Source organism: Pituophis catenifer, unplaced genomic scaffold, assembly GCF_029215685.1.
Source record: "Pituophis catenifer annectens isolate HBS135680 unplaced genomic scaffold, rPitCat1.0.hap2 SCAF_3, whole genome shotgun sequence".
Lineage (NCBI taxonomy): Eukaryota > Metazoa > Chordata > Lepidosauria > Squamata > Colubridae > Pituophis > Pituophis catenifer.
This window is the reverse complement of record NW_027256883.1, coordinates 63,599,808-63,874,241: the sequence shown is the minus strand read 5'-3', so window position 1 is coordinate 63,874,241 and position 274,434 is coordinate 63,599,808. Positions and strand designations below refer to the sequence as shown.

The 274,434-nt window shown below is 39.6% G+C and overlaps 2 protein-coding genes across 2 annotated transcripts in view; both read left to right on the top strand.

Annotated features, from left to right (window-relative positions):
* Positions 1-116,594: 116,594 nt before the first annotated feature.
* Positions 116,595-246,881, top strand: CARMIL1 (capping protein regulator and myosin 1 linker 1). Its single transcript, XM_070942459.1, has 37 exons — positions 116,595-116,739; positions 127,164-127,261; positions 180,558-180,608; positions 185,476-185,535; positions 187,760-187,881; positions 189,085-189,182; positions 189,546-189,616; positions 189,779-189,852; positions 190,859-190,934; positions 193,475-193,563; positions 194,832-194,926; positions 195,390-195,476; positions 197,416-197,519; positions 198,130-198,207; positions 198,301-198,377; positions 199,102-199,206; positions 200,357-200,426; positions 203,197-203,278; positions 203,917-204,016; positions 204,115-204,169; positions 208,237-208,409; positions 209,453-209,521; positions 211,772-211,865; positions 212,838-212,936; positions 213,370-213,498; positions 213,674-213,805; positions 217,622-217,797; positions 218,881-218,968; positions 221,201-221,350; positions 229,295-229,361; positions 229,587-229,783; positions 230,337-230,443; positions 237,217-237,640; positions 239,763-239,829; positions 240,924-241,157; positions 242,915-243,055; positions 246,643-246,881. Exons 1-37 carry the CDS (start codon positions 116,700-116,702, stop codon positions 246,777-246,779), a joined length of 4,116 nt encoding a protein of 1,371 aa, XP_070798560.1. The 5' UTR covers positions 116,595-116,699; the 3' UTR covers positions 246,780-246,881.
* A 14,046-nt stretch (positions 246,882-260,927) lies between these two features.
* Positions 260,928-274,434, top strand: part of SCGN (secretagogin, EF-hand calcium binding protein) — a 22,030-nt gene continuing 8,523 nt past the window's right edge. The window contains exons 1-6 of the mRNA XM_070942457.1: positions 260,928-261,000; positions 261,787-261,857; positions 267,993-268,085; positions 268,636-268,725; positions 270,284-270,340; positions 270,835-270,912. Of these exons, the coding sequence (XP_070798558.1) occupies positions 260,928-261,000; positions 261,787-261,857; positions 267,993-268,085; positions 268,636-268,725; positions 270,284-270,340; positions 270,835-270,912 (462 nt within the window). The remainder of the gene's footprint in view (positions 261,001-261,786; positions 261,858-267,992; positions 268,086-268,635; positions 268,726-270,283; positions 270,341-270,834; positions 270,913-274,434) is intronic.

The window sequence follows — 274,434 nt, the reverse complement described above, 5'->3', positions numbered from 1 at the left end:
GGGTTGGATTAGAAGACCTCCAAAGTCTGTTCCAACTCTATTATTCTGTTTTTGATTCTAACCAGGGCCTGCAGTAATACAACTATTCTGCAGTAACTTAACAGTTCAGTTATTTTCTTGATGGTATCTTATAACCGCAAGTAGGTAACGCATGTAGAAAATTTCCTGAGTTCTGGCTGGAGGAGGTTTCATTTTGCACAGAACAGTGCAACTAAACAGATAAATACGGCTGCTGGTTTTAAGTTAGTATTTATATGTTTGACTGTTTTGATCAAAGAAAAAAATACAAATACTTTTCAGTGCCATTGTAACTTTGAACAGTCACTAAATGAACTATTGCTAAGTCGAGGACTACCTTTATTGGAACTATCAGGGGCATAGCCAAATATGAACAACCTTTTTCCCCACGGATAACTTCTCAGCCAATTAATCACTTCCACACCTTGAGCTATTTAGTAAGAATGCTTCCCCTAATCAAGAAAGTAAAGAACAGCCCATTTACTGCACTCCATCAAATACTTCTCCCCTCTCTTCTGTACCGAAAAAAACCATAGCCCATAGCAACATGTGTTTTTAATAGGTTTAAATTACAAAAGGAAATTTCCGTTTTTTGTTGTGATTACTTTCCACTGGATAATCTTTTAAGTAATGAAATGGAGCAAATGTAAGCAAAATATCTCTAGTTTCTTGTCATTTTTAAAGTACTATGTACCAAGAATGCCTTGCTGTTCATTAAGAGAATTGTCTAATGGAAGCAGTCTCCCAATCGAGTTTAAGGAATGCCCTGCCTCTGCTACCACATATGTGACAGTACCTTTGAAGGCACTACAACATTCAGTTCCTTTATTGTCTCTTGTCAGCTTTAGTTCTTTCTTTTCTTTTTTCTTTTTTTTCTTTTATTTCAATCCAGACAACTTCTCAGGTATAGGTAATCCTTTATGACAGTCAATTATTTTACTTTGCCTCATAAAAACTGCTTGTTTTGAAAACTCAGTACAATAGTTAACAATGTAATGCACATGCATGTTAGCTGTTCCATTCATCTTGCTGTAATCTGTTGGCATGTATCATGGTCAAGTCCATGTTTCTCAAATATCATTCAGAATATTTATTCCTTCATGGAGAAAACAATAAAATAATTTCAACAGAAGTGTTACAAATTTATGTAGGTACAACATGATATGTTATGTTTAATTCAAAGCTCCTTTAACTTACTTTCATCAGTAATATTTTTTATGAGGAGCATTAAAGAGCTTCTTAGTTTTATTGAAGAACAGAAATGCTCAAATTGAAGCATCTGAATAATATTACAACAAATTACTGCAACCACGAACACATAAAAGTATAAAGCATGATTAATAAGCTTCAGTGATACTGTTCACGCTTTTTTTCTTCCTACTGTCTCCCTGCAAATTCAGGGTCTGCTTTTTTCTTGGATCAAATAAGTTTTGATCCATTTAGTTGCAACAGGAATTGACCAACCAGTTTACTGCCCAAGCCTGACATGAACTGAGAGAGAGTAATTGGCCCAAAGAAATCCAGCTGCCTTTCATACTTTAGGCAGGACTAGAACTCACAGTTTCCTGGTTTCTAGCTGGGTTCCTTAACAACTAGATCAAACTGGCTCTCTAATTGTGTTCACACAATCTATTAATTAAATTCTTGGATTCACCCAAGACTCTAAATGTAATGTATTAAGCAGTTCCTACCTCTATGACTACTATATAACTCAAGGGTAATTCATACCAGAACACTGATTCAACTTTGATACCCTTGCTCATTGGCAGCATTGTTATCTGAACAAATCTAAAACAAACCTGCCAGCTACATTTTAACCAAACACGTTATGCTTATCCAGCCATCACAGCTTAATACAATTGACTTGCTCACACAACACATGTTTTTATTTAGCCACTGTGTTTTATTAACTATAGTTATAAAGTTCCATGTATTATTAACATCACCATTGGATGGCTCATAAATCACACTAATCCTTAATAAGGTTTCTTTGATTTTTGCTAGAATTGTATGAATTTAGGTATTGTAGCTTATGGTATAGACCAGGGTGTCAAACTCGCGGCGTCACTTTGTCATCATATGACGTATCCTGACTCCCCCCCTTTGCTAAAATGGGGGTGGGCGTGGCCAGCATGTGACGCATCTGGCCCATGGGCTGTGAGTTTGACACCCCTGTGTAGACTATCTTTAGTAAAATATAGGTAAGCAAACAATGGCTTAGCATTTGAGACTAGAACCAATTTTGGTTTATGACAGTGGCAGAGGGTCTACTGCCCATAGACACCAATGTGCTTGTGAGTATGTGTTCTTGAAGTCATCTGATTCTATGCCTCAGTTACTTAAATCTACTTTTGGTAATTGGATGACTTGTAACTGGCCACTTCATTGGATAGCCAATATCTAAGGGCACCCAAAACATTTTCTCAAAATTCTAAAACTCTCCAGTGATGTGAAATGGTTGGGTACCGTTGTTAAATAATCTCCATCAACCAGCTCTGTTTCCAATGTGTCTGGACAAGAAATTCCAACATTCCCTCTCTGAAAAAATCAGTTGTGGTCCCAAAATACATAGAATGCACGAGTTGGGAAGAGGCCAAGAAAAAAATGCTGTACTAGAATTAAGTGTTCCATATCACACTGTATATAATTATTTTAAAAGGAAGAAATATATGTTTTCTTCATAACATGATCCATTTCAGCTACCCAAAGACATGCTCTGTCTCTTTATACTGCTTGATAGTTTAAATTTCATTGTACAATTGTGGCTAGAGAACAACATATTGACATAATTTTCCATTAACTTTGGTTAGGTGAGGATAGATAGTAGATACAGTATATTCTCTTCCAAATCATCTTACGAAATATAGCAGCAACCACACCTCTTAAAAAGCTACAAAGAAATGTGTGTACTCAGGGTATGGCTGAAGCAACAGCAGAGGAGGAAAGGAAAAAGAAAGTTAGCATTAAAGATATTTTCCTCTTTGGGAAACTTTGGGAAACCATCCTCACTGAAACATATCTCTGCTTTGTTTCCTTAGAAAATCTGCGTCTGAATCCCAGTTGGCAGTGGACAAATGCAAATGACAATGTTTCCAATGGTTCTGTCCATTTCCTTAAACACACACATACATACACACAAACTATAAATAAACTAGCAATAATTAAATAATACAAAGTGTTACAAGATACACATTTTGAAACAATGGTGGAAAGTGGAACGATAGATAGACATAGGACTATAGCCAGTACAATAAGGTCACATATTTCTTCAAAGTCAGCAAAAGCATTTTGTCAGAGTAGAAGAATGATAACACTCACATATGATTTTATATTAGAAATTGGTATAAGTGTATGAAAAGATTTTATCCATATCCTGAATTTGCAGGGCCAGAACATAAGAAAACCTAAAACTAATTAGTGAAGGTATGATGAACAAGCTCCATTGAAGGATACATAATTCAAATATTGTTCTCTAAAAAAGCAGTCTGCTTGTAAAGAAAGCATAATGCATAGAAACAGCTTTTTCAAAAATCAAGTAGAACATAATTAATTTTGATATTTTCTTGAAAATGGGAGCTTGATTTGGAAATTGTTTTGGCAAATTGTGCTAAAAATTGGTAATGCTGCAATCGATTACTTTACCTTCTTTCATATCCTATGGGTGTTCTGTTAATAACAACAGGATCTCAGGAGGTATTATATGTCTATTCTACAAATTTCAGAAAATAAAAAATAGGATCTATTAGTCACATTTATTTTAGTCAAAGCAAGTCTATTCAGTTAAGATTTCTCTTAAAACAAGGCACATTACAGGCTAAAACATCAACTGGTTTTATAAATGCAGTTACTGATTTTGCTATTGGAAAAAATAAAATCAAAACTGAAAATATTATTTCAATTAATACCCATGAAACAAATTTCAAATATTTTCTCCTATGTGGTTGGTACATGTGCCTTTTCAGGCACAAAGACATAGATAGGCTACCTAGCATTTAATATGAAAAAGTAACTTTGCTATATTCAGTATGTCTTTTCACATCACTGACTACTTAGATTATAAATGTTTTAAACAGCTGTTATACACAAACACAAAGACATAATGCTATTCAAACACTAGAGAGAATTGCAATTATGCTACATTTGATAGGCAACCTTTTCAATTGTTTTGCAATTAACTGAACGACTTCTCAATCTGCAAAACACAGTGCTGTTAATGTGAAATGCCATTTGAACATTCTTCAATAATCACAATATTTTCACAGGTGAATGTTTTATTAACAGCAATTCACAACTGAAGATCACAAAGATGAATAACGTGCCAAAACATAACTTTGACACAAAACACCACAACAGTATAGCTGCACACCTATCACTACAATATTTAAAAGGAATGAGAAATAGTCCACGTGACAAGAGAAAAATTAAACAAAGGGGGAAACGTCACTCACCTAAATGTATTGATCCACACTCATAGTATGGTGGTTGAAAACAATGGATTGCAAGCCCAAATTTCCTCTTCTACGTTTGATATAAAAAACAGAAGACTATCTTAGCTTGCACTGCTGTCTCTCCTGTGCAGCTAATCCTGGCCGAGTGTTCCTCATTTGAAGGGAGAAAAAGACTACCGTACAGTGGAAGGGGGATGGAGGAGAGAGAGTGGAGCAGCAGCAGCCACCAGCTTGTGCTCAATCAGTAGCTGCTCTGACTCACTCTGCTGCCAGCAGAAGCATCAGGAGTTCTGTTTCCCTGGTAAAGTTACAGTACAGAGAAGAAAGAAAGAATGTTGTGTGTGTGTGTAGTGTGAAGCTGTTGCAGTCTGACTCCAGCATCATCTGTGCTGAGAGTTCAAGGATCAGTGAAACAGCTGTTTGTGAGAGACTTAACTAGCTACTGTATGAGGAGGAGATCTTCTCCTTATCCTTTCATTTGATCACTCTAACATTCTTGTTTCCTCTACAAATATTTATGTAATGCAAGTCCCCCATACCTCACTGGAGCCTGGAGTTTATTTTTTACACAGTGCCAGTGGGGATGCCACAGAAAGCCACCAAGTTCAATTTCCAACACAAGCAGTGATATAGCAGTTATCCCAAACCTTGTGTGTGTGTGTGTGTGTGTGTGTGTGTGTGTGTGTGTGTGTGTGTGTCTGTCTGTCTGTCTGTCTGTCTGTCTGTTGGTACATTATTGATTTGGGGTGATGGTCATGGTGTTGAACTTTGTTGGTGGAAGCCATCCCATACAATCAGAATTTTTGTTGATCTGACAAGAAAATAGATCCCATTTTTAATTTGTTACTTGACTGCCTTATCTTATACATCTGGGCTGTAAATTCTTCAATGTGCATAAACTTTTCATGAAGTGCATATTCTGAGATAAATTCTATAATGGTATTGTTAATACTTATTTACGTTTGTGCCATCTAATGTATGACCTACAAGCTGTTTCTGGGTAGACTTTACAGTGCCACACGCAGAGCAGTCTTTTGTTTCTTTCTGTCATCCCTAGTGTTGCCACTTGGAAATGACATAAAAATGATAATTACCCTATTACACAAATGATAAAAATCATGCCAATTGCATACCATTTAATGAACATGCAACAGATACCCTTTCTCCAAACTAATCCATTAAATGAAGGTTTATTGTGTTTGTTTGCCCTGCGTTTGAAGAAAGTTGTTTCACATTATCTCTTCAATATTGCAGAAGGCTTGTCCTTACAACAACCCACATAAAAACATATCTTGCAGAGCTACTAAGATCATGCTGCCAGCAGCATCCCCAAGGGTGTGAGATGAAACTGGCAAAATGGTGGATGGAGCCTTGTGATCTATACCCTGGTTTTTCACGAAAATGTAGGGCAAGGCTTTTGTTGCAAGGTTCTATCTGCCATCTTGTCAATTCTGTCTGCCCGACATACTCCACTGTTCTTCTAGCCTTATGAAATTATATCCTCTACTGAGGAGTAATTTCCTACTCCATAAAAACCAGGTCATTAACGATACTATCAAATGTCAGTGAAAGAACAAATACAAGAAGGAAGTTTGCTCTAAAGCAGTTGAAAGAAAGCAAGATTGCCAAAGCGAATCTGGATTTTAAAAAGGGGGGCGGGAGTTGTTTTAAATTTAAATTTACTGTACTAAATGCTTTGTATCTATTAGAAAATTCCATCATTCAGTATGTTACTTAGCTATATTGATGTATGGCTTCTCTCTGTGGTATTAATGAGTCAAGCTAGCAGACCATTATGGGAAACACAACTTCTCCTTGCACATCTATCTTGGCCACACACCTGACAAGCTCACTACCCAAACACCATATTCTTTAAAATCAGTTCTGATTTCTATTACTGGCTGTCAGATATATTTTAAAATACAGGAACAGACTACAGTTGATAAAAACATGATCCTTCTGATTGAAAAGGCAACCTTACTTTTCTATGCCCCCTAGGCATTGGTTTTCCAGCTCTGTAGCCTTGCAAATAATGCATTTATGATGACAGTCATTTGTAGTGCTCTGTCGCCCTTCCCCCTCCTTTTTTATGGCAGAAGGAAAGAACTCACAAGAGGGCTTCACAGAACTGCACATTCCCATTTCTCCTAACGCTTAGCAACCAGAGCAAGCAAGAGGATTCTTTGGGCACTCTGTGTGTGTGTGTGTGTGTGTGTGTGTGTGTGTGTGTGTGTGTGTGTGAGAGAGAGAGAGAGAGAGAGAGAGAGAGAGAGAGAGAGAGAGAGAGAGAGAGAGAGAGAGAGGGAGGGAGGGAGGGAGGGAGGGAGGGAGATCTGTACTAGTATAATTAATGCACATGAATGATTTCTGGAAACAAGTTATGGTTTAAAATTAAAAAATGAGAGATGTCCAAAGATGATCTATGCAACCATATTCATGAGATCTATTTATAAATATATTCTTAGGTTTTGTTTTCCCTCTTCTCCTGTGTTTAAGTATAAACGAATAAGGCAATTTTGGATGAAGATGTAAGTATCTCTCAGCATAAGTGAAATTATAAGTCAGGGCCATGTGTATCTAAATCACATATTCAAAGCATAGTAAATAATATTACAGGTAACTACTTCAATCTGTTGCTTCTCAAACATATAATTATACTGTAACTCCTCTAATAGTGCAGATTTTCATTTTGTCATTTGGAAATTTTGTCTGGAAATTATTAGTCTTCTGAAACATAATTTGGAAAAAGTTTGTAGATACTTACTTACTTATCTGTATATGCCCAGTTCACAAGACTCTGTGCAATTTGTAAGAATCTTAAAATAGACTCTAAGCACTACAATCCATCATCTCAAATCTCTTATAAAATAATTATATCAAAATACAAAATTGTAATAAAAATATCAATGGCAGCCTGGTTTAACTATGAAAGTCTAAAAGAAAAAGAAAAAAATTCCTACAAATCCAAAATGCCTTGCAAAAACTCAATCACATCAAATCATTTTGATGATGGCCCTTTAAAAGGCCAAGAAAGAACCCTGCAGGAGAATGACCAAGGACAAGGTGTCTACTATAAAGGGTTCACCAGAGAAAAATTGCCTTGATTTCAGTGATTGAGTAGAACCTAAACATCTCTCAGGAAATAATCCAGAAAGGCAGAATCCACCAGGAGGTGATGGTCGCTAACATTTCCTGAAGTAAAGCCATAAAGAGCTTTATATGTTAAAACCAGCGTCCTGAAATAGACTCAGAATCCTGTAATAAAGAAATTGACTTAAAAAATCCCTAAGTTCTTAATGAAAAATAAATAATATTTTTCTTTGCTCATGTACAGTGATGAATTCTTTTTTTATAATAATTTTATAAAGCATTACAGTTAAAATGACTAATACAAACTGTAAAATAAATGAATAAAAATTAGAAAATGCAGAAGAGAAAGAAAAAACAGAAAGGAAAAATATTTAAAGAAATAACTTCCCTTTCGTAAGAAGAAGTAACAATCATTTTAGTGACTTATCGAATTCTCCTAAAGTACAACGAACAATCTCTTCTTCATATAATATCTTACATTTAAACACATCTTTAAAGTATCATTGTTCTGCCCTGGTCAGCAAAAGTTCATAAAGGTTACCAGAGAAAATAACATGTTTATTTTAATCTTGATCAAATAAACCAACTTTATATTCCTTCCTTTTACTTTTAACAATCCCAATCTTTTTATACTTCTTCCCTTTACTTTTAACAATCTTGACCCTTAATTGCCTCAAATAAAGCCCTGGGGCTTGATTTCTTCTCATTTACTCTTTTCCTAAATAATAATTTTATTGAATTTTAAAATTACAAAGATAAAAAAAACCTAATACAAATAAGGAAAATATAAACAAGCAGAAAAAAATGGAAAGTGCGAAAGGGGGGAAGGAGCAGTGGGGAAAAGGGGAAATACATAAAAAAGAAAAGAAACAAAGGAATATAAAGAACTTCCCCCTCCATCAAGACAAATACAACATTTTCAACAGCCTAACATTTTCTCTAATATTTCAACCAAAACTCTCTTCATCCTATATCTCATGTTTTATCCACTGGCAAATAATAAAGCCTATCTCATTTCTTTTTTTTTTTCTTAGCCCCTTCTCACAAAATTCTTCACAATTTCAATAGATCCCTTTGTAAATCTAATATAAGGAAGTTTATTTTATTTGGTTTGGTAAAAAATCAACCAGTTTCATATTTATAGCTAGGGTAGCATCTTCTTCTATCATTTTAATATCCACTTTCAAATCTGACTCATTCCTTTCCAGTAAAACTTGCTTTTTTTTCCATCTCATCTTCCAAACACTCTCTATCTATAATGGCAGACATTTTAAAATTAACTTCTGTTAATTGTTCACAAATATACTTTAATATATCCAACATTAAAGTATTTTGTTTTTTTCTGTCATTAGCTGGTCAAATTTAAGTACTCTTCTCATTTAATTGTAATCTTTAAGTCCTTCTGGTTCCTTCTAGTAGCCAACCTGAAAAACCACATCTAATTTTTTTTTTAAAGTATTGAAATAGTAGTATTTTCCCATGGGAAAGAGTCTCACAATTACTTTCAAAATCTTATTTCAAATTCATTAGTCCATCTACAACTTTTCAAAATCAATATCCTAATCCCACTTTTCCTGTTTATTTGAAGAATGGGCTTTAATTAGAATCACTTCCAAATGGAGAAGCTTTGGATTTGTGGCCAGAATGATTCCAGGAAAATTCCATCCTTGACTCTGAATAGGGCTGGGTTCCTGTTTTTAGACATCATCCTCTATTGGGGAGTCCTTCTAAATCACAGCACCTGCTGTGGGAGCACATGGAAGCTATGGCTAAAAGGGTTTACACAGAGTTACTTTTTCAATTAAGAGAGGCTGCTCATAGTTACTCCTGTTCTAGTCACCTCCCAACTGGATTACTGCAATATGTTCTATGTATTTTAAAAAAACATTTGAATGAAACAGCTGGTGCAGAAGGGGCGTTGGTCCTACCTGATACGCTCCTTCTCATTGGGTGGAGACAGCAGCCAGTATGGGGTAATCCTCATCCAATCAGCCTGAAGGACGGGGTCTATCCAAAGCTTAAATCCCGCCCTTGTTGCCGGGTAGACCAGCTTTTGGCGAAGGCTAAGGAAAGACTCGGCGTGTGGTCCAGATAAGAGAAAGTTAGAGAGAGAAACACAAGACCAGCCTGACACAAAAAAATGGGAGGGCCTGGCTGCTGTCTCCACCCAACGAGAAGGAGCGTATCTGGTAGGACCAACGCCCCTTCTCCATTGTGGGTGGAGACAGCAGCCAGTATGGGACATACCCAAGTTCACTGTCCCAAGACCTGGGGGGGGCAGGCTGGTCCGAAACAACCTCCCTATCAACAACCCTCTGCAACACCTGCCGACCAAATGCTGCCTCAGCCGAGGCAAACGAGTCAATTTTATAGTGCCTAATAAAGGGGGCTGGAGAGGTCCACGTGGCCGCACGACAAATCTCTAGCAGGGGAGCTTGAGTAGCCCAGGCTGCCGACCTAGCCGCACTGCGTGTAGAGTGGGCAGTGACATGAGGAGGTCGTGGCAGGGAGCGGAAGTCGTAGGCCGAAGCAATGGTCTGTCGGATCCAGCGACCGATAGTCGAAGAAGACATCTTAAGGCCCAAGGAGACGGGGAAGAAGGAGACGAACAAAGCTTCTGATCGCCGGAAGGGCGCTGTGCATTTAATGTAGATGCGAAGAGCACGCCGAACATCCAGGGTGTGTCAACGTCATTCGCGAGGATGAGAAGGTCGTGGGCAGAAATTCAGGAGGATAAGCTCTTGGGAGCGATGAAACACAGAGTTAATTTTTGGCAGGAAAGTTGGATCCAGGCGGAGGATGACACGATCAGCGTGGAACACACAAAGGTCCGGCCTGGTGGACAGAGCTGCCACTTCCGATATGCGACGAGCCGAAGTGATAGCCACCAAAAAGGCGACTTTACACGACAACAAGCGCAGAGACGCTGTTCGTAGAGATTCGTAGGGAGGCCCCATGAGAGACTCCAAAACCAAAGGAAGATCCCAAGTGGGATAGCGGTGCAGAATGGGAGGGGACAAGTTTGTGGCCCCGCGAAGAAAGCGTCAAATTAGAGGATGCTGCGCTAAAGACGACAGGGATCCGCAGGTAAGCACTGAAGAGAGGGCTGCAATTTGGCGCCATAGCGTATTTGGTGAAAGGCCATCAGCAAATCCATGTTGCAAGAACACCAGAATGTCCACTATCGAAGGCTGTAGGACCGGCACATTAGTCTTATCACACCAAGAACAGAATGCACGCCAAGTGGCAGAATAGATTCTGTTAGTAGAAGGACGACGGGAGGCCTGGATTATGTGAATAACCTCCACCGGAATGTTAGCCGTGCTCAGGGAGAGCCGCTCAACCGCCAAGCGGTCAGATTGAGCCACTGGAGGTCTGGGTGGTTCAATGCCCCTTGAGTCAGAGTGTCTACTGCGATCGGGATGCGCCAGGAGGGAGCGACAGAGAGGGAAACCAAGTCCGCAAACCATGCTCTGCACGGCCAGCGCGGAGCCAGGAGGACCACCTCCGCTCGTTCGTCCAGGAGCTTGCGGATTACTCTGGGGAGCAGAGACGTTGGAGGGAATGCGTATAGCAGACCTTGAGGCCATGGAACTCGGAGGGCGTCGACAGCCTCCGCTCGAGGAGCTGGGAACCGGGTGAAAAAGCGAGGCAACTGTGCGTTTGCCGGAGTCGCGAAGAGGTCCACGACCGGAGTCCCGAACTGAAGGGCCAGGCTCTTGAAAATCCGAAGGTGGAGCCGCCACTCCGCGTTGTCCACCTGTTGACGGCTCAGCCAGTCCGCCTGGACGTTGTCGACGCCCGAGATGTGCTCTGCCCGAATGGATCCGAGATGGTGTTCCGCCCAAAGACCGATCTTCAACGACACTGACAATAGGGACTTCGACCGGGTGCCCCCCAGTTTGTTCAGGTGCGCCTTGGCCATTACATTGTCTGTCAAGACAAGGACATGGGCTCCGGCCAGCAGGTGACGGAATGCCCGGAGGGCCAGGAAGATGGCTTGCAACTCCAGCCAGTTGATCGGACGGTGAGGATCCACATCGTTCCACACGTCTTGAGCGAGCCAGCCTTGACAATATGTTCTATGTATTTTAAAAAAACATTTGAATGAAACAGCTGGTGCAGAATGGTTTGGACAATGATAGACGTACTGTATCTCAATATAATGGGGCGACTGGGTAACCCCAGTACTTTGGGAACTGCACTGGTTATTAGTCAATTGCCAAGTGCTATTCAAGGTGCTAGATATTATCTTTAAGGTCCTACCTAACTCCAGACATGGTTATCTGAAGATCCATCTTTTTCTGTATCCAACTGTATCCAAATGCCTATCCAACTAGATCAAACAGGGGCAATTCCCTTCGGGAATTATGCTTATTGGAGTGTCACTTTGGAGATGGGCATTCTTAATGGCTGTCTCTATTCTTTGGGACTTTCTCCCAGTAGGGATTGAGTCAGCTTTATTCCTCCTAGGCTTCGGGGAAGGGTTTGAAATTCTATCAGTTCTATATTGCAAAGGAGAAAGGTGATCTTTGACTGGAAAGTGGAATTTGTGCCCTATAACATTTGTGGGTGTTTGTTTGTTTGTTTCTTTTAAATGTTATACTTATATGTGCATGTGGTTTCTTGGGGTATTCTATATGTCTTTATTGTTAATTATCTAGCGTCTGCAAGAATATACAACAAACAAAAATGTAAATATGTAAATAAAAAAAAAAAGGCTAACAGAGCACTGCTAATTTTGCCACTGGCAAATCTGGAGTCTTTCTTAAACAAAATATGCTAACTGAATCTGCAGAAACTTAACTTACTTTATAAGGCTGGCACTATTATTAGAAAACAAATGGATTGTCAGACCTGGATAACTAAAGCAACATGTATAATGTAACCACCAAAGCTAATATTCTTAAACAAAAGATGATGAAAAATGCTTAGTAAAATAATACCCTCCCTGTGATCTGTCTAAGCTATATAAAGTAAGGCCATAACATTTTCTCTGGCTAAGATGGTATGTACGAGGTGACTTTTTTTTTATCAATATATGTCTGGAAATATTAGTGTGGGTGGATAAATAGGGATTGGAGACAGGAAGCAGATTTGCAGACAGTTGAAGAAGATATGAAATATCCTCATGGTGTGTGCATTCATTCCAATGTCATGTCTAATGAACAGGTTTTGCAGATCTTTGTAGTCCTTCGAGTATCATAAAATCTTAATAAATCTTTCTATTATCTCATCATACATCTTAATCTCCTACTAAAGCAAAGCTCATTTTTATATTCAATTATAAATTCAATTATAAATCAAAGTTCAATACCGCTCTATCAATTTTTTCCCTTGCTCCTTTTAATATCATTAAACACGAAAACAATCTAATCTATTAATCTATATATTTACCTTACAATTTTATCACCTCAAATCTTAATTTCCAAATGTATACAACTCAATTTTTATTTCAATTTATTAATCACAATTTCTTTCTATTTTTCTCATTTTCTAGACCCAATTCATCCTATCATGTTCTTAAACTTTTACACAGACATCTCAAAATTTACCATTTCATTTTAATTATCAGCCAACGTTTTCTTTTTCACCCCTTATTAATAATTATTCTTCAATGTATTCTCCTCCTCCTCCTCCATCACTCCACCTATTATTTGGCTGGTTTCCAGCATAACATTTTTTGGCTGAGTTTTCAGCATATTCTCCTCCATAACTCCACCTGTTATTTGGCTGCTTACCAGCATTTTCCATTGTTTTGGCTGATTAACAGCATTCTCCTCCATAACTCCACCTATTATTTGGCTGATTTCCAGCATTACATTATTTTGGCTGAGTTCTCAGCATATTCTCCTCCATTAACTCCAACTACTATTCTACTAACTTATTTTAAGAATATCTTTTTCAATATGTTGTCTATTAACCCACTGTTTCCAACTATACTCTTCCAGGGTGTGTCCCCATCTATTTCTTAATATTAATCGTTTCCAACATGTGTTAAATGCAATCACAATTATGACTTCCATCTGTGTACCTTAGTATATCATCTATAATCATTAACAATTAATCATAATTATCAACCACCACTTTGTTATCAAATTAAAACTAAAACATATTACCACAAGTTATGTTTTTATGTAAATATCACTTTTAGTCACCTTAACTTCCCACTTCTATTTTTAATTATCTTTCTATCTTTATTTACCATAAACACCTCTTGTTTTTATTGAAAGCTCACTTAAATTTTGAACCATTTAAACAATTAAACATTCAAACATTGCTATCTGATTTATCTATTTTACTTCCTTGTTTCCTTATCTGTCCATAAGCATTTCAATTCAAAGGCAATACTTCCACGCTTAAAACTCTGCATATCCTTTTTAATTCTATTATAAAATCTGTTTCCAGTAAAACATCAGCTTCTCCACTTCTGACCCTGCGCCAAGTCTTTTGTTGCTGCGCCAGTTAGTTAAAAGTTTATTAGTCATTGTATTTCTTCTTTCTTTATAAAGCCATTAAACAACAGAATAGGAATCTCCAAAGTTCAAAAAACCATAGTTCTTTTCTAAGTAATCCACAATATGTAACGAGTCAAATAGGTTCTTTTCAGGAAAAAACAAGTTTCCACAATCAACACTTTCACTTAGTCACAGCTTCAATTGCCATTTTGAAACATTTATGTAGCAATCCGTTGATCTCTTGGTCTGGCTTTTAGAGATGGCAAATCCTTAATTATCGCTTTTCTCTTTTCAAATTCATTTCGGTTTTAACAAGAAAGTTCAAATATCCAGCTCTATTTAGTTATTAAGCAGTTCATTCCAATCAATCAGGGTGAAGTAAAGTTCTTAAAAGGTCTTTAACTTCTTTCCTTGTTTTAAAAAATCTTCAAGCCCCTCAGATCATTAGCTGCAAGGTAAGGCTGGGGATCTTATTTATAAATAACCTTATTAACACGTTGCTTCTCGCCTGGGTTGGTGTCACTCACCTGGCTCCGAAGCACATCGTCCTTTCTTCCTTCCTCCTGCGCATTGCTTGTCCCGATTTGTCGCAGTCTCGAGGCAGCCACCATGGCTGCCATCCCCCGCCACTGACTTAGAGGGCTGCCTCTGGCCTATGAGGAACTTGCCCGTTCCTCTCGGCCGCCTAAGGAGTCCCTCTCTTTTCCCCTGTCCCTTCAGGACAGGGTAGGTCCGCAGACCTGTCAGCGGCGGTTAGCCAGTTGGGGTCCAATGAGCCCCGCCATTTCCCCGACTGCATTCCCGCGATGCCAAACCGGAAGCCTGTTTTATTAAGATGTTGGAATTGATGTTAAAATTGTTTGCACTCATTTGTTAAACTAGTATACCCATTTGTGACCAGACCAAGACTTCGTTCTTGAAAAAAAATTATTTTTTATGTTTATGTTGGTAAAAAATAAAAAAAATTTACAAAAAAAAAAAAGTATCATATAATTTGACAGATCAGATAGTACCCTAAGATTTTTATGAACACACAAACAGTGTGAAGTTTTATCAATTGTTCCTATCCTGTTATTAAGGTACAAGTCATTTGCAAACTGCAATTATTTTGCTCCCAAAGAAAAGCAAAGATGATGAGAAACACTTTTTGTCATTTCAGCTGCATTAAGTCTCTGCATTAAGAACTGTTATGTGGCAAAATAAAATCTAACTATGAAAGCTATTTTAGTTGTTGGGTTATAATGTATGTGGCATAATATAAAAGCATAACTATAAATGTATAACTTAATATATTTACATTTATACTTCTATAAATCCAGAAAGTGTTTTTATGGAAGAAATTTAAAAAGTAAAATAGGCTGTATTATGTATTAAATACATTGTTAAATTCATTCATTTCTAAAGAAAAAAAAATCAGATTACTTAAAATGGGGAAAGCTTTCCAAAAGTAGCCACATCTTAAAAAAGAAATGCCCAAATTCCCCAAACTAGGCAATGGGAGCATTTGTAGGGCATAATAGCAATAGCACTTAGATTTATATACCGCTTCACAGTGTTTTACAGCCCTCTTTAAGCGGTTTACAGAGTCAGCATATTGCCCCACAACAATCTGGGTACTCAGTTTACCAATCTTGGAAGGATGGAAGGATGAGTCAACCTTGAGCCTGGTGAGATTCGAACTGCCAAATTGCCGACTGTCAGCAGAAGTAACCTGTAATATTGCATTCTAACCACTGCGGCTCTTATAAACATGCAACATGTATGATACATAAACATGTACAAAAAAGTGGGGCTCTTATTGTGGTCAAATATACATCTGGCTTTCCCTCAATGGACACTGTCACTAAGTATCTTCTAGTTTTGGTGAGGTATGGTTTATTCGTAGCTCCTTGATTAGGGTATCTGTCTGTTGTTAATCCTTCTTATCTGGCTGCTGGAGAGGATGCATTGTTTCCTTGTCCTTGTTTCCTTCTTAGCTTTATTGCCTCTTGAATGATGTTTTAATGTGGTTTATCTCTATGTGTCTATTGATGCCTATTGCCTATTTGTCTCTTCCAAGAAATTAACAGATTGCATAGTGAAACAAAATGCATGAACCTCAAAAAGTACTGACAACCAAGTTAGTAGAGTTGAAGGGGAATAAAGTGAATAAACACAAGTTTAACAGAAATCGTGAAAAAGCAGCAAATATATACAACTGAGTATCTTGGTAGACCTGAAAATAAGAATATGGATGATAAATTATAAGGCTTGCAAATGCTTATAGCTGATAAATTGGTAGATATGTAATAATAGTAATAATAGTGGTCTCTTTGCTAAAGGAAGCAAAAATGATTTTGTATAATAATGTGCTTCTATCTACTTTGTCATACTGAATAAGACCTGGAAATGTTAGTTTGTATGTACCAGTAATAGATTATCGAAGAAGCAAGTATGATAAAACAAGAAGAGATATGACTATGAATGAATGAGTGTTGAATTAAGTGTTTTAGTTATATAAAAAGAATTAATAAGACTCTTATTGAAAAGTAAATAAGAAATCAGCAAATGGATAGAAAGGAATTGAGGCTGAACAGTTGATGACATGTTCCATAAGAGAAATAATGTAAGTTTAATTGTAGAGCAAAAATTCATAGATGGATGTTGTAGAAGCAAGAATAGTTTTCAACAATAGTGATTGATATTGATGTAAACAAGGTTTATTGATATTTTTTTCCTTACCTTCCCTGCCAGTAATTTTTTTAAACTCACAACTTGTCATATGCATTTTTTTCTGCACTGTATAATATTGCTTATCCCAAAAGGAACCACATGATAGATATGTAATACATGAAGTTTATAGCCTTGATCTGCTTTAGGCATTGTCACAAGAGCTAGTTTAAAAATGCCTTGAATAAAATCACTAACTTTAAAATATTATGCATACAAGATACACATCATTACTGGAAAAAAAATCAGATTCAAAAGAGCTACTTCATATTCTCATTATTTTAAGTTGAAAGTCCAATCATCTAAATAAGGCCAATTTTTAAACATTATACTTCAAGCAATCTGAGTGATTTTTCAAATTGTCCTGGATAAGATAGCAAAAACTTCTCAATGTTTCTGAACACCTGTACTAGTATTGCTTTGCCTTTTTATCAAAAAGTAGGCTGTTCTGAACAATAAAATATTTAGATCTTATCACATGCTGTTTCCCTAGTTTCTTCAGAACTGTCAGATTTGGAACAAACCTTTTCTTAAACCATTTACTATATGCCACAGCATCCTTTGTCTTGAAGCACACACTGCTCCTGAGAACCAGAGCAATATATTTTCAACATGGCCAGTTTGTTTGAAGCGAATATATTGTATATATTGTAAAAGTGACACTCTCTAATGTATTTTCTTCTGAACTTTTTTTCCAAATACTTTATCACCGATACAACTATTATTTTCTCAGAATCCAAAGTTTCAAGTATTTTAGAATTCATTAACAATAGCTAAAAACATGCCGTGGCAATGTGTGGTGATTCAAGAAGCAGATACTGTTTAGGAGCAAGATATGAGTTCTTCCTGAAATCCATTTTAATTTCTAGTGACTAGTAAAATATGGATTTGAGTGATGAAAATGGAATATGCAGGAACACTGCAATTCTAATGAAATACTAATTAATCTTCAGAAAGTTGTTCAAATAATGCTATATAGCAAGATTTCTATTTGCACTGAATGTTCCTATTACGACATAGAATGTAATGGTTCAGAGGGAGGGTAGATGGGAAGAATTGCAAAAGCACTTTACTAGAATTTGTCCTGGCACTAGTTGCAGAAATTTGCCATCTCCTTACTTCCTCTTGCATACAGGAAGAACATGGAAAGGAAGAAGCACCAAATGATGCAACTGAATATGGGAACATCATTGCAATTTAAGTAAAATATATTGCACTTATATTTTAGGGGACATACCCTACCACATACAAAATACTTGAAGATATTCTCCATCTTTTATCCCAGATTCGATAGAATATTTTTTATGGACATAGTTACATATGGTTAGTATTTTCATAAGAGTTCTTCCATTTTCACTATTTCCTATTTGGAATGGAATATTTGAAGAACAGAGAGCCTTCCTTAAGTGTTAAGGGCTGTGCTGTGGAGCGCTTCATATTAAAAGACAAAATGTGTACTAGAACAGGCAGAGTGGAAATGCAGCACTTTTTTGTAACCTTTTAAAGAAACTGGGCAATCCCAAGAAAAGGGATGGTTAGTTTAAGGAGCTGCAGGTTAAGTGCTTTATTTGTACCCAGATGCATTCTGAAGTGTTGCACAGTACTAGTAAATACTAACCATGAATTTATAAAGGTAGAATATTTGTAAGAACTATGAACCACTGAAATTGAGGAGGTAGCAACACCTAATAATAACTTTATTCAGTTGAAAATATACAGAACATTTAAGTATCAAATTTTAAATATCTGGTAAGCCAAATTCGGAATATATTTTATGTAAGATTTTAACTTTTCCATTTTCAGAATTTTTTTTGATGCTTCTGTTTTAAATGGTTCCCTTGGCACTATTTCTTGTCTTTTCAATTCAGAATACACTTGCAACATTTTGCAGTGTTTTTAAGTTTTTCTATCATCCACACTTATTTAGATGCCATGTCTTCTGAGATATAATAATTTCCAAGATCTTGAACTCTTGGATTCCCTCCTTATTTTTACCTCTGAGACATATAGGATCCTGTTCTCTTTCATCCATAAACTTTTGTGGCTGAGAAAAAGCCATTAAGCCAAATATAATTTTCTGGTTAAAAAGACACTTCAGACTCCTGAAGTACCTAGAAAACATCAAATAATTAAATCATAATATCTAATAAAGGGGAAATTACAACATTTTCAATTAAATTGAAATTCAATGGAATTTCATTTCTGAGGTACAGTGTTCAGTTGAAAGCAAAACAAAATGTGGCAAAACAAAATGTGGCTGCATTGATCCAAAAATCCAATGGCAAAAAGTTACTTGTATGGATTAGACAGAGGTCGTCTATCAGTCTTTCCCATAAAGGACCTATCAGTACTGAATTCCAAATATTCAGAAATTATATAAATTTTCCAACTTCAAAAAGTTTCAGGTCAGCATTTTAACAAATGAATTTTAATAGGCATTGTTTGAAGCATAAAGACATAAATTTAACTGGTTGAACATCGGTAATGTTATTTATATACATTTTTATGTTAATTTTTAGTCACCCTCTTGAGCCAAATCCTCTTCTGAACTTCCTTTCCTGGGATCTTTTTCGTTTGTACATCTTTTCTATTACTCTCTGCCCATTACTCTTCATCTCCCTCTTGAAAAAAGTACTTATCAGTCCTGTAAATTGGTTCACATACAAATGTGGTTGTTTGTTTTGGTTAATGGGATGAACTTTAGGAGTAGCAAAATATATCAGATGCTTTATTCTGGCAAGCAGCAGTTTGGTTACCACGTTCACCACAAAATCCTGGTATGGAGGAAGGAAATTGTTGTTTTTTTTAAATATGTGCACATTTCTGTAATTCTACTGAAGAAATACTGAAAATGTATTTAAATTAATTTTCAGAGGCATGAATTATTTCCATCGAACAAATGAACAAATGATTAGAACAAATGATTTGGGGCATTAACAAACTGCACATTCAGTATTTGCTTAAGTACATTCAATGAAAAACATACCGAGTAGCTGTGTGTACAACACTACACTGAACCAGTATCTCCACAAAATTTCCAGTTACAAAAAGTAGAATAATGTATATAAAAACCTGATGCTTTGAAGAAGGAGAAAATGCAAATTTTTTCAACACATTTTCATAGATATGGAAGGTGCTCTGAGTTGAAGAGGTGCAAATTACTTACATGATAGCAGAAAAGTACAGAGGTGCTTACAATAAGAATTAAAATACTACTGCTCTTAAAAGTAGAACATTACTTAGTAACCTCATTCTGTCAAAGTAAATAAATTCAGCAAGTTATCTCCTGCAGTTTCTTTAACTCCTGATGTGCAAGTATTTGCATCTCTGCCATTTGATGCTGTTTTGAGAATCACACACAATTTGGATAAGGGTGCCTGCAGTTTCAAAAAGAAGGCCTGGGACATCCAGAAACTGCCTTGCAAAGGGCCAAAACCAGATGCCCCTCATCAGCAGCAGGAGGAAAATGATGGCAAAAATCAGCTAGGGAGAGCAGGGTTGGCAAAGGCAGTGGAGTACAGTGTGGCCAAAAGGGGAGAGATGGGGGGAGGGAATGGAGATGTGCAGGAGGCAGTCTATTACTTTACTGAGGCTTGGGGTGGGAGAGAACTACCCAGGAATGGCTTCCATCAGGATGAGTCCTCACCTAACAATCAGATGGGATTTGGTTAACAGCAAAAACCAGGACTGCTGGGTTTGTTATCTCTAATTCAGGGATCTCCAACCCCCACGCCGTGGCCTACTACCGGGCCACAACCTGTTCGAAACTGGGCTGCATGTGAGATGGGCAAGTGTGTGCACACGTGAGTGAAGGTCCACTCATGCGAGCAGCAGGGAAGCACATGCATGAAGCTCCACTTGTGAGAGTGGTGGGCCCTTGCGCTCACACACGAAGCTCCATGAAGCAGAGGGCATTTGAGTGGAGGCACTTGTGTTTGCTAACAAATGTGTGTTCACGCACAAAGCTCCATTGGCGTGAGTGGAGGGCACACCCGCCTGCCACCCACAACAATGGAGCTATGGACACATGCATGTGTCTACCATTCACACACACCCTGCTGCGCCAGGACAGGTTGCCAAGGTGGAAAGGTTGCAGACCACTGCCCTAACTTGTTGTGGTCCGCCAGCAGCCTGCGGAGCTGGCAGTGGAGTCGGACAGCTGAGGCTGAGGAAGAACATGGGCCGTCCTGGAGGCTGGGGAAGGCCCGGATGAGGGCTCTGCGTTGGAGGCAGAGATGGGGCCAGGGCCATCGGGGAGTGATGCACAGACTTCGGAGCCTCCAGAGGCTGACAGTAGAGAGGCAGAAGAACAGGAGGAGCCTGTTCCTAGTGCTCGAATGAGAAGAGCTGCCAGAAGGCAGGAGCAGCTAAAGCAGAGAGGATGACTCGAGAGTAGGGCCAAGAGATGATTGGCCCCTCCCATAAGGCTTAAAAGACCAGCAACAGCTCTTGGCCTCTTTGCCAGAAAACAACCGTTGAGAGATTTGCTTCATGTTTGGATGTATTTCTTTCTTGTCAGGGTCTTTTGTTCCTGAACTGTTGCCAAGAAAAGCCTTTGGCAGTTTGCCTAATTATCCCAAGGTCAGAGATAAACTGAAGGTGTTTTGAGAACTTTGCTTTCATTTAATTTGGAATAACCTGAGAATGAGTTAATTCTCAGCTGTTTTAATAAAATCTTTTTTTTGGAACTGTTTTGCATTTAATATTAACTATGTGGGCCTGGGTCACAACATAAGTGATGTGGTTATGTGACATTTCACTTTATGACTGCATTGTTTAGAAATGGAAATTCTGGTCCCAACTACTATTGTTAACCAAAGACTAACCTGTACAGTGTAGTAGTATACATATTTTATAAATATGTTATCTTTATTATTATAAACATATTGTAAATAGAAATCTCCATCAATGCTCATTATTCCAGTTCACACCCCTTGGTTTTCTAGTAAGCTTGCTGTCAAGATTCCACAAGATCAATGCTACGGAAGGCGTACTCGTGTCCTGCTGGTTGTAATGTTCATTAATGAAGACATGAAAATAATGTGCATGATGCATCTGATTTTCTAACATACCTGAGCAAAACACTGCAGCGGTCTAAAAACTCTCTTGGAAAGTTCTGGGAAACCCACAACTGCATTATCCCTGCACTTGCTTTTGTGTTCACCCATATACTTCAAACAATTTTGCTTTTCATAAGAGTTTCCAGGATGTCATATTTTGAATTAGTCTCATTTTAAATTTAATTTATCCAACACAAATGTTTAACATACGTACAAAGCCAGGCATTATTTATGTAAGCATTATCTACATAGATTTCTTTTCTCTAAGGGGAAATATATAAACAAGGTAGTTGAGTGGTACTAGCTCAATAAAATGTGAAACTGATGTTAAAGGTAGCATTATGATTATCTATGACCCCACCAACTGTTCATGACTGACTTAAAATTTCAACTGAGAAGTGAACATTACATTTTATACATGCTGACAATTCACAGAGCAAAACAGGGTAAACTATCAATACTATATCCATTGTCTTTATTTTTGTAATTTATCTGTAAATTGATGTATTTCATTCTGAAACTGAAGAGACATGATTACTGTACTGAAACCACTGTAATTCTTTTTACCTGTCTGCTGAAAATGAAAACTGTATTAGTGTAAGAGTTACAACTAGAGTTGCTGGAATAGTTTGTTGACTGCAATTACAGATAGTTCATATTAATATAATTATTGTGGAATGTAATTATAATTGAATTTGGATTACAAATTAAGCTGCTATCTTATGTACTGTAGACTTAATATAGAATAACTTCCCTACTGAGTCCTACTTCTGAGTGAAAACCTCTATCCAAAAATACTTTTAGAGATCATTCCTCTACTTAATATAAATCTAATTTATTGTTATGCATATTCTTCTAGCACTTTATTTAACCAAGACAACTTATCTTTGTGAAAGGTTTATCCTTAGCTTTCTTATACTCAACATTTGGACTTTTAAGAAATCAATAATGTGCCATCAACCTACGACCAGCATGTAACAGTTAAAAGAACAGTGTTATCGGATTTACCTTCACGGATTGTATCATCCAATTCATCAAGCACAAATGGATCTTCTTCCAAATACATCATGATCATGAGTAAGCTGAACAGCTACTGAATGTTAGGGTTGCTTTCAATACTACAACAGATCTACTTCCTTGCATGAGCTTCTTCTCTGCTGTTGGATGTAGCAACTTCCGCATCTGCACTATTAGAGCAGTCTCATTTACATACATATGGTAGTTTCTATTTTCTTTTCCCATTTTCTGTAGCTTTTGCGACTTGAAGTGACTTATTTCCTCTAAAAGAATATAAACCCCAGGATTCAGAATGCAGAATGAATCCATTTCACTGCTAATCCACTTCCATTTCACTGCTAATCCACTTCCACAGCTCTAAAGAGCTGTGTTACATAATTAGCACATTGTTAAAAAGAGAATGCCTGGTTCTATTAATTTGCTGTTTCTTTTAAATTAGGAATATTTCATCCCACAAATTCTGTAAAGTTTGAATGTTTACACATGTATCAGATATATAATCATATATAACTGTCTCATAACTTAATATTATTATATAGAAGAGATTTCAACCTGAGATATAACTTGCAATCTACACATAAACCTTCATGTATAAACAGTGTGCAATTTATGGTGTGTGCATAAATTGGGAAGTCAATATCAAACAAATTTACCATCATCGACTTATGGAAATCTGAATGTTTTCTCAAGTTCTTTCTTAAAATAGTCATGTTCTTATTGAAGAAATTAAATATGGATTTTCAGAAAGCTAGTGAATATTTGATAATACTTCTTGTTTAATAACCACTTGTTTGATGACTGTTTAAACTTATGACAGTGCTGAACAAGTGTTAGTTAAAACTTGACCTTGTACTTATGGCTCTTGTAGCGGTAAGAGCCGTGGTGGCGCAGTGGTTAGAATGCAGTACTGCAGGCTACTTCTGCTGCCTGCTGCCTGCCTGCAATTTGGCAGTTCAAATATCACCAGGCTCAAGCTTGACTCAGCCTTCCAGCCTTCCGAGGTGGATAAAATGAGGACTCAGACTGTTGGGGGCAATATGCTGACTCTGTAAACCGCTTAGAGAGGGCTGTAAAAGCACTGTGAAGCGGTATATAAGTCTAAGTGCTATTGCTATCCAGAAGTCACAACTGTGATTTGTAACCTTCCCTGCTGGCTTCCCACAAGCAGTCAATGAGGAAGCTGGCAGGAAGTCAGAAGATATGGTCACATGAGGTCCTCGCTTAATGACCTATGTGATCCTTGTTTAATGAGGACAACCAGTACTGCTGTCACTAAGTGGCTCAGTCATGTGGTTTTTCAACTTACAACACAGTTGCTTAACAATAATGTTTATGATACTGATTAGCACAGTAAAATGAGGACTATATGTAATTTTATTTGGTTGGGAGCCTCTTTTTTTTTAAAAAAAATTGAGGCTCACAAATAGGATATGAAGGCAATTAATTTTGTTTTATTCTTCCCACCAAACTATAATCAAAATCTGATATATGGAGATGTGATCACTTTAGTTTTGCCAGCCAACTAGACCAAGAGTTTTCTCCAATACTGTCTTCAGCTGTTTTTCCCCCACTTCTAAACTGACTGAAAATAAGATGGTTAAAGAAACTGCCTCCCAAATTACAACCTCTTCCTGTGTTTTGGCTACAGTGTTTTCTTGATGTTCTCTCCAGACTATGTTTCGAAGGGTAGATTTTCATCTTTCATATCCCCTCTTGACCAGTTTTTAAAAAAGACCACATAGGCTAACAAGACTGATCCATCTTCTCATTGTTTTATCAGTGAACTCACAAAAATGAAAACCAAGCACAGGTTATACTTTAACTGTTCTAACAGTGAACCTGAAAAAGGAAGAGGAGGAGGAAAAGATGTTGCCCACCAGATTTTACCAATCCTCTGGTGAACCTAAACATAGCCATGGAGAACAGCAACCAGTAATTGAATGGGAGAGATCATTCCTGTAGTGCACAGTAACCAATTAGAATATGGGTGTTCACTATGAAATGCATGCTAGCATTTGTGAGAAAACTCCTATGTTTGACGTGTAGTAGAACAAAAAGGCTAGAGATTGTTTTCCTGGTGGGCTGGTTTGAGCTACAAAATATGTATTATGTATTCCTTTCCTCATGAAACAATCAGTGGGGTATATTCATTCTGGGGCAAATGCAGGAGTGAAATCCGACTGGTTCGGACTGGTTCGGGCGAATTGGTAGCAGACATTTGGCCTGGGTTGCCAAACAACTAACGACCACTGGCTGGCCACAACTCCGAACCAGTCCCCCGGTCGCCGCTTGTCCCCACATGGAAGGCAGGCAAGCATGTTGGGGCCGCGGGCCGTGGGGAAGGGAGCTAGCAGCCTACTCCCTTCCCCACAACCCTGCCATGCTTGCCTGCCTTCCACGTGGCCTTCTCGGTGGTCCCCCACGCCCGCTTGCCTTCCGAGGTCGGTGTCCACCACCGCTGTGCCGCCGCCACTTTCTTCCTTCTCCTGCCACGAAACAAAAGTGAAGGGTGCCGCGGCGGCAGTGCTCCAGGAAGGCAGATGGATGTCTGCAGCCAGGTGGGGAGGGAGGGCGGTGAGAGAAGTGGCGGCGGCTCCTTCCAAGTGCAGCACACGGAGGCAGCAGGCAAGGGAGCGCCAAGATGAAGGGCTATCTGCACTGGCCCACCCAGGTAAGCACCGCCACCCAGGCCGAAGGGAAAGCACCACGAGCTCCGTAGTGGCGTGGCTGGGCCTGGCCCTCTCCCTGCATAGGGGGCTGCTGCACACCCGGCTGGCGACGGCTTCTGTGCCTCTCACTCTGCTTTTTCGCCGGCAGGAAACTGTGCCACGGCTGAGCCTCCTTCCCCGAGAGCACTGGACTCTGTGGGCCGAGTTCCCAGAGTGGCGCCGGTAGTCGGCTGGGCTGATCCCAAAGATAGCAGGCAGGTGGCTGGGAAGCCAGTGGGCTGCTTCAGAGCCCCAAGCCCCGCAGAGCTGGTACGGGAGGCACGTGGGCCTGGGTGGAAGGCAGCCTTTTCTGTGGCACCCCTCTCCCCTCTTTGGATTGCTCGGGGGAGGCTCTGCCTTTGCAGAAACGGGGCGGGCAGTTTGTATGGATGATTGGGGGGGATGTGTGGCCCTCTGGATGGAGAGCAGGGCAAGAGAAGGCTCTGAGGTTTGCTTGGGCAGTCAAGCCAGATGGCGGAGGGAAACTCAAAGCATTGGGGGCTTCAGAAGGGTAGAATGTGCTTCAGAATGTGCAGCTCCTGGCTCTAACGGTGAGTGACGTGAAGTTGGCCATGCCCACTCAGTCACATGACCAGCAAGCCATGCCCACCAAGCCACGTCCACAGGACAGTAGGGAAAATTTTTGGATTTCACCACTGGGCAAATGATAACAAGGATAAACCCTGTTAAACTGACCCTTAGTGATTTAATGTATTTTCTAATCTAAGATGGACGTCTACATTAAACTGGCTGGATACTAGTTATCAATAGAAGAGAAAAGACTCAGTAGGCCAAGAAGAAAAAACAGGAGCCATCTACAACATACAGTGTATAGATTGTAGTAGCCATTATGTAGGACAGGCAGAAAATTAGCAGAGTATATCCATGAACACCAACTAGCAATCGGAAGACACAATGAAAATTCCTTAATTTCAAACACATGGACAAACATAACCATACTTTCAACTGGGAAACTGTGAGGATCTAAAAAGCTAGGGAGTTCCTAGAAACTTGGCACTCAAATAAATCAGCCATCAACAGGCACATAGAGATAAACCACATCATTCAAGAAAGACAATAATAATAATAATAATAATAATAATAATAATAATAATAATAATAATAATAATAAAAAGCTAAGAAGGAAATAAAAAGACCAGTACACCTCCATGCCAGCAATCAATATCCAGGGATTAACACCAGACACACAATCAAGCAGTAAACAGTACCCTAATGAAGGAACTATCAACTCAGTCAAACAAGCAGTAAACAATAGCCTAATCAAAGAACTATCAAAGAGAAGGGAAAAAAACACCCCACCTACAATGACAGCAAACTACTGTATATAAACAGGGAGCAAATCCCACTCCCTTCTAGCACCTAAGATGTTACCTAGTCAGGTAATGAAAAACCTATAAGCAAATAACCAGTTCAGAGAGCATCAAGGACATCCATTGAACTGTGGTTAGTCATCTACTGAATGAATCCTAGTTGAATGGATTCATATAACAAGCTATATAATACAGTTTAAAACTATTTATGGCTGGGTTATTGCAACAAGTTAGATCAAAAGCAAAGCAAAGCAACCACATTATGTCATAGCATGACACAGAAAAGTCCAGAGGATGTCTAGATGACTTCCAGTATCCTCCTTTTGAAATATATTTTGTTCAAAAAAAATATGTTGGCTTTTATATTTCTGATTTATTCAATTCTTAAATTTGATTTCTTTGTTCCGTTGCAGAACTCACTATGCATCATTTTCAAATACAGCACAGAAGTGTTTACACATTTTACAGTTTCTTAAATGTTAAAGAATGAATCAAGTCTTGGAAGTTCTTTCCTTGTTATTACACTAGTTCGCTCTTGAATTTGAACCATTTCTATGTATATCCCTTTCAAAGCACCAGACGTCTATTCTCTTGACAGGTCTTGTTGCTATTTTTTCACAATTTAAAAAAAGCATCAAAGGTTGTTTTCTTTTGGGAAAACAACTGTCACCTACATGAACACACACACAACCTTGGTGACGAATACCCTGACTCAAGTCCTTTATTTAAAAGGCCCTTAAGAAGTCTCTCTGTTCCTTTCTTAAATGGCAACCTAATCTGCAATATAGCAAAACACACACGCAGACACACCCACCCAAAAGGAGGACAAACACAGAGATGATGACATTGTAGAAAAAAATGTTTCCCAATTGTAATTATCTACAGATTAAATCTGTCTCTTTCTTTGAGCTGTTCATTTTTTTTAGTGGCTCTAACCTGAATAGTTGTAGATTTCTCTTTTGTATGCTGCTCTAAGATTTTTCTGTTTTCAACTTTTATACCTTAACTTTTGTTTGCAAAAATCTTCTGTGTTTTTCTCTTCTTCAAAGAACACAAAAAGTTGCCACACAGTAGATCAGAATATATCTCTAGCCCAACAGAAATTACAATTTTTCAAATAGAGGGACCTTCCTAGTGCAGCTTGACAAAGTAGGCAACTAATGCTGTACAATTTGTGTTATTCTCAACAACTCACAACTCACATATAGAACATGCATATAAATGTAAAATTCAAATCATGTTCCTAATTTCAGGGCCTATCTTGGAAACCAGAAGTTTATTATGGACTTAGAAGATGATATACCATCCTGTCTGAACTGAATTGCAATATATTCAACCCATTCCCAATTTTATAGATTCTAGTTTTAGATAACAAAAAATATAAAGTCTACCACAAAAACTTTAAATTATCTATGATTCTACTTAAATATTAAAATACTGTTTGTTTTTGTATGTGCCTATGGAAAACAGAAAAACTTCAAAGATCTAGACCCCGAATATAAAACTTGCATAATTGTAATGACCGTATATACATTTCTTAAAAACCAAATGAAGTTTATAAAGAAAAAATGTGCTTCAAATTAACTGGCACTTTCCCCTACTATTGTTCTATGGATACTCTGGTTGAAAATGGGAAACTGCCTCACATTTTTTGTACATTTTAAGAAGTTTCATAAGTCATAAACAAAACCTTGCACTATAGCTATTATGCCAAGCCTTAAAATCTTCTTAAACTGTGTTTTTTCTCTATGTAATGGCTAGGTAAATGCAAATTTTAACATGCACATTTCCCTAAATCTTTGAAATAGTTCCATTACTTCCATGGCAGTAACTTGGGAATAAATGTTTTAAATACTTTCTTTAGTATTTGTATCAAACTTCAAAAGGGTTGTGATGCAAAATGTCCTTTCCCTGTACTTACCAATGGTTGCTACATCAAATGTCCACAGAATCTTCTGAATAATTTCAACAGTGTTGTTTCCTTTTTTTTTATGAACCACAAAATAAGGAGTACACATGAGAACGGAACCTGTGGTAAGGGAACCCAACCACAAGTAATGTCCCCCCCTGCTCAATTTCCATTCTGACAAAGAAAACCCCTCTGAATGTAACAAATGTGCAGAAAAAGAAACTCGAACTTCAGGGACTACTGCAATACTAAAGCTGGATTGCTTCAGACTCAAGAGGTTGAAAAGCAAAACTGATTCTTATATTATAAGGCTCTTTGGAAATGGGAAGGAAAAGAAATTTTATACATCTGTTAAATTATCATAGATCAATGTTTCTCAACTTTTTTTTTTTTTTAATAAAAAAGTTTTTATTTTCTGATCAAACAAGTATACAATATAAACAATCATTCAAACTATCATCAGAAAAAAAGAAAAAAAATCAATTTGGTAAACTCAATCTTCAACCCCTCCTCACCACCCCCCACCCCCGACTTCCCAGAACAAAAACAGGGCATAGATTTCACCAAACATTCGCTAAAATAAACTAGCTAACTGCAAGATTTAATAACTCCCAAGACCCCTTAACTCCCCTTTTACAATTTCATCAACCTCCCTTTATATAAACACAAAGTAACATGTAATCCAATAACTCTAAGAATTTTAAAACCATTAACAAATCTTAAACATTCAAACCTAAAAACATTTTTCCCCCTCCTACTTTTCTCAAAGTTCAGATATTTTGAAATCTCATAACAAAAAATAAACCTTAGATATTCACTAATTAAATTTCTACATTTTTATAATTAACCATTAGTACATTAACTAGAAAACCAAAAAAGATTAATCAACCATTAATACATCATATTTAAAAATCAATATTCAACTTTATACTTTTTCCCCCTCAGTAGTTATAACACCTAAAACATAATCAATTTAAACCATGAATAGAACAACTGCAAAGCCAAAAAAAAAAAAAAATCTTCCATTCTTGGTTTCTTATTTTGAAATCTCATAACAAAAAATAAACCTTAGATATTCACTAATTAAATTTCTACATTTTTTAAGTTTCTAAATTTCCCCCCTTCATTATTCCTCCCTCCAACTTTTAAAATTTGAAAGATAATCAACAACATAATTAACCATTAATACATAAACTAAAAAACCAAAAAGGATTAATCAACCATTAGTACATCATATTTAAAAATCAATATTTAACTTTATACTTTTTCCCCCCTCAGTAGTTATAATACCTACAACATAATCATTTTTAACCATGAGTAGAACAACTACAAAGCCAAAAGAAAAGGTTAATCTTCCATTCTTGCTTTCTTTTTATATTTTTTCCAATCTTTCTGCATCCCTCCTACTTCTATTTTGAGGAGGTTTTTCATTTTAATTTGAGGTTGATATAACTGCAAAGATTGTCCCCTTTTTAAGAAAGTTTCCTCTGATTTAGAGCCCCCAAATCGCCTCTTCATGCTTATATAAATCAGTTCATTCCTTCGTCTGTAAAACCAAAGTTTGTCAAGAGTTTGTGAAGAAAAGTTCAATTGTTTCTTTTCTATTAAATGTATAGATGCCACTGACAAGTCTCCTTCATCTTCTGAAACTTCGAAAGTCTGGTCATTTACTACTTTTTTCCAAACCAAGTCATAATTTTGAAAGATTCTATCAATTTTTCCGAAAAGAGCAGAGAGTAAGCTCAAAAATTCTTGAGAAAATTCTTCCACCCTCTCTGCTGCAATATCTCCTGAGTTGTCATCATGCTCCGTAGTTGTTTTGATTTCCTCAGTCATTTCTGTTGTTATCCCTTTAAGAATTGCTAATTGGTTACTTATAGCTGCAGTATGATTATTCATGGCTTCTTTTATAAATTCTGTAAGTTCTGCATCAAAATCCTTACAACTCTGTAAATCAGACAACTGTTTCGTTTCTGACACCTCCAAATAGCATCCAGCACTTTCAAGATCTCCTTTCTTAGAAGCCATTTTATTTTAAAGAAATTTTCTTTCTTCCCACAACCATAAAATCATAAAGCCAGAGCCATCCTTTTGAGCAGCATTCAGCAATTTCTTTATAAACAATCTTTTCCCAAACAGCTCTTCAAAATCTATTCCAGCAACTTAAAGCCAGTCTCTGAGCACGAGTCTATTAGCAAAAACTTTTTCTAACTTTCCCTTTTAAAATCGCAACAAAGAAACGCCATCTTAACTTCCAGCTCAGAAAATCCAATTAGAAACATTGTATCCCCGGAGTTAAGTGTTATACTTGCAAAAAGCTTGTCCTCCTGCTTCTGTTCCGCCTGCTTTTTTGAAATCATTTAATCTTCTGTTTGACAGCAGAAATTGGACGCAACACCTAGCTCTGTAAAAAAAAACAGAGTCCCCCCGGATCCGGAGCTTCAGTGGGCTGAACGGGGAGCTCTCACCCTCCTAACCCCTGGAATTAATCCAGGGGTTTTCAGGGAGCTCTACCCTCACCCACCTGCTCTCCTCCCCTTCTTTTCCCGAAGGGGAGATTTTCAAGCCGTTTGACAGCTGATTAACGCTGTCAGAACGGCTCAACGGAATCACGGGGGCGGCGGTCTAAAAAGACCGTCAATGGTGCTGCGGAGCCAACCCGGAAGTCCAATGTTTCTCAACTTTTGACAACTTTAAGATGTGTCAACTTAAAATCCCAGAATACCTCAGCCAGCGTCTTAAGGTTGCCAAGATGGAGAAACATTGCCATTGATAAAAGATAACAATGGGGGAATGTTTGTTTGTTTGTTTGTTTGTTTGTTTGTTTGTTTGATTGATTTTTATACCGCCCCCTCTCCCGAAGGACTCGGGGCGGTGAACAGCCAAGATTAAAAAAGCATACAATATAAACATTAAAATGCATTTAAAACAGAATTAAATCCAAAATGGCTTCCCAATTTAAAACGCCTTACCCATGACCCTATAATTAAAACAAATTTAAAATTTCCACATTTAAAAAGGGGAAAGATTTAGGCCAGGCCAGCTTGATGAAATAGAAGAGTCTTAAGCGCGCGGCGGAAGGTGCGCAGATCCGGCCTCCTCCGTATCTCCGGGGGGAGCTCGTTCCAGATCGTAGGTGCCCCCACAGAGAAGGCTCTCCCCCTAGGGGCCGACAGCGACATTGTTTGGCCGACGGCACCCGGAGGAGCCCCTCTCTATGAGAGCGTACTGGCCGGTGGGAGGCTATTGGTGGTAGCAGGCGGTCCCGTAAATAACCAGGTCCTAAGCCATGGAGCGCTTTAAAGGTGATAACCAAAATCTTGACGCGCACTCGGAAGACCACCGGGAGCCAGTGCAGCTCGCGCAGGAGAGGTGTTACATGGGAACTCCATGTCGCTCCCATCACCACCCACGCGGCCGCATTCTGCGCCAGTTGGAGTCTCCGAGTGCACCTCAAGGGGAGCCCCATGTAGAAAGCATTGCAATAGTCCAGACAAGAGGTAACGAGGGCATGAGTGACTGTGTGTAGGGAGTCCCGATCTAGATAGGGATGCAACTGGCGAATCAGGCGAACCTGATGAAAAATCCTCCCGGTCACGGCCGTCACATGCTCTTCTAAAGACATCCGTGAATCCAGGAGGACACCCAAGTTGCGAGCCCTATCCGTGGGGGCCAATGATTCGCCCCCAATAGTCAGCGATGGCACCAGCTGACTATATTGGGACGTCGGAAACTACAGCCACTCGGTCTTGGATGGGTTGAGCCTGAGCCTGTTCCTCCCCATCCAGATGCGTACGGCCTCCAGGCACTGGGACATCACTTCAAGGGCATCGTTGGGGTGGTCCGGGGTGGAGATGTACAGCTGGGTGTCATCCGCGTACTGATGGTACTTCACCCCAAAACCACGGATGATCTCGCCCAGCGGCTTTACATAAATGTTGAACAAAAGGGGCGAGAGGACTGATCCCTGCGGCACCCCACATATGAGGGGCCTCGGGGTCAACCTCTGCCCCCCTGTCAACACAGACTGCGACCGGTCAGAGAGAAAGGAGGAGAACCACCTTAGTACGGTGCCTCCCACCCCCAACTCTTCCAACTGGTGCAGCATGATACCATGGTCGATGGTATCAAAAGCCGCTGAGAGATCTAAAAGGACCAGGACAGAGGAGCAACCCCTGTCCCGAGCCCTCCAGAGATCATCAACCAATGCGACCAATGCCGTTTCCGTGCTGTACCCAGGCCTGAAACCCGACTGGAACGGATCCAGATACGACGCTTCATCCAGGTACTGGGGAAACTGTCCTGCAACCACACTCTCAACAACCTTCGCCACAAAACGAAGGTTGGAGACTGGACGATAATTAGCCAATATTGCCGGGTCCAGGGAAGGCTTCTTGAGGAGGGGCCTCACCACCGCCTCCTTAAGGGCGGCGGGGAAGACACCCTCACCCAAAGAAGCATTTATAATCCCCTGGAGCCAGCCTCGCGTCACCTCCCGGGAAGCCAGCACTAACCAGGAGGGACACGGGTCCAACAAACATGTGGTCGCGTTCAATCTACCCAGAATCCTGTCCACATCATCTGGGGTCACAGAATCAAACTCATCCCAGATAACAGTCTCAAGACCTGCCTCCATCACTCTCGCTGGATCTACCCAGTCAGAGTCTAGACCTTCCTGAATCTGAGTTATTTTGTCATGCAGATACTGAACAAAATCCTCGGCTCTTCCCTCCAAGGGGTCCTCCCGCGCTTCCTGGTGGAGCAGGGAGTGGGTCACCCTAAACAGGGCGGCCGGGCAATTATCTGATGACGCAATAAGAGCAGCAAAATGCGTACATTTTGCTGCTTTTATCGCCACTACGTAAGTCCTAATATGGGATCTTGCCAGTGTCCGGTCTGATTCAGAAAGACTAGCTCTCCAACTACTCTCTAGGCGTCTTTTCTGGCGCTTCATCTCCCTCAGCTCCTCGGTAAACCAAGGAGCCAGGCGACATCTGCGCCGGGTCAGAGGCCGCAAAGGCACAACTCGATCCAGAGCTCCAGCGGCCACCCTATCCCAGGCGGCCACTAGGTCTCCAGTCGAGGCGTGAGCCAGAACCTCAGGAATTGGCCCAAGCTCCGTCTGGAACCTATCGGGTTCCATCAGGCGCCTGGGGCGGTACCATCTTATCGGTTCCGCCTCCCTGCAGCGGGGTGCCGCGGTTCGAAGGTCAAGGCGAAGGAGAGAGTGATCCAACCATGACAAGGGCTCAATGACTATATCCCCTATCTCAAGATCACTCAACCACTGTCCAGAGACAAAAAACAAGTCCAGTGTGTTTCCCCCTATGTGCGTAGGGTCATGAATTAGCTGGGTCAGGTCCATGGCCGTCATGGAAGCCATGAACTCCCGAGCCACCTCAGACGTCTCACCCACGGACGGCAGGTTAAAATCCCCCATGACCATAAGTCTGGGGGTATCAACCGCCACCGCGGCGATAACGTTGAGTAGCTCGGGCAGGGCTGCTGCCACGTGGCAGGGAGTCAGGTACGTGATCAGCAAGCCCATCTGAACCTCATGGCCCCACTTCACAAGGAGGGACTCACAACCAGCCGTCTGAGGTACAGTGGTCTCCCTTGGCCTAAGGCCTTCTCTAATAATAACCGCTACTCCCCCGCCCCTCCCCTGTGACCTCAGCTGATGGAATGCGTGGAAGCCTGGTGGGCACATTTCTACCAGAGGGACCCCTCCCTCCGGGCCCAATCAGGTCTCTGTAATACCCGCCAGGTCCATTTAATTAGAGTCTCCCTTTAATTCCAAGGGATAAGCACTTTAAATTATGCCAAAGTGACATAAACAGAGACTGAGACTGATTTAAAGGAAGACTACAATGCCTTGGCAGCCATAGCCTAACCTAGTTATAGCCTAGTCTAGCCTAGTTGGGACCATTCTATTAATGGATTGTATGGCTTTACACATCATGCTATCCACACTTGTTGGTCACACATTATGTAGCTGGTTTCAGAAATTATACTAAGCCAAAACAGACAAATCTTATTATGGCTTAATGTAATGTGTGAATAAAGTTATATTGGTCTCTCTAATCAGATTTGATGTACCTTGTTATTATATATCTTTCATCTAAAACATGTGAAAATTAAGATGTATATGTAAGAATATTAGAAAAAAACATTTTTCTACAAAAGTGAGCAACATTTTTTATGAACTGTGCTTAAACAGAGTGGGGAATAAAAGGGGCATTGGTCCTACCTGATACCCTCCTTCTCATGGCACTGGGATAGAGAATCCAGGAATAGGTGTTGTTCTTCTCTTCTGCCTGGAGACTGAGCCTGTCATCTTTTTGGTGACGACTCCCTTGTCTGGTTGCCTCCTAGTAGGCGAAGGCATAGCGATGATGAAGCTTGTGACTTGTGAAAACATGAGCCCCTCCCGGACGGTGGACCAGATGTTTGTCAGGGTGGGGCTGGATTCTTTCTCCCAGGGCCATGAGAAGGAGCATATCAGGTAGGACCAATGCCCCTTCTCCATTGCGCTGGGGAGAGAGAATTCAGGAATGGGACTTACCAAAGCCGGCCTGATCTACGGGTGGAAAGCAGTCTGGTCCCCAGTCCCCCCATCAGTCTAGACCCTCTAGAGGACTTGCCTGCCAAAGGCCACTTCAGCTGAAGAAAAGGTGTCCAACTTGTAATGTTTGATGAAGGGGGTTGGAGAGGACCATGTCGCTGCTCGACAGACCTCCTCAATTGAGGCCTGTGTCGCCCACGCTGCTGTTGTGGCTGCGCTCCTGGTGGAATGGGCTGTCACATTCCGAAGCACTGGAAGAGTCTAAAGCTTGTAGGCATGCCAGAATCCACCGTCCCACGGTCGATGAAGTGACTTTGTTTCCCAGTGTAGAGGGCTGGAAGGAAACAAACAGGTATTCTGTCCTCCTTCGGGGGGACGTCCTCTTAATATAAATGTGGCAGGCCCTCCTCATGTCCAAGGTGTGCCACCTCTTCTCCAGGGCATGTTTTGTTCCCGGGCAGAAGTCAGGCAGTATCAGTTCCTGGGCTCTATGGAACCAGGAATTCACCTTGGGGATGAAGGAGGGGTCCAACCGCTGGACCACCCTATCAGGATGGAATATACATAGGTCTTTCCTCACAGAATGGTCCGCCAGTTCTGAGATCCACCTGGCTGAGGTGATGGCCACAAGGAAGGCCACCTTACATGTGAGGAAGTGCAGGCTAGCCGATCTTAGTGGCTCAAAGGGTCCCTCAGTGAGAGCATGCAAAAACTTCATCAGGTCTCAGGTGGGATACCTGTGAACCACAGGGGGCCTCAAATTCGTAGCGCCCCTGAGAAACCTGCACACGGTGGGATGTTTGGTGAGAGGCTCCAGATTCCCACATGACAAGACTGAAGACAGTGCTACCACCTGCCTATGGATGGTATTAGGTGTCAACCCTTTGTCCAATCCTTCTGAAGGAACTGCAGGACTTGAGCCACTGACACCGAAGAAGGATCAGTGTTTCTCCTGGAGCACAAGGTGCAAAAGGCCTTCCAGGGTAGCATCAAATACCCTGTCGGTGGATGGCCTCCTAGAGGCCTGTATGGTTTGAATTACCTTGGAGGAAAGGTTGTCCTGGCTCAGGACCCTCCACTCAAGCGCCAGACAGTCAATTGGGGCCACTTCAGGGCCTCCTGGCTGAGGGCGATTCTGTCCTGAGGTATCCTCCAGGGCCGGGTCACCAACAGGTTGACCAGGTCAGCAAATCATGGTCTTCTGGGCCAATGAGGAGCCAATAGCAATATCTCTGCCCTTTCCATCAACACCTTCCTGATTACCGCTGGAATTAGCAGAAGAAAAGGAAAGACGAACAGGAGCCCTCGGGGCCACGGACTGCGGAGGGCATAGACCCCTTCTGCCCCGGTAATACAAACCTGCTGAAGAACCTTGGCAGTTGTGTGTTGCATGATGAAGCAAATAGATCTAGGACTGGAACGCCAAAGCGATCCATCAGTTCCTGAAGTAGTGTGGGGTGCAGGCGCCATTCTGAATGGTCCATTGTCGTTCTGAAGCAGTCCGCCTGCACATTCCGCACCCCAAAAATGTGTTCTACCCTTATGGACAGAAGGTGCCTCTCCACCCAGATGCCCAGATGTTCGGTCTCCTCTATGAGGGACCTGGAATGGGTAGCCCCTTGGTGGTTGATGTGGGCCTTGGTGCCCACGTTGTCCATCAAGACCAAGCCTGGCCACAGTACCCTGGAATCGCCTGAGAGCCAGGTGTGCTGCCCTGAGCTCCAGCTAGTTGATATTGTGGCTCAGGTCCGTCTGAGTCCACTGGCCTTGGGCTATCAATGACTGGAGATGGCCCCCACAGCAGAAGAGGCTGGCATCCGTTGTTACGGTCAGATGATCGGGCTCTTTGAAAAGGCACCTCTGTTGATGGCTTGGGACATCCACCATTGGAAGGACTGCAGTACTTTCTGTGGAACTCGGACCCTGGCTATTGAGTTGCTCTTGCCGGACCTTTGGTAAGGTAGGAGGAACCATTGTTGGGTCCTGGCATGTAGACGTGGCCACGGTATGATGGAAATGTTGCCAACATACCATCTTGCCAGGAGTTGTGACAGGAGAGCCAGAGATATTGTACCTTCATTATGGATACGTCTTGCTAAGGTCTTGTCTCTCCGGTGAAAGGGAGACCACGCACAGAGAAATGTCTATGATTGCTCCCAAATGGAGCAACTGGGTGGTCAGAGAGAAATGGCGTTTCTTGGTGTTGATTGAAAAGCTATGGTCCTGGAGTACCTGGATTGTTGTCTGTAGGTCCTCCTCTGCCTGGGGCCCAGAGGACTGGATCAGGATATTGTCCAAGTAACACTGGACTTGGATTGGCAGTGCCCGTAGGTGGGCCGCCAGTGCTGCCAACAGCTTTGTGAATGACCTTGGTGCCGATGATAGGCCAAAAGGCAAGGCCTTCTATTAGTAGTGTTTGTTTGCATAAAAGAATTGGAGGTACTGCCTGTGAGAAGGCAAGATAGGTACATGCAGGTACGCCTCCGTCATCTCCTCTATGGAGATGAGGAAATCGCCCCCTCGGATGCTCTCCAGTATTGACTGGAGAGACTGCATCTTGAAACGTTTGGAGGTGAGGTTTTTGTTCAGCCTCTTCAGATCTAGAATTGCTCTCCATCCCACCCCACCGAGTTCTTTGGGACCACGAACAAGATTGAATAAAATCCCTGCCCCTATTGGTCCTAAGGGACCAGTTGAATCATTTCCATCAGGTCTCTCTTTGTTGTGTCCCTTGACACGGGGCAATGTATAAAGAACTTCAGGGGTGTGGACACAAACTTGAGTGCCAAACTGAACCTCACCGTGTTAAGGACCCAATTGTCCGATGTTGTAGCCTCCCATTGATGGGCATAGAGGCTGAGTCAGCTGCCAATTGGAAGGTCGGCCTTGCAGTCACCTAGAGTGGTGATAGGGACGATTTCCTGCCCCACGAAAGGGCCACTTGTTCAGAAATGGTTGACGGTTCCAAAATCCAGACTTGTCTGGCTGGCTGTCTTGCCTGCCATAGTACGGCCTCTGGGACATAATTGACGTAATCGGCCTCTGTAATCAAGTCCCATGTCAGGAGCCGAAGCGCTGCCTCCAAAAATAGGGCGAGGGAGGTTGGTCGCCTGTACAGGGAAGTCATGGCCTTGCCACTGTCCTTGGTGTTGACAAGGATGGGGTCCAGGGCCTCCCCAAACAACTTGCTGCCGTGAAGGGAGCAGATGCCAGCTTCCACGTATTCTTGTTATCAGCTTGCCAATGCCGAAGCCATAGCAGGTGATGGGCTGTAACCGAGGAAGCGATAGATCTAGATGCGAACTTTGCCGCATTCAGGGTGACATCAGCTGAGAACTTAGTGGTAACCACCAATTTATTGATGTCTTAGTGAAACCTGACATGCTCAGGAGGAACGCTTGCTTGCATCTGGCTTCACCAAAGCAAGGAGGCCCGACTGAAAAATGAGGAGGAAGTAGCGGCCTTTACCACCCAGGCCACTGCCTGGTGAGCTCTGTAGGGAGCCAATTCTGCCTTTTTGTCATCTGCCTTGAAGCAGTCAATGGCATAAGTGGGCAGGAGGGCAGCTGATGTCAAGGCTGCGACCGGGCTATCTACAATTGGTGTTTGCAGGGCCTCAGAAAGATCTGCAGCTACATTATAGAGCTTCTTCTCAGTTCCAGTCGGGGGAGGTCCCGCCCCTGGATTGGTCCATTGCCTTTGGACTACGTCCAGGAAAAGCTTGGGTGATGGAATTACCTCATTCCCAACAGTCGGCTCTGAAAAGAGCATGTGACCGGAATCCGTTGTACTCAGAGCTGTCTCGGGGACAGGGTCAGATCCCAGATTGGTTATGTTTTTGGCCTTGTGCAACAAGGACTTGAATAAGTCAGGTCGAAAAAGGCCTATGAAGGGCAATGGTTCAGGGGTCATCCCCTCAGCCTCAGAAAGAGCCATAAACTCATTCTCCTCTCCAGAAGAGTCTCCACTCCAAATGGAAGGGGCTTGAGAGGGAAGGCTCTGAGGTTCCATCCAAGTGCCATGGGTGGCAATTGCTGGGCCTGGAATGCTTTGGGAAGGTTGACTCCTTTGCTGCAGGCCTGCAACTATTCCCTGCGTTATTGTCTGGGAAATAATCATTTTTAAATGGTCAGACAATTCTGACCCATTGTCTTCCCCTGGAAGCTGGAAGCTGCATTAGAAAAAGCCTCAGTTGTCAAGTGTCTCCATTTGAATTGGAGAAAGCAGCTCTCTAGCACCATCTGGTGACCAGGCGCGATAGTACACTGGCTGCAGGAGGCTTGGTTCTTTACAAGTTTCCAATGGTTGTTCCTCTGGAAGGTGGGAAATGATAGCTCCTCCCTTGGGAGGGCTTCCCAGGACCTGGCTCTTTCGAGCCTTTTTGGCTCTGGCCAGTTCTTTTGGTGCCGTTTGGCGACCTTTTCAGGCGCCTTAAAGCCTCTGTTGCTCGCAGCAGCTGACTTATGGCTCCAATCTGTTGCTCCTTTGACAGCTGTTCTTTGACTGGAGGAGCCCTGTCTGCAGCTCGGGAAGGCTATAGAGAAAGCCCTATTGTCCCCTTCCTGAAGTTGGTGGCTTGTGGAAGGCTGTGTAGTTGCCATTTTCCATTGCGTCGTGAGGCAGAACTAGTCCGCAATGGACTGCCACGGCTTGGATTCGTGCCGATCGCGCCAGCCGCTATCAGTGTGCCCAGACGAAGCTGGGTAGGGACTGAGTCCCCTCTGCTGTCAGTGCGGGTAATGCCAGGGGCCTCAGCTTGTTAGAATGGAGCCGGCTCTGAATCAAGCCCCTCTCCGCTGTGTCATGGGAATGGCAGGGACCTCGGCTCTTAACAGTCGGAAAGGCAGCTAACCAGTGGACTGGTTAGCTGAGCTGATTGCTCTCCAGCAATCGCAAATAAATTATTTTCCCTTTTGTCTCATGGTTTTGAAGAGAATCCAGGAATCGATGCGGCTGTTGAAGCCATTTTGTTTTGAACATCTCTTCTGGCTGAAGACTGAGTCGAACTGGGAGGCAACCAGACAAGAGAGGCATCACCAAAAAGATGACAGGCTCAGTCTCCAGGCAGAAGAGAAGAGCAACACTCATTACTGGATTCTCTCTCCCCAGTGAAATGGAGAACTGTTAAATCATAGCTGGAAAAGGTCCACTTGCATACAAGTCCCAATCTAAGTACTACATGATTTTATTCTAAAATTGGCTCAAACAGTGATAAATTAGTTCAGATATCCATTCAATTCTTACACTCAGCAAGCTCATAGAGGTTTCAGTTTAAGTTGCCTTTGTTACAACTGGTCTCAGAGTTATATCGACAGAAAAAAATAGAAGGCAAGGCATCCATAACAAATTACTCCAAAATCTTGAAATGTTTGAACAGAAAGCCAAAATGCTAGTTTTATTTATTATAAATAAATTCAAGGTAAGATTAAATATCAAATAGCAATAACTAATGTAACAATCCATTCCTCCCAAATATTAAAACAATAATAGCAGTACTATTAGAATCACCCAAATTTCTCAAGTGAAGAGTTTAGCAGGCACAGAAAATATTTATGGGAAGGGCATTCTACAATGTAGAAGTATTTGATGCCAGTAGAGGTCAATGAGTACTTTGCCTCTGACATCAGATCCTGCGGATGGTCCACACATAGGACATTTGGAAGACTATAAAACTTATCCAGCCTCTACACAGAGCATAGCATTTAGCATACAGAATTTTGGATTAATGGATACTTTGAGTATGGGTTTAGGAGCTCTATGCTCACATAATTTTGGCCAATTCCTTGAAGTCACCTCTCAGCCTTGAAAAAGACATGTTTGGTTTAAAGAGCTGGAAGAAGTTGTATGCAAATGCCACCACTGGGCACTTGCTGATCCCCCAACATCCTGCAAGGGTTCCATTGTCTTCTGCCCCTCCTCCCTTTTATTTTCCCCCCTGCTTTTGGGCAGAGGTACAGAGAATAAAAGGTAACTATCATTTTTATTACCCTAAAAAAATCAATATGAAGGAGTAAAATAGTAAGGGATACAAAGTAGAAGAGATGCTACTTGTAGAGACTGAAATCTATGGGATCTGCCTTTCTTTTAAAAGGCGGAATCCATCTTCTAAAAGAAAGGCATCCGCAAAAAGATTCTTTTCCTCTTGCAGTACCTTCAAAATGTAATCTGAAATATTATATAGTGTTCCCCAAATTATTTTTATCCTTTAATTAATAGCTATTTTAATTGTTATATGATTACTTTTATTCTTATTGACTGATTGATTTTAACATGATTAGATTTTTTGCATATTATTTATCTATGACGGATCTATTTATTTTATGTCATTTTATTATAATGCAATAATGTAAAATGCAAGGGCTGGCTTTGCCAGGAGCATATGGATACACATTCGAAAATTAAATACAGTATAATGTTTTGTACTTCACTTTCCATCAACTGCAGCCAGAAGGCCAGTAGCAAGAAACTCTGTGATTGGAATCCAAAACATCAGGAAGGCAATGGTTTTGGAAACATTACCAACGAACTGAATAATTCTGGAGACGATTTCAAATAGAAGAACTATTTGAAATTGTCTCCAGAAGAACTCTGTTCTTCTATGACATGCTACCATTTTAGGAAGGATACCTTGCTAAAATATAGGAACAATGCTCATAATATGTTTTGAATTGCAAAGCTGTTTGCAGTTAAGTCTAGATCTCTGAGAATATATAAAGCATTGAAATGATAAAAATATTATAGCAGTCCTTCCAGATTTTAAAATCGATAACCAGATTTGCAAATTGACACAAACATGTATATTATATGGATTTTATAATAGGAGTTCAATTGACAATACTTAATTTCTTTTCCAATGGCAATCAGGCACCCAAACATTTTTTTATCTACCCCAAAATCATCAGCTCTGTATGCACATGTTTATATCACATTTCAGATTAATTTAAATGTTTCAATAGATTTTTCCACAGCTGCATTCTGATATATGATGATTACAGTCCCCATAAATATCAGCTACCATAGCCTCTGGTTCATGCAAAGCAAAAGACTAGGAGCATATGGTTTAGAATGGACTTTGCCTTACCTGAAAGCCCTTTCTGATTGTAGTGGGTCCGCCGGTCACTAACGGGTTAACACCCTCTGATTGTGATGGATCGGGTCTACTAGTTGAGAAGCTCCACCTCCATCTCTGCTTCCCAGTTTTTGGATGAGAGACGATTTGTAGTAGACCCACACGGTGAGCTGAAAGAGAAGAAAGAAAGAAACCCCAGGACCAAGGCAACTCGGCCCGGGAAGAAACAGGGCGGGGGTGACCGGCGGACCCACTACAATCAGAAAGGGCTTTCAGGTAAGGCAAAGCCCATTCTCATTGACAGTGGGTCCGCCAGTCACTAACAGGACATACCAAAGCCGTTACCTCATAGGGAGGAATCAGACCGGGTCGAGGGGTTGCCGATGCGGAGGACCTGTTGTAAAACCCGGCGGCCAAAGGCCGCCTCCGCAGAAGAAAACTGATCTATTCGGTAGTGGCGGATGAAGGCAGTAGGTGAGGTCCAAGCCGAAGCCCGGCAAATTTCCTCCAAAGAAGCCTGGGAAGCCCAGGCTGCTGAACTGGCTGCACTATGGGTGGAGTGAGCCAAAATACGAACAGGTACAGGCAAGGCCTGAGATTCGTAAGCCGTGGCGATGGTCGCCATAATCCAGCGCCCCACCGTGACAGATGACACCTTCTGCCCCATCGTGGCCAGCTGGAAGGAGACCAAGAGAGACTCCGTCCGCCGAAATTCAGAGGTACGACGGAGATAGATCCGTAGGGATCTCCTCACGTCTAGCTTGTGCCATACCCACTCTAAGGGGTGGGAAGGATTGGGACAAAAATCGGGAAGGACCAGTTCCTGAGCCCAGTGGTATGGGGAGTTAAGTTTGGGAAGGAACGTGGGGTCCAACCTGAGAATGACACGGTTGGGATGAAAAACACAGAGGTCAGCCCTGATGGAGAGGGCTGCCAATTCCGAAATTCTTCTGGCCGAGGTAATCACCAGCAAGAACCCCACCTTGTAAGAGAGAAAACATAGCCCAACTTCCCTGAGGGGTTCAAACGGGGCCCTGGTCAAAGCGTCAAGCACGTGGGGCAAATCCCAGGATGGGTACCTGTGGACCGGGCCAGGGCGCAGGTTAGACGCCCCCCGTAAAAACAGGCGGATAAGGGAACGGCCCGAGAGGGACCCCTGAGAACCACAGCACAAAATAGTGGACAGAGCAGAGACCTGTCGGCGTAAGGTGTTAGGTGCCAAACCTGATTCGAAGCCATCTTGTAAGAACACCAGGACATGCCTTGTAGAAGCCGTCGTGGGGTCAATGGATCCTCGAGCGCACCAGGTGGCGAAGGACCTCCAGCTGGAGTTGTATATCCGTGTGGTCGACGGGCGATGCGCCGCCTGAATGGTGGAGACTACCCGAGCTGGGATCCTGGCCCTCGTCAGCAGTCGCCGCTCAACCTCCAGGCGGTCAACTGAAGCCAGGAGGGATCCGGATGGAGAAGGGACCCCTGGCGGAGGACCACGCTGGAGGGAGGAAGACACCAAGGATGACTGACAGACAGAGATTGAAGATCCGCGAACCAGGAATGACGCGGCCAAAACGGGGCGATCAGCAGAAGTTCCGATCGGGAGGACAGCATCTTCCTGATGACTTTGGGAATCAACGGAAGGGGAGGGAAGGCGTAGAGAAGGCCGGCCGGCCAGTCGCTGTAGAGCGCGTCCACGGCCTCCGCCTCCGGAAAGCGGGAGAAGAATCTCTCCGTCTGCCGGTTGGCTCGAGTGGCGAACAGGTCCACAACCGGGGTACCGAACTGGGCCGTGATCTTCTGGAACAAGCTCTGGTCCAGGTTCCACTCACCCTGGTCCAGAGGCGCTCGGCTGAGCCAGTCTGCTTGGGAGTTGTCCACCCCCGAAATGTGGGAGGCCTGTAATGACCTCAGGTGCCTCTCCGCCCAGGCTCCCAGCCTCTCGGCCTCCTCCATGAGGTGGCGAAATCGGGTTCCCCCTAGGCGGTTTATGTGAGCCTTGGCGGCTACATTGTCTGTTCGTATGAGAATGTGTCTGTCCTGTACCTTGTCCTTGAAGACTCGAAGGGCCAGGTGAATGGCCCTGAGTTCTAGCCAATTGATGTTGTGGGCCAGGTCGGACAGGGTCCAACGGCCCTGGGCCATGAAGGAAGCAAGGTGAGCCCCCCAGCCCTGGAGGCTGGCATCCATTGTCAGAATGGTACATTGATGTTCCCTGAATTCCCGACCTTTGAGGACAGCTGTAGATGTCCACCACCGGAGGGAGAGAAGGACCTTGCGGGGAAGGGAGACCCTGCGGTTGGAGGACCCTAACTGTTTCCTCTGAAAGGGGAGCAGAAACCACTGCAGATCCCTGCAGTGGAGGTGCGCCCAGGGAATGATCCCGATGCAGGAGACCATCTTTCCCAGGAGCTGAGACAGAGACTACAGGGAGACAGGTCTCCCTGACGAGACTGACCTGACCAGAGACCGCAGACTGGACAGGCGGTCCTGGGAAAGATAAACTGTGCTGGCTACAGAGTCGATGATGGCCCCTAGGTGGAATATGCGAGTCGTGGGTGTCAATTGGCTCTTGGCCAAGTTGACGGAAAAAACGTGGCTCTCCAAGACCCGGAGGGTGGTGTCCAGGTCCTGGCACGCTAGAATCTCCGAAGTCGACTGGACGAGGATGTCGTCCAGGTAGAACTGTATCCTTATGGGAAGAGTCCGGAGGTAGGCCACCAGCACGGCCATCAATTTCGTGAAAACCCAGGGAGCCGAGGATAGGCCGAATGGGAGGGCTCGGTATTGATAATGACGACCTGTATGACAGAAGCGAAGGAACTTCCGGTACTCGGGGTGGATGGGGACGTGGAGGTATGCCTCTGTCAGATCTATTGACGAGAGGAAGTCCCCTGGTCTGATGCCCTCCAGGATGGACAGGAGGGATTGCATCTTGAACCGGTGGTATACGACCCGCCGGTTCAGGGACTTGAGGTCCAGAATTGCCCTCCACTCTCCCGATGACTTCTGGATCACGAACAGGCGGGAGTAAAAGCCTTGTCTGTGCTGCTCCAGAGGTACCGGTTCGATGGCCATAATTTCGAGAAGATGTTGAACGGCCGATACCAACTGGAGGCAATGTGACTGATCCCGAGGGACCGGACACTGGAGAAATCGGTCGGGGGGGTGGAGAGGAATTCGAGGGAGAGGCCCACCCTGACCGTCTCCCTGACCCACACGTCCGAAGACGTGGTCTCCCATTGGCTGGCGAAAGAGGCCAGGCGGCCCCCAATGGGAGAGCAGACTGTCCCGTCAGTGGGACCTGCGAGGTGGACAACCCCGTCCTCCTCGAAAGGGACGTCTGAACTGGCCCCGCGGAGGCTGGAAACCTTGGCGGTCCCAGGGGCGTGATTGGCGGGACTGAAAGGATCTCTGATTTCTGTTGGTGGAGTAGGAACTGTCAGGAGCCCGGGGAGGGCGAAAGGAAGAAGCAAGGCGATGCTCCGACCTACGGGAGACAGCTGGGAGAATTTTACGCTTATCCCGGGACTCTACTAAGAGAGGCTCTAAGGGAACCCCAAACAACTGAGGACCTGCAAAGGGCGAAGTCGCTAAATGCCATTTGGACTTAGCGTCGGCCTGCCACTGGCAGAGCCAGAGCAGCCTGCGCGCAGAGACAGATGCCCCTATGGCCTTGGCCGAGAAACGAGCCAAGTTCAAGGTGGCATCAGCTGAAAATTCCAAGGCGGCCAATACCTTATTGATGTCTTGGTGGGAGCGGGTATCGGCTACCGGCAGCCGCTCCTGGAGCTGACACAACCACAGGATGGAGGCGCGGTTGACAAAGGATGCCGCCATGGATGATTTCACCGACCAGGCTGTGGCCTGGTGCGCCTTGACCAAGGTATGCTCTAGACGACGGTCCTCCGGGCGAAGGCTCTCCTCCGGGGGTCCTGCGAGATTCGATGGAGCCGAGAGAGCAGAGACTGGGGCATCGACCATCGGAACCTGTAGGAGAGAAGAAATCTCCGGGGCCAAATTATAAATGCGCCTATCTAAGGAGTTGGGGTTAGGTCCGAAGCAGGGGAGGACCACTGCTTAGAGAGAACGTCCCTAAATAACTTTGGACCTGGAATCTCCTTAGTTTCAATGGAAGGTTCTTCAAATAGCGGAACCGAAGGAGGGACTCCCTCTGAAGAAGAAGGGACTGGTAGAGACGAAGTTAAACCTGTGGTGACCTTTGCTTTGTGTAGGAAGGATCTGAACATTTGGGGCTTAAAGAGACCCACAAATGAAGGCTGGTCTGGTGATAAATCCTCATCTTCAGAGAGATCAGGGTCCCTCAACTCCTCTCCAGACATGGACCCTTGTCTCGAAGTTCCCACGGAACCAGTTCGCAAGGGGGCGTGGACCCGACCTGTGGAAACCCCCGATCCCTCTACATCTATTAAGGAAGGAGATTCCGATACCCAAGAGGCTGTTCTCCGTTGGCGATCAGCCTCTATGCCCTGGCAAATGGCCTGTTGGATATAGACTGCCAATTCTGGAGAAATGAGAGGCCTCTGCAATTCCTCCTTAGCCATGCCCGGGGCCCCTTCTGATGGAACCTCTGTGGATATAGGGGGCTGCGTATCCTGAGGAGGGTCCCCCCCTTGAGCCCCAAAAAGAGCCTCATTGACCAGGCCCCGATCTTGTAAGGATGTAGGTTCCCCATCTGGAGAAAGGGCAGGGGTCTGCTCCCTGGGAGCAGGGGCTGAAGCCACCGGGGTGGAAGTCTGAACCAATATGTGGCCTGGAGGGGTTTCCTTAATGGAGGCCTCCTTAATCGCCTTCTGGATATACCGCTCTATGGCCTGGTGAAGCCTCAATTCTTCCTTGGATCTGCTATCAGAGGTTTTGGAGGAGGATTTTTTTGACCTCTTGGTTGGTACGGTGGAAGAGGTCCCTGGCTGATCGAAGTCTGAGCCGCCATGTTTCTTAGGCTTAGCCTGCCTGGAGGAAGCCATCTTGGAAAAAGGCCCAACCGAGGCTGGAAAACAAAATGGCGGACAGGTAGGGAGTTAGACCAAGAAGAAGGCCGTTAATAAAATGGCGCCCAACCACGAGGAGGCAAGGAGGCTAATTGCCCTGAGCAGACTAGATATGGGCCAGGGAGACTTACAAATTGAAGCGCCTGAGAATCCTCCGGATTTTGTAACGTAAGAGCAAGCTCCAAACACGCCCTTTCTGTCTTGCTTGCTCAGCGCCGCATTGGGGCTCCATGTGTCCTGCAGCTCGAACATCCCAGCTGCCGAAATACAAACCGCTCCTCCACATGGTTCTTAACGCTCCCCGCTGCGAAAGCCAAGCCACTGAGAAAAGCGGCTGCGAAATGGGGCAGCGCGCCAAGCCGAGCAAGCTCTCCAAAGTCAGAGACCAGCAGCGCTGGGAGGCTCCGAACAAATAGCGCCCTGCCGAAGCACTGACAGCCGAGCAACTCACAAAAAAAGGATTTTGAAACAGGACCCTACCACCAGCCAGGCTGGGAGGCTCAAGACCGAATTTGGCTGCAAGGAGCGGAATCAGGCGTGAACCTTTCGCGCTGCCAAGGAAGGCACCCCCCCAAAGGGAGGCCTGCAACCTTCCGCAGTGCAGGAAATTCTCCTGTTTTTTTATTTTAAGCCAAGGAGCCGATCAGACAAGAAAAATGGAAACAAAGGAAGAATTCCTTGCAAGGCAGCTCAATCCGTGACCGTAACCAAATTGGATCGAGTCTAAAAGCTGGGAAGCAGAGATGGAGGTGGAGCTTCTCAACTAGTAGACCCGATCCGTCACAATCGGAGGGTGTTAACCCGTTAGTGACCGGCGGACCCACTGTCAATGAGAAAGGCTTATAACTATTGGGAGTCAATTCAGTTTTGAACCATACAGTCCCATTTGAAGTCTTACACAGTCGCTAGGAGTAAAATCTTCTAATCATACTTAATTGTACATAGCCTCTAGCCATTTTATCTGTGTTTTTAGAGTACACTCACATAAAATAAGAAAAGGAGGGGACTGAAACATATGCAATACCTAATTTTTCTCATGAAGTATTTTGGTATGTAAAACTGAAAAGTATACTTTATTCAGACAATGATCATACAGTGATTCAATTTACTTTAAAATGTTTTAATGAAGTTAAAAGCAGCCAGATTCAAGGAATGCGATAATTCCTGTCTAGGAGAAACAAGAAGACAAAAAGCTAACACCATATTGGCAGAGGTTGGGGCAGTACAGTTAAGTACTATATAGGACAGCTAGATTCTGATTAGACAATATAAATTAACCACCATATTTTATGCAATGTGCTGGACTAAACCTAATTATAAGGTTTATACAGGTTGTTGTTGTTCAGTCACTAAATCATGTCCAACTCTTTGTGACTCCATGGATCATAGCACATCAGGCCCTCATCTCCTGGAGTTTGTCCAAATTCATGTCCATTATGTTAATGACACTATCTAATCATCTCATCCTCTGCCATCCTCTTCTCCTTTTGCCTGCACTCTTTCCCAACATCAAGGTCTTTTCCAATGGGTTTATACAGATACCCTTTGCTTAATTACCATTCATTCAGAGATTGTTCCAAGTTATAGTGGCATTGAATGAATGATAGTTATGACCCATCCTTGAAGTTCCAGCCATTGCAGTGTCCCATCACATGATCCAATTTCAGGATTCCCATTTTTCTGAGCACACTGCACAGCTTGACTTGAGTGACACAATCTAAGGCCTTTTTTAAAATCAGTAACATGCATACTGACTTCTGATTGGTATTTTTTGACTTTCTCAAATTTGTTAAAAGGAGAAATCAAACCCCCAAAACTGAAAATTTTAAATTATACTAATTTTATTCTATTTATATAAAATATTTATAGATATAAATCCTAAATCATACATGAAGAACAAAGGGTGACGTGAAACTACAGCACAGCAACTTTTGTTTCCCTCAGGAATCTGAAACTTTTAGACTCCCACACATATGCTGTATATAGCACAGCTAAAAACTGCCAAAGGTTTATAAGAATGGAAGCTGAAATATCAAACCATCAACTTGGAATGCAAGGTATTTCTACCCTTGAAAAAAATGGATATCATATCAACTTCAAATATTCACTGTATAATATATATATTCCAAAAAAATGCAACAGGTTCTTTTAGAAATATACACTATAGCAAATTCCAAATTCGGTAATCTTTGCTAATTGACAATTTACCTTGAAGTAGAAAATAAAACTGTAACCATCGTGTTAATATGGTAATTTAACTAGTATAAATAACAATAAGTTACTAGTGTGAAATGGTGTTGGTCTTACCTGTCATGCCCTTTCTCTCATGGGGGGGGGAATGGCAATCAGGCATGGGATGACTCTGTCTATTAGCCAATCAGGACCGAGTCTGCAGATCTATTAGGCCCCGCCCCTCTTGCTGTTCTCCAGTTTGTCGGCGAGGACTGTAATGCAGACTGACGTGTCTCCAGCTGGAAAGAGAAAGAGTTAGTGATGCCCACCCACCCCGACACACCTTCCGGGCCGGCGTCATCCAGGGAGGGGCTGACTGCCGTTCTCCCCCATTGAGAGAAAGGGTGTGACAGGTAAGATCAACACCCATTCTCCTCCTTGGTGGGAATGGCAGTCAGGCATGAGACATACCAAAGCTCGTTGTCCAATCCGGGAAAGCAAATATGCCGGCCCTGCAGATCTTAAAATGAATGCACTCTCTGCAGCACTCGTCTGCCGAAGGCAGCATCCGCTGAAGCGTAGGAATCCAAACGATAATGCCGAATGAATGGTGACAGGGTAGACCAGGTTGCAGCTTTGCAGACTTCCTCCAATGAGGCTTGAGTCGCCCATGCTGTTGACGTAGAAACACTCTGGGTGGAGTGAGCTGTGATACTACGAGGAATTGGTAAGGACTGAGATTCGTAAGCAGTAGAGATTGTGGCTCTGATCCAGCGATCCAAATCCAGAGCCGTGACTTTGGAACCTATCAAGGTAAGCTGGAATGAAACGAAAAAGGCTTCCGTCCTGCGGAATGAAGACATGTATGAGATGTAAATTTTTAAGGCCCTTCGAACATCCAAGGTATACCATATCCTCTCTAGATGATGTACAGGAGATGGGCAAAAATTGGGCAAGACAAGTTCTTGTGTCCTATGAAACATGGAATTAACCTTTGGAACAAAGGTGGGGTCCAGGCGGAGCACGACCCTGTCCAGGTGAAACACGCATATATTTTGATATATCGAAAGGGTGGCCATTTCTGAGATATGGTGGGCAGAAGTGATTGCAACGAGAAATGTCACCTTGAAGGAAAGGAACCTAAGAGCAACTTAACACAGGGGTTCAAAGGGGGCCTTGGTCAAGGTGGATAACACCTTGTAGAGGTCCCATGTGGGAAACCAGTGTATGACTGGAGGTCGAAGATTGGTGGCTCCCCTGAGGAACTTACGAACTAATGGATCTCTAGCAACCAATGCCAATGAACCACACACCAATACGGAGGAAATAGCTGCAGTCTGCCTCCGCAGTGTGGAGGGAGAAAGACCCAAGTCAAAGCCCTTCTGCAAAAAGTTGTTAATGTGAGAAATAGAAGCCGATGTGGGAGCCAAGCTTCGCTTCCTGCACCAGTTAGAGAAGGTGTGCCATGTGGCCTCATAAATGCGGTTAGTCAAGGCATTAAGTGGAAGGAGTCAAAAGATTCTTGGACCAATTTATGAGGAATCCATGGGCCTGCAGCTCCTTAAGGGAGATGCAGATATCTTGCCGAGCTAGCGATTCTGATTTATATAGGATGAGAATAACATCCAAATAAAAGAGAATTGGAATGGGGAGGGATCGGATGTGGGCAATGAGGGCAGCCATGAGTTTAGTGAACACACTAGGGGTCAAGGAAAGGCCAAAGGGCAAGGCCCTATATTGATAATGGTGTCCAGCATAATAAAAGTGGAGAAATTTACTTTGGGCGGGGAGGATGATGACATGAAGATAAGCTTCCGTCAGGTCAATGGAAAGAAAGTCACCCACCTGGACAGATTCTAAGATCATTTGAAGAGAGTGCATTTTGAACCGGCGGTAAATAATGTACCGGTTCAAGAACTTAAGGTCTAGAATAGCTCTCCAGCCTCCGGAGGTCTTAGGTATCAAAAATAAACAATAGAACCCTTGTCTGTGCTGGCAGCTAGGAACCAACTGAATGGCTTTGACGGCTAATAAATGACTAATTGCTGCGGCCATATGACGGCATTTGGATTGATCACGAGAGAAAGGGCAGGGTATGAAAACCCTCGAGGGGGGTGGAGCAAAATTCAAGAGAGAGGCCCGCCCGAACCATCTCCCACACCCAAGAATCAGATGTTGTGGAGTCCCATCAGCTGGAGAAGAAGGAAAGACATCCTCCAAGGTGGGAGTCCTGGGGAAATCTATCTCGACCTACGGAAGGGGCGACCCCTGCCACCCCAAAAGGACTTCTTGGGGAAAAACCGAGAACATTGTTTGACCTGGCTGTCCTGGTGCTGAGCCCCTCTGGCTGAAAAGTCTCTTTGTGGACAGTGTTGATAAAATCCGCTGTCTGAGGCACGAAAGGACTGGGAACGAAAATAACTCTGTTGATGAAAATCAGTTCTCTGGGAAACAACAAGGCAAATTTTTTCGTCAATCTCTGGTCTCAACAAGAATAGGGTTGAGGGAAGAACCAAAGAGCTTCTCCCCTGAATAGGGAGACGAAGCCAGACGCCACTTATTTCTGGCATTGGCCTGCCAATGCCTGAGCCAGAGAAGCCTCCTAGATGTGACTGAGGAACCAATGGATTTGGCTGCGAATCTGGCAGCATTGAGGGTGGCGTCTGCCAAGAATTCAACAGCTGCTAATATCTTATTGATATCTTAGTGGGCCCTTGAATCGGAAGAAGGAATCCTCTCCTGCAGCTGTTTCAACCACAAAATGGAAGCCCTGTTATAAAATGAGGCTGCCGAGGCAGGTCTTACGGACCAGGCAACCGACTGATGTCCCTTAAGGTCCTTTCCGCTCTCTTGTCCTCCGGGCGCAAGGACTCCTCAGGAGGACCTGCCAGGTGAGTAGCAGAAGAGAGAGCGACGACAGGAGCATCCACTGTGGGAACCTGTAGTAGGTCAGAAAATTCTGCAGCCAGGTTATAAAGATGTTTGTCCTGGGCATTGGGGAGGGGACCCAAACAGGAGACATCCACTGACGCCGCACTATATCTGAAAACAATTTGGGAGCAGTTAAGGTCTCAGTATGTACAGTTTGTTCCAGGAAAAGAGAGGCGGATGGATCAACCTCAGCTGAGGTTGTTTCCTGCACCGAAGAAGCGGGAACCATCTTTGTAGAAGATTGAGCTTTAAATAACAAAGATTGAAAAAGCTGAGGCCGAAAGAGGCCTATAAAAGAAGGTTGGTCTGGCTCAAGGCCTTCATCATCAGACCATTCCTGATCCAAAGGCATTTCTTCCCCAGACAAGGAGATCTGACTAGCAGAAGCTGGAAAATCCAGTCTCTCCTGCTCCACCTCTGGATCTTCCAATTGATGGGACTGACTGATCTGGCTCACATACTCAGAAACCTCCGAAGCAGATCTCTGCTGGAGACCTTGCGCTATACTCTGGCGAATGGCCTGAGATATCAAAGAGGCTAAGGCAGGGGTGATTAGTGGAGCCTGTGGATCAGATGAATTGCCAGACAGAAGGAAGGGAACCGTAGATGTCATAGGATTAGCTTGACCTTCCGATGGAATAGAAGGGGCTTGTGGAAGACTGTCAGCCGGCAAGGTAGCAAATAAAATGGCCACATCCACTGATGAAGAGGCAGCTCCCTGATCCAAACGATCGTGTGATAAAGAGGCTCGAGGGAGAGACTGAGAAACCGCTTGGTGAGTCAAGGCCAGAGAAGCGGTAGCCAGGGCAGGAACCGGCTCCAATCTGGGAGGGGACCAGGCCTGCTTTTGTGCCTTCTATTGTGCCTTCTATGTGGCCTGTTCTATGGCCCTATGGCACCTCTGTTCGTCCTTATGGGCCTGGGAGGACTTCGCATGGGTTTGGGGTGAAGAAACCTCCAACCTGGTCTGTTTGGATTGACGCTGAGTTCCGAAGTCCCCTCTCCTGGATCACTACCATGGCGCTTCCTCCTCCCCTGGGCCGTCGCCATGTGGCCTGATCACAATGAATTGGCGTCCGCCATTTTAGATCCACTTCATGCCCCGATTAAAATTGATGCAGTTGGATCCCCAAACCGCTACTCTGCGCCACCAAGGAAACTCTGAGGCCAAGTTGTAGGCAGTCTGTCTGGCAAAAGTGCAGGGAGGAAGCTGCCAGGAAGGCCTGGATTGCTAGCCCTCAGACTAAACACGCAATCAACTCTGGCGCGGTACTCACACTCGTCGTACCAAACTGCTGCTGAGCGATAGTTCCAAACGCAACCTTAATGCACCCGCTGGAAAAATAACCTCGATGACAAGCAGGAAGCGGGGCCGGTGTGGGTCAGCGCCATGGAGCGGACTCATGAGCACTGCCCTTTGGACTGCTGGCCAGCAGTCTAAAGCCACCACGCAGCCTTCAGCGGGATCGGACAATTGTCCTTCACGCTGGAATTGCTCTATCGATGTCTCGGACTAAAAATGGTGAAAATTTCCAATAAAGGCCGAAGGAAAGGCTCAGAATAGACACGACTGTCCAAGCAGACCGAGTCGACAAACTGGAGAACAGCAAGAGGGGTGGGGCCTAATAGATCTGCAGACTCAGTCCTGATTGGCTAATAGACAGAGTCATCCCATGCCTGACTGCCATTCCCACCAAGGAGGAGAACATGTAGGGGGTATGTGCCTTCAAGTCCATGTTGACTCTGGTGACTGTCTGGAGTTGTTTTGGAAAGGTTTTTCGGAAGTGGTTTGCCATTGCCTCATTTTTATGTCTGTGAGTGAATGGCTGGCCCAAGGTCACCCAGCTGGCTTTGTACCTAAAGCAGGACTAGAATTCACAGTCTCCCAGTTTCCAACCCACTGCCTTAACTACTAAATCTAATTGGTTCAATATGAAACACAGAACCATGTAAAATATATTTTCCAGGCAAACATTCATTTTCCCAGTAAGTTATCCAGGACAGAAAGAGAAGAACCTCTGGCTTTTTTAACTAGAAATCTTGTCTGCTGCTGAAGGGAGCTATCACAATGGATTTTTATCAATATTCACTTCACCAAAGAAATGTTATTAATTTGTTTGTAATAGCAACTAGAGCTGAAATAACAAAGGGAACTAATTAAGATGATTTAGTATATACAATATATTTTCAGTAAGAAATGCTGAATGTAAACAACTATCTTTCATTTTGCTTTTGTAAATATATTATAAAGCAAAAACATTTTAAAATGCTTGATACCATAACAATTTCCATCTGAATCAACTGCCGTCACAGATATATTAAATGGGTGAACCACAGAGGGTTTTTGATTTCGGGAACTGCAATTCACCGTTGATTAAACTGCTCCTCCATATGTCAACTTGGTTCATACATATTTCCCAATGACCTGATATTCCTATATTGTGTTGAGATCAAAAGAATGCTGGTTAGATTGATACCTAATTACTGTGAAATGGAAAACAAAGGATTGGGATTTCTGAATATCTGGTGTTCCATTCCAGGAGTCTTCAGCTTGGAAAGCATATCTTAACACAGGTTCATTGCTTGTCTTAGAGTAAGGGAGTCATTCGCTTTTCTTTCTTTCTTTCTTTCTTTCTTTCTTTCTTTCTTTCTTTCTTTCTTTCTTTCTTTCTTTCTTTCTTTTTCTTTCTTTCTTTCTTTCTCTTTTTCTTTCTTTCTTTCTTTCTTTTTCTTTCTTTTTCTTTTTCTTTCTCTTTCTCTCTCTCTCTTTCTCTCTCTCTCCCTCCCTCCCTCCCTCCCTCCCTCCCTCCCCTTCTCTTTGTTTTCTTTTTCTGAAAGGTATGAGTTAATAGCCTCCCACTTTTAAATGGTTTCAGAGTAACACACAGCTTCTGTATGGAGCAAGAGGTTAGCATGAAATAACAAATGGTTACTCACTTAGAAATAGCTCAAAATAATGTTCTTAGGAAAATTCTTTGTTCTTCCACAGGATACTCCTGTGGAGAACTTAAGAACAGAGGTGGGGGTCTAATCAGAGAACCTTTAATCATTTTCAAAAACTTAATGCACTTCTTAAAGGTTTATAAAATCTTGCTATTATTAGTATTGGGAGAACAATCATCAGGTCAATATATTCTCACACATATTCCTCTTTGGGCTCATTCTCATCACAGTACAGTGATGTACCCCATACTAAGCATGTATACCCCATAGTAAGTGCTGAGTGGATTGGTCTTTCTCAAATCTTTTCCCAAGTACAAGGAACAAGCCATCTATTTTCATCAGAACTGTCAACTTCTGACTCTTTATGATCCAGTGGACATCATCTTGCCAGGTTTATCTCTCAGTACCTGCTACTTTGAGGTCTTATAAGCTCATACAGTTTCCTTTATTTTACACTGAAATTCTACTAGTATGTTCATTTTATTCTGTAATCTAGTTATCGCTAACCTAGAAAAGGTAATGTCAATCAGTGAGTATGTTCATCTGGCATATCTATCACCAGCCACAGGTTAGCTAGAAATACACCTGGTGGCTGATCTCCCAAGCGACATGGCAACAACCCATCCACCAATAATCACTTGGGATTCACATTACAATATTAAAACAAAATGTAAAACTATTCATTCATGACCTACAAATTAGAATGTTGGATTCATACTTTACTTTGAATAAAAACATTGACTCAGTAAGTAAGGTAGTTAGTCAATAGGAGAATGATAAGAATGCAATCTAGTAATCTAGTGAAAAAATGTAATCTAATCCCTTAAAATACATTGATCCAATGGGGGTGTGGTGCTTTGGAGGTGGTTAATGGAGTAGATAATATCCCACATCCTTCCTGTGTGTGCTTTGCTCCCTCCTTCTCCACCTTGGTCAATTTTATTTTAATTGAATTTTAAGTTTATGATCCTTATTTATTGTTTTATTGTTTTATAGTGCATTTAATTGGATATATGTAAGCCACCTAGTCATCTCTGTCAAAATAGGTGGCATACAAGTTTAATAAATAAATAAAATTCTGGAGCAAAAAATTTCCTTAAACTTACTTTATTCCAAAAGGGGGGGGGGGGAGTAAATGCATCATGTATGTATGCATTTGTATGTAAATTTGCCTGATCTATTATGAATCATCCTCATTCTGACCATGTTTGTTGTGGTTGCAAATACGCCATTTCTATATTTGACTCAATTGCTGAATAAACATACATTACAGAACTACTCCTGAACCTGTGCAAAAAATATGTGGAAATACCCTTAGACTGAATGTGTTTCAGTCCTCCTCACTTCTCTGCCCTACTGTGTGTCTCTTCCTTATTTCTTTTATTAAACTAATGAAAAGGAAATGGGCGTTGACTTACCTGAACGCTTCTTCTCGTTGTTCCGGCTACAGTGGTCAGGATCAGGATCGGGTAATGCCATGATCCAGTTATTGATTGAGTCTGCATAGCTGAGAAGCTCCTCCCCTTTGTCCTGCTTCCCAGCTTTCTGATGAAAGACGACGACGCAGACAGGCACTTTGAGCTGTAAAACAAGGGAAGAGACAGATCCACAGAAAACTTCCCACCTACGAGGGCCCAGACAGGGAGGGGCTGACCACTGTAGCCGGAACAACGAGAAGAAGCGTTCAGGTAAGTCAACGCCCATTCTCGTTGATCCCGGCTCCAGTGGTCAGGATCGGGACATGCCCAAGCAGAACCCTATAGGGAGGGACTAGCCCGAACAGGTGGGGAAGGAACCCGGAGCACCTGTTGGAGCACCCTACGTCCGAAGGCCGCCTCGGCCGAGGCGAACCGATCGAGACGATAGTGTCTGATGAAGGGAGTGGGGGAAGTCCAGGCGGCAGCCCTGCAGACTTCCTCTAAGGATGCCTGGGTGGCCCACGCCGCTGAAGTGGCAGCGCTACGTGTGGAATGGGCTGTAATGTGCCGAGGCACCGGAAGGGAGAGGACTTCATACGCCTTGGCGATGGTAGCCCGAATCCAACGGCCCAGAGTGGCCGATGAAACTTTCCTGCCGAGGGAAGAAGGTTGAAATGAGACCAGGAGAGATTCCGACTGGCGTAGGGAGGAGGTCCGTCGCAGGTAGATGCGAAGGGCCCGCCTGACGTCCAGGGTATGCCACGCCCTTTCTCGGGCGTGGACGGGATTGGGGCAGAAGTCAGGGAGCACTAATTCCAAGGACCTATGGTAAGGAGAATTGATCTTGGGAAGAAAGGTGGGGTCCAATCTGAGGACCACCCTGTCGGGGTGAAAGATACATAAGTCCTCCCGAGCTGAAAGGGCCGCCAAATCGGAGATCCTCCTGGCCGAAGTAATGGCCAGGAGGAAGGCTACCTTATAAGAGAGAAAACGAAGCCCAACTTCCCTTAGGGGCTCAAATGGAGCTCTGGTAAGAGCCTCTAGGACCCGGGGAAGATCCCAGGTAGGATATCTATGAAGAGGGGCCGGGCGAATGTTGGAGGCCCCCCTGAGGAACTGCCTAACTAGAGGGCGGGAGGATAGGGAGGTCCGGGAGCCACAGCAAAGGATAGAGGAGAGAGCGGCTACTTGCCTGCGGAGTGTGTTGGGTGCCAAACCTGAGTCAAGACGATCCTGCAGATAGATGAGCACCTGCTCCGTAGAGGCTGCCGTAGAAATGATGGAGTGGCTGTCGCACCAAGATGAAAAGGTCCTCCAGGTGGAGTCGTATATGCGAGTAGTCGAGGGTCTACGGGCTGCCTGGATGGTGGCGACGACTCTGGGAGGAAGACGCCGGGAGCTCAGCAGACGCCGCTCAATCGCCAGGCGGTTAGCTGCAGCCATGCGGCGTCCGGATGAAGAAGTGAGCCCTGGCGAAGGATGACTTTGTCCGGGGGAAGGCGCCAGGGAGGCCGAACCGAGAGAGCCTTCAGGTCCGCGAACCAAGGCCTGCGAGGCCAATGGGGGGCGATTAGCAGCAGCTCTGCCTTCTCTTGTAACATCTTCCTGATGACCTTGGCCACGATGGGGAGAGGAGGGAAGGCGTATAGAAGGCCGGGAGGCCAGACACTGTGTAGAGCATCCACGGCCTCCGCTCCTGGTTCCGGAAACCGTGCGAAGAACCTCTGGGTCTGTCGATTGCTCCGTGTGGCGAAGAGGTCCAGGACTGGAACTCCCATGCGAGATGTGATCTCCCGAAAGAGAGCAGGTTCCAGGGCCCACTCCCCGGGGTCCACCGTGGTCCTGCTCAACCAATCCGCCTGAGAGTTCTCCACCCCCGAGATGTGAGTTGCCCTCAATGACCTTAGGTGCAACTCTGCCCAGGAGCCCAGTCTCTCGGCTTCCTCCATGAGATGCCGAGAGCGGGTCCCTCCCAAGCGGTTCACGTGGGCCTTGGCGGCCACGTTGTCCGTTCTGACCAGGACATGCTTGTCCTGAACCTCGGGGGCAAAGACTCGTAGGGCCAGGTGGATGGCCCGGAGTTCCAACCAGTTTATGTTGTGCTTTAAATCCGCCTGGGTCCATCGACCCTGGGCGAGGGAGGAGGATAGGTGGGCCCCCCAGCCGTGAAGGCTGGCGTCTGTAGTCAGTATAAGACACTGAGGAACCCTGAACTCCCGCCCCTGGAGAAGAGCTCCCGAGGACCACCAATCGAGGGACTGGAGCACCTTGGGAGGAAGATGGACCCGCCGGAGGGAGGACCCCAACCCCCGTTTCTGGTAAGGTAGGAGGAACCACTGCAGGTCCCTGCAGTGTAGACGTGCCCAGGGAACTATGCCGATGCAAGAGACCATCTTTCCCAGGAGTTGGGAGAGCGAAGCCAGGGAAGAGCCCCTCCCTGCCTTCACTGCCCTGACCAGAGACCGCAGGCTGGCCAGGCGATCCTGGGAAAGGTAGACCTTGCATAGGCTCGTGTCGATGATCGCCCCCAGGTGCTGGAGACGCGTGGCCGGGACCAGATGGCTCTTGGTCCGATTGATAGAGAATCCGTGGGATTCCAGGACTCTGAGAGTCGTTGAGAGATCTTGAAGGGCCTGACTCTCCGAGACCGACTGGACCAGAAGGTCGTCCAGGTAGAACTGCATCCGGATGGGGATGGACCTGAGGAGGGCCGCGATGGCGGCCATCAATTTTGTGAATACCCTGGGGGCCGATGAGAGGCCGAATGGAAGAGCCCTGTACTGATAATGCTGGCTCAGGAAACAGAAGCGGAGAAACCTGCGGTGGGCGGGGAGGATGGGTACATGGAGATATGCCTCCGTCAGGTCGATTGACAAGAGGTAGTCTCCAAGTCTGATGCCCTCCAAGATGGTCTGGAGGGACTGCATCTTGAACCGCCGGTACACTATCCGGCGGTTCAGGGATTTGAGATCTAGTATCGCTCGCCATCCCCCCGAAGACTTCCGGATAACGAACAAGCGTGAATAGAAGCCTTGTCCGAGCTGCTCCTGGGGCACCGGCTCGATGGCTCGGATGACCAACAAGTGACGAATGGCTGATGCCACCAGGAGCCGGGAGGATCTGTTCCGGGAGACGGGACAGTGAAGAAATCTCTCTGGGGGGGTGGAGAGGAATTCGAGAGAGAGGCCAGAGCTGATGGTCTCCCTGACCCAGGTGTCCGACGAGGTAGCTGCCCACTGGCTGGCGAAGGAAGCCAGGCGGCCTCCAATGGGAAGCTGGGCCAAGCCGTCAGCGTGATCTACGGAACCCCCGCCCCCTGCTCCCTCGAAAGGGCCGTCTGGACTGACCTCTAGGGGGAGGACCTTGGCGGTCCTGGGGTCTAAATTGCCTAGGTGGGGGGAACCGTTGGCGACGGCTCCCAGAGAAACCCCCGTCTGAAGGTCTGAAAGGACGGAAATTGGATTGAGACCTGAAGTCGGAACGCCGAGACAAGCTGGGCAGAATACGGCGTTTGTCCTTGGACTCTATGAGGAGAGGCTCCAGAGGGGCTCCAAAGAGCTTAGGGCCTTCGAAGGGGGAAGATGCTAGACGCCATTTAGATTTGGCGTCGGCTTGCCATTGGCGAAGCCAGAGTAGACGCCGGGCAGCTATGGAAGAGCCAATGGCCTTAGCAGCGAAGCGGGAAGAATTTAAAGTTGCATCCGCTGAAAAATCTAGGGCTGCAATGATTTTGCTTATGTCCTGCTGGGCCCTTAAATCAGAGACAGGGAGCCTGGCCTGGAGTTGGCGGAGCCACAAAATTGAGGCCCGGTTAAAAAAGGAGGCGGCCAAGGAGGCCTTGACCGACCAGGCAGTAGCCTGGTGAGATCTAACAAGGGAATGTTCCAGGCGCCTATCTTCCGGGCGTAGGCCTTCCTCAGGTGGCCCTGTCAAATTAGTGGGGGCAGATAGTTCTGCCACAGGCTGGTCCACAGAAGGGACCTGCAGGAGAGAAGATAATTCAGGAGCCAAATTATATAAACGTCTGTCTAAGACATTGGGACTGGGGCCAGACGCCGGAGCCGCCCATTGGCGTTGTAAAACATCCCGAAAAATCTTGGGGCCCGGGATTTCTTCAGATTCAATGGTAGGTACTTCAAAGAGGGGTATAGATGAGGAAGGACCCTCCCCCGTGTTGACAGATGAGGCCTGAGAAGAGCCCAAACCAGTAATGGCCTTGGCCTTGTGGAGTAGGGAACGAAAGAGCTGGGGCTTAAAGAGCCCCACAAATGCTGGTTGGTCAGGGCCTAAGTCTTCGTCCTCAGACAAATCCTGATCCATAGGATCAGGGGCGGATATGGATTCCTTATCAGAATGATCAGTGGACTCTGCATGGGCAGGGGACTCAGGACCCTGAGGGGCTGCTTCTGCTACAGAGAGAATAGAGCCCTCAACATCCACCTGTGAAAAAGAATGGCTGGACACCCATGAAGAGGTCCTCTGCATTTCTTCCCTAACCCCCATCCTAATGGCCTCTCGGATAAAGGAAGCCAGGTTTGGAGCTATTTGGGGCTCAGGGGCCGGGGCAGGGGGAGCCAAGGGTGTGGAAACCTGTACAGGAATCCCCTGGGGCTGCGAAGGGGCAGAAGAAACCTCAGGTTGGGGCCCAAATAAGGCTGCGTTAACTTCCTTCAACCCTTCAGGCAAGGGAGAGTCCCTATCTGGTGATAAGGCAGGGGAGAAGAGACCATCTTTCCCTAGAGCTTGCCCTGGGTTATCTACCCCCTGCGGCTGGGCAGGGGAAGCAGCAGGTTCTGGGCCTGTGGGAAGAGGTACAGTGCTAGCTGAAGGTGTCACCACCCTAGAGGGATGGGGGCTAAGAGATACATTCTCCTGTAAGGAAGCTGCTTGAATGGCCTTCTGGATGGCCTTTTCAATAGCCTTGTGGCGCTTGAGCTCTTCCTTTGACATAGCTGCAGATTGGGAGGGCTTGGGCCCCCTGGAAGTATGGTGGGTCTTCCTGCTTCTCTTAGCAGGCACCGGGTCAGAGGAGCTGAATTCCTCCTGTTGTGGGGGGTGCTTGGATGTCCTGGCAGGCCTTTGGGAAGCCATCTGAAGGGCCTGTAATTCCTTTTATTAGAAGAATAGGCCTCCAATAGTGCTGTAATAAAGGGCAAGGTAGAGAATTAAGGCAGGCCTGAAGTTCTGGCTAGGCCTCTAATGCCATGAGGCTGTTCCAAAATGGCCACCGGAATTCTAAAATGGCTGCCGGAACTTAATTTGGCCCCAGGAGAAACAAAAACGTTTAAAAAGGGGAACAAACTCCCCCCCCTTACTCACAAGCAATTCCAGGAGCCTGGGAGAAGATCAGGCTATCTGATCCACCCACGGAGCAAGGGCTGTGGATTCAAGCCGCTCCGCCGCTGCGCTGTCCCAAACGAGCCGAAGGAAGGCTCTGATGTCAATCCAGCACTCTGCAAGCTCGTTGTTGTCTGAGGCTTTTCCAGCAGCAGCAGTATTACAGCTATCGGATCCCAGATAGCTGGCAGAGATACCTCAGCCTGGCCAGGCAAGAGGTTCCAGCCACGAAGGCTGCAGTGGTAGAGGGAATAGCCCTCCACGCAGAAGTGAGGACCAGGCTCAACCAGCCGGGAACCAGCAGGCCTCACAGCCAAAAGAGTTTTCTTTTGGCCTCCAGCGGTCTCGGGTGCGAACCCCTTCGCGCTGGGAGCTCAACCAAGAGGTCTGGGAGCTAGAAATAAACTGGAGGCAAAAGGGAAATTTTTGCCAGAGCAAGGCTCAAACGTGCCTTTCTCAACCGGATTGAGTCAGAAAGCTGGGAAGCAGGACAAAGGGGAGGAGCTTCTCAGCTATGCAGACTCAATCAATAACTGGATCATGGCATTACCCGATCCTGATCCTGACCACTGGAGCCGGGATCAACGAGAATAGTGGGGACATTTAATTTCGTAGTACAATTATGGGCATACAACAAATGAAAACAAATGCAGAATGCTAAGGAGAAAGGGTACTTCTGAGTGTGATAAAAATTCGTGAACAATGGTTACAGCTAATTCTAATTACTGTGCAGTTTACAATGTGAACTACTAGGTGGGAAAGAGCTGGTGAAAGAATGGACGCTCACCCCATCACATGGTGAAAAATATACAAAATGGAGATATCAAAATTAGTAATGGAGGAAATGGCCAGGGTGGAAACTGGACCACTTTCTGAGGGGCAGTATTACCTCTCAGTCACTCACTCATTCAGCTCAGAGCATCCAAGATTGAGTATCATCTACTGAGGTTGATGAGAACCATTCATTCATTATTCTTCCCAAGCCTGATTCTCAAGAGGAAACCTAATGGTCCACCAAATAAGAACAACATGAAGGACCTATCTATCCTCACTACAACCTTGATCACAAATAACAATTACAGCAAGCTTGCATCTCCCCCTTTTGCCTTTCCTGACTGCCTAAGATCTGAATACTAGAAATAGGCAAATGGTGTTTTTCAGATATGTGCAGCTCTACCCTGCACACACAGTCACTGGCAAATAAAAGTAAAAAATCTATAGCCTCAAATATCCAGAAACAAAGTCCTTTATCCATGTTCTTGACTAGAGAAACTTAAGCCCATATATATTTCAAAAAATTAAAAATTGCCTCTCTACAAGATTATTTTTCTTCTAAAACACTCAGTTTGGTCAGAACACGTCAATTTGAAGTTTGATGCACCATTGTAATGTACGTATTACCCTTGTGTTCGGTGTGTCAGCACATAGTTGTTATAGCCTGAGACTATCACATGATCCCTGACCACTTTCTGCACATCACTAATATGGGGAGAAAATACTGTCAATAATCCTATCATGGTCTTTCTATAACTATTGGGTAAAGTTATATCTCATTTCAAACTGAATTACTTTTACACGGATTTTGCTGGTTGAATTACAGGATATATATCCATCATCCAGATGCTTATTGTTACAGATATAGCTGGGCAAAAGACTGTCCAATTCACAGCTTTGCTATTAATCTCTGCTTAATATATCTAAACATCTGACATATGTACTGTATATTCAGCCATCTTTTGTTGTTTCAATGTTTATTATGTAATGTGCATAACAATAAAACTTGTGCTACTGCTTTTTACAGTTATATAACTATAAAATTAGATAGAGATGGCTTTATATGTATATATATTAAGCAGAGAGCAATGTATGATCTACATTTATCTGAGACTATATGAAAATGAATTAGCAATATCTTTTTCACTTTGGGTTGGGGTTTTATTCACAGGTGAATTTAAAAAAATATCTGCCTATAATTTAGGAATACTGGGAAAATTTATCATTCTGCATTAGTCAGATACTTTAATTTATAAACTAATTCTAAGGAAGTTTTACTAATATACAGATGCATTAAGAAAAACTACTTACTATAATTTCTATTTCATTTACTCTGTGTGTATGTTGTGTGTGTGTGTATGTCTGTGAGTATATACATCATACACACACTCCTACAAACGCACACATGTATATAATAAAATTTGGTAACAAAAATAATTTAAAATAAGGCACAAGTATTTAAACATCATTCAGTTTTTAAATTCAAACATTCTCAGAGTTGAGTTTAATACACTTTCTTTTCCTTTTTTCTCATCTCAACTACAACATTCCTATGCAATGCCTCTAGATCCAAATTCAAATACTGTTTTGTATCTCTAGTTCATCTCTTCATTTGATACCAATACTATAATAATGCTCTATCTGCTTCTCTGTTTAAATCTGATGAATTAGATGCTATTTTACCACAATCTCCAGTTTGTGTGACTACCTCACTTCATACCAAATTTAATAATGAAAAAAGAGAGAGGAGGGTACCCAATTAGATGACTTCTCCTTTATGTTATTGTAAGCCACCTACAATAGCCCTATTAGCAAACAAATATAACAAATAAATAATAAATGTTAACTTGCAATGAAGTTTGATCATTTGTAACTTGGAACAATATGAAAACTATAAATCTCTTGGAATATTTAGAAGCAATACATTGAAAGGGTACCAAAATAGAGAAAGCATCTTTAGCATTTCAAGCATGACAAATCTTTTCCAGTCATAAAATGGCTGAAAATCTAGAGGTACCAAATATCAAATCTGGAATCTCCTGCATGCAAATTATATCCTCTATCACTGAGCTGTTCTATAATAAGATTTATTTAAACTTATATCCTGCAGTTCCTTTGAAGTGAATATTGGAAGTGATTATAGAACAGTAAATTTACAAAACAGTTCCATATCTCCAAAGTCTTAAAACATTCAGATTAGAAAACATGCCGACAAAAAGATTTTCCAAGTAAGTATTTTAAGCGAGCAGACTAAAAACTTTGAATACAGTGGAAGTCCAAAAAGTCCAAAAAGGGAAGTGAAAACAAAAGCAAAATATTCCATATAGTTGAACAGATGCTAAACAATGGTCCTCTGGCACCACCTTTGGGCCTCCAAGCTTCTTCCTGCCAAGGAAGATGATTAATGATAGAATATATCAGGGATTAAAACAAAAATATATTCTGCTTCCTCTTCAGCCCAGGCCTTACCTTCTTTTTGGAATTCCAGCTCCGATCCCTTCCAAAGCAGGAAACAAACACAACAGTGCTAAAGCCTTATGCACTAACCTCCCCCTGCCCCGCCCCCTTTCTCTCTCAATGGAACAATTGAACTTTTCTCATTCACTATTTTCTTTCTCTGACTCAACACTACAATTACAAAAACATCAGGGGGCAACATATTTGGTATGTATGTATGTATGTATGTATGTATGTATGTATGTATGTATCTGCCTTACCTAGCATATAGGCAGGTGTATGACAATAAAAAAGAACAAGCAATTGGGAAAAGGCAAGCTGCAATTGGAAGAAAAATTAACTGAAAAAATTCTACTATAATTTAGGTAGCTTGCAACATTTATTCAGATATGTCTCCTACACATCTGTTAAATGTTCTTTCAGAGAAGCTTAAGCTATGTTGGTGGAAGAAAGTTATTGTGTGGCTGCTTTTGCAAATGAGTTTCTTTTTAGATACACACGCATTCATCCTATTAGCCACCCAAGGATTGTTGAGAACAGTTAGACTGAGCTACCATAGCAACTAGCATATGCAATCCTTTGAGGTACATGGCAATTCAGAACAAAGCCTGTCAATGAATATAAGTAGCTTTGTTAAGAATGGAATGTTTCTGTAGAAAAAAATAATAACCGAAGAGAGGGCACCTCAATGTTGGGTCTTTGCTCCAAAAAATCTCCACACCTTTCTGATCTCCCACTATCATCTGTGTTTGGCAAATGAGTGGTATATTTAGAATAATTACAAAGGCAATTTTTCCGTTTGCAAAACTGAAACTCTGCAGAGTTTGTAGGCAAATCATCTTCTATTGATGGGAAATCTAACTGGATTCTACTTCCTGGTTTTATGAAAAGTAAGGGAGATGACCTTGACAGAGATATGCAAGACTGTTGCTAGTGCAGTGAGGAATGAAACATATTTTAAGTTCACAATAGACCGATAACATTCAGAATTGATTCAGACAGATACCTGCCTCATTCATTAATGTATAAAAAGGGGATGAGCTACAGGTACAATCAAGACTTGCAAGCTTCTATTATTGTAGCCAATTTCAATAAAAGTAATTTTAGTCTTCATATGAAGTTGATTTCTTTGTCTGGTCTACCTAATTTTGCTCACAGGCTTCCGGACTTCAGCAAACATTAATCTCTCCTTCGTTTCATAGAGCAGCAGTCCCCAACCTTTTTGGCATCAGGGACTGGTTTCATGGAAGACAGTTTTTCCATGGACAGGCGGGGGGGGGGATGAGGGGGGATGATTTCGCTTGGTTGCCTACCACTCACCTCCAGCTGTGCGGCCAATACTGGTCCATGGCCCAGGGATCCCATCTTCAGTGGCCTTTTCTAGATGCCTGCCTGGAGGCATTCTAAACCAGGGGTCACCTTTCGGACCTCAGGGACCACTAAATTCATAATTTTAAATCCCGCGGACCACTAATACGATTTTTTTAAAAAGATCAATAGTATTTAGTGCAATATAAAAAACACAAATAATTTTTCTATGGACCACCAAAATTTTCTCGGTGACCACTAAACAGTCCTCCCAATCCCAATCACAGGAGCAATTTAAAATCATGTTTAATAGACCCTGGGAAACATGCCTGGCTGCAAAACCATTCCACTTCAAACCTCAGAAAAGGTTTTTAAATGAAACAAAGAACTGGAATCTTTGCAGACAGGAGCTATGTCTCTTTTTCTTATCTTTATTATTATAATCTATGGAAAACAAACATTTACAGGAAAACAGAAGCATGCTGGCATTTTTATTATAAGTTTTCCATTTCAGCCTTGTCCAACATTTTGGGTTATTTGCTTGAAGAGCCACAAGTTTTCAGCTTGAAATATAGTTTCAAATAAGCTTTTTAAAAATCCACATCCACTGATCAGAATTGCTCTGCTTCCTTTTCAATATTTGCAAGATCGCAGAGTCTTTTCAACACTATGTTTAATCACGTATAATTGGCAGATGCCAATATTTTCTGCAATATCAAGGATTACATCTGGAATCTTCTGCATCACAAATATCCTCTATCATTGAGCTGTTCTATAAGGTTGTTTTAATCTGCTCTTCATCTGAAGTAAATATTGGGAGGAAGTTGGTATTCAACTGTAACTGTTGAATCTGTCTGTGTTGGGGGGGGGGGCAATAGTATGTTTCTTGTAATACCTTAGGGTTTTTGTTTTTTTTTCCAGGTAAGAGTTGAGATCAGGTAGTCCACTTCTTGTGTTATTATAAATGAACAGTATAGTTCTCATATTAAATGTTTCTCTTGCTAGCTTTTGTGTATTAATTTCTATAGTTCTATGATAAACCAAATGTTTATGACATAAATTCTGCTATTTTAAGTACAACCTCTCTTTAATGAAACACTTGTCTCATTAACTAATTTTGCATGAAGACTGAAAAAAATCAGATAAACTATTTGAAGTGTTAATCTTTTATATTAAAATGTATTTTCAAACTTTCTGCACGTTCTCCTTTGCCATTGGGAACAAAATAAGTCATCTATATATTACAAGTAATCCTTACTTAATGTCCACTCATTCAGTGACTTTTCAGAGTTACAATGGTGCTGAACAAGAGGACATACAATGAAAAGAAGAGATGGAGAAAAATGATAAAATTCTGATAAAAGCTACAAAAAAGAGATAAATATTGGAAAAAACGGGAAGATTAAGATATATTATAATGATTATTTTGATTATGTATAAGATGTATAAGATGTGACCTGGTCAACACTGTTCATAAAATATGTATGATGAAAGGAATTTTTTTAATAAAACTTGTTTAAAAACAAAACAAAACCACAGGATGATGCAGTTCTGCAGGATACACATAATAATGGAAACTGGAACTGCCAGACACATGGTCACGTGACACCGTGTCTTATATATTCTTTTTTTAAATTGTTTTTATTCTATGTTTACATTTTTTAAATCTTAGTTACACTTTTACAGCTTTCCAATACCAGCATTTTTAGTAATATCCAATTTATCTTTCAGCCAACTATATACATACACATTTTTACATACTTATTCATATAATCAATACATTTTATATACATACCTACTACACATTAAATATAACATTTCATTGTATCTTCTCTTTTGCTATACACTATCCATTAATTTTAGATTCCTTTTCCAGCCAATCATGCCATCTGTTCCAGTGGTGGGTTGCTACCGGTTCTCCCTGGTTCTTGCGAACCGATAGTGGAAATTTTGAGTAGTTCGGAGAACCGGTAAATACCACCTCTGCCTGGCCCCGCCCCAATCTATTTGTTGCCTCCCAGTCTCCCAGTTGCTCAGCTAGAAGGAAAAAATCAAGGCTCACTTGACAAAGAAGAGAAAAAAAACCCTGACACGTCGCTTTAAATTGACAAGCCAAGAAGCCTCCCAACTGATCCGCTAGAAGGAAAAAATCAGGACTCACTTCTCAGCCAGGAGATCACTTGGCAAAGAAGAAAGGGGGGGGGAGATGCCGTCGCTTTAAATTGACAAGCCAAGAAGCAGCTGCTGGAAGGAAGTTTTTGCTTGCAGAAGCGAAGTGACATTCAGCAGTTTGTTTCTGGGTCAGCTGAACAACGAACTGGATAAGAGAGGGATTCTTATATGGTTCTATGTTTTTGAAGTTTTGGGGTTTGTGCAACATGGGCTTTGTGTTTCTAAAAAGGTTTGGGCGATTTCCATTGTGAAATATCCTGTCTTGAATGAGTTTTCTGCCTGCTTGTAAATGGAGCCGAACTTCCAGCTTCCACTTTCTCTGTAAGCACCAGTAGCTGTTTTCTTCTTACAAAGTTTCCTTTATGCAGCTGGCAGGAATGTGGAATGAGTATCAGGCAGGTTCCTTGTTAGCAGCTTGATTTTTCCTTGCTTTTCTGGGAGCCTTTTCTTATGAGTAATCTTTTATTTGGAGAAATGAAGAGGGGAGAGTTTGATTCTTTCCCAGAGCAGGTTAGTGGGGTGGGGAGGGAATGGGGATTTTGAACTAACCTTCCCCTGGAGTGGAGAGCGAATGGGGATTTTGCAGTATCCTTCCCGTCACGCCCGCCATGCCACGCCCACAGAACCCGTAGTAAAAATTTTTGAAACCAACCACTGCATAAGTCCATCTTGATATGCTATTCCTAGTATGTGATGTTTTGTATACATACAAAGAAAGAAGCATTCTTGTAATCTTTGACTTTTAGGCTTGCTGTCAAACATCAGCCATAATACTAATGACTGTTTTGAACAATATGCATGTTTTATTACATGAATGGCTATTTTATATGTGAAATTATGACTGAAATATTTCTGCACCTATATTGGTTCACACTGTCAGGAAGTTTCTCCTTAGTTTTAGGTTACTTCTCTCTTTGTTCAGTTTCCAGCCATTGCTTCTTGTTTTGCCTTCTGGTACTTTGGAAAATACATTGCCCCCCCTTCTTTCTGGCAGCCCCTTAAAAGCCTGTTGCCTATCACACTCTTGGGCAAAGCATGTGAGCCATTTCCTCCTTTCAGTGGTCTATGAAAGTGCATCTATTGTATGTTGATAATAAAGTTTAAGAAAAGTGAACAACATTTTTACAGAACTATAGATACGTTAAGGCTGGGTGTGACAAGGAATGGCTGGGAGGGGAGGGGCCAGGTGAGGCACCCCTTGACGTGAATGACATTGAGTTGGCCATGCCTACCTAGTCTCATGACCATCAAGCCACGCCCACAAAATAAGCCATGCCCACAGAACCAGTAGTAAAAAAATTTAGAACCAACTCCTGATTTGTTCCATGTTTCATAATAAATTGTTTCCTCTCTGTCCTTAAGTTCTATCATTAACTTGTCTGCTTCTGCACACTCCAGCACCTTTTTTATAATCATCGTGTTTGTTGGAGCATGTTGTTGTTTCCAATTTTTGGCAAATGAGATTCTAGTGGCCGTAATTATGTGGAGTATGAGTTATTGATGTCTTATAACAGTTTTATAACACTTAGCGACAGAGTTCCTAATCCCAAATACTATTAGTAAGCAAAGACAACCTCTATATATGGTACATTAAACAACTTTCTACACTTGGTCCCTGCAAGGCCTCCAAGGCTTCACGTCAAAAATTCAGCAAAACTGATATTTCAACAAAAATTGAAAGTGTAAGATTCCTAACAATTTTCAGTAGGAATCTAAAAAAGCTGTTGCATTAAGCCACTAATAAATGTTATTTTAAAAATAACATTAATCCTCCTTAAGAGCTCTGCAAAGAGGCTGAAAATCTATCATGCCCCCCTCATGTAACATCATTGCCCTGCATCATTTGCTTGCTAAAAAAGTAATTTAAAAACTCTTGCTGCTCTTTTCTCTAAAAAACAGGTGCACAGGCAGCCTGGCCCGGGAGGGAGATGGGGGATAAGCAAACTGATATTTTCCCTAAACTCTTTTTTGATGCCTCTAGTCTCACATGTCCTTGAGGAGAAAATAAAAAGCAAAACACAGACAAGATTGTCTTACAAAAGCCTTCCTATTTTCCTTTTTTTATCTCTACTATCCTTTGTACTGTTTTCCAGGAAGATTAATGAGTGCTTAACATAAGCTAGCCATTAGTCTAAATTCTGATGACATCTGGAACTATGCACCCCCAATAAACTGAGAACACAAGACTTGCCTTTAAATTATTAAAATGTAAGGTGCCTTAAGTATAATCTAAAACTATTTTTCATTTCAATTGTCTGGTTTAGCAAACTAAAACATTGTGAGATGTGGACCACATGACTTTCCAAGAAACACTATTGTGTGTACTCCTTTTTGATCAGTGACCAATAACAATTTCTGTGCACCTGGTTTCCTGACAAGAGAAAAATACATGAGACTCCAGGATAATCAGTCTTTCAAATCACGCTTGTAACTCCTATAGATCCTTAATCTGATTAATTATCGGATTTGAGTAAACTATTTATTCTGGTCATTTCTATTATACATAATGCTTCATCATAGCATTCAGTAATATATCAGCCAAAGAGACTATGCAGATGAAATTTACTGAATATTCACTAGACTAACATGCAATCAAAACCAGTCAACTACATTTTAACCTAGTGTATGATTATGAACCCAGACCAGTGGTGACATCTGAACTGGTTTACTACCGGTTCGCTGGCTGTGCATGCGCAGTGCACATCACGCACCAAATGCAAGGTGCACACCTGCAGCCCACGCCAAAAGGAGGCATGTGGTAAGTAGAACTGCGCACAAGGGGGGGTGATCAGCCGCGGCGCACAATCTTTTTTTTTACTTTTAAAAGCATTGCTTTTAAAAGTAAAAAAAAAAGCCTCTGATGATCGCGCTGCTCAGCTGGGTTCTCCAGAGGCTGTTTTTTAACCTTTTAAAAGCATTTTTTATACAACCTCTTCAGCCGAAGAGGTTGTAGAAAAAAACTGCTTTTAAAAGGTTTTTAAAAAGCCTCTGATGATAGCGCAGCTCAGCTGGGCATGGGGGGAGGCAGGGATTTTTGCTACCAGTTCTTCGAACCACCCATCGCTACCGGATTGGGCAATCCAGTCCGAACCAAGAGCATTTCACCCCTGACCCAGACCACATGATCAATATATAGAATATACCCTGTTTTCCCCAAAATAAGACATCCCCTGATAATAAACTCAATCGGGCTTTTGAGCGCATGGCAATAAGGCCAAGCGCTTATTTCAGGGTTCAAAAAAATATAAGACAGGGTCTTATTTTTGGGGAAACATGGTATAGTTCAATGAATTCTGTAATTCCATAGATTTATATTAAATTATCAAATCAAATCATGCAGATACAAGCAATATGGTTAGTAAATTAGAGTTTAGTATGGCACAATTAACAATTCATAGCTTAGTGCCATGTATGAATCCAAATTTTCTCCAAAATGTAATGCAGCGAACTATTCTTAACTATTTCATTGCCCAAATGATTAAAGAAATATCACAGCCACAAAGACTGGCTGCTGCCTTCAACTTCTTGCCTTGTTTACCCAATATATTTAAGTCATCAAATTTAGTTAACTAGAATGCATTGCCAACTTACTGCCTCTTCCTTGGGCTCTTTACTCAAAGTGGTAGCTTACATATTATCTAAACTCAAAGCAGCTACCACATGAAATTTACAGAAAGCAGAGGTTGCAAAGCTTGCCATATTTGGAATATCAGTAATCTTTTGACTGTGGGGCATAAATGTGACAAACCTAAATTCATAGCTATTCTGGATTTAAAGGACATCACATTTAAAATGTTGGTAAAAGAGCTGCACATGACAGAAAGAGCATTTTGCATACTTGTTAACCTGACTTTTTGGATTAATAGGTTGTACAAATACAATTGATATTTTTGGCTGCTGGACTGGTGGAGGTAATTTCACCTCATTATTCAGAAATCAGTACTATGACTAACCACAGTTGCACTTCAAACACAACTGGTATCAAATGAATTGAACTTTCTTTCCATAGGCCCAATCAGCCTGGCCAATGTCAAAGAATTCTGGGAGTTGTAGTTCGTGGGTTGCTTATCCATCACCTGTTAAGTTGCATAGACTAAAGGGTTTTTCCAAAAGGCAACTGAATTTTTCATTCATTGAAAACATTTCGCTTCTCATTTGAGAAGCTTCTTCATTAAAGCACCTTTGGGACAACCACAACCTGGATGATTGAGAACTGTCTCCCTAGACAGTTGTATAGACCACTGTTTCTCAGCCTGGACAACTTTAACCTGGTGACTTCATCTCCCAGAATTCCCCACATAGAAACACTGGCATAGACAATAATCCCAGGCCCTGTTTTTGTGTGTCTTCTACCTTCTAGCAAAAGAACAACTTCTACTTTCTACCAAAAATTAGAGTTGCTAATAGGCCGTTTCAGCCACCGCATCCCCTTTCCAACCACAGGAGAGAAGCTAAGAGGTGGTTTACCATGAGGTAAAATGGATGGCTTATAAATTTTTATCGATAAATAAATTAAACAAGAAGGCCATGGGAACGGAGGCTGGGCACAGAGCCACGTCTCTTTACTATCTCATTACAGATAAATAGCAGAGTAGCACAGGAGAGGAATTGGAAGTAAGGGCTCCTATGAGGTATGGGCCCCGTTCCTGTTTCAGAGGGGAAACCCAATATCTGTACCCTTCTTTTAAATTACTTTAAAGCTCCGAGGAATCGTAAGGCGAATTAAATCTTAGGTGGGCGTCTAGGGCGAGATTTCTCTTCACAACCGGGACTACTGAGGAACGGAAAGAAACTTCCCCCAAAACTCGCAACAGACCCTATGAGGAAAGGAGGGGCGCGCGGAAAAGCCGTTTCCCGCCTTCTCTGAGGGGCAGCGAAATGTCCGCCTCGGGGCCACTTACTGCAGAAACGCCGGCGCTCGGTTCTGCGCCTCCAAAGTCTGTTCCTCACAAGGCATCGACAGCGTGGGCCCGGCCGGAGCTCCATGGAGAAAAGCGCGGAGGGTCTAAAGCGGCGGCAGCGCCGCCAAAAGTCGCGGGGAAGGCGAGGCGAGGATGCACGTGGCGTGGAGGAGGAGGAAGCCGGCGCCCAGCGAGAAGCTTTGGCCCCCAGTTTCCCCTCCGACGGCGGAGCGCACGGCCCGCCACCGACAGTTCCAGGAGTGACAGCTAACAAGAGCGGTCGGTCCCGGTTACCTGGCTCTGCTGTCCGGGAGCCCAGCTTCCACCGCCTCCGGCGCCATGTTTTATGCATGAGGGCGAGAGGCGCGTAATTTCATCCAACTTCAGAAGCCCAGCCCGCGAGCCCCGTTTTCAGGTTTCGCTCGGTGGGTCACACCAGCGCAATCTGAAAGCGCCCGCCCTTTTAAAGAAAACTTTTCATGGGAAAGGTGTATGAGTGTGTGTGTGTTTTCCCCTCCCTCCCGGGCTTTTGAAACGGACTCTTGTCGTTCCAGGGAGAGCGCGTTTTTCTCCTCAGTGAATGGCGGGCGCTATAGAGCATCTGCGTAAACCCACCTTTCATGCGACTTGTCCCCTGCGAGCAGCTTTTGAAATGTTTGTTAAAATAGATTTTTAAAACAGCAGTGATCAAGATCCAGGACCGGATGATCGAGCTCCAAGGTCAGATCTCAAGGTTTCCCTGGTGAGCTGAGACGTGAATTAGCCAAGACAGCGGCCTAGAGAAGGCATGGCATCTGGCCTTCCGGAGACTGATCCTGATATATTTTGTTAAGAGCATCTCCCCTGTGTTTTTTTCCGTAGTATGCAATGCCATGGTTACAAATGCGCCTTGTTATTACATATATCCGTTTCTGCAAGAAAAAAAAAATCCACATGTAATTAATGTTTAGTGCCAAAGCAAAAGAAACATTTAATTGTCCCGTCCCACCCCCACCCACCCCCTCCACCAGTTAATGGCCCTAAAAGGAACAACTAACCATCCCCTCTGACGGTTAATGGACTCACTCTAATGTTTCGGGAGTTTTGGGCTGGGAAGGCTTGGGGTTATTGTGCAGTGCCTTTTTAAAAAAAGACTTCTCAGCTGGTGAAAAGAGCCTATTACTTCCTGGCCCACTTCCTTTTTCTTTTTGCAAAGCCTGAATGAAACCAGGGAGGAAAATTGCCAGAGGAAAGTAGTGGAGAGATTGGAAGACAAAATAGCAATGAAGTTAGAGCACATAACGTTCTTCAGAGCACATTCTGCTTGCCCTAGTGCCAGGATGGCCCCCAACTGTCTCGAAGACCAGAATGCAGGGAGGTTTAATAAATAAGTACTTCATAACACAAAGCAATCTCCACTTGTTTTTTCTTGTCCCACATCAAAAGCAATTCTTTCCTGCTTCTGTGTGATCAGCCTAAGCCAGCTAGCTACTGTGTGCTGTGCTCCTTCCCTCCAGTCAGTAGTCACTTGCAAGTACAACAATACCACAATGTCCATATTGTTCATATAGTGGCTTTCACGCTGCTCTTTGTAGCTGTTTTTGTGATGGGCTATCTGCATCCCACACTTTTTACAAGTTCACCAGTGGAGCTCTGTAAAAGCTGTGGATAGGGAGGGGGATTCTGAGTTTTTCCCCCAGTTCATTTGTGGAACAAGCAAGGTTGGTGGAATTGTAAAATCAGTTTTCCTTTCTAAATCGAAGAAGAAGAAGAATGGTAAAACTGTTTTTGTTTTTAGGATTCCACTGATGAATGGGAATGTATCACATACATAGGACATAGAGAAGTTCTGTCAATATAGGCCAGGTCCTCAAAGTCACCTAGACGAAAGTGATTGGTGCTTTTTTTTTAGCACACGCGGGTAAGTAAATAGTGGAAGAACTTACCAATTGGAGTGCTTGGCAAGCCCTCTTTAGACAGGACAGCTCACCAGCATTATTGCCAGAGTTGGAGAACAGACTGAAAATCTGACTTCATTTCTAAATGGTTTTAGTGTTGGAGACCAGCAACTTAAGGCTGTCATATGGAATTATTCAAAGAGAGATCGTGTTTGTAGGATCATCCTTCACCTTTTTAGGACTTCATCTCAAGGAGACAAAGTTAGTAGTCACCTTATGGAAATGTAGCTTGGGCTGGTTTGGAGATAAATATAACCTTGCTAGTTAATTGACTAGGTAAATTAATCTATTTTTGGAATTCATACAATCTACTAACCCTGATCCATCTCTGCTAATTCAGTGAATGAGGTCATTGTGTTGATACAGTTCAGGTTATAGCATATTCAGAATTTTCTCAAGTGAGAACCGTCTTATCCCTGTGTTTGTTGTGCAATTTGGAATTGGAAGTTCATCAGAAGAGTCTGTATCTTTACCTTAGTTGGTATGATTAGGAATGATTTTCATTTCATCAGATATGTAATAGTTGGCCTTCCTTTCACTAACAGTCTTATTTCCAGCCAGGCAAGGATTGTATTTTGAAGAAGTTGAGCTTTGGGGACATCAATATATGTGTCATGCTGTTGAACAAGATGCTCCAAATATTTCTTTTGCTGCCCCAAATGTTCAGTAATAGAACATTCTGTTTATTTCCATGTCTGTATCTGTAAGCATTTTACTTGTATTTTTAATCAAAAAGTATAGATTTTGATATATTGAATGCCCTTTTCTTTAACTAATTTAAATGGTCTTGAGAATTTTCTTCTTTAGTATCTAATTTGTTTGTGTGTCTATATTTTTCTTGACTGTACACCGCCTTGAGTCCTACGGGAGAAAGGCGGTATAGAAATATAATAAATAAATAAATAAATAAATAAATAATTTATAGATATCAAAGAAGAAAATTCTCGAGACCATTTACTATAAAGTTTTCACAGTCTACTGTTTCTCTGTCATTTAAAACGGTTGTGCTGAGTAGAATGTTTCTGTTGAAATTTGAGAACATCACAGACTCTTTACTGGGTACAGTTTTCATTTCAAGAATCCAATACCTGGTTCATTAAAAGATCCATTGTCCTAGTGCTGTTTCTATGTTTAAATGAGCATGTTTTGCTTTGAGCCATATGATATAGTAATATTTTATTTTTTTAAATTAATTTATTTAAATGACCTATTTAGTTCCCCATCTCACAACAATGACTCTGGGCAGCATGCAAAGGTTAAAACCACAACAAGAAAATATAACTCATGATCAAGTTCAGATCAAGGTGATCACATCACCAGCAGAATTGACTTAACCTCCTAGCCCAAATGCCGCATGTTAAGAGTTTTATTCCACCTTTCCTTTAACTCAGTGATAGTGTGTTACATATATCTCCAGACTGGATTAGAAGAAGCATTGAGGTATTGCCTGCAGCATTGGCAAGATTGAGCTAAAAGGATACAAATAGATACACTTTCTGCATTCTGGAGAATCTAGCTCCACAATAAACATCTGCTTCCTTTGTAAGAAGATTGCAGCTTCAGGCCTTGGTATCTACAGTCAGCACAGTCAGAAACCTGGAGGCCTATTAATAGTATCACTAAGAGACCTTACAAGAATTCAGACCAATGCACAAATTTAGATTTTAGTCATTTAAACTAGTTTATATGAATTAAGATGAATGAATGCTATAACCCTAGTTATCTTTACATGGAAGCAACAATCACTACAAGTAGTCCTCAATTTATTTAATGACTGTTCAAAGTTGTAACAGACTTTTAAAAAGCTGTGCTGAATGTAGATGCCAAGGACTGAAACTGGAATTCGCTACATAGGAGGCAGATGTTTACCATGGAACAAGACCTCAGGTGGGAGGGAAGCAGTTGTAACTTCAAGGATAGCATGTAAATAGCTAGAATGCAGCCCACAGCCTATAGCTTCCCAATATGCACATACACGTGCATGTATGGATCATGAAGGGAGAACCGAAACACACAAATATAACGTGTGTTTAATGTTAATGCGTTTAATGTTGTTAGCCGCCCAGAGTCACCTTGTGGGCATTGCTGGTAAAGCATTTAGAAAAAAATCCAGAGGCCAATCTCTATAGGCTTTCTCTCCCATGTTTACTTAGTCTGTAAAATGTTATGCTAATTCAGTGGTGGGTTGCTCCCGGTTCGGCCAAACCGGTAGCGGTGATGCTATTATGTCACCGAACCAGTTCTCTTTCTTCAGGAACTGGGCCCTCCTGCCCGCCCCCGCGTTATTCCGACCTTATATTTCTTCATTTTTTGCCCACCTGAGAGGTGCGGCAGAGCGGATTGCCGCATCTCAGCTGGGCAGATTCGGAACGCGCTTGCGCAAAGCACAAGTTTGGCGTGCAGGTGAGCAAAGCAAGCATGCGCATGGCGATTGCGCACAAAGCGCATGGCCGAAGAGGTGATTGCGTGCGAAGCACATGCACAAAGAGAACCGGTAGTAAAGCCGGTTAGAATCCACCCCTGTGCCAATTGATAGCTTTACATAAATAGCAACTTTTACTAGTATGTGACTGAAATTTACAATAATTCTTTTAGCTTTTTTCAGCAATTTTAATCTGAGATCTAGATACTAAGCAGACGCAACAGATCCCTCACTTTACCTTAATGAAGTCCTATTTATCTAACAAGAACTGTGGGCATCCGCTGTTGCTTTCACTATTCACAAGTTTTTTTTTCAGAATACAGAATTTACATTAATAAGATGCAACAGCAGGTCTGTGTGAGTTGGGGATTAAAAAAAGAATCTTTAATTAGGTTTGTTGACAGGAAAATTTTTTGCTCATATTATCATAATATTTTTATCAAATCATGGGAAGGCAGAAAAACAGTGAGAAACATATGTTGGTTGGTTTGCGTATTTATCTTAAATTATATCACAAGATTCCAGTTACCCTGAAAAGTACAATAGTCTTTTCCAATCTCACTATCCAAATGTGCTATCACATGCTAGCTGAGAAACTGTAGGAACAACAGTGCATCAAGAGGGCACTGATTTTGGAATTAAATTAAAAATCACTGTGATATGTCACTACTATTTTTTTATCTAGATTGCACCTTACTCTTACCTCTCTTAATTCTTAATTGCAGTTGATTTTTTTCAATTTTGATACCCCTATACAGTATGTGTCCTTTGTTGCAGTCTTTTTATTGTTTTCCATTTTTTTCACTAAATCTTTACGTTGTTCCATTGTTTCATTCGACTCGCCCATATCTGTGTTTTCTTGTTTTTGTTTATGTGCCTTCCTGCCAGTTTTAGTTTCATCTTAATTTACTTACAGTGTTCACATTTTGATCCTATTTGTCTTTCTTGCCAACATTTCTAATGATCTTGTTGACTCCTAGCCTTTGCAGTTGTTTTCAGAGTATTTGAAAAGAATGTTTTTACATGTATATGACCATTAATTCCTCAGTCCCTTTACTATTTTGCTTTCTATGTCTTCTTCCTTTTCTTTTATGTCTTTTTTAATGACACTGAAAGAGCCTGTAGTACAGTGGACTAAGCACTGTTTTTAACATCTGCTGCTTGCAATTACTGCAAGTTCAAATCTCACCAGGCTCAAGGTTGACTCAGCCTTCCATCCTTTCAAAGGTAGGTGAAATGAGGACCCAGATTGTGACTTTGTATAAAATATACAAAAGTATGAAGGCTATTGCTTAACGCATTGTAAGCCGCCCTGAGTCTCCGGAGAAGGGCGGCATATACATTTTTTTTAAAAAATGCTAAAGACCGTGCAGATGTGGATGGGAAGGAACTGTGTCTGATTTAATCCTACCAAGTCTGCCACTCCCCAGATCAGATTTTCCACTTCTTCTTTCAAAAATGGTAAGCATCTGAGGGTCTTCCTGGATTCACAGTCTTTGCTCAGTGAGAATCTGGAAAGGCCTTCCTGTTCACAACTTCATGTGGTGTGCCAGTCTCCTAGATCAGTTACTCATGCCCTGATTACCTTGTGACTTTCCTGCAATGCAGTTTCCATAGGGCTGCCCTTGAAGACCACATGGGAGATTCAATTGGTCCAGAGTGTAGTGGCACAGGCCCTGATAGCCATGCCTTGCTATGTCCATGTAACACCTCTGCTCCACAACTGCACCAATTCCCAATTTGTTTCCAAGTCCGAATCAAGGTGCTAGTTGCTACCTATGCCTATGCCTATGGAGCATAGAACTGAGTTATTTCAGGAACTACTTACTCTATCTCTCATACATATTTGCCTGGCTGATTTGATCCAGCAGGGTTGATCACTCTAGCTTCCTTTGATTAAATAATGCCAACTATCAGGACGCTGATAGTTGTGCCTTCTCTTCTGCAGAGCCTGCCCACGATCCAGATGGCCCCACTCTGCTAGTTTTTTGAAGGGTCTTGAAGACCTAGCTCTTCACCCAGTTCTTTAGCAAAGGTAATTGAAGCCCCCTCCTTCATGCTGTTTGGCTCCTTTTTTTTTGGCAACTTTTAAAAAGTTTGTTTTCAATGTTATATCATTTTCTTATTCTCTGTGATTTTATCTGTGAAGCACCCAGAATTATTGTTAATCAGTTGGCATAAATTTTAATAAATAAATAAATAAATAAATAAATAAATAAATAAATAAATAGTCTCCGATTCTGGGCAGGACTTAAGCCTAAATACATTTATGATACAATGGCTGGGTGTCATGAGAGTGTAACAATAATCATTGCAGTTTGTCATGAGAGTGTAATGGTAATAATTGTATTTATATTACTTATTAGCTGTACCCATGATCAATAAGTTCATTGAACGTATATCCCAAATGTTTTCAATATAATTCAAAACTAATTAATATGTTTAAAACAGTATCTAATATGGTATCTTTTGTAACTCCAGATTAATAAACTGATGGTTGTTAAACCAAAAAAATGAGGTGTTCCCTCCATTTTATATTTCCAATATAATGACCTTGAGAGCCAAGCTTTTAGAACATAATGAAATATTCCAACTCTTGAGTTCTTGTAAATAGCTGATATTCTTAAAAATTCAGAATAAATATACAGACGGCTCAATTGGGGAAATAAATGTATCAACATCAGCAGCAAGAAGCTCACCCAACTCCAGTTTGCCAGTGACACAGTGATCATCAGCACAGTGTCCAAAAGTCAGGCTGTGTTTTAAAAAAGCACAGTGTGTTTCAGTGTGGTGAGCATTCAGACTGAACATCAACTGAAAAAAAATGTTTGTGAAATCATTTCCACCCATACCATGACATGAAACTAGATGAGATAAGAGAGGATGCCAATTCCTACAACTACTTACCAGGGGAAAAGTGGTATGGCTCAGCTTTAACTGCATAAACCCAATTTTATAATATATGAGAAAACTAAAGCAAAAGTACATACTTTCAATGCCATAGTTTTATTAGCAGAGATCTATGGCTATGAAGTGTGTAACCTGAGTAAATCAGAAGGTGGAGAAATCAGAAGGAGAAGCTTTCAATCACAGCATGCAATGGAGAGATGAGTAGTAATAGTCTTGCTTGGAGACCGAATTTAATGCAGAAAAGTGCCATAGAACCAATTGGAAAGAATCAATATGGAAGAAGGTATTGAAGTAGTTAAAAAAATAGCATATATGAATGTGCAAGACATATCATAGGTATGCATGTACATGTATTACAACAGATGGACCTAGATGACATAATATAGGTGTCATAATGGTGGACAGTTAACTTTGTTTTGTAGCAACACAAAAAGCATCCGCCTATGAGATGGATAGACCAAATATGGACCCTTGGATCACTAGCAATAGCACTTAGACTCATATACCATTTCACAGTGCTTTACAGCCTTCTCTAAGGGGTTTACAGAGTCAGCATATTGCCACCAACAATCTGGGTCCTCATTTTAACAACCTCGGAAGGATGGAAGGCTGAGTCAATCTTGAGCCAGCTAGGATCAAACTGCTAGTAGTCGGCAGAATTAGAATTTGACATCCATCAAACAATCATCCCTTTGGGCAATAAATCTAACTTAATGATTGGTTTAAGCTTACTTTGGGCATATCTTTAGGTAGAAAGATTATTCCACTCACATACTACACTAAATGGAATAGTTACACATAATATTGTGTAGGGGGTTGGACAAGAAGACCTCCAAGGTCCCCTCCAACTCTGTTACTCTGTTACTGTATAAGGCAGCTTTCTATGATCCTTGTATCCTAAAGAATCAAAATATACAGTTATCCTGTCAATCTTAAACTGTTGAAGTTTTGCAAAGATTTTCATGAGCAGGATAAATCTGAAGTTCTAGGTGAAGTTTCAGAAAGAATTTTCCTTCTTACTAAGAAAAAATCCTTTGAGTATGGAGCAATATTCACAACATTTGTAAGGAGTAATTCTTGTAACGTTTAAAGTAAATTTATTCACGATCTTTACCAAATTTACATATCTCTCCAGTGCTTTCAGTAATTTCACACTTAAAGAAAACTTGTTAACAATCACCAGATAGGTAACCTTGTTAATCTTGCCACATTAACTCATGGTGTTAACACTATTAGCATCATATAAAAAAGCTGTGCTATTTAAAGGAATTGTAGACATAGTTTTATGTAACTGCAATTTGCAACTGTAGAGCAGTGGTCCCCAACCCCCGGTCCGCGGACCGGTGCCGGGCCGTGGAGTACCTGGCACCGGGCCGCGCAGCAGCCGGGGGACATGAACGCTGCAGCGCAAAGGCTCCTGGGCCGTGCGCAAAAGCTCCTGGGCCATGCGCAAAAGCTCCTGGGCCGTGCGCAAGGGCTCCAGGGAAGAGAGCCCCGCGCAGGTACGCACGTGTGGCCCAAAGCCCCCACCCCTGCGCGCGCTCAGCGGGCCACGGTAAAATTATCAAAGGCTGATTGGTCCGCGGCGATAAAAAGGTTGGGGACCACTGCTGTAGAGCATCTTAATCTGTACCTTCAGCTCATAAATGCTCAATTCCTATGCTAGTCTATGATCGTATTAAAAGTTGGTTTGGCTTATTACAAATAACTTAGTAACTTGTGCCTGTATATATTATGTTTGAAAACATGGCTTTTTTAAAAAAAAGATGAGGACTACATGACACTGTCTGGAGAACTGATATTTTGGGATGCAAATGTTTCATGCAAATTTGCCTAATAAAGTCTCTGGTAGAATATCATAAGATACTTGGTAGTTTTCAATGAAATTATTTCACTTATAACATTTACAGTTTTTCATAATTTATCAGAAAGGAGTCCCCTTGTTCTATAATTATTTTCTTTTTTAAAAAATAGCAGTGAATGTTTAATGGAGAATGGCTGTTAAGTTTGGACTTCAGTTGAACTCAGGAGTTCCTTTGGTGGGGAAAAGAAAATTGGATAGGTTTAACAAAGTTTTGTTCCAAGGAACCCACACAGTTCACTTAGATTTCCTGTTGCCAATTACTTCTTGTAAAAATATTTTTTGTATGACCCTGTTTTTTGAAACTGCGTAAAAATTATTTTGGAACTGATTTTTTCTCTGTAATTCTATATTGCCATAATAACTGCTCACTTTGTTTTTTGGTGCATATATTCTTGAAAGCCCTGAACACTACTAAGATCCCAAATCAGAAGTGAATAGACAATCTATCCAACAAATTTCACAGAATAAAAATTATAGAGAATATGTGCATGTATATTGATGTATCCCTCTGCAGCTTGTGAAAAGATTTTCTTGATAACTGTTTTGGTACTCTATTTTTGTTCTTGTAATAGATGTTAATCGTGCTGAGGAATATTTAGTTTTCTGTAGGCAGAAGTTACTCATTCTATACATAATTGACTCTAAACCATATTTTCATCATGTAAAACATTTGATGCATATTGTATTAAATATTTAAGTTCCAGATTGAAAAGGCAATTTTAGAAAAGCTTAATTACAGGTATATCATTTGATTTTTTTTTCCATTCTTTTTTTTGTTCCACCAACTTGTTTTTCCGTTATAGAATATAAAGAGGGAAAAAAGGTTAGAAATACCATCATGTTCACTTATTACAGTTTTACTTAAAATATGTGGCAAATGAGACTTTCAGCCACAGAGTGAAAATTCAAACTGCTGAGACAAGTTACACCCATTTAGGTTATTGTGAAACTTAAGTAAACATTAGAAAACTGAATCATCTAATAGTGGTGCTTTTCAAACCTCATCTTTTAAAATTTTACCACATTGAAATGTCTATCAGAAGCAAATACCAAGTAAAATAATTACTGCTACACATGGGTAAAGTAATTCTTTCTTGTACTACCATGTTTCCCCGAAAATAAAACCCTGTCTTATATTTTTTGAACCCCGAAATAAGTGCTTCGGAGAAGTCTTATTATTTTGGGGCGCATGGAACAAGATGGGGCTCCTCTTGCCATCTTACCTGATTTCCAGCTCTGTGTTTAAATATTTTTGGGGAGAACTTATTTTCGGGGGGGGGAGGCTTATTTTAGTGTATACGCTCAAAAGCCCGATGGGGCTTATTATGAGGGGATGTCTTACTTTTGGGGAAACAGGGTACATGTTACCTTCATATTTTTGTTTTTTAAAATACCATATATGTGAGTCATCTATGGGTTTGTTATCTCTAACGCTCAGATCTCTCAATCTAGCTTTTGGTTCTTTAAGTTCTTATTTAACACTCATTACATTTTTATTTCTGAGTATTTATAAGACCAGAGCAAGTCTTGGATTCTTCTAATCCTTATATTCTTGACTATGACAGTTATCAGAACAACTGAAGTCACTGCCAGCAACTTTTTTCTAATCTCTTTCAAGAACTCTTTTAAGGATAGGCAGACTATAAAGGTTTGAAGTATTTAAAAAAATAGGATAAATTATGTGCAAGTGCCCATATATACTGTATATACCTGGATTTTTGGTTAAATTGTCTTCGTGGCACAAGTCTGCCAATCTTCCAACTGACAAAATGGAATGCCTCAGCAGATTCCATAAAAAGCTGGAGGTCACAATGCAGGAACTGCGGGAAATAGCAGATAGTAGAAGAAGAAAGTAATAGAAGGCAGTTATCGAAAGCAAGTATATTATGATTAATATTTATGAAAATCATAGCACAATAGCTTCTTATTTAGGTTTGGTTCTGGCCAGATCCAAGAAAAATAGCCTTATTGCCATTTTAAGCAAAATGAATAAGCTGTGAGTAAAAACAACTAAGATTCTGCCCACCTCAGATTTAGTTTTAATAATTACTACTAGTCTTTAGTGCTTTCTACCATCCAAATTTCTAAATGGTTTCGATCTCAATCTCAATTTCAATTACAAAAAGGAAGCAATACCCCCCATCCAAAGTAATGGGCAGAAAGAATAACCTTGAGAAACAGGTGGAAGAGGTGCAACCAAGACAATGGGCTGATCAAAGAAATCTAAGTCCAGGCGAGAGCTGTAACATGAGAAAGCATCTCAGACAAAATCCTCTGTAGGGAGGGAAGGGGGGAATGCATTCAGACTTCCAAGGTTTGAGATTGATCCTTCAAGGTAAACCAGGCTAGGAAACCAAAATTATGCATGCTAATGCTACTTTTATGATGAGATTATAATAACAGATTTTTCAAGGAAGGGTCTTGTCTGAGATGCTACTTCTACAAATTATATCTTGGTATCCATTTATTCCTGCCTTATGTTTTTGATCCTTTCACTAGCTACATGTTACATGTACAGAAAGTACTCTTAAATCCACATCTAAGGTTACTAAAGAGCCTTTGGTAAGGGACTTGACCAAAGGTCAACTGGATCACCTCTGCCTTCATGCCCTTTTATAGACTCAAATAATGTCCAGGCAGGGCAGGCAGTAAACAAAATAGAGAAAAGTGGGATTTGTCTTGCTGCAAATGCTGTTGCTGGTGGACTTTCAAATAGTGAGGTCTAGTATCCCATCAGTTGTGAAGAGTTGTAGGAGGCTCTAAGATCACACTTTCTCAGACTCTCCGTTGGCAGTGGAGTGGTAGTATGATTGGGTGCTGCCCAATCTGGCAAGCAGGGTAGCATTTCTTCTCTGTCCCTCAGTGATGGCTATCCAGCAGCAATCAGGACTGGAAACAGCCTGTCAAGCAACTAACAAGTTCTGATCTGATTTCTAATTAAGAAAGATGGGGGAGGGGGTGTCAAACTGGCGACCCATGGGCCGGATGCATCACGCACAGGGCACTCCTACCCCATCTCCGTGAAGGGAAAAAACATTGTGAAACATCATATGACAGCAACCTGACATCACAAGTTTGACACCCGTGAGTTAGTGTCTTGCATGTTTTCTTTGCTTCTGATGCAAAGGGGAGAAAGCTTGTCTCTTGAGGTGCAAACCGACAGTTTTGCAACAGTTGCCTTTTAAGCATGCAAATCCACTTTTACTTTTCTCTTGCTTTCCTCAATTTTTGTAACAATCACAATTGTTGCTCATAACCCTGTTGTCTTCCTGAGTTGACTCCCTGGTATCATGTATACAGATTGCATGGGGAACGAAGATGAAATATGTAGTGTGGCTGTCTCACTTAAGAATTGAGATGATATATGGTGATGTAACTGGCATTAGGCAGAGGAGAACATATGAAGGGAAGGTCAGGGCAACCGGAACACATAAATGGAAGATATATGGAGAGGATTCCTGAAAAAAGATGGGCTTTTCTGTGGCCCATTGAAGCTATATACACTATGATCCTCTTCTCTCTAATTTGAGGCTGGAAGGATAGTGAAAGTTAATAAACTACCTTATGGAAGCTGAACATTGATCATTGGAAAACTTGAAGAAGAGAAAGAGAAGGATCATCACTGATGTCTTTGAATTATGGATCTAAGGTTTACTATGTTTCTATGTTTCCAGAGTACCATGGACTGCAAGAACCATCAATTGGTCCAGAACCAAATTAAAATGAACTGCAATTCTTAAGTAATGACTACAAGTAGAAACTCATATACTTTGCATGTGGGATGCAACTGAATGACAAATTAGACAAGATATATATGCAAAGTACAGTTGAGAGGAAATAGAAGGAGATGGTATAGATAGAAGACTGATGGATGGGATTGGGATCAAAAGGATAGCTAAAAAGTAGTTCTGGTAGTGCAGCAGACTAAAGCACTGTATTAACATCAGCTGCCTGCAATTACTGCAGTTCAAATCTCACCAGGCTCAAGGTTGACTCAGCCTTCCATCCTTTCTAAGGTAGGTAAAATGAGGACCCAGATTGTAGGTGCAATAAGATGATTTTGTATAAAATATATAAAAGTATGAAGGCTATTGCTTATCGCATTGTAAGCCGCCCTGAGTCTTTGGAGAAGGGTGGCATATAAATCAAATCAAATAAAAAAAAGTTATTGGAACGGCTATGAATTGTGGTTAGATTCAATTAATAAGGATGAGCATTTGTCTATGTAATCACCAGAATTTGAGTGTAGTTCAATGGCGCTTAATTAGCTATCTGGAATTGCCTATATACAGTATGTTGTATATAAACCATAACACATTTTCTATTTTATGGTTTAATATGTTGTTTAAACTAAGACATTCAAGTTTGTAAACCATGGCTTGTAGTCCAGCACTTTATTTGAACTCAATAAATGTTGGTTTATTCAGTAAGAATAAGTAAACTGTGGCTTAATGCAGTGTATCAATCCTAAGGGCATTGAGAGTTTTGAAGATCTTTTCTTCAGCTTTTTCCCCATTCTTCGATTACTTGCTTTCATCACAAACAGAAAACAGTTTACCTAAGAAGCAGAATAACACTTTTTCTTCCTTCACCCTTTTCCCCTCCTTTAGCTGAAAAGAACTTTGACAGCAAAGGTCTGTTTTATATCTCCTCTCTAAAGGCTGGTTATGCATAGTTAGTAGATACAGGGACTTCAAGCTAAAAATCTCAAAGTTGAAAAGCTGAGCATAAGGGGGAGTAGAAATAGCAGAACTACCAGAAAATATTGTATGGCATAGAAATGCAAAATAACGTTTTGAATGTGAGGTGTCTGACATGTAAAATAACGTAATTAAAATAAATTAAAATATGTTTGAAACAAGTCAGATCTCTCTTAACATGGATTTTATCTAACCATACTATGGTATTCTTTTGCCACCTAGTGGCAATATAGTTTCTATATTTTTGATACCATGTTAAAACTTCATGTTAACCTTTTTGCAATAATTATTATACATTGGTATAATATTATATCTAGTCATTATTATTAAATTTATTTGCTGCCCATCTCACTGTTTGAGACAACTCTGAGTGAATATTGTAAATAAATCAGTACACCTCTTCAACTTGAATTTTAATCTAAAATAATCCTAACTGTTGCTTATTTTAAAATAAACTCATGTTTGATATCAAACAGGTAAAGTATTTTGAGGTTTAGAAAATGACAGTGTCCAAGATGGTTTGTGTCATTATCAATTCGTCATTAGCAAACAATATGTATATTTAATAGAGGTCAAAGAAGTGCCTATTACATGAATCATTCTTAGCTTGGATTCATAAAAAAGGTAATTACTTGCCAACCTTCATTTCTATAAATACAGGAACAAAGGAATGAGCTGTAGCTCACAGTACTTTGTACAATTAACCCAGCAGCAGAGAACTGGCAAATGACATAGTTGGATTCAATTAGCTAGCTGGTATTTGTGGGTGTAGATATGGAGGTAGATTCTTAGATGTGAAACTAAGGCAACCATTACAATCACCAAATGTTAATGAGTGTTAACTTTCTTGAGCCTTTAGATTCATATTTTATTTTCTTGCCTTCTCTATGTATATATTCAGTAACCAATCTCTTGAGGAAATTTAAAATTATTCCAGTAACTGCAGGAACATCTCAAATTCTTCCATGTGACGGTCAAATCTTCAAAATGCTGCAAAGTTTTTAAATGAATGGTTTTCAAGCTCCTCTTATTTGCTTCAGACTTGTTCTTCATGTAGGAGAACCATTCATTATTTGCACTAGTTATGTTTCATTTTCCATAATTCCATGCACTAGTTATGTTTTTGAATTGATTTTCCCAACACTTTTTATAAATTACCACCTTCTAAGTTATGGGAACTTGATTGCTCAAGTTAGTTACTACCATATTAGATTTAACAGAAACCAAATATTTATCTTTGCAGAAATTCTTGAGATAGTTTTTATGTTTAAATATTGTGTTCTGATTTATACCGGTATTACTTTGGCATCCAGCATTGTTAAGTCTCTATATTTATTTTATTTATTCGACTTACTCTGTTTCCTGCCTTAGATTGAATATATGTCATTGTGTTAAAGGGAGATGAGTGCTCACAATGTACAGTATGCTATAATACTATTTTGTGCAATAATCATATTGACATTTAACTTTAGTTGAACCTGTATATCAGTGGTGGGTTGTCCCCAGTTTGGACCGGTTCTATAGAAATGGTAGTAAAACCGGCCAGAGGCTCGGCCCACTGACCCTGACGTCATCAGAAACGATCTGCGCATGTGCAGAAGCAAGGACGCACGCGAGCAAAGCGAGCACGTGTATGCGATCCCATTGCGAACTGGTAGTAAAGGTAAGTAGAACCCCACCCCTGCTGTATATCATTTCGGTGCATATTGAAATATATTGATATACTTTCTTAATTTTCTATCTTGTAATTGTATGGAAATAAGGAACTTATTTTTTACAGCTAATGCACAGCTATAAGAAATAATGTATATTTTATAAAATCTGAGTTATTAATTACTGATAACAGATCAAAATATTTTTTTAAATGCTCATAGAACAATATAGGAATTATTTGCTTGATTAATTTATAGTGCTTTTATCCAGAAGTTCAAGGCAGCATGCATAGTATTCCCTCTCAGATTTTGTCAATGACAGGAATCCTTTGAGATACGTTTGGCTAAGAGAAAGTAGTTGGATGAAAATCATCCAATAAGCTTCTGTGGCTGACTACATTAATAAGTACAATTATTACATATTATCATCGTATAATCATTTATTAAATGTTAAAACAAATTGTAATCAGTAGAGTAGTGGGAGTAAAACATGGATTGTCTAGATTTAGGGCATACAATGTGATTACTAAGAAAACAAGTTTTGTTTTATTTTCTGTGTTTGAGGAAATTTTCGACTCCTGGTGACTGCCTGGACAAGTCCCTGGCAAGATTTAACAAGTGGTTTGCCATTGCCTAGGGCTGAGAAAGAGTGACTGGCCAAAGGTCTCCCATTTGGCTTTGGGCCTATGACGGGATTAGAACTCATGGTGTTCTGGTTTCCAACCTGGTGCCTTAAATAACAATAACAAATAACAAACTGGCTCTTGATTTAAAAAACCCCCAGTAAGAATAAATTCATCCAACTGTAACAAAGCATTCAAAAGCTGAACTATTTCCTCTCTCTAGGAAGCCATTATCATCAGCACTCTGCAAGAATAATCATTTATATGTCAGGCAGAGAAAATGGGTTTTAGAGAAAGGGAAAGATTAAGAAAGTTAGGGCTGAATGGAATTGATGAGACCATAGCAAGGAGAGAAGTACAATAAGAAGGTTAAAGGACTAAAAATAAAAGAAGTATATTTATATACTTCAGCATTTAGCATGAAATCAATAAAATTTTAAATTGTATATAGAGCGTTATAGTCACATTATTGAAAAACTTGTGATCTCTTCTATTTTTTTTTAAATATAAGATTATCAGAAGGGATTTCATTTTTAAGAACTCATTATAAGAGAACGATAACTATCGTTAGTTATCATTCTCTTGGTATGTGAGAATGTCCTGGAGGGACAGGGGAAGACATGCTCCCTAGGAAACAATCAAACAAGGGAGGGAGGAGGCTCCAGTGGTTTAACCATCAGAGGAAGAAACCTAGAAAAGACCCACCCTGATTGATTAGGCGATTAAAAGTGGTAGCAGGAGATTTGTATCTTCAGGCTTGCAAAATTCTGTTAAGGTAACCTTATAATAAAATAGAATCAGCTCATTTAGTCATGTTTACTGTTTGGTTTACCTGGAAGGCTGAAACTATCTTTACTGTATATTGTGGACAACACAAATATTTTTTGTGGGTTCAAATCAGTATATGTTGCTTAATTTTTTTAATTGACATGCTACTCTTCAAAACTAAGATTTTCCAGAGAGCACCTTACAACAAGAGAAAAAAATTAAATGTTAACATAACAATAGAATAAAATCAGCAGCTTGAAAGAAAACATTTCTAAAACCCAATATATTAAAATTCAGTGTATTGATTGATTAAAGTGCATGGAAAAATTAAAGCATCTTTGCTTGATACTGAAAAGACAAACACTAACTAGGTAGAAACCAGACAGGCTATTTCAAAGCACTACACGTTGAATTCACTTGCAGTTAAGAAACTCTTTCATCCCTTCAGCAAATGATATCATTCTCCATAAAGATGGGACCGGCAGCCAGGAATGGGTTAACTCTGCCCGTTATTCAGTAGGACTGAGTCTGCAAACTGTTAAGCTCCTCCTCTTCCTGTTGCTTCCCAGCTTTTAGATTCAGTCTGACCTGGACAGACATGTTTTTCTGAGCTAACTCATTTCTACCTGCTTGATTCCTATCAAGGCTCATTTCTATCGTATGGTTCCAAGCCTGCTGGTTGAACCTGCCTTGCCAGCGTGACCCTGCTGAAGGTCGCTTGGCGGCAAAACCATCAAGGAGGGCTTCCAGCTCGTCTGGTTGAGCCTCTGCATTGCCAGCGTGAAGGGAGATCCATCCCAACTCCACTGAAGGCTGCCTAGCAGCGAGATCACTGCGGAGGGCTCCCAAATTGCTGGTTGAGCCCTCCACACATTGCCACTGTGAACGGCGAGTTAGCTGGAGCCCGCTGAAGGCCCCTTGGTGGCAACAACTCTGCCAGCTGGCAGATCATCAGGGCGGCATTCCCGGTCTTTGCCCTAGCCACAGGACCATCAGTGAAGGGGTTTGGAGACTTCTGCCCCGGTCTACCACTGGAGACGTTTGGCAGCCATCACCTGCGCTCATGCACTGGTTTTAGTGGCGCTTGCCTATTGGTGTGGTGCAACTCCCACTGTGAACAGACGGTCACTTCTAGTCACATTGGAGTCAAGGCAAGTGCCCTGACAGTCTGGGCCCGGTAAGACCGCGCTATTCTTCAGCGGCCATTAAGGTCCTGGTTGGGACCAAGGCCTCACAAACGGGTCTGTTGCCTGAAATTGGTGCCCCTATTTCCCATCAGACATGGAGCTTTAGCTGGGCGCAAGAGAGAGACCTCTGGGTGTTAGACTCTCGGTTATCAGCCTTACCGTTTGGCAACAGTTTAAATTTTGTGACGCTCCTCATTTGGCCACGTGTCAGTGATTAGAGGCCTAGCGAGCCACAGCCCTCCAGCAGATTTCAAAATGGCCGCAGCTCCATCAGCCGTTTTTCAAAAACTGCCGCACTGGCTCCTCCTGCAGAGGATCGCAGTACCCTGGGAGAGGCAGGGCCCTCGGGATCAAGGCCTCCTGAGTGGGGATGTCCAGCCCATCCTCCCACTCACAAGCCTCCCGAACGTGCCTCAAAGGCCTCAGAGAAGGAGACTAAGAAATGTCACAGAGCCATTGAACGGGCCTTTAAGGAGGCTAGCAAGAAGAACCAGGCCCTCCCTGACATTGAGCAGGCTGCTCCCAGGGCATCCCCCTCCTTGCAGGTGGCCTATCCTTTCCCTTTTTGAGCAATTGGCCACAGCAGCCTGGTCTCCGGATGGAGAGGGGGCACAAGTTCCTATACTATCCTGTGATAACGAATTACTATTTGGGCCCATCCAGACTCAGGTCCATTGGGGATCCATTTGAATCAACTTGGGAAACCCAGGGGATCCAGGGCCAAGGCTACTTTCACGCCTATGACAGTTGCAGCCTGAGGAGCAGGAGGAGCCTCAGATCCCTGCTATTATGGCAGCTTTCATTTCTGAGGCAATCCAGCAAGGCGTCACATCATGCCTACAACAAAGGGCATAATCATGGGTATCTGACTACCCCAGATACCAGGACTATCAGGAGGGTTCCCACATTTGAGGGGATCTCCTTCCAGATGAACTGGATTATGCATCTACATAGTCGGGGATCTCTTGTTGAGGAAGAGGTTCTTAGGGATTCGGATTTGTTGGATGATGAAGACCTGATCCCTGACCAACCCTCTTTTGTGCACCTTTTCCGCCCTCAGTTATTTCGATTTTGCTCCACAAGGCCAAGGTTACTACCTGGCTGGACATGGCCAGTGCGCCCCCAGACCCTCTGGCAACGGGGGGGGGGGATGGACCTTTCGGTTCCTCTATTTGCAGAGCTGGACATTGAGGTGGAGGAAGTGCCCGCCTCTAGATTATTTCTCGATGTGGTGTAACGCCAGTGGTCCGCACCAGTATCCAGCCCTAATCCAGGCGTTTATACAACTTGGGCACAGATCTGACCAAGGTTCTCCAGGTGCCCACAATAGATCCCTCAGTGGTGGCCCTTACCGCTCCCTGCATCTTTTTTTTTTTTTTTTTTTTATTGCAAAAGTTTTACAATTACATTTTCACCCCCTTTTTCACCCCCCACCTCCCGCCCCAAACCTCCCATCCTCCCTAACCCTCCCTAACCCTCCCCCCCCCAGACTTCCCTATTACTTACTCATAACTAATGACACTAATATATAAGCCTGAACCCGTCCCTCCCCCTATAAAATTTTTCCTCATTATCCCTTTGCATTAAAATATTTCTAATACATTATTTTCAAATAAAAGCTATTTGATACTTTCTAGTTTGATATTTGTTCTGAACATATTCTATCCACCTTTTCCATTCCCATTCATAAGTCTCTTGTGAACAATCTTTTAAATACGCTGAAATCTTCGCCATCTCTGCAAAACTGGCCATCTTCACAGTCCATTCCTCGATAGTGGGCAAAGCTTCATTCTTCCAGTATTTACCTATCAACAGTCTTGCTGCTGTTATCATATACAATATCAATTTTGTTTCACCCAATGTAAAACCCTTAACTATACCCAATAAAAACAGTTGTGGAGAAAACTGAATTTTTTTCTTCAAAACATTCTGCATGACCCACCAAATTTTTATCCAAAAAGCCTTAACTTTCCTACAGGTCCACCAAACATGATAATACATAGCATCCAAACATTCGCATCTCCAACATTTTGGCTGAACATTAGGGTACATACATGACAACTTTTTGGGATCTAAATGCCATCTATAAAACATTTTATAGAAATTTTCCCTCAGATTCTGCGACTGTGTAAATTTAACATTCTGAACCCAAATTTTTTCCCATGTTTCCAACATCACTGGTTCTTCAAAATTTTGTGCCCACTTAATCATACAATCTTTAACTAATTCGGTTTCTGAGTCCCTTTCTAGCAAAACATTATAAAGCCTTTTAATATGCATTGGACCTTTCTCTTTTATGTGTCTAACCAATTCTTCCTCATGCAACATAATACCAGTTTTTTGGTCCTCTTTCCATCTCAATTGTAATTGATTATATTGTAACCAAGTTAGATTAAGTCCTTCATCCAACAGTGTCTGTAATGTCTTCAGCTGCCATCTGCCCGCATCTGTAAAAAGAACCTCTTTATATAAAAACCCCCCGAGTGACATTATATTTGTATTCCACAAAGTATGACCAAGATCCAACCATAGCGGTATTTTGTAATCCCATTTGAGTCGGTGCTTCTTCCAAACTCTCATCAAGGAGTCTCTAAGTATATGGCTTTTAAATACTTTATCTACTTTGTCGTCATAAAATAAATAAGCATGCCATCCAAATTCGAGATCAAAACTTTCTGCGTTTAGTATTCCAGTCTTTTTACTTCCAAACCAATCACTTGTTAAAGTTAAAGCTGCAGCATCATAATATAACTGTAGGTTTGGGAGTTTAAGGCCTCCTCTTTCTGGAACATCTTGCATAATTTTCAGTTTCACTCTCGGCTTCTTCTCGTTCCAGACAAACTTATTCACACCAGACTGCCAAACTTTCAATTGTTTATCACTTTTAAGCACCGGAATCATTTGAAATAAAAACAGAAGTCTTGGCAAAATATTCATCTTAACTGCTGCTATTCTTCCAAGTAAAGACAGTTGCAGCTTTTTCCAGGTCTCCATATCTTTCTGAACCTCTCGCCACAACACCTCATAATTATTTTGAAACAATTTCAAATTTGATTCTGCAACCTGAACTCCAAGATATTTTACCTTAGGTACAATTTCAAAACCTGCCCTCCTTTCAAGCTCATATTTACGATCTTGTGTCATATTTTTAACTATCATTTTGGTCTTTTTTGAATTCAGTCTAAAACCTGAAACTCTACCATAATCTTGTATAATGTCATTCATCAAGATTATTGATTCCATTGGTTGTGATAGGGTAACCACCAGATCATCTGCAAATGCCTTTATTCTGTAATCCTCTTGCCTTATCATTATACCTTTCAAAATTTTTGAGTCCCGTATTGTGTTTAACAAGACTTCCAATGTTAAAATAAATAAAAGTGGGGACAACGGACATCCCTGTCTTGTTCCTTTTTCAATTTTAAACTCTGTCGTCAAACTTCCATTAATAATAATCTGTGCCTTTTGCTCTTGATAAATTGCTGAGATTGCCTGTATAAATTGGTCCCCAAAGTTCATCTTTTTTAAAGTCTTTAATAGAAAATTCCAATCCACTCTATCAAAGGCCTTCTCTGCATCCAAAAAAAGCCAGCACTGCAGGAATCTGTTTATTCTTATCAAGATATTCCAATAAATCTATTACTTGCCTTACATTGTCCTTCATATATCTGCCTTCAATAAATCCCGCTTGGTCCTCATGAATCACCTTTTGAATTACTGGCATCAATCTGTTGGCTAATACCTTCGCATAAATTTTATAGTCTGTATTCAAAAGAGATATTGGTCTATAATTCTCTGGTTTTTTAGGACCAACTTGTTCTTTTGGTATCAAAGATATATAAGCAGTTGTCCAAGATGGGGGTATTTTACCCCCTTGTTGAATGTTACAAAATAAGTCTCTAAGTTGTCCCACCATTTCAGCTTGCAAAGTTTTATAATACACTGCAGTCAGACCATCCGTGCCAGGAGCTTTGGCTGTTTTTAACTGTTTAATTGCTGCTGTTATCTCCTCCTCTGTTATGGGATAATTCATTCTTTCCTTTTGTTGATCGGTAATTTTTGTAATTCTCTTATCATTTAAATATTTTTCTATAAGTCCATTCTGCACCTCTTCTTTAGCATATAATTTAGTATAATAATCCACAAAAGCTTCTTTAATTAATTTTTGTTGAAAGATTTCTTTCCCGCCAATATCAATACTATCAATAGTCCGTATACTTTGTTTTTTCCTCAATGTGTAAGCCAACCATCTGCCCGGTTTGTTAGCGTTGCAAACCGCTCCCTGCATCTTGACGGGACCTCCAGAGGAGATCCTCCGCCCTGAAGACAAGAGGTCTGAGCAATCACTAGTAAAAGCTCATCAATCCGTAGCTTGGGCCATTAAGGCGTCCACAGCAACTTCATTCTTTAACCGGGCATCCCTACTTTGACTTAGGCAATTATAGGACTGCTTGCCCGCTATGGACACTAGGTCACAACAGGACCTGAATAAGATTGTGACTTATTGGACTGATTCAAATTTTTGGCGGATGCCACTTTGAATGCCTCCCAATTTGCAGCCAAATACATCAGCTCCACAATTGCGCCTCGCCGCCTCATCTGGCTCCGCCATTGACAGGCAGACACCAAAAATAAATGGAGGCTGGAGTCCGCATCATATGCCAGTGACAAATTGTTCAGCGAGTCCCTGGACCCTCTTCTCGTGGAATCCAGGGATAAATGCAAGGTCCTGCCAAATATGTCACAGCAGGCAGATTCCAGGCCACACCCTTATTTTTGTCCCTTTCGGGCTCGGACACCAGGTTTCTGGGACCACAATCGCACAGATCGTGTCCCCCCAGACACGGACATCCCCAGGACAGACAGGGCGGTCTGGGACAGTGGGGCCCTCCCAAATGGCCCGTTCGGGGTGGGAGGGGTTGTCCCTTCTGGCACTCCTGCTGACTGCATGTCCAATCCTCCCATTGGCGGCCATCAGGCTCTTTTTGCCAGCCAGTGGGAGATCACCATCATGGACGCTTAGGTCAGGGAGACGGTCCAGTCGGGTCTCTCCCTGGAATGCCTCTCCGACCCTCCATGTCTCTTCGTCCGTTGCCTGCTGTCGCGGGATCGGACAAAATGGCTCCTCATGGCATTGGCCATCAAACATCTGGTCGATATCCAGGCCATAGAACCGGTTCCACAGGAGCAACATGGACAGGGCTTTTATTCTCACCTGTTTGTGATTCAGAAGTCCTTGGGGGATGGAGGGCAATTCTCGATCTCAAGTCCTTGAACTGTCACATCATATACTGACAGTTCAAGATGCAGTCGCTCCAGACCATCTTGGAGAGCGTCAGGGAGGGCGACTTTCTCACCTCAGTAGATCTGATGGAAGCATAGCAGTCCTTCCGGCCAACAGGAAATACCTCTGCTTCTGTCACACGTGATATCATTATCAGTATCATACCCTACCATTTGGTCTCTCCTCTGCTCCCAGAGTCTTTACCAAACTGATGGCTGCTATAGCGGGCCACCTCCAGACTGTGCTGATAAGGATACAGTTCTACTTAGACGATGTCCTTATCCAGTCCGGCTCGGAGTCTCTGGCACTGACGGACCTGAACACCACCCTTCGGGTGTTGCAAGACCACGGCTTTTCCATCAACTGGGCCAAAAATCACCTGATTCTGACAACCCGCATTTGCCATTTGGGAACGATCATCGATATGGTCAAGAACAGGGTATACCTTTTCCAGGAGCGTCTTTCCAGCCTGACAGATCTGATGAGGAGAGTCAGGGCATGGAGATCTGTTCCCCTGCTCCTGCTCTCAGCTCATGGGAAAAATGGTGTCTTGCATCAGCATCATACCTTGGGCCAGGCTCCACTGCAGGGCTCTGCAGTGGTTTTTCCTCCCATATCAGAGGGTGCGCCGGAGAGCTTCCTTGCTCAGGTTACTGCTCCCACCAGAGGTTCGCCTCTTCCTGGGATGGTAGACTTCCCCCTCTGTCACCAGGGGTCGAGAGTTCAGAGAACTGTCCCGTCTAGTCCTGACAACAGACGCCAGTCTTCAGGGTTGGGGGGCTCACCTGAAATCACACATGGTCCAGGGTCTCTGGACCCAGGAGGACCTGTGGCGAAACATCAGTTGGTTGGTGCACCGGGCAGTCCATTTTGCTCTCAGGGCCTTTCAAGACACAGTCACGGATCAGGACATTCTAGTGCTGATGGACAATGTTGCTGCCAAGGCACATATCAACTGCCTTGGAGGGACTGTTCGGCCTCCAGCATGAGGGACTGTCTCATCTGGAGGCCGAATATTTGTGCCTCTGGGCGGAGACTCATCTGCGGTCCATACAGGCCATGCACATATCAGGGAGGCAAACATGCAGGCGGACTAGCTCAGCCGAGCCACAGTCGACCACGGAGAGTGGCGCCTGCACCCAGACTTGTTTCAGAAACTATTGGACCGCTTCGGCCTCCCGATAGTCAACTTGTTTGCTCCCAGGACAACCATCAGACCCCGAGGTTCTATGCCAGTTTCTCATCATCAGGGGCAGAGGGGGTGGATGTCCTACGCAGTCGGAGGCTTCCGGGGCTGCTTTACGCCTTTCCCCCTCTCCCTCTGATTCCCAAAGTCATCAGGAAGTTGCTGGAGGTGAGGGCGGAATTTCTGCTGCTGGCATACCACTGGCTCCGGCGGCCATGGTTCGCAGACCTGGTGGCTCTCTCAGTGGCTCAGCCCTGGAGGATTCCTGGACAGGATTTCCCTCAACCGGGGGCGTTGGTCCACCCGGACCCTCAGTGGCTCCAACTGACTGTCGGGCGCTTGAGCGGAGCCTGCTGATGAAGGACCAGCTATCCTCCAGGGTCATAGTGACTATTCAGGCTTTGCGACAGGCTTCCACCAGCCGCATCTACAATGCTACATGGCTGGCCTTCTGTGTCTGGAGTACCAGGAAAGGTCTGGTTCCTACCGAGGTGACCACTGCTCACATCTTGAACTTCCTCCAAGACAGCCATGATGACAGATTGGCGCCAAACACATTTTGCAGACAAGTGCCCTTTCCACTGTTTTGACCTGCAGTCTAGAGAACCCCTCTCCCAATTACCCATGATTCGGCAGTTCCTTAGCGGTGTCACCAATCTCCGTCCCCCAGTGGTTCACCGTTATCCCACTTGGGATCTTCCTGGGGTCTTAAATTCTCTTACCTGGAGCCCCTTTGAACCCCTGTGGGAGGCCACCCTTAGCTTTCTTATCATATAAGGTGGCCTTTCTAGTGGTCGTAACCTCAGCCATACGCATATCTGAGTTGGCAGCCCTTTCGGTTAGGAGCGACCTTTGTGTCTTCCATGCTGACAGGGTGGTCCTGCATCTGGACTCTACTTTCATTCCCAAGGTCAACTCCACGTTCCACAGATCTCAGGAATTGATCTTGCCCAATTTCTGCCCTGAGTTGGTTCATCACCTGGAATGTGCTTGGCATACCTTGGATGTCCGGAGGGCTCTCCGTATATATATTAAGCAGACTTCCCCCTTTCAGAGAATGGAGTCTGTTTTCGTTTCCTTCCAACAGGCCACCCTCGGACATCAGGTTACGTCCCTTACCTTGGGGAGGTGGATTAGGGCTTGCATTGCTAAGGCATACAAGGCCCAGGCCTTGCCCATCCCTAGGCACATTACTGCCCTTTCTACCAAGAGCGCAGCCATTTCAGCTGCATGGGCTACGCAAGCTTCCCTGAAGAAGGTCTGTCGGGCCGCCACCTGGTCGTCCCCTTCACCATTTATCTGCCATTATAAGCTGGATGTTTACGCCTTAGCAGAGGCAGATTTTGGGCAGTGGGTGCTCCAATGGGTACATACGGGGCGGGGGACTCCGGACCAGTCGGCTCCCTCCCAATAGGACAAACAGCTTTAGTATGTCCCATTCCTGGCTGCCGGTCCCACCTTTATGGAGAAAGGGCGTTGGTCCTACCTGAACGTCCTCTCTCCCCACCCTGCAGGCCTTCTGGTCCTGGACTCTGGGGTGGGGCATAACCTTGTCTTTACAGCTCAGCCTGTCAGTCTGCAGAATCGTCCTCGTTAAAAAGTTCGGAAGCAACAGGAAGAGGAGGAACTTAACAGTTTGCAGACTCAGTCCTACCGGATAACAAACAGAGTTAACCCATTCCTGGCTGCCGGTCCAACCGTCACGAGAAAAGGCGTTCAGGTGGGACCAACACCCCTCTTCTTATTTCATTATGTAGTATATGTCAATAAAGTTTCAGAGTACTTAAAATATGTTGGCAAATAATTTTCTCCTACTAAAAGGGCTCATTCCGAATTCTTGCTTCTATGACAATGTAGGAGAGCACTCAGGGTAAAGGTTTCTCAAAAGAGCTCTGGATATGGCTATAGTTAGTCTTCATTTAATAATAAAAAATGGGATCAGCAGTTAGGTCATTAAGTGAAGCAGTTGCTAGGTGAAACAATGGCTAAGTTTATGATCTTACTTTCCTTTGCTTTATAAAACTGCAAAGGTTGTAAATGTGAGGATTGGTTGTAAAGTCACTTTTCCATCACAGTCATAAACACAAACAGTCACTAAACAAGGCAGTCACTAAGGGAATTACATGTATGATGAACTGAAAAGAAGCATTTCTCCTGTAGTTTCAAATTAAAGAAGACTTTATAGTATCTTGAATTGGAACTAGAAATGAATTGGGATGCAATGAAGATATGTTTCAGAATTCAAACCCATACATACCAGTAAATCACATAGATAATTAATTCACTTCTCAACAAGACTTGGCAAGAGTCCCAGATTCTGCTTGAGTAGTTTAGAATTTTTATTGCAGACAAAAATGCAGCCTTAAGTGTAGCAGTTGAGAAGTGTTTCTAAATAGCAGAAATGCAGCAGACGCACCACCACATTTTTGAGCCTTTAAAGAGAGCATAATCCCTTACAGAGAGTTAAATCACACTCACTTTACCTGATAAACCACCTACTATCTCTTTTATCTGTAGCTTGCTTGCTTTTACCTAGCCATTATCATAGATCATGATTCAACCACATGAAAAGGAGAGACAGAGTTGCATACGAGTAACACTTTAATTCTCTGAATGATCTCTGTAGTTTCGTGTAAATGTTAAACTGCATAGGAAGCTAAATGGAGCGACAGCATAATTACTCCAATACCATTCCTTAAAACAGTCTCTCTCTATATGAGTTATCTACTGCAAAGTTGATTCACTTGCACTTAGCTCAGCTAATCTTTCCAGAAAGATAACAGAAAGTCCAGCCAACATATCACATTGTCTCTCTTGGCCAAAATCATTCCACTCAAGCAAGTTTAAGTGCCCTACCCAGGTCTAAAGGATGAGGACAGATAATATTTGGCAAAAGCTTAAACTTTTTCTTACTGTTATAAATTATCTTCAAAATACCGTGTCTAGTAGTCACGTATCCCTGTGTAGTGAATAAAATGTTTTAATTCAGAAAATACAGAAATTTAAAATCATTATCTTTAAAGACCACAAATGGAAGAGCAGGGTTTGTAGTTATTAAAAGAGATGACCACATGGGCGCCTCAGTTAATGATCACCGTGACTAACAATTGTAATTGTAAGTCGAGGACTACCTGTGTATAATTAGCTTCACATTAGTTCCAAGTCTGCCCAAGGACAATTAATGCTTGATACCATGACTATGTACATATATGTACATAAAGCCAATTTGGTCTAGTGATTAAGGCACCAGGATAGAAAGCAGGACATCGTGAGTTCCAATATGGCCTTAGCAATAAAAGCCAGCTGGGTGACTTTTGGCCAGTTACTCTCTCAGCCCAACTCACCTCCTAGAGTTGGTGATGTGGGGAAAATAGGAGGAAGGTGGGTTGGATATGTTCACCACCTTCAGTTATTTCTAAAAAATAATAAAGGCAGGATATAAAATAAATAAATCTAGATTTGCAGAACGGGAAATGAAATAAAAATGTTTTGAGAGCACGACGAAATGTGCGCAGATCCGGGATCCTCCGTATCTCTGGGGGGAGCTCGTTCCAGATGGTAGGTGCCCCCACAGAGAAGGCTGTCCCCCTGAGGGCCACCAGTCGATACTGTTTGGCCGACAGCACCCTGAGAAGCCCCTCTCTATGGGAGCGTACTGGTCGGTGAGAGGCTATTGGTAGCAGAAGGCGGTCTCGTAAATACCCCGGTCTGATGCCATAGGGCGCTCTAAAGGTGGTAACCAAAACCTTGAAGCGCACCTGGAAGACCACTGGGAGCCAGTGCAGCTCGCGCAGGAGGGCGGTCACATGGGAATGCCGCACCGCTCCCATAACTACCTGCGCGGCCGTATTCTGGACCAGCTGGAGCCTCCAGGTGCTCCTCAAGGGGAGCCCCATGTAGAGAGCATTGCAGTAGTCCAGGCGGGACTACTTAAACACACAAAATTTATTTGTTCACTTTTCTTCTTGAAAGCAATCAATGGGGCTGTCAATCATTCTCTGCTGCTCATAGAATTTTATTGGCAGTGGGAGGGCTAGACATTGTAATTCCTTTGTAACACTCCCTTTTTCTACCAATTCTTCCATTTTTTATATCTACAAAATCATATAATAATGATGGAAAAATGGAATAGTTCTGTGGTTCTTTGATTCGTACCTTTAAAAATAGGCCACTTAGAGGTACCTCCAAATTTACTGTTCAATGAAGTGTAAACCAAAAGCAAATAAAGGACACTAATGTTACTGTACATTACACATCCCTCTTATGTTAGATACACATTTTCATTATTTTATTTATACTTCTGTAAACTTGAAAAAATATGGCAAAATATAGCTTACAACACAAATTCTGTCAACACAATAGTTTCCTTCACATGTCCATGGAATATCACTGACTAGCAGGTTTAGAGAAAATCTCTAAAACCCAATAGGTTTGGGATTATGCAGCAGGAAAAAAGGAAGACAAACTCCCATGGATAGCCAGGTCTATATAGACAACAAAAAGAACATTGTATTGTTTTGGTTAAGTGTTTTATGAAAAGTTTCTTATTAAAATAAAGCATAACATATCTTTATTTACATGTACATAAGTACGCAGAAGCAATTGTCACTGGATTAAATAATAAAATCAATCTTACTGATCTTCAGAAGATCCTTCAAAATTTGCAAAGCAGAAACATATATTACTCAAAAGTGAAAAACATTACATTAAATGCGGTAGCTAATTTTGAATAATATATGTTATACATCTTCACTTTAAAAGATAATATTCTAAATATTTAAAACTAGGAGCTGTATTTTTCTTTAGTTCCATTTTAAATGTTTCCTAACCAATAAACTATCTGCATAGACAGATTACATCTTTCTTTCTTTTGACACTGTTAGACCACTAGATGTCAATCCTTCCTTAATATTCAATTTTTTCCTTCTCAGAAAAGAGTATATTTAAAAACCAGACAGCATAATACCAACTGTTGCAAAAAAAAAAAAAAAGGGGGTGGTGGTGATGGAAGAGAAGAGATAAAAAAAAATATTTATAGCCCAAACCTGCAAGAAAGATAATGTTCTAACCTCCAGCTATCCCCAACCTATGGGTCTCCAGATGGGCTAGGACTCGGAGTGCAATTGTTGGGAATTACTTGAAGCTCCAATCCCAACATATTTGGAAAGCATTTCTGTATAGTTTATATTACATAAGGTAGTCTTTATTGATCAAGTGTATATGAACAATTTGTACCCTTAGCACAGATCCTCTTTTCTAATAGTTCAACAGTAAGGTATATCATCTTTCAGGAAATGCAGATTAAATTAGCCATGCTAAGCTGTTATGGTTAGATTCATAAAACTAGTCAGTTTTTTTAAAGTGATAAATAGTATCTGTACTACTTCTGTTGGCAAGAAAGCTACCTGGTTGTGTCTATTAAATCAATCATACTCAACTTGAAGACTTCATTTTTAATTAAATAAATTTAATCACAGTCTAGTGCTTTATGCTACAACTGTTTTTGTGAATTATCACTTGATAATATGACTGTCATTGTCTGACTTTCTGTGATCCATTTCCTCTGCCTCTAGTATAACCATAACCCCAAATTTCCAAGCTATTACACATGTACTTATAGGTAAATCAGATAAAGTAGACTGTGCTGCATGAAAGCTTATTCTGTATTTTATTAGTGGGTTTTTAAGATATCTCCTTTTTATCCTTCCGCTTCCCAGCAAAATAACTGAATACTTGTGAAACGTCTCCTGCTGAATCCACTTGATTGGCCCCTACCTGGACCGTGATGACCTCCGTACAGTCACTTATGCGTTTGTGACCTCCCGGATCAACTACTGCAATGCTCTCCACATGGGGTTGCCCATGAAGACCACTCGGAGGCTTCAGCTGGTGCAGAATGTGGCCGCGCGGGTAGTGATGGGAGTGTCCCGACATTCTCATGTTATACCCCTCCTGCGCATTGGCTACCGGTTGCCCTCCGGGTGAGATTCAAGGTGCTGGTTATCACCTATAAAGCCCTACATGGCCTAGGCCTGGGGTACCTGATGGACCATCTGCGGCCAGCAACAGCTCCCCATTGCCCGGTGCGTTCCCACAGGGAGGGCCTCCTTGGACTGCCGTTGGCCAGGCAGCGTTGTCTGGCGACTCCTAGGGAACAGGCTTTCTCTGTGGGTGCACCTACCTTATGGAATCAACTCCCCCTGGAGCTCCGGGTGGCCCCTGACCTGCGCTCTTTCCGCCGTGACCTTAAGACAGGTCGCCAGGCCAGATTGGACTGAAGGGGTTTTTAAGGGGAGTTTTAATGGTTTTTAACACTTAATATTGATTTTATCTGTTTTTATTGCTGTGAGCCGCCCTGAGTCCTTTCCGGAGAGAGGGTGGCATATAAGCTTAATAAATAAATAAATAATAAATAACTAATGGAATTTTCATACATGTGCAAAATGGATGCTAATTCAATAGGCATTTGGATTGAACAGATACTCCTCCTTCCAATGTCTTAAATTGATACTTTACTGTAATATCATCCTGCAGTCGAGGTTTTATCTATTCCAAAATAAAATATATTTCTTAAAAATCAGTTCTGCTGGGATATATAACTCTCTAAATGTTTAGAGTAGAAGTATCATTCAAGGGTTAACTCTGATGGGAGCTGAAATCCCACATATTAAGTCCACACACAGCCTATTTTAGAAAGAATATGTTTCCTAATATCTTCAACTGCATCCCAAAAGATGGCTGCGCCTTAAGCAGTGCAAAATGGTGAATATTTGCTTTAATGTAACCTTTTATCAAAATCTGAATCCATTTTAGTTATTTTAATGGATTTGTCAGGTGTGCTCAGTTCTCTGAAAATTGAAAACTCAAGAAAGGCAATTTATCTTTTCTATTCTCTTCTCCTGTAATTATAGCCAAGAAATTTGTAAAAGCCTTCCCCCCCTTGAATAATCCAACCAGCATTGCTGATAAAATACTAATGAGCTTTGTCAAGAGTCTAATTGTATTCCTGCTCATCCTGAGCTTACCACCTGCCTCAGTTTGCTATCTCTATATAAAATTCAGTGGTATCCTAAGTTACAGTATTAATAAACAGTACAGTGTTAAAAAAAAGATTGGCCAGCAAAATTTGACATATTGAGAGCACGTTGTGGATGCTCTCACAGAATGACTTCCAGGGGAGGATGTTCTATCCCAGAATAGCTGCCTGGGGAAGGGAATGTTAGGAAGGCTTTGGTATTGCTGAATTGTTATCTGATTTTTGTTGTTATCTTTTGTTCTCTGAAGGCTAGGCAAATGAAGGGTGGAAACTTTCCTCTTTATTTCCCTGTTAAGCCTCCTGGCTCAAACTCTGCAAAAGCTTCCCCCAACTTTTGACATGACATAATAAAGATTCTTATCTAGCCATGTATTAGGATTTAATCAGTTGAAACAGTTGATTGCCCTCTGTCAAAATGGAGACCCTTTTTTTATATGTATCAGTTTAATTAGTTTTTCTTTTCCTCTCTTTTGCCATGAGTTAATGAAGTTTCTTTATGCTTTGGCCTAGGAGGTAGGCGATAGTGTTCATATAACCACTTTTTCTTCCCCAAGTAATTCTAACGTTTAATGTAGCTACAATATGCAATGCAATGCAATGCAATGAAGGGTATATATGTACAAATTGAATATCAATTTATATTAAGTATTAATTGTCAACTTTTTATAAGAAATAAAGGTAGTTTGTGCTACTAGCAAGCACTGAAAAATAATACATTTTGTTCATACTATAATGTAAACAACACTAACAACAATGAATGGAAGGTCAAAGGAAATAACCATCTTGCTGAGTGTTTAACTCATTCTGTTAGTCTTTTTCCTGTCGTTCTTTCTATTGCCCATTCTGTCAAACAATTAAAGAGAAATGCTTCAAATGTTTGCATGTAAACATCTGAGTTGTCAAAATTGTGGAACATAGTTGGAGATGAATAAATTCGGGATTATTTATATTTTTTACTGGTTGCTGAATGACTTTTTTGCCTAAAGGTTATGAGTTTCTTCTGCTTGGCACATATTCAGCAAAAATCAGAAATGTAGTCTAAATGTGGCTAAGTGACCATTCACCTAACAGAAGGGGTTTTATTCTTTCAGGGTTTTGTTTACATATTTTACCATTATTACATGCTTGGGTGAGGAGAGGATTGAATTAATTCATATGATTATGAATTAAGGTGGTGTGTTTTAAGAGAAGTGGATAATTTAAGCTAGGCACTTTTCCGGATCCCTTAAATTATCTCTTTATTGTATCCTTTAAGACCTCGTGCCTGCCATACTCATAACACATTGAGAAGAAACAGTCTTACTCTATATTTATGCATGCTTCTTTAGTAAAGGTTGGGTAGACAACACAGCTGAAATTGAAGCAAATGAAAAGCCAGTATGTGGATTATAGTAACTAACTCTTAAAGGATCATGTTGCCTTTCCTATATTTTTCCCTTCCCAGATCAATCAAGTGAAAGTTGGAGAACATATTGACTTCAGACAAGTGTCTCGTGAGCAAAAGACAAACTACATGTTCTCTTCCATTATGATATTTTAACTATTATTATGAAGCTGCACACAAGCTTGCATGCGCATACTGTTGTATTTAAACTTTGTTCATAGACACACAAAAATGAACAACTAAGACTGCACAAACATCAGTGGTTGCTATCTGTAAACCACTGATGTAAATAGAGGCTACATTAAATATTTATTTTACTGTGTATGTGCGCGCAGGCTTTTTGTGTGTAGGAATTTCCAGTCACAGCATTGGATAAGGGACGGGTAGATTTTCCTTCAAATAAAATTAGTGAGATTACAAACAATGGTTGTCTATTCCAGGCCTGGGGAAAGAGGCAATGTGAAGCCCTCTTATAGACCAAATTGTGAAGCCCCTGAACTATATTGGATCTCTATTCCTGACAATCACAGTGTGATTCTGGTCTTGCAAAACCTTGCATTAGTAGATTTCTGAAATTCTGTCATACATTTGGAAGATCACCAGCACTATTTGCTCTTTTAAAAGCTATAACTGTTCCTGTTCTTAAAATAAATGCTGTCACTGTAGTACCAGAAAGATAAAAAAACCCAATGCTTCCCTCTTCTTAGCACTCTAAGCCAGGGATTTCCAAACTTGGCAACTTTAAGACTTGTGGACTTCAACTCCCAGAATTCCTCAGATAGCCATGATAGCTGAGGAATTCTGGGAATTGAAGTCCACAAGTTTAAAGTTGCCAAGTTTGGAGAGCCCTGCTCTAAACCACTGGCCTCATGACTAGTGAGATTATTCATGAAACACCTAGTGAACAGAATGCATTTTTTTAAAACCTAGGCTAAAGTGGTATGGGCCCAGAACCCTAAAGGTCAGATCACATATATGAATCCACAGTAAAATTATGTTTTATGTAAGGTTAACTAGAAATGCTCTAAGAAACACATTCACGAAGGAAAACCGCACTGAAATACTGTGGCTTATTACAATTGGTAAATCCAGTATTATAGTGTACAAACCATAAATTATGTACTGCAACTTAATTAAAAAATAATAATAATCCAAGGTTTAGCTCAGAATGGCAAAATACTGCATACTGCATCCTCCATGTCTCTTCTGCCAACAGAGAAAAGTTAAACAGGAAAATAAAACGAGATAATTTAAAAATAATCTTAAGAAGAAGTGTTGGTAAATGCAAGAAAGTACTTGTAACATGATGAAAACCATGCTGGAGACCCTAGAATTACATTATTAATCACATTTATTGGATGAAATATAAGCCAAATTCACAAACAATAGATGGTTTGTGTACCCTAGTGTGCTTACGTAAATTCAAATTGTCATCGAATACAGTCTACATTCTATTCAAATATAGTGTGAACAGTGATCCCTTGCTTCTGGTTTTACATCTCCAAAGTATTATTGTACACATCTTAACAAATGGGCGGGGGGGGGGGATCCTCAGGAAAATATTATAAATTGTAACATGATAAAACAAATAGATGATGAAATTATTTGACTATCCTGAACAGATGTTTTTGAGCTTTGCACTATTTTTTTGGCCAACAGGGTGAGGCCATCTAGGCCGAAAATGGGGCATGGGGGGGCGTACGTGCCCCTCCATGGCCCATTTTGGCCGGCAGAGTGCTGCAGGAGGCATCCGTCCCATCCCCCCCTCCCCCGGCTGCTCTGCAGAGGAGAACTACAATGCTAATCCACCCCTTGAAGAAATCCAGTTTGACACCCCTGCTCTAAAGTATTTTAATGGAGGTATGTTATATAATAATAATAATAATAATAATAATAATTTTATTTCTATACCGCCCTTCTCCCGAAGGACTCAGGGCGGTGTACAGCCTGTTTAAAAACACAAACAAAACAACAATATAAAATTTAAAATAATTAAATAAAGTGGCTCAGATTTAAAACCCCAATAAATTTAAATATCCCAATTTAAAAGCTATTGTGTTATTAGTCCGGCCTGGCGGAATAATAGGGTCTTCAGTGCGCAGCGAAACGCCCGGAGGTCGGAGATCTTACGAATTTCCGGGGGCAGTTCGTTCCACAGGGATGGGGCTCCCACAGAGAAGGCCCTCCCCCTGGGCGCCGACAGTCGACATAACTTGGTTGACGGCACCCTGAGGAGACCCTCCCTGTGGGAACGGACTGGTCGGTGGGAGGCTATTGGTGGCAGGAGACGGTCTCGGAGGTATCCGGGTCCTATGCCATGGAGTGCTTTAAAGGTGGTAACTAACACCTTGAATCGCACCCGGAAGACCACTGGGAGCCAGTGCAGCTCGCGCAGGAGGGGTGTCACATGGGCACAACGAGTTGTGCCCATAACCACCCGCGCGGCAGCATTCTGGACCAGTTGGAGCCTCCGAGTGCTCTTCAAGGGGAGCCCCATGTAGAGAGCATTACAATAGTCCAACCGGGAAGTAACAAGGGCATGAGTGACCGTGCGTAGGGCGTCCCGATCCAGAAAGGGCTGTAACTGGTGAATCAGGCGAACCTGATAAAAGGCCCCCCTGGCCACGGCCGTCATATGCTCTTCTAAAGACAGCTGTGCATCCAGAAGGACACCTAGATTGCGAGCCCTCTCTGTGGGGGGCAGAGATTCACCCCCAATAGTCAGCGATGGCACCTGCTGACTATATCGGGGCGCCGGAAGCCATAGCCACTCGGTCTTGGAGGGGTTGAGTCTGAGCAAGTTCTTCCCCATCCAGACCCGCACGGCCTCCAGGCAGCGAGACATCACATCAAGGGCATCGTTGGGGTGGTCTGGGGTGGAGATGTACAGCTGAGTATCATCAGCGTACAGATGGCACTTCACCCCAAAACCACGGATGATCTCACCCAGCGGCTTCACATAAATATTGAACAGGAGGGGCGAGAGGACTGACCCTTGCGGCACCCCCCATGTGAGACGCCTCGAGGTCGACCTCTGTCCCCCTGCCAACACAAACTGCGAGCGGTCGGAGAGGAAGGAGGAGAACCACCGCAAAACGGTGCCCCCTATTCCTAACCCCCTCAACCGCTGCAGCATGATACCATGGTCGATGGTGTCAAAAGCCTCTGAGAGATCTAATAGGACTAGGACAGAGGAGCAACCCCTGTCCCGAGCCCTCCAGAGATCATCCACCAACGCGACCAATGCCGTTTCTGTGCTGTACCCCTGCCTGAAGCCCGACTGGTACGGGTCTAGATAGATAGCTTCATCCAGGTGTCAGGAAAGTTGTCGTGCCACCACGCTCTCAACAACCTTCACCACAAAACGAAGGTTGGAGACTGGACGATAGTTAGCTAATTCAGCCGGGTCCAGGGAAGGCTTCTTGAGGAGGGGCCTCACCACCGCCTCTTTCAAGGCGGCAGGAAAGGCACCCTCACTCAGAGAAGCATCTATAATCCCCTGGAGCCAGCCTCGTGTAACCTCCCGGGAGGCCAGTACCAACCAGGAGGGGCACGGGTCCAATAAACACGTGGCGGCACTAATCTTACCCAGAACTCTGTCCACATCCTCGGGAGTCACAGGATCAAACTCCTCCCAGATAACATTCTCAAGACCTGCCCCGGTCTCCTCCCGTGGACTCATCCAATCGGAGTTCAAGCCATCCCGAATCCGAGCGACTTTATCATGCAGGAATTGCACAAAATCCTCAGCACGACCCTGCAAGGGATCTTCCCGTACTCCCCCCCGAAGAAGGGAGTGGGTCACCCTAAACAGGGCAGCTGGGTGGTTCTCTGCAGATGCAATAAGAGCGGAAAAATGGTTAGATTTTGCCGCTTTTATCGCCACTAGGTAGGTCTTGATATAAGACCTCACCTGTGTCCGGTCAGAATCGGATTGACTAGTCCTCCAAATGCTCTCTAGGCGTCTTTTCCGACGCTTCATCTCTCTCAGCTCCTCAGAGAACCAAGGAGCTAATTGAGATCGGCATCGGGTCAGAGGCCGCAAAGGCATGACGCGGTCCAAAGCTCCAGTGGCCGCCCTTTCCCAGGCGGCCACCAGTTCTTCAGTCGAGTCGTGTGTTAGAGTCTCAGGAAACGGCCCAAGCTCCGTCAGGAACCTTTCGGGATCCATCAGGCGCCTGGGACGGAACCATCTGGTTGAACCATATGCCAGTGATAGCTAATCTTTTCCAGACTGAGTGCCCAAAGTGAGCGCAAGCGCGGCTGAACCCCCAAAATGCAATGCGTGTGCGGCCGCCCCGCATGTGCCCTGCCCCTATGTGTGCCCCCTGCATGTGCATGTGCCCCCCTGCACCTCCTCCCACGCATGCACGCCACCTCCACACCCACCATGCATGTGCAGGTTTCCTGCATGCACCCTGCCCCCTGTGACAGAGATGCTAAGACCAGCTGGCCAGTGGGTGGCGCGTGCACGGCGGAGCTGAACTGGGGCGATGGCTCTCATGTCCACAGAGGGCGCTGCATGCCACCTGTGGCACGCATGCCATAGGTTCACCATCACAGCTATATACCATCACCTTAAAATTAAGAAGATATGACTAGAAAGTTGTATACTCCAAGTGGAATTTTTATTTTCAGTCTGAATTTTCTTTTATTAGTAGCATTTACACAATGATAAAATGTTATTTGGAAATCTCACTTTGTTCAATTCAATTTTATGCACACTTACTTAGAATGGAACTGAATGGAACTTTTACTTCCAAATAAATCTACAAAGGATTGTCCTGAAAGAAACAACTGAAGAAGTTCTTATTAACTAGGTTTAGGCATGTAATATACTCCAAAATAGCAGCCAAAGAAAATCCACCTAAACTTTGTCATATAGTGTAATTGAGATGTTTAAGAATGCATGATCTCTATTTATGGAGTGTAAACAACCTAATGATGCTGATATAGTTGTACATGAAAGAAATAGAGCTGACAGCGATTAAGTAAAGTTGAAACTATCCAAAAGTGATTTAGTGATTTTGATTTTTTGAGTGATTCAAGTAATTTTTTTCTTAACAACTTTAAAGTTAATGTGTATAGTTTTAGCTGGATCACAAATGTCAGCCTTCATTACCTAGTGAAAAGATTGATCTGTTTATATCTATTTGTGTTTCACTCTCTGCTAAAAAATCTCTCTCTGCTGTGGTAATCTTGCTGGCACTCCAAATATCTGACAGCAGAAAATAAATGAATTTTCCAGAGTAGAAAATTCAACAGGACATTGCAAAACCATTTTGACCTCCTGCAAAGAACGTGTGCTAATGTCTACTATCGGTAAAGAACTGATAATGCATTGAAAATTTAATGATGCTTCCTTGACAGCAGTGCAAATGAATTAGTGCCAGAAAGAGAGAACTGTCATTGTTTGTTGAATACCTTATAATTTTGCTGTCAGTGGAACAGCTTAGAATTGTGCCCTTATTTGATTATGCATGGGAAAGGGGGGAAAATGAAGAATAAAGTTGCAAAGGAAAGACAAATGATAGATAGGTAGAGCCAAGAAAGATAGGAGTGGAAGAATAAAATATAGCTAGCTGTTTTATGATCAATAATATAAACTTGATCCTGGCAGAAACCCATTGGATGAGGATAAAGTAGGCACTTTGTTAGTGGATTAGTCATCTATTTAACCAAGGTATACATTGAGCTGGGGGGTGGTGGGCAGGAAGAAAATCTTCAGAGGAACATGTTAATCAGATAACCAAAACCAGCAACAGATAATATCTGTTAGATTAACATGTTCCTTTTCAGTACCACATACCTGCACAAACAGCCACAAGAAACAACTGATGGGAACTCTCAGATTCAAAATGTTATGAAAATGATACACTTCATATTTCAACAATGGCATGATCCAAATAAAATGTGGCGGATATATCGCCACAGATAACAAACTACTAATTCAATAGTTTGCCAGTTCCTTCTTCAAATATATTGCTTAATCCCATTGATACATACATACCTTCCTATAATATTAAAGGATAACAAATACATTGAAAATAGATTCAAATATATTGAAAATAAAATTCTAGGTGAGATGAACAGCATATAAATTTAATAAATAAATAAATAAATAAATAAATAAATAAATAAATAAATAAATAAATAAAGAAGCTTGTATAATCCAATTTTCTGTCAACCCATATCAAAGGCACCAAGCAGAATTGAATCAAGAAGCCAATATTTGTAAGACAAATTATCCAGGATAAAACAAAATGCTAGATGAAAAACTCAGATTCGCCTAGGAAATCATAAAGTTGCAACTTATTTGGGAATAAGCAGTAATAACTTAATTATGGTTTACATCTAAGTAGACATGAGTAGTTCTTCTGTTAGTGGCTTATGTTGGGTGCTTTAAGCTTGTAATATGTACTAAGAAGACCTGGCAGGTTGAAGTCTTTCTTTTGTTCAATTTTTGAGAAAACTTCATGTGCAGTCTTCAATAAATGGGAAACTTTTTCTGCATTTTTGACATGAATTGCTGTCCGTTCAATTAGACACACATTTTGGCATAAGTGGACAAATACCAACATTGTAAATCATAGGATTATTATTCACTAATCACATTAATACATTATAAATGTAATCATCTATAACAAAAAAACATAAATCAGCAAATTCTTAAAAAGTTTTTTTTATAAGTTTGATAATATTGACCATAATAAAGTAAAAAAATACATACATAAACAGATGACATAATATAATAGTGATCTAGGGTTTTGTCTGGATATATTTTTTCAGATGCGGTAATAAGGCAACAAATCTTCAAAGGTAGAAGAATAAAAATATGATGCCTAACATTTATCCATTCAAATATTTTGGCAATGTTATCTAGTTTAATAATGAAAAGATTATAAGAAACTGCAGCAAACATCAAGATCTCAGTCTAGATTGAGATCATCATATAATGCATCACAATATTTATGAAGGTTTTATAAAGGATGCTACTCTATTTCACATTTATTCAGTCATTTAATCTTATTTCATACTGAGATTGGGTTCCTATATATTATGGTTTGCAGACCACAATAGTCAGAAATTGTAGAACACACCTGGAGACAACCTAAAGTTGGAGAAAGCTATTCTAGAGGTATTGGGAAACCAACATGCTCTGGTATCATGTGATAGGTCCCAGTTAGTGTGATTTCTCTGTCATGGAATGTGTCATTTAGAACAACCTAAGATACAGACATCTCAACCCTTTTGGCCGTGCTATGATACAGCTCTTCCAACAGACACGAGCCAGGATGTGGAATTCTGCTGTGATTGCCATTTTATTTATATTGATAATGTAATAATTTAAGAGGAAAGCTATGGCAAACCTAGACAGCATATTAAAAAGAAGCGACATCAGCTTGCTGACAAAGGTCCATCTAGTCAAAGCTATGGCTTTTCCAGTAGTAATGTACAGCTGTGAAGACTTGGACCATAAGGAAGTCTGAGTGCCCAAAAAAAATTGATGCTTTCGAATTGTGGTGTTGGAGAAGACTTTTGAGAGTCCCTTGGACTGCAAGGAGGTCAAATCAGGAAAGGAAATCAACCCTGAGTGTTCTTTAGAGGGACAGATACTGAAGCTGAAACTCAAATAGCTTGGCCACTTAATGAGAAGAGAGGACTCATTGGAAAAGACCCTGATGTTTGGAAAGATTGAAGGCAAAATGAGAGGCAGACAAGAAAGGATGATATGGTTAGACTGTCATTGAATGTGAATTTGGATAAACTCCAGGAGACAGTGGAGGACAGGGGGAGCCTGGCATGCTGTGGTCCATTGGGTTGTGAAGAGTCGGACACAACTTAGTGACTGAACTACAACATTAAATGTAATTTGATTTAGTGGGTTTTTTGGTACTGATTTTTTTATAGTTTTCTGTGTTTTTATTTCTGTGTGCTACCTATAATTCCCCTGGGTAGATGAACAGTTATGTACATTTGTTAAATTAAAAAATATATATAAACCAAAATTGAACATCACCCCTTAGCGTAATTTTAAAATCCTGTTACAAACTGATCCGTGTTGCTAAAACTATAGATTTTAAGGAAGCAACTGGAACTCTTTGCCTTCAGAAAATGTAACATGGAAGGTTAAAGTACAAATTTGGCACGGGCCAGAATTTCATCCAAATTCATAAAATATTTGCTAAGGCATATCAGCGGTATCACAGTGCATCATATTGGAAGACACAAAATTAAGGTGAGCTGCTCCAGAGCTTAGCTTTAAAAGTATTTTAAGTGTCAGCAATATGCAAAGAAATTGAGATATTTGCTAAATTTTAAATTACCAACTATCATCAAATTGCTACTTGTATGTCTGTGAAAACAGTATTTACAAGCTACTACTGAATCGGCCAAAAGCAGCAGAAGAGCTTCAGTACCAACATAAAAAAGCAATTTAACAAATCCATTTTATTTCTTTCCTAATGAAACTAAGTTAACAAAATAAATCTGAAAGAACATCACTATGTTTGAGACATTTTTTTCCAATCTCCATATTGTTAGCAATACTTCAGGAATGCTTGAGAATAAAGAGTTTTTCATTTATTATTATTAGCTGAAGAATGCTGGGTACAAAGTTACTGCCTCCCAAGTTCCTAAAACTGGTCCTACTTTATTAGAGCATTTTTCCCTATAAGAATTCGAGTCCAGTTCTGGCTCTAAGCATCCTCCGAAATCTGAATAGAATCATATTTTAAAAAGCCCTTTTTTTCTGTCTACCACAGCTCCAGCTGGGTAAGTTGTAAACATCTTGTCGAGGTACTCAATGAACTGAAGTTGGATTGTGAACGGGGGTAAAATGAAATAACATTGCATTACAACACCACCCTTCGGGTTGTTCGAATCCAACCTCACTTGATGGATCGGGGCTGCTTTTCAAACAAGCGCAAATCACCTTAAAAAGAAGCTTTTATTTAAAAAAAAAGAAAAAAAGATGGTGGGAACGGGAGCACAGGGGAAGGGAGGGATCTTTTTTTCACTCCAGGTCTTAGTAAACCTGAAGCCAGCAGATGGCCCCCGATCTCTCTCCGTAGTTGGCTGTTAGATTCTGCAATTCGTGGGAACGAAGGAGGGACCAAAGGGAGAGCCGCCAGTGTCCTTTATATGCACGTTCCGGCTCCCTGCCTGGTTTGTGCGCATGGAATCTGTGAGCTAACGCCGGGCTGGCGAAGGGTAAGAAATCTCCTTCTGCCTAGACGAGCTTTCTCGCCCCAACTCCAGCCTTTCTCGGGCGGGCGCTCAGGCCGCGGCTGCCTCTCGCGAGGGGAAAGAGGAGGCCGTCGCTTGGCTGGAGCAGGCTGCGTGGGTGCCCGAAGGGAAGCCCCCCGACCCGGGCTGGGGTCCGCCAGAACCAGGAATGCCGCCTCCACCCACGCCTTCCGCTTGCACTTCAGGCCGGGAGGTGGCTGCGTGAGGCTGGAGGGGAGCCGGGCAGGAGAGAGGGAAGCTTGTCCGCGGCCAGGAAGGAGGAAAGAGGAAAAAGCGAAAGCGAGAAGCGCAGACGCAGCAGGGAAAAAAAGGAGAGCCGAGCCGAGCCGAGCGAAGGCGGTCTGGGCTGCGGTCTTTTCCCCTCGCGAAGCTTTGCTCCGCCTGCAGCTGAGATGAAGAGGCGTCGTGCAGCAATAATCTTGTAACTCTCCCTCGGCTTTCCGATCTTTTTAAACCCCCCCCCTCCTTCTCCTCCTCGGAAAGCGGCGGGGAGACCAGCACCAGCAGGATTGCGGGGCCCTTTTCCTCCCCCTCTTTTCTAAACAGCTGATCGGAATCCGTTCGCCTCGCCGGAGGCGGGGGCACCTAGGGAAGGTGAGGGCGGAGAGCGGGAAACGCGAGCGATTGTCACCAGCAAGCAACACGTTCGCCTCCCGGCTCGCGCTCCAAAGAGGGAAGGCAAAGCCTCCAGCAAGGATGACCGAAGAGAGCGCGGACGTTCCCAAAGAGTTGCTGGGTAAGCATGTGCGCTTCCTCTCTCTCTTTTTTCCCCCCTTTGGGGGAACGAGGGGCACCGGAGCGCGGGAGATTGGAAGAGCGGGGGGAGGAAGGAGGAGAAGCCGTTTCCCGACAGAAGCCATCCCGAGGTGAGGGATGAAATGTCCCCGTCCCTCAGCTAGCCCCGCAGTCTGTTATCCTTTGCGTGAAATGCTCTACGGGGACGGAAGGCGTGGCGGGAAAGATAAGGGCTGGCTGTAGCTGAGGCGCCCTTTGGCTCCTCTGTTCCTGGAAGAGATTTGCTTGGGGGGGGGGAGACGCGGGCAAAGGGAGATTGCGCAGCCTTTGCAAAAGCCTCGGTAATAAAATAGGCAAATGGAGCGGAACGCTTGGCGTCTGTAAGGAAACTAAGTGTAACCGCTGTGGACCCCTCGAGGCGGTGCTGAAGGCGGCTCGCTCCTCCGGGCCGAGGTTTCCTTTTCTTTCACGTTTGAATGGCGACGAGCCAGAGGGAGAAAAGTGACAGCCCTGGGGCTCACGTTTGCCCCCCCACCCCTCACCCCCAGGGGCTTTCCATTGGTTCCAGTCCTTGGTGATATCTTTCTCTTCCTTTCCCACCTCAGTTGAATGGCTTTGGGGGCTTTCTCCCACATAAGACGCGGGCAGAGGTTTCCCTTAACTAAGGAACCCTTCGATGTACTTCTCCCGCTGGGCAAATCATGGATTTAGGACAACTGGTTGCAATGCTTCAGGGGGTGTAAAGGCCAAGAAGGAAGATTGTCAAAGCATCTGTTGCTAGTCCCACTGTGGAGGGGATCATCTTGTTATGAAAAGGAATTGCTGATGGGCAGATCCGGTGTTCTGGGCTGTTTTCACCCTGCTTAATTAAAGCAACGTTTCCTCTGTTATTTAAAAAGGATCCACTGCATTCAAACCTTTTGAGAAGGCACGCTTTGCTTATTGTAGGCTTGCATATGCTTTCCTGTAGTCCAAAATCAGGGCAGCTGGTGCATATATGATGTTGCCAAAATAATTAAGTATGCATCATGTCTTTTCCTGTACTGATTACTGTAATTTACTTTCATATTGTTTGTTGCGCTTCTTGTTATGCCAAATTCTAAGAATGCTTGTCGAGCAGATTAAAACCACGCTAAAGTCTGAGTCATAAAAATACATTGATTTTGCATTGCCTGCTCAAATAGGTGCACAGGCTAAATATTTCAGAAGGGTGCTCTGATTGTCTCGCTCGTTTCTATGTTTACTTGGGGAAAGAAATCTCACTGATTCAGTGGAGCTTTCACACGAGCAAATATGTACAGTATAGGTTTTCAAACATTGTGAAAGGATCGCTGTTCACCTTCCAAATGCAGCACATTATTTTGCCTAGGTATTTGCTATTTTTCTTCCTTTTCCACTTGTGTAATACTTGTGCTAATAGATATAGAACATGGTAGTAGAGTGAAGGCACAGTTTAATTTATTCCAGTTCACAGTAAACAGAACAGTGCCCAGGAAATGGACTGAATTTTGATTGTGCAGGCATGCATGCAGCAGAACTTGGGGGCAATTTTCTTAGCATCCAACTGTGCCAGTGTGTAGTGTGATCCATTTACTTCCTCGTAGACCTTTGTGGAAGCTATTACAAATCCTCATATGGTTATGCACAGATTGTTATTTTAGAACATATCAAAATGTGACAGTGTAACATAAAACTGAGCTTAACATAAAACTGTGTTATTAGTTGAGCAATACGTTGCTAAATCATTCTGTAAGCAGATTTGCTCAAAATATCTCAAGAACGCTGAATGGGTATAATGAATAGATGATGCTAAATAAGAGCTTCATTGAAAATCTGGTAGTACATATGTAGTTAATTAAATACACAGTAAATGGATCAGATGGGAAAACATGTTTTTTTTATAAATGGATCAGATGGGGAAAAAAACATTTCCAAGTGAATGTGTGAACTTGCTTTGAATATTGTGGAAAAGTTACTTTATATATATTGTAATTGGATTTAAACTCATTCAGAATAATTGAGTGGAGAAGAACTTGGAGTAGAAGTAATTATATATTCATTAGATTCTTAGACCATTGTAATCATGTGCATGTCAATAGTTTACAAGGAAAACATCCACATTACAATAATCTAATGATAATAAATACAGTGATAACAGTCCCAAAAGTGCTTTTTCAAGAGGCAACTGGACTTTCTGGTTTTTCTTCAGTTGCCTCTTGAAAAAGCACATTTGAAAGGACAACCATGGTCTGGATGACTGAGAATCTCCATAAACAAGTAGCCAAGGAGATTCACTGTCAACAAGATTGGACTCAGAAAAGAAATGTGCTGGGTTCATATACAAGGGGCTTACAACACACAGCTTACAGGGTCACAACCAAAGTACCTTCAACAATCATCATCACACTTCCAGCCTTTATGCTGCCAGCCATTGAATTAAACTATTGAAGGATCTGACACCTATCCTCATTTCAGTCTTGCAAGAGCTTCTCTCCATGATTTTATTTTTATAAATTAGGGACGGGCCTGTCTGAGATGTTTGCCCAACTTAAGTTTCTTGGAATGGGCTCAAGCCACACATATTTGAGCATTGCCTTGATAGTAGCTCTTCCTTTTGCTTCAAGGCCATTCCTTGTACACTACCATATCTGCTCTTTATCAACATTGAAGTTGTGAATGAATGTGACCTTAAAGAACGTGTTCTTATGGAACAGTGGAATAATGAGTTGAGGCCAAATAATACCTTGATCAAAGAATGATCCTGGAATGCTAGAAGATGGTACTTATACCAAATTGATCGTCACCATTCCCCAGAATTGTTAATCTAATGCCTTCATAAAGTCTCTCTGCAATCTGCCATCACCAGCACCTCCAATTCAGCTACTCATCCTTGCCTACCACTTGCCCTGTCTGCTAAGACATACACTCCAAAATAATGATGTCTTTGTACCGTTCAGTACCCATGTCTCTTCTGCATTCACCTTTAATCCTTATTCCTTTCTCAACAACCCTTCCAAAGTTCCATAATCACCTCTTCTCCATTTTTTCCATTTCCCCTCTTTGCTATTCCCCACTTCACTTTCTTGCACAATCTTCCATAATTCCATTCACTATTCTACCCACCTGTCCTTTTCTCCATATTCTTTTTTGCCTCTTTCTGTACTTCTTAATGGCCTCTTATCCTGCCATATAGACTCCAAGGAGTCCCCTGTTCTGCTTTACCTTCCACATTTATCGACATATTCCTCTGCTTCTGCTAGCTTCCAACTTCCCAATCTTAAGAGGACCACATTGGCTAGGACAGATGGAACTTCTCTCTATCTCTCCCTCTCCTGGCATTTCCCCACCTTCTAGGTCATCCATTATCTCTATTCACTATTCCTGCCAGCTTCCAGCCCTCTTTCCTGTCCTCCAGATTGATAGAAACTGCCAGGCCATCACTGCTTTTGTCTCTCTTTTCCTTCTCCCCAGGAAGGCCTCTAAACATCACACAACCACACATCCTATCTATATAACAAAAGCAAATCCAAAGCTGCATGCTTTGTATTGCACAAAAATCCTAAAAATTCCCTAGACAGCAGACCACCAGACTCCATCTTTAAAAAACAAAACAAAAAAACATTAGATTTCCACCTTTATTTTTTTATATAAATAACTCAAGGCAGCAAACTTACTTAATACTCCTTCCTCCTCCTATTTTCCCCACAACAACAACCTAGTGAGACGAGATGGTCTAAGAGATAATTATTGGCTCAAAGTCATCTAGCCATCTTTCATTCATAAGACATGACTGGAATAGTTTCCTGGTTTTTAACCTGGTTCTTTAACCACTAGACCAGGGGTGTCAAACTCAAGGCCTGGGGGCTGGATCCGGCTTGTGGGGTGCTTAGATCTGGCCCACAGGGCTGCCCTAGAAACAGCGAAGAACTGGCCCGCAATGCCTTTGCCAGCGAAAATGGAACATGGGCGACCCACCCAAGCTCCATTTTCACTGGCAGAGGGTTGCAGGAGGCCATTGCAGCCAAAAACGGAGCTCGGGAGCCCATTTTTGTTGGCAGAGCACTCGGGCCACCATAGGCACCCCCAACATGAGTGAAGTTGAGCTGGCCACGCCCACCCCAGCCATGCCTACCCCCGAGGTCAAACACAATGCTGAATGTGGCCCTCAATGAAATCGAGTTTGACACCCCTGCACTAGATCAAACCAGTTCTATTAGAATAGTTAGGGCTTGTTTTGGTGTTTTGCTACACTATTGTATTATTATTGTATTTTATTTGTTTATTTCATTTTATTTATATCTTATTTCATGAGATATATATTTACTTATTTATTCATTTGTTTATTAAATTTCTGTGCCACCCATCTCTCCTGCAAGGTGACTGAGCAGCTTACAAATTAGTACACGTGATTTATCCTTGGATAAGATGACAAACTTGTTCATATAGATCTGACCATAGTCACTTGCATTATAATGTAAATAGGAGGACAAAAAAAATCAAATGCTTCAGGGCAGGCAGAGTACAACACTATTGCACAAGTGAAGATGAATGATGTAACTTCTTTCATCTGCTAAATAGCTAGCCTGTGCAAGAAATCCCCACTCCCTAAGTCTGAGTTTTAAATATAGTTCTGCCTATGACCTCTAGTGTACTTCTTATGCAGAGAGGGAGCAAGAAAGAAAGAAAGAAAAATGCATGAAAAGTTTTTGAGAAGGAAGTTGTTTGTGACCTGTGACAGATGGTATTAGAATTGAATGAAAATTTGGCATCCAACTTATAACAGCAGTTTGAGTAATAGTTCTGTGAAGCCCATTTTGGAATGGCAGCTTTTCATGCTCTTGGCTCAGTATTTGGAATACTTAGAATACAAAAATATTAACAGGGGAAAATTATTGTGGTTAGAGTCCAGCAGTGTAATCTGTTTTGTGCATAGTTCAAGGACAACTATGTTGATAGGCCATAAGTCAGAGATTTGATTGCTAGAGGGAGTGTCATTACATATTTTGGCGATCCCATTTTAATTCTGTCGGAGAAAAATATTTGAAATTATTGTATTCTTATGTGTGGGTGGGAGGGACAGTTTAAAAAGGTAACGGTTGTTTCTCAAAAATTACATTTATGTATACAATGAAAATGACTGTTATGTAGAATATCTGAATATAAATGAGATCAAACATTTAGTCATATAAAAAGTGCACCCTATTTTTTTTACTAATATGGGCATATCAATAATTTATACTAGTCCAAACAGTATGTAAATGGTGATGTAATTTTAAAAGACTATGAAAAATTGTTTTTGCAATAATTTGTTCAGCAAAATAATTAACAGATATGCCATTTCCTTCTCCGGAAAATGTAAGTATGCCCTCGGCTGAAGTACCTGGTATTGCCCCCTTTGGCAGAAAGAATCCCAATTGCCTACCAGTCCCTGATAGTCATTTTGAGGAATATGTTCCCACTCCTCCAGGCAGATTTTTCCAGCTGCACAATGTTTGAGGGGTTTCTTGCATGTACATTAAGGTGACCAGACGTCCCGCTTTTGGCGGGACAGTCCCGATTTTTAGCAATTTGTCCCGTGTCCCGCGGCGTTTCAAAAAAGTCCCGATTTTTCATTCTGCCTCCTGAGTCCCGCTGCCTCTTGAGCCCCAGCTGATGGCTAGAAGAAAAAAAAACTGTTTAAACTCTTGCCCGGGGCTTCAAAGGGCCACCCTACAGGCAATCAGTGTAAAGAGTTCCTGAAGCAGTTTTTTTTCCCCCTAGCTAAGCTGCAGAAACGAAACCGAAACCAGGATCTTTGGTGCAACGTGACAAAAAGAGGCAGAGAGAGATTTATTTTTATTTTTATTTTTCCTCCCCAAAAAAGGTAGGTGAAAAACTGCAAACAATGGGAAATTTAGGAGGAAAGTTCAAGATTTTAAAACACAAAAGAAAAAAAAGCTGTATTTAACTAGGGAATTGTAATAATTGAGATACTATTAATTGTATATTGTGTTGAAAACAGAAATGGTTAAGTTGTGGTTCAGAGGAATATATGGGGGAAATTATTTGGTTTATTATTATTGGTAAATATAATTAATTGATTTGTAAGAAATTGGATTGCATGGAAATAATTGGAATATTCATGTTCATATTGATTAATAAACAAAAAAGATAGTTTTATAACTAATTGATTTATATTAAAATGTTGAATTTGTATTAAACAACTGTATTACATAATTACATAATTAAACAATGTGAGGATGGATATAAAAATAGATGACAATGGGAAGGGGTATAATATAGAATAGAAGGGAAAAATTGAATTTGATTAAGATTAGAGATGAGGATGAAGGGTAATATTGGTTTTTTAAAAAAAATAGATGAGGAATAAATATGGCAAAAAGGAAATATAGAAATTGTAAATTTAATTGAAGTGACTAAACACTGTTTAAATTTGTGAACCGGCCAAATACTCTGTTCAAAGAAAATAAATTGTATGTTTGTATGTGTGTTTCTAATTACTGCTATTTATTCATATTTGTTCTCTTTTATTCTTTAAAGTTTAACCATTCATTCTTTATCTTAATATCTTTATATTTGTTTGGGGTTGGCTTTCTTCCCTTTCATCTTTTTTATTGTACAGCAATCTTTCTCCTCAAACCTACCACCTCTCTCTTTTCTTTCCTTTTTACTTTCTCTTCCCCCCTCTTCTTCTCCTCCCTACTTCCTCTTCCTTTCTCCTTCTCCTCCTCTCTTCCTCCCCCTCTTACCCTCACTTCTACTCTAATTTCCCTTCCCTTCCTTCATCCCTCTCTATTGCTGTATCCTTTTATGCATATGGACTACTCAGAGGGCTGAAAAAGTTATTTTTGACTGGTCCTTGCACTTTTGACCAGTCCTCAAACTTACGACTGTCTTCACATTTTACGTTTTTTGCCCTATCTTATCACCATGGTGAAGAGAAGCAGTTGTGAAATGAGTGACATGGTTGTTAAGGATGCTGCATGGGCATAAATGTGAGGATGGTCATAAGTGTGAGGACCAGTCAAAAGTGCGAGGCCCAGTCAGAAATGACTTTTTTCAGCCCTCTGGTTAGTCCTTTTGTGCATATGGACTACTCAGAGGGCTGAAAAAGTTATTTTTGATTGGTCCTCGCACTTTTGTCCAGTCCTCAAACTTACGACTGTCCTCACATTTTACATTTTTTGCCCAGTCTTATCACCATGGTGAAGAGAAGCAGTTGTGAAATGAGTGACATGGTTGTTAAGAATGCTGCACGGGCATAAATGTGAGGATGGTCATAAGTGTGACGACCAGTCAAAAGTGCGAGGACCTGTCATAAATGACTTTTTTCAGCCCTCTGGTTAGTCCTTTTGTGCATATGGACTACTCAGAGGGCTGAAAAAGTTATTTTTGACTGGTCCTCGCACTTTTGACCAGTCCTCGAACTTACGACTGTCCTCACATTTTACATTTTTGCCCTATCTTGTCATCATGGTGAAGAGAAGCAGTTGTGAAATGAGTGACATGGTTGTTAAGAATGCTGCACGGGCATAAATGTGAGGATGGTCATAAGTGTGAGGACCAGTCAAAAGTGTGAGACCTGTCAGAAATGACTTTCCAGCCCTCTGAGTAGTCCCTATACACATAGCCATGGCCACCCGGTCACATGATCAGCTAGCCACGCCCACCCACTCACATGGCCTCCAAGCCACGCCCACACAATAAGCCACACCCACAATGGTGTCCCTCTTACCAATGTTAAAATCTGTTCACCTTACCCTATACACATAGCCACGCCCACCCGGTCACATGACCAGCTAGCCACGCCCACCCGGTCACGTGACCAGCTAGTCACGCCCACAAAATAAGCCACACCCACAATGTCCCTCTTTACCAATGTTAAAATCTGGTCACCTTAATGTACATCCCATTTCAAATCACCCTGCAGGATCTCAGTGGATCTCTTTTTTTTTCCCCCAGTCATTTCTCAGTGGATTTACTGAAATGTTTAGGATCATTGTCAAGTTGCAAGGTCCACTTTCAGTTCAGTTTCAATCTTTTGATAGTAGGCCTCATATCATCCTGAAGCACTCTCTGGTACAGTAAATGATTTATAGTGGGTGCTGTGATGATGAGTGGCCCAGGTCCTGATGCAGCAAAGCAGTCCCAAACCAGGCTTTCTTTACAATACAGGTAGTTCTCAATCTATAACCACAATTGAGCCCAAAATTTCTTTTGCTAAGTGAGTTTTGCCCCCATTTGAAGGCCTTTCTTGCCTCAGTTAAGTGAATCACTTCAGTGGTTAAGTTAGTAACATGGTTGCTAAATGAATCTGGCTTCTCCATTGACTTCATTTGTCAGAAGGTCACAAAATGTGATCATGTGACCTCGGGACACTGCAGACATCATAAATATGAGTCAGTTGCCAAGTGTCTGAATTTTGATTACGTGATTCACTAAACAAACTGTTCTAAGTTGAGGACTACCTGTATCGGATATCAAGCTCTTCTAGTGAAATGCTTTCTTTACAATTTTCACTAAATGTCTTCTGTCACTGTGGCCAAATAACTCTTATCGTTGCCTCACTTGTGCAAAACATTTTGATCTCGAAGTCCTGATCTTTGCCTAGGTGATCAGGAGCAAAATTTAATTTTGTCCTGATGTTCTTTCTGGAGAGCAATTCTTCCTGCATATCTATCACAGATAGCTCTCTCAGATAGCTATCACAGATAGCTCTCCCCATGAGTAATGTCAAAGTTCATGAGTGCAGGATTACAAAAAACCCTGCACAAAGTAGATTTATGCGATAAAATTCTGGGGTTCTTAGAGACTTATTTGTATATTTTATTTGTCTATTTATTTGTATTCTATCTTTATTTTTTAAAATTATTTTATTCTTTATTATTTTTACAAACACATCTTCTTCCTCCTATTTTCCTCACAATGACAACCGGTGAGAGAGGGTGACTGGCCCAAAGTCACCCAGCTGGCTTTCATGGATAAGGCAGGACTGGAATTCGTAGTCTCCTGCTTTTTAGCCTAGTGCTTTAACCATTAGATCAAACTGGCTGTCATATTTCAGCGTCATTTGTTGTGCTGTCTGGCTTGCTGGGATGGCCTGGACAAGTTGGCAATTGTTTGAAATCTTCTCCACTTGTAGAAGATTTTCTAGATAGTGGAATCATTGGTGCTCAATTGTTTGGCAATCTTTTAAAATTCATTTCCAGGCATATGGATGTCTATAATCTTCTTTCTGAAGGTTGTAGATACCTATAAGCAATTTCAGTCTAGAAATGGTGATACCACACATTTCAACCACAAGCAAATCAAACAAATAGTTTGATAGATTCTTCCCAGATTCTCCCTAACAATATTTTAAACATTTACACCTGTGCATCTGATTCTAATCTTAGGTTATCTGAGGTAATGCTAAATGTAAGCATGTACTTTTTTCATATTCCAAATTTGCAGTGATATTTATTTAAATTACACAGTGGACTACAAAATGAAAATGGTGTGTGGTATTTGATATATTCCTCTATCTATAGTGTTGAAATGAAGATAAAATATCTCTCTGTTGAAACAGTAAAAAATTTAAATGGGTGTACTTGTTTATAGTATGTAGCAGTGATGGCTAACCTTTTCTGGACTGAGTGCCCAAAGCGCGCACGCGTGCCCAAACCCCCCAAATGCAATGCGCCCCACCCACTCCCCACACACGCGGCCCCCCACATGCACCCTGCACATGCACAGCAGAGACCCGACGACCAGCTGGCCAGCGGGAGGCGCATACACATGGGCGACAGAAGTGAGCTGGCGCAACGGCTCACGTGCCCACAGAGAGGTGTGCCATAGATTTGCCATCACAGGTATATAGTATACAGGAAATTCTCAGCCATCCAGGTTATCCTAAAGGTGCTTTTTTTCCCCAGAGGCAACTGGACTTTATTTTTTCTTTGAAGACATTTCTTCAGATCTGAAGAAACTTCTTGGATGAGAAGTGAAACGTCTTCAAGGAAAAACCAGAAAGTTCAGTTGCCTCTTGAAAAAAGCACCTTTGGGACATGGGGTATACTTATTTGTTCACATGACCAGTAAGGGGCCAAGTATCTTATAAGGATTTTGATTTGGTTTACTATTTCTTCTTCTTCTTCTTCTTCTTCTTATTATTATTTATTAAATTTATATGCCGCCCCTCTCCGGAGACTCAGGGCGGCTGAGTCTTCTTAGTCTTTACAGTCAACCCATAAACACAGGGGAGCTTGATTTACTTTTTAAAATAGAGTTCATGTAATACTTCACTTTGGAGCTGTTAATAAGAGAGGAAGAATGTCATTTATTTATGTTGAAGAATTTTTACTTGGGGATAAAATAATAATATAAATATATAGATTCTTTCAGATCCTGAACACTGAAAGTATTTTATGTTCTCTACTATTTCAGAAAGCGTCAAAGATGTGATTGGAAGGAAGATAAAGATTTCTGTGAAAAAGAAAGTTAAGCTTGAAGTTAAGAGTGACAAAGTAGATAATAAAATATTGGTAAGTACATTCCATTTTATCTTCAAACAATTTGTTTCTTGGTTTAATCTCCCCCTCCCCCCATAAATGAAAATAATTTAAATACTTGTTCTCTTCTAAATTTTGTTTCTTTTATACAAGAAAATTTGCATAAGCATTTCTGGACACAGTATTAATGTGATTGGGTGAAAAATTGAATATAGATTGTATCCAAGTAAGAAACCTGATTTGTCCAGTCAAGTGAAGAAACATTATCATACAAACATTATCCAAAAGAGACAGTTGTTGTAGGTTTCTTAGGGTAAAATTATAATTACAGTACTTGTAGACACCAACAATATTATCACAGTGTGCTTGAGATGCTATTATTATAGAATATAAAAGTGGTTGTTTTGCATTTTATATCCATAAATTTTGTAGAATAAGACCTTTTGAATGAGCCATAATTTGTTGTTCTATATGTGTCTGTGAATCTGGGGGGAAGAAAGCGAGATAAGATCTAAAACAGTGCTGGAATTTAGAGAAGACAGAAACTATCAGTCTCTGGCCTTAATAATACCTGTTCCAGAACTCTGCACTGTAATTTTGAAAAACCTTTCTTGTATTCCACTTTGGAAGAGGGGGAGGAAAAGACAGCAAAGCAGATGTTATACTCGTAGTCCTTGACTTACAACCATTTGTTTAACAACAGCTCAGAGTTACAATGACAGTAAAAATAATGACTTACAACTGGTTCTCACTCTTACAATCGTCACAGCATGACCTTGGTCACAGGATCAAAATTGGGGCACTTGGCAACCAGCATGTATTTATGATGGTTGCAGCATCTTGCAGTTATGTAATGGCCATTTGTGACCTTCCAAGCCAGCTTCTGACAAGCCAATTTAATGGGAGCAACCAGATTAACTAAACGACTGCAAAACTCATTTAACTACAGTGATTCTCTTTACAACCACAGCAAAGGGGTCATAAAATCAGGCATGACTCACTTAACAAACACCATGTTTAACAACAGAAATTTTGGTCCCAGTTGTGATTATATGTAAAGGACTACTTGTAGTATAGTATAAGAGTATTCTGATTAATTGTTCTTGTTTGAGTAATCATAGTTGACTGAATTTATCATTGTTGCTATATTTATAAAAACAAAGCCATAAAAGATTATTTGCAAATTAAGGTGATTTCACGCCTTGTTTTACTGTGGCTAAGGGTTATATTGTGGGTTAACAAATCATGATTGAAATGAAGCATGACTTAACATGAGAAATGAATCCAGCTGGAGATATTTGCTTGAGAAAAATCAAATAGTTACCTCATCTGCAAATCTGTAACTGTTTTGATTTTTGTTTTGGACATTTAAGGTAATTGTCGAGTAGCAATAGTAACTACAAACATCTTGCTTCTTTAAATTATCAATTATTACTTTACTTAAGGATTACAGTGCAACTATCTGTGTCGCTGACATTTGTTTGTTTATTCTATTTCTATGGCTGCTCAACTCAGCTGATTCTCAAACCTCCAAATACTTAACTACCACAAAGCATAATCACTTAACAGCGTAATCTAATGTAATCCAATTATTTAAGATTACTGACATACTTAGAAGTGTTGGCTTTCTTATGGCTTGATGCAAATGAGTATAATTTTATAGACTTTAATGCAAAATGGAGATAACTATAAAATGTTCTGTTTGAAATACAAATCTAGAAGATGGTTCTCTCAATTCATAATTTATTTAAAAACAATAATCCATATAATTAAGACCATTATTACTACTGAACAAACTAGTCATAGGGCGTTGGCTATTGTAATGCTATTAATTTGATATGGTAAACAGCTCCATAACAGAAGCACCAAAATTGACTTGAGTTAAACTTGACTTGAGATTGTAATACGAATAGTGCAGGCCAAAGATCTTTAACACAATCTTCCCCTTTTTTATGTCATCTAGAACCTGGAAAAAATAACTGTCATGTCCTCCCACCATTTTAAAACAAATGTATGAAATGGTAGTATAAGCACCCAAACCTTTAAAATCCCAGGTCCACTTCATATGACTTATTTGGTTCATATCACAGTAACCTCTTCTGGACGTTTCAAGTAATTTCTGCAGTTATAGCAATACCATAATACCTCCACCCCCTCAAAAGGAAAACTAATGTTATGTAAACAAATAAGTGCTCATTAGTTTATCATCCATCTGTTTTCTTAACCTTCCAGTCAGAATACCTAGAAATTACTTGTTAATTTGCAAAGCTTTATTGAGAAATATTCAAGAATGACTGAATGATAATAAGCATTTCAAACTGCAGGGCACAAATATTATAGCAATATATCTATATGCTTCAACCTGAATGTGGCTATAGTAATCTCTGAAGTGTATAGAGGCCGGTCTAATTTGAAGGGTAAAATATAATAATATGTGACTACAAAGGTGTGTATGTCTGTATCCTTTCTTTTTCATCCCATCTATGATACATGAAACCTGTATACTTAAGTGATGGGAGCAGGTTGTGTGAGTAAAAGCCAGGTGCTGTGTCCTGGACTTTCTTTCAAAAAATTAGATGGCCTATTTTTAAAGACAGGTGCCTGCTGTTTTTTTGTTATAGTGTAGTGCATTCTTTGTTAGGAATGTTCTGTCAGGTTCCGGATTTCTGCGATGAAATAAGACTCCAAACGAGAAGTTTCTGTGTTGTAGAATTCTTTATCCTCAGCTCCGGCACGCTCCAACAAACACCTGTGAAGAATGAATTATTGTCAGCGCTTTTGCACAGTGCTTCCCACCACCTTTTAAAGTTACCCACCAATCCCATGACTCCACCCCATAGTCCCACCCTAATCCTAGCTACACTCCATCATCATAGGCAACTGACATGGCATACAAAGCTCCACCCTTTCAGCTCGGCGAGGGATCCAGGAAAAGTTTGACAATGTAATCTCCTTGGTTAGCCATTTCCGGGTCCGCCTCTCAGCTGGGCAGCGGAGTCGGCATTGGAGCCGCTGTGATGGTGGCTCCCACAGCGGCAGTGATCCCATTCAAAGCTTTAATGTTCCGGCAGCTACGGTGAGCAGGGTGGAATCAGCAGCGACAAGCACCCTGGACATGACGGCTGGTAAGCGGGGTTTTCCCTCCCCCCGCCCACCTGAATGACAACTCCGACACCTCGACGTTGACATGCTCTTTTATACCGACATGATTTATTTATTTAAACAGTTTATATATGATAGATGTTCTAAGAGGTATAACAAGCTTTTTCAAATTAAGTGTACTTTATTCATGACAACCTGCCTATTTAATGCAGCCTAATTTCCTATAATTATAATTATAACCCGCCCTCTGGAACGACCTCCCCCTAGAGATACGCACGATACCAGACCTCCGGACTTTTCGTCGGGCCCTGAAAACTCATTTATTTCACCTAGCCGGGCTGGCTTGATCCCATCCGTTTTGGTTTTAATTTGAAATTGGTTTTAATTGGGTTGTTTTAAATTGTGGGCCGAAATTATTTAATTACCTTTTAAATTGTTTTTAAAATTTTGTATGCTCTGTTTTATCTCGGCTGTTCACTATTGTGTATATATGGTTGGCCCTAGTAGTATTTTTCTAAATGCAGAAGTGGGAAATTTTTTTACTTTTAGAGTGTCTTGCTTTTATGTTACCTTCCCAGGAGTAGCTGAAAAATTGTGCTACTATATTTTTCATAGATTACATCCTAGTATTAGTTTTGGATAACAGAGAGGTTTATGTCTGATTTAAGTTTGAAATGCACTTAGACATTGTTTAAAAAAATGTTGGGCTTTTCCAATACACTGGTTTTTGATTATTCATGTAGGAGCGAGTTAGAAACTTATTTTTATGGCATTCAGCATATCAGGATTACACTGCTGAAATTCAGTGGCAAAACAGCAATATTTTTCTTTTTCTTTTCATTTACAAAATATGATTCAAAATACACATGAAATCCAGAGAGGTTTTGTCTTTAATTTAGGCTCTGACCCTTACAGATTCTTCTTTTAAAAGTGAAGCCTTATGTTTGTTGGTAATATTTACAGATATGTTGTTTTGTTTTTTGTTCCGCAAATCAAGAGTTCAAATATAAGAGTGAAAGAATAGAGTAGATAAATACTGTTTACCATCCTGAGATTTGATCTTCCTGGCATAGAAACTGTACCTTCAGTTGATAATCTGATGCTGGGAAAGTGCTGGGAGAAAATTAAGGTTTTTTTATGCATGCATAGAGTGTCTTGCTAAGGAGCTTGCAAGAACAGAGAGAGTTATTGTTGGAATCAGAGAAGGAGGAGGGGAGAAAATGGCTATTAAGAAAACATGGCATTAAGAAAATTCAGACTACAGAACAGTTCTGGATTCAGGAAGGATTCAAGATCAGCAGAGGAGGCAGCATAGAGATCACTGAGTAGAGATGAAGATGGTATAGCATTGAATAATGGCTGTTTGATGCTGATTCCAGACAAGGAGAAGATTTGAAAATCAACATTCTGGTAGCTGAGAGTGATAGCCCACTAAGTTTAATTAAAGCTCTTAATTAATTTCCCTATAAACAACAGTTCACATACACATTTATATAGAATAGATAAAAAATCAGTTTGCTATGTTTTACTGTCTTCTAAAACGAAAAGTATGAAAAAGAATGGATTTATTTGCTTTAGCTGATAGTGCTTTGTATCAGTTAAAATAGAGCTGATGCTATCTAGCTAAAGGATTCTGATTCTTAGAAAAATCAATGCTTTTCTATTTTTCACTGTTAGAAATAAAGAAAAATATTGAACTGGGTCACAGAATCTTTGAACGTACATTGTTATCCTCCCTTGAAAGCTCTCACAATGTCCTGTGACAAAATAGAAACAGAAAGATAGGAGATTTCTGTGCAACATGAAAATATCAAGATATGACAAGCATACATTTATTTGTGCTTTCGTGTCTGTCAGGATGTCACATTAACATGTCCCCATTAAGAGACTTGATTAATATAAAATTGATTGTACAGAGCATGTACTATGAAATTCTGGGACCTCTGCTTATTTTTTTCCTGTAAAAGGCTACATTTTCTTAGGATTAATAGCCATTGCTTTGCTTTTTCCTTCCTCCTTCTCTCTGTTTTACACCAATTTCCAATAAAGGGATAAAGGCTCTTCTCAAAGGATCACTTACAATTGATTTTTTAAATTAAGGTGAGAGTTACATAAAATTCAGCTGAGGCCTATCTGTTGCCATAAAATCTTCTTACTCTGTTTCATAAATTCAAATAAAAAATGTGTTAAAGTTAAGGCATATTAAAACCAAAGTTGCACAACAAAATAATCCTATTTCTATCTCTATTAGAGTCCTCCTTAAATATTATTCTATGTTTCAATAAGTGCTTGGTAGAGATAAACAAAATGTCATGTGCATGAACTGTACATGGAATTGCTTCTTTTGGGTGATCTGTGCCTGTTTTGGATCTTTCAGTCCATGCATGGAATAAAATGGGTTGTTTTCAATAGAAGTGGAATCGTAATGGTAGAAGCATGGAAGAAGCTGAGGGCCTCAATCCCTGAGAGATGGAAGGAAAGGAAACGGTGATCAAGATCAAGTGATCTAGACAGCCGAGTAAGCTAGACCACTCTGGATAATTGGTGGTTGAGAGGAGGAACATCACTGGGAAGATTGTGGAACAGGTTACCATTGGATATATCATGGTGACAGGCTGGTGATGGCTAATGAATACAGGACATTATGAAGACTTTAAGACACATGACCCACTGGGTTATGCTGCACTTGAAACACAGAGGGGAATGGGGGTGGGGAGACAGTATACACCACCCTAGCTCTTTCTCCTCTGGATTTTGTTTTACCCTAAACTATGGTAAACTGAAAATGGTTTCTCAAAACCTCTGGAACACGATTGTTTTTGAGATTCTAAGCAAAAAAATTTCCCCATTCACATATATCCTGAGAGCATGAGCATATGTTTTTATATGGTTCTTTTTTTAAAAAATAAAAAGTTAAAAGAAAATAAAAAAAAAACATTTAAAAAAAACCAAAGGCTCCAGAACGAAAAAAAATAAATAAAAATGAGAAGGAGGGAGAGAGAAAAAGAATGACTTCACTTTTTTGGTACAGATAAAAATAAAAATTACATCAAACTTTACTCTATATTAACATTTGCCTACATTATTTCCAAAATCCAATATAATTCTATCATCAAATCCCAAAATCAACTTTTCATTTCTTTCACCAAGGCTTTCTGTTTCATCATCTCCCTCAATTACACTACCTTCACCATTCAATCTTCTGTTATAGGTATTTGTAAGTCCTTCCACCTTTGAGCATATAAAGTCTTTCTGCTGTTATCATATATAAAAACAAAGTTCCATTTGTTTGTCCATTAAGCTCAAAAGAAAGGTTCTGGTTTCAATTGTACATTCACTTTTAAAATCTGCTATATCAAAACACATACTTGATACCAAAAATTTCTAGCTTTGTTGTATGTCAACCAAGCATCGGGGAAAAAAACCACCCCAAACTGGGAGGCTTCATGACCTAGTTGTATAATTGCTGTGCTTTGCTTGGACACTCTTGAGGTCTGTCATTATCATAAGGAAATGCTAAACAGAAGATGGAATTTTAAATACATGTCAGAAATTTTTTGCATTACCTTTTTAATATTCTGTAACTTTATATCCTACTTTTACTGTCCCCTTTCCATATTTTGAATGTGATGGTTAATTTTTTCTTATCTTTATCCTACATTGCCCCCTTCCTAACCTTGTAGTATCAGAGTCTTAGTCTCAAGTTTTTTCTTGTTTGTTCTGGGTATTCAGGAAATGATTAGTAAAAGGCCAGTGTAAATGTTCTTAAACTTTATACCTTGTTTTGTTGAGTCTCTCTGCATTGGCTGTTTGTTAGATTTTCAGTCTATTCTGATACTCAGACTCAATGTATTGCTATGTTCTACTTGTAGTAAATACAAATGGTCTGCTACCATAAGACTGGCAACTACATAAACTTGGCACAACTACTGATAACTACTTTGGTTCTATTAGGCATTCATCCAACTGCTAAGAGGGAGATCAGTCTATTGTAAAGCCCAATTCAAAGAGAAGGATTATGAGAGAAAGGCCTCAGGTTATTTAAAGCTTCAAGAAAGGTAGAACCATACAACTCAGCCGAATTTCACATTCTCTGCAAAAGATTGGGTCAAAGCCTTAGTAAGAGCAGCTTTTGGCTGGCAAATGAGAGGAGGGGATGTCAGAGAGAAAATGGATGATACCATTTATATTGTGTCCTGGCTTTAGCCATTACATGCCTGTGAAATCTGTTTTGTCAGTACAAAATTATTTTGTTACAAACTCACAATAGATAGAATCTGTGTTACCCTATAGTTTGACGCAATATTGTGTTTGTTTAAAGGTTTTAATAAGGCATTTTAGAAGGAGAAAAGAATGGTTTTCATGAAATGCTGCAACAACTTCTTTCTGTTTCTAATCAATGGTTGGTGCACTGATGTGAAACATAATGCCAAATATACAAACCTCTGGTAGTGCCGTGCTAAATGCCAGTGTAATGTAAAATGTGGTAGATTCACATATGGTATTAAGGAGACTGATATATGTATTTCTAGTGTACTTTAGTCATTTGTTTACATCCGGTAAACAAATACAAATATGTTGCATGTATTACATAAGTCAAATAATAGACCTGTCCAAAATTAGGAGTTTTATTTGTTTGTTTTATATGACAAAGTGACTGGGTTTGCAAAGATTCGTTAAAACCTTCAAAATTTTCATAGTTCAGCAAGTGGGGTTATTTATGTAGAAAGCTATATGAATATAGGTTTGGAGTTGAATGAAATTGAAGAAGCAGATATTTAATGCAGACGAGACATATTTTGTAGCTAAGGAAATTAATAAGGATGGAGATTTACAATGGAACCTCAGATTGCTATGGTAGCCAGCAAGTTTAGTTTAGGAGCCTCTGCTGCTATGCCCATTGATGATGGAGTTTGCCTTAGTGATTTATGTACTACATTAACATCCAAGTTAGGCTTCAAAGTCATTTGAAAACTTAAGCTCATTGGAATCTGGTTCCATAAATTGTTTTTTAAAAAAGCCATATATTTTTAGCTTCCAATTTAATTCATTCCATTTCCACTCATGCATCAAAAAGCCCAACAGCTTGGAATTTAAGTACTTAAAACTGCACAATTTAAGCTATAAAGACTTTGCTGAGGTTTATATAATATTATAGATTTCTGTTGCATTTCAGTTCAAGATTGAGTTTGCAAGTTAGTGCTAGGGAAATTATTCAACACAACACATGCAAGGACAGCTATTTATACAGGTTGTCTTTGGCTTACGACCACAATTGAGCCCAAACTTACCGTTGCTAAGTGAGACAGTTACTAAGTGAATTTTGATACATTTTTACGACCTTTCTTGCCATAGTTGTTAAGGGAATCACTGCAGTTGTTAAATTAGTAAAATGGCTGTTAAGTGAATCTGGTTTCCCCATTGACTTTGCTTATCAGAAGATCACAAAAGGTGATTATCTGACTCCAAGACACTGCAAATATCATAAATATGAGTTAGGTGTCAAAGGTCTGGATTTTGGTCCCATGCAATGGTCATGTGAAAAATAGTCAAAAGTCACTTTTTTCAGTGTCATTATAACTTTGAACCAAATAAATTGTTGTAAATCAAAGGCTACCTATACATAACTACCTCAGTTTTTATTGTATATACTGCATTATGAAGCCTGAAGCAGAGTACTGGGATTGCCCATTAAAGCTTGTGCTGCCCCCTGGATTTTTTTTTTAAAAAAGGCAGTTGTTACCATTTTCTTTCCTATTTTGGAAAAGATGGTGAAAGTGGCAGCTGTTCAAGCCCCCTACATAGTGTACACAGACGGTGGCACTACAGGAGGCTTCTTCAAATACTTAGCTTGCAGAGTTTGTGGCTTTTAGAAATGTTTATTTTTACATTAATTTCCTTCTAAGATATCTAAGTAGGTGCTAATGTGAGAAAGGGAAATATGTTCGGCTGTTAATAGTGGTGAGAAAACTATGATTTTTTTTTTCAAATGTTATGGACTTTTCTTTACATATCAAACCAGATGGCTTTATAAAACCTCATTGATGTGATCCCTATAATTGTTGAGTATTCTGTATTTGTTGAGAAGCTTCATTGATAATTATTTTAAAATATTGTCTCTAACTTTAAATTAGCATGATAAAACATGATATAGACAGACAATAGTGTGTCTTTCCACTAGCTATTTTTTCAAAATGATGCTGAACAATGATTTCCCAGGTAAATATTTATTTATTTAATAAATTTATTCAATGCACATCTCATTGTGAAGAAGACTTGATATATGCTGTATTAATTTACTTGGGGCATTTTGATTTTCTAATACACTTATTAATAAGAATCTGTCTATCCTTCTGCTAGCATTGTTTAAAGTATTCTGTATTTCTATTTTCATTAGTTTTATTTAAAAGGATAAATTTTACTAAGAAAAGTCAGCTAAAATAGTACGGCAGGTGAAAGAAAATTAATACCATTCCTGAATAACAAGTTCTGACATTCTTTGCTTTGTTTTAGAAGGTGCTTATTTAATAGAGAAAGAAAAGTACTTTCTTACATTTTTGAAAGGTTACTCTCTTGGGACTTTTTAAAAAGAGAATAAAAAGGAAAATGTAGTTTAGATTTTGCCACAGCAATGAACAGTAGCCTCAGCTGTATGGATATTGCTCTATACAGGTTTTTTTTTAATGGTATTTTATGAAGCCTAGATGCCCAATAATAAGAGAAAAACATTTAAACAATATGCATTAAAATAAATATTTTAATATTAATAGTGTATGAATGTATTCAGCACAATCAGTATATAGAAATAAATTTAGTTTCGTGAAAGCATACTACTTAAAATTGCAAATTTATTATACTTATATTGTGGTCTTGAATTTGAAACAATAATATTATCCAAAAAATCTTGGATGGCATTTAGAAAACCTAAATTTTTTGCATATTGACAAAATTGGATCAGCACATATGCTATGCCTACACATTATGACATCCTAAATTCCTGGGAAGAGCTGGATGTGTATGAAGGCCAACACCAGTTAAAGAACTGACAGTTGTGACTCCTTCACGTTGCTCTGTGTAATACCAAACTTGATAGGTGGACAAAAATGGCAAATCCAATCTAAACAACTGTCTGACTGTGTGACCAACCATAATAATACAGCTTTACTTGAAACAGCTTACATCCGCAACAATATCTTTGACACCGGTATCAGACAACATCTGTCTGTCCCAGGTCCTTTGGTGGATAAAAATGCCAAACGTCTGGCTGACTGTGAAACCAACCATAATAATTGATTACAAGAAGGCAGTTGACTCCTTGCCATGTGACACAAGTTCCTGGAAATGTCAGAAGCTTTGTGCAAAAATCAATGGCATAATGGAAAGCATAGTTGTTGGTCAGAGGTGATAGACTGGGAGAGATTAACATTTTACAAGGAGACTCACTATCACCATTACAGTTTGTCATTGCATTGATTCCTCTGCCAACAATACTGAACAAGTCAGGCTGTCTCTATCAAACATCAGAAACATTTGCCAGACTATTCCCACCTGGTTTATATAGAAACTATGAAAAAAACATAATTTGAAATGGATTTTCTGCTCAACACTGTCCAAATATACAGCCAAGTTATCGCAAATGTACTACCCATATAATCAACAGGGAAAAATATTGAAAATGAAAGAATCCAACTGTCCTATGGAAATAACATCTGAAATCTAAATAAAGTTCACTACAAATACCTGAGCATCTTTCAGACTGACAACATTAAGCACACTGAAGTAAAGAAGATTAGCAGTGAATAAATCAAATGAGTAAAGAAGATCTTAAAGGTTAAATTTGGTGGAAATACTATCAAAATGATTAACACTTAGGCAGTTCCAGTCACTAAATCTTCAGCTGCTTTCTGCTCTCCTACCGTTTCTCAAAAATTACCTGGCCCACCTGTTTGAGAGATTGATTGAATCTTCCATCTCCTGCAGAAGACTTCTAAGTCTCTGCTGCTCCATTAGAAGTGCTGAGGATTTCCCTTATTGATGACTCAAAAATATATAATAAGGCTGGCTTACCCAGCTGCAACTAGAGGGCTGAAAGTGCTGTTGTCCTCCTAATTCTTCTAGAATTAGCTTTAGGATCGTGTTCTGCTCTGCTGCTTTTGGCCCTGCCCCTGATGGATTTTCCAATTCATAGCAATCTTTCCTCACTTGCTTCTCTTCAAGTATAAAACCTTATTTATTTATTTATTTATTTGTTATGCACGTTTATCAAGATATACAAATCAACCACTGTAATAAATCATTTACAGAATTTCATCCAATAAAAATTCATTATTTAACAGCCAAAAAGGTAGGGTAATTTTAATAAGTAAGTCAAATCGAACATACATATTTAAAACAACCTGTGATATGATCAAGCATATATCATTCATAATTAAAACTATAATCCTGGGAATACACAAGAATATTGAGAGAAGGATGGAATAACCAGGCTCTACATTAATTCATTCATCATATAAACAGATTTTTAACCTCTTTTAAAGGCCGTCAAACTTTAACTAAGATAAAGGAAAGGAGGGAGCTGATTCTACAGTTATAAAGCTAGGTCTCTGAAAGCTCAAAGGAGACACCAGGAACTCAGGGGATTGTGAAGGCAGAACAGGATTATAGTGAGAAATAAGGGCAGAATCCATACAAATGTATGTAGAAGGATTATAAACTGGGAAATGATGTTGTTAAGTAGTGATATTGCTGCACATAAAATTTATGTATTTATTTAAAAGTTTTGCATGGCTGCCTATTTAAGAACACAATAATAAAACTCAGAACTATAAAAATTATAAAACATAAAATCAGAACAAAGCCTGGCACCTTAGTCATCTTGTGATAACCCCACCACCAACTCCAGATACCCTCATTTTAACCCAGCACATGGCTAAAAAAACCCGGTCTTGATGGCATTCTGAACGCCTAAAAGTGTATCAAATATGTTACGGGCTCCTTATTTTTAATACTGTTATGTGGCACAGTCAGTAATTTAGTACTTACTTTGTAAGTATAGAAGTCCAGGCTACACAATACTAGCTAGCATAGTGATTCAAGAAGAGCCAAAGTAAAGATTAGAGACAGACCGATAAAAGATTGGACTCAGTCATTTGAACACTTCAAAAGATTGAAATGTTCTTCATGTATAATAAAAACAAGTCTGCATACCATAGAAAGACTAACATTCTGATAAACCTAGTATTAAGATAAGCATTTTCACTTCAGACTGTTCTAGAATATATAAATAATGTACTGGTACTTTTCATCCCTAGTTTTAAAAATGCAAATATGAAAACAACAGAAAGATAGGCTGCTATCAAGCTAACTAAGAATGGAAGAGAATTTCCAGATTTCTGCAGGAATTGAAAAACCCCCTGGAATTGGAAAATTCTTTTCACTTGCTCATACTTTTCAGCATTATCTTTAAGTGAAACTTGCCCTAAGTATATTTTCAAGTTAAAGTTGTTATAATGTTATATGCTTATGTTCAAGCAGTTAAACTGGCTCTTCCCAATGAATTCTGATGCACCAGGTTGCATAAGCAGGTTTTCATAACTGTATGGGTTTTTTGGTTGCAGAATACTTGGGGAATAGTTGTCCATACAATGTTCGTGAAAAAACTTTTCTCTAAGGTAAGATGTCCTAAATAGGAAATCATTTCTAGCATAATTATATAGTGCCAAACTTGGGTATTAAGTTTAATTTTATATAAGCTTAAAGGTACCACTAAGCATAAGGTAGCCTTATATAATTTATCTTTGCAACAGGAAATGGAATTCCTCTAAGATAAACAATAATTTTCTTAAGTCAAAACAACATAATCTGGGAGTCACAGGTGAGAATTGCAAATAAGGTTCTTGTGAGGTAAACTAAATAATTTAAGTTTAATTCCCCTGAATGATACACCTGCACATTTATAAAACTTCTGTAGCTGTTGGCATGGATGCATTTGGCAGAAAGATTTTATTGTGCAGGCTGTTATTTTAAGTATAGCATTTCATGCCAATGATAGTCAAAATAGAAAAGAATAAGGAATTGGTGCTGAGTATTTTACTGTAAATTATCGTAAATCAAATCAATAATTTTAAAACTTATTCCAGTTTTAGATTTTGGTAATTGCACTGTCATAGGATGTTATATACGTTTTTTAAAAAATGGAATAGGAGATACAACATAGTATTTATTCCTATTATTCTTACAAGAAAACCAGTTTGGTCTAGTGGTTAAAGCACCAGGCTAAGAACCAGGAGAGAGTAAGATTTAGTTTCATCTTGGGCATGAAAGCTGGCTAGGTGACTTAGGGCAAGTCACTCTCTCTTGGCCCACAATACTAGGCTCAGGCGACAAGCTGGTTGGTGAATTTCTGTCACAACCGATGCATTAATCTTTGGTTGTTCTGAAAAAAGGCAGAAAACACTAGAGGAGGAGGAGGAAGAAAGAAAAAAGAAGAAGAAAGTGATCCTTACTATATTATGTAAAACTCCAGAGATGAAGAATGCGGGGGGGGGGAGGAAATTAGAAATATGAGGTGAAATATTAAGGTAGAGATGACTTCAAGTCAAGTTTGTCTTTAGATGACACATCCATGTAGCTATTCTGTATTTTATGAAAGTAGTTATGAGCCGCCGTGGCGCAGTGGTTAGAGTACCTCTAACTTCTGCTGATCACCAGCTGCCAGCAGTTTGGCAGTTCGAATCTCACCAGGCTGAAGGTTGACTCAGCCTTCCATCCTTCCGAGGTCAGTAAAATGAGGATCCAGATTGTTGGGGGCAATACGCTGACTCTGTAAACCGCTTACAGAGGGCTGTCAAGCACTATGAAGTGATACATAAGTCCAAGTGCTATTGCTATTGTCATTACACTCTTTCAGCATTTTTATTATTGTTACTGTTTCCTAATCTGGCCAATAGATCTAAGATTTCCAAATACTACTAACAAGTCTTAATTTTGCATCATTTCAAAGGTAGCTAGGTAATGGAAGGGTTTTATTGTTTAACATTGGGCTAATTATTTTTCTTTTTAAAGATAAATCTATGACAAATAGTCCTAACTCCAGATGAGTTCACAATGGGGAGCCACTTAACAGTTCACAAAGAACTCTCCCTGTCCAGTGGAATACACTGACCCTGAAATCTATATGTTCTTCACTTTTCTGTATCTTTTCACTAAGCAAAAAAACTTAGTGGAAGGTTTTAACTCAAAATCTTAAATAAAGTCAATAAAACTGTACTACAGTTGATCTTCATATTTAAAAATTATTTATGCTAATTCTCAGTAATTTATCATGACAATATGGAAGTTGTGGGTCTGCATCATTTTGAAAAAATATGCAACATTCAATTTTTTTGTTAACTTTATGCTTGTGAGCTAAATAAAAAGCACGAAAAATTACAATATTGTGAAAGAAACAAATACAGATAATCCTCAATTTACAGCCACAATTGAGCCCAAAACTTATGTTGCGAAGTGAGACATTTGTTAAGTGAGTTTTGCCCAGGTTACAATCTTTTTTTTGCCATAGTTTAAAATGAATCAATGCAGCTGTTAAGTTAGTAACATAGTTGTTAAGTGGATCTGAATTCCCCATTGACTTTGCTTGTCAGAAGGTCACAAAAGGTGATCACATGACCCTGGGACACTTTCAACCGTCATAAACCAGTTGCCAAGCATCTGAAATTTGATCATATGATTGTGGGGATGCTTCAACAGTCATAAGTGTGAAAAATAGTCATAAGTCACTTTTTTCAGTTTTTCACTTACAACAAATCGTTATAAGTTGATGACTACCTGTCTATCTAAGTTCTGTAAACAGGATTGATTCAAGTTGATGGTTAATCAAAAGAATTACTAGAAATGTCTCCATCATTTCATTAATATTGATACGATTAATTAATAAGCATGCTTTGTAGTTTCTATAATACATAGTTTTTATAAGGTGTAATGCTTAATAAACTCTAAAGAAACTGAACGGCAAGGTAATTTGGTGATGAGATATTAGGTTTCCCGTGGCCAAACATGTTTTCCTTTTGACTGTAATTGAAATCTTTGGAAGATGAGTCCAAAAGATACTTTAGAGAAATTAGCATGGAGATTGGTGGTCATGAAGGTATTACATTTACTGCCCTGATGGGATTGCTTGTCATTGAGGCTCTTTGTTACTTTGAAAAGGAGTAAGACTATCCTTTTGTCACTTTTCTAATTTCTCCTGTTTCACAACTGCTACCCTAGCTTTTAGAGTGATAATTGATGAAGTAGCCAGTTAAGTAGATATAATAAATTAATTTACACTTTTGTTCTGGATTTGAAATTAAATAGAATCATACTTTACTTAATATTCCAGAGATTCTCCAAGTAATCTGTCACCCAATCAGATGTATATTATAAGATCATAAAGTTTGAATAATTATGGACTTGTAACTGGTCCAAAAGTGTTTTATTTACTCTAAATGGATTTGTAGTTTGCACTAAGCCATAACATGTTTTATTTGTTCCTGGAGGTGTAAATGAGACTTGTGGGATGACAATGTTTACTAAAAAACAAACAAACCATAAACTGCTCAAGGACAATAAATCATACTTGAAATTAAGGTATGTTGTTGCTTTATAGATTGCAGATTGTGAATTTAAAACAGGGAAACAAACTAGAAATTTGTAAAAAAAAAAATGGTCACGAATGTTTGATTTGACTTGACTGGCTTGTTGAACAAACCAGTATCAAAATAAGCCATAGTTTTTATAACGTATAAACAATGTTCTATACACATGTACACATGTATACACTACATGATAGCCTGAAAGCACAATGATACCAAATGTATATGAATGTTTACTTTCATGTATTTTATGTCTCAACAGCTGATGTAAGTACCTCATTTTATAACAACATACATAGTTACACACATGATATCATGTAATCCCCTTGCTTCCCCATGGATACCCATGTACGTATACATTATGAAATATGTTTTCAAATTAGCTGGGTTTCTATAATACGAAGTGAGGCTAATGAAACATTCAGAATAACTGCTTAATGTGGTTTCCTCCTATCACTTGAGTTGGTGGAAAAGTACATTGACATAAATTGTGCTGCCAATACAGATGAGCTTTATTGAGCCTCAGTCATGAGGCTGGGTAAGATTCCTGGCCTTACCATTTTTAATGTGGGACAGTTTCAGATGGGGGTGAAATCTAAAATTTGTTACTACTGGTTCTGTGGGCATGGCTTGGTGGTGGGGGTAATGTGACTGGGTGGGCATGGCCAATTTTTTTTTTTACTTTTAAAACCATTTTTTCTACAACCTCTTGGGCGAAGAGGTTGTAAAAAAATGCTTTCAAAAGGCTCTGACGATCCCAGCTGAGTTGCCTGATTGGCAGAGACTTTTTTTCTTTTAAATGCCTCTGATGATCCAAGCTGAGTTGCCTGATTGTCAGAGGCATTTAAAAGAAAAAAAGTCTCTGCTGATCAGGCAACTCAGCTTGGATCGTCAGAGGCATTTAAAAGAAAAAAACGGTTTTTTTTCCTACTCGCCGTTCAGACACTCCTCATTCTGGGTTATGATCACTCCTATTTGCACAGCTGAGTGTCAATCAAATCCCTCTGGAGCTGCATCCTCCTCACTTCCTGCTTCCTCCTCAGACTTTTTCACTCAGCCATTGCAATAGCATCGAGTGTCTGTTCTCTTGATTGCATTTCGTTCTTTATTTAGTTATTTCCTTCTGAATTGGCTAAATATTAGTTATTTATTGTTTAAAGGTGCTGCGCTTCTTTTGCCTTCGTTTGGAGAAGGTTGAAGCGCGTAGCGGCGGTTCGGGGCTCCGGCCGCCGCTTGCGGCTTGGCTTGGCTGGCGCTTTATTTCTAACGTTTTTCCCGCCGTTTGCAGCCATTGCCGCCATTTTGCTGCCAGTCACTTTGCGAGGCTCCGGTTTGCCTTAGTGGCCATTGGATCGAGCGGCTTGAGTCCCTGCCGGCTGGCATACTCATCAGCTGCCTTTGAATATTGTGACTGCCTTTTTGCTGCAGCTTCAGTCCGGCCGCAGGCGCTGTGTTTCGCCTGGCTTAGGACTTCTGGAAATTCCCCTCGCGGGCCGCCATTTTGAGCCCTGATCATCGGCTCCGTTTTGGATCTCCGGGGCCATAGCGACCTGGGCTTTGGTTTCCAGGGTCGCTAGCTTGCTGGCAGGTGGGGACGCTGTCCTGATCGTACCTGCAATTTACAACGGCCTGCAGAGGGGTGCCTGAAAGTTCAGGGAAGTACACTTTGCTTAAATTAATTTACATTTTTATTTAAAAAAAAAAAAAAAAAAAAGGGGGGGCTGTTGCCTTGTTATATTGATAAACTGGTTGTGTTTGTACATATTTATTGCATTTATTACAATTAAAATATATAAAAAAAAAAAAAAAAAAAATAATAATAATAATAATAATAATATAATAATAACAGAGCATATAGATATATATATTACAATTATATTGCTAATATTCAATCATATATATAGAATTGATAAGTTCTATTTACAATTAATTCATTCATTAATTTATAATTCATTGGGGAGATTAATCATGGATGATAGGGAGGAAGGTGCCCTTTCCTCTGATATGGACAGGAGTCTCTCTCCCTCCCCAGTACCTTCCCCTAGGCAGCTCAGGGGGAAGAAATCTAAGGCTTCCAAGCAGACAAAGTCCTCCAAATCTGCCACAGCAGATAAAGATGCCCAAAGGAGGCATAAAGCACTAGAAAAGCAGTTTGCTAAGGCTAGGCAACGGGCCCAGGACCCTGGTCAAGGACCAATTCCTGAAGGCTTGAGCCATGAGGTGACCTGTGAGCCCTCGGCCTCTCATAATGTAGAATTGTTGGTCAGTGGTCTGAGGGAGGATGGCCCATCTACCTCTCAGGAGGCTCCAATGTCTGCGACTAATCAGTCAAGGGCCAGTGTTAGGTCCCGCTCCTCTAGTTTTGCAAGCCATTTTTCTCAAGCTTCTAGGCCAGGCCCTGAAGCTACTTTTACACCCACTGCAGCAGGCCTCCGCCCTGAAGCGGGCCCAGGGGTTCCTCAGCCTGTGGATTTTCAGTCCTTTTTTACTCAGGCCATGTCCCATATGTATCAAATGGGGTTGCAACAAGCCTCTGGTGCCTTCCCTGCTCCTACGTGCCCTACCACTTCGGCCTTTTCCATGCATCCCCCTGGTGCACAACATCAGCAGAGATCTGTTGACTGTAGCCTTGTGCCTGAATCAGCCCGGGAGGACGATTTCCTGGAAGATTTTGAGATGTCGGAGGATGAAGAAGAGATTCAGGACAAGCCGGCATTTCCAGGTCTATTTAAGCCTTCATTGTTTCGCTCTCTCCTACGCAAGGCGAAAGCTGCCACTAATATGGATTCCACACCTCTTCAGGGCTCCTCTTCTTCTAATCCATCTGGTCCCAACAGTAACCTGTTCAATCTACCTCAACCTGATGAGGACTTTGTTCCCTGTCCGGATCTTTTCTGCCAGGTTGTTCAAAAGCCTTGGGACCGCCCCGCCTCGTTGTCGGGTCCGAATTCATTTGATCGAAAGCTCTATGCCTCGGCCCCTGCGCTGGATGCCCTCCTGCAGTTACCTTTGATTGATGATCCGGTGGCGAGTCTTACATCGTCTTCCATCCTGGTAGGTGAGGCCGGGGATGGTCTCAAGTTTGAGGACAAACGAGCCGAAATGGGGTTTCGCAAAACACACCAAGCGGCGGCTTGGGCCATTCGTGCTGCAACCTCCTCATCATTCTTTAATCGGGCATCGCTGGTGTGGTTGCGTCAATTGAAGGACAGGCTTCCCCCCGAGGACGCACGACTACAGCAGGACCTGGCCAAACTGGTCGCAGCTGCTGAATATTCGGCTGACGCGTCCTTAGACGCAGCTAAGTTTGCTTCCAGGGCCTTAGCTTCGACTGTATCTTCAAGACGTCTCTTGTGGCTCCGTAACTGGAGAGCTGACGCCAAGTCCAAGTGGCGCTTGACTGCTGCCCCGTACAAAGGCCCTGCCTTATTTGGCTCATCCCTGGACTCTGTGCTGGTCGAGAATAGGGATAAGAAGAAGGTGTTACCCACGTCCTTCCGACGTCAGGACAGGCGCTATGTACCTTATAATCGACAGCCCTTTCGACAGGAGCAGGGCGCCGGGGGCGCCTCTTACTACAGATCTTCGCAGTCTCAGTACCAACCAACTTCGGACAGGGCGCCCTTTCGTGACCGCGGTCGCCGACAATCCAACTTTAGGCGACCTTTCAGACAGTCAGCGGGCCGTTTTGCCAGGCGCGGTAAGTGACTCACCGCCTCTGGTCCCAATCGGGGGCAGGCTCCAGGCATTCTCTCACCTGTGGCCGTCTACCACCTCGGATGCCTGGATTGTCCAAACTGTCACCGAAGGGTTACGTTTGGAGTTCACCACCATGCCACAGGACTTTTACCTTCAATGCCCTTGGCCACTTCAGCCGGAGAAGCGGTCTCTTCTGTTGCTCGAAATCCAACATTTGTTGCAAATCCAGGCCATAGAACAGGTTCCATTGCATCAACTCAAAACCGGCTTTTATTCAACACTATTCCTGGTGCCGAAATCCTCGGGCGACTGGAGAGGCATTTTGAACCTTCGACGTCTCAATCAACACATTTTGTACCGTCGGTTCAAGATGCATTCTCTCAAGTCTCTGCTGGGTTGCATTCGTCCGGGAGATCTGATGCAATCTGTAGATCTAAAGGAAGCGTACCTGCACGTCCCCATTCATCAGTCGCACAGGAAGTTCCTCCGGTTTGCGTTTGGAGACCACCATTTTCAATATCGGGCGATGCCCTTTGGCCTTTCGTCCGCTCCGAGGACGTTTACAAAGTTGCTAGCGGCAGTAGCGGCGTCGCTCAGAAAGATTCCTGTTCGTCTGGCGTGCTACCTCGACGACATTTTGATCCTGTCGTCTTCTCCCGAACAGGCGACCCAGGACCGGGAGCTAGTACTTCAGTCCCTTCAAAACCACGGGTTCACTTTGAACCTTGCCAAAAGCCATCTTGTTCCCACATCGAGTATCCTACATCTCGGAGCAACAATAGATTCGACGCTGTGTGTGGTCTCCCTATCTCCCGACAGACAGGCCAGCATTCGGGAACTGACATCTCAAGTCTTACTACACCGGACTGTGACCTTGCTGTCTCTCTCCCAGCTTCTGGGGAAGTTGATATCTTGCTTAGACATTGTTCCGTGGGCACGTTTCCATCTTCGTCGCCTCCAATGGTTCCTACTCCCTTACCAGAGACAAGGTCGAGCGGAGTCTCTTCTCAAGGTAAAGGTTCCAGCTCCAGTTCGCCTTTCCCTGAGGTGGTGGCTATCTCCAGCCCTCAACAAGGGTTCTCCCTTTCTCGAACCAGCTCGGATGGTGTTGACCACGGACGCAAGTCTGCGAGGCTGGGGGGCTCACCTCGACCGTCAGCTAGCCCAAGGTGCCTGGTCATCGGCGGAAAAACTGCACAATATAAATTGGCTAGAGCTCAGAGCGGTCCGTCTCGCCCTGATACACTTCAAACGCCTTGTATATCGCCAGGACCTTCTGATTCTAACGGACAATGTGGCCACCAAGGCCCATATCAACAAACAAGGGGGGACCCGCTCCTGGGCACTGATGCAGGAGACGGAGCGTCTTCTGTCATGGGCAGAGCTCCACCTCTCGTCGATAAAAGCCGAACACATCTCGGGGACTCTCAATCGAGAAGCAGATTGGCTCAGCAGAGACCAAATAGATCATGCCGAGTGGAGGCTGGACCCCGGCTTGTTCCAGGACCTGTCCAGGAGGTTCGGCCTTCCCCTAGTGGACCTGTTTGCGACGGCAAAGAACACCCAATTGCCGAGATTCTTTTCCCGCTATCCATGTCCAGCAGCGGAGGGGCTGGATGCTCTTCGGAGTCAGTGGCCCAGGGGCCTTCTTTATGCCTTCCCTCCCCTTCCTGTCATCCCAAAGGTAGTGCGGAAGGTCATTCACGAACGGGCGAACCTTCTACTAGTTGCACCGTATTGGCCCCGTCGAGAGTGGTTCGCCGATCTCAAGAATTTATCAGTCGAACCACCGTGGAGGATTCCACCCGACAAGATAGTACTAACTCAAGGAGCCATCCGTCATCCGGAACCAGAATGGCTTCGATTAGCCGTGTGGCATTTGAGCGCATAAAGCTCATTAAGGACAATTTGTCTGCCGATGTTATCTCCATTATTCAGGCAGCTCGAAGGCCTTCAACAATTCGTATTTATAATGCCTCATGGACTGCCTTCACGAGATGGTGCGGAGATCATCACGTAGACCCCACAACTGCTTCTGTTCCGGACATTCTGTGTTTTCTGCATGCGGGTTTCTCCAAGGGCTTGGCCCCCGCGACTCTACGCCGACAGGTGGCGGCTCTAGCCACTGTCCTGTCAGGAGAATCTCGTGTTCCTTTGTCTCAGGACCCCAGGATCCGTTCTTTCCTCCAAGGGGTCTCAAATTTGCGGCCTCCGCCGATTCATCGCTACCCCACTTGGGACCTTACCTTGGTGTTGCAGGCCTTGACGGGTCCACCGTTCGAACCCATCGCTTCGTCCAGTCTACGCCACTTGTCTTTGAAGATGGCCTTTTTGTTAGCAATAACTTCGGCGCGCAGAGTATCCGAAATTGCTGCCTTGTCCATGAGAAGTGATCTCTGCATCTTCTATCCTGACCGGGTTGTTCTACGCCTCGACCCGGCTTTTGTTCCTAAAGTGAATACTCGTTTTCATCGAGCCCAAGAACTCGTTTTGCCTAACTTTTGCCCGAACCCGCGTCATCCTGCTGAGAAGCGGTGGCATACTCTAGATGTGAGACGGGCATTGAGAAGATATCTTAAAAGGACTGCCCCTTTTCGAAAGACTGAGGCTCTGTTGGTGTCCTTCCTTCCCTCTTCCCTGGGTCAGAAGGTTTCTTCAACTACAGTAGGAAGGTGGCTCAAAGCCTGTATTTCTAAGGCATATGACTTAAGAGAGGCCCCTGTCCCGGGTGGTATTTTGCCCCATTCTACCCGTAGCGCCGCAACCTCTGCGGCTTGGGCTACCCAGGCTTCGGTAGATGATATTTGCCGGGCGGCCACATGGTCTTCCCTTTCATCCTTTGTAAGTCACTATAGGCTGGATAAGTTTGCTTCTGCAGATGCTGCCTTTGGCAGAAGGGTATTACAGGCTGTAATCTCTCCACAAGGCCAGTCTACGGCTTAATTCCCTCCCTTCCTTTCTAACTTGGGTATATCCCAGAATGAGGAGTGTCTGAACGGCGAGTAGGAAAATGGTCGTTGCTTACCTGAACGACCCTTTTATACTCGACGTTCAGACACTCCGTCCCTCCCTTTCTTGGCCGTGCCTGGCTTTGGTGGAGGTCTGCTTTTTCTCCCTCTGTAGCTGTCTGCTTCCTGTGTGTCTACCTGATGGAGTTTCTAATGGTCGATCCTGCTGCTATTGAGCCAAGTTGTCTTCGTGAAAAGTCTGAGGAGGAAGCAGGAAGTGAGGAGGATGCAGCTCCAGAGGGATTTGATTGACACTCAGCTGTGCAAATAGGAGTGATCATAACCCAGAATGAGGAGTGTCTGAACGTCGAGTATAAAAGGGTCGTTCAGGTAAGCAACGACCATTTCTTTTAAAAGCCTTTGATGATCCCAGTTGAGCCGTGCGATCATCAGAGGCTTTTTTTTTTTTTTTTTACTTTTAAAAGCATTTTTTCGGCCGAAGAGGTTGTAGAAAAAATGCTTTTAAAAGTAAAAAAAAAGCCTGTGATGATTGTGCGGCTCAGCTGGGCATGGGGGGGGCAGGGATTTTTGCTACCGGTTCTCCCAACCACCCGCCTCCATTGTTACCGGATCTGGTGATCCGGTCTGAACCGGGAGCATTTCACCCCTGGTTTCAGAGCAGGGTTTGGCAGATTCCTTTCCTTTTCCACCTCAAGATGAGAAAAGCAATAACTATATAGACAGTTGCAGGCCAGGCCAGGATTTGAGGAACTCAAGGTGTTCTTTCTTTCCATGGCCAATTTTTGTAGTTGCTATGGTTACCATGCTCGCCCAGGCCTGAAAGCACTATCAGATATCTGATAAGGATTTCACATGCCTTTTCGTACATTTCTAATTCAAACTCTCAGTCCTGACTATGATTCTGGAGGGGAAAGAAAGCAGCAGAAGGAAGGATTTAAAAAATGGTGGGTTTTTTTAAATCACAAGGGTGTCCAACAATGTACTGACAGTTATTTGTGTATAAGATATATCCTTAAAATATAGGCATGTATTTGTTTCTATGTGCAATAGTTTTATACTTTAGTTTGATTTTGTTTCCTTTTCTATTTTTCTTCCTTTACCATTTTATCACAAAAAAATCAACTGGAACTCTGAAATGCATATTTCTCAATGTGCTTCTTGATTCTCATAAATTGGGAATAAAGGTGGGTTCATCATCCCTTTCTTATTTTCCAACAGTCCTCTTATCCTTATCTATTAACAGTCTAGGAGAAAAATGTCACTCAAAAACTATAAACCCAAACTCTTCTAAGAAATTGGATTCCTCATACTTCTTGTGATTCCTTTTTATTTTTCTCTGTATGTTTAGGCTGGTTTAGTTTAATAGGTTTTTTTAAATCTAGGTTGTTAATTTTTGAGTTAGCCCCAGAATGATAATGGATAGATGAACAAAGGAAAAGTGAGGGGAAAACAATGAAAAGCTTAATCTTCTAAAAAGCTGTCAAGCTGGAACTCACCATCCAAAATTGTTTGGCATCAGAATTCTGATGTCCAACTAGAATTAATCAGATTTGTGTATTGGGAGGGCGGGGGGTACATTGGTGTTTAAATCAGTCCTGGGAATTTTTTTGCAAAATTATCTATTTAGTTATGTCATAGTGTGCAGCCCAGAACATTCAGAATACTAGAGTCTTTTTGTCAGGAATTCGTGCCCATACATTCATCACTTGTGAATATGGGATTTCTACTATCATTCCTTCTCTTAAGATGCTTTAGACAAAAAATTATTTTAGTGACATTTACACTTAAATACTTCACAGGTGAGTTTTGTTGTTGTAAACTTAGTTAACAGAGAGGCTTACCTCCATGTGCCAAATGAAGATTATTTCGCCACACTACTAGCCTTTTAACCTTGCTTGCAGCACATTGAATACATTATTTCATTCGCTGCCTTTTCTCCTTTAAGTCTTTCACCCGTTTTTAATGATCTCATCAGCTTCATTTCTGACTTACTGAGTTTTCCAATTTCTCTGGTTGCATTTGTTCTTCCTGCATGTATTTTTTTGTAATTTGATTTGCATTCATTCACTTTGTATAACCTAACCTCAATGTATACTTTTCATACTAAACATTCACTTTCATAATTCAGTCCATATTCATTCAGCATCCATTCATTCCTGATCCTATTTCTTCTTGTTTACCACCAATGTTTATTAAGTACAATAATAAATTTCCACTGCATTTAACTTTTAGGTTTCTCTTAACAGTCAACTTTCACTTCCATATGACAAAGTAAGCAAAATCACAGTAGCAGACATTTTTGTATTTTTCATTCACCACAACAGATCACCACACTGACCTTTCTACTAGAATTTTCATATATTTATCTCTTCCCAGTTGTTACGATTTATACAATTGTAATTATATAGTTCCTATACTTATATTTCTGATATAAATATTCACAGCTTAATTCTGATTATTTTTAAAACAAATCATATACACAGTCATTTACATTTAATCAATGAAATATTAAAAAACATTAAATCCATCACCCTTATAACTTCTTTGTTTATTTGCCTGTAACCTACTTTTTAATTTCTTCTTTACTTTTTTGTTCTTTTATGTTCACGTAGGTTTTCAAAAGGTGCTTTTCGATTTACGAAATGCACAGGTGAACAAAAAAAATCAAGAGTAGATCTATGGGAAAAGATTTTTTTTCTCTAGTTCTAAATGGCATTTTCAAAATGTTCTCTGTTGCTGGAAACACTGTAGTCGATATGGGAGTTAGCTGATCATGCTAATTGTAAAAATTGCAATTGTAATTGCAGTTTTATTCAATAAAAACTGAATATATATGTTTGTGTGTGTTTGTGTGTATACACACACACACACATGAGAGAGAGAGAGGTATATACACACACACACACACACACACACACACACACACACACGTATATTCTTTAAAATATACAGTAGAATCTCTGGTCACGAATGCTTCTGACCACAACAAAATTGGGTTCTGACCAAAAAATTCACAATTTTTTCCCCTCCGGCTGATTTCCTATTCCGCATCTTTTTTTTGTAAATTAGGTTCCAGTTACGACCAAATCGGTTTGCAACCAAAGTTATGGAACGAATTATGGCTGTGACCAGAGGTTCTACTGTAATCAGCATTAAGTATTAAGCTTTGAATATTAACTTCAGAAATATAAATACTAGAATAGAATAGAATTCTTTATTGGCCAAGTATGATTGGACACACAAGGAATTTGTCTTGGTGGGTTGGACTACATGACCTATAAGGTCCCTTCCAACTCTGTTAATCTGTTATAACCTGGTGCATATGCTCTCAGTGTACATAAAAGAAAAGATATATTCATCAAAAATCATAAAATACAACACTTAATGATAGTCATAGGGTACAAATAAGCAATCAAATCATATTAGGAAACAGTCAATATAAATCGTAAGGATACAAGCAACAATGTTACAGCCATAAGAGAGAGGAGATGGGTGATAGGAACGATGAGAAGATTAATAGTAATGCAGACTTAGTAACTAGTTTGACAGTGTTGAGGGAATTATTTGTTTAGCAGAGTGATGGCTTTCGGGGAAAAACTGTTCTTGTGTCTTGTTGTTCTAGTGTGTAGTGCTCTATAGCATCATTTTGAGCGTAGGAGTTGAAACAGTTTATGTCCAGGATGTGAGGAGTCTGTAAATATTTTCACAGTCCTCTTTTTGACTCGTGCAATATACAGGTCCTCAATGGAAGGCAGGTTGGTAGCAATTGTTTTTTCTAATTATCCTCTGAAGTCTGTGTCTGTCTTGTTGGGTTGCAGAACCAAACCAGACAGTTATAGAGGTGCAGATGACAGACTGAATACCTCTGTAGAACTGTATCAGCAGCTCCTTGGGCAGTTTGAGTTTTCTGAGTTGGTGCAGAAAGAACATTCTTTGTTTGATGATGTTTTTGATGTTAGGTGTCCATTTTAGATATTGAGATATGGTAGAAGCTAGAAATTTGAAGGTCTCTACTGTTGATACTGTGTTGTCTAATATTGTAAGAGGTGGTAGTATGGGAGGGTTTCTCCTAAAGTCTACCACTATTTCTACGGTTTTGAGTGTGTTCAGTTCCAGATTGCACCACGAGGCTAGTTGTTCAACCTCCTGTCTGTATGCGGATTCATCATTGTCTCGAATGAGACCGATCATACTAGAAACTATAGTCAGTATAAATCATGAAAATGATTTGTATAAAATTTTCATGAAATACTGAGACTTGATGTAAACAGAAACCCAAATATAAAGCTAATATATGACACTGTTGTGTAGAAATGTTTTCCACAATGAATTAATTCTTTGTCAGATTTACTTTTAAGATGCTGTATTATTTTAGTGTGCATTGAGGCATATTCCTCCCACAACTTAGTCCTTCTCCCACAAAAGGGACCAAGAGCCTTGGTACTACAGTGGTTTAAAGCACCCTGTTATTAACACAGCTGCCTGCAGGGATCTAACATCCACTCTGATTGGTCTATTTTGCCTCTGCTTAACCAGTCTGCTTGTACATTTATTTCTCCTGATATATGTTCTGCTTTTATCGATAAGACATGTTTCTCCGCCCAAGACATGAGGCGATCCGTTTCTTCCATTAGAATTTTTGATTTTGTGCCTCCCTGACGATTCAAATGTGCCTTTGTTGTCATATTGTCCGTTAAAATCAGGACATGTTTGTTGGTCACTTGATGTTGAAATTGAATTAACGCCAGGCGCACTGCTCGTAATTCCAACCAGTTGATTGGTTGGTTTTTTTCCCACGTAGACCAAATCCCTTGCGCTATCAATGAATTGAGATGTGCACCCCATCCATAAAGGCTTGCATCCGTTGTTAACGTTACTTGTTCTGACTGTAGAAACAGAGAACCCTTCTGAATTGCCTCTGTTATCCACCAACGTAGGGATATTTTTACTCGTGTTGGTACCACCACTTTGTGAAGAGAATCCGCTCGTCTTTGCCTTTGAAAGGGTAACAGAAACCACTGAAGATGGCATCTATAAGTATGAGATATCTAACTTTAAAATTAGCCTTTTTAATAGCAGTAACATCTGCACGCAGAATATCAGAAATAGCTGCTCTTTCAATTAGGAAAGATTTATGTATTTTTTACTCAGACAGAGTTGTACTTAGATTAGATCCATCATTTATACCAAAAATTAACTCATATTTCCATAGAGCTCAAGAAGTAATTTTACCAAACTTTTGTCCAGATCCTAAACATCCTAGGGAAAAAATGTGGCACACACTAGATGTACGTAGATCATTAAGGCGTTATATAAAAAGAACTGAATCATTTAGACAAACTGAAGCACTATTTGTATCATACTTACCTTCTACAATGGGTAAGAAAGTGTCTTCTAATACAGTGGGGCGCTGGATTAAAGCATGTATATCAGTGGCATATAGTTCACAAGGGGAAAGTTTACCTGGAAGAGTGTTACTGCTGGTTCGAATCTCTCCAAGGCTCAAGGTTGACTCAGCCTTCCATCCTTTCTAAGGTAGGTTAAATGAGGACCCAGTTTGTGGGGGCAATAAGCTGACTTTGTATAAATATACCAAAGGATGAAGGCTATTGCTTAACGCATTGTAAGCCGCCCTGAGTCTCCGGAGAAGGGCGGCATATAAATCAAATTAAAAAAAAAAATGTTCTTTCCAATTAGAAGCTAGGGTATTCTTGCAGAAATCAATATATGCAGTGATAGTTCAAAGAGACCTTTGTCCTATTAATTGTCAAATTTTGTAATTTGTACAATTATCTCTCCACTATGCAAAATTCTTTGTGTTTTCCTTTATATAAAAATAATTTAAGAGCAAAGCAAGAGGGGTAACCAGATCTGGTTGTTTTCCTGTTTATATCCCAAACTTTCAGCATACTATTTATTATTGCATAATCTCTTATAAATTGCTTGGTTTTATTTGTATAAAACCAAGCAGTTATTTATGACTTCCATCTGGAAGTCCTTATCCCTCCATAGAGGTGGCTGAGCAATAAGTGTGTGTAATCCAAGTTGGGAAACTAGCTTAGTAATACATTTAAAATTTGGAGCTGGCAATTCATCTTGCTAAATCTTGGTAGACTCTTGTTTTTAGTAACTGCAGTTCTTCTAACTGACTCAATTTCAGATTTCTCCATTTTGAAAATCTACTATTATATATTCAAAATATATTAATAATTATTTTTAGAAAGTTCATCATTATTTTTCCCCACATTAATTCCTAGATTGAATGAGAACCCCATTTTTACATGTAAATGTCACTTGTCTATCCTTATCCGTTTCCATCTCAGCATTTGTCGTTATTGATCTGAATATCTGACCAAAAACACAAAGCTTTTCTTTATATTGTATTAGCATCAATCGAATTAAGTATGACATAATCAGGATATTATTTCAATTTATTGTACTGATTTACTAGTTTGAGTCCTGAAACTTTAATTTTAGTAGCTCATTCTTTTTTAATTGGATTGGGTAACATAATTTTAAGTGATATAATACAGTCTACATTTCTGCCTAGTGATACTTGCTTATATCAAAGATTCTTAGGATTCTTTGTTGAAGCTGTCAACATTGGAAGACAACTGGCTATATGTTAGTTAAAAAATCTGTTAATTATTGACTAAATTGGAAAAACAAAAGGATAAGGAAATAGTTTGTATTATGTCTATTAACAATTAATGAAATGAGTGGCATTTCCTGCCAGCATTGAATCATTTCATTGAGCAGATTCTGCCAATCACTTCCTTGTTTTTTTTCCTGAAGTTTGCTCATTACAGAGAACCTCAACCAATAATTTTAATATCAGAATGAAAGATTACATTAATTTGAAGTTCCTGAAGTCCCTAACGGGGAATTTGGGTTTAATATTTAGGTCATTAGGTCATTGATATTTAGATCATTGACCAATTTATCCCATAAGATTCTGACTTTTCTCCCGTGCTGTTCAACATCTATATGAAATTGCTAGGGAAGGTAATTTACAATGACTCTGTAAATAACCTTATAGTTGAGTAGTCTTCTACCTCTCTTCACCAAATGATTCAAAGAGAGGGATCTGTACCTTGAAGCTAATGAATTGATTGATGGAGAAGAAGCTGAAATTATATCTGGACAAAAAATACACCTGTCAAAATATAGAACCTGTCAGCATGACTGCCTGAGGAATTCTGGGAGTTGAAGTCCACAAGTCTTAAAGTTGCCAAGGTTGGAGACCCTTGCTATAGGTAGAAAGGCTGAAAATTATAGTCCCCCAGAAAGAGCTAGTTCACAGGTTGGGGGCTTTTCCTCCTGGTCTTCCTTCTTGTCCCAGAGTCTCCACTCTACATTAGTCAAGTGATATCTCCAACAGCATATTTTGCAGGATCTGAAATATCATAGTTCCCTTTCTCTGCTTTTCCTCGCTCTTGTTAGATTTTATATCTGAAGTATATGCATGAATTTTACAGATGCATTTCAGAATTTTCTGAGGTGTTTTGTTTTATTTTGTTTTGTTTTGTTGCCTCTTGGTCTTGTGCTAAGTCATCAGCCTTCTATAAAAAATGAATCCATAACCTTGGCATGGACCCAACCATTTTCCTCCAGCCAAGCATTTCACCCTGCCACAGGCTAAATAAAACCCTTTCTCACTTGGTCAGACTTAACTGGTTGTTAGCATTCTTTGATTAGAATTCGTCTTAACTACTTAACTACTTCATGTGTGTTATGTGCACATTACAAATTTGCAGAAATTGTAACTGAGACAAAATATGATCGAGCAGCTAACCAATACAAGTTTATATCATTAGCATTGGTTGTCAATTTATTTATTTAGTTAGTTTGTTAAACATGTAAAAGATAACAGGTATAAGTATAAACATAAATATAAACATAGTAAATGGGTATGAATAAATGGAGACAGTAGGACAGGGATGGTAGGCACGTCACGTTTGTCTGGTGTTGTCACCCCAATGGGAATCTTAAATTCCTCTCTTTCCAGTCTACTTGGTTCCAGCACTTCAGCCACGTGAGACCCAGGACCATGGGCCACTCCATCCCGGGTGCCACAATAAATACTAAAGTCCCGTTGAGGTCTCTCATGGTTAATTCTAAGGTCTCAGAGGCAAAGATGGCTGGCTCCCCTCCCTCTCCGCAATAGATCTATCCAGCTGGCAAAAAACAAACAGGTTTTTTAGTCTCTTCAGGTGAACCCCCAGTTTCCCCACTAGGGTTGAGAAGGGGGTTGGATACTGTGACCTGCAAGGTCCCTTCCAACTCTGTTAATCTGTTAATATTTGAGGGGCTGCCACACTGAGGAGGGGGTCAAGCTATTTTCCAAAGCATCTAAAGGCTAGACAAGGAATAATAGATGGAAACTGACCAAGGAGAGATTCAACCTAGAAATAAGGAGGAATTTTCTGACAGTAAGAACAATCAACCAATGGAACAGCTTGCCTTCAGAAGTTGTGGGAGCTTCATCACTTGAGACTTTCATGAAGAGATTGGACTGCAGGAGACCTGCCGAGAGGGGGGTTGGACTAGATGACCTATAAGATCCCTTCCAACTCTGTTACCTGTTAACATGGGGTTTAAATAAAGAACCAACAGCATTTGACAAATTTTTAATGGGGACGGGTGAAAAACTGATTTAAAAAATATATAGTTACTTATTGAACTATAAAATGGAAGAAGAAATAGTCAAAGAAACAATTGTTTGGGCAAAAATTTTTGATTATGATATAGAACTAGAGAAATGGCAAAAAGTATGAGACAGAAACTATTATTGCCTGAGGTATATTTTCTCTGATGATCCTCCTCTGCTTTTCTAGGATCTGTTAGACATTACATCAGGAGAAAAGATCAAGATATATTTCTGTTGTTCTATTGCTCAGAATATGGAATATCGAAGGCAGATTCTAGTTGAATAGAAGAAAAAGTGTAGAAGAGGTGTGTTTTGAGTGGTCTCTGGTGGTCTCTGAGCTTGGTTGTTTTCAGTTCTAAGGTAGATAATATAATCAGTGCATAGGAGAGTAGAGTTTGTTTATATGAGGCAATTTTTCCCTACCAGACCTAGTTGGGACATGTTTTTTTTTCTTGATATTTTTGATTTAAAGATTGTTTTGCCTAATTATTTATCTGGTGCTGTTTCCTTTTTAGTGAAGTGCTGGCTGTTTAGAAAGGATGTACTCTGAGCAGTTTCCTTCCGTGACTTTTGGCTAAATGACTTGCAGATTGGGATTATAACTATGTGTCTGTTGATGGCTCATTTGTCAGAATGACAAGTTTCAGTAACTCCATAACATTTTTGGATTTGGCTTGATCTAAAATATCAACAGTTTCCCAAGTGAAATTGTGGTTGAATTTTTCCATGTGTTGAGAGGTTAAAAAAATTTCATCATGACTTCTGACAACCAGTTGATGCTCATGAGTGAATTCTGCCAATCTTCTATCACTCTGTCCTTACATACGGTAACAGCAGTTTTAATCCTTAACTGTATATTGTAAATGACTCCCTACTTTTCTTCTGTGGTGTTTAGATATTTTGGAAATATTTTGTTGATCTGCATACTACAGTGATAACAAAAAATTTGTAGTAGTGTGTTGGTTTTCTCATAGTTAAAACAGCTCAGTCCAGTGAAAGTCTTTAGACTAGGGAAGGCTAAAAGTCAAATAAACAGTCACATTCAGAGAAATGTGCTGAACTTCCTTTACTATTTCAAAGAAAAGCTGGACTGCTGTCCTTATGCAGAGGTTGCCTTAAATGACCCTTTCTATCTTTAAGAGATATCCTTACTTAATGTTTATGCAATAGCACATGTTTCTTTTTGTAGCAAACTGTGTTACTATCATTGGCAGTGTTTTTTAGTAGTATCCAAATCATAATCTGTTGTTATGCTAATATTACTGTAATAATGGCAAGCTTTATATCAATTCATCATGAATAAGCTAGGTGACGCTAAAGATTAGTAGTGGGGAAGCAGCCTATGTTCCTGTTCATGTATGCATAAATTTCATTTCCCCTTTTCTTGCACATTAAATGACAGTTTCAGCTGTTTTGCCTAGATATGGTAATTTTAATAACTAGGACCAGTAATCCTTCTGCCATACATTAATGCAGCAGCTTATTGCAACAACTGGTTGAATAACCCCCCACATCAGATAATAAAAAGCTGCATGCATTTTGTCCGTATTTAAACAATGTTATCTATTTCTAGTTATAGCAGCAACCCAGGAAAGGAGCAAAGCAGAAAAAAATGGGACAATACATCAACTTCTAGTGGTATCACAGCATAGCTTTGATTGTTACAAGTGTGATAACGAGGCTACTTCACATGCAAATAGAAATTGTAGAACATTCCCTTACAGTTGTTATTGTTAAAAGATAGCTCAGTATTATTATCCAAATGTTGTGAATAAAGCCGTCAGAATATCCTGTCCAAAGCTCTTTAATTGGAACCTGGCAAAGCAAACTAGCTAGTATTCCCACCATACTTGAGAATACCAGACTTAAGAGAGAATGTTTATTGATCGACTGATAACTTTATCAATGGAGAACCTGTTAACAGATTGTCATAAAGCAACCTTCCAGACTGCCAGGTTCTAACCCATTCAGGCCTTTTAAAGCTTCGTATCTCCAACCAGTAAATTTGATGGATTTTTTTCTTACCAAATGTGCCCGTGTCATCACAACGTAATAATAGGAACATTTTATGCATGGTGCTCTTGTCCTGTCTCCCCGTCCACTCAGCTAGATAGAAGTTGCTGGCTTGTTCATTTTTGCATAGTCCAGCAGGCACTGGGGAATATTGGAGCCTGGCTTTTAAAGTATTCTGAAATACTGTTATTTTTGTAACAATAAATACAACAATCCTGAGATGAAGGGCGTTTTCTTATGCATTTTTAAAACTATAAGCAAAAGGAACATTTTGGCATCCGTTGCTGACAATATAGTCTAATTGAACTAATACAATGCAATGTATATGGGACAACTTTATAAATAATTTGATACTGCATTTGGGCTAAAATAGGACTGCAGTTATTTACTGGAATTTGGCACTTTGATTTATTATCAAATCAAAGCTGCACTGGCTTCCGGTCCCTTTCAAGTCCAATTTAAAATACACACTATCCTTTTCTGAAACCGCTATTTCAAACTCTAATGTTGATGATGTTGTCCATTTTGTTTTGGGGTGTTTTTTTACTTATTATATTTTAATTTAATGGTTTTTATTAATTTTAAATTTGTATTTTGAGAATTATTTTTGCAAATTGGATAAATAATGAAATTTCTTACAAATTTCATAATAAATTAAAATTCTGTAAAGTTTGAAACTTGTTTCTGGACTACACTAAAGTAAAAAATGAGGCAAATCACATGATGGCCTATCAAACTGGGGAAAAATTCTACGTATAGATTTCCATAATGTTCATTCTCACATATTAATCACTGTTGGGATTTTTAATGACATTTTATGTGCCCATTTATGATTAAACCAAAATATATTGTTGCTAACAGAGCAGGCATTCCCTTCAACAGCAGAAATGTTTTAGAAAAAGATGAATTATGAAATTATGGAAAAAAAATTGAGTAATGCAGTCTTCTTTCTTTCTTTCTTTCTTTCTTTCTTTCTTTCTTTCTTTCTTTCTTTCTTTCTTTCTTTCTTTCTTTCTTTCTTTCTTTTTGGATAATTGACATTCTTTAAAGAGATAGTTTGTGTGATAAATTCAAGACAGCCAAACTTAATCTCATATAATGCTATGATTAGTAAGGCCTTTGTATGAGCCAGATTAGATAAAGTTTATTTAGACGACTGCCTTTTACTGGAAAGAAACAAGGAGTGAAATATGTTACTAGGTACATATCAGTTTGGTTTAAAGGTCATTACATTTGAGCATATTTTAAATGTGATCTTTTTTTTAGATGCATACACGTGTTCAATGTCACATTAAGTACTCAGTGAGTAATTGCCACAATTATTGTTTACAGGTGTGCCTTATAATTTCTTCCATTGGGTGGAGCAGAGGTTTATTTCCTGTCTTTTGTTTATTTTAAAAATATCATGATCTTTTCCATTCAGGTGCTGCCTTTGCTTCCCTCTAATTATTTGTATGCCACTCGCCATTACCCAGATAATTGCCTTCCATTTGAAGTAATGGCCAATGTTTCCAACTAGTCACTAGTGAGAAAATATCAGAAACAGGAGGCAGCCCGGTCCTATTCTCTCTTTTTTATCTCAGTGTACTAACTTATTGCAACATGAAAGAGCTGGAGGGGGGAGGGAGAGCTAGAATTTGGTGGGAAAATGTCAAAGCTGCTCTTCTATTCAGCAGGGAAGTGTGAAAGAAGCCAAGACACCAGAATGCTTTAGCTTCTGGAGATATGGAGAAATTTCAGAAGCGGGAAGTGTATTGTGAGGGAGTTTCCAATTGCTGAGTTAGACTTCCAAAGGAAATACTATATTGGGACATTGTCACTGAAGCATTTATTCTGGATCAGGAGCAGACCTGATTAATTGGGCAGTTTCTTAAGATGACCAGAAACCCCACAGCTTCTGAGATCGGTAAAATGATCCAGATTGTTGGGGGCAATATGCTAACTCCGTAAACCACTTAGAGAGGGCCGTAAAGCATTGTTAAGCAGTATATAAATCTACTATTAGGGTGGAGGAAGGTAATTCCAATCTCAGATTATTGCTTAGTAGTGCCAATTCATTTGCTGCATGGGCATTATATTACATGTAGTCCTCAACTTACAACCACAATTGAGACTGGAATTTTGGTCACTAAGCAATGCGGTCATAAAGCGAAACATCACATGTCTGCATCAATTAGCAAACTGCACTTCTTGCAATCCCTGTTGCTGTCATTAAGCAAATTTACTGGTTATTAGCTGAGGACCAATCTAAGCCATTTTAGGTTTGGTCTTTCCTCAGTAAAGTGAGGCACTGCCTCCCCCCTTTCTCCCGCCTCCCTATTTTTTCCGCCCCCCCCCCCCCCAATCTCTGCTCTTTTGGCTGCTCAGTCTTGCAGAGTGGTATTCAGTACTAGAACTGCATGGCTCTAGGCTTGCTTACCATGCCCCAGGAAACTGCAGCCGTCCCAGCCCAGTCCTTCGCCATCCTGCACTCCAAGACCCCCGCAGTTCATTGCCACAGCCAGATTCGTTGACATCTTGCTGCCGCTATTGATGGGGCATGCCTGGCCAATATGGTTGCTTCCTCATACGGGTCTGGTTTCATGCAGCAAAAGAAAGAGAAAAAAGCATCCAGCATCTTAAAAGGCCCACACCATGTCAAAATGCCCCCTTTTTACTATGCTTCTCACAGGGTGGATTTGATTTAAATCGAGTTGATTTAAATCATAATTTTTAAAGAGCAAATGTCATCTCTGCTACTCCTTTGACCCACTGTTGACTCACCGATTGTCCCAGTGTTGCAGAATATACAGCCTCATGCTACATAACTAAGCTCCATTTCATGCTGAATAAACTAAATTATTTATGTATCTTAAATAGAAAACTACCTTACGATAGATTTTTACCCCAAAAGTTTTTTATTAAAATAAATTCGATAAAAAACAAAAAAATCCTATTTAAATAAAAAAAAATCCGATTTAAATAAAAAAAATCTGATTTTTTTGATTTTTTTTAAAAAAATCATTGATTTTTATCCACCCTGACTTCTCAGTTGTACGTGGCTGGCTTTGTGCTGCAAAAATATCATTGTTGGTATGTTACAGCTCAGGGAGGGGCAGCTTTGTCTTTTTGCTTTCTTTTTCGGCATCTGAAGCCAGCCCTCTAAAGCTCAGCAACAGTTGGGCACACCTCATCAGCAGTGGGAGCAAGAAGATGGCAGACATCAACTGGGGTGGCAGTGTGCAGGATGGCAGGGGCTGAAAGGGCATAGATAAGGGGAAGATAGGCGGGTGGGGAGTTGTAGTGCCTTGTGAGTTAAAATCCGGGCAGGCTGCCAAGTGTCAGAATTTTGATCACATGACCGCAGGGGTGCCGCAATGGCTGTTACTTTGGGCATGGGTTGCTTGTACTTCTGTTTCTTCGTTCAGTAACTTTGAATGGTTGCTGAACAAACGGCCATAAATCAAGGACTACTTGTATTCAGTTTGTTGGATACATTCCCAGTGATATGAGCAGGTTTGATGGTGTATAAAGCTTCCTGGGACAAAGATGTTAGCTTCTATTGGAGGCAGACGGATGGTCTGTAATCATCAAAGTCCTTGCAAGTTTATAGATCTTGCAAAAAGACAATACTGTTGATAGTGCTGACTTAAGAAGGAACAGTGGAATTTTTTTCTAAATAAATAGAGGAGCCAATTGTTTGATAAGCTGACTGACTCAGCTCCCAATTGCCTATTTCCTACCTTTTTTTACAACTATAAAAAGCTATAGCATTAGCGTATTATTCCAAAACAAAATGATTTTTAGCCCTTCTTACCCTGCTTTCCCAGGGTAGCGATAAATGAAAAAACCAAATTGCTCAGTGCCTTTTGGAGAAATTGCTGCTGTAGTACTTTTCTGAAGAAACATTATTACTTCTGGTTAATTCATAGCCTGGTAGTGCTGTTCTTTAATGGCAGAGTTTCAAAGATAAAAGTGCTGGCTGAAAAGGTTTTATATGACAGCTTTCTTCCCTAGCTCTAACTGACCTGATTGCTATAAGCTCTGCAGAATTTGCTGTAAGAGGTTCTACTTTATCCTTCATTCCTATAAATTGGTAAATAAGTATAAGTATATAGTAAATAGTTACCGTATTTTTCGGAGTATAAGATGCAGCTTATACTTTCGGAGTATAAGACACAGCTTATACTTAGTTTTTGGGGAGGAAAATGGGGGAAAAAAAATCCACCTACCTATTCATCTGGCTAGCGTCCCTAGTCTGGTCAGCTTCAGCACATTAATTTGCTGGTTTTTTATCCTCTGCTTGAGGATAAAAAACAGCTTCTAAGGCACAACTGAGAGAAAGCAGCAATGAGAAAAGCAGGCAAAGCAGGGGTGAGGGGGAAATCACTTCACTCGGCTAGCACCTAGTTAGGGCTGAAAAAAAGCTTCTAAAGAACAGCTGAGAGTCGGAGCAAAGCATGGAGATGACTTCACTCGCTAGTGCCTCATTAAAGCACAGCGGAGAGTTGGAGCAGGCAATGCTGGGAAGACTGCTCGCAAGTGCCTCAGTGCCTCATTAGGGCTGAAAAAAAGCTTCAAAAAAGCTACATTCGGAGTATAAGGCACACCCAAATTTTCAGCCTCTTTTAGGGAGGGGGGAAAGGTGTGTCTTAATACTCTGAAAAATATGGTAAGTATAAGCAAAAGCATACGTTTACTTGAAAAATCCTATAGGGGCAAAATGAAACATTTCAAGCAGCTACATAGCAATACCTGCTGGAATACACTTCATCTCTTTACACCTCCTTAACTGTTGCTCCAGTGTAGGGAACTACAGAAAAAGGTGTCTGCAAGATGTTATTCTGCAATTCTAGCCACATTCCCTATCCTACGGCCCAGCAATTTCAATAATAAAATTGGCTTTGGAATGACAAAGCCATCCTCCCCTTGGTGGTTCTATGATATTTGGGACTATGTACTGTATGTCATAAACAAAACCTTTGAACTGCACCAAGGCAGCGGTTTCCAACAGATATGTAACACACAAAAAGCTTGTTGCCCCATTCTGCAATGTGGTCATTATGTACCCAAATCAAACACAAGGATACCTATACACAGAACACATTCTAGTAATCTGAACATAAAGTTACTAGAGCTTGAACAATAATAGTTAAGCTGTCTCCATCTGGAAATTCTCTTTGCCAGCACCCATCTATGCACAATGCTTCCATTTTGTTAGGATTCGGTGTCACTTCCTTAGCCCTTATCAGCTCATCACTGGTTCAACTTGCCTCTAGAAGTTGTGGGTGCTCCAACACTGGAGGTTTTGAAGAAGAAATTGAACAACCATTTGAAATGGTGTACAGGGTTTCCTGCTTGAGCAGGAGACCCTGTACCTCCCAAGGTACCTTCCAACTCTATTATCCTGTTACAACAAGATGCGGGTTCACACATCCTGTTCATCCTCATGCAGTATGTTATAGAGAATAATAGTTAAATATTACCAGCCACCTCCTAGTAACATCAATATCTTCAGGTGATTGGGAACAAATGAGGATCCCCAGTAGCTCAAATAACAGGCTGCAAAAATCATCTAAAAATATATTGTAAAATTATCGCTAGAAATACGAGTTGTGTCTCAACCCCAATTCACAAAGACAGTCTAGGAAGATCCTGTAGTTGTAAAGAGATGTATGTATGTATGAATTTGTGTATGAGTGTGTACACATAGCATGGTAATTAAGATTCTTATATATTGAAATATCTATGAATAACTTCTTTCCAACTTAACAATTTTCTTTTATAATAACAGTGCTTTTTTCTTGAAAATATCTTTGTGACCTGGGACATGAGGATTTTTCACGGGTGCACTACTCTGTTGTTAAACTTTATCTCAACACACCAACACATTTTTGTTAGTCTGAGTGTTATTCTAAGAATCAAAGGGAAGTCAAGGAAATGAATAGGACAGTGACAGTATTTACAATACAGCCACATCTTTCTGATATGCTTAAATATGAGTCCCACAAAACAGAAAAGGAGGAAATGATTCATGATACACAGTAATGGCTCAGCATGTAATGGGGTGGAAAATAACTGTATAAATAGCTTTCTGATTTATCAGAGATCTAGAATAGGCATATTTTTTGCAGGCAATGGAGATATAGTATATTGTCATGTTATAAACAATTTGAGAAAACTAGAATTAACTTCCAAACTAGGAGAAGATTCATTTGCTATAATTTGCTACAATTTGATTATATAACCTCAATTTGGATTTTGTAAGCTGCCCAGAGTTGGTTAGAGTGAGCAGCCATAAAAAAAATAATAAAATCATCATTGTCGTCGTCATCATCATTATCATCAAAAGAAAGGTATCAAAACAAAGAAAAATATAGCTAACTGATTTCTAACCATATACAGTGCATTCAGACAGCATTCAGACCTCCCTTCACTTTTGTCAATTTTATTATGCTACAGGCTGGTTCTACAGTTATTGAAATTATTTTTTTCTCATTAATGTGCACTCAGTACCCCATAATGACAAAGTGAAAACAGAATTTTAGAAAAGTCTGTAAATTTATTAAAAAAGAAAAAACTGAAATATCACATTGGCATAAGTATTCAGACCTTTTGCGAATATTGTGAAATTTAGCTCTGGTACCTCCCATTTCTCTTGATCGTTGTTGACAAGTGTCTACACCAACTGTAGAATCAGGCTACAGCATAACAAAATTGACAAAAGTGAAGGGGGTCTGAATATTTTCTGACTGTACTGTAAATGGCTGTAATTGTTGTTATCCACTGAAACACAGCAATGCAGGCAATATAGAAAGAAAGTGTTTAATGTTGAGCTGCTGAATTATGAATAGAATTGCAAGTAGGTATGCTTGTCCTGGGAAGCAAATGAAGACATACAATCAATCCTGAGTCAAACAAAACTATTGAAAATGTCTCTGTTTTCTCAAGTACTTTCCGTAATTGATACTTCATTTTCATATAGAGATAGAGACAGACAGACAGAGACAGACAGACTGACTGACTGACTGACTTTCATTTTAGGGTTTGAAATACATTTTATTTTCCTTCGCCCTCCCAAATCTGATTGGTGTGACAGTGCAGAATAGAATAAAAAAAGTTTTTAAAGCTGGTTAGCATTTAAAATTCTAGCCATTTTCTAAAAGTCAAGTTTTCATCTTAATTTTCCCTTTTTTTAGTAGGCTGCACTCTAAAAAGCAAGCATGGACATGTACTGCTAAGTCTGAAAAAGATCCATAGAATATTCTAATACCTTTGTAAAAATAGCTTCCTGGTTAGTAGTTTATATTCATATTTCTTGTGAAATTATTTTTCCATTTTTGGGCACAGTACAAAATTAAAGAATGCAAAAAAGCTTATGTCAGGGTGTTACCTGGATTTGCAAAAGGAAAACAGAATCTTCTCCCATGTATTTATCTCATTTGGCAGCTGTACTCACTTCCAAAATTCCAAAAAGCTAGTTTCTGCTTTGGAAGTTTCTTTTCAGAATATTGGCTTTGCTCAAAAAGTGATTTGTTCTTATCCAGAAATAGTTAATTTTATAAATGCTATGTACAGAGGAAGAAAATCTCTAGATGAGATAAGCGGCATACAAATCAAATGAGTGAATGAATACATACATAAATAAATTTCTTGATAAGTGTTGAAGCTTGATGTTGCTTCAAAGCGGAGTGAAATGCTACCGGTTCGACTGAACCGGTAGCAATGGCGGTATGTGGTTCGGAGAACCGGTAGCAGCAGCAGTGCGAGACTCTGCCCACCTGCCAGGACGTGGTTACTTCCTAGAGTGCATGGGGCTGCTCAGCCGGGAAGGGGGAAGGGGGCGCCCGTCTCTGTTAAGAGTTATTTTACAGAAACAAGCTTCATGTAAGAAGGAAGCGTCTGCCTCTGGACACAGTGTGTTTTCGACGTGCAAGGCATTTTGTCTGATAGGTATTCACCTGGTGCAGAGAAATTGAGCTTTGTTCCTATCCGCAAAGGCCTCTGTGTTGCTTAGTTTGCTAGGAAATCAGTTGACTTCCTAGCACCAGTTCTCGAGACAACAGGTTTCTGTTCTGTTCTATTTTGATTGAGAAAATATGGATATTTCTACACAGTGGTGAAATCTAATTTTTTTTGCCACCTGTGAAGGCAAGTCTGGCTTCCTGCACGGCTTGCTAAAAACCTCACCAGTACCACTGTGCGTGCAGGTTTTGTACATGTGTGCGTGTGACTTTGCTCCTGGTGTTTTGCAGCAGCCCATGCCCGACGTCCTGTCCCCGGCCGCTCGTCTTTAAGGCGCCCCACCCCGGGAAGGGGAGCGGGCTGCTCCGGCCGCCCCCGAGACCCCCGACTGGCCTGCCTGGGAAGCGCAACAGGTGATGCGGTGGTTGCCCCCGGCAGGCTCGGAATGGCAGCACCCAGATCCGTTCCGGGGCCTTTAAGAGCAGCAGAAATTGGCTGGGATGCCGCGCGACTCCCAAGGTGGCTCCCCCGAGCAGACCCACCACCCAAGGAGCGCGATCTGGAGATGGCTTTGGCCAGCCCGGCCCGGGCAAGGCCAGAAGGAGTGAATTCCCCAACTCCGGTTCAGCTGGCCGGGGACAGGACGTTGTGCACGGGCTGCTGCGAAAGACCAGGAGCAAAGTCATACACACACACACACACAACCCGTGTCCTTCCTCCAAATGAAAAAACAGCAGGAGCAAGCGCACGCTTCTTTTTGTGCTTGCTCCTGGTGTTTTTTCATTTGGAAGATGGAGAAGAGGAAGAAGAAGAAGACGAGGGCGACGATCCTGGGTGCATGAAGCAAGGCATGAAAATCCACAGCAGGATGGTCGGGGTGAGTGAAAAGGGGGAGCAGCCGAGCGCTTTATTTCTCTCTCCCTCCCCCCCCACTCCGTCATCTCCCGGACTCAGTGGCCAAGGTGGAAAGGCGAGCAATCTTCAGGACTAGGAGTCGTTGGATCTGGCTTGGCGAGGGGGGTCAGGCTGGTCAGGTGCTGATAATCAGAATCTTTTTATTACTTTTTAAAGCATTTTTTACTAGTTAAAAATGTTTTAAAAAGTAAAAAAAAGTTGGCCACGTCCACCAAGCCACGCCCACAGAAGCGGTGGCAAAAAAAAAATAGATTTCACCACTGCTTCAAACTGTAGCCATATCATAATGAAATATTCAATAAAGCTGTCATCTATTACTGTTTTTACTTTCTGAATGTTACTGATGTTCAGAGAATCAACCTATTTGCTTTTATAAATCCCCATTAAGCACTTTCTATTACAATTTTTAAATGATAAATTTACCAAGCTTTTGCTATAAGTCATAGGTTGCCCAAACCTCTCTGTAACACCTTTTATTAAACTAACTAATACTGGGATGTATCCAAACTGAATTCAACATAGGTTTTGTTGAAATCTGTTAGACAAGTTAGTTCTGATTTAAATTTAATTGAACAGATGGCTAGTTCTGCCAATTCTGTTGCCCCATGTGTTTATTTTTTTTACTAAGCAGTAATCAACACTGTTATTGTTGACAGAACCATCAGTCTGTGGTGCCCAGTGTTAGAAATCTTTATTTTGAAATTCTTGATTTAAACTAGGAAAACATTATTTCTCACTTATACACAGTTTCACTTATACACATGGTCCTCAATTTACGTCTATTTGTTTAACAGTGGTTTGAGGTTATGATGGCCTCAGAAAGGCTTTATGACCTGTACTCACATTTACGACTATTGCAATGCCCTCATAGTCACTAGTCACAATTCAGGCATTTGGCAACCAGCTCGCATAATCACAATTTGTGACCTTATTTGCCAGTGGTTATAGGGACAGGGGACTAGCATCAGAAGTATAGGACTGAATGCTGTTTGCCTCCCCTCCCGCTCTCCATATTTCTCTTTCTTTGAAGTTGCCTGGATTTTCAATATTTTGATATCATTGTTCCCATGATACATTAATTTCATTTGGGAGATGTGGGCTAGACATACTTCAGAATGGTTTGTGAGTTTTCAGGAAGATGAAATTGTGGCCCAGATTTTATGAGTTATGAAAAGATCGTATCCCCCTTGTGTCGATTTGGCAGGAGACTTGCCCGCTGTTGTGAGGGAATAGTGGACTTTGGATCTTGGACTTTGGATGCTCCCATTTATTTATCTTCTCTCCTTTGAACCTCTTTTCCATCTGGACCTTTGGACATGGCCACTTATCCTCTTGTAGCAAAATGTATTCGGCAGCTGAGCTTCTTGTTCTGCGAGACTCCCCCCTCTCGCAGGATTGGCCCTCTACGTTATCGAGGGCCTACCTCGATGACGGGCTTTGGAACCCCGAGAGGTGGCACGCAGCAAAGAGGGGGTTGAGGGTTTTTTTAAAATTGTCATTATGTAATCTTTTAAGGGGTTTTAGAGGGAGAGAGGGTGTTTTGGTGGGGGGCGAGCCAGGCCCGGCACGGGATTGTGTCCGAGGAGGTGCGGAGCGGGGAGTGGAGGAGGTTAGTGTCGGTATGGAGGAGTGCGATTCCATCGGGATTATTGGTGGGAGGGGCAGATATGGTGGGAGCAGGGGGCCACATCATGTGGTGGGGGCACGTGCCCGCTGTCTTCAAGCGGTGACGTGCTCCGGTCCCCAATGCTCATCTCGTTCCCTGGGTTGTCCAGAGTCTCAGAGCCCTGGTCTTAGGCTGATGCTGTGCAACGCCAGGTCTGTGGTCAATAAAGCCCCCCTCATTTGCAAGTTAATTCAGGAGGGGGGAGCAGACCTGGCGGGTATTACAGAGACCTGGTTGGGCCAGGAGGGGGGGAGTCCCCCTCATTGAGATGTGCCCACCGGGTTTCCGCGCATTTCATCAGCCAAGGGCTCAGGGTAGGGGTGGAGGAGTGGCGGTTATTGTAAAGGAAGGTCTCAATCCTAGGGAGGCCACTACCTCAGATTGCCGGATGTGAGTCTCTCCTTGTGAAGTGGGGTCATGGGATGCAGGTGGGCCTGCTGGTTGCGTACCTGGCTCCCTGCTGCGTGGCAGCGGCCCTGCCCGAGCTCCTCGGCGTCATAGCCGGGGTGGTGGTTGAGACCCCCAGGCTAATGGTCATGGGGGATTTCAACCTGCCGTCTATCGGTGAGACGTCTGAGGTGGCTTGGGAGTTCATGGCTTCCATGACAGCCATGGACCTGACTCAGTTAATTCATGGCCCTACTCATATAGGAGGACACACTCTGGACCTGGTTTTTATCTCTGGTCAGTAGTTGAATGGTCTAGATATAGGGGATATAGTCATTGAACCCCTGTCATGGTCAGACCATTCTCTCCTTAGACTTGACCTTCTGACCGCCACACCCTGCCGCAAGGAGGCGGAGCCAACTAGGTGGTTCCACCCCAGGCGCCTGATAGATCCTGATAGGTTCCAAATGGAGCTTGGGCCATTTCCTGAGACTCTGGCTCACGACTCGACGGAAGACCTGGTGACCGCCTGGGATAGGGTGGCCGCTGGTGCTTTAGATCGGGTCGTGCCTTTGCGGCCTCTGGCCTGGCACCGAATCGGCCCAGCTCCTTGGTTCTCCGAGGAGCTGAGGGAGATGAAGCGCCGGAAAAGACGCCTAGAGAGTAGTTGGAGGGCTAGTTGTTCTGGATCTGACCAAACACTAGTGAGGTCTTATATCAAGACCTACTTAGTGGCGATAAAAGCGGTGAAGTGTAATTACTTCTCCGCTCTTATTGCGTCGGCAGATAATCGCCCAGCGCCTTGTTTAGGGTGACGATAAAATCGCTCAGATTCAGGACGGCTTGGACCCTGACTGGGTGGGTTCAGGCGATGTGTCTGAGGCGGGTCTTGAGAATGTCATCTGGGAGGAGTTCGATCCTGTGACTCCCGAGGACGTGGACAGGATGCTGGGGAGATTGAATGCAACCACATGTTTATTGGACCCGTGTCCCTCCTGGCTGGTGCTGGCTACCCGGGAGGTTACACAAGGCTGGCTCCAGAGGATCATTAACGCTTCTCTGAGTGAGGGTGTCTTGCCTCCCGCCTTGAAAGAGGCAGTGGTGAGGCCCCTCCTCAAGAAGCCTTCTCTGGATCCGGCTGTTTTGGCAAACTACCGTCCTGTCTCCAACCTTCGCTTTGTGGCGAAGGTTGTTGAGAGTGTGGTTGCGCGACAGCTCCCACAGTACCTGGATGAAGCTATCTATCTGGATCCATTCCAGTCTGGCTTCAGGCCTGGGTACAGCACGGAAACGGCATTGGTCGCGTTGGTTGATGATCTCTGGAGGGCTCGGGACAGGGGTTGTTCCTCTGTCTTGGTCCTATTAGATCTCTCAGCGGCTTTTGATACCATCAACCATGGTATCATGCTGCGCCGGCTGGAGGGGTTGGGAGTGGGAGGCACCGTTTTACGGTGGTTCTCCTCTTATCTCTCCGACCGGTCGCAGTCCGTGTTGGCAGGGGGCAGAGGTCGGCCCCCGAGGCACCTTGTTTGTGGGGTGCCGCAAGGGTCGGTCCTCTCGCCTCTCCTGTTCAACATTTATGTGAAGCCGCTGGGCGAGATCATCCGTGGATTTGGGGTGCGATGCCATCTGTACACTGGTGATACTCAGCTGTACATCTCCACCCCAGACCACCCCAACGATGCCCTTGAAGTGATGTCCCGGTGCCTGGAGGCCGTGCGGGTCTGGATGGGGAGGAACAGGCTTCGACTCAACCCTTCCAAGACCGAGTGGCTGTGGATGCCGGCGTCCCGATATAGCCAGCTGGTGCCAACTCTGGCTATTGGGGGTGAGTCAGTGGCCCCCACGGAGAGGGCTCGCAACTTGGGCGTCCTCCTTGATGCACGGCTGTCTTTAGAAGAACATATGACGGCCGTGGCCAGGGGGGCTTTTTATCAGGTTCGCCTGATACGCCAGTTGCGTCCCTTTCTGGATCGGGACTCCCTATGCACGGTCACTCATGCCCTCGTCACCTCTCGCCTGGACTACTGCAATGCTCTCTACATGGGGCTCCCCTTGAGGAGCACTCAGAAGCTCCAGCTGGTCCAGAATGTGGCCACGCGGGTAATTTTGGGAGCGACTTGGCGCTCCCATGTGACACCTTGCCTGCGCGAACTGCACTGGCTCCCGGTGGTCTTCCGGGTGCGCTTCAAGGTATTGGTTCTCACCTTTAAAGCGCTCCATGGCTTAGGGCCAAGCTATTTGCGAGACCACCTTCTGCCACCGATAACCTCCCACCAGCCAATTCGGTCCCACAGAGAGGGCCTCCTTAGGGTGCCGTCGGTCAAGCAATGCCGACTGACGACCCCCAGGGAGAGAGCCTTCTCTGTGGGGGCACCCACCCTCTGGAACGAGCTACCCGCAGGAATACGACTAATCCCGGACCTCCGGACCTTCCGTCGAGCTTTGAAGACCTTTCTATTCCAGCAAGCTGGGCTGGCTTAAAATTTTAAAAGGGTTATTTTAAGGGTAATGGTTTTTAAATATTTCGGGAAGCCAATTGGATTTAATTCTGTTTTAAATTATTTTAAATTTTGTATTGTATGTATTTTAATTTGGCTGTGCACCCCCCTGAGTCCTTCGGGAGAAGGGCGGTATACAAATCTAAATAATAAATAAATAAATAATAAAATAAATAAATAAATAAATAAATAAATAAATAGCCCGAGAAACAATGCTCTAGAAGACCACTTTATGAATTCAGTCTTTAATTGTGTTTGACAAACTTCTTTAAATATTTAGGGACTTTTTAGAATATTCTTCGGTGTAGTATTAAAGGCTATAGTTGTGAAACAACCTAGGAAATCCCCAGTATTTTCTTGGAACAGTTTGTATGCATCAAGGATATTCTTTGATTGCAGCAATAGGCAGGTCATTGTATTTGGGAAAGCTAAGTAAAGTAATGTACAAGCATATTCCTTGATTATTTACCATGCTTACAACAATTAGATTGGCACCTTTATTTTAATATTAAGGATAAGCTTCCTTGACCATCATGCCTGGTTTGTCTGGGAAATGAGTTATTGAGTTAGTGGATAATTTAAATGAAAAATAAAGGAAAATATTGTTGAAAAAGCCAGAGGAAAACTGTACGACTGAATGCCATGAGCTTTGTGTGCACAGTCTGCTAAGCCATTATTAGAAATTTAGCTTTATAGCTGGTATACATTATGCCTGTGTGTATGTGTGTGTGTGTGTGTTTCAGAAAAAAAATTATCTTGCTGGGCTGTATGCTGGTGCTATAAATAAACAATTAAAGTACTAACGAAAACTAGACATTGTAGAGACACTTTTCCATGGAACTAATTGCTTTGTTTTTCATGTTAAGGATTGTTCCTCTGAAAACAGTAATAAGTAAGGAATGTTGGCAATTTTTTATTGCATTCCTTGCTTTAGCAAATAGTTGTCTTTGGAGTGGAGAATTATGTTTGAAGTTGATGTAACTTTCCCATATCATTCATATATATTAAATTCTTAGACTAAAGTGGAAAAACGTATGCTCTTCAAGTATTAATGTAGCACTTTCCTAATTGTTGAGCTATCCTATAAAGCGAAGAAGTAAATCTCGGATCTGTGGACAGCTTTTAGAAAATTATTAAATTCATCTAATTCCTTAGTACCTATGAGATTATAAAACTAGTATATATACTCTGACCGAGAGGGTCTGGAAGTGGTAGATTATATCTGTTGACTATTCACAGTCAATTACAGATTGATGGTTCTCTGACTAAATGCACAATTTACATATTGAGAATTGGTAAATTTGGTTAAAGATCTTATATCCATTTTTTATGAAGATGTAAAAAAATAATAAATGGGTAGCCTATTAATTATTTATTAAATTCATCCCTTTTTGAACATTTTGTTTCCATTTAAAAGAAAAGCAAAACCTGGTTCTGTGCTCTTACTGTATATTTAAAACTCAGCATGTATGCAATTCAGACAGTGCTGTGCTTTGTAAAATATTGAAACTGACATATTTAATCAGACACTAATAAGGAATAAAGGAAAAGCACTGAACAAGCAAAAGCTATTGTCATGTTCGTTTTTGTGTGGAAACAAAATGGCACATAGTATGTTGAGAGTACTCAGACTTGCTGGAAAAGCTATCAACTATTCATTAATTTATTTTAATTTAGAAGAAAGGCTTGCCCTGGAATAAAATGTAAATCTGTCATAACTATCTGCAAGACCATGGGTAAAACAGTTTGCTCTATAAGAAACACAATTATGGTTTCAACTTATCAAATCAGCAGAAGTGCGGTTTCAAATTAAGATGCTGAAAGCAAAACAAGAAAGTGTTCAGACCAATTATTTATGATGCTTTCTTAAACAAAAGGTTATTGATAATATCTAACTATATGCACACATATATAGATATAAATATATGGGAAGAGAGAGACAAAGGGAGGCAGAATTGCTATTTCATTGTTACAATATATGTTGCTATTCTTAACTTTACTTCTAGGACAGGCAAACGCAATGTGTGGATCTTGTTGAATTCCATTTCCTATCAGTCCTAACCATGACCAATGATGAGGAATGAAGGCAATTCATTCATAGCAGCGATGCCTCTGCTAGCGGAAATGGAGCTTGGGAGGCGGCCTCTCACACATGGCGCCCCAAGCTCCATTTTCACTGGCAGAGGGCAGCAGGAGACCGTGGCAGCTGAAAATGGAGCTCTGGATATCGTTTTCACTGGAAGAGTGCTTGGACCATCACAGACGCCCTCGACATGAGTGATGTCAAGCTGGCCATGCCCACCCCGGTCCCCAAGGTCAAACACAACCCTGATGCGGCCCTCAATGAAATCAAGTTTGACACCCCTGCTCTAGAGCCAGGACCTATAGAGATCTAAATTGAATTATTATCACTTCTCCAACCTCTTCCTGTTAGGCAAACAGAGTTTTCTCAATCCATTTAATTAGTAAGATATTCAGAGAATCATACCATTGGAAAGACTGTTCTATACTAGAGCTGCAGTGGCACAGTGGTTAGAATGCAGTACTGCAGGCTACCTCTGCTGACTGCCAGCTGACTGCAGTTTGGCAGTTCAAATCTCACCAGGCTCAAGGTTGACTCAGCCTTCCATCCTTCTGAGGTCGGTAAAATGAGGACCCAGATTGTTGGGGGCAATGTGCTGACTCTGTAAACCACTTAGAGAGGGCTGTAAAGCACTGTGAAGTGGTATATAAGTCTAAGTGCTATTGCTATTCCATCTTTTTTTTTTTTTTTTTAATTTGATTTATATGCCGCCCTTCTCCGGAGACTCAGGGCGGCTTACAGTGCGTTAAGCAATAGCCTTTTTTGTCCCTCATAGATCAATCAAGACAATAGGAATGTAAATTTCAAAATAAAAATGTTGGAATTCAAACCTGCTATTTTCTAAAATCACTAAATCATCTACAGATTATCGGAGAGTGATCATAATTGAGAATGATTTGAAGTTCCACATAAACCAAAAACACCGTCATTTCTCATTTGCTTGATGAGATCTTGTTGAATTGCATTTGCTGCCTACAGATTGATAGTCTGCTTTGAATTGAAGCATTATCAGCTAAATTGCTGGAGCAATTGCAAATATGGTTGAAATAACCTTGTCTTCTGTGAGATCAACTCAGTCCATCACCTTCCCCAAAATTTCATTTTATTCTGATGACATGGGAGTTTTAGTTCATATCATGTGTAGAAGGCACTAGACTGAAGAAAGGCACACTATGCATAAATTTTCTTATTACTTATATTAGAGGAACTGAATTCTATACACCAAGTAAATATGTCATACTTAGCAAGATGTCACCTTAATTCTAAACTCATTCAAGAAAAGTATTAATTTGAAAATAGGCTCTATTTTAAGTAGCATAATTTCATTGGCTCATTCTAATGTGACATAACTTGCCTTTATTGAGTGACAATTGGTACTAATGCCAGTGATTTATATGCATGCATGCTAAAGTGCAAATCAGTACAGTTATCGTGATAGCAAATATGAAGGCAAATCCTTAGTCTAGACAAGGCTTTAGTATATGTGCGTTTTGGTTATGTGCCAAGGAGAAATGGACAGATGTCAACTAAATTACTTGATGGATTCAAATGATAAAACACTAACCATTTCTCCCAATAATGGGGTTCAGAATATAAGTGACTCTGTAATAGGATAACTATAATGCTTTAATCAGGAGTTTTTATTGCTTTGGGAATTTTTGTAGTATATATGACAGCATGACATTAGTTGATCATCTTTCTATAAACTGTAAAAATATTTGATTGACATACATGAATTAAAAAATAACATTACTCCAAGCTCTCTGATATTTTTATTCAATTTTATAGATACCTTGATTGATAAAGCTATTTTAGTGGATTTGTTCATTAAATATCATGTCCTATTAATGATAAAATAGGTAAAATGACAAGTTATTTCATCTTGATATACATATGAAATGAGACGGAAATTTTTCAAGTTAAAACAGTTAATTCTGAAGCAAGTCAGTTCTCTTTTTTTTAATATATATGTTGCTTTCTTTTGATTTTTATCTGTAAGCCATTCAAAGTTTTTCTGTGGCTAGGCGGTCTCAAAATTAAAATAATAAAATACAGTAAACAGATATAAATCTGATAAAAGGTAAAGGTTTTCCCTGTCCAGTTGTGTCTGAATTTAGTTGATACACTACAGGGAGAATATGGTATAGGGAGATAAATTGAATGCTACACTGCTTATGTATACAGCCATTCTTTTCGCATTCATTCACGTTCATTCCTTGCAACAGACCATATACTACATATCATCTTTCTGTACTTCTTAAACTTCCAAATTTTCATATGTTCAGTAAACTTTTCACCAATTTCCTCACTTTAATTTGATTGTACCAAAAACAACTCCTTTCATTATGATGTACCTATGGGCAACATTTGTATGTTAAATTGAAATTGAGAGAGATGTAGGGCCCAAGTGGAAAAATAAGATTTAAAAAGTAAATGTAGCTCAACAACTGTTCATTATTATTATTATTTTTTGCAAATTGAGGAAAATAAGACAAAGTTAATGATATAAACATGATACTGCTACTTGATCAGACCAAAATTTGTTCAACATTTTATTTTTTAGAGGGGTCAGCTACAAGTCCATAAGAGAGCAAATGTATGGTATTCTGCTTTTTGATGTGGATGGCTATCTCCTCATCTTGCATTAGTAAATTCAGGGGTTCAGCTTTGCCCACTGTGATGCCTCCAAATGTGTCAGGAAAACAAATCCCCAAAATGCTATTATAGTTTAACAATTCAATAAATGATATATTTCTTTTTGTCTGCACTGAGTATTCTGCCAATCAGCTTCATTGTAGAATCATGAAGTTGTTGTTGTAATAGTACAATGGCTTATACAGAAAAGATTTGTCCTTCACTTCTCCCCTTCCAACAATAATATGTGAAAACAAGGGGCCAGAATTACCATCTTCTCCCTTGTGAATGTAAACTTTCAGCATATTCTGTACTTTGTATCTATTTCAAATATTTTCATTTGTGGGATCCTTTTTCCAACATAGTCTTCAAAATTGTTACAATTAAATGTTAAAACAGTCAACAGAATGGCATGAATATAACAAACAGTAATTACATATTAAATAAAAGGCTATTATTCCTTCCCAACTCTCATTTAGACTTATTTAAGTCTGGCAGCCCAAAGGGCAGTTACAAACCTAAACTAAATCTTTATCCCTTTTGCTCTTTCTATCCTCATATTTTGAGGTTTTATCTGATATTTCATCATGTTATTTGCCAACTTTCCTTAGCTCTTTTTATGGATTGTTCTCCAAGCATGCAACAGTGACCCATCATAGAGTGGGATAATATTTCTGATGGCAGAAATATTGATTTAGGTTGGGGTTTTCAAACTTTACAGTGCTGTGATCTTGAAAATGAAACATGGATGTGTGTAGCATTCATCACCCCCAAGAATAAAATTAATTATTTCTTTGGGGTTAAAGTTGAACGAGAAAGGGAAATTCCACTTTACAATAGTTAAATTTTAATCTAAATATACCTCAGATCCAGATCATGTCATCACTGCCCCATAATAAAAGCCAAATCCAACACGTGGCCCACACTTTATGTTAGACCCTTGGTGACTTGGCTCAGGTCCTTGATTACAATGATATTTGTCTCCAGTACTGTAAGTTTGGGGAACTCCACTGCCAGCCTAACCATGGCATTGAGCAGCTCAGGAAATGAAGCTGCTACATAATAGGAAGGTCAGTATAGTATCTGCAATCCCATCTCTTACCTAGAGCTGAACTTTACGTAGATCTTTACATAAGTTATGAATTTTACATAGGTTATCTGAGAAGTAGCATCTCTAGAAGCCTTGAAAATTATATGGCCATTTGCTATGCAACAATAGCGCCTCTATTGGTTCTGTAAGTTTTGTGGATAAGATATACATAGGAAAGATTCCCTCTGCTCTCTGCTTTAATACAATCAGACTACTAATATCTTCTGTCAAGGAATTTGCACAGCAGGTGTACAGATGAGGTCAGAGACACAAATTTGTAGTTTTATATAAATAAATATATTTTACATCTCTGTTTACAGCAAACAAGGAGCATCATGAGGTGAATCACAGAGCATACAGGGCACACAGAAGAAAAAGGCAGGGGAAAAGGGAAACTCCCCGTTCACACCCAAAGCAACCAATCACAACACAGGTTACCTCATGCAGAAATCAGCAATCTCCAATCAATCAACTATTCTGGCTCACTGCACAACCCCACTGCTCCAGCTACTAAATATAAATATCTTAACATCCACCCAAAAACATAATAGAGAAGAAATTCATGCAGTCTTAGCTGTTTTTTATTCTATGCAAAATACAAAATTATGCCAGCCAGCAGGGATGGTTGAACTTTAAACCTTCCTTCCACTAAAATCCAGCTACCTATGTCCAGGAGCATATATGCACACTATATGTAAACCAAGATCCCAGAGCAGAAAAAAAAATCAACCTGGCTTCAGATTCTGATTTGTAAGTAGGAGATGCTGTAATTGTTCATAACTTGAGTGTGAACCTGCTCTATGATAGTCCTCTTAGAATAATCACTACAAGCTGTTTTGACAAAGTAAATTCTTCCAATTCTATAATTTTATGCAGACTATTTGTTTACATTCAGTGGATGATGAGGGAATATAAATAGAGCTACAAAACTCCTATAGATTTATGTAGATATTAAGAAATTATAGCATGAATTTCTGAATATACAGTAAATGCTCCAGTTTTGTTTTTTCAAAGGTAAACATTTGCTTTTTTTTTTTTTTGCAGGTGCTAACATCATGTCGGGCCTTTTTGTTAACTTCCCGTATTCCTACCAAGGTAAGGCTGAATTTCATCACTTTTTCCCCTATAATCTAGCAGAGTTCACTTACTTTTAAGATAATACACTGGTCATAGTCTCGGAATATAATAAGGTGGTTGAGAATGGTTAATAGAATACATTTAAGAGAAAATGATGTGCATTGTTTCCTCTTTTTTCTAAGTTGTTTAAAGTGTTACAATTGGAACAAATTTATGCAATCTTCTGGAAGATAAAGGGGCACAGCTTACTTTTTCTTCCTGTTGAATATGAAATTTTGTGACGGTATCTATGTGTCTGAAAGATAATTTAACTTCACAGTGTTTTTTAAGCTCTAAATTGTTGATAATATGAAGCAAGAATGACACATGGTGATTCTTCCAAACTGAATTCTTTATTGTTTAAGACCTAAAAACAAAATATTTCCAGACTCTGCTATCTGCATCTAAATTATACTGTGTGAACTATTAAGGAAGATCCGTCTTCATCCTCTTTCTCTCACACATACGATTGAGATTGAATTGCCTGAGGCTAAGTTTCCACTTAACTCTTCCGTCCCTCCTGGGAATTCACCTCCTTACTACATTCCATTATAGAAACTAATAAAGAAACATTCAGATTACTGCTTTGCAACTATATAAAATCCAAACGAGTAGAAATCACTTTTTATGATAGTAGCCTTCTGGGACAATTAACAAATAGTAGTATAAAAATTTATGTAAAGACTATTTCAGATCATATGGCTGGATTATCCCCTTGCTTGATTCTTAAGTAAGAATCCCCTCTTGTTCATTTACATATATCAATATGTTAAGTAGGTTCACTAATTAGCGTTATGTCTCTGCAGAATTCTTGAGACATAAGTTATAATTCAGCTTCTCTTTATAATGGCCACCATGGTGGTATTCAGAGTTGACAGACTTCATCCAAGCAAATTTTTTTCAAATAATCTTCTGCAGTGGATTTTGGAGATGTATTGTTCTACAGGATGTGAAAGAAACCGTTTCTGAAATAATTTTGATTCCGCTGGCTAGAGCCTGTCACTGCCTCTGTCTTGTCAGGCTTTAGTAGGTCTGAATTAGGGCACAGTGCTGATTTCATTAGTATTATTTCCTGGTCCAGTCTTACTACCATTTTCACTATGAAGATGCCAATAACCTTCTAGCCTCATTCTGCTCCGTATTCCCATAACAGGAGATAATAATGGCAATTCATTATAGAATTTGCCAGGGTTGTATTTTTCAGCAGTGGGAGTAAGGGAGGAAGTGGGGGTTGATCTACAACATTGTTGACCTCTCATTTTTCTAGAGTTGGTTCTATTTACAACTTGAAAATTAGTGGTATAAAGGAATGTTATGTAGTTTGCTATATACAAGTATTCCTCGGCTTACAGCTGATCACTTAGTGACTGTTTGAAGTTACAATTTGGACTTATGACCTGGCTTTGAAGTTCAGATGGTCTGGCCTCCTTTGCGGTCACATAACTGAATTTTGGATGCTTGACACCACAGCTGCATTTACAGCCATTTGCAGCATTCCACGGTCACCTGACCGTGTTTTATGATTTTTTTTCCCCAAAAATTGGCACTTCTAGTTTTCAGCCAAACTGCGCCCATAGCAAACCATTGATTCACTTAACGACCATGGAGTTCACTTAAAGACTGCCACAAAAACGGGTTGATCACATGACCAATGCACTCTGGCACTCTATGGATTCTGGCTAACATGATGCTGGCATAAGTCCCTGTTTTTGCTTTGTCAACAACTACTTCAGAAAAACTAACAAAATGAAATAGGAGTGGCACTTGATTTTCCCTTTCTTAATTATATGCACCATATATAGAAACATTAGTCAGAATCTGCTGTAGTGCACTAACATTACCAAAGCTTGAATTGTGAGAAATATGCCAAATTAAATGTGCCACATCGAGAAATAAGAGGATATACTGAGCTTTAAAAATATATTTTGAAATTTAAAATCTGTAAAGTAGTGAATTGGGGGGAGGGGAATGGGAACAACCACTGAACTCCATAGAAAACCATGATTAACACAGAATAATCTTTAAAAAAATGACTTGCAGCAAATTTTTATTCAGATACAGAATTTCTCCTTGTTGCAGAATCAAAGGTGTGAATGTTTTAAATTAGTGGGTTGTCCCTTTGAATGCATTCAGTAAAGAGGATCTTATTACAGTAGTCCTCGACTTACAACAGTTCATTTAATGACCTTTTGAAGTTACAACACTGAAAAAGGTGACTTATGACCATTTTTCACACTTATGACCGTTGCAACAGCCCCATGGTGATGTGATTAAAATTCAGATGCTAGGCAACTGACTCATTTATGACAGTTGCAGTGTCCCGGGATCATTTTTGCGACCTTCTGACAAGCAAAGTCAATGGGAAAGACAGATTCACTTGGCAACCGGGTTACAAACTTAACAACTACAGTGATTCACTTAATTGTGGCAAGAAAGGACCTAAAATGGAGCAAAATTCACTTAACAACTGTCTCACTTATTAACAGAAATTTTGGGCTCAATTGTGGTCATAAGTTGACCACAGGTCATATCTTTCTATATAATTGGTTTCAAAATCAAAAGTGCTGTTACTATTAGAAGTAAAAATTCTGGTATTCCAATGGAATCTGCTTTCTTGTATCTTAAATTTATTTTTCATGATGTCTACTGTGGAAATTTAAACAACAGGTCTTGACCTTCTTTGTGTATTCTTTCAGGTATTGAAATAATTGAATAATGGTGTTATACCTCTTGCTCTTCTGAAGGTTAAACATTTCAAATTCCTTCAATCTCTCTTCGTATGACTTCGTTTTTAGTCCCCAGTAATCCTTGTTTCCCTTATCTAGATCTGAACAGTGCAAAATAAAGTAGAACTTTTACTCTTCTTGTTTATTTCTGAAGTTCCAGCCTTTTTTTTTTTTTGCTGCCACATAGCACTGCTGAATCGTTTTCAGCTTGATTATAAAACTGTTATTCCAAAATCTTTTTCACCTACCATTCATTACTAAACCAGGATTTCCTAACCATAATCCCAGCCCTGAGCATTTTATTCCTTTTTCCTAAGCAAGGAATTTTGTATTTATTTCTGTTAATTTTTTTTTCAGAGCTCTTTCTCTGATCACGTTTTCAATTTTATTTCTATTTTCCAGCCATTTAATTTTGTGTCATCTGCAAATCTAATCAACATTTCTTCTATTTCATTGGGCAATGAATAAAAATGTTGTATAGGACTGAATCTTGTGGTGCCCCACTTGATACCTTCCATTTTGATGAGAGCACCATTTGAGTATATTTTTCAGACCAGCCATTCATTTAATTGTAATCTCATGTTTGGCAGCTTCTCCTTTTCTTTTGCCAGATGCTCAGAGTCTATTTCTTTTCTGCAGCCTGAAAAATATTTCAGAGCTCCAGCTGTGCAGATCATCATCTCTGTCCCTTGTTCCTACTTGTCCACTAGATTGGCCTCTTTAATTGTTTTTCTTTCTTATGCAGTGATGTTTTCCCATTTTTCAATATTAGAGGTTTCCATTCTGTATATTCTAGCATGTCCTTTGTTTTATATACTTACTTACTGTATTTTTCAGAGTATAAGACGCACCTTTTTACCCCCAGAAAGAGGGTGAAAATCTGAGTGTGTTTTATAGTCCAAAAAATATGGTATATTATCTGCTATGAATTGGTGGCATATAAATTAATTCAAATCAATAAATAAGTTTACTCTTTACATAAGTGTGGTCACATCACACGTTTTCAGAATAGTTTTTATCCCAGAGCTATAATTACACTCAACAATGAACTAAAGGGCCACCGTCAGTGAGCTGTTGGACAGCATTACTTGGTCTGTTGTGTGGTTGTTTGGGTGGTTTAGGGATGGGGAATTTGTGGTGGGTGGGTGGGGGTTTTGGGGATTGTTATGTATGTTGGACCTGGTCTTTGGGTGTTAAGTGAATTTCATTGTATGGGTATACTGTGTATACACGTACAATGACAATAAAGTTATTATTATTAAAAGTTATAAAATGTGGCAAAATTCACTTAACAAATGTCTCACTTGGCAACAAAAAATGTGGGCTCAATTATGATAGTAAGTTGAGGACTACCTGTATATTTGATTGTTTTCAGTCAGAAGCCCAAAGCCAAAAGTGTTGCAAATTTCTACTGCAGACTCTACTTTTTCATCTGTATTTTTGTTTTTCATTGCCAGAAGAAAGCTATTTTCCCTTTTTCTTTTCTGATTAGGCAAGGACACTCTGTTGATTTGATGACAAACATGAAGTTGCCTACCATTTTCCTTTTGTGCTGTCAGGGGAAATAAAATCATGGCAAATCAGTTATAAAAATGAAGGACAGAAGGGCAAGCATGCTGAAAAGAGGGGAGCAAAATAGTCTGTTACATTAAACATCAAAGATAACCCTATGTAAGAGATCTCAGATAATGGGTTATTCTTGAGTCACATCAATTGCTGAAATTCTTTGATTATGGTGTCCCTTCTTCATTAACTAATACTTCTCTTGACTTTCTCGTGAACTTGCCTAAGTGATTCATTACTATCTGGAAGATGAAGCTTGATAGTAAACAAAACAGATTGTAATAGAACAGAGTATATATTTATGCAGGCTCTAAAATCTAAATTTTTCCTTAATTATCTCTGCTGCCATCTTCCTTGTTACCTAGGCATCAAATTTTAGCCCCTGGGTTGTGTTTGCTGTATATTTTATGCCATTCAAGTTAATGATGCTCAAGGAGCAAACAATTACGATAAATTATATGTAAGTTATATGGTCAGTAGTCTAATCTTTTTTTAATATGTATTTTAATCCTTGTTTTCATATATCAAAATAATTTTCTATTCTCTCTGAATTGCAGCTAGAATTAACTTTCAGCTACTTGGAAATCCAAGGAATCACTTGCAATAAACCAGGCCAGGTGAATATTTAGTTACAAATAGACACAGAATTTCATAATCCCAGAATATTTTATTCAGCTTGTTGGTTCTTCTACACAGCTTTATCCTTCAGATGAACTGAATTAGTGATATGAAAGAAATCATATGGATTATGTTGAGAGGAATATTCATAAGAAGTTAAATTTCTGCAGTATAGATATAACAAATTAGATTTTGGTTACACAAAAAGTAATGTTTCCCTTCATAAGAAAAAATGACCAATTCGAATATAGTTGTAGCCTCCATGTTCAAATAAGGCAGGGATGTCAAACTCAATTTCATTGAGGGCCGGATGAGGGTTGTGTTTGACCCCGGGGGCCAGGGTGGGCATGGCCAGCTTGACATCACTTGTGTCGGGGGTGCCTGTAGTGGTCTGAGTGTTCTGTCAGCGAAAACAGGCTCCTGAGCTCCGTTTCTGGCTGCCATGGCTTCCTGCAAACCTCTGTCAGCAAAAACGGAGCTCAGGAGGGTCGCCCGTGAACTGTTTTTGGCTGTGACGGTGTCCTGCCAAAATGGAGCTCCATTTTTGCTGGCAGAGGCACCGCGGGCCAGTCCTTTGCTGTTTCCAGGGCGGTCCTACAGGCCAGATCTAAGCACCCCGCAGGCCGGATCCCGCCCCCAGGTCCTCAAACTGAAGAGTTTGACACCCCTGAAATAAGGTATTAAAAATGCTGTGAATGTAAAACATAAAAAATATTATATGATAATTAAAAAGAGAGGAAGGCAGCAAAAGTCCATTCTGCTGTTTGCAAAACTTTTTTTAAACAGCCATGGTTTTGTATTTGGTTTATCTGGGGCTTATTTTATGCATCTGCATCTTCTACAAATGTTTTTCTTACTAAAAACCATGATTGGGATGCAATATTTAAGAATGTTTTTGTGCCCAAACCTCAGGCTTCCATAAATTCTTAATTTACTTATTTGGATAGCCTTTTAATATTCTTGATCAGACTGTCTGTGGCTTAATATTACTGTACATATGAGCTAGGTAAACCTGGGCTTCACAAACCACAACTAAAAAAAACAGAAAACGCAAGAAATTAATCAATAGAAGATATCAAGAAGATACCTTTGTGTTTCAGTCAGGGGTCTCCAAACTTGGCAACTTTAAGACTTGTGGACTTCAACTCCCAGAATTCCTCAATCAGAATTTCCCAGCAAGCCATGGGAGTTGAAATTCACAAGTCTTAAACTTGCCAAATTTGGAGACCCCTGGTTTAAGTTGATACTTCAGTGTAGTAATGATACGATCTTACATGTTTAATGGACACCAACTGGATATATCTATAAGAGCAAATTACTTACAACGTTTTCTTAAATTCAGAAGGGATGTTCCTGAAATATTTACTTCATAGGGAAGCATTTCCTCTTCCATCTTCTTTAGGAGTGGGAGGCCATACTGAGGTTTGGGACAGATTTCCATATTTTCTGTTGTCCTGAGATGACCCAAGAGTTCATTGCACTCTTCCCCATTTCATTCCGTTTTCAAAGTATAAGCAATTTTGATCTGTGAGCATTTGTCTCTTTCAAATATATGGAGATGGGTTTCTGCACCACCCTTCCTTCATAGACTCCCAACACTATGGCTGTGCTCCAAAAGCATAAATATCATATCTGTCTGCGAATTTGTAAAGCAGCTAAACCTTTCACATGGCAGCTGAGAGATCCATCATGTGGTTCCAAGGGGGAAAAGTGCTGCTTTAAAGAACAGCAGACAGATGCTCAGTTCATACTCATGTATGTTCCAAAGCCATTTTTTTTGGAATCAAAATCCAGGGTACTGCACAGGGCATATAAATGCACAGATCCTTTGTGATGTCCTGCCATTGTAAAAAAGATTCAGAGAAAACAGTGATGCAAGTTGTTGGAAAAGCCACTTACAGAATGTGTAAATCAGAGACCTTACAATAACCAGTTTATTGAAATATTTATGCATCCTCATAATATCAGGAGCTGAAAAACTGCAGTTTTTCCATGGATTAGAGTGGGGCAGAAAACAGATTCTGGCCTGACCTAGCAGATCATATAGCTGCCTGTGTATTGCATCAGCAGTCCTTCCTCTTTTCAGAAAGATAAACATAGATTCTAACTGATTTTGAATGCACTGTTTTTAGTTATTCACTATTGATGTATTTGTAATTTTTAAGGATTAGATAAAGATTATATAAAAGGTTACCTCAAGTCTCTCCCCGTTTTTTTATGCAGCTGATTATAGAAACCGAAAAATGCAACATTTCTATGAAATTAACTTCATCTGAAGATGTGCATGAAGTGTTGGCACATATTGGAACTTGCCTTAGGAGAATATTCCCTGGTCTATCTCCAGTGTAGGTACATCTTGGTATAAATGTTTAGCAAAATAGACTCCACCTCTCTCTCTCTTTTTCTCTCACCTGTTGTATTTGGATGTATCAGTGATGCTGATTTGTCTTTTCCACATTTCTAGATACTTCTTTGAGAATATTTATTAAATTTATCCAAGGGAGATAGAATGGAGTGGGTTTCCATACATTTTGTATCAACCCAGTGGACTGTGGGACAACATAGAGCAAGTTATTTTTTGTTATAATGTACCAGATGTGTTGACTCAAACCACTTAAAAGTGGTAGAACAGGCTATGCAGCATTTTAGATTCAAATAGAAAAGGGTATTTTGTAGCATGGAGAGGGGCACTTGTGTAATTTATTTATTTATTTGTTCAACTTGTATGCCGCCTTTCTCCGAAGACTCAAGGCGGTATACAAGTTGAACAAATATCTGTTAACTATTTTTTAAAGCAACTGCATCTTTTCCCAAAATTGTGTTGTTGTCCTCCATAAGTGCATCATTTTTTCAGAAAAAAAGGTGTTTGCTTTAAACAAGTAGTGGCAAGTACTATGTACAATTCAAAGCATTTTTTTTCCTTTCAAATCCAAAGCACTGCACAATCCGTATGAAAACTTAATGGACTTAATATTGGGAGTGGGATATAATATCTATCCAGGGAACAACTGACATTCTCCAGTTATCCAGCTATTATAGTTGCTGCTATTTTGTAGACTATCATTACAATACCTTCTTTGGCAGCTTCTGGTGGTGATCTTATAAGTTTAGAAAGATATTTTGAGTTTTCAAAAATATCAATGCTGTTTCAGTGAAGATTTTAAGAGTTTGTTATGTGTAATCTTAATTACTAGATGTTTCATTTTATTATAGCCAGAAAATAAACAATGTCAAATAGCTTTTTTAAAGAATCAGATGTAACCTTATAGTACGATAATTGCAAATGTTATAGAGATGAGATCACAGAGATTGCAAAATAGCTTTGCAGAGTGCTTTGGGATTTATAAGGATAAAATATATAGAGTTGAGTTAGTTCTTAAATCTAACAGAATTTCAACATTTATGTTAGCTAAGGGATAATTCTTTCAAATTTGAGATGTGGGACACAATCCCAATGGAAACCTGCAGTTGAAGTACATAAGTATGAAATAGCAAACTACATTTTGATGAAGTTCTAATTCATGTGTGCATTTACTTCTGGCTTCTAGGAGAATAATGAAGAAAGTAATTATGGAGCCCCCAGACAGACTGACTAATCTGCAGACTCTATGGGACAGTCAAACTGTAGGAGAATTAGGCCCATGTGGTGAGTGTGTGTGCTTTTTCAGCTGAAATACGGAGTTTCTGGCATCACCAGTACACGGAAGTTTAGCTCTATTTTTGATGTAGAGTTTGCTTTTGGGGAAACATATAAATAGTCCTAAGGTGTAGTCAGAATGAAGAGCCATTTTGAGCAGTGTGGGAAGATGCTATTTTTATGCCATATCCTGCCTTGCTATATTATAGAAGAATGTGCTGTAGGTTCAGTTAGTTGCATATTGTGCTTGAGGATAGTGTACGTGCCAAAGAGAGAGATAAAATCAGCTTACCATCAAGATACGTGTATCAGCTTTTAAGAATTATTCCCCACAGTGATAAATGGTTAGTGTTCTTTTTTGTTTGTTTTTAGGTGGTTTTTCTCAAATGTATGCATGCGTTTGTGACTGGCTGGGCTTTCCATATAGGGAAGAAGTACAGTGGGTAAGTATAGAAATAAGATTCGGGAAGCTTACTTGCAGCTACTGAGGCAAAAAGAAACCAAAAAGGCCTTAACTACAGCCTATCAATTATATAAGCAATTTTGTGCTAAGAAATTAAATAGTTTTTCTCTAAAATGTACTATGTTCTTTTTTATCTAACTAGGATGTTGATACCATTTATCTGACTCAAGATACCAGGGAATTAAATTTGCAAGACTTTAGCCATCTTGACCACAGGTAAATACGAAGATCCTGAATAAATGAAAGTGTATGCTAGTCATCTAATGTGAATATTATCTGTCCAGTAATAATCTTTTTATTTCATTGGATACTTACAGAAGAACCCTTTGTTCAGCAGGATTGTAACAGATGCGAAGGGCTCATCTTGCTCTAGGTTTTCATTACTTTGCAATTACGAGATGAGATATACATGAGTAGAAAATACTTTCATTCATACATTGGATGAGCAGTGTTCCTTCTAATTGAAGCCCTTCATACTTTACAGAATGCAGTTTTATAAGGAGGCGGGTGGAGTTGCTCCTTGATTCAAATAGCTGACTTAAAGAAGAGCTTAAAAGCCTCCAGTGTGGATCCTGACTATCTTTACTAATTGTGAACTATTGGTTCATATGTAAAATACTGTTTAATTATATGTATTTTATTAGTCAGAAACAATATTGTAATAGAAAGGGGCTCATTGAAATTAAATACTTAAAATTGTATTGGAAATGAGTTGGAACTCTCTGAGATTTTCACATAGTCAGAAAAAAAGCTTCTTGTTCAAAGGAGCTAGTGAAATGTTAAAACATATTACCGATAGTCAATTAGTGACTGCCTTGTTTAGTGACCATTTGCAGTTAACAATAATGATGAAAAAGTAATTTTGAAACCAATCCTTGCTTTGTTGTGGTCAGCACAGAAATATTTAACATATTTAACATATGTTAAATGTTCATTCTATAAGTTCTTCATTGAATGAAGAACTTATAAAAGGAACAGTTTATTAGATTAAAAAGCTGTATATGAGATTAAATGAAATTTAAAAATACATTATAATTTGGTTGCTGAAAGGTAAAGAAGGCATTTATTTTGGCGAAGAATGAAATGTCGAAACTCAGGTCATCTTATGGTTCAGGAGTTAATGTGAGAGAAAAATGATAATAAAAAAAGTTCCTACAACCTCCCAAATCAGTTCTGTCTAGAAATTTTTGTTTCAATATATGATTTTTTTTTCTTTCCTTAGAGATTTAATACCAATAGTTGCTGCCCTGGAATATAATCAGTGGTTTACAAAGCTTTCCTCTAAGGATCTAAAGTTAGTAAGTATTAGTATGCAGAATGACTGTATCTTGATTGTTTGGTGGAAATGTGTTGTGTAGAATATATAATTATTTTAGAAGAGTAGTTCAAGTCTTCTCACATTTCATGAGAAGCTTTCATAGCTTGGGGGTGGACAATTAACTATCCCAAGTGGCCAAATGAGAAACTGGGACTGTTGTGGAGGGCTGAACCAGTGTAACCTGATTTGATGTTCTCAAACTCCATTACCTCAACTCCTCAGGTAGCTTCAGGCAAGGGGTGAGAGCTTTCTCTCCTCGCCCGTCTACAGCCATGAAAGAGCACACGAGCTGGACCCGAGTTGGCTCCTTCTCCTGTTCCCTGCAGCACATTTAGTTACATTTGATTTATAATTTCCAATTAACTTCATGCAGGCTGGACAAAGATAGCCAAAGGCTGGATGTGGCCTGCAGGCAATAAAATACCCAGGTCTATGATAGACGCCATTGCACCAGGATTATCTATCCGAAAACTGCTTCTTTTAGATCTTCTAAACCTATTCTTTTATCATCAAATTATATCTAGCCACTGTGTCTTTTATTGGCCCTTTTCCCCCAAGGATCACAATCAATGGCAGTTGCTTTTTATTATTTGTACTGAGTATTTTAGCTTAAGCTTTGATATTAATACTTCTAGCAAGCAGTCTTGCTTTACTTTATCCATTATTATAAATATACTGATGTTACACACAAACTGGCAAATGACTCTACTCAGTGATTTCATGTAGACATTGAATAGGAGGGGAGAGAGCTGAGTGAGAAATATCATTTTTGTTTGCTTATTGTATTTTGAGACATTTTTAACGATGCCAAAAAAAATCAATCCAGAGTTCTTAAACACTATAGTCCTAATAAAAAGAACACAATGTAAGCAGGTCTGTTTGAGAAATAATTCTGCTGCAATTAAATTAATTAAGTTGTGCAAACATTACTAACAAACATTTAATCTTATCAAATATTTCAGAAGAGAATATTCCTTGTTTAAGCAGTCTGGAAATCACACAGCCTTTTAGAAGGAAATTGGTCTTCTAGTCTAGGAAAATCCAAAAAATATATATGTTCAAAAAAGTTATAGCAAAGTGTATTGTTGTTTCAGATGTCACTGAAATGTTTATAGTGAACTTATTTTGTTTAGATGGAGCTAACAGTTATATTTTACAAGTATGTGTGCATATTTAAAATTGAATGAATAGAATCAGAAGAATAATTTGTATTTTTATTTGGACTCTTAAGTAAGCTTACAGTAGGATTCTTCAAGCCACTACTCACATATATAACTTTGTAACACTGGGAAAAAAGTGTTCCAGTTTCTGCATTTAATTTATTTAATTTAATTTAATTTAATTTAATTTAATTTAATTTAATTTAATTTAATTTAATTTAATTTAATTTAATTTAATTTAATTTAATTTAATTTAATTATTTAATTTAATTTAATTTAATTTAATTTAATTTAATTTAATTTAATTTAATTTAATTTAATTTAATTATTTAATTTAATTTAATTTAATTTAATTTAAGTACCGCCCTACTCCCGAAGGACTCAGGGCGGTGAACAGCCAAATAGTAAAAACACATAAATACAAAATTTAAAAACAAAGTAAAATCGAATTAAACAAATTTGGCCCAAGACATATTAAAACCCCAATCGTTTAAAACCAAATTAAAATTTACGTAATTTAAAAAGAGGGGAAAAAAATTAGGCCAGGCCCACCTGGTGGAATAAAAAGGTCTTAAGAGCGCGGCGGAAGATGCGCAGATCCAGGATCCTCCGTATCTCCGGGGGGAGCTCGTTCCAGATAGTAGGTGCCTATAAATCTTAATTATTTAGCATTCTTAGAAGCTATAGGAGTAGTTCATAAAAAAATTTTGTGCAGGTTTCTGCCTGCACTTTATTCATTTTTAATTTTAAATAGAACAGTTTTATATAGATAGTAGCATAAAGTTGGAGAATATTTGCAGAAGATTAAGTCTTACTAAACTTTAGATGCATTATGGCCTACATAGTCCAAACTAAAGTACTAGAAGTCTAAATACATTAAAAATACATCTGGGCTTATATTTGTTTTGTAATGGACATAAGAACTTTCCTTACAACTGGTTACGATCATTGTTCTAATATGAATAAGGCAGAAGAAACAGTATATCAGTAAGTTTTACTGAGCTCTTCATGAACTTGCCAACATTTCTTGTTATTAAGCTGTTCTAGAAAAAATATGTGTGATATTTTTACCTCATATGGGCTACATCATTGCTGACAAAACTTGGTTCTTTGTGGTGTAGTAGGCGGCACCAAACTGAATTTGTAGAGTTTTGTGACTAGATCACTGCATTAACATGAATGAATTCATTGTCTGTAATTATCTGTAATTCATGCTGTGGTTTTCTTGCACCACCATTGAGACTTTCTGTATTATTCAGAGTGGTACAAAAAGAGGTACCACCTCACCAGCCTCTCAACTTCTTGTATTGCTAATACATTTCCTTTGATTCTTAATATTGCATCATTGTTCTTATGACAGTCCACTGATGTTTGTGAGCAGATCCTAAGAGTTGTGAGCAGATCCAATAGATTGGAAGAACTAGTACTAGAGAATGCTGGTTTTAGGACGTAAGTCATTCTTTTTAATTAACCAACATTAACGTTTTTAATAAAGCCCAATAACATCAGAGGAAGCTGCAGTGTTGTATTGTGTTTATTGGGGGTCAACAACATTAAAACTGAGTTGGCATATTTACCTATTGCAGTTATTTCCAATCATATTTGTACTGTGGACAGCTTTGTTATAATTGCAAACTATCTGAGGTTTATTTTTCACAAGTCATAGAATGCAGATATAACATAAGCATTACTACTTGTTATAGTTTTGTGGGTTACCCTTTTGGTTTATTCATACTAGAAATGTATATAGGATTTGGCCTTTTAGAAAATAAATCTCTAATGGAATGGCTTACCCTTATGCCACTTAGGGTTGGTAGGGAGGAGCCATTATGTATATTCATAAAGAAGAATATTTGTAGCTCAGGATTGAAATCAGGGGTCCTTGGTGCTTAGTTTGGGTAATGAAATCTGCAAGAAAACTAAGCTCAGAGAGCACCAAGGGACTCTTCCCCCCCCCATAAATTTATAACTTAATATAATTATTTGATAGCGGCTTGACTGTGTGATTGTATTGAGGAAGGCCTATTTCTAAATAGTTGTACAAAATATGTGAAATTAAGATTATATCATAATTATTAAATGTCTGCAACATAGCTTTAAAATATACAACATTCATATAAGTACATATGTCTATAAATGAGATTAGCAATCTTAAAAGAAATTAATGGACAAATGCAACCTAGGCCAAGTGAGCTACTCCTTTGGAGAATCCATCTGATGTTTAAAATAAAATAAAAATATCATGTCTGTTTTAAATCACTCAATAATGTGTATTAGAGGTATGCAATGATTTGGCTCTAGAAAGATGCTTCAGAGTAATGGTGATGGGTGAATGAAGCATCTGGCGGCAAGTCTTCAAAGCAGTTGCATCTTGTACTGGAATCACATGAAATACTGCGAATTATTTCCAAACTGCTGTATAATTCTAATGTTTATTACCTCATCAAAAATGGTAGAAAACAGGATATTAAAACATGGCATCTTTCCTGCCCAGTGTACATTTGTTTCTCTGCATACCTAGTGTAGCATCCCACATATAAATCAGTTGTTGCAACTAACACAATATATGTGCAAACCCATGTACTTGAATGTAATATTCTAAATACGCTCCTTAATTCAGTGTAACCTATAATCAGTTCATATTAAACTCATTAAAATGGTATAATGATATAATGCAAAATAAAGTACAATTTTTTATGGTTTTCTTTGTTTCTTAGAGATTTTGCACAGAAGTTGGCTAATGCTCTATCCCACAATCCCACCTCAGGACTTCATACAATTAATCTTGCTAACAACCCTCTAGAGGACAGAGGTACTGTAACACTTTCCTTTCCCGCTCATAATACAAGCCCAATAAGAGGATTAGTATTTTTCTTTCAGTTTTTCTTGAAATCAGATAATATTATGGATTCTATTACTACATGGTAAATGCCTACAATTGTTAGTGAAAAACTTTTCCTCTTTTATATATCTATAATCGCTTATGTTAGTTTGTTGACAGATGATGCTTACTAGATGGGACATGAATATCCATGGGAATAGAGGGAATGTATGTATGTTGTGTATGTTGTGATATAGTCTCCAATCCTTACATAACAGTTTTATATAGTTTTTATATTTTTATATTTTACTTGAACACCACCCAGAATCCCACTGTGAGGGAGATGAGCAGCTTTAAACTTGATAATTAAAACAACACTAAATATAGTAAAAAGTAATTACTCTGAAAATACGTTTTCACTTTTGATATGGGCCTCATTTTTATTCTTTTACAGGAGTATCTTCATTAAGTATTCAGTTTGCCAAACTACCAAAGGGGCTGATGCATTTAAATTTATCTAAAACCTCATTATCACCTAAAGGTATATAACAATTGGCTTAATTATAATGACATATATTTCTTTTTAAGCTCTATTATCTGAATATTTATTCATTTCATAGTTTTCCAAGGGTAAGATAAATAATAAACTTGAATGATGTCCTGCATCACATAACTGTTTTGTCTCTGGCAGCCAAAATTAGCTGCAACACATTTTCACCATTGGATTCCTTCTACTTGATATGTTTGACCGCTGGGCATGTTGTATAATCTTGATATCAATGTCAGAATTTTACTAAACAAGTCCATAACAATTTGCTTCTTCTGTAACAGTAATAACTTGACTGGATTCATGGTGACTTCAGCACTTAAAGAGGCTTCATTGCTCAGACTCTGCCATTTCCAAAACCTGGCTATGGTGAATTCACTACATGCACCAAGACAGTGCACACTAAATTTCTTATTATAGTAACACCACCAGATCCTCCAATCTCTGGCAGGCCATTTGTTACCAAACTGTGATCTTAAGCAGTTAACCAAGGATGCATGATTACTCAGGCCACTTTATCTTGAGAAGTTTTCCAATTTGCTTCACTGATTCTTTCGCCACAAGATTTGACACTGCTGACTGGCCCAGTAAAGCTAGACTCTCCACTTCTACTCATCTGTTCCATACTGTTCTGTATTTCACATACATTTTTCTTCAGGATTCTTTTTGTCTGGCCTCTCAAGTTATTACAAATTAAAATTACAGTTGAATCTTGCTTATCTTCTTTTTTCATCTCTGAGTTTTTTTCTAATTTGCGGCATCTTTATATCCATATCAAATTATCCAGACAAACTTCTTCTGTAAAATATTTAATGATTTGTCATATAATAACAAGCCATATATTGATTTCTTTCATATGAACCAATCTATTCAATAAACCATTGTTAAGTAGACACACCTTAATATGACATGTAAAAACAGTTAATGAACCATATGATTAGCTCTCTCTGCTAAATAACCTTCTTGGATTTATTCTTATTGATTTTTCCTACTCATCTAATTTGTTTGGTAACCTTTAGCCTGGATGCCTAATGGGACAGACTAGGTCAATTCAGTAGCTAGACGTTATTCTTATTGTTCTGTAATTAATCCTGAATAATTAAAGTCTTCACATTGTCCTCTAATTATTGTTTGACAACTCCATTTGTGATTCACACTTACTTTGAAGATCAATTGATATTAATACAGGTAGTCGTCAATTTACAACAATTCATTTAGTGACCGTTCAAAGTTACAACAGTGCTGGAAAAAGGGACTTATGACTTTTTCACATTTACAACATTTCAGCATCCTTGTAGTCAGATGATCAAAATTCAGATGCTTGGCAACTGATTCATATTTATGACAGTTGCAGGACCATGTGATCCTTTTTTTGCAACCTTTTGACAAACAAAGTCAGTGGGGAAGCCCAATTCACTTAACAATCATGTTACTAAATTAACAACTGCAGTGATTCACTTAAGAATTGTGGCAAGCAAAGTTGTAAAATGGAGTAAAATTCACTTAACAAATGTTTCACTTAGCAACAGAAATTTTGGGCTCTATTGTGGTTGTAAGTCGAAGAGTCCCTGTATTTGTACTTATGTGAGATTTAAAGGGGATGATTGTACAGAAATGATTGCTTCTTCTCAAAGCACTGTTAAAATAGTCCGATGTGAAGCAGCTATCCTTTGCTTTGCGAAACAAATACAAACCACGATTTGTTTCTATTAAGGTACAACAATATCATTTCCCTTCTGTGGGAGATTGGGAATTATATTATTTCACATAATTTTGGAGCTTCCTCCAGGATAGCTTTACTAATAGAGATTTTTTTAATGTTAATATTCTTTTGATGAGGTGCAGAAAAAAAAATCAGTTTGGAAACTATACTTGCAGGAAATACACTAATTCATTAATGGACAAAGAAGCAATTTTGGTCATTTTGTTACAGGGGTGAACAGCCTTTCACAATCACTGAGTGCCAACCAGCTGTTAGCTACCACTCTCACCCACCTTGATCTCTCAGGAAATATTCTTCGAGGTGACGATCTTTCAGTAGGTGTTCTAATCTAATTTTTTATATATTAAGACCTTTTCCATCTAATTTTTGTAATAGTTGTAAAATTACAACTTCTAGAATTTCTACCAAGAATAGACATTTCAAGTTTGATAAAATGCTCTAGGTGAAGGACATAATTAAAGTGCATGCTAGCCAGAAAAGAAAAAAAATATTCATTGCAGATGCAAATAAATGGTGCTCTTATTTGCTTTTGCAAATGTTTGACTTTAAATGTTAAGGGAACATTATGCTAGTTGACAGAAAGATGGATGATACAATATGACAATACAATTATTTCTTTTTTCTTTCATTATTGCTTTAGTAAAATAATATAAGGCAAAAAATTAAAAAACAAAGGTGCCTAATATTTTAATATAATACATAAAATTTTAATATTTAAATTTTTATTTTAATTAATCATTAGATGAAAATTAAAGTGGATGGATTATTTAACATCAAGGTTATTGATCTTCCAAAATAAGCCATTTTGTAATGTCTTAATGCTAAAATATAAGTTATTTATCTACTGTTTTGAGTTCATAGAGTTAAGATAGAAGTTCAATAATAAGAAAGCTAAACCTATTTCTTTCTCTTTCGCACATCTAGTCCCTGTGTAATTTTTTGGCTCAGCCAAATGCCATAATTCATCTGGATTTATCAAATACAGAGTGTGCATTAGATATGGTAACATTTATTACTTTATTATAAAAAATCCCCACTTTTATATTCCAAATTGTTTTGTCTGCATACTTACTATTTTATTCCTTTCCAATTTAGATGTTTGGAGCACTTCTTCATGGCTGCCTTCAGCATCTTGCCATCCTAAATCTGTCAAGGACAGTTTTTTCACACAGGTTAGCATTCAAAATATTATGCATGAACTTGATGCTATATGTAGAGTTCTTAGTGCTGTCTGAGTTTGGATTTTCTTGCAGATGTTTCTTTATCAAACTAGGTAACATCATCAGTGCTATGAACAACACTGATAATGTTACCTAACTGAGATTCATCAACTTGAATCTTTTCAAATATATTAATTTCCTGCACTGATGTGGCAGGCATGTCATGCAGTTTTCATACATAGCGAAGAGCCAAAAGGCTACGTGAAAAGTTGTGGTTTAAGTTTGTTTTCAGTTCATTCATCCAATTATGATCATTGATCCTGGTAAAAACCATGGTGGCGCAGTGGTTAGAATGTAGTACTGCAAGCTACCTCGGCTGACTGCTGGCTGACTGCAATTTGGCAGTTCGAATCCCACCAGGCTCAAGGTTGACTCAGCCTTCCATCCTTCAGAAGTCGGTAAAATGAGGACTCAGATTGTTGGGGGCAATGTGCTGACTCTGTAAACCACTTAGAGAGGACTGTAAAGCACTGTGAATCAGTACTCTGTATAAGTCTAAGTGCTATTGCTATTAAAAGTGGTTAATGAATGTTATTCAAGAATAGTATAAAATATATGTAGTTCTTTAATTTCTCTTATGTATAATTGCTATACAACTATGGATCCTTATGCTGACTTTAAAGGTCTTTTGAGTTTATGGAATATGACCCGGTTTTTTTTTTAATCTTCTTCAAAGGAAGAGCAAAGAAATTCCCCCATCCTTCAAGCAATTTTTCAGCAGTTCACTTGCTTTAATGCAAATCAACCTTTCAGGAACTAAACTTGCACCTGAGCCTCTAAAGTAAGCATTTTTTTTCTTTCAAGACTTTGTTTTATTTCATTGGGAAAATATTTTATGAAAACCTTACTGTGGTTAGGAAAATGACCCATATGTTTTGTGAGTTTGAGAATAGCTATTTGTCTCTCACATGGAGTAAATATCAGAAATGAAATATTCAGTATGAATTTGCTTTGACTTGACTTGATGTTCAATCTTCACTATCTATAGGAGAAAGGGTTAAGAGCTATGTAGTCCTATATCTAGACTTGAATATAACAACTTAATACATTATACTAGGGGTGTCAAACTCACAGTGTCACATTGTCATGTGACGTATCATGACTTTTTCCCCTTTGCTAAACCAAGAGTAGGTGTGACCAGCACGGGATGCATCTAGCTCATGGACCACGAGTTTGACACGCCTGCATTATACCATTTGTGTAGCAAAAAAACTTTAATTCAGATTGAAAAACCCTATGGGATACTTTACAGCATTGATGTCCAATCTTTTGGCTTGCCTGGGCTTCATTGAGTGAAGAGTCTTGGGCTGCATATAAAATATATAATACAATTAATGTATACAAATCACGTAATAATATTAAAAATTTACGATTTGTAGGGCCACATTACTAGCTGTCCAGGGCTATGTGTTGACATGCCTATCTGTTTTTTTTATTTTTGCTTTATGAATTATAAAATATAGCAATTTTTCCATCTTATATTCTAAGTTGCTTATTTTTTGAAATATTTGGATATTTTTGTACGTAACAGTTTAAGTCTAATACACTTCGATGAAATTAATATTAAAATGTTTTGGCATTATTTAGAAGATAAGAGACATTGCAGAATGATGTTTTCATGGCATTTGTTTGTCATTATGTCGACACGTGAGACTCTGCTTAGTATGTTCCTCAATTTTCAAACCATAAAATAAAGAAGAAAATTTGGGTGCAGAGCGAAACTGGAGGTCCTGTGCATTTGAACCTCTCTAGCTCTCCATAGCATGGTTTGTCCTGAAAAAGCATAATTTATCTAGCATATCCAAATAAGGGATAATACACCAAATGACTATATTCTTAAAGAACAGCAATATAATTGAAATGACTTCTCTGATTTGCTGATTCAGTAAACTTTATAGCGGTATTCCATATAATTCCAATTTATTTTTCAGAGCTCTCTTACTTGGTCTTGCTTGTAATCAAAATTTGAAGGAGGTGTTTCTAGATCTGAGTAACTGTGAGGTAGGAAACATTTACAAATGGCATCCATGTCAAAATAATATTGCCCTCCTTAGATATATGATCCTTATACTTTGTACATGTCATCATGCTTAAAAAGTAATAAGTAGTCTTTAAAAGTACATTGAATTTGAAAAACCTGAATGTCTTTGATGCAAGTGCGTTGATGAAGAGCAACAAGACATGGCAGTCTGTTCTGGAATAGGAAAGATTCAGATGGAAAATTTGATTCCATATGTAAATCTGCACTAAAAAAATAATTAGGTGTCTAAAATTTAAAATGTTCTCTGTTTTGTTTTAAATCAAAATCTTTCTTGCAGTTATTGGCCAGCATAAATCTGTTGTGTTTCTTGTATTCTTAAGTGTAAGGTCTCTTTAGGCTATTCTAACACCTTACTTTTTATCACAGACACAGTTAGTGTCTTCAGATAAAACGGCAAAATATACTTATCAAGGATTGCATACATATCAAACAGAAAGCACCGCAGCTCAGACTTCTCTGTCCAGACTCTCAGGATTTCATCACTGAAACATGCAAAAAAAATTATCTCAAATATATCCAGCAACAAACATCTAGCATACTAACTCTGAACCAAAGCTTCATTCCTTTGTATATTGTTGATTTTAATATATAAAATATTTTAGTTGCTCAGGGCTAACATTTTTTCTTTCTTTCTTTCTGCTTCCATTAGCTTGGTCACTGTGTAAGTACACATCATGGCTTAACTAGCAGCCTCTTAATTATTTACCCTTAAGCATCATACTTCCTGCCTATCCATTACACAGTTTTTTCTTCCATGCCTTTAGCTGATAACTATCTGGATGCTGATATTTGGCCACAGCATAACAGGTTTAGAGTGAAATGGTCAAAAAACAGGTATGGTCAAAAGAATAGTTATGGTCACTTCCAGCTATTTCCTGTGATAAAACTGGAAAATATACCAATTTTTAAATTGCCTTTGTCTAGAAATCCCTACTAAGCTGGGAATTCCCAAATGCATATGTATATTTTTATTTATTTAAAAACAACAGGCTTTCATTGTTTAATATTCCAAAATGGAATTAAATTTTTGCAGAAAACACCATCATAATTTCAAAGAATCTGCAACAACTTTTGTAGTGTTCATTGTTAATCTAAATTATGAAAGAGTGACCTTTGGGGTTGGTTGTTCTCAATCTTCATCCTATCCTTTCTAGGTAGAAGATAGTATCATAATCTAACTATGCATTGGCACCTTATTTAATTTTTTTAAAATTCCCAACCTAATCAGCATTAGATTTCCTGTCATCTCTCATCCAAGTACTTACCAGATCTAACCCTGCATAGCTTTTTCAAGATCAGAGAAATGGGAAAGAGCTGGGAAGTTAAAGAGTGCAGTGGTGGTTAAAAGTTCTTGAATTTTCAATATTTCTACATAAAAATAGCCTAAAATGTGATCTGCTTTCCACACCTAAAAATTGATAAAGAAAACCCAACTAAACAAATTAGTCAGAAACTGCACTTGTTCATTTATTCAGTGAGGAAAATTATGCAAGCTAATGATTGAGTGTGGCAAAACCTATTTTTCCAGATAACTGGAACATTGAACTAAACATTTCCATAACTATTGATCAGACCTGCACACCAGCATGTTAGCACATTCTTCCTTCCAGAGCAGCTTCAGCTCAGAGATGTTGGTGGGCTTTCTTGCACAAAGTGCCTGCTTTAGGTCCTTCCCCAACATTTCTATGGGATTAAGATCAGGACTTTGACTTGGCCATTCTAAAGCATTAATTTTCCCTTGCTTTAACCATTATTTGGTAGTATGATTTGTGTGTTTTGGGTCACTGTTGTTGCATGACCCACATTTTCTTGAACACCCAATTCCTGCCTAGATACCCTGACTTTTTCCTATAGAATTTGCTGGTACAATTCAGAATTCATACATCTGTTAATGATGACAAGCTGTCCTGGTCCAGAAGCAAGCCCAAATCATGAAACTGCCATCACCATGTTTCATAGATGGGGCAAAGTTATTATGCTGGAATGCATTGTTTGCCTTTTGCCAAACATAACACTTTATATTCAAGCCAAAAGTTCTGTTTTGGTCTCATTCATCCAAATCCTTCCAATAGCCATCTGGCTTACTCACATAGCCTTTTGCAAACTGTAGACTGGCAGCAATATTCTTTTGGGAGAGTGGTAACTTTCTCTTTGCAACCCATGCAAAGAGATGTAACCATGTAACTGCCATGCACACCATTGTTGTTCACAGTTCTTCTGATGGTGGTCTCATGAACACTGGTATTTCCTAATGCAAGAGAGGCCTTTGTTTTGTTTACTGAAGTATAGACTTGTACTTGCACTTCAGAGTTTACTTCAATATTGCATGGCTCTGCTTGTTCTCTTTTTCTTGTTTCAATTGACTAAGTGTCAAGTCAGCAGCTTGGTGGCCAAGAGTCATGTAGAGTATAATTAAATCTTGATTAAAGAGATTGTAAAACCTTGGGAATTGGTATGTAGGCACAAACCTGAACGTTGTTTAGATCAGGAGACCATTAGAATATCCATGGGAGTGGCTGTAGACTTTCTTTAAAAGGGATATTACTTAAGAGGACAGTTTTTAATCAGCGTTTATCATTTGTAATGTGCCTTATTAAACATCAAATGAGTTAAACCACATATTAACAATTAATAGACATATGAACTACTGAAGCATATTTGTAATATTTCAGCCAATTGTTCCCCATTGTCTAGCTGCTAAATTATCTAATATTTTCTTTTTTCCTCCAGCTAAGATCAGCTGGTGCACAAGTTTTAGAAGGATGCATAGCAGAAATTCATAACATTGCCAGCCTTGATATTTCAGACAACGGTAAGGCAGCATATTGACAGTGATTCAAATACTGTACGGAGAGAAAACTGTTTAAAGAATAAAAACCATACAAAGTAATTGTATTGGCATCAAGCAAAATGGTTCTAGTTGATAAAATCTTTTGTGGTTTGCAAAACAGTTAAAAGAGGTTGTCAAAATGCAGGATAATAATAGTCTTGGTGCACTAGTTCAATATAAACTAAATACCATAAATCACAATGGATAATTTTTAGGCAACATTATTCTGGCTGCTCATGCAACAGTTTAGAAACTCTGTGTGGCATTAAAATTGTCTATTTCCTAATAGTTAATATTTTATGATTAAGCATACTATATAAATGCCTAGTATAATTCTGTACATCTTAGAAAGAAATGGTACAGAGGTTCAAATCTGTTATCCTAGATCAAGAATCTCATTGAAATCAGTTGGACTCAAATAGAGAGAAGTTGTAGTTCAGCAACTTAATAGCTTCCAACTCTCTTTTTTTCTCTTTATCTACTGTGTGTCAACAAACAACTTTGCTATTGGAGATGGGATCATATGATCTAATTTTAATATGGTTAATTCAAATCCATTTTAAAATAGTACTGCATGGAAACATTATTTTAATTTTATATTTCAATCTAATTCTTAACAGGCCTAGAGTCCGATCTTTCAACACTTATAATCTGGCTTAGTAAAAATCGATCAATAAGACACTTGGCATTGGGCAAAAATTTTAACAACATGAAATCCAAGTAAGATTTTTATTTTTATTTTTTTCATTTTTTAAAAATAAAAAATATAAGACAACTAAGCAATTTCACTTTTTTCTCTTGCTTGCTGCTTTCTTTAGAAATCTGTCTCCTGTACTTGATAATTTAGTACAAATGATTCAAGATGAAGATTCAGTAAGTATTTTTTATTATTTAATGTCATCTAAGGAATCATAGCATATCACTGAGTTTTATTAAACTATCAAATTATGTGAAAATATTGCTCATATGAATTTACCATTTCAAATTTATATAAAAAATAGAAATCAGCTGTTCTAAAAGTTATTATTTTAACATATAAAATTTTAAGGGTCTATATTTCATTTTATGAAATACAGCATAACAGTCTTTGAAGTTTAATAGAAAATAATGTTTAAATATTCCTTTTAACTTGCAACATCAACCAATACTTCATTTTCTGAGTTTGTTTATTTGTTGTCATTAAATGGTATTATTTGCCTGATGTGAGAAAAATTTTGTTATTTAGTCTCTGATTGCTGATAATCAAAATACATGTCACACAAGATTTAGTTTATGATAAAATTATTTGAGCCAATGCAGATGAGGAGGATGGAGAATTATGTGTGTTCGCCATGTTTGAGTTATTTATTTTTTTAAAAAGATAGGACACACACACACACACACACACACACACACACACACACACACCCTGTCTCCCTCATTGCAAACGCAAGTAGGGAATGTTGAGAGAAGCTGGAGTGTTTACTTTCATGGATTTTCAAAGCAAAGATAAAGAGATCTTTAGAAACTAAGAATGTCTGTCACTGTTCTGTAACTATTCTCTGATAAAATATATTGAATGAAAACAAGTTATTTCTTAATAAATGTGCATTGAAAAAGTTCCCCAAATATTGAAGTACCTGGAAACTATCACAACTAAAAACAACTAAAAATGGACATATTTATTTATTTATGAAATTAATTTGCTGCCCATCTCATATCCAACAACTCTAGGCAGCTTACGGCATAAAAAACATTAAGCATTAAAAACATTAAAATCAATCATAGCGGATAAAGTCATTAACAAATAAAATCATTGATACCAACTGGAAAAAGAGGGAGCAGGATACATGAGTGGCATGGGGAGGTTGATTTGCTTAGAAAACGATAAAGGATAAGGGCAGTTAAAAGCCTCATTGACAAATTTGTATTTTTTGTAATCTTCATGTTACTGTACAGTTTAGAGTTTCATTACCTTCACATAACTCTACAGTAGGAAGTTGAGGGATTTAATTTTAATTTACTCTGATACAGATACTGCTAGGTACCCCTCAACTATGACATATAATCTTGAATAAATTAAAAGATTATTCTGCATTAATTTGAACAATAATGTGCATATAGCTGTCTTGTGAAGAGCCTTTAAAGATTTGATATGAGAGGCAGTTTTATTATTATTAGGTAGATATAATCCAAACGTTGTGGTGGAGTCCATTTATCCTGAAATGCTACATTTTTCCTCCAGCCATGTGCTGCATCTATACCAGTAATATCCGTGTTCATTTGTTAATTTTTTAAGCAGTAATATTCCTAACCCAAATCATGTTTATTTAGATGTGTAGTATACTGATTTTGATTTTAGTTCTTCCCCAGAAACAGTCATTTTTAACTTCTAGCAGTCTTCTCTAATTTATCAAATCAATACAATCAGAGGATATGTTCAAAGCCCAAGTAAATACCTAATATGATTTAAACTGAATTAACCTGTAGGTGACCAGGGTAACTAATCCTGTTGGGGAAAGAGAACCAGATAATAGAGAATACTGTGATCTTTCAGGATAGCAAATGTGGATCAGTCAGCATTACTGTCCAGAGATATATAGAAGCAGAAAAAACTTGTTAAAAATAGACATGCAGGATTGTAGAAAAAAGAGCACATATTGGAAGATCTATTTAATATGGAGTGGAAATCAAAACTGATCACAATGAGAGTGAAGTCTACATTTTCTACTGATGTTTTTTTTAATGTTTAAATGTGCTTTGCCATGTACAGTAAACATGTTCTGCTGAACTCATTGAAAGAGGAACCTCTTATTACTTTATTTTGGAAGCATCTCAGTTAAACTGCTACCATTCCCAAATATCATAGTAATCTGAAGCTAACCCTTTCTAAATTATGTACAAAGAAGCACTTAGAGATTAGGCAAACGAATGTTGCTGTCATTTAAACTACAATGTTTGCATTTCTGTATCAAGTATAGGCATTTCAATTATACAGTTGCAGTCCACTGGGTTTCTAATTTGCATAATGTTCCAAGTTGCTTTCTAATAACTGACTTAAAGGTTGCATGGAGACAGCAAGATGTAGTATTCTTTCTTTAAGCTATCAAAAAAACCCTACAACAATCCTTGTTTTGTTTTGTTTTAATTAGGTGCCAATTTAGTTCTATCACTATGGCATGTGATGTTGGGGGGAAAAGGAATCCCTCTTTACTACTGTTGCACTTTTCAGTATTTGCACTGGATTTTTAGACATTTGTTATTACGCAATAAGCAGTGTGTCCTGCCACATTTAAAACACATCTAGGCAGCCAGTCTAGTATGCTTTCCTTCAATCCATGAAACATTATTACCAGCATAATTTTTAAATTTGCTTTGTATTCATAGCAGGTTTTTATTCTACCTCTAATGAGGAAGTTAGTGGTAATGTCGTAACAGATTAAGATGCAATGATTGCTAGATTTCTGTGACAGTGAAAAAGTACCTTCCAATTGCTCATGGATTGGGGCTACAATTGGGGAGGACACCGTTTTTGATAGCCAACTAAAGCAGTGGGTATAGCCATGTGTCAGGATCTTTAAATATAAGTAATGTTCTTGCAATTTTGGTGCAACCTGCCTGTCAAACCTGCATCAGGCAGGTCACTTTAGACAACTACTGTGTATTTCTTGCAGCCATGGTACAGCTTTATTAGGAGACCTTTATTTGTCTAATAAATACCTGTGAGGCAACAAATGCCCTCTCCATTCTCCAGAGGGTTTCAGAAAAGCAGGTTTGGTCAAGTGGTTAAGGCACTAGATTACAAACCTGGAGACTGTGAGTTTTATTTCGCTTTGTGCCTGGGTGACTTGAGCCAGCCACTCTCTCTCAGCCCAACTCACCCCACAGGTTGTTCTGAGGAAAATAGGAGGAGGAAGGGGTATTGGATATGTTCACCAGCTGTTTATAAAAATAATAAAGGCATGCATACATACATACATACATACATACATACATACATACATACATACATATAACCCTGCACATCAACCAGTGTTTGACAAGTAGGTCACTACAGGAGACAGCAATGCTAGAAGAAACAATAGTCCAGTGTCTTTCTGAGGCAGCCTTTCTCTCAGGCCTCTGGCAACCATCACTTTAGACAAGTTGTGGTCTAATTCTTTGTCTAGTGATATACAATTAGATGCTGCTGTGCCTTTCCTCCTATTACAATAACACAGACTAAAATAGTCATAGAAGAAAATCAGCAACTAGAAAAGAGGCGGCGGCTTGTAACTGGGTAGATTCAAGCCTTTTATGAATCAGCTTGGTTGTTGCCAAAACCATGGAAATTTTGCTAACAGCAGTGCTTGCTTTGGAGAAAAATGCAGCCACTATTAAAACACCAGATTAGAAAAATAAAAGTTACAAGGCCTCAGGCTATGGCTTGGGAATAAGAGGAAGACTGCAGCATTTAAACCTGTTTTTAAAAGAATGGTTAATGAGTTATTTTCAGACCTAAATAAAGAGGAGTTATATTTGTTCCTTTTGATCTGTGTTCATTCATTCATAAAGCTTGCAAATGAGACTTCTGTTGTTGCAATCCTTTCATAATTGGAGTTGAACAATGTAGACATACAAGCTGCCTATAAGAGTAAGTCTGCTAACTTCAAGATAAAGGTGTTCTTAATTATTTTAAAAGTCCCATAATAATTTAAATGTGACATATTTATTATGACAAATATTTTTGGAACACACTGCAATTCATCAAGTTAATCAGGTTTGTGTTTTATATGTGTTAAGATAATATAACACAATATTATAATGACCATTTTTTTCTTGACTTGTTCTGTATTTTATTTTTATATTATTTGTTGGACATTATTGGGGATTTCATGCACATCTAATTGGATTCTATTTTCAATTAATCTGAGATTTTGAAAAGAGATTTTTAAAAGTTATGTTATCTGCTTATTTCCCAGCCTTTGCAGTCTCTCTCTCTAGCAGATTCTAAACTGAAAACAGAGATTACTATCATTATCAATGCATTGGGCAGCAATACATCCCTTACAAAAATTGATATTAGTGGAAATGCTATGGGCGACATGAGTGCAAAGATGCTTGCAAAAGCTCTTCAGATAAACACCAAACTCAGGTATTGAATATCTATATTACCATAATTATCATCATTACCACTCAATATATATATCCTGCTTTTCTGCTTATATAGAGTCCTAAGGCTTTCTCAGCAATAAAATAACACATAAAACAGCCATGAAATCAATATAATTGCTTTTTTAAAATGCAGCACTTTAACTTCTAGTTAATTCATATTCCAAGAATCCAGATTCTTGTCAAAACCTTGTGCTTGTTTTCTAATTGCTAGTTGAAACAGTGCACAGGATACTCCAGTTTGAAAAAAATAAATGGTGATTTAGTGCTTAGCAACTCCTTTCAGTTTCCATTCCCCCTTCCATTCAAAAGGTCTACTGTGGATTGTTTTTGCAATCATGGTCTCATAATTTTATTTGGATTGTCGGAGGAGAAAAAGCCCTTAGTTAAGGTAAATTTGAGTAGACCAACATCGAAAAGTTTTAAACCCTGGGCATTTTTTACTCCTCTGTTTTCCTATATATAAGAAAACAATGAATTGGGGAATTATTTGTGCCTATCCCCTATGTAGCAACTAATTTAATTCTGGACACCATTACCAATAATCATTTGAGCAGGTTTATGTTTGGGGAATGAATGAGTGAAGGACTGCTCCTGTTTGTGTGATCTCAGTACATTATTTATCATGAGAAAAGACACCTGGCATCCTCTCATCAAATGAAGCCCATCAAGTATTTTCTAAGTTCAGGAGCTTTTTGAGCTCTGTAGAAAGCTTTTCCTATTGAGGCACACCAGGATCAAACACTGCTTAATTTTAAGCCAGTATTATTATTTTTTTGGCATCTCTTTGGTTTGCAGAGATGTTTATAATGATAATGATCCTTATTGGTTTTTATTACTTTTGGAATTTTTTGTTGCCTCTTTATTTTAACTCAATATTATGCTTTCATTAGAAAAAAAAATATTTTACTTTTTATTGCAATATTTCTCCCAACTCAGATGTTGAAAATACTTGTGTAACTTTAATGCATGTATGTTGTTTTCAATATTTTCATCAGTCAATCCATAATTTCTGTTTTCATACAGAACTGTTATATGGGACAAAAACAACATCACTGCTCAGGGATTCCAGGATATAGCCGTGGCACTGGAAAAGTAAGCTCTGTGTGGCTGTCTGTTAGAATTCCCTCAAATGTAGATAGAGTAGTTTGAACCCCTGATAATTCATGTTATGAAATTGCCACCTAGAAGACCTTTTGCTGTCTTCCTCCTCCTGCTATTTATGAGGCACACTCAGCCTGGCCCTACATAAGGCAGAGGCCACATGTGCCCTTTTCCAAATGGTGAACAACCTTCTAGCATGCTACTGAAGGCTTCTGACACCTTCCGGAATCTCACAAGAAGGTCACATGCCATTTGGAGAAGCATAGGTGCAGCCTCAGAAAAAAGGCCTGGCATAACCAACAGCTGCCTCACATCGGACCAGACTCACCAGCAGTAGGAGAAAGAAGACAGTGAAGGTTGGCTGGGGACAGCAGAGTTGGCAGAACATAAGGCGGCTTGGACTTTGTGCTGCGTTGTTTGGATAATGGCCTCTACTTCAGCCAGATACCACCACTGCCTAGGAGTGCCACTGTGCAGGGTGGCCAAAAGGATAGAGATAAGGGGGAGATAAGTGAGCAGGAGGGAGTTCAAGAGGATGCAGTCCCTTACCTTACCCAGGCTCAAGGTTTGTGGGGGGATCAAACCAGGAGCGGCTCGGCAGTGATGACTAACAGGATAACTGTCATTTAGTGATGCGGTCATGTGACATCATATGTTACAACCATATTGCTTAGCAACATATATTCTGGTACCAATTATTGTTATTAAAAATATTACTTATTGATGCAGAACTGCCTGTATCAATAAATAACATTTTTAATCCTCAAATAAATTTGCCAACCTTGTGAAATTAAAATTAAAATCTAGTCCCAGTTTATTTATCAAAGCATTTAATCTACAGAGGACAGTGGCTGATTTAAGAGGGGGGAAAATCACTTTACAGTCTGACAACATACATCTTGTTGAGAGAAAAAGCTCATTAGCATCCCGTTTCAAATCTTGATCTTTTCCTTTGACCTGCCAAGATAAATAAAAAAAGGAGCTGAGAATGAATGACAGAAAGCGGAAATGTTGGTAGCTATGATTTTATGAAGATGACAGCTCTAGTTATAGTCCGTATTGTTCACTTCTAGTATTAGCGTCATTACTGGAACTCATTTGTTTTATTAAAGTGCTAAACTGAGAAACTGTCGCCCACTATCAATGTTGGAATAAATGGCTGCCTTTCATACAATATAGATTTAACTTTAATTAAAACATATTCTTCTTTGACATATATCCCAGCAAAATTATGTACATTTCTCATTATTCTGTTCTTAAAATAAGAAGCATTATCTGTAGAAATAACCTAACCAATTCCTAACAGCAAATAAGAAACATAACCATTTCATTTGTAATATCAAAATCACTGATATTGGGTTTTTAAAACTGTATTCTTCTTATAGACATCTGTACAACAGTGTAAAGAAAACAAAGGGAATTGCCATCTCATGTTAGTTACTTTATTCAATAAAATATGATCTATTGATCGTTATATTGCCAGAGCAAAATGCATCAAATATATACTGAGAAATACACTTGAGTGCTATGATGGAAATGTTCAAAAGGCACTTTCCAAGAGTGTATTGATTGGGCAGCTATTCCTTCAGCAGCTTATATCGAGTCTTATTTAAACAAGGGTGCATTTTCAAGTTAGGACTGCAAAAAAATCAACTAGTCTATAACTAGTTGAATTTAACTTTTGCATATTTAAAATGGATGAATCATAGTTTTAAATTACCTCCATTTTTAAATATTTTTCAGAAATTTCACTTTCAGATTATACTTTTATTAAAAGCCTAATGGCTACAATTATATTTATTTTTCTCAGGTTAAATAGTTTAGTGGTAAAGCTGTAGCATATTTCAGTAGTACTACAATCAGAGCCAGTATTGAATTTGGACTGGGAAGATTCAAATTCCGGTCCAAAGTCAATCATGGACGCACTGGGTGACCTCAGGCCATTGTCTCTCAAGCCAATCTCTCTCAGAGAACTGTGATTCTGAACTTAAATTTGGGGGAGATTCTTGCATGAAAGACAAAGGAAAGTTTATAAAGATATCTAAATGGAGCATTAATTTATAAGTTTACAACATTTCATTGTAACATTGATTCAGTTGTATTTTAATGTGACAGAAGATAAAACACAAGCTGATTATCATGTGTACACATATACAGCAAAAGGATAAGAATACATATAAGAACATGCTAAGTAATTATTTCTTTTGGGCATCTAATCTTTTTGTTTCTATTTTTTAAAAGGAATTATACCTTAAGATTCATGCCTATACCTGTGAATGATGCTTCACAAGCACTTAAAACAAACCCTGAGAAAACAGAAGAGGCACTTCAAAAGGTATTTCCTACATTTATTGATATATGTCAAGCGCCGGGGAAATCAGGAGATTCAGGCAGTTCAAATGAGTATAAATATTTATTGCAAGCTTGAGCTCTCTACAAGAATCTGACCAACTAACAGGCAAGGGAAATGAGTGGAGATAAGAAAGGCATTCAAGGTAGGCGGGGCTTCAATCTCATGTGGGCGCGCAGAGACTCGTGGTTTATGATGTGTTTGACCCCTCCCTCGGATTCAGCCTGATCATCTCCTACATATAAATTGAAGTGGATAAATGAAAACAAAGTTGGGTTTTCATGACTGCTGAAGCAAATTCTCGAATTGTCTTGCTGAAGCCCACACTCACCTACACTTAGGAACAGATAATGAAGAATCACCATGATATGGAGACATGTTTCTTCTAAATAAGGCATGGAAGGTGAGAATAGAAGCAGTGACAAAATTATAAACACATGCTATATACCCTTTAGCATTAAAATATTTTATGTGCTAACTGATATCAATAAAGGGTTATTTGGAGTTGCTTAGAATATGAGATATAACTTCTGTATGGGAAATATTATGACAGTAAACTATTCACTGAGATTTTTTGCTTTGATCTTGCTAAATTCCTCAGAAGATTCTAGCATTAAGCAGATCACTGTGTATTCTTTGTAGAAAATAGTAACTTTTTTGTTGATATAATTAAGTTTTGATAATTAATCTGAAATAAGTGTTACATAATATCGGTTGCATTGATTTCAATTAACATAAGATAATATACCAAGAATTGAGTTTTAGTCCTTGAAGAAAAAGTAAGACTGTAGTCCAATACTGATGACCTTGAAATCAGAGTCACTGAATTCAGCGGAATCTACTTTTTATTGTGCAAGCATATGATTTTATGGTTAAGCACTATTTCTATATTAACATGCTTTTCTCACTTAATTTTTAAAATCCAGGCTTGTATCTGACTTTAATTTCTGCTCTTAGATAGAAAATTATTTGCTTCGAAATCATGAGACCAGAAAATATCTACAGGAGCAAGCATACAGACTACAGCAGGGCATAGTTACTAGCACAACACAACAGGTACCAGTTGTTTACTCTTTTATGATTAATAAAATTTTCAGTGGTTGAATTCAGAGGTGCCCTTCCATTCACAGAAGAGATTTGCATTTTGAAAAGGCATCCCATAAATAACATAGGATAAAGGCAATTCTTACAGATTTCCCCAGGTAACCTTCTCTCCACTGCCAGAAGACCCTCAACTCTATGGAAATGGGAGGAATCATGAGGGAATCATGTTATATATTTCAAGAAATAGGCACTGTAATATTTCTCCGTAATGAATAACAAGAACTAGTAGAAAGAAGTCAGAACCTCAGAAATACGTGAGGTTATATATTTGAAAGTGCAATCTCCCAAGGCTATATAAGAGATTTATTTATTTTATCTGTTAGTTTTATCTTCTTTTTCTATGTGTGTAAGTATTTCTTTCCTTTCCAATTTTATTCTTGTGTAGATGATAGACAGAATATGTGTCAAAGTACAAGATCATCTCAACTCTTTAAGAAATTGTGGAATTGACACAATACAAGAGGATCTGAAAGCAGCTGAAAGACTTATGAAGGATGCTAAGAATTCCAAAACAGTAAGAGATTGCAGATATTTATAATGCTAGGGTCCAATGCCATTAGAATAAGTAATACTATTAAAACTTCTACCTCTAAAGTTTTCAGAATTTAAACAAGTACATTAAATCTATGCTTATTCAGTTAAACCATGGTAGATATTAATAGTAGCTCTTTTATATGTATTTTTTACAGTTATTACCAAACCTGTATCATCTTGGTGGAGCTTCATGGGCAGGAGCAAATGGTTCATTATCCAATCCAATTCAGGAGATCCTAGAATCTATGGCTGGGGAAGTTACAAAGGTTGTTGATGATCAACTCAAGGTATTAATGACTAAAAAATGTTATCCTAAAATGAAATGTGGGAAACATTCCAAAGAGGAAGGGAACCAACTTAGTTTTCCTTTACCTGTCGTGGGTAACCTGTAGGCTAAATACAGAACATCATAACCAACTTTGCTGCTCCAAGATTATACCACAGAAATTTGGCAGCACAATTTATTTACAATTTAATAAAAAACAAACAAACAAAAACTAAAGAGAACAAGATGTCTTAAGATTCTGGTAGTTTAACACACCTATTTTTCTTCTTTGACCCCAGTCTCTCACTCAACAAAAACGTTTTTTCCCTTTAAAACATGGTTGTCCAACCTCTTGGCTTACTTGAGGCCCATTGAGTGAAGAGGAATTGTCTTGCATATAAAATATATAATATAGTTAATTTATATAAATCATGTAATTTATATAAATACAAGTAGTTCTCAAGTTACAACCATTCATTTAGTGACTATTTGAAGTTACAATGACACTGAAAAAGTGACTTATGACTGTTTTTCACACTTACAACCGTTGCAGCATCCTCATGGTCACATCAAAATTCAGACACTTGACAACTGAGTCATATTTACAACAGTTGCAGTATCTCAAGGTCATGTGATAATCTTTGTGACTTTCTGACAAGCAGAGTCACTTAACCATGTTAACAACTGAAGTGATTCACTTAACAACTATGGCAAGAAAGATCATAAAATGGGGTAAAACTCACAACTACTGTCTCGCTTAGCAACAGAAATTTTGGGCTGAATTGCAGTTGTAAATCAAGGACTATATGTAATGTTAAAAGTTTACAATCTTGTGGGGCTGCATTACTAGCTGTCCAGGGCTGCATGTGGCCCACGAGCCTCAGGTTGGACACACCTGCTTTGAAAGATAAATAATAAAAGCACATTTTTACTGCTTTAAATTCTGCCCCCAAAGAAAAAGGATAAAAATATTGGTCCCAATAGGATTATCACATAGTTGACCAAGCTTTATATTGTAAAGCTGTCACCTCTAATGTGCAATGGATTTTCAAATGTGATGACAATATGATGAATTGTAACTTCAAAACACACACAATTGAAAATTAAACCTTTGATGGGTTTATTATTCCCATAGAGACCTAAACCCACAGATTGAAACTTGTATACCATTTACAGGAGTCTGGTGGGTCCTGCTTACCCATTCAAGATGGTTAAGCTACGATGCCAGTTTTTATTGTCCAAGGCACCTCAGGTCAGGTGCTGCCCATTATGCTGACCCTAGCTTGTGATTGGGCAATTTCTGTCACACCATGTGCAATTTTTCAACAGTGCTATCTTGCCTATTTTAATAAGGCCTCTAGGTCTATATTCTTGAAGACTAAGATTTCATCTTGTCTCGCAGTTCAGTCTACCATACCTGGCTCCTTTGTACGAATCTGATAAGCAGTTCTTTATAACTTTGCCTTCTATTTTTAGAATAACTTCTAAATTTTCATAAAGAAAAGTCACTCTTATAAAGCAAATTGAGTATAAACTTAGAACTAAAGGATATTATTGAATTCTCTTAACAGTCTTTATAATTTGTTTTGTCATTTTGGATTTAAAACACAGTGCACATGGTGTTATGAATGACTAGGTTGGAGACAGGACAATAGTTCGCTAATATAGCCGGGTCCAGAGAAGGCTTCTTGAGGAGGGGCCTCACCACCGCCTCTTTCAAGGCGGAAGGAAAGAAACCCTCACATAAAGAAGCGTTAATAATCTTCTGGAGGCAGCCTCGTGTCACCTCCCGGGAGGCCAGCACCAACCAGGAGGGACACAGGTCCAATAAACATGTGGCAGCGCTGAGCCTACCTAGAATCCTGTCCACATCCTCGGGAGTCACCGGGTCAAACTCCTCCCAGATAACACTGTCAAGATCCGCCTCCATCATCCCACCTGAACCCACCCAATCAGAGTCCAAGCCTTCCCGAATCTGAGCGATTTTGTCATGCAGATATTGTACAAAATCCTCAGCCCTACCCTGCAAGGGGTCTTCCCGCGCTCCCAGATGAAGGAGGGAGCAGGTCACCCTAAACAGGGCGACTGGCACATTTGCAGACGCAATAAGAGCGGAAAAATAGTTCGATTTTGCTGCTCTTATTGCCACTAGGTAGGTCTTAATATATGACCTCACCAGTGTCCGGTCGGATTCGGAGCAGCTGGCCCTTCAATCGCTCTCCAGGCGGTTTTTCTGGCGTTTCATCTCCCTCAGCTCCTTGGAAAACCAGGGAGCCAAATGGAATCGGCACCGGGTCAGAGGCCACAAAGGCACAACGTGATCCAAAGCTCCAGCGGCCGCCCTATCCCAGGTGGCCACCAGGTCTTCAGTCAAGTCGTGAGCCAGAGCCTCAGGGAATGGCCTAAGCTCCATCTGGAACCTATTCAGATCCATCAGGCGCCTGGGACGAAACTACCTTGTCGGTTCCGCCTCCCTGCGGCGAGGTGTAGCAGTATGAAAGTCAAGTCGAAGGAAGGAGTGATCTGACCATGGCAAGGGTTCAATAACTATATCCCCTATTTCTAGATCATTCAACCACTGACCTGAGACAAAACACAAGTCCAGAGTGTGTCCCCCCCGTGTGGGTAGGGCCATGAACTAACTGGGTCAGGTCCATGGCCGTCATGGAAGCCATGAACTCCCGAGCTGCCTCTGATGTTTCACCGACAGATGGCAGATTGAAATCCCCCATGACCATAAGTCTGGGGGTATCAACCGCCACTCCGGCTATTATGTTGAGCAGCTCGGGAGGGCCGCTGCCACACGGCAGGGAGCCAGGTACGCAATCAGCAGGCCCATCTGCACCCCACAACCCCACTTAACAAGGAGGGACTCATATCTGGGTATCTGAGGTACAGTGGCCTCCCTCGGACAAAGACCTTCCTTAATAACAACCGCCACCCCCCACCCCTTCCCTGAGCCCTTGGCCAATGGAATGCGCGGAAATCTAGTGGGCACCGTTCAACGAGGAGAACCCCCCCTCCTGACCCAACCAGGTCTCCATAATACCCACCAGGTCCACACCCCGCTCCTGCACAAGATCACAAATGAGGGGGGCTTTATTTACAACGGACCTGGCGTTACACAACATCAACCGAAGGCCTGGCCCCTGAGGGTCTGAGCAACCCAGGGAACGAGAAGAGCATTGGGGGCCGGAGCGCGCGATCACTCGAAGATAGCGAGTGTGCACTCCCACAACACGATATGGCCCCCTGCTCCCACCATATCTGCCCCTCCCACCCACAGTACTGATGGAACAGCCCTCACCAGTATGGAGTCTAGCCCCTCCCTGACCTCCAACCCCACACCCCCAAAGTCGTAGCCCCCTGCCAGACCCGACCCCGGTGGGTTGCCCCCCAATCCCACCCTGGTCATATACAAAACACCCTCCCACCCCTTAAAAGACGAATTTAAAAAGAGTATAACGAACTTTTAAAAACCCCAATGCCCTCGTGCCACCTCTCGGGATCCCAGGACCCGTCCTTGAGGTATTTCTTGGCAAGGCCGGTAGGCCACTTCCAGGAATGGGGGGCATTCCTTAAAGCACATAAATCCATTCTTGTATAAAATCGTGTGACCATCTTCAGCCATAGGTAGAGGCACGGCAACCATGGACAGACTATGTTAAAACAGGTCCAAACCACACCATTCCTCGGGGAACACCCCCCCCCCACCCAGGTGCCCCCTCACAGCACACCAGGTAGGATATAAGATGACAAACAACCGCCGCCCTCTCACATGCTTCTGTGGTTCCTGTATTTTTTTTTTAAAAAAGTTTCCCATTGCTTTCTGTTGCAGACATTGCTTGAGTCAATGGTAGATGCAGCTGAAAACCTGTGTCCAAGTGCAATGAAGAAAGCACATATAAGGCAAGACTTGATTGAGGCATGTACTGAAAAAATTTCCATTCCTCGGACCTTTGTTAAAAATGTTCTCTTGGAGCAGTCTGGAGTGGATATCCTTAATAAAATTAGGTGAGCCAAACTACTTTCTAGATTCATCTATGGACTGAGTGTATAACTTAATTTGTTTAAAAAAACTACTTCTTCCTGGAACAATTACCTTAATATAACAATCCTAAACTTTAAAAACTGTTTCCGTCTTTACTTTCAGGCAAGAAAAAGCTTTTTTTCTGGTTCAGCTTATAATTTTATTTTTTAATTATGATTTTTTTAAAAAGTACTGAAGGTCATGAGAGGTGTGATAGTGACGTGATGATAGCACAAGAAATGAACAAAAAAAATAAATATTTTCACTACTCACTAAGAGTCAAACTGGATTCATGAGAGTTTAATTATAAACAACACTTGTTCCTATTATTAACAAGAGGTTGTTATAATTAATTCTGGGTAAATTGCATGTATTTGTACCATGTGGTCATAGTGTGGCATTTTGTTCATTTAAATACTACTACTAAAACAAATGGATAACTGTGTCTCCCCCACCTCCCAATTTAATAGTCTTGGAATCTCACCAAGAAAATGAAGTACTTATGCTATTGCTAATGTAAATGCAAGTAATTCAGTTTAGGTTGTTTGCTCATTATATAGTAAAATAATATGCAATCATAAAATAATGAGTGATAATAATGAAGCAGTAAAACATTTTCCTGTACAAATAAATGACTATGAAAAAGAGGAATGAAATACATTTAGGATTTAATCCTTAATATATTTAGATTTTGTAAACTGCCTAGCTTTTGTTAGAGTTGGCAGCTATAATAAGTTTAATTCAATAAATGAATTTAAAAAATGTGAACACACCAGATTTATTAAAGTGGTTGTAGGGTATGTTTTATCATGTGCTATATCTTACATTCATTGATTACCCTTGTGTTTTAAACCTTGATATCATTTGATGAGAGTTAATGCAACATTCTTTTTCTCTTCTCTGAGATTGATAATTATTTTTGAAATTTCTATATGTTATTTGAATATTCTTATATGCATGTTTAGAGAACCAAAGATATTTAGCCAATGTATACATAATATAACCTGTAATATAAATTTTCCACTGTAAATTCATATTTTGTATTCTCATTTTCCATTTTTGCATAGTGAAGTAAAGCTGACAGTTGCTTCGTTTCTCTCAGATCGAATAGTAGATGAAATCCTTGATGCTCTGTCTCATTGTCATCATAAACTGGTATGCATTTATACAATCTCATATATTTAAGTTGATTTTACAGTTTGATTTGATTTTACAGTATGATTTGCTTGTTTCAGTGCATTCATCTGCTCTATTCAACAATAATGCGTATATAGATCTATCTGTATCTTTCTATTTACACCGAATGAGATAGCTACACTGAATGTGATAACATAGGAAGGTGAATCCTATGAAAAATTAGTTTATTTTGATGTCAAACTGAATGTTACTTTAATATTTCCTGAAAAATTTACTAGGTTATTGGTAAAAGCTAAACATAGTCAACTTTACATGTTGGATTTCAGAAAAACTGATCTTAATAAAAAACGCAAACTTGCTAACATAGAAGGCAAGTTAAGAAGAGCATATTTCTGGGTAGCTAATCTCATTATTTATTTATTTATTGGTTCGATTTATATGCCGCCCTTCTTCGGAGACTCAGGGCGGCTTACAATGCGTTAAGCAATAGCCTTCATACTTTTGTATATATCTGCTTAGTAGGGCTTTCGGGGGGCCCCCCAAGCGGTGTTCTTTTTTATACAAAGTCAGTTTATTGCCCCCACAAACCGGGTCCTCATTTTACCTACCTCGAAAGGATGGAAGGCTGAGTCAACCTTGAGCCTGGTGAGATTTGAACTTGCAGTAATTGCAGGCAGCTGGTGTTACTTAACAGCACTTTAGTCTGCTGCGCCACCAAGGCTCTCTAAATTTATGCTTTATTTAAACATAAATAAATAAAATGTACAACCATAGCACGGGATAAAATGTAATATTAATGCACATGAAAAAGATCTCAGAATCCTAATTGAATTGTAAGCAGCGCAAGAATTAATCATTGTAGTATATATAAAAATATGTTAGTACAATTTTAGGCTGAATTACTAGAAGAAGGGTTTCTAAATGCTAGGAAGTAATAGTTTTATACTTGTCATTTTGAATTACATACTTTAGAAAAGATGACTATATATCCAACATGCAGGTAATAAGGAGATCAGTTGTACAAAAAAAATTATGAAGAAGTTGATGAATTACAAAAAAGTTTGAGTTTAGGATATAAACATAGGATATAAGTATAAAGATAGGTACCTGAACATCTGTAACATGGAACTGTTTTAAACTTGTTTCCAGAGAGCTGAGAAGATAAGATTGGATCTAATGGGTTTAAGTTACATGAGCCCTGGGTTCAAATGGGAAATGCTTCTTGTAAGAACAATATGACAGTGATGGTTTATGGCAATTTCTCTGCTTTGCTAGAGGCCATTGAACAGCCCTGTTTTGCAAATGACAGCCGTGGCCAGGGGGGCTTTTTATCAGGTCTGCCTGATACGCCAGTTGTGTCCCTTTCTAGATCGGGACTCCCTACGCACAGTCACTCAGGCACTCGTCACTTCCCACCTGGACTACTGCAATGCTCTCTACATGGGGCTCCCCTTGGGGTGCACCCGGAGGCTCCAGTTGGTCCAGAATGCGGCCGCGCGGGGGAAGCACTGGCTTCCTGTGGTCTTCCGGGTGCGCTTCAAGGTGTTGGTGACCACCTTTAAAGCGCTCCATGGCTTAGGGCCAGGGTATTTACGAGACCGCCTTCTGCCGCCAATAGCCTCCCACCGGCCAGTTCGCTCACACAGAGAGGGCCTCCTCAGGGTGCCGTCGGCCAGACAATGTCGGCTGGCGACCCCCAGGGGGAGAGCCTTCTCTGTGGCGGCACCTGCCCTCTGGAACAACCTACCCCCCGGAGATACGCACGATACCAGACCTCCGGACTTTTCGTCGGGCCCTGAAAACACATCTATTCCATCTAGCCGGGCTGGCTTGACCCCACCCTTACGGTTTTAAATTTGTAATTGGTTTTAATTGGGTTATTTTAAATTGACGGCCAAAAGTATTTAATGTTTTTTAAATTGTTTTTAAATTTTATATGTTGTGTTTTTACCGTGGCTGTTCACCGCCCTGAGTCCTGTTGGAGAAGGGCAGTATACAAATTAATTAATTAATTAATTAATTAATTAAATAAATAAATAAATAAATAAATAAATAAATAACTCTAATTCAGAATTCCAAAGCATCCAACAAGATGCTTTGGATTAATGGTCTTAAAGGTCATCTCATTTTTATAGGAGGTTAATTGTACCTCTAATATGGCTTGTATTCATTGGAAACTTTTATTTAGAAGTATTTATTATCGATATTTCTATTTTATAAAGAATGCTTTCACTATAACCTTTCCTCTAGGCTGATCATTTGACCAGGCGAGGTAAACCCTTGCCTCACCAGGAATCATTGGACATTGAGTTAGCAGAAGATAAATCTACTAAACGATCTATCATTACAGTTGAGGAGCTAACTGAACTGGAACGCTTTGAAGACCTAGATACATGTATGGTAAGACATCTATAATCTTTGACTAACTCTCTAAAACTTTCTAGCTCATTCAGACACCCGCTTTTCATCACTGAAATATACAATAGCAATTATAAAAAACGATATAGATCAATAGACGATAACATTTTTTTCATATTTACTTTCCTAAATGTTTATGATACCTTTTATTTGGTACATTACCAATTATACATCTGAATGTTGACATAATTAGTATTGATTGCCTCCATAAATCAGCCCATATTATTTTCAGTACATGTTGATTTAAGTGGACCTATGACTTTTTGTATGTTTATAAAAGTCACCACCCAAATATTAGTAATTTGTTATTAGAAATCCTTATAAATCCTAACCTTGATTATTTTTTTAATTCAGGCATGCTGTATGTTCTTGCTCATAATACTAAATGAATTAAACTTTATGGATATTTTATCCTTGATAGTAATTCACAATAAGGAACATATGAACCTTAGATTTTGGAGCTCATTAGGGAACTTCCTCAAAAAATAATATTAAAAATAATTTCAATACAGTAGGGAGTGTTCATAAATATATGAGAAGAATAATGTTGTATTTATATTAAATATAAATTGAATTAAATTTATCTTTAATCTTGGTCCTGCCATTTTTTTATCCTGTATAAAACAGAACTGAAATAAAATAATCAAAAAGTAATTATGCAAATAGTGTATTATGCAAACTGTATGTACTGTGCTTCTGATGGGTTTTGTTATCTATTACTAATTGCTCTGTAAACAAAGGCACATCATTGTTGTTCTTTATGGCTTCTATATTCATAAATTAGAAGTGTATGTGTACACTAGTATATTAGATTTTCCATAAAAGAATTAAGTACCTTGTAAAAAATCCAGAACATAGGAAATGTTCCAGCAACCTGACTAAATGTGATTTTCTTCCTTCCTTTCTTCCTTTCTTTTGTTCTGTAGATTTTTATTTGACAATGAGTAAATGTTAGTTTGAACACAAAGTGCTTGACAAACTTCATATTAAATAGATTTTATTTCTATTTATCCTTTTTAGCCACTATTTGTTATTCTAGTAGGGAATGTTTTATTTCTGATGTAAACTTGAGTTCACCCTTTGTTTCAAGACATATGTATGAAAAGGAGAGCACAGCAATCATTTGATAAAGCACCCTGCCAATCTTTTTGGTTAATAGTTATATATTGGGAAAATATCATAGGTACCATCAATGCAAAATGACTCTTAGGGAGAAATAATCAATTATACAGTATGAATTCACTGAAAGCTACCTGCCACACTAAGTCAGCCATTTCATAGGACATTCTTATTTGCGATACTCTTGACTTTTTTCAGAGTACAGATGGTCCTCAACTTACAATGGTTCATTTAGTGGCCATTCAAATTTACAATGGCACTGGAAAAAATGACTCATGATTGTTTTTCACACTTATGACCTCTTGCAGCATCCCCTTGGTCACGTGATCAAAATTCAAACACTTGGCCATTGACTCATATTTATGACGGTTGCAGTATCCTGGGATCATGTGATCACCTTTTGCAACTTTCTGACAAGCAAAGTCAATGGGGAAGCCAGATTCACTTAACTATGTTACTAATTTAATAGCTGTAGTGATTCACTTAACAACTGTGGCAAGAAAGATTGTAACATGGGGCAAAATTCATTTAACATCTGTCTTGCTTAACAACAGAAATTTTGGGCTCAATTGTAGTCATATGTCAAGGACTATCCGTATAAGAGGCACGTACAAGAAAAGCATTGGACTGTAGAAATCCAATATCCTAATTATTTTTATTGGATCCATCTGATAATTTGAAACATTTCTTCAGAAAATGAAGAGGATGCTAGTATTTTGCTTTCCAATATTCCAACATTTTTAATTTTAACATTTTTATTATTTAAAAGTGGTTTTTCAGTTATGCACCTCAGATTTAGAAACACTTGCAAAACAACATTTGATTACTAACATTAGGAGAAATTCTCTGCACTGTTTCTAAAGCTAAAGTGGGATGCTTTAATAGATCTAATGCCAAGGAAGCTTTGTTTTATAGCTTTATACATTGAATTTTTTAAAAAATACATTGCCTAGCTTTCTTCATAATTAGTGATGTTCATGATTAGAATGGCCCGGTTAAACTGATGTTATTGAGACCAAGCCAGTTTGTCTGGAAGCTTCATTTTACATACTATAAATCGGTTGTTTGTCATTCAATTTTGTATCAGAATTCCACAGTTCATTTACTTTGATTGCAACATTAAATCATATGAATAAAAGTATGACATTTTGTTCTTTCTTTTTGCTGTAAATATGTATCTTTAGGCAAGATATATTATTTGAATGAACAAATTACATTTTATTTGAGGATATAAATGAAAATAACCAAATTCAGTCTGAGAAAAAAACTATATCTCAGTAATTAAGTGACTTACTAAGTCACTTTTGACTCAGTCAGGTTTGAACATAGCAAAATTTTTGTACCTTGGACACAGAATTCAGCAATTTTAAGTTATTTTAAGGTGCTTATGTTTCAAGAAAAATTCTAAATACTATTGTCCAGATTAGTTGAGGGCACAATTCATTGTAAAAATCTACTTCTCAGAAAGAAAGCAAACTCCACTATAATTGCACAAATATTAAATAAACAGGATTGCTTTTTTAATTTATGCAAATGGAAAACACCATTTCACTGCTCGTTCATTGTATGTTTCGAAGGCTAAACTGGAACTTCTTGATCTAATATCAAGCATGTGGACCAAATTAATCCAATAATGTTAGACTAGCATGAAAAAGAAAAACTTTCATAATATCAGGTTACCACCGAAGAGGATTATCTTGCTTAACTTTCCCTGGAGTTTGTATAAGATATGCAGATTCTGTAAGAAGAGATTATTTTAAAAGTAGCAATAAACCAAGTCATGTTGGGCTTTATAGGTTAATACCACATTTCTGAAGAGCAATTAACCCATATTTTTGATGCCTTGTTTGTTTTTGTGTGAGGTTTTGTTTTGGTTAAAATAGAAATCACACATCAAATCTTAATGACACCACAATGCCAAAAGAAACGAAAGAATAAAACAGGTAAAAATTAAAAGATATAAAGAGCTAAAAAGAAAGACAATTTGTACAATATTTTTAGAACTAAGGAGATTTACAATAGAAGTGGACTTATTTATTTATGTCCTGCCTTTATTTTTATTTTTTTTAATAAATAACTAAAGATGGTAAACATAGCTAATACTCCTTTCTCCTCTTATTTTCCTCACAACAATCCTGTTAGATGAGTTAGGTTGAGAGAGAGTGACTGGCCCAAAGTCACCCAGCTGGCTTTCATACCTAAGACAGGACTAGAACTCTCAGGTTCCTGATTTCTAGCCAGGTACCTTAACCTACAGTATGTATGTTTCAAGAATGTTCATATTCTTTGTAAATAATTATTCTCATTACTGTACAGTACATTCTTGTCATTAAATTTTGAGTTCAGGGACTGATATAAGAATATTTCTTATAAGAATAAGAACTCAATTTGAGGGACTGATATAAGAATATTTCTTATAAATTACATGTTTGCTTCTATCTATCTAAGGTTGTTTTATTTTAGACTTCTATTGACTCATTTTGAATGCTTACAATAAGAATTATCCTTATATTTATAGAATGAAATGAAATTTGCAAGCATTGCAATCCCATTAATGGGGTCATTTAGAAAGTTTCAGAGAAACAGATTTGGAGGTATTCAGTTCAAAATTATATTTATAGGTTTGATGGTTGTAGAAAGGATGTCTTGTCCCTCTTACATTTTTTTCTGACAAATGTTATACAAATAATTTGGCCCCTGTTTTTTTTAAAAAATATTTTTTTTAATGAAGCAAATTTATGTATGAAAATTCTTCTCATTGGAGACATGACAAAAAGAGTAATTGATTTGTTCCTGCTTCTACCTTGCATTTCCCCCTCAATTTATATATATATGATTTATATGATTCTAGACTAATTCCCAGGGAGGTTGAAAAATAATTTGGAGTTTCTTTATTTCCTGCTCAAGATCATTAAAAGTATGTGAAACTTGCATATTGCATTTTAGCAAAAGGCAGACTTGACCAGAATTTATCAGACAAGCACTCAATGTCTACTTTACTACAAAATCCTTTCACATTCCTGAATGTGTCTGAATGGGAGATAAAACATAGGTGAATAAAAACTACTGGAGTTGTGTGATTTGAGAGCCTTAGTAAAACCTTTGACCATTACCAGATTCTAATATTGTCAGCCACATGCATTCATCCCATTAAAATTTAAGATTTTCAAAATTTTGGAAAGAGCTGTGAAATTCTACGTGAAAAATTTTTATATTCCCCTGCAAGTACTGTGAAATCCTATAGGAAAGATCTTCATTTAACCTTTCCACTTCTATTCACCTGTGCAGTTCAATTGAGACATTCTTCAAAGAATTAATCTGGCTGGAGACCTTTTTTTTGCTTCACGCCTATATAGAGTACATCTGATGTAAAGCTATTGCTGTGTTTGTTTGCTTTTTCTTAACACAAAAAGTTTATCTCTCATTTTTGCATAGCTCTGCTTTTATATTTTTTATTTGCCAAGTTTCAGCACAGCTTGCCCCCTCCTTCTCTCCTCTAAAACTGATTCTGCTTTTTTGCTGTCCATTCATATTCTTTTATCTTTCTCTTTTGGCTGCATGGAGACTCTCTGCTGTACAAGTGTAAGTATTTTTTTTTAAGTTCTGCTGTTTTTAGCCTACTTTCCTTTCTTGCTCCATTTGCTTTTCAGCTGTCTTACAAAACTCTTGGGAACGTATACTGTGCCATTACAGGGAGAAATAAGCAGCTATTTGGAACCAAGTTCAATTTTACAGGAAGTTTTAGCTAGCTTGATGTGTAGTGAATTTAAAACATACTTCACAAGGCAGAAGTCTACAACCAAGCAAAATATTCACATAAAACTGTTCAATATAGATTAAGTTTTATTGCTATTCATATCCGTTTAATTAAATGAAGGTTTTAAAGAATCAAAATATTATTTCCTTTCACTGTATGGTCATGTACTTCCAGTTACATAGAATTATTTGTGCTTGGCATGCTATATTTGCTCTTTGGAAGAGAGGAAAGAAAAACCGATTACATCTGACCAGAATGAAAATCCATTCAGCAACTTTGAAAGGCTCCTGGAACTGGGCACAAGAGGCAGCAGAAACAGAGGGTGTACTGTATTTAATTGTTTTGCAGTAACTTCAGCTCTAGTTATGCTAAGCAGTGGCATATAAGTTGTTCCCTAAAACCAAAACTGACACTCTATATTTTAAAATATAAATTACAGTTCGTTTATAAGAGTCCATTACAGCGAAATATTTATTTTGATAAATATAAGTAAATTATTTTATTTAGAAATACCGTAGAACATTACTTGGAAAAGGAAGAACTTGCTTCTTTTTTCACTGAAATAGCCATGATAGCTGAAAACGTTTTTCAGTGTTTTGTGAGTTTTGCATTTGTTCCTCATATATTGTTTTACTTTTTCTCTTTATAAAACTTTTTAATGGTAATTCACTTTTTAATTTGATGTAGTAATTATAAAGTAAGAAGTCATAATTGCTTGCGTAATTACATTTATTCAAAAATTCATAGAGACTGGCACTGCTCTTCAGAATATTATTTTATAAAATATGTGTGCATTTATTATATGACACATTTTATTAGAATCTGATTTATTTTAAAGCATAGCTTCGTTTGAGTAGTATCCCAGAAAATGTTAATAAGATTGGTTTATTTAAAAATGTGTGTTAATAAAATCCTTCAGCATTCTGACCTCAGATTTTCTATCCATAATACTATAGTTTCTTTTTTGCAATTTATGAAGACCTGTATTTGTATATTTCTTGTACCCTTATTTGTTCTTCCCAGCGTCTATATCTACTGTGCATTGTCTTTAAGCATTTCGCAGGGACAAAGTCATCATGAAGGATATTTGTTTATGATTTAGTATTTTAATAATGATTAATATTAATTACTACTAAGTCCTATGAAAATATATTTCATAAATCTTTTGATCTTGATTATGGATCAGATCTATATATTAAGACTCTTGTCATGACCTTTAACTGGACAAAAAGTGCCTCAAAAAACAACAATTTTTGAACCAAGGTACTTCAACTGAGCTAACTTGCATCATGTATCCAAGGTCCTCAATCATGGCTCCTGAAGAAATGAAATTTGGGGAAGTTGTGGCCACTTCTGTGCTTCTGGCTGCTGCTGGGCTGCTGCAGCAGGCACATGATCTTCATTTTCAATATTCTGTGACAGTTTCCCAGCCAATCTTGCAATCCAACTACCCACCCATCAGCGTCTACTTGCCTGTCTGCTGGGAAGGGAAAGAAAGATTTCTGATGCGCCTCAATAATGAAGCTGGCAGAAAGTTGGAAGCCACTCGTGGTCCCACTCCTTTTTTGTTTGCTTATTCATTGCATTTCTCTGTTTAAGTAAAGAAATACCTCTGAAGTGATGACCCAATGTTGCACAGGTTGGCTAGTTCTACATAAATCTAATTCCTATATGGAAATTATGGCAAGCATACATATTAATTTAGAGAAAGAGAAAACATACAAGGACAGGCAGGTACTGGCCAGTCAAATAGACTTCATGGTAATAGCAAAGACCAAAAGCTGTAGTAATAGATGTAGCAGTGCCAAGTGATAGCAGTATTAAGAAGAAGGGTTATAAGAAGTAGAAGTATCAGGGCCTGAAGGAGGAAGTAGAAAAGATGTATAGAAATAAAATAATAATAATAATAATAATTATTATTATTATTATTATTAACGTATTTTTCGGAGTATAAAATGCTCTGGGCTATAAGACGCACCTACCTTTTTTGGGGAGGAAAACAAGAAAAAAAAATTCTTCCTCTGCCTCCCAGCAGGTTGCCTCCTTGCAGCAAACAGCCCGTTTCAGTTTCAACTTCAGCACATCCTGTTTAGCACAAGCAGCTGATCATCGGTTGGATCGGCCTCCTGAGGATCAGCTGTTTCAGGCTGAGGGATTGCCATAGCCTATTGCCGCCTCCGCACGCCCCATTTTCGGCCTCAATCCCTGCAGCCTGAAACAGCTGATCCTCAGGAGCCGATCCAACCAACAATCAGCTGCTTGTGCTAATCAGGCTGTGCTGAAACTGAAACTGAAACAGGCTAAGACGCACCCAAATTTTCACCCTCTTTTTTGGGGGGGGGGAAATGCGTCTTATGCTCCGAAAAATACGGTAAGTAAAAGCCAAAGTGGTCTCTCTGGTGGTAGAGCACTCAGAGCTGTAACTCCTAAACTGGGACAGTGGTTCCAATAGACCCCAGGAAACAACAACAGAGCTATCTGGAAGTGTGCAGTGAGGGAGGAAGGGAAGGAGAGAGAGAGAGAGATTCTGCAAATTTATTGTTTGGCACTCTTAAAACATATTATTATATTGTCTTAAAGCTACAGGTAGTCCTCGACTTACAACAGTTCAATTAGTGACCATTCAAAATTACAACAGCACTGAAAAAGTAACATACAACCATTTTTCAGTTATGACCTTTGCAGCATCCCCATGATCATGTGATCAAAATTCAGATGGTTGGCAACTGGTTCATATTTATGAGTATTGCTGTGTCCCAAGATTCACTGATCACCTTTTCTGACCATTTTGACAAGCAAAGTCAGTGGGGAAACCAGATTCATTTAATAACTGGGTTACTCATTTTATCAACTGCAATGATTCACTTAACAATTGTGTGGGGAAAAAGGTTGTAAAATGGGGCAAAAATTTTAACAACTTGACTTATGATCCAAATGCTATTTTGCTCCATCTTTCATAGCTGTTTTGAACATTGCAGTACTATACTTAATTTAACTATTACTATTTATTTCCAAAAGGCAATTATGTTATTTTTCCATTTTATCTATAGATGACTCCCAAATCTAAAAGGAAGAGTATCCACAGTCGAATGTTAAGGCCTGTATCCAGAGCTTTTGGTAAGCTTATTTTTTTTGGAGTGATGCTTTTTCTCAATGATTTATAAAACTGTCACTGTGAGCCAGACTGGGAAAATGAAAAACATCCACCAACAAGCCCATACTGTTATTAAAAAGACTACTTAGGCACATCAGAGCAGACTTGAGCTAGAGTTGAGTCATTACAAAAAAGCTATGACTGGAAAGAGAAATATAGCCCTAATATGTTTTAAACTTTTTCTTTAGAGATGGAGTTTGACCTCGATAAAGCATTAGAAGAAGTTCCTATTCATATAGAGGATCCACCATTCCATTCTGGGAGGTTTGACAAACGGACTTCTGGGCTCATTTCAGAACTACCTTCGGAGGAAGGAAAAAAGCTAGAGCATTTTACTAAACTTAGGCCTAAAAGGAATAAAAAACAACAGCCTACACAATCTGCCGTGAGTTAATCTGTTACTGAAGAAATTTTACTCCATACGTATGTAGAGAATGTTCGTGTCTCAAACAAGTTGATAATCCGCATAAAGCTTTGCTCAGAGCCTTCATACAGAAATTGTGTGTCTGCAAACAATAGGCAGTTCTGTTTTTAACCACCATATCAACAGTAGCATAATTTAAAAATTCTAGCTTAAATACAGGAAGGGGAAAGTTGGCTTGTATTCTTTTCTTTTTACTTTTAAAATTCATGGAAATTTATTGGTTTATTTCTTCATAGATCAGTTTGGAAGATGTCTGCGTGAAAATGCTGATATATATTGTATATTGGCACTTTTGGCTCTTAATAAACAATTTTTTTTAATATTGTTGATCTTCATTCACATAACATGATTATTCTTTTATTTTATAACTGCATAATGAAAGTGGATGGTTAGAAAATCAAAGATTGGTTGTGTTATGGTTTATATAATTGGGGAATTGAACATTTGATTGGCCTATATTCAAGTGTCCACCAAGCAAATTCCTGCACATCCTTAAGGTTGTACATTTTATCAGGTGAGTCCTGCAACCCTTCAAGAGGGAGAACAAAATGGAATGATGGGAAGAGTAGATGAAGGTGTTGATGAATTTTTCACCAAGAAAGTGACAAAAATGGATTCAAAGTAAGTTATCTATATATTCTTAATTTAAATGCACATAGAAGTTGATGTTCATTATTAAAAAGAGCATTTTATGTATATTTGTTTTTAATTTATTTGTTTTAACTAGAAAATGATAGCAATTATTGCTAGTGGTAAAGTAATACAGGTACTTCTTGTTTAGCAACTTAGTTGTTAAACAAAATGGTTGCAAAGTGAAACACTGACTATAGTTACGATTTTACTTCAGCTTCCTTTGCTTTACAGACCTGAAGGTCATAAATGTGAGGATTGGTTATAAAGTTATTTTTTTATCACTTTTGTAAGTGTGAACAGCCGCTGTGTGAGGCAGTTGCTAAAGAAGGATTACTTGTAGATGGCAGTTGATATAATTGCTAATCTTTAAAAATTAGTAATATCAGTTAAGATCAAATTTTAAAACCAATTTCTCTGTCCATAATTTTGGAATTTTTCAGTACTTCCTTCTGTAAACCATTTTTCTTCAATAATACTTCATTTTGGCTATGGTAGCCTACATAAAGTTATCAGTATCTGATAAGTAGCATCTGTTTGATTCAATAACATAATGTAATAAAGTTAAAGAGGAGAATAATAATAATAATAATAATAATAATAATAATAATAATAATAATAATAATAATTTTATTTCTATCCCGCCCCTCTCCCGAAGGACTCAGGGCAGTGTACAGCCTATTAAAACAAAAAATATACAGATATCAAAATTTAAAATAATTAAAAATATTACACAATTTCGGCCCAGATTAAAACCCTCAATTTAAAACTCCCAATTTAAAATAATTACATAGTTAGCCCTGCCTGGCGAAACAGTAGGGTCTTAAGGGCACAGCGAAACACACGGAGGTCTGAGATCTTGTGTATTTCCAGGGGCAGTTCGTTCCAAAGGGCAGGAGCTCCCACAGAGAAGGCTCTCCCCCTGGATGTCGCCAGCTGACATTGCTTGGCCGACAGCACCCTGAGGAGCCCCTCTCTGTGTGAGCAGACTGGCCAGTGGGAGGCTATTGGTGGCAGAAGTCGGTCTCGCAAGTACCCGGGTCCTAAGCCATGGAGCACTTTAAAGATGGTAACCAACACCTTGAATCGCACCCGGAAGACCGCTGGGAGCCAGTGCAGCTCGCGCAGGAGAGGTGTCACATGGGCGCAATGAGTCGCGCCCATAACCACCCATGCGGCCACATTCTGGACCAGTTGGAGCCTCGAGTGCTCTTCAAGGGGAGCCCCATGTAGAGAGCATTACAGTAGTCCAGTCATGAAGTGACAAGGGCATGAGTGACCGTGCGCAAGGCGTCCCAATCCGAAAAGGGCCGCAACTGGCGTACCAGACGAACCCGATAAAAAGCCCCCCTGGCCACGGCCATCATATGCTCTTCTAAAGACAGCCATGCATCCAGGAGGACACCCAGATTGCGAGCCCTCTCTGTGGGGGGCAAAGATTCACCCCCAATAGTCAGCGATGGCACCAGCTGACTATACCGGGACGCCGGGAGCCACAGCCCCTCAGTCTTGGAAGGGTTGAGCCTGAGCCTATTTCTCCCCATCCAGACCTGCACGGCCTCCAGGCAGCGGGACATCACATCAAGGGCATCATTTGGGTGGTCTGGGGTGGAGATGTACTGGGTGGAGCTGGGTGTCATCAGCATACTGATGGACTGTCACCCCAAAACCACGGATGATCTCACCCAGCGGCTTCACATAAATGTTGAACAGAAGGGGCGAGAGGACCAACCCTTGCAGCACTCCCCAAGTGAGGCTCCTCGAGGTCGACCTTTGCCCCCCTGCCAACACAAACTGCGAACGGTCGGAGAGGAAGGAGGAGAACCACCGCAACATGGTGCCTCCTATTCTTAACCCCCTCAACCGCTGCAGCATGATACCATGGTCGATGGTATCAAAAGCCGCTGAGAGATCTAATAGGACTAGGACAGAGGAGCAACCCCTGTCCCGAGCCCTCCAGAGATCATCCAGCAATGCGACCAATGCCGTTTCTGTGCTGTACCCCTGCCTGAAGCCCGACTGGTACGGGTCTAGATAGACAGCTTCATCCAGGTGCTGGGGAAGCTGTCGTGCCACCACACTCTCAACAACCTTCACCACAAAACAAAGGTTGGAGACCGGACAGTAGTTTGCTAGCCGGGTCCAGGGAGGGCTTCTTGAGGAGGGGCCTCACCACCGCCTCTTTCAAGGCGGCGGGGAAGGCACCCTTTGATGCCTCCTTGATTGAAGGATAAGGAGTGAAATACTGAGAAACTGCAAGCTAAGAAATAAGAAATGTGCCAAACAGTACTGAACTAATGCAAATATTAGGGTGTGTGAGGAGGAAGATGTTATTTGTTCAGCTGCATTCAGTGTATTCTTTTTGCCACTATGTATTGTGTTGTGACATGGCCTTACATTCTTTTTTCTACGAAATTGAATATGATTTTGCTTGGTTGTATGATTTTCCCCGTTAAGTATGAATTGTACATTCATTTTACTCTCCTGATCATATAATTTACATTTTTATTTATAATCTGTATGTATAGGGAATTGAATTCATGCAACATATGCAAGAATTAACCTAAAGAATATAACAAATGAACTAAATTGTAGTTATTTCAGAGGCCACTTTATGTGTTTGACATTCACTTATAAAAAAAACTCAGTGGTGCTGAAAAAATAGGATGTCTTAGTAATTAAGCAAGTCTGAATAGCCATTAAATTGCAAGCAGATGGCAAAAATCAAGAAAGTTAAGTGCAGAATCAATGTGCTATATGGCAAATTGCTAGTGATACAAAAAACCTGCAGAATTATAAATTGTAAGTTGTTAATGTCACTTTTGGTCTAATCAAATTTTCTTCTAACTTGTTTATTTTAAAAAAACTTTGAGGGCAAGACATGCTAAAAAGTCAATTACAAAATTAGATTTTAGCCAATAGTCATTGCATCCTAAATTTCTTTTTAAATACTTTAACATTGAAATAAAAAAAAAAACATTCATACCAAGAACTAATGACAAAGAAATCTTAGGATTCATCCTCATCTCCCATTCACTGCACCACAAAGAAGACTCAGTAACATTTTAACAAGTGTGTCCTTTGCTCCAGAAGCAGACTAAAGTCATATTTAGCTCTCCCAGTGTGATGCTTTCTTTCTTCTCCCAACACAAAATTTACCATGTGGATAACCTAAAGCAGGGCTGTCAAACTCATATCGTCATGGCGACGTCACGTGATGTATTGGGAATTTTTTCCCCTTTGCTAAACTGGGTGTGGGCGTGACCAGCACGTGATTTGGCCCGTGGGCTGGGAATTTGACAGCCCTTATCTAAAGTATCTCAATGACAATATTGTGATGATGTGGCCAAGGTTAGGAATTTGCCCAGCTCCATTTGCAATGGCTACAGGGATAGCCCTCTCTATTCAGTTGCTAGAGGATGGAACCTTCTGTTTCCTTGTTTGTTTGTTTGTTTGTTTGTTTGTTTGTTTGTTTGTTTGTTTGTTTGTTTGTTTCTTTTAATGAGTATATTGATAATCCAGTAGAATTTGCTGGGTGGGGTCATTGCTACTTTATTGTTGCTTTTAGGGTGTGGCTGTTTGGTTGATAGCTGGGAGGGTGAAGATGTTGGGGAAATTATAAAATAAGGAAAGTACATAAGCACAGATACACAAACATTAATATGGAAAGGTGGGAAGACCGCCTAAAATACCGTAGGAAAATTATTTTATTGCCTGAGGTAAGGGTAATTTCAACAATTGTTTTATTCAGTTGAATTATTTCAAACCCATGCCCTAAAGCAGGGGTCGGCAACCTTAAACCCTCAAAGAGTCACAAAGGTCCTAACCGGAAGCCCCCCATTCAATTCTGGAGCCAACCGTAAGTCCGGTTCCTCCACCATAGATTCTCCTCCTAGTGCGGTGTCCTTTTTCTTCTACCTGTCCTAACCAAAAGCCCTATCAATTGTGGAACCGACTGGAAAATCCACCCCTTGCCATAGAGTCTCCTCCTGGCACACCATCCTTCCCCTCCCTCCCAAACTGCAAGCTCCTCTCAAAATTATGGCACCAACCAGTGACAGGGATCCACAGCAGAGGGATGAAAGAGCCACATGCGGCTCCAGAGCCGTGGGTTGCTGACCCCTGCCCTAAAGAATCTGACTGAATAAAGCCATTGGCTTGTGGCTGCAAATGCCCATCAGAACTCATTTGAATTAATAAGAATTTGTGCAAGGAGAGATCTGCTTGTTAGTCCCAAAAGTCTGGATCAGCCATTTGGTAATTTTAGGCAGAATTGTAGCTTGTTTGCATTCTGCTGGTTCATCAATACAAATAAGGTGGACAAAGAGAAATCAGAGTCACCCCAACGAGGGGCTGAAATCCAACATCATGAAAAAGTTGCTTGAGTAAAGAGCAAAATGTGCATTGCAACCTGGAGAAAAGAAAACTGCCCTAGAAACCAGGGAAGGCAAACCCAATACATCTCTGACAAAACCAAAAATATCCCACAATTGTCAAATGAGTTTGTACAGCCTTCCTGAAAAATCACAACATTTCTTCATATAGGTTCTTTGCTAGTGGGGGCAGGAAAGAGAAAATGCCATGGCAAGGAGATTACATTTATGAAGTTTTCTGAGAGTTGGCTTGATTTAGAGAAGTTGGAATATCCAGAGCTGATCTAAATCAGGGGTTTCCAAAAACATACCAGCAAGAATAGGAAAGCCCATTTATTTTCCCTAGTTGCAAATTACTTGGCTATGGAATTCTCAACACCTTACGATTGTCCCCTTTTGTCACACACATGAGGCTGCTTTATTTCCAGCAAATTATGTACTATTCTTTTTTTAAAAAAAGCTTTGTGCTGAAGCCAGAAAGAAGAGTGCTCTTTCCTTCTGCCAGCCCATAATATTGGTATTACTTAGGGCTCACAATTCATTTTCCTTTTGGATTTTTCTTTTAAAAATAGAGAGAAAGGAGAAAAATAGAGAGAAAGGAGAGAAAGGAGACTTTGAGCTGCAATCTCTCAATCTTCCACGTTGTACAGAAGATTTAAAGATCAATAAATAAATATTTTAAAAAATAAGGCATGAAATTTTTAAAAGCCCATTACTCTAAAAGATAAAGATAAAACAAGAGAACAACTTGTGGATCTTTTTTTCCACTGTTAGATGACCCTGGGTGAGGAGGATCAAGGAATCTGCAAATCCATAATGTGAAACTTGACTGAGTGCAATAAAATGTGGGCACCATAATTTATGGCCACTTATTTTACTAGCAATTGAAGGGCAGGAGAGAAGGACATTAAACAGCTGTCTGAACGAGTCTTTATGGTGGCTCTTTGATATGCTACAGCAGCATACCAATTATTAGTATATTTGTCTTGATGGGTAACTCTTTAAGCTAAATCATTTCAAAGAGAAAGAGTAAGGTAAAGTTCAAAATCTGCTCTAGGACTAAAGGTGTGAAGTATCTTCACGACTAAACCATATGTCTAAGTCATTTCTTTTGTCTGCTAAAAGGATTCTCTCCCCCCCCCCTTTTCTTAGCCAATAACTCTTCCAAGTCAACTTAAAAGATCAATAGTGTAACGGTCCTTGTCATCAGATACTGTACACTAGAAAAAGGGAGGGAGAGTGGATAAAGTTGTATTTCTTACAATGATTTACTGGTAAAACAGTTCATCTTGCTTGAAGACTCTGAGTAAGAGCTGAGTGAAAGCAAAAAGCAGATGGTTGGTTGACATAGGGGATAGAGTAGTCCTGCTTCTCTGCCCCTCCATTTGATCTGAATGCTCTTGAAATAATTTCTCATTTCATCATACTTGTCAAAGTTTCTCCCAATCATACATTATCCCAGAATCATCAATATCCTGGAATCACAATGAAAGGAAATGTTTCTAGTCAACAAAAAGCAGTTTCTAGGATCACATAGTTAATCCTGAATGTGGCTTATTTAATCAACCTGCAGGAGAAACTTAAGTGTTCTGACCTAGGCTTCCTGAATCAGTAAAACACATGAGTAGTCCCAAAAACCTGTTTATTTGTTTTTTAAAGCTGTGAATTCTGTTCATTCACAGATGAGTCCCAAATAGTTGTAGAGAGTCCTTTGGGATAAGGCTGATAATCACCCACCTTTAGCTCCCTTGACACACTGCCAAAGACCTAATTGGCAAAGCCACACGGAGTCCAGAATCAAACAGAGCTTCAGACTTTAAACTGCACAGAATTAATAACGTTGCTTCCTGCAAAGGCCCACATGCCTTTGCTCCTCTTTTAAGTCTTATGGGAGGGGCAATCATCTCCAAGCCCAAGTCATCCCTTTTGTTTTAACTGTTCTTGCCTTCTGGCAGCTCTGCACATGCGCGCACTGGGAACAGGCTCCCCCTGTTCCTCTGCATCGCTGAGGTCCGACTCTGGAGGCTCCGGGGGCAGCACGTATTTCCCAGATGCCCCTTTCTCTGCCTCCAACGCAGAGCCCTCATCCAAGCCTTCCCCGGACTCCAGGACTCGCCCATGTTTCTCCCCAGCCTCCTCATTGTCCAACTCTGCTGCCAGCTCCTCAGGCTGCTGGCGGACCACAACACTAAGATATGAAGTTAGTTTTTTGAATAATTAAAATTAATCTTGTTTAGGTTAACATAATGATATACTTCATTTAGTTAAAGCAGAAAAGCTTTCAGTCTGCTAAATGAGAGACATGGAAGGGAAATTTAAGGATTCATGGTTGCTGAGGTTCATTCAGATAAAGTTTTTATTTGCTTACTTTTTTTTTTTTTTGTATATTAGGAAGTCAAAAGGCTCAGACAGCAGTGATTCTGGTGAAGTAGCTGATGAAAAGAAAAAAAGAGATTCTCGGAAAAGTGGCTTTCTTAATTTAATCAAGCCTAGATCCAAATCTGAGCGTCCTTCAACTGTGTTAATGCCTGAAGAATCTTCGTCTCCCAAAGGTATTGTCAAAGGCCCAACCACGGATACTGCAAAGAAGGATTTGAAGTCAGCCGAACAAAATGGCACCGCTGAAAAAACTGAGGACTTAAAAACACCAGATTCAACAGAAGAGGTTCCTCTGGAGGATGCTTCAAAGCTTGAAAAGGGTGACGGCAAAGGCAGTCCTCAAGGAGGCCGTAGATACGGGGTGCAAGTGATGGGCAGTGGCCTTCTTGCAGAAATGAAAGCCAAGCAGGAACGGAGAGCAGCATCAGCACAGAAGGTTAGGGATATTTTCATTTTAATACGACTTTCTCTTGAGAAGATGATTCCTGTTGTAACGTTACTTACAATAGAGTGGTCAGCATTGAAGGTCATTGAGCCATTTTATATCACCGATTTGAGTTTTTCTCCATCAAAGTCTGTGGTAGAATCTGCTTTAAATTCAAATCCATGTAGAAACAAAACCATAAGAATTTACTACTTGACACATAACCTAATGCAGTGGTATTGTGCTTACAGATGATGCTCCATAGACAAAAGATGGCAAGCGCTGAATGTTGTGTATGTGAAGGTTTGCTCTGAATTGGATATGTGAATTGGCATTAAGTGTTGCAGATAATGTGAATGTGAATTAACAATCCATCTGAGCAAATATATAGTGGAGATCTTGCTCCATCTAGTGTTTGATGAACTAAATACTAACCCCAGAAACAAATGGCATGCAAATGAGGCTACGTAGAAAAGATTAATTAGCACATCAAAGGATTAAAATTAAGTACTGTCTACCAATAGAGAGTCAGCCTAATACATATTATAAGCCAAGATAAATATGTATATATACATATTCTACTTCGCAATATTTTATGTGAATGTTCTTCTTTTCAGTCCATACAGCTTTCAGCATAAACCATTTATGTTTTATTGTCTTTATTTATTACTAGTTAGCATTATTGCATTTAGAATAGAATATTTGGGGGGCTGTTTCAGGCTATAGCAGAGCTTTTAAAGCAATATCTTACCAAATAATTTTGAACTAGGGATCCTATGATATATCAGTATCATATAAATCTAGGGCTGTGATTCTCTAAAGCAGACAAAAGACTTCATAAACCTTAATAGAGGCATTTTTATAATCAGCCTGCAACATACTTCAGTACAATGAAAACTCCTTAAAAGGGAGATTTTAAATATGATATTAGGATTATAATGTGATATTATCATGAAAGAAGTATCTTACCAGGTTGGTGGTTTAATTATTTTGGTAAAATTCATGAAGAAAAACACCTGAACAAAAGTTTATCGGTACAAAGGGTACTTTCTCATAAAGAATATGCAGAAGTTTAGACATGCTGCTAGATTTGGATTAATATTTATGTTGCTTAGCCATATTTACCTCAAGGTAGCTTTAAATTAATCACTACTAATAGCTCAACAGAAAGCAATAAATTTGTGGTAATACTTATGAAGCAAAACATTAAGTGATTATTATTAAGTAAAACAATAATCTTGCGAAAGACAGTTAAGAAATGTTTCTAAACAGTTCAGGAAAACAGCTTTGGAGTCCTTAGTGCTCTTTGAACTTGTTTGTTTGTTTGGAAACATTATCTGTGATAAACAGAGATTAACACCAGACAAAAATCAGAGAGTAAACAATGCCCTAATCAAGGGACTCTCAAAGAGAAAGCCACACCCCCACCAAAATCCACTGGGCAAGCCAGTGTATATAAAGAAAGGAGCAACTCCACACTCACTAGCATTGATGATGTTACCTACTTGAGTAATGAAACATCTGCAAGAACTGCAACAACCAAGCTCAGAGCACGAAGAACTGCACAGTTCAAACCTGAGCTACATTTATTCTCTTCTAATTGGAACAGACACATTTCTCCTGTAATCGGAAAGATAGTTGAATTGGCATGAGAACCATGAGTGTGTAGAGAGGAATCTCCCATCATTACTTTATCAGAAGATGGAAACAAGAAATAGATTTAAATAGAAAATAGGTTTATGGAGCATTTAAATGATCCTAATATAAGACAATTGCTTCCAAGCTTTTAGACCATTTAATGTTACAAACAACAAAATAAAACCAGAAATAAACTAATTTAACTTTAATATCAACATGATACATGGTATATATCTGTATATAGTAGAGCTTCAGTGTATGTTCAGTGTATATATCAGCGTATCATAGAGCTTCAGATAGCAATCTAAATATTCAGTCCCAACAGAAATTCCAAACCTACTTCAAATCATATGGAGCACTATTTACATCATTTTAATTTAATACAATTCTGTGTTTTGAGACATATAATTCACAATTCTTGTTGAATTTGCAATCTGCAGTTTAGAAGGAAGACATACTAATTTTGATGTGTCTTGTTTGTTTGTTTGTTTTAAAGAAATTAGTGAATGATGTTAGAGATTCAGCAGATCTTTCACTGAATTCAGAACGACAGGATGGAGCTGGTGAGTTACTCCAGAGTATTCCGTATTCTTTTAGGCTAGTAAAATAAAAGTGCATCAATACCTTTACATTTCCTATTGCTCATATATTAAATCTTATTTAGTCATTCTGAATGAATGTCAAGGCACAAAATGTGCAGGAGATTGCAGGCACACACATTATTAAATCTAAAACACAAGATCTGCATGATTGTAATTATACCATATCTCGTTTAAATCACTGTCTCCATTTGATGTGACCTAAATTTACGAAACCTGATGCGAAATTTAAGTTACATTTTGGCCATAGGTTATTGCCAGTGGATGATTTCCATTTCTAAAATACTTGCCTCTCTTTCCTCCCATGACCAACTCCTCAATAGATTGGGAAAGTGGTTTATACAATTTTTAGTACTCCATTTATCCATACTCACAAAGGTGAAAGCAAAAGAAAATATTAAATATTCTTTCATTAATCTGACTTACTTAACATCTTAAAATAGCTATAATAAAGGAAACAGGTATTTCCACTATAGGTCTATTAAAATGTCCCAAAAATCTGTCTTAGATTTGTAGGTCATATTAGGATTCGCAAGACTATTTTCAGATAGGAAATATTTAACAGTATCCTGCAAACTGCATGCCAACTTTTTATCAAGTTCTTGACAAGCTTTTCAATAGCATATAATACTGATTGTCTTCCAGGTACACAGAGTATTATCTATATGATTATCCTGGTTTTTCTAAAAGATACATTCCTGTGTCCTCTTGAGTTGACCAAAGCCTTTCCAATGGCACCAAGCCAATTACCAAAAAAAAAAAATCATATAGTGAAATATAGGTGACTCACACTGTCAGCGTGCTTCTCATCCAACAATTATTATAAAAATAGGGAACTTATTGGATGCTTCATTAGAATTGCTGGTCAAAGTAGCTTTATTCTAACTGATGAGAACAAAGGGCAGTTCAGACAAAGTTAGTAATATTTACTTTTAGTTACAATTGGCCCTCCTCCATACCCTGTTTTTCTCTACTATTATGGAGGGTGGAAACTTTTTATATTAAAACTGACAGTGCCCTTGACCTCCATTTTTGTTCGCTGGTTTGTTTTGTTTCAGTAACGAAACTTCATCAGTCTTCTCCAGAGAATCAGTTTGCTCTCAGTAAGGAAGATTCCGTCACAGTCTCGGCAGAAAAAAATTCAAAAGCTGAACCAAAGATAGAAATTGGAGCCAGGACAAAAAGTTCTTCTAGCGCCCCTTCCAGTCCAAAACCTCCACTGCAGTCAATAAAGCCCACCCTAGCAGGACGGCCAACAGTTCCTCAGAAGCCACGGTCTGCCTCTCGGACAGGTGAGACTATTTTAACATTGCATCAATTTTAAAAGTGTATGGAAAGTTAATAATTAAAATCCGTGAGAGATACTTTTGGAAAGGGGCAACAGGGGCAGCATATTATTCAATTTTAACTAATCTTTTTCATGCTGGAAACTGTGGTAAAGTTTCAGTGGTAAAGTATAAAAGGCTTAATGCTGATGTACTTTTTATGCTAATTAGGAATATATTTAGCACTACCTTTTAACTGTCCCCGAGATTCCAACATTGACCTTCTCTATTTCCCTTAATTGTCAATTATTAAAATATTGGCATGGGTTTTAAACCTTTTTTAAGCTTAATTTGAATTATTACAAGCTTTAAACAGTTGAGATCAAATTGCATGAATATGTTTCTGAGTGGAACGTAAGGTGCTAATTTCAAAGCCTAGAGCAGGGGTCTCCAACCTTGGCAACTTTAAGACTTGTGGACTTCAACTCCCAGAATTCCTCAGCCAGTGCTGGCTGAGGAATTCTGGGAGTTGAAGTCCACAAGTCTTAAAGTTGCCAAAGTTGGAGACCCCTGGCCTAGAGGGTTCAGAATTTAGATGCCCATGAGATTTTCTTTCCCAGGTATATTCTGCCCACCTAGTTCATACAAAGAAAAAGATTGCCTGTTGAAGATCCCCATCTACCAGGAGGTGTTATGAGAAGGGACCATGCCAGAAAAATCCTCTTGAGGTTTTCTTCCTTTGGATCAGTTTAGTTCCAAGGATCCTTTCCCAAAGTAGGTCATTTCTACTCTCGTGGCTTTTTAAAAGCTAAAGCCCAACTGTTTTAGTGTCTATAATCCCTGTCAAGGAGATCAGAAACCACTTCTTTAGTATCTTCTTTTAAATTTTCCTTTTTTTTTTCCTTTGCCTGTTTGTCAACGTTTCTTTTTCACATTCTTATTACTTTTCTTTATTCTTCTTTAATTCAAAATCTGTACTAGATTCATGATTGCATCAATATTGCATTGCTGTTGCTCGTATGTATACCATTTAGACTGGGGACAGTTTATACACTTTATAAATTTATAAGTTTATAAATTGTGTGTTCGTATAATTCAGTGTTCCAGATATTCATTAAATATAATGAAATTTCAGTTGCCACATCATGTATTTAGAAAGGGAAGCCTTAGGCATAGTGGATATATATAGTTACTGTCTACTTAATTGCTTCTATTATTTGCAAGAACATTCTTGGTTGTATTAGGCATCTCAAAAGATGTCACTTCCTAGTACACCTGGATCTGAGTTAATCAAAAATAGAATTGATCAGAGAAACACAGTAATTTTGCCTGAGATACTAAGAGGTAGCAAAATTGATCAGAGATGTCACCCCTGACATGACAAAGGAGGATGACAGTTGGTCACTTGGTCAGAATTCAGACACATGGCAACTGGCTCATATTTATGACTATTGCATTGTCCTACGATAATGTGATCCGCTTTTGTGACCTTACAACAAGCAAAGTCAATGGGGAAGCCAGATTCATTTAACAACCATATTACTAACTTAACAACTGCAGTTATTCACTTAACAACTGTGGCAAGAAAGGTTGTAAAATGAGACAGAATTCACTTAACAACTGTTTTGCTTATTGACAGAAATTTTGGGCTCAATTGTGGTCATAAGTTGAGGACTACCTATATTTGTTATACTGTCGCAATGTTTAAGCAATACACCGAGTGCATGGAACACATTGATAGCTATGCAGTTTTTAGCTGATTTATCTTTCTGATGTTTCTACAGATGATGCCCCAGAGTCTCAGTCCAGTCCAGGTTCCCCTAAAATTGCCCTACTTCCCCCTGTTTTGAAGAGAGTTCCTTCCGATAAAGAAAAAGATAGTCAAAGCAGCCCTCAGGCAGCTCTCAAATCTCTTTCACATGAAGGTAGGAATGTTACTTTACCTTCCTGGTATCCTTTTCTGCTATAATGTTTAACATCCACACTTACTGGAAAGCAAACATTTGTTCTTACCCTGTTTCCCCCAAAATAAGACCTCTCCTGATAATAAACCCAATTGGGCTTTTGAGCGCATGGCAATAAGGCCAAGCACTTATTTCAGGGTTCAAAAAAATATAAGACAGGGTCTTATTTTCAGGGAAACACAGTAGTTATTCATGTATTTGTTACACCAATGGCACAAAGAAAAGTTATCTTTGCACATATCCTCCATCTAACTTCCTACCCCTTACTTCTCCCAACTTTCATGCTCAGTTTTATCATTTTACGTGTTTCTCATTCACAAGAGCAAAGCAGCAGTGAGATTACATCTTTGTATTTAACATACTTAAAAAAAAAACAAGCTGGGAGTTGTAACAATTTAAAGTAGTAGCAGGAAGGGTTTAATTTAAAAATCATGCATTAAACCAATGAAACCAAATCTTTAGGCATAAAAGAACTTGTTGGAAAACAAAGGAAGGCAACCTACACAAAGTATCTTAAATAAAATCAGCACAATCCTCCTGGCTAAAGCAGATACCTATCACTTCTTAAATAAATTTCTTGTGTTTTAAAACATGATCGGAGATCAGATCAGAGAGTATAAGTTGTAAAGATAATATCTAGGCTTTTTCATACAATATTGTTAGGAAGCCCCATTTTGCTGCTGCATTTTAGTGCTGCTCTCACTTGAATGGAATACAGACATTAATGGAAAACCATCATCTTTGGAAACATTGGCCATTGTCTTGCACAGTCAAATAAAATGTTCCAGCTCTGCTACCATAGGTATAACCAGAAAATCGAAACTATCATGTAAAACCTACCATCTTAACAACCTACAATAGAATGCTAAACATTCAAATTAGTTTCAGTCTGTTGTGCCAAAAGTATTTGCCATCGAAAATACTTTTTTATAAAAACAAAACAAAAACAAAGTAAAGCATAAATTGGTATAACATAATGATAATACATTACAATGTAATGTAATAGCAAATATGTGTATGTATGTGTGTGTGTGTGTGTATGTGTATATATATATATATATAGGTCTTTGGTTATTCGGGTCTTCTCCCACGTAAAATTGGAAGTGTCTTGGCGACGTTTCGACGAAGTCTCATTCGTCATCTTCAGGCTGGTGTTCTCGGCTTCGTGCTTCCAGGAGCAATGTGAGATCGCAGCTGTCTCTTCCTTTTAACTGCTAGTGGAGGTGTGAGCTGATTGGGTGGGAACTTGGCTGTGTTCTGATTGGGTGGAGGTGTGTTCTGATTGGTTAGGGGCTTGGCTGTGCTCTGATTGGCTGGGGTTGTGTCCTGTTTGGGTGGGGGCTTGGTTGTGCTCAGCTTAGTCTGAGTTGCAGGGGGATTTGAGCTGGTGAGCTGTGTTGTTGTTGTTTGGCTTCGTGTTTGTGGCCGTGCGAGCTCTTCATGGTGGGTGTCAGTCTGCTTCATGTATGGATTGGAGGGGTTTAAAGTGGCTAATGATGCAGCTGCACAACAACAACAACAACAACAACAACAACAACAACGCAGCTCACCAGCTCAAATCCCCCTGCAACTCAGACTAAGCTGAGCACAACCAAGCCCCCACCCAAACAGGACACAACCCCAGCCAATCAGAGCACAGCCAAGCCCCTAACCAATCAGAACACACCTCCACCCAATCAGAACACAGCCAAGTCCCCACCCAATCAGCTCACACCCCCACTAGCAGTTAAAAGGAAGAGACAGCTGAGATCTCACATTGCTCCTGGAAGCACGAAGCCGAGAACACCAGCCTGAAGATGACGAATGAGACTTCGTCGAAACGTCGCCAAGACACTTCCAATTTTACGTGGGAGAAGACCCGAATAACCAAAGACCTACATATATATATATATATATATATATATATATATATATATATATATATATATATATATACACACATACATACATACATACATACATACATACATACATACATACTGTGTGTGTGTGTGTGTGTAGGATATCTGCATGTCCTCCAGGATTGTAGTCTTGATGAATGGCAAAAATTGTTGGACGTGCTGATAATTTGAATGAACTTTATAATACTAATTGCTGTGCATTTTACTTCATCAGACAAACTTTAAAATTTGAGTCTTCAAGTTTTTGAAGAAGCATAATTTTTCACTCTTTCTCCTCATGTCTCTTTAAACTTTCATTTGATTTTCAGTGAATAAGTTCTGATTTATTAATGAATAGAGCAGAGTTCTATTTTTGGTGGATGCTGAATGAAAAATAAGCAGATGTTTCTGCTTCCAAATATGGAAGATCCTTGTGTGATCTGTTGAAAATGTATCTCATTCATTAGAGTTTAAAGAACAAGAGCTGTTTCATTTATTATATTATGGAAAGATTACTAATTCTTATATCATTTCTTTTTGTATTTTTGAAGTAACAACTGGTAATAATTTGCTCTAAATGACAGTGATTGACTATCTTGGCTTATACTTACGCATCTTTTATATAAAATGTAATTAATTTTATTCTGTAAGTGGTAAAAGGGGGTTTCAGTTTTAGTCTATTTAACTTTATATAGGAATTGTATATGTATAGCTATAGCAGCTTCATGTCAATTTATCTAATTCATAAGCTAATTGTGAGAAAGGCAGGGGTTTTTTTCTTGGATAATTTAAAACTTCCTGTGCCTTGTGCCAAATATGTCTTACTGCTATTTATTAAAATTCTTAGAATATATATTTATTTTAGTATTAAAAACTGAAGTTGGTTTTAAGAATTTATTTATCATCCTTCTGATAACTTTTGTTTATCTGCACATTAGTACTTACGTCTCTCATAATCATGAGCATGCATGAGCCAAAATAGCTTTAACTTTATTTTGATCGATGGATTGTAATTCCATATACTGATTTAGCTAATACTATAGCATCTGAGTGCCATTGCCTAGTATTCTACAGATTTTTTCTCTCTTTTATGAACAACATACACAATGTGGGGCATGTCTTTAAGCTTCTTATTCATTAATTGTATTTTTATCCATTTTAAGACAAGTATTGTCTCTCAAAGTGGGTCACATCAATAAAGAAGAGAGACATGCTCAGGCTCGCAATCTGAAAATACAAGAGGAAATGGGAAGGAGTGAAGTAGTGCTTTGTGCCAGAAAGACATTTTAAACAATAGGGCTGGCATTTATATGCAATGCACATTTTTTTTATGTAAAGTATATGTCATCATCCTGCAGCTCCTGCTTGAAAGTAACCTGTGGCAATTTGAGATTGTTGTTGTCACTTGACCAGTGTAAAAGGGAAACGTTTTAAGATCAGAATGTTTTTCTGGCAGAGAAGAGAAAAGCAAGGTACGGAGAGCTGTAAGCACATGTTCTGTCTCCTCTTACAAGCCAGAGTGTGCTGTTCTTCAGATCTCTAGTTCCAGAAAAGCTAGATATTCAAGATGATATTGTAGAAAAATTGAACTATGCTTTGGTTTTTGCAGGGATAATTTTTGGAGAAGATTTCAGCTTACTTAACAAAGCCTTCTGTCTCACAATACAGGTCCAAAGAAAAGTCCAGGACATCAGATTTCTGAATCCCAGGAACAGAAGCAGAGACCTTTAAGGAAAAATGGCCAGCAAGGAAGCAAATCCAGTGACTCTGGAGAAGAGCCAGATAAAGACTTTATTTTTATTTAATTGGTTGGTTATGGGCTTAACGGTGCAGATTCTTTTGTGATAATGGAGTCCAACTATTACTGACCCCTTTTCCCATTAGCTTTTCCTTTCGATTTTTAAAAAAGAAGCTTCTCAAAGGTCAATATTTGCACTGGTAATCAGATTTTAAAAGAATTTGGTTCTTTTTTTCTGACTATTTCCAGATCTTCACTATCATGCCTTTGCTAAAGCCAGCAATTATTCCATGTCTTCTACTTGAATTTTCTGAAGCAGCTACAAACACAATGCCTTGCATTAGAGCTTTGTGGTTGAAAAAACTCAAAGCAAATAGATTGGTCATTTTCTTATACTAACCCATTACTGTGCAGCAGGAAAAGTGTTGGACTGCTGAATGTAAATTTGTCAAACTTGCACGCAACATACTTTATAGATATATTCTTGCTGAATGCAATTGCACATTGTAATTATATCAACAGAGCACACTAATAAAAGAATTTGTATAAATAATATATATTAGATGCTTGGATATGATTTTTACATCCTCCTTTGGGAGACTTTATCCATATTTTGTTGTAACTCTCTATTTAAGAACACAATCATTTACATTTTGTGTACTGTTCAAAAGCACAAAAGTAGAAAAACAATTACTAACACTTTGCTATGCTTCCATATCCATAAGTAAATGTATGTTGATTGAAATGAAGGCAATGGATATTTTATCAATCTTGGTATTTTGTAGAGGTCACTTTGGGAACTGTCTGCATCCTCTCTACTTTTATCACATACTTCAAAACGAATAGTAGTTCCTTGTCTGTAAAAGCAATTCTTTACTTTTTTCAATATTTTACATGCATTTGCTTACAATATGGGCAGAAGGAATTTTATTCATAATGTATATTTGTACCAATAAAATGATTTTACAAATGAAGTAGGAATTTCTATTTTTTTAAGATATATCCTCATGTTGCCATTGCATTACAATAATGAGGCCACACCTGTTCGGTCTGGTATCTTTAGATATGTTGAACTTCACCTTCCATAACAGTCAACAAGGCCTTTAACTAGGAACTATAGAAGTCAAAGTCTAATGCATCTGGAGGGCACCAGATTAAGGAAGACATATTTTGAATGTTATTCTCCAGAGCGAAAGTATATCTTGATCAATTAATTTGTTTATTTAACTAATGCTTATAATTGGTGGTAACAGTTTGATAGTTAGGATGAAAGAAGAGTCCAATTGAATAGTTTCTCTTAAGGTTTCTGCCTGTCTTCATCCTCATCATGTCCATCCTGTTTTTCCTTTCCAGGATAAATAATGTAATACATAGCATGGAAAAGGGTGTAAGAAATAATAAACCATTGATGGCAAACCTATGATATATGTGTCAAGGTGGCATGCTATGATGTTTTATATGACACACTAGCTTTCACCAACTGCTGCTGTTTAGGGTGGCCTAGATGGGGGGAAAATAGAAAATTGTTTCTCTTGTTTGGGAGAAGGTGTGATATGTCAGCAAAATCAAGTTAGGCATTTTCCAAATTTTTGACATATTGCGACGAAAGGATAGCAATCATTATAGTAAGCCAAAAATATGAAAATCCTGAGATAAGAAAAAGAAATCAGATATGTCAACACTATTCATTTAACCTCTCCATACCTTTTTTCACTGCAAACCATCCTTACTTCCACTATGCTTTTACATCATATTATTTCATATAATGTTTTTTTTTCCCTTTAAATTTCTTGCAGCTTTTTCAGGATGTGATTAACGCTATTTAGTCATGACTTTCTCATTCTTCTCCTTCCTCTCAATACATCCTTCATGTGGTTCAATTTCCATTCGTTTTCTGTATAACAAAACCCCTCCAAGTGCTTCTTTCAAAAGGGCCACTAAGTTTTCTATTCCATCCTCATTCAGTTATTATCCATTCTTTTTTTTATCATATCTAGTCTTGTTTACCACACATACTTCTTTGAGAATTCTTTGGAATTCTCACTGCATTCAGCTAATGACAAAACATTGATTTAATGGACTCAGTTGAGAAAAGGATGAGCCGTTAAATCCAAATGTGTGGTTTTTTTTTTTTTAAATTGATTTATATGCCGCCCTTCTCCGGAGACTCAGGGCGGCTTACAATGCGTTAAGCAATAGCCTTCATACTTTTGTATATTTATACAAAGTCAGCTTATTGCCCCCACAAACTGGGTCCTCATTTTACCTACCTTAGAAAGGATGGAAGGCTGAGTCAACCTTGAGCCTGGTGAGATTCGAACTTACAGTAATTGCAGACAGCTGGTGTTAATCACAATGCTTTTAGTCTGCTGAGCCACCAGGCCGTGGTGTTGACTGTGGGACCACAAAATCTACTCTCATATGTGAAAAAAATCAGCTTGGTAATTGGCTTTCTGATGTGTGGAATGTAGTGAATGGATATAGGTAACTTTAAAAAACCTCTTGGTTGTCGGAATGATTCTCTGGTGCATGAGTTGGATTATTGATGTTGTATTAGAAGACAAATATATCCATATTGGGTGTTCCATCTTGTGTGCACAAAATGTTTGCTGATGGATGAGTAGGAACACTGTAAAGAATGGAGAGATTTCATGTTTCCAATGTCATTTTCAGCATCTCATATTGGTAATTTATGAGATCTGGCACAAAATGACTGAAGAACCAATATTGTAAAACTTGAGTACATGGCTTCCATTGATTAGAATATATGTCTAGCGTTTGAGGTATGGTGTCTTTCAACACACTCAGAAAACATAGGCTTTCTATGATTGGCATTAATCTCTATGATACATAGACACAAAGTAATGGTAAGAGCCTCTTCTTGATATTCTTTCATCCTGCAATCAATCTTTCATACTTAATTGAATGTTCTTGGAAAGAGAGCACCAAAAGAAACCAAATTTGTCAATATTATAAATTTGGAACAGTACTAGCACTCTTCGTGGATGAGTTTATTTAACATGTTTGGCTATATCTCATCCCTTGGTGCACTCAGTTTTACTGGGTGAGAAAGAAACATCTAATGCTCTCTTCATTCCTGACTCTCCCTGGAAGAGGACATTCGTTTTAATATTTCCAACTTTGGCATTCCAGTCTCCAGTTACAAGCAGCATATCTTGCTTGCATGTTCTGTCAATTTCTAATTGGACTTGATCGTAAAATTAATCAATCTCTTCTTTTGCATCAATGATTGAAACAAAAACTTGGATGGCTGTCATATTAAAAGTTTGTCCATGAAGTCTAATTGATATTATTTCATCACTAGTTGCACTGTAGCCTAGTACTGTTCTTGCTATACCCTTCCTTTCTATAAAAGCAATGCAGTTCCCTCTCTGTTTTTAATGTCCTGAGTAATAAACAGTGTGGTCTTCTGACTGAAAGTGTCCAATGCCATTCCATCTCAATTCATTGATCCATAAAATTTCAATTTGTAGTCATTTCATTTCATCATTTCATCTTTAACAGTTTAACAATGCTGAGCTTTCCAGTGTTCATGAGTCTCATGTTCTGTGTGCCAGCATAATTTTGGATTTCCTTTTTCCCTATAGCAACATCAGAAACTAGATGTCCTGAAGGTCCCTCATCCAGCACTACATTTTCAATAGTTTAATATTTTCTGTCTATATGGTAAAAAAAAATGATTTACCTTTACATTCCCCTGCATAGTATTAATTTATGTTCTTGCCATTGTCAATAAAGTAATATCCACCTCCAGCATTTTCCTGTATTGCGATTGGCCAGTCTAGTGCCTGATAGTTTAGCTAGGCAGTTGGAATGATCTTCACATCTTGGATGACCCTGCTAAGAATATATACTCCTGATGTTCTTTGCTCAACCCTCCCAGGACCAATACCTTCCACCATGATGAGATAGCACAGCAGGATTTGTGTGGGACAGAATAAGTAGACAGGATGGAATCCAGCCACTCAATCCCAAATTATATCTAAAAAATACATCCAACAAGGAGCTCCATTCATCATAACCCAAAGGAAAATAGCCAGGACTTCAAGAGCATATAGAATGCCTACAAAGTGGGAGTTTCATAATATATCTCATATATATGTCTCATATACATCTCTCATAATATATTGTTCATGCAGTTGGCTTCATGATATAATTGTTTACGCAGCTAGATATTGATAATATCCAGTATTACATGAGGCAACTAAGTTATGGTTTTAGCTTGATCAGTTAGACCACGGGTGTCAAACGCACCGCATCACGTTGCTGTCATGTGATGTAGCGTGAAATTTTTTCCCTTCGCAGAGCTGGGGTGGGTGTGGCCTGCACGTGACATATCTGGCTCACGGGTTGTCAGTTTAACAACCCTGAGTTAGAGAGTGAAGAAATGTATTCTTACAAATATAAGGAGAAAAAATACCAATATTTCTTTAAATGAAAAACTGCTGCATTTATTGTATGTTTAAGTAAAGGAGAAAAAAGCTATGCTTAATCCATTCTTTCTCAATACTGCCCTTTTATATCCCTTCTCTACATTATCTCTGGACACCTCCCCCTACCATCTCAATTTTGAAGTTTCAAGGAAAACTGCTAGAGCGCTTTCACACCAGGTTTTTGCATCAGTTGCAGAGCAACTGTGGGCTAGTTCCATTGCCCATAAATTGGACAGTGGAATTAACTGATTAACTCTCAGCTCTCCTGTGGTGCAAAAGGAATAATTGGAAATAATTTTGGCCAAATTAATACTAAAGATTTGGAGCAGATAGTTTCCAAGGGGAGAGCTCCACTGCCTCGGCAGTTGCCTTCTCCAGTTAATAAACCACCCTAGCACCCCAATATCCGTGCACTAGTTTTTTAAAACCATTTTGAAACTCACATCCATAGAAACAATCTAATAGAGAATTGCCCAACATGAACTAAAGGTGAGGATGGAGAGAACATCGTGTCTCAATTCAGTTTTTGTTGTTGGTTATATAGACGGAGCATTGACCACTTTGAAAATTATTCTGAGACCTTTGGGCTGAAAACAGTGGCTTTTAAGAAGTTTCAATGCTTTCTTCTCACTCACTCTGTTTTAACAAAGAGAAAATAAGAGCTCCAAAAAAAAGAGAGCAAAGCCTGATGAATGCAACATGGTACTTCAGTGCCCGCTGCTCATACAAGTGAAGATGCATGCACACGCACTTGCCAGTCGTTTCCACGTCCCAGTTGCAAACTTCTCATGGCCCACAGGTTGGGAACCCCTGTTCTAACACATCTGGAGAGCACATCAAATTCTAACTTTTAAGAAGCTTGAAATAATTCAGGAACGGACAGATGAACTCTGCGTTGTTTTATGTGCATCCTAGGACATTAAGTCGGTTTGAGAGAATTTGAAATTAAGCATTGGGAATCTTTAATGTTATTTAGAGGTTCTATTAGCTTGGGAAAATCATCAATCATATCTGATAAGGAAAACAAACTGACCCTTCATCTTCTGACATTTTATTCTTTTAGTAAGATTAGGTGAACATGAAAAAACAGAAAAGGGTAATAGCTATCTTAGAATTGTTTTAATTAGATTGACCTTGCCCAGGAAGGAGAAGGAAGGAGCTGCTCTCTAAGAAAATCCAATTTGCTTCGGCTGAACAGCATTAAGATTCTCTAATTTCTTCTTACTGACACAGTGAAACTAAAAAGAATGAAGTCAGTGTATTTTCCCTTCTTCCAACAGTTTGATTTTCCAAAACTTTGTGATGGAGGACTCCTTTTGCAACATTGATTAGAGAAACATTTGGAAAGAGATAACTGTATATATTGCTTGACTTCGTTCCCAGTTAGATGCCGGCGTGGTTGCTGGTCCAGTGGAAGCTCCTGGGGCAGGTTCTCGCCCTGTTATCTGGGAAAAGTTTCACCCTGTTGCTCCCGAGGAAGTGGACACGATCCTAGGGACTATGTGCACAAACATCTGTGTTTTGGACCCATGTCCCTCCTGACTTCTGAAAGCTTCCCAGGAAGTGACAATCATGTTGGCCACATGACCACGGAAGCATCTTTGGATAACACGGGCTCTCTTGGCTAAGAAACAGAGATGATCACCAAACCCTAGAATCAGAAATGACTGGACATTGATCAGTATTCATAGTATAAGGGAGATTCCTATATTTAGTTACTGTACTTTGGCATTCACATGGTTAATAATTAAAAATTCCTTGCTTGGTTTCCACCATTGGATTGATATAAAAGTAGTTCTCAATGAACAACCATTCATTCAATGATGGTTCAAAGTTACAATAGTCCTGAAAAAGTCGTACTTCCAACCAGTCCTCAAAATTCTGGGCTTCACAGCACACCTGTGATCACGTGATCATGAGTCAGGCATTTGACAATCAGTTCACATGACAATTGCAGCATCCCACAGTCACCTTATCACCGTTTGTGACTTTCCCTGCTGCCTTCCCCCAACAGAGTCAATGGGGAAACTGACAGTGAAGGTCATAGATTGCTCTTGCAGCTTTTTCTCCCAAGTATTTCAAGGATCTTGTACTCCATTGCATGTACAGGCAGATTTGCAGCATCCCTCGCCACCTAGCCACACTTGCATCAGACCGATAGCACTCTCAAACACACACACCTGCCCTCTGCAGCCATCCCCTGCCACCTGACTATGCACCTTCCAACACACCTGCCTACATTTCACAGAACTCTCCTACCTCCTGGTCATGTTTGCAGACACTCAGCAACACCAATCTATTCACCATCCTGCTTGCAAGTCATGTAAGCAAAGACTTGTCCTGATGGCAATTTCCTGCCAGCTTCCCCATTGATTTTGCTTGTTGGAACCAGCAGGAAGTTGCAAGTTTTGGTCACGTGAAGTCCTCGCTTAATGACCTACAAATCTCATTTAATGATGGCAATGGGGACTGCCAGGATCGCTGTCCTGTGATGTCACACTTTACAATCAAATTACTTAGCAATGGACGTTCTAGCCCCAATTACCGTCATTAAATGAGGCCTAGCTATAGAAGAAAAAGTGGTAGACAAATGTTTTGCTCCAAATGTTGAGCATTTGAAACCTGTGGAGGATGGTGCTTGCTCTCAGTTGCAAAGATGCTTTATTCTTCATTGATAAGTTTCATATCTCTGTCACAGTCTCTTTCGGATTGTTGGGAATGCCTACCTATCTAGATTCAATGAGGAAAAGGAAAGAGCCCGAACCTTCTTTGTAAGCCAGATGCATATTTCCCTGCATATTCAGCTTCAGATTATTAATCATGCTGAGAGTAGAAGCTCTGTTTCTAAAATAAGAAGAAAGAGATATTGAGCAGCCTGATCTACAGCACTTTTCAGGATTAGAGAAAGGAGCCTGTTAATCACCCAAACAAAAGTATCGAAGCTTCTTCTACTACTGGAGAACAATGGCAGCTGTGATTCTGCTCAAGTTACATCCTTTATGACGTGTGTGTTTGGAATGATTGTGTTAATAAGTAACTCCATTTGGGTAGGATAGAGTACAAATGCCGGAGGCTATATACTGTATTTGACCTGTTTTTGTAAAAGAACTTCAAGGATTATTGTAAATTTACAAGGTAGCTTCCCCCTGCATGTTAGAATGGAGTCTTCAGAGTTCCCAATCAGCTGGGAACAACCTCTGTTATATCTAGTGCTCCTACGGGGCTAGGTTGAGAGGGGCCATTTACGATGCAGCACTAGAGTACAACAAGACAGCTTTGAAGCCCACGTTGTGAGTTACAGGGGCAGTAATAGACCTTTGATCATTCTGAGAAATGGTTCTCGGCATAAGTGCTTTGGAGAATTGGATTTGCAAGCCTGCTATTGTTGAACTAAATTGTGCCCCTCTGAGTAATGCATAGCAACCTTCACCAAGTGCAAAGAAAAGTATTTATTAAGTATCAGGATAGATAAAGACTATTTTTTTAGAGCAACATTTTATTGGCTGCAGTACAGGTTTGCAGGCCTCTCTGTTCTTCAAACCGCAGCTGTTAAGAACAAATATTGTAAATGAGAATAGCCCTTATTAAAATGTCAAGGTTTGAAGTGTATATGGAAAGAATCATCTAATTTTTCTTTTTATTTTTTTTCCACTTGTGTCCTTGCATAACAGGGGCTGGATGAAATGCAGCACGCCAACCTGGTCAAGCTATCAGATTGCCTTTGAACTAGTTCCCCATAAGGAATATTTAGTTCAGCATTCAAGGACAGTTGAATTATCTGGATAGAAAATATCCAATTGTATATTGTTGAGCTTTCTTTTTTCCATGTATGAACAGCCAAACAAATGATACATAATTTCTTTCTGTAGCAGTGCCTGAATTCTGGAACTGAAGAATGAAAGACAATGAGAGGTTGAGAGAATCAGACCAGGAAGAAAAAATGGAGGGAGGTCTATGGAGCATGTAGCGATGTGAGCCGTGTGTCTGTGAATAGACGCATGAGATTCTGGACCAGTCTAAAGAACAGTTGATATTGCTGTCATCTTTTAATATTAAAAATGAATTAACTCTATTTGATGTTCATTAGAGCTTTTGATTCATGCCTCCAAAGGTTAATTCATTCTGAGAAAAGTCCTTCCTACAGTTGTGTATCATGTATTCCAGCTCCGGTAGTTGTGGCTCAGAAGTTACCATTTCCTCATGTCCAAATAGTAAAATCGTAGCTGAAGTGAGCTTGGAAGCAAAGAATCCCAGGCTTTCAGCTCTCTTTCTCACTTTTTAAAAAATAGTTTTTAAGACCAGGAATTGGTAGTGCTAAGGACATGGTTCCCAGAGAATATCCTGCACCAAGAATATATGAACTAGAGCAGTGGTGGGATTCAGCCAGTCCGCACCACTTTGGGAGAACCAGTTGTTAACCGGTTGTTAAATTATTTGAATCCCACCACTGAACTAGAGTAAGTATTGTTTGCAAGATCATTTGAACCCATACCAACTAAGCAAGGTTACTGGGGCTCTTCAGGAAATAAGAATGGCTGCGATTCCTCAGTGTTTTTCTGCCTGAAGTATTTCTTTCTTCACCTACTAAAACATTTGTCAGTAGGATTTGCAATCAACAATATAATAATGAAAATATTAGGATCTAAGGGCTATAGTTGCATCTAATTGCAAATGGTCTCAATCCAGATACTATTTGGGGGGCATTGCCTGTTATAATAATAATTGCTTAAGCATTTCCTGTTAGCTTAGAAAAGGGATGTCACTACTGAAACATAGCATAAGACAATTCGTGTAGCCAAATTATTTTTTTCCTTTTTAACTTTAAGAAATTACCGACGTTTCTTGAGGAATTCATTCGAATAGTTTAATGTTGTATATATTAAATGTAATCAGATGAAATGAAATTATTTGATTAGCATTAGGACTTTAAAAGGCATACATACCTTCCACAAATACAGTCCTCATAAATTAAGAGGAAGAAATAAAGCAATAAACGAGATATGGGGGTAAAAATATTGGCCATCTAGGAATAAAGTGATAAGGGTCAGCCTGTCAAGATTGGCAGTGTGGTCCTTTATATGTCTTTCAGTTCAAAGAGGCTTGTTTTCCCATACAGCAGTCTTCTCCAACGATGTGCCCATTAAGATGTACTAAGTGTAGCTCTGGCTTTATTCTGGCTTTTGAAGATCATCCTGAATCTTGATACAGTTATTCAGGGTATTTGCTATCCTCCTTATCTTGGTGTCATCTATGAAGTTGATAATCATGTTTGATTAGCATGATAACCTCGTGCATATTTTGGTGCACACAGGAACAATGATGGCTGTAGAATGGAGTCCTGTAATACTCCACTTGACATCTCATTCTAGCTTGACATGGACCACTGACTAATTCTAACAGAGTAGAGTTATTATTGTAAGCCATCACATTCTTAGACAAAAATACAGTATATTTTATTACAGTATGATATAATAATGCCCTTTGTTAGAAGTAATGGATTTTGGCTAAAGGCAAAGAGGCTATAAAACTTCTTCTCAATGTAGCTTATTGTATTTAATCTTTATCAAGACTCACAGCCTTCTCCTGGAGTGATATAGTAGGAATCTGTCTGTAGAGCTATGCATAAAACAGAACAGATATATGAGCCACAATGAAACTGGAACAGCTGAAAAGATTTTAATATTCCTGCTTAAATGCTAATTATATGGAGAAAAAGAAAAAGACAGACTGTCTTAAACTCGGATATATTGTTGCTTTCTAGTATCCATTAGAGGCATAAGGAAGCCAAATGTATTCAGAGCCAGAATTGGCTGTTTTGTCATCAGCATTTGCCATTCAATGACATTTGAATGCTTTCCTCTGATAACAAACGAGCAAAAATATTATCTTATGGATAGATATTGAGTTTCCTCACCCAGAATAAGACAAATTTAGCAGTTCTAAAACTATCAAAAACTAAGGCCAACTCATTCCCAGTCCTCCCTTCTTTTCATCTTTATTTATTTCCTTTCACATCCCCCACTGAACCTATTCTTCTACTTAGAAAATTAGGAGGGGGTAATAAAAGGGTTTGCTTAAGCCTATTCATTAGATATGGAGGCAATTCTTGCTTTAAATATCACATTTAACATTTCATAAGCCTTTATCCAGAGCATAATAATTATTCTCGTCCATTTGGGAGTTCATAGTGTTAATTAATGCTTCAGCGTTAATGGTTATGCCTTTCATTTTAATGGGCTTACATAATCCCAAATGTGTAAGCTCATACAAATGTTGATAGATTGTATTGATTTAAGATTAGCTTCATTGTATTCTGATGTAATTGTAGATATGAACATAGCAATGTAGATGTAATGTTGCCGTATTTCCCTGAAAATAAGACCCTGTCTTATATTTTTTGAACCCTGAAATAAGCATTTGGCCTTATTGCCATGCACTCAAAAGCCTGATTGGGCTTATTATCAGGGAATGTCTTATTTTGGAGGAAACAGGGTATATCCAAAAGCATGCAAAGGAAAGGGGGGTGGAAAATAGACCTCTACATAGATTAGAAACTTCTAAACTTGATCAAGAAGTTCAATCCTCTAAATTGGGAATGTGAGTATCTCAATTTCTGATATATAGTGTCTTTCTTTATTCTCAACTGATCACATTTTTTAAAATAGTTAATAGAACATTTTATAGATAAGAAGGACAGATGTAGACCTCTGCAAAGTATTTAAGAAAAAGCTATATTCTCTCTTATTGTTTAACTTTATGCATGTCTAGTAGTCTGATAAGACTATCACTCATTTAGTAATAGTCTTTTCTCAGAAGAATGGGCAAAATGTTTCCTTTTACCATAATTTACATCCAATTGCAGGAAGGGTTCATTTTACTTAGCAGTTATTCCTGCAATTAAACAAGTCAAGCACCAAATATGGGATTAGATTCAGACATAATCAGAAATAATCATACTTAAATTAATCAGACCTTTAATATTTTTATAAATAACTCAAGGTGATGAACATACATAATATACCTTCCGCCTCCTATTTTTCCCACAACAACCCTGTGAGATGGGTTGGTCTGAGAAAGAGTTAGCCCAGTGGTGGGTTCCTCCCAGTTCAGCCCAGTTCTGCCGAGCCGATAGCAGTGACGATATGACATCACCGAACCAGTTCTGGGGCCCCCGGCCCCCCCGCATTATTCTTACCTTTTATTTGGCCCCACCCCCAATCTATTGCTGCCTCCTGAGTCCCATCTGATGGCTAGAGGGAAAAAAACTGTTTAAACTCTTGCCGCAGGGCTTCAAAGGGCCCCCCTACAGCTGATCAGTGTTAAAAGAAAACAAATGAGTAGACCGGTGCCTGCAAAAATAAATGGGTAGACCAGTGCCTGCAAAAATACATGAGTAGATCAGTGCCTGCAAAAATAAATGGGTAGACCAGTGACTGCAAAAATACATGAGTAGATCAGTGCCTGCAAAAATAAATGGGTAGACCAGTGCCTGCAAAAATACATGAGTAGATCAGTGCCTGCAAAAATAAATGGGTAGACCAATGCCTGCAAAAATACATGAGTAGATCAGTGCCTGAAAAAATAAATGGGTAGACCAGTGCCTGCAAAAATACATGAGTAGATCGGTACAGCTCTGCAAGCAGTTAAAAGCCTGGTAGACCAGTACCTCTGCTAAATCCTAAATAATTGTCACATGACCATCAAGCCACGCCCACAAAATAAGCCACGCCCACAGAACCAGTAGTAAAAAAATTTAGAACCCACCCCTGAACTAGCCCAAAATCATCCAGTTGACTTTCATGCCTAAATTGAGACTAGAAGTCACAGTCTTCTGGGTCCTAGATGTGCACCTTATCACAACTAGACCAAATTGGCTCTCTGTGCCTGTTGATTCATTGGTTTCGAGAATACTGATGCCTTCCCTGAACCCAGAGTTTTAAATATGATTATATAGCTTTTGTCAGAAAGCTGATGACAAATAATAAAAGTAATAATGGCACCATAGTTCATCATTCTCTTGCTTAGCATAGGAATAGCTCCAGAATTTAATATCTGTATTATAGCTAACTTAAGTTCTACTTTTTCAAGAAATTCATATCTAGCTCAGATCAGTTTCCATGCATCACAGGACCCAAAATTCTTTTCAAGTTAATCATTTACTCTACCCCCCCCCAAAAAAAGATGTTGATTGCTGCGAAGCCAGCCAAACTATTTCTCTCATCCCATTTTAAAAAATTTATTCCTAACCCACTCTTCTCCAGAGGTGTCAGATAGTAATTTAACTATTCCTAATAGCATGGGAGTTGACAATCAATATATCTGTAGAACACCAGGTTGGGGAAGGCCATGTTAGATAAACCAAAACTGACACTCCAATTGCAAATCAAGCTGTCACTCATATATGGAATAAATGAACAAGCAGCTGAACAAACGTAGACATTTTGTGTACATTTGTTTTTCCGGAGTTTCTTTTAGAAATCTTTTGCATTGCTGCCTCAGCTCTTATGCAATCTATTCAAGACTTTGCAAGGGATTCTCATTGTAAAAAAATTAATATTGTAAGCCGAATGGGAAATTGGATGAAGTAGAAATAAGAGTATTTTTCTAGATATGAAATATCACTAGTATAAGTAGTCAAAGACTGAGCCTTACTCTTTGTGGTTTCTTACTTCTTCCCATCATATTAAGTTGTCTTATATAGAGGATGGAAATAAAAGTTCTCAGAAAGTAATGATTAAGGGCTAGCCATATGCAGTTAATTGCAGGATCTGATTAAAAAAACAACAAAATAGCTGATACATTTTTTTTTTACAGAACTGGAAGGTAATGGATAGTGCTAATAATTACCATCTTGCTCAACTGCAGCCTCAAAAACACCCAACACTAGCTTTCTGTCAAGCCTTGGGTGTAATTACATAGCCAAAGTTATTGGTATCTGATAAGAAACCATTTAAAAACCCTAATTTAACGTTCTACAAATAGACTGCTTCTATCAGATGCAGTGGAGCCTTCAGACCCATTTTGAGTGCTGAAAATACTGTTGATTAATTAACAATGAATAATAAAAATTATTTCCTTTTCATATCCCTCAACAGTGCTAGGAAATCTTTTTGAAAACACTGGTGATGTTTTAAAATGTCTCTGGCGGAATAACTGTAAGAACCACATAAGATTGATTTGCCTGTAATTATTAGGGTTAAAAAGTTATCCCACAGATGCACCCTGCCTTCTGATTAAATAATGAGAGGTTATTCATAGTCATTTCTTAACTTCTTGATCTATAGTTAGAGCGCTTCCCCCATTCACTAGAAGTCACTTTATGTTGTTGTTGTTGTGGTGGTGTTGTTTTTAATTAAAAACCAATGCCAACTTTAACAATTTTTGCAAAGGTCAAGTACATTTCCCAATACAATATGTTTCCTCCGTAGCCCCCGGTGGAGATCTTACACTGTTTGCTCCTCCGAAGCCGTCGCAAGTAAGGCGAGGACAACTTAATTTAAAGCACCGGTTCGGTTCCCTTGCTTTCTGTTCGGAGCGGAGTTGTCTGTCACCCACGACCAATTAATCACTTTGGAAACAAGGATCCGCGCAGTTTCTTTGCTTTGCTTTCCCCTCCTCTTCGAGGTCGCTCTGACCGCCTCTCGAAGCAGCAGGTGGGAACTTGGGAGCGCTGGGCGGCTCCACTGTCGCTTTCCTTTGCCAGTCGTCGCCGCGGGTCGGTTCAAAGGCCGCCACCCCAAACTCTGGCCGTCGTAAGCACCATGGACAGCGATCTCCTGCCCCGCTTGGACGCTGCAAGTTTCCGGAGCCTGTGGCAACGCTTCGACGCTGACGGTGAGTGAGAGGCGGAGGAGACTGGGGGTGGGTGGGGGGCGCTGAGGGTTCCTCGGGGCAAAAACCTTAATTTGGGATAAGTCTGTTTCGCTCTTCTCTCGGCTTCCCCGAACGGGCCCTTTGTTTGGTTGAGATTCCCTGCTGTTCGGGATTTTTCCCCTTCTCCTGAACTTTTATCTGTAACCGAAGTGCTTCACTTTCCAATCCAAGATGCCCTGTCAAGTTGCGAACCTTTTTGTCACTGCTTGAGACGATTAATCAATGGATGACCAGCTAGTTTGTTTACTCCTGAATAGTTTTTAATGACTCATTACTCACAGGGACAGTTCCCCCCCTCCCCATGCCATCACTTTGCTGAACATCTAATTCTTGCAGTTTTGTCACATGTCTATGTATATTAACCCTACTACAGCGTGGCTGGAGTATTCTTATTTATCCTTCTTGTTTACTTCCTACTTTTATTGGTATTATTATTATTATCTCTGTAGCTTTGAATGTACACCGAGTGCTTCGTTATCGGAGACATATTCTTGGTGTGTCAAATCACAGATGGCCAAGTAAAGTATTCAATTCAATTAAAGTAAATAAGTCATACATGAGTTGCATATGTTAGAGGAAAATGCTTTAGCAACAGGAGGAGCAGATCCAGGGCTTACATGCGTCTCAGTCTCCTTTGAAATATAGATTTGATCCATTTATGAAATAGGAATTGGTAATGTAAAGCATTGGGTTTGGGATTGATATAATTATTGCGTATTCAGTAATATAGTTTTATTTTATTTTTAGACAATGGTTACATAGAAGGAAAAGAGCTTGATAACTTTTTCTGTCACCTGCTTGAGATCCTGGGCAGTAAAGTAAGTACTCCATCATCTTAATGCTTGACGAACATATCTTTTATTTTATGTACACAGAGAGCATATGCACCAAGACAAATTCCTTGTGTGTCCGATCACACTTGGCCAATAAAAAATCCATTCTATTCTATTCTTATGTGCATGTAAGGATGACACGAACAAAAGCTTGTCCAGCCTATTCCTGGCTGGATTAAATACAGCAGAGCTGAACATCTGTTCAGCTGGATTAAATGCAGCAGAGCTGAACATCTGTTCAGCTGGATTAAATACAGCAGAGCTGAACATCTGTTCTGGAACTCAGTTGTTTACCATGAGCCTCCACCTATCCTCCACTGAAATAGCAGGTTGACTTTTTAAGACTCCCGGTGCAGAACCTTGGTTGTTCTATGCTATGCTTGATCATGATGAGGTTATTTAACCATATCCTTACATGTATCTCCTACTGATTTGCCTGGTAATTCCTACCACTAAAAATCATTTGCTACCCCCAGAGTCTACTTCGCTTCCTTTCAAACAACCTCATTACTGCTGGCTCTGTGTTGACTCTCCACGTTTGCCATCAACCCAGTGGTCATATTTCAAGCATTAGGCTCACCTGTCTTTTTCAGGAAACCATACCACCTGTTCAGTTTGATTAATGAGCCTTGTGTATCTATTGAGTGGATAAAGGGAGTTGTAAAGCAGGTGTTCTATGGCCCATAGAATCTGTGGTGACATTAGTTTTATAGATGTTGTATTCTGGATTCCAAAATAAATTAATACTAGATTTCTTTGGATTTATACTTGGATGCAAAGATCTGTAAATAAGGTACTGTGTGGTTATTTTATTTCAGCAAATGTATTGTCCTTTTATTTTAGTTCTGATTGCTTCCTGTTCAGAGTACGAAAAGAGATACATAGTCTCCCTTTATGTTCTACTTTGCCTGTTCTTGAACATGTAGAGTTTTAATTTAAGAAATTACCAAAGGCATAGCAATATTTTTATTACATTAGCTGTGTATTTATTTCCACCATAGTGAACAGACTTTTCAATTTCTAACCATTGCTTACCGGGCAACCTGTTGAAAAGCAGAAATGAAGGAAAGCTAAATTTGGGGTGTGTGGGTATGTTTAAACCATGTCTGAACTAAGGTTCCACTTTATATGGAATATAAGAATAATTTACAAGTATGTAAATTGAGATAAACCAGGTACAGAAATAGGTTGTACTAAGGACCTTCTCTAAGGTTGCCTAAAATTTTTTTAAAAAGGATCCCAGCTGTTAAACTCCAAACCATTTATTAGAAGGCTACTGTAAGGCTTATGTATGTGATAAGTTATCCTAAATTGGTAGCACTTCAATTTAATTACAACTTTATATTTCCACGTAACACCAAAAAATAAACAAAGGAAGGTTAAAGAAGGATAAATATTAGTTTATGTAGTTCAATTGATAGCTGAATTTTATTTTTTTCTTTAAAAGAGGGGTCACATTTGTAAATATATGAACAGTAGGTTAGTGTCTGTTGCTCTCTCTGGAAGTATATATCCAATTTTATTTTTGATCTCTCTGTTTTCAGAGGTGAGATCTCCATGAAAATTGGCCATTTTAGCTGAGCATGTTTACTATGCTTTACATGAGATGAAATTTTGTAGAAGGAACAATTTTCCATTCCACTGAATGGAATTATAGTATCATTGCAGACATTTCCCCAGTCACAAAGGAGCCAGAATACTATGCTTCTATTTTTCAATGCCTAAAGATTTCGGGTAATCCTATTGCAATTGCAGGATCCTAGTTTGTTGGAAATTTGAGAAGAGAGAAAAAGAAATTGACAGGTGAAAGGAGAATATAACATTTCTTTCTTGTTACATAATGAAGAGCAGGGGTGTCAAACTCGCATTGTCACGTCGTCACGTGACGTATGGCAACTTTTCCCCCTTTCGCTAAATGGGGGGGTGGGTATGGCCAGCACGTAACGATCCAGCCAGTGGGCCGCGAGTTTGACACCCCTGATGAAGAGGATAGGTATTAACTAGTTATGCTGAGAAAAGTTATGTTGTACCTACTTTCTAAAAATTAAAGAACTTGGTGTGAATGAAGGCCAACAGCAGCTAAATAACTGGCAATTATGATTTCATGTGGGTGGGTATAGGTGGATAGAAAAGCCAAATCCAGACTAAATATCTGATTAACTTTGTGACCAACCTTAATAATTAAATAAATGGACAGGCTTGACGAACTTCTGTCTGATAAAATAACTTATACAGGAAGGATTAAGTAAATTTCACCACACCTGATTAGTCTGTCAAGCTAGCAAGGTATATATGCTTCCTCTGCATATCGGTTTGGTAGGCCAGTCACATTTATGCATATTTTCAATAGTTACTGTAATATTAGATATTACCAATGGCTATAATCCGATGAGTGGAGAATGGGAGATCTCCTTTCTTCTTTACAGAGATCTATTCAATCTATGATTATTTTGTAGACTATTTTGGAAACATAAAGGTGATGCAAAGGCACTTACCACACAACCTAGCAGGGTTATTGTGAGAAAGAATAATCAGCTTCTAATTTTGTGCTTTGGAAATTTAAAGGGCATCATGCAAGCAAATAAATACTAATGTGTACACTGAAAGTTGTTTCCGTTTGAATAGCTAACAGTTTCATAATTATTATTTTTAACGTTTCCCTGTTGTTACTTTTCTCCTAATGACCAATGGGGTCTCTACTTGTTGGTATTCTTCCCATTTCACTACTCTAAACTGTTCTCATTTTGTGTAAGCAAAGCCACTCCAGCTGGGAAAACAATAGAATGACAGAATTTGTCAAGCGTGCAAAATGGAAAAAGAGACAATTCAGTGGTTGAAGACAACATGGGGAATTGGGAGGGTGGTTTTTAATTGGCAAGATGCACTGAGGAGTCTGGGAGTTAATTTTGAAATCTGGGTCCAGAGAAGAAACACAGACATCCAGAAATTCTCTTCTTGTGGTTTTCTATATACATTTAGCAAAATTTCATTATATTTCCCTCAGGGTTGTTGAGGGCTCCCCCACCTTCCTTAAAATAGCCAATCTTCCATTTTGAAACCTTGACAGCTCAGCTCAGCTGTTCCTGGTTACCATTTCCATGTACTTTAAAAGGAAAACTAGCTATTTGTTTTGAAATAAGAATAGTGGCTTAACCAGAAAAGTATTTTTCACAGCCTCACTAACAGGGTCACCCAACATTCTGAGTTCAAACAAAACAAATAGATAGGCTTCATCATTTTTCATTTTTCATCAACTGTCAGCTAATTAAGTGCACCTTGTGCAATATCTACCAATATGGAACTTTTGAGCTTTTGAACTCTGAACATATAGATGAATCAAAAACACAATACATTTTTTATGAATATAAACAGTTTTAACACCAATATAGGGCATTGTGTACAAACATTTCTAGAAAAATAGGAAGGTATCATAATCAAGACAAGAAAATTGAGGCTCATACTATGGACAACTTATAGGAGGATTTAAAAGAGAGAGAAATAGGATTCCTCAAGAATTATTATTATTATTATTATTATTATTATTATTATTATTATTATTATTATTATTATTATTATTATATTTAAATTTGTATACCGCCCTTCTCCCGAAGAACTCAGGGTGGTGCACAGCCAGATTAAAATACATACAATACAAAATTTAAAATAATTTAAAACAGAATTAAATCCAATTGGCTTCCCGAAGTATTTAAAACCCATTACCCCTTAAAAACCCTTTAAAAATTTCAAGCCAGCCCAGCTTGCTGGAATAGGAAGGTCTTCAAAGCTCGACGGAAGGTCCGGAGGTCCGGGATTAGTCGTATTCCTGGGGGTAGCTCGTTCCAGAGGGCGGGTGCCCCCACAGAGAAGGTCCTCCCCCTGGGGGTCGTCAGTCAGCATTGCTTGACCGACGGCACCCTAAGGAGGCCCTCTCTGTGGGACCGAACTGGCCGATGGGAGGTTATCGGTGGCAGAAGGTGGTCTCACAAATAGCTGGGCCCTAAGCCATGGAGCGCTTTAAAGGTGAGAACCAATACCTTGAAGCGCACCCGGAAGACCACCGGGAGCCAGTGCAGCTCGCGCAGGCAAGGTGTCACATGGGAGCGCCAAGTCGCTCCCATAATTACCCGCGCGGCCGCATTCTGGACCAGCTGCATAACATGCATAACAGGAACTTTAAGTAAAGAAAATTGCCTAAAGAATCCAGTCTGCTAATGGGTTAAATTTCTTGGCATTTCCAGATCCGTAAAGTGTGGATTCTTTGATGTGAAAACAATCCTGAATGTGTATTTATTTATTTTCCCTTTGAGTTAATTTTGACTCTTGGTGTCTGCCTGGACTAGTTTCTGTGGTTTTCCTGGCAAGACTTTTGGAAGTGGCTTGTCCCTGTCTTTTTTGTAGAGTTGAGAGAGATTAGTTGCTCACCTAAATCCACCCACCTGACTTTGTGCCTATGGCAATACTAGAACTCACAGTCTCCTGGTTTCTAGCGTGGTGCCTTAAGCACTACAACAAACTGGTTCTTGACTAATGTTACTAGAAATCTAATTTTGTAATTGGCTTTAGCTAGATACAATGACATGGTTTAAAATATTGCTTGCAAACAGTAACACTGCTAACATGTTGATAAAATATGTTTAAGTAAAGAATTAATATTTCCTTCAAGTTACAAGTTACATGAACCGACATACACATACACATACACATACACATACACATACACATACACATACACATACACATACACATACACATACACATACACATACACATACACATTCACACACACACATTCAAGGGTAAATTCTTAGTTGGCTACATACCTTTGAGTTAAAACATATGAACTAATTGTTAATTAGTTAGCAATTTTATATTTTAAAAAAAGGAAGCTGATGACTAAAGCTGATGAACTCAGCTGAATATATTCTATTCTGCTATCCCTTTTATAGTATAATTTTCAAAGCCTTAAATGATCTTGAACTCCTTTTGTAGTTTCCACTTGAAAAGTCAAGCTGGAAGTTTAAATTATAATCATAGGTGATATTTTTAAAAATCAACCATGGAAATCAACCCACTTCTTTGTTATACTTTCTGAAAGATCCTTCATTTGGGATAAAAATATCTGAAGGTATTGGGGTTTTCAAAATTCTTGTTTCCATAACTTTTGGAGCATAGACACATTTTAGCAATAGATAATACTCTGGTTTTGGTGTTCTCTTGACTAATTTAAAGGCCATGCATCACATGTTTCGATTGGCTTATTTCATTTCTGTTATCCATTTGTCATCGCGGGACATTCTATAATCAACAATTCTCACCTATTGTTATCCAATGCACTGGGCATGTCATCATACTAGATGGGTCCATGGGTCTCCATTGGAGGGCTCAGGGGCAAATGATGACATGTGTACAATGGCATCACACAAATGCTGTGACTTCTGCCAGTTGTTGGAAAGCAAGTTTGTAGTAGTGGCATTTAACTCATGGTATTATTTTTGATATCATCATGGTTTGCTGTGGACACCACCACTGATCTCCAAGGTCACTTCCAGTCCTTACGTTCAATAATTCTATGAAAGGAAGGAGGAGCTATAAAAATTATGCCTTAGAATGTGGTTCCATATGACACCCTGATGTTTGTGTGACTCTAATTTATGCACTTTTAATTCTGCCTAGGATGAAGCTCCCTTGATTTTGCAGTCAGATATCTTCAAGTTGGGGGTAGGGAGCTGCCACTGAACAACTGTTTTGCTTAGCAATGGAAATTTTGGGCTCAAGTCTGGTTGTAAATTGAGGATTACCTGTAACTGCAGATGCTGTGATTCTCTACAACTTCTTATTCTGTGCTACATATGTGGATATATGGCTGTGTGCTGCTCCTCCATTTACAAATGCCTACAAGATAATATAGCAAGTATATTTAATTGGGAGCCTTCATTAGCAAAGCAGATCAAATTTTTTACTCTTTTAGCTTTAAAGTTGCTCTAAATCTTTTCCTTTCAGTACAGAACACCAATTGTAAGTCTTCCATGGGTGATCTTGAAGAAACATAAAAAGAACATTCTGTTACTCTTAGAATGTCAGTTGTAGCCATAATCCTATCATCATTTTTTTCTGTAACAGAGCACCATTACAGAAGAAAAGGTTCAGAGGATGAAAGAACAATTGATGTCAACCTACAATGTAACTAATGATGGACGCTTACAAATACAAGAGGTATCTGCCTCTTTTCTTCTTTGGGGACTTTAGAAAATAGCATAGATAATTGAACACACCCAAGAGCCAGTTTTAATAATAGAAATGTGTTGTATCATAGACATTGCTGCTGTTTTCTCATTTCAGCCATACCTGATTCCCGTTTTTGGAAATAATCCCAGCAGGAGTGTTCACAAGACATGGTCAAAAAGGTTAAGATCGCGACCACAATGATACGAGATCTGCCCATATTCTTATGTGTGCACTCATGCGATACCCATAAAAAAACAGGAAGAGTTAGAACTCATCGTTGTGGCTGTCATCTTGATTTTTGATGATGCCTACTAGGCAGCCCTAAGTCCTGTAAACATATAGAGAAGGGGCATTGGGCAGATAAAAAAAGTCAGGATGATGCTTATGTGATTGAAGGTCCATTCTTTTTTTACATGTGACACATGTGTGAGACACATTAAAAAAACCACAGGGTCAGCCCTCTTAATTTTTTTGATTGACCTAATATCAATTGAGGATACTGATTATTATACAATGATAATCATTCATGTTATTTTAGCTTGCAAATATGATTTTGACTGAGGAAGACAACTTTCTGCTACTTTTCCAAAGAGAAACTCCTTTGAATAACAGCGTGGAGTTCATGCGGGTAAGAGTTCTTGCTGCATGTTCCAGTTTTTGAAGTAACAACTGTTATTTGTTATTTCACTCAGTCCACTGCTTCAAATAAAGTAAGTACTGGAGGATTTGGTTTTTAAAAACAGAATGTATTTGTGTGATGAGAGGAGCGAAACCTGAGACTATTTCTATTTTTGTCTTCCGATACCAAAAAATACATTTATCTGGGACAAAACAATAGTGTTGTTGGAAAGGAGGGAGGTAAATCATATGTGGGCATGGAATATCAGCAACTTTTCTTCTACAAAACTTCCTTGAGATGCATCTTGAGCCATAGACGCATCTCTTTTTGTGTTCTGTAATACATAATCTCTTATTTGTGTGTGGTTTGCTGTGAAAGTGACAACACATGCTTCTTGACACAGGTAATCATACCCTACCCTACCCTACCCTACCGTACCATACCATACCATACCATACCATACTCCTTCCTGTAGCTGCTTATTCAGTTCATAAATTACAACCTTATCTTTCTTTAAAGCAAATATAACCACAAAAGGACTGTGTGTTTTGAACTGTGAAAATATCAGCCTTTGACTTAAGAAACTGCAGACATCAGAAGGTTTAATGGCTAATCCATGTTTACTTCATATGGAAAGGAATAAAAGCTATGTCTATTTTTTCATGTAGTTTAGTGACCAGATTCCTCTTATGAAAAACATGTTAGCAACATGCTGGCCCTGTGCGCCATAGTCTCTTACATTAAAAAAAAAATAGTAAAAAATAAGTTTTGGTCAATAAACTGAGAAAGACTCAACAGCTTTAACACATCACCAAGAAGAAGCCCAATTCAGCCAGCTTTTGTATGGATACTGATTATTATCAGTAATAGATAATACTATTAATAGATAATATTAATAGTAATAGATAATATTTTATAGAAATTATTATCATTTCTCATCCTGTGAAGATAATTCTACACCTGGTTAGAACAGATTTTATGGCTTATCAGTTTCAGCCTCAAAATGCAGTTTGAGATAAGCTCTCTTATTTGCACAGCAATAACCTGGCCTAGATGTGCAATCATGGAAACCACACGTCCCTACTGAACTGGCATGTCTGTAGCCTGATTTCTTTTCATAGAAAAAAACACAAACAAGTGAGACCTGTAATAAAATAAGATAGTGTAGAGTATGTCATGGACAAAATAAATGGATAGCAAATAAAATGGCGGTTGCACTCTTATCTTCCATGTCTTTGAAATTTTGGGCTCAATTGTGATCAATTGAGGACTACCTGTATATATAATCTTCTTTCTAATGCTATCATTGTTTCTTGTGATTTGGCGACTAAACAATAGACAGTTCCGTGAAATTATGTAACGAACCAGATTAACAGAATATGTTCTATGTTATTTACTTTGGTTTTTTTAGCGATACAACCACTTCTTCAGGCTTCTGCTATCTGAATCTGTAGCACTCTAAAGGTCCTGAGAGAAATCTATCAAAGGATTTATTGGTGAGGTTGTGATGTTAATTCAAGGACATGCCGGTAATTTGTAAAGTATCACACCTTTTTCTTTCCTGCAGATTTGGCGTCATTATGATGCTGACAGCAGTGGCTTTATTTCAGCCGGTGAACTCCGAGTAAGTTCTGGGCTTGCTGGAACTGTATTCAGATGCTGCTTTTGTTATTAGCTACTCTCTGATTACCTTTGCCTATTACCTGTACTAAGCAGAGTTCCAGGTAAGCCACCTTTCCCAAGGTGGCTGCAAGCTGCAATTAAGTTTCCTTGGGGGGGTGGCAATTGTGGATAGGAATGAGACCCCAAAATGAATAGGCCCACAGCATGTATATAGAGAAGACTTGGATGATCTGTTTCCCCTTGTGGCAATATTTGTGGGTTAATTTTTTTTTTTTTTTACCTTTGTAGAGGAGCTATTTTCTCTTTAAAATAGTGGAAACCTGCTGTGCCTATTTTCAACTACAGAAGGCAGAAATGCCTCTGGATTCTGGAAGCCAAAACAAAGTTGGTCATCCATGAATTATGCATGAGATTTGTATGAATCAAGCTCTGAATCATGCATATTGTTCCAGGATAAAGCTGAAATGTAACTTCTACCCTCTTTCCTGAACTTAGGACTTTCTGCAAGATCTGTTTCGGCAGCACGAAAAAAACGTTTCCAAGGCAAAACTGCAAGAATACACCGATACCATGGTAAACTGAAATTTCTTAACTATTATTCCTAGCATTATAGTAATTCCTAAATCTCCGAGGCAGCCTGAAGGATTTTGACACTATTTGGATGTGTGCAGCAAAGGATGAAAAAGAATATTATACACAAAGCACATAGGATTTAAAGATCATTTCAAACAGCAATCTTCTATCTTCAGAAATATAATGCAAAGGGGAAAAATGGAAATGGTAGAGCAAGAGCAAAGAAAAAATGAAGTAAGGAGAGAGCTGAGAAGAGGGTTGAACTAGATGACCTCACAAGAACCTTCCAATTCTGGAACTCTATATTTTGCCTTTATTTGACTCAGAGACCTGGCACATCCCCCACTTGTGCCCAATAATATGTCATTTTTAGACACTGTGCTTGAGGGAAAGTGTCATCTGCAGTCAGTGCATTTTTAAGGGGGTGCTTCCCAAATCCACATAACTTACCCAAAATTGGGGAAAAGTGGTTTTTCTTTCAGCAGGGATACACAAACTCATCATCCAATCCCAATAAGTCTTTAAATAAGACCTTTCTGATAAAAAGGATATCAGTAAAAAGGATTTACTGATAAGTGGTTTTGGGTAAGGAAGGAAAGAGCTCGGGAAGTCCTGCTTTAAGGAGGCTTGGTAAGATGTTGAGGAAGGATGCTCATATTCTTGTTCTAAATCAAAAACATTCTTTCAGCTTTTGGGGCTGCGGCAACAGCTTGAAAGTGTAAAGGGTGAATGCTTTGCAGAATGTCAGCAACCAAAAGTAAATTCTCAGATGCAGGATATTAATTGAGGGCTGGCTCTGCAACCACATTAGTCCAATGTTATTGTTATTATTTCATCTTTATTGGCTGCCATTATTTCCATGCTCAGTTTAAAGTGTTGGTTTGGCTTTTATAGTGCTAACAGCACAATATATCTACTTAGCATTAAAAGCCACTAATTTCAATGATTTTATATTCAAGTGAGTGCATATAGTTTACCATCTAAATGGCCTAAGTATGTAAGCCTTTTCCATTTCAATATTTCTTATAACCTATTTTTTAAAAAGCTCACTTGGAACCAACGATCAGGAACACTTAGCCCAAACACATGTTTAGTTTGTTTAGTCCTAGTAATTTTGTTCATTGTGTTTTCTTTCCATGTACCTAGCAATTTTTGAGATATTTTATCTCAGTTTTGTTGAACTCAATAAAATATTATATACATAAAAAGTTTCCTGGATTAAGGACTAAGATTATTAGCACACAGAGAGAAGTCTTGAATATCTTCTATTACCGTATTTTTCAGAGTATAAGACGTACCTTTTTCCCCCAAAAAAGAAGGTGAAAATCTGGGTCCGTCTTATACTTCAAATGTGCCACGCCCAGCTTCTCAAACGGGGGTTTCAGAGGCTGAAAAAAGCATCAGAAACGAAGCGTCAGAAAAAAAGCCTCCAAACAGAGCTTCAGAAAAAAAGCCCCCAAGCAGAGCTTCAGAAAAAAAAGCCTCCAAACAGAACTTCAGAAAAAAAGCCCCCAAACAGAGCTTCAGAAAAAAAACCTCAGAAACAGAGCTTCAAAAAAAAAAAAAAAAAAAAAAAAAGCCCCCAAACAGAGCTTCAGGAAAAAAACCTCAAGAACAGAGCTTCAGAGGCTTTTTTTCTGAAGCTCTGTTTCGGAGGCTTTCAGAGGCAGAAAAAAAAGTTTTTTCCGAAATGGAGTTTCAGAAGTTTCAGAGGCAGAAAAAAAAGCAAAAAAAAAGCAAGGCACAGAGCTCACAACCAACAAACCTGTTGCTAAAATTCACCTCTGGGAACAGCTGATTAGGGGTATTGCGGGAGGCTGATCCACCCACCAATCAGCTTTTTTCTTATTTTCCTCCCCAAAAACTAAGGTGCGTCTTATACTCCGAAAAATACAGTACATTTCACATCCAGAAACAGAACAAATCTGTAAATAACCATTGGTTAGATGGTTATTTTAATTAAATTTAAATTTTAAACTGAGCAAGCAAACTTTTTAACTTAAAGGAGCAGCACACATGCACAAAATAACCCAGTCCTTTGCTAAGATCATTGGAGGAAACTTTTCTTCTCACGTTTCAGTGAGATACATATGGTGATAATTCAAAGGGTAGTTTTTCTAGTAGTGGGCCGCTTGGAGATCCAGCAATAGTGTTCCTCCAGCTACTAGGAGAGCATTCCTTAGCAAATCTTTATGTGTCAGTGGGATCAAAGGATGATGAACAGAGCCATAGTACCATCATCCTAGGAGTGTTGATCAGCAAAGAAAAAGGTTTCGCTGCTGAACTAAAAGGTCCAAGTTAATATGGCTGCAAGTCTATCACCCAGTACTCACTATGAGGGCATCATGTCCTCTAAGCATAATGCAAGGGTGTACAAATCCTCTTTTTATTTGTGGCTAGCTAAACATGTACATTGTCCATATTGAGTGGATGGGAATTGAGAGTATTTTGAGGGTGCTAATTGGCTGATGAATTGCCAAAATATGTATTTCCCCCAATGTCAGTGTGACTGATGCACTGGCAATCAAGGCAAGTCTGATCACATTAATACCGTATGTCTCCCTAAAAAAAGGAAACTTAATTTGTAGAAGTTTGTCCTTGCTGATGTTGATGAAGATTCTCAGTAATCCAGGTAGAATTGTAGCATTGCTGATCTTTCTAATAGGGCTCTCTATTGCCTTTCTAGCAGTGCAGCTCTCTATAAATGCTATCTCCATCAATTTGAGCATCCAGCTCTGTCTTGAATGCCTTACAAACCATTTAGAATTAGATTTGATGGCCAAGTAGTTGCTAACTATGACTTTTAAAGTACCCTGTTATTTAGCATTCTGCAATTCACAAAGCTACATTTTGTCTATGCCACGTGCAAGGAAAGCTCATTGCTGGGATATTCATCCGCAAATCATTCTACCTACCTTGCCAAAATAATCATTTCCAGACTGAGGCTATTATTATTCATTGGCTAAAATAGCAAGTCATGATAATATCTGTCCAGCTGTCAGCAATGGGCTTTCATTTCCAGTAGACAATCTACTTCCATCAGATATAGCAGTACCTTTTAGCTATGTAAAAGGTAATTTTTTAACCTTTTTAAAATGTGCAATTTAAATAAAGGGGGGGGGGAATCCACATGCTATGGATTAATTCTCAGCTACCTGGATGATGAGAATGTTCTCCATTTTTGTCCAAATAGTTGAAGAGTAATTTAGTAATTTAGTTTATTGGATCCCTGAGATATAAAATAGCGTTTGAATGGTAAATTGTTTGGGTCCTTCATAACCCCATGGCATCATCTCTTTAGCTTTTCTTTTAAAATTATTATAGTGCAGTACGAGACCACTTCCTATGCATCTTAATACATTAAACCCATCAAAAAATTCTGGGAAGAGTTTTCAAAGAAAAGGGAAGGGTACATGAGAAAACAATCGTGCTGTCAGCATTCCAGAACGACCCAACTCCAATTAAAAACTCTGAGACAAGCTTCATCTCAAAATTTTCATTTATTGGAATAGGTATACTGTC

Bases quoted from the DNA above. Each gene is read 5' to 3' on its own strand.
- CARMIL1 (XM_070942459.1), top strand. From the start codon at position 116,700: ATGACCGAAGAGAGCGCGGACGTTCCCAAAGAGTTGCTGG. The intron at 195,477-197,415 runs GTATATAACAAT...ATTTTGTTACAG, and splicing joins AACCTCATTATCACCTAAAG to GGGTGAACAGCCTTTCACAA. The intron at 209,522-211,771 runs GTAAGCTCTGTG...ATTTTTTAAAAG, and splicing joins ATAGCCGTGGCACTGGAAAA to GAATTATACCTTAAGATTCA.